The following is a 288,358-nucleotide window of genomic DNA, read 5'->3' as shown; positions in this document are numbered from 1 at the left end:
ACCTGGAATTCATTATGTAGTCTAAGACTGGCCTCAAACTCAGTAATATTCCTATCTTGGCCTCCCAAGTATTCAATTTTTTTTTAAAAAAAATCCCCTGTTAATCTGAGAAGATGGGGCTAGAAGAAATATTCTTTTACACCCCCCTCAATAGAAAACTGTTGAGCAGCTTTAGCTATCTAAATTAAATATGCCTTTACAAGAAAGCAACTTTATATATTATACTACCAGTATATAGTATACATTATATTTAAATTATGTATAACTTGAGTATATTATACATAAGTTGAAGAGAAAGAGAAAGAAGGGAGAGAAAGAGAGAGAGAGAGAGAGAGAGAGAGCCCTCCCCCCACCCAGACTTTGAGTGATCCAAAGCCTGAAAATATCCATAGCCAGCCCAGGGAAAAATGTACTTCATTGAGTCATTTCCCTAAATTTTTTTAGATATTTTATTTATTTATTTGAGACAGAGAGAAAGAGGCAGCCAGAAAGAGCATGAGCAGGGGCACTCCAGGGCCTCCTGCCACAAACAAAGCCACTATGTGCATCTGACTTTAAGTGGATGCTGGGGAAATCGAACCCAGGCCATCAGCAAGCACCTTTAACTTCTCAGTCATCTCTCCAGCCTATGACATTAAAGTTTTTTTTTAAATTTATTTATTTATTTATTTGAGAGCGACAGACACAGAGAGAAAGACAGATAAAGGGAGAAAGAGAGAGAATGGGTGCACCAGGGCTTCCAGCCTCTGCAAACAAACTCCAGACACGTGCGCCCCCTTGTGCATCTGGCTAACGTGGGACCTGGGGAACCGAGCCTCGAACCGGGGTCCTTAGGCTTCACAGGCAAGCGCTTAACCGCTAAGCCATCTCTCCAGCCCCACATTAAAGTTTTAAAGACAGAGTTCGTGCAGGCATAATTCATGGATCTAAAAACACCAAAACACAAGTGGCTCAGAGATCCATGGAGGGGAATAAAGACAAAGCTCATGTAAGGGGCTCACAGAAGGAAGACAAAAATTTGGGAAATTGGTTTAAATGTAAACTTCCTAGTTAGGAGTTAGTTGGTGACTTCTATTTGGTTGACTATCTCTCCATTTAACTTTTCTTTTTGAAACAAGGCCTCACTGAATAGCCCAGGCTGACCTCTAACCTGAGATCCTCTTACCTCAGCGTCCCCAGAACTGGGATTATAGACTCTGCCACCACAGCAAGCTGCAGTGGGTGGTTTCTCATTGGTTAAGCTTGGGGTTTTTTTTCTTATGCTATGACCATTCACTCTGAGTAAGGTTTTGATATTCCTACTAGGAACCCAAGATCCTGGAGATATCTCTACTCAGTATCCTCCCAGTTGATTATTTTAACAAATGAAAATGAGGAACAGAAGGCAGGAAAGGAGCCATAAGATACTGTCAGGATTATGTAGTTTAAAGTCAAAGAACAGACTGAGGAGGTAGCTAGTGTGTAAGGTGCTTACCTCACAAGCACGAGAATCTGAGTTAATCACACCAGGCATGATGACAGCTCGTGCCTGTAACCCAAGCACTAGGGAGGTGGAGTTGGGCCGATCCCTCACTGAGTTTATCCAGGCCAATGACAGACCCTGCGTCAAAAGGAGATGGAACCCACAGCATTCACGCCCACACACACCCAAAAATAAAAAAGAACAAAGAACAGTCCCTGTAGTCTGCTATTGCAGAGTAGAGCAGGTCTATTTCTGTGTAAATGAGACTGTGCAAGGAAGGATGGAGGCTAGGAGTATTTGTTTAGGATCATAGCTATTAGATCTTGATACTAGGATTTAGAGCTTGCAAATAATATTCAGCTGAGCAAACCCTGGGGAAGATTCATGCAAATCACCAAGATGAGGTCATGCTCTGCTTATTAGTTGAAAGGCCAGATCTCAGGTAGCTTGACCTTCATGTCACCCCTCTCAAGCCTCCACATCCTCTGTTGCTTCTCTTGAAATTAAAGTTAAGGTTTCACTAATTTAGAAAAGAAAGTAAGTTTCTGGTTTGAATTCACTTTCCTGGAGTCACAAAATTACAAAATTTGTCTACTGAGTTATATCAGTCATATAATAGCTTCCTCTATGTATAGCCATTTCAACGTATAGAAATGTCTGTGAAACCCGTAGTGGAGTGAATATCGTTTTAGCTTTAGAAGTGGGTTGCTAGCTCCTATTCCAGAGACTCTCAGCAAGTCCATGTATTCTCTGAACTTCATATAGGGTGTGGAAAGTCCATGTATTCTCTGAGCTTCATACAGGGTGTGGAAAGTCCATGTATTCTCTGAGCTTCATACAGGGTGTGGAAAGTCCATGTATTCTCTGAGCTTCATACAGGGTGTGGAAAGTCCATGTATTCTCTGAGCTTCATACAGGGTGTGGAAAGTCCATGTATTCTCTGAGCTTCATACAGGGTGTGGAAAGTCCATGTATTCTCTGAGCTTCATACAGGGTGTGGAAAGTCCATGTATTCTCTGAGCTTCATACAGGGTGTGGAAAGTCCATGTATTCTCTGAGCTTCATACAGGGTGTGGAAAGTCCATGTATTCTCTGAGCTTCATACAGGGTGTGGAAAGTCCATGTATTCTCTGAGCTTCATACAGGGTGTGGAAAGTGCCCAGTCGCTGACTGCAGCCGTGCTACTCTGCCGTGTCTAGGATAACACCAGTAACTTCACATGGCAACTGCTTCCTTGTTTCAGCAGCTGTCGCCCTGTGTTCTGAGGTGAACAAACTATCACCCTCCAAAAAGCATTTAGCTACATATTATACGCTAACACTAAAATACAAACATTGACATTTCAATTGCCTAGCTATAAATCATTTTCATAAAGTTTTCTATTTATATCTACATCTAAAAATACCAATGCAAACTAAATCACATATTGGTAAGGGTGGCATTTTAATCTTAATTATTAAAGGAATTATATACACAGAATGTATAATGCACAGAACATCTGTTATATGCTTTCAACCTCTTACACTTACACACTTTAAAAGTATTATTTTCGCCCTACAGAGGTGGTTTAGGAGTTAAGGTACTTGCTGGCAAAGCCAAAGGACCCAGGTTCGATTCCCCAGTACCTATGTAAGCCAGATGCACTAGGTGGCGCAAATGTCTGGAATTCATTTGCAGCAGCTGGAGGCCCTGGCGCCACACTATCTCTCTCTCCCTCCCTCTCTCTCTCTCTCTCTCTCTCAAGAAAATATTTTTTCCAAAGATAATGTTAGGTAAGGTCAGTGTAAAAGATAGAAATGCACATATTATATACTGTCCTCTGCATCATTTTCCTTTTTACTTGTCTCTTTAGAACTTAGAATTTGTTTTGCCACCACTGAAACAGAATTGAGAGTAAGTGGCCAGTCAAAATAAAGTGTGGATCTGGGGACATGGCTCAGCAGTCAAGGCACTTACCTGCAAAGCCTATTGACCTGGGTTCAATTCCCCAGTGTCCATGTAAAGCACAAAGTGGCACATGCATCTGGAATTTGTTTGCAGCACCTAGAGGTCCTGGCATGCCCATTCTCTCTCCTTTCAAATAAATAAATAAAAACATTTTTTTAGGGCTGGAGAGATGGCTAAGCAGTTAAGCGCTTGCCTGTGAAGCCTAAGGACCCCGGTTCAAGGCTCAGTTCCCCAGGACTCACGTTAGCCAGATGCACAAGGGGGCACACGCGTCTGGAGTTCGTTTGCAGTGGCTGGAAGCCCTGGTGCATCCATTCTCTCTCTCTCTCTCTTCCCCTTTCTGTCTGTCACTCTCAAATAAATAAAAATAAACAAAAAAATTTTTTTTAATTTTTTTTTTAAGTGTAAGAGGGCCAGACATGGTGGCGCATGCCCTTAGTCGCAGCACTGAGGAGGCCCAGGTAGGCAGATCGCTATCAGTTTGAGGCCACCCTGAGATAGCAAGTGAATTCCAGGTCAGCCTGGGGCTAGAGTAAGACCCTACCTTGATCTTCTCCCCCCCACTCCCCACCCGCCAACAAAAAAGTTGTACAAGGAATTGGGGAAATGAACAAGAATGCTTTCTTAGTGAATCCGATATCAGCCCAAGGGTGATGGAGATAAATACTGAGGACACTCAATACCTACCAAACCAGAGACCCAGAGGCTCCTAAGTGCCCATCACTGAAGTATACTTAAAATGCTCCCAGCATGGCTCAGGGAATTTTGTGGAAAAGGGGGTGAAGAGATTGTTAGAACCACACACTGGGACATTTTGCACAGAGACACCCCCCCATAATGTATGGCCCACAATCCTCATGGGGTTGACCTGTATCCTGAAGGAGGAAGGCTTCTTTAGAAAAGGGGCAGGGAGGAGGGAAAGGATGGTACCAACAAGTGATGTTTGCATATAAGATATACCCATATCTAATAAAAAAAAAAGAAAAGAAAAAAACAAAATGTAGAATTTGTAAAGGAGCTTTATTAACAAGTAGAACCTGCATATCCATTTATATTCATTTCCTATGGGGGAACTGGTTTCCCATTACAGCCTAGGGAATAGACATATACAGGTGGCATTAATAAAGTGAGAAGGTTTTTTTTTTTTTTTTTTTTCTCATTTACCTACTGAAATCATGGGGAAAAGTCTTTAAAACTTTAGTTTAAATAGGTGTATACATCCCTATATCTAGTGCTGTGAAGGTAATGGAAAATGACCTGACACACCAGTAAGTGGGATATAGGGCAGTATGTTCATTATTTTTCTCCTAGTTGTGACAAAATATCCCACAAAAGTAACCCAAGGGGGCATTTTTTCTGGCTTACAGTCCATAATGGCGAGGAAGGTGTGGTGGCAGGCAGGAGCAGGAAGCAGCTAAGCACATTGCATCTACAACCATGAAGTAGAGAGAAGAACACTGGTGTCACTTTCTCCTTTTTATTCGGTTTGGAATCTCCAGCCTGTGAGATGGTATCACCCACAATAAATGGGTCTTCCCACCTCAATTAACCTAATCTAAAAACTTCTTCACAGTCATGCCCAGGTCTTTGTCTCATAGGTAATTCTAGAGCCTGTTAACTTGACAATGCTAACCCTTACAGACACTGAAGCCATTTTTCCCTGAGGCATTTGTGAAACCCAAGATCTATTCAACATGGGAATGTTTAAGGAAGATGAAATGACTTATTATGCAAATCAGGGACTTTCCAAATTTAAATGTTACTGGGTCATAGGCCCAATATTAGAGACTGGAAATGTAGGGGAGGTCTTGGAATTCTAGGCCATGACTTAGTATGATATGGCTTCCTAGCTGCTGGTTCCTGCAGGACCCTAGCAAACAGGAAACCTCACTAAAGAGATGCATTTATCCTCGGCACAGACTATTCCCAGAATAATCTTTCAAAGGCAATGACTAATAACTCAATAAAGATAACTGTAGTGTAAGAAAATAAGGCAGCTTAGAAAGGAAGTAATGGAAATAATAAGAGCAGACCTACACATATTTCATACAGTCTAATAATCAGACATAGAGTACAAAGAACTATACCTAATATGTTTAAAGAGACTAAAAAAAGTGACCACATCTGCAAAGTATACAAAAAAAATACAAACTGCCATAGTGCATATCAAATACACAGAAATGAAAGATACAGTAACAAATTTAATTAATCTGATCCAGGTTTAATGACAACTTTGAGGACTTCTGGTTAGAAGAAGTTGGAAGTAGGGATGTTGGAAGAAAGAGTTACTGTATTGGGGGAGCATTTGGAGGTCTGGGTGATTGGGAGGGAAGTGTACAGAGTCTGCTACCTAGTGCTTCAGAGATACCAAGTCCTGGCAGATGGTAACATCACCATCAGTTCCAGATTCTCACTCAGCAGGTGCCAGGCTTCTCTAGGAAGGAGGAAAAGCAACAGGAGAAAAGGTACTACCCTCTTTTGAAGCATTCAGAAATCAAAAATGGGGACTGCTCATGCAATACAATTCCAAGTTCATCCAGAGCAGAGAATTATCCAATTAAATAATTATTGCATACTTTGTTTGGGAATTAATTATATCAAGGGGTCTTGAGGATCAGCTATAACTAAGTAAGAATGCGCACTTGGGGATGAAGAGATGGCATAGTAGGTTAAGGTGCTTGACTGCAAAGCCTAAGGACCCAGGCTCAATTCCCCAGTACTCACATAAGACAGATGCACTAGGTGGCGCATGCATCTGGAGTTCCTTTGTAGTGTCTAGAGGCCCTGGTGTGCCCTCTTTCTCTCAAATAAATAAATAATCAATAAAATATTTTTAAAATTTAATTAACAAGAATGTCCACTTGGCATGAATTTTTAAATCATTTCCTACAAACCAAGAACTCAAGTTTCTGAAATTATTTCAACATGGAAGGTATTCTGATCAAGGTGAAAAGTCTTAAGAAAATAAATGCTGCTGATGCTGGAAAAGCATACAACTTTCACATAGAAATCACTTGAGAATTAATGTTTGGAGTCTCCTTATTGCACAGATAAGGAAACTGAAGCTCAGAGAGGCAAAGTATAGGAAACACATCACACAAAGAGCCTCCCAACTTACAAGGAGACCTGAGTGACAGCCAAGCAAAGCAGTCTCTCTTGGTCCGGCTTTCCTCATCAGAGTGCCAGTCACAGGATAAGCAAGCTAACCACCTGAGTAATGAGTAATGTAGAGAAACTGAACGGTCCATATCCAAGGAGTTTTCAGAAACTTGATTGGGCTCTAGACTGCAGAAGAACTTTTGAAGAATTTAAAAAAAAAAAAATAGCCCCTATCAAATATAAGATTGATGTATTTTATGGGCTGGTATGTTGACTAGATGTTTCTGTACAGAAATCAGAAACTATTTTCACTGGCATTTATGACATGTTTAGTGAGATTGTTCCAAAATTGAACAGCAAACCACCAGCGTAGACCAACACATTCATCAATTCATCTCCTCCATGAAGACCTAAACTTCAATTTGTTAGCATACCAAAATTATTTTTCAAACATAAATAAGCAGCCACTGCTTTCATATAGTTTATGTCCAGTTTTTGTTCTAAGGATTGTATTTTAGTAATTTTGCCCTGCTAGTAATAATAAAAATATATAATATATAGACTCAATCCATCTCAGACAGATAAACATTTTTGTATACATAAATACCTTAGGAACAGAAAATATGTCCATATACATTTTTATTGCATGTCACACCTTTGTTATACTGATATGGAAAAATATTTAGTTCAGTTATGCTCAAAATGAGTACTGAGCCCACATATCAGGGACAAGCAACTAGAAAATGATTCATCAATCAGGAACAGTGAAAGATATGCTTGGACTTGATCAAGAGGCATTTCACTGGACAAGGCAGAGGGGCGATGCTAGAGACCCAGCAGGAGGCACTCTACCCTTTGGAGGCCAAGGAGCTCACCCCATGTTAGCATGAAGAATGGCTCATTTTCTGATGCCACCACTAGCAACCCCAGAAGGAGTTTTGTATATTACCATCATGTATGTGTGTGTGTATATGTGTATGTGTGTATGTGTGTGTGTGTGTGTGTGTATATATATATATATATATATATATATATATATATATACACGCACACACACATACACACATACATGCATACATACATACATATACATATATACATATTATGCATATATTATAATATAATAATTATATATTATATAATAATATATTATTATATATATTATACATTATATATAAATATATACATATATATATACATATTAAGTAAATGTAATACATAAACTTAACTCAAGATTGATCCCCACTGTCTGGAGCCAGTTCCTCTAAAGTCAGGAAGGAGATTGTTCTTTTAAAATCACCATGCTTGGGGCTGGAGAAATGGCTCAGCAGTTAAAGGCACTTGCTTAAAATCATCACACAGATTTCATGTTATCTTCTACTGGAATGACATGAGACCCAGTGATCTGACTGCAGGAAAGTCCAGAATGAGCTCAAAGAGCAAAAATGGGCTCTGGTTTCTCTTTGTTGCTCATTCCTTGTCATAGTTCTTCCCTCAACACCTACCAAGCAGATCCTTAGTAAGCAAAGCACTAGAAACAACTTTAACCTGTCAGCTAGACTTAAGAACCGCCTTCCCTGGGCTCAGACCAAGAACCTGCAACTCAGTGTCTATTCTGACCAGATTCTATGGAAGGAGTTGGTGCCGGAGACAAAATGAAATTGTGAGCCAGTGATGACCATCCACAGTCACCACTTAAGGCCCGAAAGCTGTAGTCAGTGAAGGAGGCATGAGGGCAGAGAGGGTGTTGCTTCCAGCGGTAGTCTGCCTGCTCACCTTGAAACAGACACATGGCTTGACTCATGTTGTCTTCATCCCTGTTGCTGTTACTGTCTCATTGCTGGGACAAAACACCCTACTAAAAGTAGCTTATAGGAGGAAAGGGCTTATTTCGGCTCAGAGTCTCAAGGGGGAGTTTCATCATGACACAAAAGCATGATATGAGCGGACAGCCAGGCAGGCATCACACCTCCCCAGCAGCAGGAAACAAGTAGTCTGAGTTACAGGCTTGGAGCTGGACTATATTTCCCCCAGGGACACACATTGTAGTCAGCTTCATGTTGCTGGACAAACAACCAACTAGAAGCAGCTTAGGGGAGGAAAGGTGCTTATTTCAGACTTACAAATTCCAGAGGAACACCATCAGTGGTGGAAGAAGCTGGCTCACTTTCATAGATCCAAGCAAACACCATCGAACAGCCAGCACCACAAAACATGAACAGCCAGAACTCCAACTGCCCTCCACACACCTTAGGGCTGGACTTAGATCCACCCCCAAACACACCTTAGGGCTGGACTCCAAGATCCTTCCCCACCGAATGCTCTCTGAAGCAGGGCCTGCCTGCTAGGGGCTCAGTTTTAAGAAAACACCTGAGTATATGGAGCCGCACATTCACAGCACCAAACACTTCCTCCAGAAATGCTCCACCTCCCAAAGGCTCCATAATCTTCCCAAATTGCCACCAGCTTGTGACCAAGGTTATGAACATCTGAGTCTATGGGGGATATTTCACTGAAACCAGCACAATCCCCCAGAAAATGCCTGGCTTGGTAAACTTCAAGTTCTTGTACAGTTAGACAGTAGGATACCAATTGGCAGGGGCATCTCCATGATGACCTCTTCAGAGAGACACCCCCCCCACACCAGATGTTTACAGTTGTCTCAAAGACTTTTGACATGAGCCACAGTTAGGACTCTTTGCCCTTCCTTGATCTGAGGGACATTTTCTTCACTCTGAAAGTACCATGCTCAGCAGTGTTTGTCAGATGCTCACAGGAGGGTACCTGATCCTCAGTGAGGTCTGCGTACCTGTGATCCTTACTGATGTAACTGGAGAGGGGATGATCAGGCTCCCTTGGAGCTAGTGGGACATCACAGAAGTGCCTGACCATGCTTGGCAGCATTTTAAGACCTCCACAGTGCTGCTCATTGAGGCTCTAAGGCCTCACTGTTAGTGGTCACATCTGGTCAGTGGCACCTATCAGTGTCCAGAGGTCTAGATTGTTCTTTTCTACACTGAGATGAAACAGCTGGATGTGAATATGAGTGAAAGTGTTAAAGGACGTAAGCAAAAAACATTTTCTTAAGAGTGCTTGTGAAATGACTCACCCTTGGAAATCACCTTTCTGTGTGAAACTTGAGAGATTGGCCTTCTTACAGGGTGTGTGTGTGTGTGTGTGTGTGTGTAAGTACTCTTACTTGTATGTTCTTTTTTCTAAGAGAAAGGACAACTTGATATTTTTTTCAGTCAGGATAATTTATTCATTTACAATATGTCTGTCTGGATCTATGATAAACATGTTTGTCTGAAAATACTGCCAGGATATATTATTGGGTAAATGTAGACATTTCATAGAATAATCTGGAAACTAGAAGCTGTCATGTTTGGCCAAACTATGTTGGGTTTAATTTATTTTGCTTTCTTTTACTTTTTTTTATTTGAAAAATGATAATAATTTCCATGATTAGCATGCTCTGTCATCAAGGGATGAACTAGTATCATTATGCTAAAGAAATCTTAGTGAGGCCGGGCTTTGTTTCTTTTCTAACCATCCTTGTCAGTTAAAGCACTGGTTTCTTAAATAATAAGCCCTTTGGTACTTTAAGCCCGAAATCACCCTCAACAAGCTATTTTTGAGTATAGTTTACATAAGATAAGAAGCTATTCAGCTTTGACCATAACTTTCCTAAGATGTACTCCCTCTAGCAAATATCTAGCAAGATATGTTTTCATTGCTTTTATTTACTATGGACTTAGGCTATTCATTTTTTTCTCTAAAATATTTCTGTAACACATTTTTGTGTCACTGCCACTTATAAAGGTTGTAATCTCATTGTTCTGTAATAAACTTGAACGCTTAAAACTGTGTAAATCACAATGTTGGTGTTTTGTCCTGGTCCGTTGTCATTCTGTCTGCAGCTGGAGCTGGTACCCCTTTGGACTTCTAGCTACCATTCATTTTCTTTACAGTTCACAAAGGAAAATGTAATGTGCAGTGAATGCTATTGCTAATCCTGTCCAGAAATGAAACTCATTTCATCTAATTTAAGTTATGTTTTTCCATTAAAATGATGATACACCAGGCTGGAGAAATGGCTTAGCAGTTAGGCGCTTGCCTGTGAAGCCTAAGGACCCCAGTTCGAGGCTCATTTCCCCAGGACCCACGTAAGCCAGATGCACAAGGGGGCACACACGTCTGGAGTTCATTTGCAGTGGCTGGGGGCCCTGGTGTGCCCATTCTCTCTCTGCCTCTTTCTTTTTCGCTCTCAAATAAATAAAAATTTAAAAAAAATTTTTTTTAAGATGATACACATTAAAGTCATGTGACTGTGAAACTGGAGGATATCACCGCTTCAGGCTCCATGGTGGCCTACTCAGCTCAAGTCCAGGCTGCTACTCTTGACTTTCTTCAGTCACTGAGAGGGGTATGGATTTTTTGAATGTTTTATGAATACTTGTGAAAACATGAAACTAAGTAATGCATATGCAAAGAAAGAAAGCCAAATAATTGAAAAGTCTAACCAACTGTGTGATTTAAAATGTGTTGCCAGGTCTTATAAGAATGTTTTTCCACTGAGTATATAAATAAAGTAATAGATTCAAAACTTACTTGGTTTTTTTTTTTTTTTGCTTAAATTTTGTTTATTTTTTCCCCTTGGTTATAATGTTCATTTTAAATAGAATTAGGTTTGTTTATTTCATTTATATTCAGTTTTGTTTTTCTCCACAAATATTTTCTCCATACTTGATTTTATTTTTGAATATTCAAAACATCTTTATAAAATAAAAAAAAAATGATTCTGGTTATTTGAAAAGAAGTGTTGTTCTCTTGTTATTTCTCTTATTCTTTTCACTTTGTTTCTAACCAAACCCTATATGAGTCCAATTTCAATAGTTTCTTCTTTCCTTTCTTGTATTTCTTTTTAGGGAAAAACTTCTAAGAAGCAGTGGAGTAAAAAGAGAAGCATTAAACTGAAAATCTGGGCTAGGAGCTGGAGAATCATTTGTAGAGTGTTTGCCCAACATGCACAAGAGCCTCTTTTTTTTTTTTTTTTGAGATAAGGTCTTGCTGTAGTCCAGTCTAACCTGGAATTCACTATGTAGTCTAAGGCTGGCCTAGAACTCATAGCAATCCTCCTACCTCTACCTTCTAAGTGCTGTGATTAAAGGCATGTGGCATCATGCCTGGAAAGAACCTGGTTATTATCCACACAATCCCCCAAAGCAGCAGCAGCAACAACAACAAAACCTGCAAACCTAATGAACCTGGAAGACAAAATATTAAAACATTAAAAATTTCCCAAAGTAAAACTTAAACGAATACCAAACAGGAGAGACATATTTAAAAAAAAAAAAAAAAGTGTTCAGAGAGAAAGTCCAAAAGTGAAAGAATGTGGTTGGGATACCTGGTGTAGGTATATCCAGGTATAGTGGCACAAATTCCAAGATATATCCCCCTGGAGCCAAGGAAAGAGTTGGCAATTTTTCCTCTCTCTCTGGGGTTCACAGCAATGTTTGTATTGAGTCCTCAGAAGGGCAAGAGCACTTTTTTGGAGTAAGTGACATATTTTTTTCTTGTTATTACTGTCTTCACTTTTTTTAATTTTTTTCCTCAGGTAGGGTTTCACTCTAGCCCAGGCTGACCTGGAATTTGCTATGTAGACTCAGGGTGGCCATGAACTCATAGCAATCCTCTTATCTCTGCCTCCTGAGTGCTGGGAATAAAGGTGTGTGCCACCATGCCTGGCTTCTGTCTTCACTTTTTAAAAATACTTTTTATTTTTATTTATTTATTTATTTGACAGAGAAAGAGGGAGGGAGAGAGAGAATGGGCACACCAGGGCCTCCAGCCACTACAATTGAACTCCAGACATGTGTGTTCCCTTGTGCATCTGGCTAACATGGGTCCTGGGGAACTGAATCTGGATCCTTTGGTTTTGCAGGCAAACACCTTAACGGGTAAGCCATCCCTCCAGTCCTGTCTTCACTTTTGATCTTTCTTGGACGCACACATTTTTAAAATCCCTTCTCATGATTATTTTTTTTTCCCTAAGATCCAAGTTCAGTTTCATGGGCTCCTGAGTTACGCATGGTATACCACTCTTCTCCCTGCTTTACATTCTCTTACCTCCCAGTTTTCTCCCTTTCCCACTCCTTTGTAAGATCTGAATAAGATTTTAAAAAGTAAAAGAGTAGACAAAGGTATGTCACACAAAATCACACACAGGAAAATAGACAATCCCAATATCAATATCGTGATGGGATTTACAGGAAAAAGCATTAAACTACACAAAAAAGTTAACTTTACAGTGTTAAAGGGTATAATAAATATAGGTATGCTCCTAGTAATGTCACCAAATTAAGTATATGTACAACATGTACTGAAAATACCTTCCCATAGAATTCATGTAAAAGCCAGATGCCTGTGCAAAGGCATCTATCATCCCAGCACTCCTGAAGCTAGAGAAGAGGCAGAGACAAGGTACCTCAAACAAGGTGAAAGGTCAAGATCAACACCCACAGTTGTCCTCTGACCTTCAGGGGCACACCATGCCACACATACCAGTGTATGCATGTTGGGCCCTGAAAGGCCTAGGCGTGAGGCCTAGTGGAACTTCCTGAGCCTAGCTAAAGTTTGGCAACCTGTCTCTGGCCAGCTATGACTCAGCAGGATGCCTAAGGGCTTCTGGCCTGCTACTTCCTCCTGGTAATTGTAATTACCATTTCAATAGTTAAAGTTTACTATTGGCCCTTACCTCTTCTCCCACCCTAAAATCCCCGCCTTCATCCCCAACATGATATAGGCAACTGCTCAGAGTAATAAAGCGAGTTGTTCCTGCATTGCAAAGACTCCCGACTCAGTGTGGTTTGTCTCTGGTGGCTCGTCCGACGCTCATCATCCCCTCAGCCCCTAGGGAGGAACCAGCAGGCCTGGTCCTTCCCTCAGCACTACCTGTGCGGGAAGGAGCCCCGCATCTGGCGCCTAACGTGCGGCTCTGGGACCCCGACAGACTAGTGCACCCCGTGAGAGGCAGTCGTTGAGGAGGTAATCGGTGTATGCGGGTGAGCGTACCCTCATAAGTTATGAGGTAGTCTTCCTATTTACTGCACTAAGCTTTGCTTCTATAACCTGTACTTACTTGTCGACATCTCTTCGTTCCCGGTCTCTTTCCCTTCACCTTCGGTTTGCCGTGGCTTTTGTATTTCTAAAGGCTTGTGCTTCTCTCTCTCTCTGCTTGGGCCTGGGAAGGCAGGCCAGCTTTTTCTGCCATTACGGAACTTCCCCTGGATCTGTAACCTTCAGTAAATATTCCTTCCTCCATAACTGTACCTGGTCTGGAAGTTTATCTCAGCAAACCTAAAGCTGTCTGATGAGCTGAGATGAACCTGACCATGTGGATGTTAATCTTTTGGAACCTTTATTTTAAAGAAATAGACATAAACTTAATGCTTACAACTAAATGTGTCTTCTGGAGTGATAAGCCAAATTTTATGGACTATTCAGGTGAAAATTTAAAAATTCTAAGTACAGACAGCATTAAACTTCGAGGCTTAGCTTATAAGCTTTCTAAGAGGAAAGAAAGACTACAGGGAACTTCGTTGGAACTGGGCTACTGGCATAAGGGCTGGCTGCGTCCTGCTGCCCAGGCCCAAAGAGTTTAATCAAGGTTAAATTTGTAAAAGACTGATATGCTTTACTCGAGATACTGGATTAAAAAATTAAATATTTGTTTTTTCTTTGTTTTGGTTTTTCGAGGTAGGATTTCACTCTACCCCAGGCTGACCTGGAATTCCCTAAGAAGCCTCAGGGTGGCCTAAAACTCATGGTAATTCTCCTACCTCTACCTCCCGAGTGCTGAGTGCTGGGATTAAAGGCGTACACCACCACGCCTAGCTGAGATTTAAGATTTTAATCTTAAACACCTCAAGCAAGTTACAGGCACTGAGACAAATTTTAGGTTATGATGGTTCAGTTTACATTGTTTTAGTCTTTCCTTACTATACCTAATATCAGTTAAAAAATGTTTACTCTGTGCCTTTATATATTAGAAATGTTTAACTTGTTTAATTTTACAAATCTCAATATCTTATATTGGTCAAGACTGTGGAGACCTTTAAAATTAAAGTAAGTACAGTTTATAATATATGATAGTTATAAATCTATTGGGAGCCAGGGGCGAAATTTGGTAATTTAAATAAATGGCCCTCCTCCTGGCAGCTTGTGCCTGGCCCTCCCCTACTGGGAGTTGGTGGACAATCCACCTTCTAGGAGACTGCCACGTGGCCCCCTTGGACTGACCCAGGTGGAGACAAGGAAAAAGTCCGCCCTCTCGTGGTGACTGGGCTCACCGCTAACTTACTAGGGCAAGACATCCTTGGAGATGCCGAGGCTTTCATCACTACTGATCATAAGGCCTTTTATAATGATTTGTTAAATAAAAAAAAAATATAACAACAATGGTTTAAGGAAGGGAGGGAATGTCATCCTAATTACTCCAATGAATACCCCCAATTCTAAGGGCCACTACACAGCCCCCCACCATTTAAAATCCAGTGGAGACTGGGGGACCCTATATCGGTTGAGCAGTGGCCTCTCCCTTCTTCTAAGTTACACCAACTCCACATACTTATTGATCAACAGTTGGAGGCTAGACATATCCGTCCCTCCACTAGTCCCTGGAACTCTCCTGTCTTTGTCATAAAAAAGCCTAATGGGTCCTGGAGATTTTTACATGATTTAAGAAAGATCAATGAACACATGATCCCCTTTGGAACCCCCCAGAGGGGACTCCCATGGATCCCAGCTATTCCTAATATATTCCATATTACTATTGTTGACATTAAAGATGCTTCTTCTCTATCCCTCTCCATCCAGGAGACATGGAAAAATTTGCATTCTCTGTACCTGCTATTAACTTTTGTGGCCCAGATAGGAGATTTGAATGGACTGTCTTACCTCAGGGCATGGCTAATAGCCCGCCCATTTGTCAATATTACCTGTCATCCATATTCTCTTCTCTTTTCAATCTCCCCAATACCCTGTTTTATATCTGCATGGATGATATTATTCTTGGGTGCCTAGATTCCTCCACACTCCAGGACCTTACCCATCAATGTCTAACTATCCTTCATACTCACGGCTTTAAAGTAGCTCCTGAAAAAGTTCAAACTGTGCCTCCCTTTAAGATCTTGGGCTCGACCCTTACTCTAGATACAGTTTCACCTGTTAAACCACAACTTTATATTCAGGATTCTTAACACCTTGCCTCAACTCCAGAAGCTCTTGGGAGAAATTAACTGGATGAGGCCTTGGATACCCATAACTACTGAAGAGCTGTCCCTTTTGTTTGACCTCCTAAAGGATCTTAACTTCTCCTCTCAGGTAATTTTGTCCCCTTGTCATCAACAAATTTTTTATAAGGTACAACAGGCTATAAATACTGCGACCTTAAAGAGGTTCAATCCTAATTTGCCCATCTCCCTCTACATTTTCTCTGGGGAAACATTATGTACTGCACTGTTGGCCCAGGAAGGTGAGCCCATCCAATGGATCCACCTCTCAATCGGTGGGATCCCCAGAGTTTATTCTATAACCAACCAGGTTGCTGATTGCATTATCAAGGGCAGAGACACCTCTGTCCGGTTGTTTGGCACAGAACCTCACCTTATTGTCACTCCCTTTAAGATAACTGATTTCACCTGGCTTCAGAGAAATAATAACAGAATTGCTACGGCTCTCGAGGGGTTTCTAGGTAAAATTGATTGCCATTATGGCCCCCACAAATGGATGAGTTCTTTCTCCAGGTTAGAATGGAAGCCCCCCAGGCTTTTTCTGTCTCAACCTAACCCTGACTTTCTTACCGTGTTTACCGATGGAGGGCTTCCCTAGTCATTTACCCTCCTTTAAAACAGAAAAAAGAGCCTATCCCCATAAAGTCACTCTCCCATGAGGTTGAGGGGTCAGCACAATTCAAAGAACTATTTGCTGTCGTTCTAGCTTTAGACACTATTCAAGAGCCATTTAACTTATTTTCTGACAGCCTTTATGTTGTTAATTTATTACCCAACCTGGTTGAAGCCCATATTAGATTGGACTCCAACCCTATATCTCCTTTGATGATTCAAGCTCGTTCCCTACTCAAACAAAGAATCAATCCCATTTTTCTTCAACATCTCAGGGGTCATCAAAACTTACCAGGATTTCTCTCTCAAGGAAACAATTTGGCTGATAAAATGGCTTCTATGCCTCAATGTAATACTATTACAGAAGCTACACGCTTCCACTTATTGACCCATGTCAATTGGAGAGGTCTCAAGCACAGGTTTCCACAGGTACCAGTCAAGAACCTTAAAAAAATTGTCCGGATTTGTAAGTCCTGTCAGCCTTTCCTCCAAGTACCCCCCTTCAAAATACAGGAAGCAGTCCTCGAGGGCTCCGCCCTAATCATCTTTGACAAATTGATGTCACACTATTCTCCATTTGGAAAGCTTAAATATATCTTTCTTTCAGTCGATACCTTCTCCCGCACCTGCTGGGCATCAGCACATGCCGGGGGAAAAATCTAAACATGCCATTAGTCATATGCTTCAATTTTTTGCCACTCTTGGGCTACCTGATCAAATAAAAACAGATAATGGCCCCTGCTTCATAAGCAAGGCCTTTATAGATTTTCTCCAGACCTGGAAAATTTCACGTTCCACAGGCATCCCATACAACCCCCAGGGCCAAGCTATAGTTGAAAGATATAATCTAACTCTCAAGTCTCAATTACAAAAACAAAAGAGGGAGTCCTTACCCCCACATGACCAACTAAAAAAAGGCATTATTTACCCTAAACATTTTAAACTTTTCTAAAGAAAATAAACAATTATCCCCTTTTCAAAAACATTGGTCCTCATCTGTTACCTACAGTTCTATCTGGGTAAGATGGAGAGACCCATTGACTGGGGCCTGGAGAGGGCCTGATCCGCTCCTCACAGCAGGGAGAGGGTTTGGATGTGTCTTCCCTCAAGATGAAAAAAGACCCATTTGGGTACCAGCGAGGGACCTAAAATATTTGTCTGAACAAGGGGACACTGACAATCACTTCTCTAGGGAGTGTCCCACCCCTGAGGACTGTTCCTAAAATGGTCCTTTACCCTGCTAAATTAAATAGCTCCCTCCCTTGTGGAGGATTGCTGGCTTTGCCTCCAATCTGGGCCTCTCTGGCTGATTGCAGTACAGTTGTCCATACGACCTTAAAAAGCTGCTCAGCCACCTTCCCCATCCCCGTCCAGCTTTTCCCAATGTTTCCTCTGGGCATTTGGGCCCTTCCTTCTCCTAATAATTCCAGTATAGATGTGAGATACATTCATATTTCCTTCTGTAATTTTAACAAAACTGAGCCCAGTGCTCAACGCTGCCCGCCTTCTGGAATGGCTTATGTTTGCGGAGGCAAAATGGCCTGTAACTTTCCGCCCAGCAATTGGATGGGCCCTTGTGCCCCAGCCACCTTAATCCCAGATGTAGATATCATTCCTGGAAGCTAGATTCCTTGGCTAAGGTAGTCCTACAAAACAGGAGAGGACTAGACCTACTAACAGCCGAAAAGAGAGGCATATGTTTGTTTTTACAGGAAAAATGCTGCTTTTATTCCAGTAAATCGGGAATCATCCAGGACAAGATTAAGAGGCCCCAGGAAGACATGGAGAGGAGGGGACGGGACCCCCAAGACAACCTGCTACAGACGGGCTTACATGACTTCTTACCCTACATCCTCCCTCTACCTGAACCCCTCCCCATCCTTCTCCTCCTCCTTCTCCTTCTTCTCCTTCTCCTTCTTCTCCTTCCCCTCCTCCTTATCCTCACTGTTGGGCCTTGTGTAATTAACAAAATTACACAATTTATTCACCAGTGGCTAGAAGTAATAAAACCTCATCAGGTCGAGATACCACAGGCTGACAACTCAGAAATTAAGTTCCTCAGATGACCCACTGCCACCTCCCCTGCCCTCCATGTGACCAATGACGGGTAAGATCCCCAGAGGAGGACAACCTAAGACAGGCCGTGGAGTGGCTCAGTGAGCTAAACACCTGGTACTCAATGACGGGTAAGATCCCCAGAGGGGGACAACCTAAGACAGGGGCCACGGTGACTAATGCTCTTACAAAAACAAAAGGGGGAGATGTTGGGCCCTGAAAGGCCTAGGCGTGAGGCCTAGTGGAACTTCCTGAGCCTAGCTAAAGTTTGGCAACCTGTCTCTGGCCAGCTATGACTCAGCAGGATGCCTAAGGGCTTCTGGCCTGCTACTTCCTCCTGGTAATTGTAATTACCATTTCAATAGTTAAAGTTTACTATTGGCCCTTACCTCTTCTCCCACCCTAAAATCCCCGCCTTCATCCCCAACATGATATAGGCAACTGCTCAGAGTAATAAAGCGAGTTGTTCCTGCATTGCAAAGACTCCCGACTCAGTGTGGTTTGTCTCCGGTGGCCAGGAGAGGTTTCTGGGTCGTCCGACGCTCATCATCCCCTCAGCCCCTAGGGAGGAACCAGCAGGCCTGGTCCTTCCCTCAGCACTACCTGTGCGGGAAGGAGCCCCGCATATGCATACACACACAGAGGTGCAGAGGAGAGACAGCAAAAGAAAGATACTAAACTATCAACTTTTAGAATTTTCTAAAGGTACAGAATAAGTGAGACACCAAAGACTGACTGATGTAGAAGATAAGAGGGATACATGGCTCAGTAAAGTGTGTTCTCTGGATTCTTAATCCAACACCTTAGGTGAAGATATTTGCCAATTACTGTATTTTAGGATCATGGAGAGGTTCAAAAATACTTTGGATAAAATTTAAGCCTCTTAAATTACTAGGATCTTAGAGACTCGTGGTTTCTGTGAAACGGATACCACTACATCTTGCTGTGGGAAAGTTGTCATTTCAAAGGTGGTATAAGAAGAGTAAGAACAGATGTCCTAGTAACAATGTAATTTTGAGAACTCACAATTCATATTAATGGTTAGGAGCACTTTTTTCACATGTGAACCCCAAGGAAAGGAACGAAGAGTTTTTTTGGGGGGAGCAAGCCTTTAATCCCTGCACTTGGGAAGCAGAGGTAGGAGGATCACCATGAGCTTGAAGTCCTCCTGAGACCACTTAGTGAATTCCAGGTCAGCCTGGGCTAGAGCAAGACTCTATCTCAAGAAACAAACAAAGACTGCCAATGAAACAGCTCTCTTCCTGCATAATTCCTGAAGCTGTGTTCAGGTGCAGGAATAGAGCACTGTGTAAGCATTCCCATAGAGTTTGTGGGCAGCACACTCTTGCATAAACCTGTTTCTCCAAAGAGGAGCTAAAACTTTCATCATTAAAGAGGTATTCATATGGCAAGAAATACTGCCTAACAATGCCCACATGTAATATTCCAAGAATTTAAAGGTCATTTACTAGAAAGAGAAAGAACACTTTATTGTCAGACTATTTCAATTCAATTTTATTGCCATTTTATGTTAAAGGTGATCATTTCCTCCTTTTATATTTTTATATTCAATTCAATGTTTTATGAGATACTTTTAATAATAAATTGCAAGATATTATTTCTTAATTACTTTTTTACCTCTCTATTGGGAGATTTGTTTCTTCTTGGCTGTTCCTTACTTTTCTTTTTCTCCTGGAGTGTAAAACAGAATTTTAGTAGTATTGAAGGTATTAAATAGAGGTTTTTAAAAATGTTTGTCAGAGATGACCTCAGGAAAGTTACTAGAACAGTAACTTGTGTTAGGAGAACATGAGATATTTGTGGACAGTGAGGTTAATATAAAAAATAGGATACATACTTAAAAAAAAAAAAAAAACCCTTGGGTTCCATAAATAGAAATGAAGTGCTTAGAACACAGGAAAGTAGTGTCTCTGTTTTCTGCTGATCAGACTACAGTTGAAATAAAGTATTCAGTATAGGAAAACACAATTTGGAACAAACATGTCAAAGGGCCAGCAGGACAGAAAGAATTATCCAACAGGCATGGAAAAAGAAAGAAGGAATCTTGGAGGGTTGACATGGACAAGAAAAAAAAGAGGACAAGACATTGATCTGAAAGTGGTCAAAAGGTGGATAAATGAAAGAAAATGTGTGTCTACGGCCATACCACCCTGAACGCGCCCGATCTCGTCTGAAAGAAAATGTGAACTTGTGCTATATTTTATCCATCAAGTTAGAATTTTAAATTTTTATTTATTTATTTTCACATGTGTGTGTATGCATGTCTGTGGCCACCACAAACAGACACCAGACACATTATATCTTGCTTCTAATTTATGTGGGTGACTAGAGAATTGAATCCTTAGAGATGGAATGCTTTGCAAGCAAGTACCTTTAACTGTTGAACCATCTTGGCAGCCCTTTGAATGAGGGGTTTTGTTCAGAAACCATAGGATTGGACTGATGATATGGTTATGTAGTACAGAGTTTATCTAGGATTCAGAGCCACATGTTGGGTCATGATATACAGAGACATTTATCATACCACTAACTGTGGGGTAACTCCACAATGTACGACCCATATACCTCAACAAGGAGGGGCCAATGGGGAGGGGTAGGTCACGGGTGAGCCTAATAATGGTACCAAACTGCCTGTATTTGCTGAATAGAAAACTAATAAAAAAAAAAAGAAGAAGAAGAAAAAAAAATTTAAAAACAACCAAACAAAAAAAGAAGGGTATGATCTAATAATAATAGACTGGATAGGGAAACTCAGTGAGGCCTGTTTCAGCATTCTTCTTGACCTCTGTTCAGCATGGTTCCCTTCAAAATATGGCACAGGACACATCTCAAACTAAGAGAGTCTTATGACATGCTGACAAGAGGAAGCAAGAGAATTTCTTTATGACCAGCTCAATACAGAAAGTAGTGAATTGTTCTCTTTGACTTACGTCGGGCAAGAGAAATTCTGGTTTCTGAGGCCTAACTTGTAAAGTCAAGGGTTATGACCCAGGAACTGTGGAAGAATGCCAGTATGTTATAAAATCCCTGCAAACAACAAATAGATATATAAAACAAAACAAGATGCTAATAATTTCAAATGCTATAATGAAATTTAAAAGGATAAGAAAAGAAAAGAACCCCTAGAGGTAAAAAGCTTTGCTTTAGATAAGATATGCTGGAGCCGGGTGTGATGGTGCATACCTTTAATCCCAGCACTCAGGAGGCAGAGGTGGGAGGATTGCTGTGAGTTCGAGGCCTCCCTGAGACTCCATAGTGAATTCCAGGTCAGCCTGGGCTAGAGTGAGACCCTATCTTGAAAAACCAAAAAAAAAAAAAAAAAAAGATATTCTGGAAAGATCACTCTTGAGGTGACTGAGATGGAAACCATTGTGAAGGGAGCCTGCAAAGTGTGAGAAGGTATGAGGGGAAAGAGGTCCAAGCAGGGGAAGCAATGAAAAGCTCCTAGGGTGAGGGAAGCAGAACCTACAGGGTATATTTGGAGAATAGCAAGAAGATTGAAGGTGTGGCAGTGATGTGGTGATGGCTTTGGAAAGAGACAAATTTTAAGGGAGGCTGGGGAAAGGTAGGTAAGATCATGTAGGCCTTTGTGACAATGGTGACCTGCACAGATTTTATTCTAAAGTCACTGGAAGGTTTTGATCAGGTGTGTGTGCATGTGTGTGTGTGTTGTGTGCATTATTGTTTTATTGTAGTACAATCCATCTCCCTAGGATTGCGCATTCTCTGAACAATCCCTTCAGCTGATAAGGAGGAAATATCTATGAGAGAGTGTTGCAGTTAGCTTCATCATGCTGACACAAAATACCCGACCAAAAGCAACATGTTGAAGGAAAGGGTTTATTTTGGTGTCTAGACTACAGGGAAGCTCCATGATTGCAGGGGAAGATAATGGCACAAGCAGAGGGTAAACATCACCTCCCTGGTCAATATTGGATGGACAACAGCAGCAGGAGAGTTGCCAAACACTAGCAAGGGGACGATTGCTATAGCACTCATAAGCCCGCCCCAACAACACACCTCTTTCTGTAAGGAATCTAGTTCTCAAACTGGCATCAATTATAGACTATACTACACAGATTCAGGTCCAGGTTGCTGAGATGAGCTTCAAAACCAGGTACAGCTATGGAGGAAGAGATATTTATTGAAGTTTACAGATCCAGGGGAAGTTACATAATAGGAGAAGATCCACTTTCACAGATCCAAGCCAAGAGAGAGAAGCCCCAGGCCAAAAAGTCCAAAATCCACACCACACAGCACACTTGGGGGACTCCAGGAGGAACTCAGGCACTTTGCATATCTTTAGATAGGAATTTCAAATCCACCACCACACCATAGAGCTGGACCCTAAGATCCACCCAGTGACACCTCCTCCAGCCAGGTAGCTGGAAATCCAAGAAGTTTTTTTTTTTTTTTTTTTTTTTTTTAGAGAGAAAGACAGATAGAGGGAGAGAGAGAGAGAGAATGGGCACGCCAGGGCTTCCAGCCTCTGCAAACGAACTCCAGACGCGTGCGCCCCCTTGTGCATCTGGCTAACGTGGGACCTGGGGAACCGAGCCTCGAACCGGGGTCCTTAGGCTTCACAGGCAAGCGCTTAACCACTACACCATCTCTCCAGCCCCCAAGAAGTTTTAATAAACTTCTGAATGTACTGGGGGTGGGAGGGCATCTATTCAAACTGCTATAGGGACCAAACATTTAGAACACTTGAGCTTATGGGGGACTCTAATTCCAACTACCACAGACAGCAACAAGGAGAAGGCATGATGGTTGTTGGGAAAGTAGTTGTCATAGTTACCTTCTTATTGCTAGAACAAACACCAGACTTATGGGAGAAAAGGGTTTATTTCAGACTTATAATTTCCAAGGGAAGCTTCATTATGGTGAAGAAAGCTGTCTCATTCGTCATACATCCACAGCAGAGAGAGAAAGAGAACATCCGGGTTTCAGCTGGCTCAGAATATTCCTTGGGACTGGACTTCAGTCTGAGGTCCACACCTGGTGACACACTTCCTCTAACTGGGCTTGTTTGATACAGAGTTATGCAGTAAGTTTCATTATTTTTTTTCAAGGTAGGGTCTCACTCTAGCCCAGGCCGACCTGGAATTCACTATGTAGTCTCAGGGTGGTCTTGAACTCACAGCCATCCTTCTATCACTGCCTCCTTTGTGCTAAGATTAAAGGCATGCACCACCACACCTAGTGGAAGTTTAATTTTAATCAAAAACACCGCAGGCTATGGGGATATTACTCTCAAACCACCACAGTAGTTAAAATGCAATTTTGGCTATAAGGGTGTTGCTCAGTGGTAGAGCACATGCTTACCATGTATAAGGCCCCAGATTTAATCCCCAGCACACACATAAAAAGAATATACCCTTGTTAGTCAGCTCTAGCACTTGTCAGGGGGCTGGATGAGATTATAACAGGACTAAGGATGATGGAAGAGTCCAAGAGCACTGGGGAGAAACACCCTTCTGTTCCAGGAAAAGAGAAAGCAGAGAGCATAGGATGCATGCAGGTGAGTGGGGTGCTAGAGATGCTGAACGCATTTGGAAGTCTTCTATAGATTGATTTAATGTTCTCCGTCAGTGAAATTCTTCTTCTTCTTTTTTTTTTTTTTTTTCATAAAGAAGGAAGACATCTGCTGAGAGCAAGAGGGACAGACAGTGTTGAAAGTGTGAAGCAAGAAGGGAACATGTGAAGTTGTCACCTTGGAAAGTGGGAGGGTGATATTATTATGGAAGATTTAAGCTCTGGATCCATGTCACTCTTTCCAAAACTTGTCCTTTTATAAAAGGCCATGATTTCAGTATGCATGTCCATGTTCCACAGCCCTAACCTTGCATTTTCTTGTTCTCCTCTTTTCTAGGACCATTGCCACTTCTTACTCTCAAGTTTGCCTGAACTCCATTGCTTAAATAAACCTCCACCCTCTTTGTGGTGGTTTGAACTAGGTGTTTCCCATGAACTCATGTGGCCTGAAAGCTAGGTCCCTGGCTAGTGGCAACTTTAGAACTGAAGCATCTAAGAGGAGAAGTGTTGCTGGGGAAGGGCTCAGGGGTGTTATAGACAGCTTCCTCTTGCCAGTGTTGTAAACACTCTCTTGCTGCTATTGTCCACCTGATGTTGGCCAGGAGGTGATGTCCGGCCTCTACTCATGCCATTGTTTTCCCTGCCATCATGAAGTTTCCCCTCGAGTCTGCGAGTCAAAATGAATGCTTTCCTCCCTCAAGCTTTGCTCAGGTGCTTTGTGCCAGCCCCATGAAGCTAACTGCAACTCTCTCAGTTTCACTTGTAAACAGCAAACTTTCTGACTTCTTTCCCACTTTGAAGCTTCTTCCCTGTAGTATTCCAAGTTCAACTGTCCATAACATTACCCCCATCATTGTGTCTCACTTCTGTCTTATAATAAGTCCCATCTTATGTAGCTTAAATGTCTGGTCAGTCACAAGCTCCTCCTTGACCATACATGTGTCATGTACTTTATCTCATCAAAGCTGAAACTAACAATTTGGCTAGTCTGGATTTCCAGCAAGCCTGGGGTATCTTTCTGTCCCTGCCTCCCATTGCTGGGATTACACCTAGTTTTTTTGGGTGCAGGGGATCTGAACTCAGATCATCATGCTTGTGTAACAAGCACTTTACCAACTGAGCTGAGCCTTCAATTTCTCTCTTACTCCTAATCTTCCCCTTGTTTGGAGGGTTTCGCTCTCTGTAGCCCCAGGCTGGCTTCAAATTCACAGCAATCCACCTTCCTCAGCCTCCCAAGTGCTGGGATTAAAGGTGTGCATTGCCATATTCGCAATTTTTCTTTTGATTCATGTTGCTTCTGTAATTATACAAAAAATGCTGTATTTTATCCCACTTCAAAAAACATCATTTCTAAAAATTTTACTTCTCATGCCAATTACAATCATCTTGTTTTCCTTTAAATAATGTAAAGATGGGGTTGGAGAGACGACTTAGTGGTTAAGGGATTTGCCTGGAAAGCGACTCCCCAGGACCCACTTAAGCCAACAAAAATAATGTAAAGAGTTGATAAAATACCAGTTTTTCTTTTATTCCATTTTCTCTTCTAATCAGCCTTTCCTTCCCACTGTGCCACTGTAATCCTGCGTAACAAAATCTGTCCATTTTCCACCCCTTCTTTTACTTTTTCTGCTGGGATTTCATCTTCTAAGCTATTTCTTTCCTGACTTCCTTTCCAGCAGTCTTAGGATATTGCTTCTCCCTCACTGCTGTTCCTTCTGAGCACCAAACTTGCTGACCTGAGACTTCTCTTTCTATCTCTCCACTCCTCAAGTGATCTGACTCATCTCCGTGGCATTAAATGCTACATGTATATTTATGACTCTCTGATTTTATCCTTTTCCCAGATCTGTCACCTGGACTCTAGGCATCTTCCTACTCAGCATTTTTGCTCAACTGTCACCTCACATCTTCTGTATCCCAAACTGACACCTGATAACCTGACCTGTACCACTTGATCTCCCTCAATCCAGGATTGAAGGCAACTCTGTCCTGCATGTTTTGAATAGTTTGATTCATTTCAACTCTTCTCTTTGTCTCACATCCCATGGCCAATCCATTTGCCCATATTTTACCATCAAGGGCTATCCCAAGCTTCCCCTGATGGCTGTAAAAATGAATACCTTCATATCTTGTGCACTAGCAGTCTGTATGACGCCATTTCAGAAGCCCTCAAAATATTTTGGGGAACAGGAGTTGTAAGAGAATCAAGAGAAGTTTTCTAAGCAAAAGAAAGCATAAGCATTGGAGAGCAAGATGGCATATTTAATGGTGTGCTGCTAATTTAACAGCTAGAGCAAGAATGGAAGACATAAGCCTAAGGAAATACACAGGAGCCTACGGTTTCTTGGGCAACATAGATTTGACTGTGGAAGCAATGAGAACTCATTGAAAAGTTGTAAGGTGAAAAACAAGCATATTTGCATTGTAAAAGTCACTCTGACAATAAAGTAAGATAAGCTATGTAGGGAACATTTCAAGCAAGGGCTCAGCCAAAGGAAGAACACTTGTGATACTTTAGGAGAAAGATGACAGAGTCTGAAAGTGAGCTGGAAACCACTAAGGGAAAAGGACAAAGCTGAAAAATCTTTGATGTACGGAATCTCTCAAATGTGGTTATACGTACTGTGGTAGTTTGAATGGACTTCCCTAGTAGACTTTGTTTTATTCAAGCTGTAACTTGAATCTCCAGGTGCCTATCTGGAGGAGATGTTACTGAGTAGATGATCCTGGGGTCCAGAACCTGGAGTCCAGCCCTAAGGTGTTTGTTCCTGAGGGTGGATCTGGAATTTCCAGCTAAAGATATACAGAGAGTCTGAGTTCTGCAAGTGTGCTTACTTATGGTGGTGGTTGATTTTCTCCCTGCATGGGCCTATGAAGTGGACCAGCTTCTTCTGCCATTATAGAACTCTCCCTGCATATGTAAACATTAAATAAATTCAATTCTTCCTATAAACTGTGCCTAGTTTGGAAGTTCATCCCAGTAACCTGAAGCCATCTACAACACCTACCATTGAACAGGAGAAAGTCAAAGTTCATCTCATCTTCATGCTTTTGGTATTTAGATAGTGGTGTCAGGATCTGAGAGCAGAGATAGGAGTACAAATGATGAAATATAGATAAGAAATTATGCATTTACCTTGGAGACACTGAGGTCCAGGCATCCAGGGACACTAGAGAAATGACATCTGGGGAGTTATAGATGTTGTTGGTCTGGAGCTCTGAAGATGAGTTCAGGAGTTCTTGGATCATGTAGTACTTCACTCTATACTCAGTATTGGGACTGCTCCTGGATAGTGTGTTAGGGAAGGAGAAAAACAATTTATACTATTTAGTGTGTGCACAGGAAAAGGTGTCCATGGACTATCGGAAGGGCTGGAGGTCAAATAGAAACCAAAAGAGGGTGGTATCTCAGAATTATAGGGAGGTAGCTGCTCAGGCTACCATCACAAAATACCTCAGACTAGATGGCTCAAAAAACAGACATTTGTGCTGGGCATGGTGATGCACGCCTTTAATCCCAGCACTTGGGAGGCAAAAGTAGGAGGATCACCATGAGTTCGAGGCCACCTTGAGACTACATAGTGAATTCCATCCAGGTCAGCCTGCGCTAGAGTGAAACCCTACCTCGAAAAAACAAAAACCAAAACAAAAAAACAAGCAAACAAAAAACAAATAGACATTTATTTCTCACAGTTTTGGAGACTAGGAATCTCTAACTTGTATAGAGATTCCTGGACAATTTGGTGCCCGGGAAGGCTCTTAGCTCTCTTCCAGGCTTGCAGATAGGCCCCTGCAATGTTTTCACAGAGGGTGCCTGTGTGGGAAAGAAGGAAAAAGGAATGCAAGAGCTTGCATGAGTCTCTGTTCCTCATATAAAAAGGACACTGATTCTATCATGAGACTTCTACCCCCACAGGGTTATCTAAACCTAGCGACTTCTCCAAGATCACACATTAAAATTCCATCACATTAGGGATTAAGGCCTCAAAATAAAGAAAGAGGACATAGTAAAACTAAAAGAATCCTTTGGATTTGGAAGTTAAAATCCATTCTGTGTTCTGAGTCAAACAAATTTTGGTGAGGGGAATATAGAAGTCTAAAAGAAAATCTCAGAAAAACCAAATAATCTCACTCTAGTATTCTACAACTGAGATTCAAAGGAAGGAGAAAGACGAGAATATATTTGAGGAAGGGGGTAGCACAGAGAGGTTTTAAGGGGAGATACTTGATAGGACCTAAAGGTGTAGCTCGGTGACAGGGCACTTCCCTATTGTGTGTGTGAGGCCCTGGGTTTTATCCCCATCAGAAAGGAGAGTGAGAGACAGAGGGAAAGAGAAGAAGAGGAGGAAGAGGAGAGGAAGAAAAGGAGGAAGAAGAGGAAGGGAAAGGCAGAGGAGAGAGGATGAGTGTGTACATGAGCCTCTATGTGGTGATTTGATTCAGGTGTCCCCCATTAACCTAGGTATTCTGAATGCTCATCTCCCCAGCTATTGGAGATTTAGGAATTAATGCCTTCTGGAGGTGGTGTATTGTTGGGGGCCGGCTTATGGGAATTATAGCCAGTTTCCCCTTGCCAGTGTTTGGCACACTCTCCTGTTCCTGTTATCCACTTTATGTTGGCCAGGGGATGATGTCTACCCTTTGCTCATGCTGTCATTTTCCCCTGCCATCATGGAGCTTCCTCTCAAGTCTGTAAACCAAAATAATCCCTTTTATCCCCAAAATCTGTTCTTAGCCGGTGATTTCTGCCACCAATGGGAACCTGACTGCAACATTCGAGAAAGGTATTAGTAGCAAATAATTGATAACTTAAAAGATGAAGAGAAAGAAAATGACTGTGACCAGTGGAGCAAGAGGAAAGGATTGCATTAGGAAAAGGTGAAGTTGAACCAAGAGTAAGAGCTCTTTTGCTGGGCCCAGGTAAACGTGAAAGTGTGTGCAGTGCAAGCTTTACTACCATGGGGCCTCTGCAGCTGCAGAGTGCTCCAGACCTGGTTTGATACTCTTCTGAGGCTGATTTGAAGTCCTTCATAATGTCAAAGTTCTATTTGTAATGAGGGCTAGGGCCCAGTGTTACATGTGCATCTAAGCAGAATTGTGCCTAGCCCAGGACTCCACACTCAGGTTTAGGCTCTTAGACACAATGGGAAGCAAACAATTAACCTGTCAGGCATACACACAACTGGGCGGGCGGGGGGGGGGGGGGGTTCAGGAGAGTCACAGAACTGTGAAAAGGTGGTAGAGGTGGAGACCTGGATTCCAGACTGCATTTATGATGGTAGCCGCACAGTAGAAGCAGCAAGGAGGTGTCCTCAATGTCGCATCAGAGAGGAGGGGCTTTTCATGAGGCAGCACCAAGACCCACAAGCTTAGTCTCCCAGGATTCTGTTTCTGTGACATCTGCCAATTAAAAACATGCCAGCATGAACACTGGGAAAACTGGTGATGCTCAACGAGAGCAGCTCTGTGTGTACACACACACAAATGATGCTATTGAATATGGGTGTGAGGAGATGCTAAGGGAGATAGGCCTGATATACGCAGCTGTCCTTCCTTCCTTCATTTGTTCATTCCTTCCTTCCTTCCTCCCTCCCTTCCCTTCTTTCCTTCCTTCCTTCTTTCATTCATTTTTGCCTTTCTCTCTCCCCTCCCACTTTCTTCCCTTCTCTCCCTTCCTTCCTTCCTTCCTTTCCTTCCTTCCTTTTTTCCCTTCCTAGGAAGTTGAAGGGTGAGACCGTTCTCAATGTTGGCTTAAAAGAACATTTTAAAGAATGAAATGTTCTGTGGGGAACCAGAGATATACTCTAACACTTTAAATATTTTTAAAACCTTTTCATGTTGTTACATTAATTATTATATTTGTAATAGGAATTTTATGAGCAATTTTAAAGAATATTGTAAAGGTAGGAGGATCAAGAGATCAGGATCACCTTTAATTTCACAGTGAGTTCAAAGCCAGCCTGGGCCTCATGAGACCCTATTTAAAAAAAAGCAATAGAGCCAGAGAGATTTCTCAGTGGTTAAGGTACTTGCCTGCAAAGCCTAGTGACCCAGATTTGATTCCCCAATATCCATGTAAAGCCAGATGCACAAAGTGTCACATATATGTGGGGTTTATTTGCAGTAGCAGGAGGCCCTGACACGCCCATTCTCTCTCTCTCTCTCTCTCTTTCTCTCTCATTCTGTTTTCTCTCTCTACTTGCAAATAAGTAAATATAAATAAAAACTAAAAATATAAAGAATATTACATTGGGAAACTATTCCATTTCTACCAAGACCGGATTTACTATTGTGTTGGGAAAAATAAAATAAAATTACCTTGATTTGACATGAAATAATGTGCTAAGGTATCAATCACTGTATATAATAGGAAATAACTGTAAGGTTGGAATGGGAACTGTAAAGTGCTATAATAACTAAATGTACTTTTGGTACATAATCTGTAAAATATAAATTTTAAGTATATTTCTTATTTTTTAATATTTTATTTTAATTTATTTATTTGAGAGAGGAAAAGAGGCAGAGTGAGAATGAGAGAGAGAGAGAATGAGAGCACCAGGGCTTCCAGCTAATGCAAATGAACTCCAGATGCATGTGCCACCCTGTGCATCTGGCTTACGTGGGTCCTGGGAAATCAAACCAAGGTCCTTTAGCTTTGCAGACAAGCACCTAAACTGCCAAGCCATTTCTCCAGCCCTATTTTTGATTTTAAAAGTAGATATTTCAGATTTTAAAACTGATCATATACTTTTTTGTTGAAACTTAAAAATCTTTAGAGTCAAAAGTTGGACAGCATGGGCCACATACATGCTCAAAGGCAGGTTGGACTACACGGGGAGATCTTATCTCAAAACAAACAAACAAAATACATTAAAAGAAAAAACTTAGTCATAGATCCTTCTCTCAAAGTCTACTACCATTATCATTTTGTTATGTATCCTTCCAGATTTTTCCTCTGTAAATTAATCACAACATAATTATAAACATATAGTTACATGACATATCAATTCTTCATAAATATCACTTCAGTATTAATATAACAGTTCATTATGTGACTGTTGTATACTACTTATCCATCCACTTACTTATTGGTGATTGCTGAGGTTGTTTCCAGTTTTCTTGCAGTTTTCTATAACTACATGAAGATTTCTGGTTGACATCTCCTATCCAGTGTAAATACTACTGAAATTAAACTAAATGCAATTCTGTTCAGTTACTTTGCCTGTCCCTCTTTATAAAAACACAGAAATGAGTTGCTGATCTATTTGCATCATAGTTCCTAAGACCAATGTGCATGAAGAAAGTGATTCTTGGCCAGTAAAAGGTGAAAGAAAGAAAACACCAAAGCTAACCTCATCATATGGGAAATTGCCTTGATGAACTTAATTTGCTTTATGGCCTCACAATTGAGCTGCATTACTTAGCACAGAAGCTCAGATACTGAATGATCTGTTGAATTAATCATCACAAGAGGAACTCCCACTGGAAGCAATCTGAGGACCCATTGCAGATACAATAAACTATTTCCTGCCACCTCTAAACTATGTATGTGTAATTGGGTTATGTGGGAGCACATTTAAAGTTTCCCAAATCGTTACTATAACTGGACATATTTCCCTTGCCCTCAATTCAATATAATCTATTAATGTCTGTTTCAGAATATTTATTTTGTGGTCAAGAGTCTTGAAAGAGTTAATGCACTTTACAAAATGCCTAGCTTGTATTTGGCACTAATTCACTCTTGCAGCAGGATCTGGCTTATTAGAGCTTCAGACATGTCTAAAGAAAATTCTGTGTTACATGCATCATTGGAGTGCTTGCTGTCTCCCTCTGAGCCTTTAGGAAAACAGCTTGCTGGAGTGAACTTCTTTTTGCCTTTTCTTCCCATGAGTTTTTCACAAAACAGCTGGCCTTTTCTAAAATGAAGTTGACTAACTGTTTACCAGATTTAAGAAATGTCTAATTAGTATTGTAGGCTGATTGGAAAGTGTTGCTATTTTTATTTTAAAAATCATGTACAGAGAAGCATTTGTTTGGTGACTTGTTTGTAAAATAGTCTTTTACTAAGTATAGTTCATAGGAAAAAAAAACCACAGGAATCTTATTTCATTCTGACAATGAACCCATCCTAACATGATTACTCAGCTACATGATTTTGTAAGTTTTCAAGTTGAGGCAAGAGATAATAGCAACCCTCATGTTGTTCCTACAGATCCATGGTTTAGTTTTACCAAGTGGGAGCTAAGGCTATATGTCTTTGCATGTCTTTCTTTTAGGATTGAGTGGAGGATAGCACAAGAGTCCAGTTGATGAAATAGTGACCACAAGGGCTCCATCCCAACTTCTCTGGCCCCATCCCAACCTCTGACTGATCTAATGGTAGGCCAATATTTATCTCTAACAAAAAGATCATAAATAACATGGGAAATTTTTCTGTTTGGGCTGAAATACTGAAAATGCCTTAAGGTGATAATTGATAACCAACAGAAACTTATTTGCTTGTGGTTCTGGAGAGTTCAAGATCAAGGCACCAACAGATTTGGTGTCTGGTGAGGGCCTGTTCCTCATATATGGTGGCTTTTATATATCCTCAGATACCAAAGAAGCATTCTACGCAGTCTCTTTTATTTAAAATATTTTATTATATGTACTTGTGAGTGAAAGGAAGACAGAGGAGAGAGACAGAGAGCACCAAGATCTGCTACCATTGGAAATGAACTCCAGATACACATGCTACTTTGTGTATTTAGCTTTATGTGAAAATACTGGGAAATTGAACCCTGGGTTGATAGGCATTACAAGCAAGTGTCTTTAACATCCAAGCAATCTCTCCAGCCAAATAATTTTCTTTCTCCTTTATTTATTTATTTTTTCCAAGGAAGGTTCTTACTCTATTCCAGGCTGGTCTTGAACTCATAATGGTCCTCCTACCTCAGCCTTCTAAGTTCTGGGACTAAAGGACTGTGCTACCATGTCTGGTTCCCAAGTCTCTTTTAGAAAGACACTGACCCTCATATTTTAATCATTTCCTCAAAGGCTCTACCTCTAAATAGCACTGCAAGAGGTATTAGGATGATTGTGCAGGGGTAAGTTCAGAACTGAAGGCCCAAGTCTCTAGTCTCAGGACTACTCATCTCTCCAACTTGTAAGTCCTATACTTGGAGGTTCTAAAGAAGCAAAATGTCCCTTTCCTCTTAATCTGTATTTGTAAATACCAGCTTACCATTCCTTCCCTATGCCCTTTTCTCCTTTGGCTAAATTTACCCGTCACTGGATTTTTCAGTCTACAGTTCAGATTCTCAACCACATCTTGCCACACTCAAAGAAAACAAATACAAATAACCCTCAAAGATAATAACAACAGCAATTAATTGGGGGCCTGTTCACTGTTCCATAGCACCCTGTCCTTCAGCCTGAAATAGAGCCTATATTCTATCATAATCACATTTAGTTGGAAGAGTCTCCCTTGTTAGAAGGTGATATTATTGGCACTACTACTCATTTTTTTATTTTTTTAAAATTTATCTTTGTTTTAAAATTTTTTTTGTCTATTTTTATTTATTTATTTGAGAGTGACAGACAGAAAGAGAAAGAGGCAGTTAGAGAGAGAGAGAGAATGGGTGCACCAGGGCATCCAGCCACTGCAAACGAACTCCAGACGCGTGTGACCCCTTGTGCTCCTGGCTAACGTGGGTCCTGGAGAATCGAGCCTCAAACCGGGGTCCTTAGGCTTCACAGGCAAGCGCTTGACTGCTAAGCCATCTCTCCAGCCCACTACTCATCTTTACATGCCACATGACAACGGGCATAAGACACTGTCTCTATCACAGAATCTGCAAAGGCAGTTGTGGTCAAAAAAAAGTATGTATAAAGCAAATAGTAAAATAATATAAGTAATGGAGTTAGAAAGTGTTTGGCATAACTCTTTCATCAATAGAAACACACAGAGAAGGCTAATGGACAAAGGTAGAAGCACTTTAAGGAATCTTCATGGGGAAATTGAGATTAGAACTGCTGGTGTTGCCATAGGACTGTGGAAGGGGTAATATTGGAGGAGAGAGTAAAATGAACAAAAATGTGGAAACTGGAATGAGCCTTGAAAGTGAGTCAAATTAAGCAGGCAGAGAAGGCCAGGGTATGGAGAAGGAATCTGAGGTGGGAGTTGTGGCAAGAGTGAAGAACAAGGGCAGGACACCAGGTGGTACACCCTAGTGAGAGGCTAGATGGGACTGAGAAAAGTGACAAATCTCAATATGTTCTTAAGCAGAGGATTCTGTGGGGATCGTTATTCCCTGTCGTATCCACAGAACCATTCCTCCCAGGCTCTGCTTTTATGTTGTGGCTTTCCTCCTGGACTCACAGCTGTGACCTATGATTTGTGCACTGGGGTGTGTCCTGTGGAACTGTTGGCTTTGCTTTGTGAACAAGTCAGGGCTAGTCTCCTCAAGGACAGAAGAATACTTGGAGAGAGAAGACAAGAAAAAGGAGGCCTGACTACACCAGTCATTCTGGCTATTCCAGCAGAAGCACCGGACTTGTAAGCCATGCCACCTGGGACTTGTAATACAGTCCCAGTTGAGGCACCAGTTGATTACAGTTGTGTGCTTGACCTCAAGTGAGGTAACAAGAAACATATGAGAATAGCCAGAATCCCTGGCCCATGGTCTTGTGAGCAGTAAAATGGTTGGTGTTTTAAGCTACTAAGTTTTAGGTGGCTCTTACATGCCATAATAAATGCTATGAGTTCTAAGACAAATGATTTCCTACTCTATCCGTTTGCTTCTTGGTCACCTGTGCAGGTTCATTGTGTGTGACTTAAAATCGATGCTGAACATATACTGATGTTCTTCAAAGTTCAATCCTCAGCCATCGTTTGTCTTTACCCAGATTTTTCTTTCTCATGAAATTTTCATTTCTTTCCATGGCTTATTCAATATAGCAATGTACTTATTTCTGCCTAGATACTTTCACACACTAATGTATGCCTCCACCTAGATCACTTCTCTGGGCACTTGACTCATTTCACCAAGCCCTATCAGATAGCTGAAGTAGGATTTCTGCCTGCCTGCCTTCCTTCCTTCCTTCCTTCCTTCCTTCCTTCCTTCCTTCCTTCCTTCCTTCCTTCCTTCTTTCCTTCCTGTCTTCCTTCCTCCCTCCCTTCCTCCCTCCCTCCCTCCCTCCCTCCCTCCCTCTCTCCCTCCCTCCCTCCCTTCCTCCCTCCCTCCCTTCCTCCCTCCCTCCCTCCCTCCATCCCTCTCTCTTTCTTGTTTTGAGGTAGAGTTTCACTCTAGCACAGGCTGATCTAGAATTCACTATATAGTCTCAGTGTGGCATTAAGCCATGATGCGATCCTCCTACCTCTGCTTCCTGAGTGCTGGAGTTAAAGGTGTGCACCACCATGCCCAGCCCTCCACCTGGATTTCTCAAAGGCATTTTGGACTTATGATTGTCCTAAAACATACCTGTTTTTTTTTTTTTTAAGTGAATGACAGTATCCACCCAGTTGCACAGGCCAAAGTTCAGAGTCATTCTTTTTTCTTTTAATGCAAGAATGAGAGACAGACAGACAGACAGAGAGAATTAGTGCACCAGGGCCTCCAGCCACTGAATCGAACTGTATGTATGACCGTGTGTGCTTGCATCACTGTGTGTCTGGCTTAAATGAGACTTGGAGAGTCAAACATGAGTCCTTAGGCTTCACAGGCAAGCACCTTAATCATTAAGCCATCTCTCCAGCCCCCTAGAGTCGTTCTTTTTAAAAATATTTTAATTTGGGCTGGAGAAATGGCTTAGCGGTTAAGCACTTGCATGTGAAGCCTAAGGACCCCGGTTTGATGCTCGATTCCCCAGGACCCATGTTAGCCAGATGCACAAGGGGGCACATGCATCTGGAGTTTGTTTGTAGTGGCTAGAGGCCCTGGTACACCCATTCTCTCTCTATCTGCCTCTTTCTTTCTCTGTCACTTTCAAATAAATAAAAATAAACAGAATTTTTTTTAATTTTTTAAATTTATTTGCAAGCAGAGAGAGAGACAGAGAGATAGACAGGGAGAATGGGCAGACCAGGGCCTCCAACCACTATAAAGAAACTCCAAGATGCATGTGCATCTGGTTTATGTGGACTCTGGAGAATTGAATCTGAGTTCTTGGGCTTCATAGGCAAGTGCCTTAACCTCTCCAGCTCCAGAGTCATTTGTTATATATGCATGCTTCTCTTTTACTGCTTCTGTCATCTATTACCATATTTTGTTGGCTTTACCTTCCTGATACCTCTCAAACACATCTTTGCATCTCCATCACCACCACCCTAGTTCAACCGTCATCACATCTATACTTTGCCAAAGATAGTTAAGTAGTCTCCCTGCAGCCATTCTTTTTCTTGCCTACATTCAATCTGTTCCCCAAACACTGCCAGTAATGTTGTTTTTTCTTTTCCCACAAAACATAAATCTGATCTTGTCAGTCCAGAGTTTTAAATACACAAATAACTTCCTTGTGGTAAAGACAAAAATCCTAACCATAGCCAGCAAACTGTTAGCTAAAGTTTTCCATGCAGCAAATACTAACATAGGATTATCTGTGAAAAAAATATTTATTAGGGGGCATGCTTATTAATAGGACATGGTGAATGTGGGAAAATATCACACTGCCATGCAGGTGTAACACCTGTGAAAGAGAGTAGGAAGGAAGGAGGACTGGCTGGGAAAAGGCTCATATTGCAGCAAAGTTCTGAAAACACATTGGCCAAACCCACAGGAGTCTGAGCCAATGTCATTAAAGGAACCTCTTATCTTAGCAGTTGCTTCCTGCTGTCCCATCCTTGTCCCTCTCCCCACCTGGCACACTCATGTTTAGTCATTGGCTACGAGTAGCCCTGGGGAAGTGTGGTTTTGGTGTGACCACTGGTAGTGGTTCCAGTAGCACAATAGCTTGGGTTGTCAGTCACATGTGCTTGCCTGTGATAGGAGAGACGAGTAGTGGGCTGTTATGACTCCAACAAATCCTGTGTGGTTTGATCCCTGCACATCCCAGCCTCACCTTGTACTCAGTTATCTTTGGTACCAGTCTACCCACATAAGGTACCTCCAGTTGAATCTGAGTAAAGATTTCCATGACTGGACTCATGTTTTCCCCTTAATATATCTTACATTGTATCATATACCCTTTCTTTGTAGCATTACCTGTGTGACAATTTGATTACTGTCTTCTTCCCTAGACTGTAACATACTTCAAGATAGAAATTGTGTCTGGTTCACTTGTGAATACTTTTATAGAATGCTGTCCTCTGGGGTTGACATAGATGGAACCATCTTGAATCAGAGCAGCTTTGATGATCTGCATGAGATCCTCACAAAATTAGACATACTGTACTAACCTTCCTTTGAACTGGGAGAGGAGCCTCACTCTCTCACTCAGAATATAGCCCCTCCCACCCTTTTAACCCTGTCGTAGCTGCAGGAGGTCTCCAGAGGTTTAGAGTATCTAGGAGGTAGAAGTCAGCTAAAGGGGGAACTCTATCTATGCAATTTTCAGGAGGCTGTCACCTATGCAGAGACAGGACTTTTCCAGGATGCAGCTCTTTTGGAATCCTTCATACTCTTTTTCAGTTATGTAGCTTTCCATGTATGTATGTATCCATCTTCCCTCACTCATGCTCCTGTAAATAACCACAACAAATTCACTGGTTCATTGGGCTGGATTCCATTGGGATGGTTTCTTTGGTCTATCATTGGTGCCCTATCTGATTGAATAGATGCTTCTTCATTTCTCCCCAGGGAAAGTCATGAAATAAGTATATCTCCAATGACTTACCTGCAGTTCATGATCAAAGATGTTTTTGTTGCATGAATAAATATAAAAAGGAGACTCAAGTCCTTGATCTATTAGTACTTAGGGTACTTTTGGCCTTTTCAGGATGGTTTTAATTCCTTGATAAACAGTTGATGACCCTACTCTTCGATGTGAGGTCTATAGAGACTAAGCAAATGCTATTAGGTGAGTTAGGTTTGCTAGGAAAAAAAGAGGGTTCATCTGGGTGGGAGATCTGGTGAACTAATGATATTTTAAGGAAAACATCTTTATTTATTTTTTAAAATATTTTATTTTTATTTATTTATTAGAGAAAGGAAGAGAGACAAAGAAAGAAGGAGAGAGAATGGGTATACCAGGCCCTCTAGCCACTGGCAAACAAACTCCAGATGCATGTGCTCCCTTGTGCATCTGGCTTATGTGGGTTCTGAGGAATCAAACCTTGGTCCTGAGGTTTTTCAGGCTAGAACCTTAGTTGCTAACCCATCTCTCCACTCCAAAAATATCAATAGGAGGGCTGGAGAGATGGCTTAGCGGTTAAGCACTCGCCTGTGAAGCCTAAGGACCCCGGTTCGAGGCTCGGTTCCCCAGGTCCCACATTAGCCAGATGCACAAGGGGGCGCACGCGTCTGGAATTCGTTTGCAGAGGCTGGAAGCCCTGGCACGCCCATTCTCTCTCTCTCTCCCTCTATCTGTCTTTCTCTCTGTCTCAGTCACTCTCAAATAAATAAATAAAATATTTAAAAATATATTTAAAAAAATATATCAATAGGACATCTGTTATATGAGATATGTAAAAAAAAAAGAAATGAGGTGACTAGGTTACTTATTGGATATTTCATTCAGTTGAAATTAATAAAAAATGATTCTAAAATAGATGGTAGAGATCACAGAGTTGCTAATGCTAGGAGGAAAGTGAGAAGGGGAAGCTACAATTAGGAGGAAAATGAGTTTGGTAAAGAAGACTGATTTATTTTTTCTTTTCTTTTCCTCCCTCTCTTTCTTACTCCCTCCCTTCCTTCCTTGTTTTCTTTCTTTTTTTATTTTTATTGTGAGACAAGGTCTCATTATGTAGCCCTGAATAATCTGAGATTCAGTACATAAATTAGGCTGTCCTTGAACTTATAAAATTTCTGTAGTACAATGTGATATGTCAAAACATATCTACAATGTGTTGTGATCAAATCAGAGTAGAGTTGCCATCTCCTTAAACCTTCAGCATTTCATTGTTTTAAATATGTTCAGAAGGAGAGTTGCAATGCATTTGGGATTATCCAGAAGTACAGAGCAAATTTCTAAGGAAAGAGAGCAGCCAAGTCAAGAATAATGGAAAATAATGAAACCAACTTATGTTCATTTTCTCATTGCATCCACACAGTATAATGTCTCTCTATACCCTTTTCAGTATTCTTTCTATTAAAATAGAATTTATGTATAACCAGAGGCACCTGGGTTATAGGTACAATTAAAAATGAGTTTCATACTCTTTTTTTTTTTTTTGAGGTAGGGTCTCACTCTAGCTGAGACTGACCTGGAATTCACTAGGTAATCTCAGGGAGGCCTCCAACTCATGGCGATCCTCCTACCTCTGCCTCCCGAGTGCTGGGATTAAAGGTATGCACTACCATGCCTGGCAAGTTTCATACTTTTATGAACTTGGTCAAAAGTTAATATATCTAAATAAGATAGACAATATTGAAGCCTGGTGCCACACACCTGTAGTTTTAGCCAGGAGGATCATGAGTTTGAAACCAGCCTGTACTACATAACAATTTCAAGGCCAGCCCAGGCTACATAGGAAAATCATGTAAAATGGGTGGGATGAGGAGCTCAGTGGTGGAGTGCTGACCTAGCTTTCCCAAGGTTCTGGATTTAACTGCCAACATCACAAAAATGTGTAAAGCATTTATATCACTCCAGAAAGCTCCTAGCATACAATTTTCTAGTCACTATTCTGTTCCCCCGAGACAATTATAGGTGTAATTTCTTTGGTCATATATTTGTTTTTTTTTTTAATTTTTAAATTTGCTTTATTTATTTGCAAGAGAGAGGAAGAGGGAGAGAGAGAGAGAGGCACATAGAGAAAGGGAGAGAGAGAATTGGCATGCCAGGGCCTTCAGCCACCGCAGACAAATTCCAAATGCCTGCACCACTATGTGCATCTGGCTTATATGGGTCCTGGGGAATCAAACCTGGGTCCTTTGGCTTTGTAGGCAAGTGCCTTAACTGCTAAGCCATCTCTCTAGCCCCATATATTACTTTTTATCAATTGAGAATGTCATATAAATGAAATCATACAACATGTACCCTTTTCTGTAAAGTTCTTTTACTGCATGCAATGTTTTTGAGGCTCATGTTGTTTTATGCACCAATACTTTGTTCTTTTTACTTGCTAATGTTCCATAGTGTAGATATATCCTTGTTTACTCATTGTCTTATTTATGAACATTTAGGTTATTTGCAGGCTCTTGCTAACATGAATATGGCTACTATGAATAAACCTGCATAAGTCTTTCTATGAATATATTATTTTCATTTATCTTGGAGTGAAATTGCTGTGTTATCGAATTATATGCATAACCGCAGTAACTTATTTTCCAAAGTGGTTATAAAATTTAATACTCACACTAGCAGTGATAATTTTAGCAGTTTAACTACCTTCTTAATATTGGTATTGTCAATCCTTTTAATTTTAGTCATTTAGTAGGTTGAAAATGACATTTCATTGTAGTTTTAATTTGTTTCTCTAATGATGTTCTATGTGCTTAATGGCCATTTGTGTATCTCTTTAAGTCTTTTCCCCACTGTAGGTCATTAGTATTATTATATTGATTAGTAGGAATTACTTATATATTGTCTCAACAACTTATTGGTCTTTATAATGTATTATAGATATGTTCCCCAAACTTATAGTTTACATTCCTTCTTTTTCTTTTGAGAAAAGATTCCATGGCTGATTTTAATCTCACTATGTAGCTAAGAATAATCTTGAACTTGCAATCTTCCTGCCTTCACTTTCAAAGTGCTGGAATTACAAACATGTACTACCATACCTGGGTTGGATTCTACTTTAAATTTTTTTTTCCAATTATTATTATTTTGAGACAGAGAAAGAGGCAAAGAGCATGACAGAGTGGGCGTGCCAGGGCCTTCAGCTACTGCAAAGAACTCCAGACATATGTGCCCTCTTATGTACATGCATGACATTGCATGCTTGTGTCACTGTGTGTCTGGCTATGTGGGATCTGGAGATTTAAATATGAGTTCTTAGGCTTTGCAGGCAAGTGCCTTAACTGCTAGGCCATCTCTCCAGCCCCATAATTATATCTCTTGAAGAGCAGCAAATTTAAAGAAGTCCGCTTTTCAAGTTTTTTTATGGTCAATGAATATTGTTAGTTTTAGCTTGACATTATCAAATATCAAAGGCCTACAACAAAGGGAATGAATTCTTCTAAGGACTTGCGAAAGAAGCTATGATCCATTAGAAGACACTGTTTCAGTCCATTCAGGATTCTATAACAAAATGCCTGAGACTAAATGACCTATAAACAACAGAAATACATCAATTATTGTTCTGGTGGGTAGAAGACCTGAGGACAAGACACATGTAGGTTTGGTATGTGGCTAAATGAAGTCTTCTGCATTCTCATTTATTAGAAGTGACCAGCCTGCTCCCTTGGTCCTCTTTTATTTTTATTTATTTATTTGCAAGGAGAGAGAGAGAGAGAGAGAGAGAGAGAGAGAGAGAGAGAGAGAGAGAGAGAGAGAGAGAGAGGGAGAAAAGGAAGACGAGGCAGAGGAAGAGAAAACAGACATTAAGTTTGCCCCTGCAAATCAAGCGAACTCCAGAAGCATGTCCTATTTTGTGCATTTGGCTTTACATGGGTACTGGGAATTGAACGTGGGCCATTAGGCTTTGTAGTCAAGTTCCTTTAACCACTGAGCCATCTCTCCAGCCCTTGGTCCTCTTTTATTAGAAAAGCACTAATCCCATTTATGATTATTCTGCCTTGATGATCTAATCCTTAAAAGCCCACCTCTTGTAAGATATATATATATTTCTCTCTATATATATATCTATATCTATATCAGGGCTTCTTGCCAAAGCAAACCAATGCAACATTTGTGCCACTTCTTGCATCTGGCTTACATGACCAACATGAGGATTGAATCCTGGGTCTGAAGGCTTTGCAAGCATCTGCCTTTAACCACTGAGCAATCTTTCCAGCTTTCCCTGCACTCCCAAACTGGTTTGTGGTAGCACAAATGTTCAGACCACAGCATGCATCCTTCCTCTGTTCCCACCAAATGGTAAATGGTTCATTTTGAGTAACAATGCTCTCCCTAAATCTCTTTTAGCTTGACTTTTCCTAGCTCACCGAGAGGAATGCATTGGAAGCCTTAGATGGTGAATACTCCAAAGGAAGCTGAACAGCCATTTGTTTGAAAGGCCAGAAGCTAAGAGCAGCTGTGAGGATCAAGGGAGCAAGATCAAACAGTAGCATATTTCCGTAGGATGAAGGACTTCCAGCTGCTTCTTCCTTTAGGTTCCCCCTTTCCAGCTAGGCTTTCAAGAGAAAAGGATCTGAGTGATCACATGTCTAGTACAGGAACAGTCATTCCTTCAAAACTTCATTCATAGGGTAGAGGAATGGTTTTTCAAAGAAAAATTGGGGCATTGCTACTATAAGAAAGGAGGATAAATTCCACAGAGACAAAAAAATAATTAAATAAAAATACTGTATTAAGACGGCAGAACATACAACTTTCAACGTGGGTGTGTGTCTCCTGTCTTCAACAACAACAACACATCTCCTCCAGCAGCAAGGCTCCACCTTTCCAAATTGCCACCAGTGGGAACCAAGCATTCAGAACACATGAGTTTGTGGGCTGGGGGAAATCTGACTCAAACCACCACACATGGTGACAGGGCAGGCTGCAAAGCAGGCTACTGCATGAGCAGAGAGCCAGGAAGGTCAGCCCCACCCACTCAGCTTTGTTGCTGCTGGGCCAAAGGGCTTACTCTTCCTATTCCTGATCTAGGTTAATGGTACCACCATGCTACCTGTCTCCCAATTTAGAAATCTTGGTGTTATTCTCACCTCCTTTCTCTCACCCTCCACATACAGTCAGCTCCCAAATGTAGCTGCTTCTAATTTTAAAACATCATTTGATTCTGTCTTTCCCAAATGCTATGTTTCCTTAAAATAGGCCTTCATTATATGTTCCCTGGACTATTATAGCAACACTACCATTAACTGTCCGTCTGATAATATATTTTTTTTCTCCCATCCCCATTCATGTTCTCCATGCTGCCACTGTAAAAGTTTTGAAGTCATTTTCCCCTGTAAAAAATTTCTGTTGGCTCTGGGTGCCCATGGCACTCAAGGCCTTTAGCTTGGCATACAGTTTAACTCCATGGCACCTATGTACCTTTTGTGCCTGTTTCCTTCACTTATGAACTGCATACACAATCTACAGGTTCTTATTGCCTCATATCTCATGTCTTGTATGAAACCTTATGCTTTCAGAGGTCTGTACATTTTTTCAAGTGATTCATTTCTTTCCTCTCCAACTTCACTCACTTGAAGAATTCCTACATCTATCTACACAAACCAAATGTAAGCACCATTTCATTGGTGAAGCCTTGCCAGATTCCCTCCCAAGCTATTGGATGCTCCTGTTCCTTCTGCTCCTAGAACACTTCATGCTTGCTATAGTTTTCACAGTGTGGTTATTAATTTTCATTTACATGTTTGTATTTAACAATGGTCTGAAAACTTCTGGTTATCAGGTAAAAGGATAGACACTAATAAATGTTGGTAAACGAATGCAATGTTGTTTTCCTGCTGCAAGCACTCTTGATATCACTACCTTCCCATTTTTCTACCACAATCAACTTAACTGACAATCCAGAGAAACACTGTTCAATAATGTAGCTGCTTTGCAGCCTTTGAAATTTTCTTACTCCTGATTGGAAAGAGCTATAAATGTACAATATGCATGATACACACTATCTTTTGAGGACAATATGAAAACAAGCCTTAAGATATCTCATTAGTAAGCCAGGTGTGGTGGCATATGCCTTTGTTCCCAGCATTTGGGAAGCAGAGCAAGGAGGATTGTTGGGAGTTTGAGGCCAGCCTGGGCTACACAGTGAGTTCCAGGTCAGCCTGAGATAGAGTGAGTTCCAGCTTCAAGAAAGGTACCTCATTAATGACTTTTAAAATATTCCTCACATATAGAAATAATATTCTGAATTAAATTTAAAATGTACTGTTGGGCTGGAAAGATGGCTTAGTGATTAATATGCTTGCCTGTGAAGCCTAACGACCCAGGTTCAATTCCCCAGTACCCATGTAAGTCAGATGCACAAGGTGGCACATGCATCTGGAATTCGTTAGCAGTGGTTAGAGGCCCTGGTGTGCCCATTCTCTCTCTCTTTCTCTAGCTGTCTTCCCGTCTCTCAAATAAATAAAAAAAATTAAAATAATTTAAAAAGTACTGTTAAAATGAATTCCACCTGCTTACTTTTCTGTTTTTAGTTGCAAATACTAGAATATTTAAAGGTACATATTTATTATGCTTTGCATTTTATTTCCATTAGACCCTTCCATCTATCTTATAGGTCATTTTTTGGTGGTAACCCTATCTTCCACTGTTTTTTTTTTAAATTAAAATTAGTTCCACCCATTTATTTATTAAAATGTAGCTACTAGAAAATGTCATGTTACCATTATGACTTTCATATCAGATTTCTTTCATACAAGACCTTGCCTGAGCAGATGGAGTAGAGTTGAGGGGAAAAGTGAACCGGAAAATCATGGTCTATTTTATTATCCACAGATGGTGGTTCTATCTTCCACTGTTTTAAATCCTTACTGTGCTGAGTAGAATTTCAGGGTTCAGATTGGGAACACTAAAATGTAATACTGCTTGCTAACTAGTTTCTGCTGGATTAACTTTCCCCAAGGGTTCTTTTATCATACTACTAAATTGAAGAATCAATTGCGAAGTACATCAAGACAAGATTGTTTTTCTTGGCTTCCCAAGTCTTTACAACATTGTCATATTTGACCTATCCAACCTTATCTCTTACTCTATCCTAAGGAGTATTCCTTTTACATTCTGTTTTCCAGGCTACTTGAATGAAGTCTATATGTTTTTATGTATGTTTCTCTGCCTTAGTATTTCTCTCCACAGCCCATGCATAACTCCAGCTAGTCTTTGGAACATGGCTCATAAGTTCTCTCTCCCACATGCTTCCCCCCCCCCCTTGTTAATTGAAGGTCATTCTGGTGTCCCCCTAGTTATTTGCCAGAGCTCCACAGTTTAAGCTTTTTATTTGTTCCAGACCCGAGCATCTCCATTGCCATATTTAGTCAGTTCACTTCTACAAACATGTTTTTTTTTTTTTTAATTTTAGAAATACCACATTGTATTGAGATTTTACAAAGGAGTGCAGAAAGGGGAAGGCTGGGAGGTAAGAGGAGATAAAATAAGGAGAAGAGAAGTATACCACATGGAGCCCAAAAGCCTCTGTGGGTCACCTGTAGGTCAGAAGTTCATGTGACCAGATATGGATCTGGGGGAAAAGCATGGAAAGAAAAAAGAAAGTTCAAGGAGCTCCTGTCATGTGGGGAGCTGAAGGAGATAAAGAACCCATGCAGAGAGTAAGGGCTAGGGTCCCTCCTGGCTGGGCATGGGCTAGGGCCCAGCAGAGGGAAAAACTCACCCACAACTGGAAGTTCCCAAGTGAGAGAGAGTGAGAGCCTACCCTCCCCTTGCAAAGGTAGTTATAACCTTAGGGTGGTGGGCTATCTTTTGGTCCAGGTGAACCAGAGGGCTAGCTGGTTGGTTAGGGCTAGGGGCTATCTCAAGGGCTATATGTGACCAACCACAATGTTCAAATCCTATGAAAGACCTTCTTCCCAGGAGGGGTCCTGACTGTGGAAAAACAGTTCTTTGGAACTAGGCAAGAGATAAGAAAAATTTTCCTGCTCTTTTTACCTTCAGGTCACCCTAACTCTAGCCCCCCCCATTTCTCCTTCTCATGAGAAGACACTCTAAATGCTGTCAGAGAACAAGGGGCGATGATGTCAGATCCTTAACTATTTCCTGTTGAATGGGGCACAAAGTTGTGACAGTTGAGAGTCTCTCCCAGAGAGGGGAACTACTTACTCTAAAGGATCCCAAAGGTGTATTTGACGGACTGCAGGAAGATTGAATTGGCTGAGAATGTTGGGGAGAAAGAATGAAAAGTAAGGAGTTAATGAGAAGTGAGCACACAGAAATCTGGTTGCCTTCACTGTTATACTTCTTGTGGACTTGTAGGCCTTGGGGAACATTGGAAGGAACCCTGGTAGAGGGAGTTAGATTGTCTCAAGACCATGAGCGTGAACTGGTTGAGATTTTCTTCAAGAACTGTTCATTGAATGGCACAGTAGTGTCCTGATATGGCCTGAATCTATATCTTTTTTAAAATTTATTAATTTAAGTTTTAATTTTTTTTTAAATTATTTATTTATTAGAGAGAGACAGATAAAGAGGGAGGGAGAGAGAGAGAGAGACAGAGAGAGAGAGAGAGAGAGGGAGAGAATGGACATGCCAGGGCCTCCAGTTTGCAAACAAACTTCGGATGTGTGCGCCCCCTTGTGCATCTGGCTAACGTGGGTCCTGGGGAATCAAGCCTCGAACCGGGGTCCTTAGGCTTCATAGGCAAGTGCTTAACCGCTCAGCAATCTCCCATCCCCTGAATCTATTTCTGTATGGCTTTCTACAAACATTTTTGAGTAGTTGTTTAAAAGAGAGGTTAGGTAGATATGAGGACCACCTTTGTGCTGAGCCCTTAGCTAAGGGTTGAGTTGTCCTTAAAGTAGTGGAAGTCACAGAATTGGGCTAGTTGTCTGTCTTCACATCTGTCCTACCACAGGAAAGAGCTCATGTTTCTTTTGCTTACATAAGTCCTACATAGGAATTGATAAATTAATCTACAACATGCTGAATCATTCACACTGAGTCCCCCAGAGCTCAAGCCCAATGAGCCTGAATTAGGGAGCTCTGGGGTACAATCCTCCTAGTTTTCTCTTCCTGCATATGGAAGGGAATTGTTGCATAACTCTTTGCAACCAAAAAAAAAAAAAAAAAAAAAACACAAAAAAACCCCTCCTTCTGATTTGCTCTTTGATTACATTTCCCTTCTTCCTGGAAGGGCTTACTGCTGGATATTGTCCTTCTTCCATTGAGTAGCTCTGTCACCTATCCAATTTACTTGGCTCCTCTGTATCTCATCTGAATAATGAGGGTATCAATATCATGGAGGTGTGGTTGCATTAAGTGGGTGAATAGTCCATGTCACAGAGTAATCACTCAACAAATGTTACCCTCAGCGCATGTCACTACAGGATTTCTTTCCCTTAGTATTTAAGAAACTGTCCTCCTACCATTTTGCATTCCATGCACCTTTGTTTAACTTCTAGAATACGGCCTGTTCCATATCCGGGGACGAATAAATACCAAATCAGTACACGATCCTACCCAATCACTAACATTTCTGCATTTCCAGAATTGTGTCGCCTCTGGGTAAAAGGTCTTCCCGCACCAGACACCTCTGGCAACAGTCACGTCCAAAAGGTGGGGAGGACCCACCCTGGGCAGTGCCAGAACCTTCCCCCGAATCACCTTGAGGAAAGGCCCTCCTCCTCCTCCAGCAAGACTGTGGGGGAGGGGGAGGTCACGCCGGCAGCGCGGCGCATGCGCGGCGCGGGGAGGCAGCTCCTTCCGCCCCGCCTCCCGGAAGCGGCCTCCCTCCGCGGTTAGCGGCTTGGGCGGAGCGTGCGGCGGGCCGGGCGAGGAGGCGGGACACGTCGGCGCTGCCTCCTCCTCCGCCGCCGCCGCCGCCGCCGCCGCCGCCGCTGCCGCCGCCGCCGCCCCTCCTCGGCTTCCAGCTATCGCCGCCGCCGCCGCCGCCGCCGCTTCCTGGGCTGAGTCCGCCCGCCCGCTCGCCCGCGGTAGCAGCGGCGCCAGGTGCCTTTGCCTTGCCCGGCTTCCGTCCGCCGCTGCCCGCCGCCGAGATGGCGACTCGCTCCTGCCGGGAGAAGGCTCAGAAGCTGAACGAGCAGCACCAGCTCATCCTGTCCAAGCTGCTGAGGGAGGAGGACAACAAGTACTGCGCCGACTGCGAGGCCAAAGGTAGCGCGGGGTGTGGTGGCCTCGGCGGGGCCGGGGGGTTCGGGCCTCGCCTCCCGCCAGCGGTGACCTTACCCCGCCGCCGCCACCCCGACGCTCGGCTCCGCTCCGCTCCGCGGCGGGCTCAGGCCTCGGCCGCCCCGTCACCGCCCTGCCCTGCCCTGCCCTGCCCTGCCCTGGCCCGGGTCGATCCCACGGCCCAATGCCTGCAGTCGTCAGGGCCCAGCCGGGGAGCGCCGAACCCGGGCCGTGCGGGGCTCCTTCCAGGAGCTCTGGCCGCTGCCGCCGCCCCGGCTGCCCCCGTGGGTGGGGCCGCGCCCCGGCCGGTCTCCGTGGACCCTCGGGTGGGATCCACATGCCCCCTGGCGCGCCCTCCTACTTGGAGCCCTACCTGCCTGCCCACCTCTCTGCCAGCTTTTGTACTGAGCTCTTCTTTCTTCTCCTTTCCCGAAGAAAATTAAAAACAAACCAAAAAAAAAAAAAAACGAACGAAAGAAAGAAAGCAAACGAGAGAGAGAGAGAATATGAGAGAATAGTGGTTGCTTTTGGTGGGTTTGGAGCTTCATTGCATAGAATAATTGGGGGTCTTGGTTCTTAGTAGCAATAATTGTGTTTTGGGTCTAGCTGTGAGTGATGAGGAATTTTTATCACATGAGGCCTTTGGAAAGTGGGCTGTGTTCCCAAGGTTCTTAGTAGCTAAATTCTCTCAGGTATTTTGGGGACAAAAATGTGTGGACACTGGTTTGTGTACCTCACAGACAGTGGAAGAGCATTTTAAAGATAGATGTTGGGAGATGATGTGGACACTGGTTTGTCCACCTTACAAACGTGGAAGAGCATTTTAAAGATAGGTGTTGAGACATGTGGACACTTGTCTACCTCACAAATGTGGAAGTGCATTTTAAAGATAAGTGTTAGGAGAGTATGTGAACAGCTGGTTTGTCTACTGCACAAACATGTAATTTTAAAGATGGGTCTGGAGAGATGGCTTAGCGCTTGCCTCAGTAGCCTAAGGACCCAGGTTCAACTCCCCAGGACCCACAGAAGCCAGATGCACAGGTGGCACATACATGTGGAGTTTGTTTGCAGTGGTGAGAGGCCCTGGTGTGCCCATTGTCTATCTGCCTCTCTAAACAAACAAACAAACAAACAAACAAACAAATAAAGATGGAGGGAAAAGATCTCATCTTAATTTGTTTAGGTGGAGGTCTTCTGCCTGAGCCTTTGAAATAGATACTCTGTTTTTAGCTGATTGGTTTTGTTTGTAGATGTGGTTTATTTAATGTCTTGTAAGTAATCTCATGGAGAAAAATCTTTCAGAGATTTTTTAAAAATATATTTTATTTTATTTGAGAGAGAGAGAGAGAGAGAGAATATGACTGAGAATGAGAATGGGAACGGGCACGGGCACGGGCACACCAGAGCCTCCAGCCACTGCAAACGAACTCCAGATACATGTACCCCCTTGTGCATCTAGCTTACCTGGGATCCTTTGGCTTTGCAGGCAAACAAAGGCCTTAACCGTTAAACCAACTCTCCAGCCCCACATTTTTTTTTTTAAATTAACCTCCATACAATTAGGAAAAGTTCTTATTGTGAATTCATTTATTTGATTATTCACTAGGAAATAGATCGTCAAAGCGGAAAGTTTTTGAGAATGTTGCTTAAGATACCTTCTTTTCATTTGCTTATATTGAGACTTTACTGTTTTCTCTTAATACTTTCTAAGAGACCATAGTAGGAGGGTGGTAATACTGATACTACACAGCATAAGCAAGTTACTTCACTGTTTTTATAAAGCACTTTTAAATACTGTAGTCATTTGACTGAGTCAGCTTTACATATGTGTAATCTTTAGGCAGTGCATTAAGTAAAGGGCATACCTGAGTTCTGTGATAATATTTGCTTGCCTGGTACTTGATTGTGTGTGTGGTTATTTGGTAATAGTGTATTGTTTTGAATCTCACCTACTTATCACTGTCCTAGTAAAACATTTAAACGTAGGGCTTTTTTTTCTTAAAGTAGGTTTTGAAAAAAACGGGTTTTTTTTCAGACTTTTTTTCCCCAGAAACAACTACATAAACTTACAGTGATGTTTTATAAAATATTTCATGTTTCTAAAAGCCTGCATTAGCCACATCTTAGCATTTTTGATTTACTTTTATTGGGGGAAGTGATAGAAGAATCATGTGCTTCTTTAAGTAGGTTAAGAAGTTTTACTTGTGACCTAAGAGTAGGAAGCATTTGTTTTGTTTTCTGTTTGTATTGTCTGCCAACATGTTAAATGAGTATCTTTTTTTTTTTTTTTTTAAATTTTGGCTATGTTGAGTATTATGTTGGTTTATTTGTTTTTTGAGAAGTGAGGAAATTGGATACATATATATGCATATATATGCATATAAATATCTATCTATCTACATATATACACATACATACACACACACATAGATGTATACACACATACACACACAAACACATAGATGTATACACACATACATACACACACAAACACATAATATGTATGTATATTTAAATCCTTGGGACCTGTGCATACTAGGCAAGCACTGTACCATTGAGCTGCATCTCCAGCCCTTGAGGCAGGGTCTTGCTGTGTAGCCCAGGATTTTGCTTCCTACTTTGGATTTCATGTCTCTGCTTCCTGAGTATGGACCACTGTGTACAATAGAGATGTAAATATGTTTTAGATAGATTCTTTTGTTTTTGGTATGGTAACCCCATTGTGGAGTCCTCTTACAGTCAAGTTGTTGGCTTGTTATACTATTATTATATATTCCAAATGACATAATAGACATAGGTAGTTAAATGTACTTCTATAAGACATGATGAGCGTCTTATTCTATAGCTGTTATTGAGAGGATCTATTCAGTATATTTATTTAATTTTTAAAATATTTTTATTTACTTGCAAGCAGAGAGAGAAGAAAGACCGAGAATAGGTGTACCAGGGCCTACAGCCACTGCAAATGAAATCCAGATGCATACACTACTTTGTGCATTTGGCTTTACATGGGTACTGGGAATCTAACTCCATTCGTTGGGCTTTGCAGACAAGTGTCTTAACTGCTGAGCCATTTCTTCAGGCCTGTTTGATGTTTTGATGTAATCTTGAAACTATTTTCTAGTTAATTCAATTTTCCTAAAGAATAGTTTTCCTACTGATTCTTCAGAGAGTATATATCAAAACTATAACTAAGAGTTTGAGATTACCTTATTCTTTTGCCTTATAAGCTGGAAGAGGAATGTCAATTGCTTTTTGACGTTTTCTTACTCAGTCACAAGTTTTTTTTTTTTTTTTAAATTTTATTTATTTATTTGAGAGCGACAGACACAGAGAGAAAGACAGATAGAGAGAGAGAGAGAGAATGGGCGCGCCAGGGCTTCCAGCATCTGCAAACGAAACTCCAGACGCGCGCGCCCCCTTGCGCATCTGGCTAACGTGGGACCTGGGGAACCGAGCCTCGAACCAGGGTCCTTAGGCTTCACAGGCAAGCGCTTAACTGCTAAGCCATCTCTCCAGCCCAAGTCACAAGTTTTATAGGTGCCAATTTCCTGCTTTTGATCCTGCACTTAAAATAGGTTGTACAACTGGGGAGTAAGAACTGGCAGATGGAGCTGCACTTTTCTTCCAGCTGCCTTTGTCACTCTATGGGAGTTTTAAAGCAGTACTATTGGTTATTAATTGATGGCAACATGGGACAGTGAGGTCTGAGATAGCCACTGCCAAACTAACACTTAGCTTTCAAAGCTTAAAACTTAATCCACAAGTAATACCAACTTTGATTTTGAGATATATACATACATATATATATACATACATATATATATATATATATATATATATGCATATGAATAAAAATGAGTCTCCTCCTCAGATAGGTAGTCAAAACTCAGCTCTTTGAACCGTAAGATTTACTTTGTTTAGACTGTCTGATACTAAGAGGTCAAGCTGCTTTTTCAGATGGAAAGCTCATTTCTTTAGCCCATAGATCTTAGCTTGAGGACAGTTTGTTAAGCAATGAATTAGGTGATGGGGCACACACATTTGTAAGACCTACAAGAATATGTTTATTAGAGATTGCATATTTGTAAGTAAATAGTTCTAAAACAATGTCAAATGTATTATATTAGTTGTAAGAAATAATTTCCCCTCTTGTTTATTTCTGGGCTATTTCCCTGTATCCTTAAAAGAAACCTTTCATAGATAATTATACCTGTACATCTGTACATAATGCATTTTATTAAAAATCCCCTCCCATTACCTTTTATTGCTTTCTCTCCCCCATCTCCCTTCCACTGAACCCCTTTCCAACTAGGCCCTCTTCTGTCTTGAATCCTGTATATGTGTGTGTGTGTATATAAATGTATATGTATATATATAAGTGTCTGTGTTTGTATATGCTTTACATATATATATGTATATACATATATGTATAATGTATACATATAGTACATACATATATACATATAGTATATACATATAATAGTATATATAACAGCATATATTGATTTTTTTTTTTTTTTTTTTTTTTTTTAATTTAATTTATTAGTTTTCTTTTCAGTAAATACAGGCAGTTTGGTACCATTATTTAGGCTCATCTGTGATCTACCCCCTCCCATTAGACCCTCCTTATTATTGAAAATGGGTCGTGCATTGTGGAGTTAGCCCCCAGTTATTAGTATGATAAATGTCTCTGAAAATCATGACCCAACATGTAACTCTGACATTCTTTCCGCCCCCTCTTCCGCAAGATTTCCCTGAGCCATGTTGGGTTCATTTTTGGTCTGCTTCAGTGCTGAGGTGTTGGGGGCCTCTGAGGCTCTGGCTCTCTGATTTGGTAGGAGTTGATTTTTCTCTGCATTGATCTCCTTCCCCTTTGTGCTGGTATCCAGTTCACAGGAAAACATCACCCTTGCTTATTTCGCCAGTTGTCCTTAGTTTCAGTTGGGCCCCTTCTGAGGTATGTTGGGGCAGCTCTCTTCTTAGGATCTGCATCTATCTGGAAAAGAGAAGCAGATTCTCCAACGGAGAGTAAGTTAGCACCCAGAAAATTGAGATAACACTTACTTTTTTGATAGACAGTTTGATAGGTGTAGGCCCTCTTATACCCCGTGATTGATGGTAGCTTGATATTGTAGAGTGGGCTTGTGTTTGGGTATGGTTCTGACTTGTTTCCCAGCTCCAGCTAAGGGTCTAGTACCACTGAGTGGATCAGTTAGCCAAATCAAGAGCAATTGATTCCTCACCATGGCTGTGTACCACTATTGCACTTGTGTGGGTATCACATCCAGTTAATTGTTGCTACTTAGGTTAAACCATGTGTTGCTTGGACATATATTGATTTTTTAAAAATAAAAAGGTTGTAATCTTAGACCCCTTCTCCTCCCCACCCCAATTCTGCTCAGGGTCTTTGGCAGAGTTATTGGTATTCATTATGGGGACCAAGAGGCCTCAGTCTCTGCAGAGGGGCGTCTTAGTGCTATTCCCACCCCTTCTGAGGCTCTTACAGTCTTTCCACCTCCTCTTCTACAGTGTTTCCTGAGCCTTGGCGGGCAAGATAAGGATCCAACTTAGTGTTACTTTCTCTGTAGCCTCTGGATTTGTTTTTTTTTTTTTTAATTTTTGTTTATTTGTTTGAGAACGACAGAGAGGGCAAGTGCGCGCAAACGAGACTGCAAGAGCCACCTTGTGCATCTGGCTTACGTGGGTTCTGGGGAATTGAGCCTTGAACCGGGGTCTTTATGCTTCACAGGCAAGCACTTAACTGCTAAGCCATCTCTCCAGCCCCTGGATCTCTGTTTTGATGAGGTTTGAGTGACCATTGTTTGTCGCTGTTTCCCTGGGACTGGTTTTCAGGCTGGCTGTGGGAGCAGTACTCCAGTCACTGCTTCCTCTGTAATGATTTCTGGATGCAGGCAGATGAGGTGGAGGTGACCCATCTATCTCATGGAAGACAGTCACCTCTCTCTTCCTGGTATACTGATGCATCCTGGTTCTCCCCAGTATTTTCCACCATCTGCCCCACATGAACCTCCAGGGAACCTGGAATGGTACTTACCTGCCCCACACCTTGAGCCTTTTGTTTCCTTGCCTTCCTCCATACATGATGGAATGTTGACGAACCCAATATTATGCAGGTCTAGTGCACAACAGCCACTATGAGGTCATGAGTTGCAGTGGACTGGAAGACATGTTCATGTACAGAAGGTGGCATTCCATAGCATTCCTCCCCATCCTTTGGCTCTTGTATTATGTCTGCCTCCTCTTCTGTAACAATCCCTGAGACTTGGTGGGGGCCTGCACTCTGACTTTTGCCCACTAGTGTCTTTACAATTACTATAGTGCTGCTTCAGGGTCTTTACAGATGCTATTCCTTCTACCTAGGAAGCCCTCTGACATTTTGACAGTTCTTTTTTGTCTCAGATTATTTCTGTTCATCTCTGGGCTTTGATTAAACATCTTTAACAGGGAAATGATTATTTTTTTCTAAACTAGGTTATGCTTTCATTTATTCATTGAAGACACTGCTCTGAATCTCTTATTGCAGTTACCACAATAACAACTAAACCATTATTATTATTTTTTTTTTTAATTTAATTTATTAGTTTTCTTTTCAGTAAATACAGGCAGTTTGGTACCATTATTTAGGCTCATCTGTGATCTACCCCCTCCCATTAGACCCTCCTTATTATTGAAAATGGGTCGTGCATTGTGGAGTTAGCCCCCAGTTATTAGTATGATAAATGTCTCTGAAAATCATGACCCAACATGTAACTCTGACATTCTTTCCGCCCCCTCTTCCGCAAGATTTCCCTGAGCCATGTTGGGTTCATTTTTGGTCTGCTTCAGTGCTGAGGTGTTGGGGGCCTCTGAGGCTCTGGCTCTCTGATTTGGTAGGAGTTGATTTTTCTCTGCATTGATCTCCTTCCCCTTTGTGCTGGTATCCAGTTCACAGGAAAACATCACCCTTGCTTAACTAAACCATTATTCAGGTAATTACTGGGTACTCCATATCTCTGTTGGCTTATAGCTGCAAAGGAAAAGAGATCTTGTGTATGTGGCTCACAGGTAGTTTCCCCAGCTCTAAAACATACTGTGTGTCATGTTGTAAGTAAATGTAACTCAGAAAACACCTTTTAAATGAATGAGTGAGCACAGAGTCAGTGGCAGACAGCAGGGCATATGTAAGAGAGTGTACCTGTAAAAGGGAGTGTCATTTGGAGTAACCATTTCAGTCACAGCAATTTTTTTTTAAACAACAAAAAACTTTTGATTGATTATAGTCAGTTTCATATTGCTGTGATGAATATGCAAATCAGACACAGGTTATAGGAGGAAGGGTTTATTTCAGCTTACAGATCCAAGAGAAAGTTCTGTCAGTGGTGGAAGATACAAGCCAAGAGAGATACCACCAAACAGCCAGCATGACAAGCAAGCACAGGCAGACAGCTAACATCAGGGTACCTGCAGCCAGCTGCGGGGACCCAGGCAGAGCTCAAAAGCTCTCTGCATACCTTTAGGCTGGACATCATATCTGCTCCCAAACACACATAAGGGATGGATCCCAGAATTCGCTCCCAGTGATATGTTTTCCCATGTTATAAGCTTTAATAAAGTATCTGAGTCTTTGGTGGTTGGGCACACATGGCTATCTGGAAGACAGCATTCCAAAGCACTCCTCTTCATTCTTTGTTTCTTAACATTCTTCCTGCCACCTCTTTCACAATGGTACCTGAGCTTTGAAAGGTAAGCCCCAGGAGTATTCTGAGTGAGGTTCTGAAGGTGTAGTGGCTTTTCATTAGCTAAAGAAGGAATTAGAGGACACAGTTGTATACACAAAGGTACAGGGATATAACAGGTTGAAGAAGTTTTCATGTGGTCTTTTGTTTTGTCCTTCAGAATGATCAGATTTGGTAGTGCCAAATCAGAGGGAGAATAATAATGGTAAGAGGTCTTAAGTAGGGCTGGGGAGATGTCTTAGCAGTTAAAGGTGCTGGGCTGGCATAGCCTGCCGTCCTGGGTTCTATCCCCAGTACCTGTGTAAAGCAAGACACAAAATATGATGGGGAATTAAGTTTGTTTGCAGCAAGAGGCCCTGGCAGGTTCCCCACAATGAATGAATGAATGAATAAATGAATGAATAGCAAAGAAAAGAAAAGAGATTGTGGGCAAGTGAGGTGTTATTTAATAATACCAAATGAAGGGGCTGGAGGGATGGCATAGCGTTTAAGGTGCTTGCCTGCAAAGCCAAAGGACCCATGTTCGATTCCCCAGGACCCATGTTAGCCAGGTGTACAAGGGGACACATGAGTCTGGAGTTTGTTTGCAGTGGCTGGAGGCTCTGGTGCACCCATTCTCTCTTTCTCCCTCTTTCTCTGTTTAATACATAAATAAATAAATAAAATTAAAAAAATAATACCAAAGGAAGAAGATAAGAAGACCTCAGTTCATGTACTAGTAAGAATATAAAACAGGAAACTGATCCCCTCTCACTGTTTTTGTTAAAGTGGTTTAAGAATCTTTGGAAGAATGGAGGAGGTAAAAGTTTTGTGAGCCATTTCTGAACTTTTACTTTCAAGGTTACAGTACTGCCTGGGCTCCTTCTCCCTCACATGACAGGTGAGAAGGACTATGATTGCTAGCCACTTCCTGTCTACTAGAAACTTGTGTCTATTGCTCCTTCCATAAGAACATGGCCTGTGCTGCAGTTGGGCTTCCCTCTCTAAATAACTGGCAGAACCTGATAGTTATAACACCTTGCTTTTTAGCTTTGTAACAAATAAATATGCGGAGCTAGTATGCTGAAGTAGGAGCCTGTCCTAAATAGTGATCAGCACAGGCAGTTTAGTAGGAGAACATGTTTCATTCTATATGTTATTTTAGAGTTGTTATATAACCTATTCTAAAAGAACTTTTATTGAAAAGTAGTTTACTTTGAAGAGTATAGTATTGGGATGTTACTGTTTATGTGATTAATTTTATATAGGTAAAAAGTGTGTGATTATAATTCATTTAAAGAAATTTGCCAGTCTGAAAGTTCTTTCAGAATGTCAGCCTTAGTCTTCATGGGTTTGTTGTTCATGTTCATGATCTTGCTGTTTTTGACATTTTCTCTGCTGGTTGTGTGTAGATAATTGCTATCAAAGCTGGAATGGAAACCACTGGTCCGTCTCTGATAACATCACTTAACCTGAGGTCCATCCCATTGTTCCTCTTCATTTTCTCCCCTCATTTTTCTTTATCCTTTTTATGTTTACGTTATTTTCATTACCTGACTTCATTCAGGGGATGTACACCCTCTTAGTTCTTCTGTCTTTTATGTATACTCCATTGACCTATAAAAGCGCGTGAACCCATATTGCTACTAAAGTAGTATAACATAGTGAAGTCAGGTTGCTAGAGAGTGGGAAAAGTCAGGCTTGAACTTTTATCACAATTCACTTTTAACTAATCAAGGTTCCAAGAGAACTATCTTAATCTTCCCAAGGGCAATGCTCTTAAAAACCTAGCCATCATCCACTGGGGTTCACTTCTTAAAGGTCTACAACCTCTTACATTACCACATTGAGGACCAAACTTAGAATGTTAATCCTTTGGAGCCAAACCACGTCCAAACTATAACATAGCATTGCAAAGATTATTATGTTCGATAATGTTGTGTTTGTAAAACAGTTTTGAGTGTTGTCCACATTATGTATGAAACCATTATCAGTTAACTTTAACTCTTCATTAGAAGTTTAGATGTGGGATAGTTCCAGTGTGATCTGGATAAAGTTAAAAAATTACGTATATATGCATATATAAAGTGTGCTCTTTTTTTCTTACATGATATTGTGAGTATGTTATATATAGTATTTAACATTGAATTATATATAGTAATTACATCAGTAACATTTTGAGGTAGGTGATGCTTTCATCTTATTTATTGATAAGGATACAAACTAGAACTTAAACATCTTTCTCAATGTTTTATAGCCAAGAAGTAGTAGAGTTAGGAATTTGTTTTTTGTATGTGTGTTGCAAAAAAAGTTGGAATGATTAAGTCTTTTTCTAAGATTTGGGAATTAAAGTAGGGAAACAGGCACATTAGGGCACTGAAGGATCTACTAATCTGTTAGTGTGCAGAAGAGTTAACATAGCAGGCCTAATTTGCAAGGTTTGCCCCTTCCTGGCCTCTCAGAAATAGGATTTTGAGATGACCCCTGCACCCTAAATGATGAGCTTCTCATTGAGCCTAAACAGTTTGTATTAAAGACAATACAGTTTTGCTAAATAATATATATTTTTTTACTGGTAGTTTGGTTTGTGCATATATGTCAGGCAAGGGTGGCCTACTTAGCCAACACCAGTAAAATCTTGTGTACTGTGTCTTTAGTGAGCTTCTCTGATTGATAGTGTTTCACCTTTTGTTATAACTCACTGCTGCAAGAATTAAGTGGAAGAAAACACCCTACTCCTGATTTCTCATGGTCTTTGTTCCATATGCCTTTTCTTCTTGCTGTTTGTGTTTGGTTTCTTTTTGCTATAATTCATAATACAGTGAGTACAGCTGTGTGTTTACACTTTTGAATCTTTTTAGCAAATGGCCAAACCCAAGGATGATCTTGGAGATCTCCCAACATAATTGGTAGTATTGGTATTTCTCTTCCAGTATAGATTGTACAGGACATACTGATTTCTCGGCTTAGATTTCCTGGCTCTAGAACCTGATCTCCTAGTGTGGGGCCTGTCCAAATGGGAGGGGTCATGTTTGATTTTGGGTTTTAAAACTTTACAGAGAAAGAACAGGGGTAAGAATCTGAACTACAGAGTCAGGATTTAGGCCCAAGAGATCCAGCCGCAGTATCTGTGCTATTAATTAATATGTGATGGAATGTTAGATAAAATACTTTTTTATTGTGAAGTTTTGTGAGAGATTATTGTTGGTAAGATTATCATCTTCATACCAACAAAGTATTTTGCAGATTATTGCCAAATGAGTCAAATGTAGAATGTCTCCATTTTCATTTATATGATTGTGTTTAGTAAACCACCATCACTTCAGAACATCAGTTTAAACAAATTGGCATTTTTATTGATGATTAAACATTATTTCATAAACTGATCAAATCTATAGACATGCTAGAGTATGTCTTTTTCTTTTTTTGCTTTTCGAGGTTTCACTCTAGTCCAGTCTGACCTGGAATTCGCTATGTATTCTCAGGGTGGTCTCGATCCACTTACCTCTGCCTCCTGAGTGCTGGGATTCAAGGCATGTGCCACCACTCCTGGCTGGAGTATGTATTTTTTGTCTTTTACATAGCTTCTACATTTTCTGTTTTTACAATTATGCCCTTCAATGAGGTGCTGGTCATCTACTTGGGCTTTTTTTCTAAAGGTATTTTTTAAAAGTTAACTTAAAAAGCAGTAGTTTCCATAGCAGGCTTTCATGCATACTGACTTTGGTTGATTATACTTGAAGTTTTAGCCATAGAGTCAAGCTTGATAGACTTGAAAGAGCCCTGGTCTGAGTTAAGTTTGTAAACTAGATTTGAGTCCAAGCTTTGTCTCTCACTTATTTAGTGACCAGTTGTCCCTGCCCTCTTTGATCTTTATTGCAAATAATTTATTTCAACTCCCTTGTGGTCTGGGTTCCTTCTTGAATCTATACCTTGTGTTTGGTTGATATCTGTGTTAGTATTTGCTATTATAATTAATAATCATATTTTAGGATCTTAATTGAAGTTGAGGTCATAGTCAAACTTTTATACTTTTTTCTTGAGACAGGGTTTCATGTGGCCCAGACTAGCCTCCACCAACTAAGGCTGGACTTGAAATGGTGATCTTCCTGTCTTCACTTCCAGTACAAGGATTGTTTTCTTTTGTTTGTTTGTTTTTGGTTTTTCGAGGTAGGGTCTCTCTTTAGTCCAGGCTGACCTGGAATTTACTATGTAGTCAAAGGGTGGCCTCGAACTCACAGTGATCCTCCTACCTCTGCCTCCCGAGTGCTGGGATTAAAGGTGTGCGCCACCACACCCAGCTCAGTGCCAGGATTGTAAGTGTGAGTCTTCATGCCTGGCTAGTCCCTTGTACTTTTTAAAGCTTGTTTTCTTTTTAAAATATATTATTTATTTATTTATTTGAGAGAAAGAGAGAGAGAGAGGGAGGGAGGGAGGGAGGGAGGGAGGGAGGCAGGGAGGGAGGGAGAGAGAATGGGCACTCCAGGGCCTCCAGCCACTGTAAACAACTGCAGATGCATGCATCCCCATGTGCATCTGGTTACATGGGTCCTGGAGAATTGAACCAAGATCCTTTGGCTTTGTGCCCTTAACAGCTAAGCCATCTCTCTGGAATAATCCAGAATACTACTGAATATACTGTTATTTGTGTCCTTAATTCATTGATATGGATTATAAGGGTGAGTGTTGGACATCTTTGAGGGACATTATCTGCCTGCCACAAGTGGGTTAGAGATTATTTTCTGAACTTAGATTATTTTATTATTGGCAATTTTTATTTATGTACTTTTTTTTTTTTTCAAGGTAGAGTCCCACTCAGGCTGACCTAGAATTCACTGTAGTCTCAGGGTGGCCTTGAATTCACAGTGATGCTCCTACCTCTGCCTCCTGTGTGTGCCACCGTGCCTGGTTGCATAATTATTTTGATCACAATCCCCTTCCATTATTTTCTTTTGTTTCCCTTTTCCCAAACCCCTTCCCTGTCCTTCTGCCTTCTTTTCCAAGTAGTTCTTGGACTTTGAACTTGTTTCCCTTTTCTTCTGCTGTCATCTATGATGTCGTATTGATAGACCCAGTATTGTATAGGTACACTGGCTGTGAGGTCATGTTCGTAGTCTTGTGTGTAGTGGCCACTTTTTGTTAATTTATTATTTGAGATAGAGATCTTGCTATGTTGCCCAGGCTTGGATTGGATTTGTGAGCCTTATATCTTTATGCCTTCCAAGGGTCTGGGATTCCAAGCATGAACCATTGCATCTGGCTTTTGAATTAAATTGTTAGGAAGGGTATTGCTTTAAACACATTTAAAAGGGAATAGAATAGTAATGAATTCACTTTAAGTTAGCCGTTCTCAGAGAAATTATTTTAAAAGTTTATGTATTCAAAGATCTATCTTTGTACTTTTGATTATTTGTATACAAACCCTAAGAAATTATTTAAAAATCCCCATCAGAATAAAAGCTTGAGTTAATTGAGATTGTAAGAATCAGTGAATGAATATAGAACAATATTAAATTTTATATGCAATATATAATATAGATACATAAAATATACCAGCAATAGGTATTTGAAGTTGAAATAAGAATTTCCATTGACAGTGGCATACATACAATAATTTTAGGATGAATTTATTATTTTTTGTTTATTATTTTCGAGGTAGAGTCTCACTCTAGCCCAGGTTGACCTTGAATTCACTATGGAGTCTCAGGGTGGCCTCCAACTCACAGAGATCTTCCTACCTCTGCCTCCCAAGTGCTGGGATTAAAGGTGTGTGCCACCATGCCAGGCTAGGATGAATTTTAATAAAGTATGTGTAAGACCTGTGCACTGAAGCTATGGAAGAAATTGAAGCAGCGGAGAGATACACCATGTTAATGGATTAAGAATACTCAGTGTTTTAAAGGAGTCAGTTCTGCTTAGTTTTTAGGGTAAGCATGTAAAAATTCTAGGTTTTCTTGTTTAAGGAAATAAACAGATTTAAAGTTTTTAATGAAATGCAAAGCACTACTGTCCAAATAAAAACAAGTTTGAAAAGTAAAAAGAATATTGGAGGTCTTAAAGAAGCCAACTTCAATAGTTATAAATCTATAGTTGACAAGACTGATATTGGTATAAAGATAGATATATATCACATTGTCCAGAAATACAGTGACAGGGAAAGGATACTCTTTCCTCATAAAAGTGTAATGGTGGACTTGGGGTCCAGGGAAGTCCTTGAACTTCAAACCCTAGGTTTGTTTCTAATTTTAATCAAAGAATTGGCTGTCATGGTGGCGCATCCTTTAATCCCAGCACTCTGGAGGCAGAAGTAGGAGGATTGCTGTGAGTTTGAGGCCACCAAACCAAACCAACCAAACAAACAAAAAAAACAAAAAAAGAATTAAAAAAAAAGCCTCTTGCCGGGCGTGGTGGCACATGCACTCCGGAGGTAGATGTAGGAGGATTGCTGAGAGTTCAAGGCCACCCTGAGACTACATAGTTAATTTCAGGTCAGCCTGGGCCAGTGTGAGACCCTACCTTGAAACACCCCCCCCAAAAAAAAAGACTCAGAAGGATAATTACTAAATTATATTAATTAATTAATTAATTAATTTATTTATTTGAGAGTGACAGAGAAAGAGGCAGAGAGAGAGGGAGAGGAGAGAGAGAGGGGGTAGGAAGAGAATGGGTACGCCAGCACCTTCAGCCATTGCAAACAAACTCCAGACGCGTGCGCCCCCTTTGTTCATCTGGCTAATGTGGGTCCTGGGGAATCGAGCCTTGGACTGGGGTCCTTAGGCTTCACAGGTGAGCGCTTAACCTATAAGCCATGTCTCCAGCCCTAAATCATATTTATAGAGGGAAATGTAGAGCCAAGGAAAGACATCCACGTGGCTAGAGATCCCATCTGGAGGGCCTGAAAAAACCATGGAAAGGAGAGCTGGAGGGTATAAAGACCCTTGTAGAGAGTAAGGGCTAGGGAGTCATCCCCTTGGCTCAATCCACATGTGAAAGTGAGAGCCTGCCCTCCCCTTGCAAAGGTATTTATAACCGGATAGTGGTGGGCTGTCTTCAGGTTTGGGGCTGTCTTAGGAAGAGGCTAGCTCTGACACCAAATTCCAGTGGCTGAACTTGACCAACCACAATGTTTAAATCTTATGAAAGACCTCCCTCCCAGGAGAGGTCCTGGTTGTTTGTGGAGAAACAGGTCTAGAGAACTAGGCAAGAGATAAGAAGTCAGATCATCCTTTATTTCTGGCCTATGCAGATTTCTTGTCTTTTTGACTTTCAGGAGTCTAGTTACTCTAACTGTACTGTGTCTCAGAAGCAACAGAATGTACCTCTACAAAATAAGCATAAATTAATTTGAAATGGATCATAAAATAGACTTAAGAAATAAAACTATAAATGGTTTAGAAGAGAACATGAGAGAAATTCTTTGGAACCTTGAAGTAAGCAAAGTTTCCTTTGGATAGGACACAGACCTATATTTCATAAAGTTAAAATTGTGAAATGGACTTTATCAAACTTTAAAAATGTTTGCTTTTCAGAAGACGCTTAAAAAGTGAAAAGGGGGAGGGCTGGAGAGATGGCTTAGTGATTAAGGAAAATGTCTGTGAAGCCTAAGGACCCAGATTCTATTCTCCTGGTCCCACATAAGCCAGATGCACATGGTGGCGCATGCTTCTGGAGTTTGTTTGCCTTGGTTAGAGGCCCTGGTGTGCCCATTCTTCCTCTATCTCTGTCTCTAATTAATAAATAGAATAAAAATTAAAAAAAATGAAAAGGGGGGCTGTCTATTCAGCCTAGCTAAAGGGGCAGAATTGGAAAATTAAGAGACTTTCAGTCACTGGTATATCAGACTTGAACTGCAGATATTTCATGTTTGTTTGATGGTTATTGAGCTTGCACTGGTCTAGTTTGTCCTTGCTATGCCTTATAGCATTTGGAAATGTTTACTTTGTGCCATTTCATTATATGTTGGAAGTACGTAACTTGTTTGATTTTACAGGTCACACAGTTAAGAGGCAGTCTTGAATCTCAGATTCAGGTTGGTACTTTGGGACTGTCTTAAGTTGCTAAAGAAAGTGGGGGCCTTTGAAGTTGGATTGAATACAGTTTATAATGTGAGATGGTTATGAATCTTTTGGCAGCCAGGGCCATGATAGTTTCAATAGTTTGACTTGAAAACCTAACAGATTGAGTTTTATTAAAGCTTCTTGGATTTCCAGCTGCCTGGCTGGAAGAGGTGTCATTGTGGGTGGATCCCTATAGCAATAGGATGGGGAGTCTAGTGAATCTAGAAGCTGCTAAACAGCAATGGCAGAAACATCCAGGGAGATCCTGTTTCAAAGAAGGTGGAAGGAGAGGACAAATATGCTGAGGTGTGTGCCTGCACACCCCCACCCACACACAAATAATAATAAAGTTGTATCAGCTAAAATTTTGAACAACTTTTGAACTTCTTTCTTAAAGTCTGCTCTTCTGCCAGTCTTTCCCATTTCACTCTGGGCTTTTTCTTGTGCCACAAGTGAGAATTGTCTTCATGTTGACTTCATTAGTCTTCTAATTGGTCTCTCAGCTTTTATTAATGTTTGCTTTAAAAAATCAATTCAGAGCTATGGAGATGACTGAACTGGGAAGTGCACTTCCTGCATAAGCATGAGGATCTGAGGAGGTCTGAGACCTTGAGTTTGAATCTCCAGATTCCATATAAACAATTGAGTGTGGCCACATTCCTGTAACCCCAGTCCCACAGGGAACAGAGATGTGGGAATCTTTGGAGCATCACAAGCTCCAGAATTAGTAAAAGGAGACTGGCTCAAAACAAGACCAGGCAGAAGAGTGATGGAGCAGTTCATCCGATGTTCTACTTCAGCCTCTGCATGCGAGCGTACGAGGTGCTACAAGGGCACATACATATGCATACACCACACACATACATGCAGATACGTGCACCCATATGCAAAAACAGGTCAGATTGGTTATATGTGTGTAATTATGCATGTATATATGTATATAGTACTTGAGCTCAAACAATTTTAACTGCTGAGTGTGAAATAATCCATTATTTTTTCTGTTATTTTAAAAGCCAGTCGTCCACAGCCTTTGCACTTGCTCTTATGTATGTGTAAGTACATATGAATATGTGCATGTGCATATGCAGGGCAGAAGTCAACACTGGGTGTCTTTGTCGGTCACTCTCCACCTTATTGTTTGAGACAGGGTCTCTCATTGAACCTACAATTTTGATTGGGCTAGACTAGCTAGTAAGTAAGCCCTAGGAATCCTCCTTGCCTTTGCTTTCTGAGTGCTGGGATTATAGGTACACACCTCAGTGCCTGGCTTTTATGTGGATACTGGGGGTCCAAACTCAGATCCTCAGGTTTGTGTGGCAAGCACTTTCACTGACTGAGCCATCTCCCCAACCGCTGAATTTGCTCTTGAATAGACCAAGTGTATCTTTATTTCAGGTCTTTGATTCTTACCCTCCCTTATACCTGGAATATGTGTGTATATAACTTTTAATACAAATACATACACATACACACACATATATACATGTGTGCATATATCATTAACTCAGATGATGAAGCCATCATACATATATAGCTCCTTGGGAAGAAATATATCTTTTTTATATGTACATATATATGTATGTGATGGCTTCCTCATCTAGACTAAGTATTTACTCAAATATACTTTATGTTTTAGTATCTGTCTCCCTGTTTTAGCATATAGGACTTTTTTTTTTTTTGGTTTAGTGCTTAGAATACATCCTGGTACAATTAGCATATTTGTTGAATGAATAAAGATTAAGGATGGGAAGAAGGTAGCTGGACACATGATAATATTTATGGCAAGTTTAGGAAATTCTCTATAAAAGATATATGACAGAATACAAAGCAATACAACAAAACCTAATTTATCTCTATGGCCTTAGTATGGTTAATGTAATATATTAAATGTTCAGTGTCTGCTGAGGGTAAATAAGAATTTAGTGATTCCTTTTCTGGAAAATACTGCCTAGCCCAATATTTTCTTTCTTTCTTTCCTTCCTTGCTTCCTTCCTTCCCCCTCCCCCTCCCCTCCCCTCCCCAAAGAGGGCTGGAAACCACCTTTATTTATTTATTTGAGGTATGGGAAGAGGCAGATAGAATGGGCATGTCAGGGCCTTCAGCCACTGAAGATGAACTCCATATTCATGCATCACCTTGTGCATCTGGCTTATGTGGTGGGTACTGGGGAATTGAACCTAGGTCCTCAGGCTTCACAGGCAAGTGCCTTAATTGCTAAGCCATCTCTCTTGCCCTCAATATTCTTCTTTTTCTGACATTAGCTCATAGAAAACTTTCAGTGTGAAATCTTACACTGTACAGATTTACAAAAGAAACTGCCTTTTTTTTTCCTGTTTGTTTTTTTGAGGTAGGGTTTCTGTAGTCCAGGGTGACCTGGAATTAACTATGTAGTCTCAGGTTGGCCTCAAACTCATGGTGATTTCTACTACCTCTGCCTCCTGAGTGCTATGATTGAAGGCATGCATCACCGTGCCCAGCTTGCAACCGACTTTGAGTATTATCATATATACTATATATAATATGTATCAAGAATATGTCTTCTTTTTGAGTTTCTTCCATAGGCCTTCAATAGAAAAAATACACTGTTAGAAGAAATGCCTTGATACCAGAAATTATGTGATTCTGAAAGTTTTGGAAAGACCAGAAGAGTAGACCCCTGTCTGAGCCTTCAGGCATGACTACCAGTTGCCAGCAGGGCTGATTTTCAGGGAACCACTGTGCCTGAGGCTGTCACTAGAACTATTGAACCCAAGAATCAAGCCTAGTTAACTGTGATCCTGGAAGTTAAAGCTGGAGGTATCTCATACTTAACCCTCATAAGAGTGTTGACTGGGAACTTGAATGTGGTGCTATGTTACCTGTTACAGATGCTTCACACATAGGCTGGAAAATGGACATTTTGGATCTTGTTTCCTGCTTCACTTTACTTTTCAGTTGTTGTATGAGTGTGTAAGCACACAGAATTGGTAGAAATTCTCATTCAGAACTTTTAACTATAAAGGAACCAAATAGAAATTTTAATTTTTTGTCTTCTGAAGCACAGCAGACATGGAGTGGAATTGAGGTTGTATAAGCAAATCAATAGTATCTACCATGCCACCCACCATAGCCATATATATTAACAGAAAGTGGAACTCTCCCAGCTTAACCTGGAAAGAGCTGCAGAGTTCTTAGGCGGATATTTCTTTTTTTTTTTTTAAATTTTTATTTATTTATTTATTTGAGAGCGACACAGAGAGAAAGACAGACAGAGGGAGAGAGAGAATGGGTGCCCCAGGGCTTCCAGCCTCTGCAAACGAACTCCAGACGCGTGCGCCCCCTTGTGCATCTGGCTAACGTGGGACCTGGGGAAGCGAGCCTCGAACCGGGGTCCTTAGGCTTCACAGGCAAGCGCTTAACCGCTAAGCCATCTCTCCAGCCCGGATATTTCTTTTTATCAGCTTTTATTTTTGGCTCTCTGAATCTATGGGTCTGAATAGCATAATTTTCTCTTTTCTGCCTGCTTCATTACATTATAAGCCACTTTCCTTACTTAATCTTGCTCATGTTGGATCTGTATTATATGAAACCTGCTGTTTGGCTTCTATAGATTTTTTTTTTAAAAAGTAATCTGGGCTATATTTTTCTGGAGAAATGAGAAATATGTTAATATTCAGTCATCTTGTGTTGGAGGCAGAAAGACTGTAGGAGTAGTAGGAAGGGTCCTTCCTTGTCTGAGAGTGGGCAAGTCCTCAGAGGTGGAAATGTGGCATTTAGTTAATATGCGAAAGCAAAGACAGTTTGAATCAAAATTTAGAAGAAAAATATCAAGAAGAATATTAAGCAATTTGTGAGAAAGTAACGTATGATGTTTCTGAAACATGAGGGGACACCTAGAGGATGATGTCATTTCCTGAGAGCAAGGTTAGTGGAACATTAGGAAATTAAGGGTTATTCCTTGCACAGACTATTTGCTGATATTAAGTATTTTAAAGTAAGTGGTTCCCACTGTTGGCTATTTGCTTCCTAACTTTTATGCTTACAAATACTACTACTGCGTCTGCTGTCAGAGCTTTGTGTGCACATATAGTTATTTTCTCAGAGTAAGATCTAACGTCTGTTAACAAGTGTTGGATTAAAACCCATTGGATCTGTGTTAGCACGCATGACAGGACCAGTTTGCCTTCCCACCATTAGATTATCAGTTGTTTGATTTTCTGTACTCAGTCTGTTATTACCGAGTTTTCATATTTTGTAAAGTTTTTTTCAAGGCAGGGTCTGACTTTAGCCCAGGCTGATCTGGAACTTACTCTGTAGCCCCAGGCTGGCCTCATACTCACTGTGCTCCTCCTACCTCTGCCTCCAGAGTGCTGGGATTAAAGGCTTACGCCACCATGTCCAGTACGTTTTCTTACTTTGAAAACACTTCTTTGATTAATGAAAACAGTATCTCATTATTTACATTTTTGTAAGGTTTAAGTTGGGAAACTGATTTGCTTTATTGCTCCTATATGATGTGATGCTTCATTTTGCCAGGGCTTGGCAGTCCTGTTCATAGTTTCTCTTTGCCAGTCACTGGGCCAAGAGTTCATAAAAATCCCAGACATTATTGTTCCCATGGGTGTGGTAGGCTCAGTTTGTAGTCTCTAGTCCATATTGCTTAATAATTATGGAATTATTTATAGTTTAGACTTAAAGAGAGATCTGTGATGGAGGCTCGGAGAGGACTCAGCAGGTAACATGCTTGTATTCAAGGGTAAGGATCTGAGTTTGGGTTTCCACAATCCATTTATTGTTGATAATAGTAGCCTGTGTTAGAAATCCCAGCATGCCTACATTGATAAGGGAAATGGATACAGAATCCTCCAAAGCTTGTGGACCAGATAGCCTAGCTTATGCTGCAGTGAACAACAAAAGACCCTGTTGCAAACAAGGTTGGAAGATGAGGATTGACACCTGTGGATTGACTCTGACCTTCATGTGCCTGCACTCAAATGCATGAACACACAGGGTTGGGGAGGTATGGCGGGGGAGAGAGATGAAGGGAGGGAGGGAAAGGGAGGGATTTAAAGAGACTTGTGGTACTCTAGTCTCCTTACATTAGACAGAGTCAGATGAAATCTGCCCTTGATGGCATGTTGAAAACTGTTGATTAGTGAGGGATCATGGTGTGAGTTTAGATGACAGGGTTCCTTGACTTTCAGGCCTGCAACCTGCTATTGTTGGTTGGGCTGCCATAAGCTAATACAATAAATTCCCTTTTAATACAGTTATTCTATTCCTCTAGAGGGTCCTGTAATACAAAAAGGTAAATCAGTTTTGAAATATTTCATTCTCTTTAAATTCAGTCATTATACAAAATGAAAAGGTTGCTGAGTTCTGAGTGTTTGTGCCCTGGCCAAACCCTGTTTATGTAATGGTAGCACTTTAAGAAAAAAAATCATTTATTAGAGTGAGCACTGGTTTCATTCATATATAATTATTCATTTTGTTCAAATATAAACTTGGCATTAATGAAAATGAGTTTCAGAATTTGGAGTGCTGCTCATTGGTGTCAATGTGTTAAAACTAAGCAGAGCCGGACGTGGTGGTGCACACCTTTAATCCCAGCACTCGGGAGGCAGAGGGTAGGAAGATCGCCATGAGTTCGAGGCCACCCTGAGACTACTTAATGAATTTCAGGTCAGCCTGAGCTAGAATGAGGTCCTACCTTGACCAAAAGAAAAAAACAAACAAACAACTAAGCAGAAGGTTAAATCATGAAAGAGATTTGTAAATAGCATGGAGAATAGTTTAAAAGGTCTTTAGGGCTTGGGGTTTAGCTCAATGGTAGACCACTTGGTTAGCATTCTCAAGACCCTGGGCTTAACCCCAACTACCACAGAAGCACAAACAAAAGAAAAGAAAGGTATTTATAGATATCTTTATGATTGAGAGAGAAAGGGAGAGATTTTATAAGCAGAAGAACATTTGTGAAGGGGTAAACAAAAGAAATCTTTAGTATATTTTCTCAAAATTCTTTTATTATTTTTTGTTAATATAGTTGTTTGGTTTCATTATTACATTTGCAGTTCTTACCATTTATCTAGTTTTCTCAAGGCTAATTGCAGAGCAGTGATTATATTCTATCAATCCATAGTCAACTGGAACACAATAACTGTAAAGGAAAAAACATACACAACTGTTTATACTTATCCCTTAAATCCCTTAATGGAATAAAAATTGAAATAAATTCCAGATACTTAGAAAATTGAAAAACATCTCATAAGTTTATTTTGGTAAAGAACTTAAACTGTGATGGTTTCATTGTGATGGCACAAGAGGAGACAAATGGAAATGAACCTTAACCTTTAAGAATGAATATTTTTGCTTCATAAAATGAAATAACCCTACTACCCTTGTCCTAAAATTTAAGCTGTGTCATATTTATTATTTCTGCAGCATCACCTCAACCCAAAGGACCTTTAGTACCAAAAATAAAATTTCTGTCTTTGCTCAGTGCTTAATATCACTCAGTATTTTAGTCAACACATTAAAAATAATAAAAACAGTATTTTAGTTTTTGTTTTTTGAAGCAGGGAATCACTCCAGCCCAGGCTGACCTAGGACTCTTTTTGTAGCACAGGATGGACTTGAACTGAAATCAATCCTCCTACTTCAGCCTCCAGGATTAAAGGTGTGTTGCCACTACACCCAGTGTGAAACAGTATTAAAAACTGTAAAGGAAAATCATCAATTCCTCCTACAAAAAGGAGCAAAGAGTAAAATCAGCTCTCTCATCAGCATCTCAAAAAGCCAGAAAGATACAGAGTGATATATTTCAAACCTTGGAAATAAATAATTACCTAACAAAATGCTATATTTAGCAGGACTTTTGTTTAAAATTGATGGTGAAATAAGGACATTTCAAATGGGTATAAACTAAGATATTTCATGATCACCAAGTTAGCACTGCAGAAGATGCTCAAAGGGATGTTATACAGAATGGAGGGAGGAAAAGTTTCACCACAGACTACATAAAAGAATAAATTTTATAAGAGAACTAGATGATGAAAGGAGAGGTAGGTATGAAGTCATCAGACCCAAAATAGTAAACCAGAAAACCTCTAGTTTTAACAGAGAGAAAGGAAAGATCAAGCAATCCAACCCAACAGAAAAACCACCAGCATAGTTACAGGATTTGTAAACATCTGTCAGTAATAACTTTAAACACAAATGACCTCAGCTCACCAATAAAGAGATGCAATCTAGCTGACTGAGTTAAAAAGTAGATTCAACTCTCTCTTGTCTCTAAGAAACAATTTACTGTAAATATAACCACTCTTAAGAGTCAAAGAATATGGCACAACAGTGGCATGTCTGTAATGGGGGAAACCAATGGCTCTCTGGAGTCAAGGCCCCTTCGCAGGAGGGAATTCCTGTGTGGTACTGAAAACCTAATCAAAAGCCTGTGGCTGGAGAGGTCATAAGCCCTAGGAGGCGAAACCACTACTGCTGGCTGGCTAAATGGATATATATCCACCAAGATGCTCTCTAAGTACTTTCATTTATGCCTACATGTTAGTGTTCTCATTTTTGATCAGGGAAGGTTCTCTTTTTGTATGGTAGTTGACTACTGGGGAGAGTCACAACTCATCAAAGTGCTGAGAAGACGTGGCAATAGTGTTCAGCACTAAGGGAGACATCTACACTCTCCAAGGCTCAGGGACCATTGTGAAAGAATGTAAGAACAAAGGGGAAGAGCGCTGACAATAATGTCTTTCAGACACAAAGTGGTCCTTGATGTTCATGACCCCACAGTGGCTGATTCCATCTGCATAAGACCTGCATAATGGGAGGAAGAAAATGATGACATCAAACTAGAAGCAAGGGTACTTGAAAAGAGAAAAGGATTCAGTGGAGGGGGAAAAGGGGGGACTGAGGGAGGGACGATGATCATGGTGTATTGTCTGTCTGGAGGCTCTCAATAAAAAGTTAAATTAGGTTAACTGAGGTGGGAAGACCCCCCCTAACTGTAAGCTGCACCATGCTGTGGTTTGAGTCCCAGACTGAATACAAAGGAGGAAGCAAGCTGAGCGTTAGCACTCATCACTGCTTCCTGATTGTGCGTGCGAGCAGCTGGCAGCTCTGCTTCATGCCCCTGCTGTGCTGCCACCCTTGCCATGATGAATTGCAGCCTGAAACTGTAAGCTGAAATAAACCCCTTCTCCCTGAAAAAAAGAAAAGACACACGAATGAGGATGGGGGTGGGGAAGAACAGTCAAAGAGTAGAAGTGAACCTATCCAGTGAATGGAAGCCAAAACCGCAGATATGGCATAGTTACTCTGGTATCTGATAAAGTAGGTTCCAGACAAGCTGCATAGATAGCTATTCTAGTATCTGATAAAGTAGGCTCCAAGGCAGATTTAGTCACAAGAGATAAAGAAAGACTCTGCATGCTATCAGAGCAATTCATCAAAAATAGTGGTAAATGCAGTACACCAAGCATAGGGGCTCCCAGTTTCATAGGCCTTGATACTATGAGTTCCAGTTTAAAATTACTTTTTTATTTTATTTTATTTTATTTATTTATTTATTTGAGAGCGACAGACACAGAGAGAAAGACAGATAGAGGGAGAGAGAGAGAATGGGCGCGCCAGGGCTTCCAGCCTCTGCAAACGAACTCCAGACGCGTGCGCCCCCTTGTGCATCTGGCTAACGTGGGACCTGGGGAACGAGCCTCGAACCGGAGTCCTTAGGCTTCACAGGCAAGCGCTTAACCGCTAAGCCATCTCTCCAGCCCTAAAATTACTTTTTACAGTAGGTCAGCTTTTACACCCCTGGTCTTTTTTTTTTTTTTTTTTTTTTTTTTTTGGTCTTGACTTCTTTTGTTCCTTTTATCCCTTCTTCCTTGTGGTGGAAGCATGTTGTATTTAAACTTTCTGAGAGTGTCATTACATAGATAATAGTGATGTCTATGTTGGATTGTTGAGAAGCTTATGAAGTCTGGCCAAAGTTTGTGAAAAGGGCAAGGTAAGTATGCTCATTTTAGTTTTTGTTGTTGGACACTCATTACTTTATAGGAAGCATTTATAAATTAACGTTAATTTGGCAGCTGGGTGTTTTGGTGCAGACCTTTAATCTTAGCACTTGGGAGTCAGAGGTAGGAGGATCACTTTGAGTTCAAGGCCACCCTGATACTACAATAGTGAATTTCAGGTCAGCCTGAGCTAGAGTGAGACCCTACTTCAACCCCCCCCCAAAAAAAAATGTTAATTTGGCAAACAATATTATTTAGTTGGTCTGTGACTAGGCCAGTGCACAAATACTTAATGGAAGGCTCAGGAAAAGGTATTTACCTCTGTTTAAATTATCTGTTGGCCATCAGAGCAAATATTAGTGAGTTACACAACAGAAGCCTTGCCTTACCCTGTAGGATATTTGCTTCAAAGAAGCAGACAGGCCAGAAGCAGAATACTGTCTGGTTACCTGTATGGAAAGTGTCCTGCGTGAAATGTAGATATACAGAAAAAGTAAAAGTTGTTAAGACTGAAGGTTAGGAAGCTTTTTAATAAGAGTTAGTTTTTGAGGAGGAGGTGTAGGTGCAGAGTCAAGGTTACAAGGGAAGAGGGCAGCTATTCCAGGTGGGGAAGGCCAGGTAAGCAGGTTTGCTCATGTCCTCAGTGGACATGCTTTGCATTCTTGGAAGCAGGTGTGAGTCCATGGTAGAACTTTAGGAGAGAGAAAGACAAGGGGGCTCATTGTTTTTCAGGAGTCATCTGCGTAGAAGGGTATGGTAAGCCATGTGACCACACTAACTAGATGCTTGCCTAGAAGATTGCTGACCAAGACTTTGTAGGAATCCAGCAGGAGGAAGAAGAAGCCTGGAAGGAGCTTAGCTAAGTAGGAGTCTGTGAGGGAGGACATCTAGAACAGACAAGTCTTAGGAGAGAGGATTTTCAAAAGGGGATTTAGTCAGGAAAGCTAAGTGTGATAGAATGTAAAAGTACATTTCATTTTTTGTAGTTTTCCACTGTAATTTATTTTAGATGTGAGACACCCCCACACTCTCTGTCTTTCTCTCTCTCTCTCTCTCATTTTTTTTTTTTTGAGAGAGTCTCACTCTGGCCCCAGGCTGACCTGGAACTCACTATTTAAGCTTAGGCTGGCCTTGAACTCAGTGATTCTCCTATCTCAGCCTTCCTAGTTTCAGGATTAAAACCTTGTGCCACCATGCCCAGCTAGGTTGTATTTTCTTTTAAAATATTTTATTTATTTATTTAGAGAGAGAATGGGTGTGCCAGGGCTTCCTGCCCCTGCAGCCAAACTCCAGATATGTGTACCACTTGGTACATCTGGATTAACATAAGAACTGGGGGAACTAAACCTGGGGCTGTGAGGCTTTACAAACAAGCATTTTAACCATTAAGCTACCTCTCCAGCCCCTTGTAGTTGCATTTTTTACGCTCTAGTGAAAGGAAAGGGAGGTTGTGCTATGAAGCCAAATTGCATCAGAGCCTGTTCTCTATAAATCTGTGCAGCGAAATATTTAAGAAAGCGAATCTTTAGTATGTTGAAACCATTTCTCAACTGTTTCTCCAGTACTCTTGACATGTTGTACTTATTTTACCAAATGTCTTTGTTTTATTTTTTGTATATTGTGTAGCTTTGAAATAAGTTCTTATTTCTCATGGGATTCAGACAATTTTTTTTTTTTTGGTTTTTCGAGGTAGGGTCTCACTCTGGTACAGGCTGACCTGGAATTAACTATGTAGTCTCAGGGTGGCCTCGAACTCTCGGTGATCCTCCTACCTCTGCCTCCCAAGTGCTGGGATTAAAGGCGTGCGCCACCACGCCCGGCTCGATTCAGACAGTTTTTATCCTCTGTGAGGAAAATTGTTTGGAACTAATTCTGTAGCTAAAGGCATGCTGTTACTATATATATTAAAATAATTTGGTTAACATTTTATTTGTTAGTTTTTTTTTTTTTGTTTGAGGGATTATTAGTTAACTTCAGTGAATAGATAAAATGGACAAAATCTGGTATCTGGGAAGATCTGTCAGTGTATTTTTCACTTTATTTATTTGAGAGAGAGAGAGAGGGAAGCAGATAGAGAATGGGTGCACTAGGGCCTCTCACCTCTGCAGATGAGCTCCAGACATGTGTTCCACTTTGTGCATCTGTCTGTGGGTACTGGGGAATCAAACTGAGGCCATCAGGCTCTGCAAGCAAGTGCCTTTAGCCACTTAGTCATCTCTTTAGCCCACGGTTAGTATATCACATATTTTTCTTACTTTCAATGCAATATAGTCCCTTCGGGTTTGTGTAAATTGACTATGCTAGTCTTTGATTTAATACAATTGAACGAAAATATATTGTTACTGTTAATGGTTTCTGTAATTTGAAGACTGTCCGTATAGTTAAATCTGGGAAAAGCTATTTATTCACCTGAAAATAATATATTCTTTTCATTACAATTCTGTAACGAATTGTTCTGCTCAAAATGGCAATAGTGCTCTGGTTGAGATACCTACTATAGTGATGATTGATACTGTATTGTATGTGTGTTCATTGATTTTTTTTCTGTAAATTTTAGATGGAGTGTTCATTTTGGAACTCTTCAGCTATGTGTGGCTATTAGATTTAAACATTAAGTCCTTGTTTCACTAAGTACATTTCAAGACTTAATAGCCACTGTGAAATCAGGAGCTGTGGTGTTGGACAGTACAGACTGTATAGTGTTTTGAACATCAGAGATTTCAGGTGAACACTAATGTTCCTATAAATTCTTTATTTTATGTTTTAATTTATTTTAGTTGTTTGAGACAGTTTCTTGAAACCCAAGCTGGTCTCAAATTCGTTATGTAGTCAAGGCTAACCTTGACTTCTTGGTCCTCCATAGTTATGGCATCTAGGCAAGCACCACCATAGCCAGCCTTTTCAGTTTTAAGATTACAACTATAACGTTCATGAAGTAGTCATTGTTCTTAATGTTATCATGAATTTCTTCTTTGCCATATACCATTTTCACATCAATTCTCCTTAAATAACTAACTGAATGGATCTGTTTAGTAGGATATAACATTGCCAAGATTTCATCATACTGTATAACTTATTGCAATTTACGTATTTACTGTCAGATGATTGCAATGCTTTTTTTTTTGTTGACATTTTTAAGTGTTTTGAGTCTTCGTTTTGAAAATTGTTACATTAAAAATAATCGCCACATTTTCCATATGCCATTTAACTAAAGTAAAAGCCTCATTTCTTTCCTGGTGCATGTTTGGTTGGAAAGCAAGCCATAAATCAGAATATACATAGAGAAGCTAAGATTTTATAATGATGTATTTGATTAAAAAATACATAGACACTTGAGCCAGTTTTTGGTAATGGTGACTATTTATAAAACTATAGACTATTGTACTCAGGATAGTGATATTGATGTTATTTACCAGGGAGCACAGTTTTACTTGTATTCATTTGTGTATGTATAGGTATATGTATTTGCTTCTCTATATTTTTTCATAAGTGTGGGTTCATTTATCTGCCATCATAGTCAGAATGTAGAACAGTTAAATCACAATTAAAAAAAATCTTCTGTTGCCTTATAACCATACACACATTTCTCCCACTTTTTGTTCCCACATTCATAGTTGCTGAATCTGTTTTCCACTTCTAAAATTTTGTCATTTTAGAAATGCTATATAAATACAGTGGCAGATATAGTGACATAGGCCTTTAATCCCAGCATATGGAGGGCTGAGGTAGGAGGATAGCTGTGAGTTCAAGGACAGCCTCAAGCCAAATAGTGAGTTCCAGATCAGTCTGGATTCAAGTGAGACTCCCTCAAAAAAGAAAGGTACATAATAAGATCATTATGTATGTGCATTTGTATGAGCACATTTGTACAGGCCAAGGGAGACCATTGAGTGTCCTCCACTGTTGCTCTTCCGGTTGTTTTTCCTTGAGATGGGGTCTCACTGAACCTAGAGTTGGAGTTCTTAGACTAGTTGACCAGGAAGTCCCAGTGATTCTCCCATCTTTGCTCCCTATAGTACAGGGGTTACAAACTTGTGTGCCACACTTACTGTGTTTTAAAAAAATATGGGCGCTAGGAAATCAAACTCAGTCTCAGGCCTTTGTAAACCCTAGTGTTTACATGGCAAGAGTTCTTAATCACTGAGCCATCTTCCCAGATGCTGATATAATCTTGAGTCACCTAAGTCATTTTATATATTTACACACACACACACACACACAATACATTCCTCTCTTAGTAAGTAGAATTTTATGATAATGCATATATTTACAATAGTATGCTTATTGAAGGATTTCTGGGCTATTTCTGGTTTTGGGGATAGTAAAAAGTTGCTATTAGCATTTGTGTTCAGATTTTTGTTGAAGACATGTTTGATTTTTTTATGTTAAATAACCAGCATTTATGCTGGATTGTATGAAAATTATTGGTTTAAATTCATGAAAAAAAAATCCTGAAGTTGCCAAACTTTTCTAAAGTGGTTTTATCATTTTATATTTCCATGTGTTATAGTTTGAGTCTGGTATGTCTTCCAAGAGAGTTTCGGATGTTTGGCTTCAGCTGGCAGCACTATTTGGGAGGTTCTGGAAACCTAGGGAAGTGGGGCCTAGCTGGAGGAAGTAGGTCCCTGGGGATATGTGATCCTTGTTCCCTTCTTTCTTTCCTTTTATTTTTGTTTATTTTTATTTATTTATTTGAGAGCGACAGGGAGAAAGAAGCAGAAGGAGAGAGAGAGAGAAGGAGAGGGAGAGGGGGGGAGAGAGAGAGAGAGGGAGAGAGAGAATGGCTGCATCAAGGTCTCCAGCCATTGCAAATCAACTCCAGATGCATGTGCCACCTTGTGCATCTGACTTATATGGGTAGTGGGGAATCGAGCCTCAAATGGGATCCTTAGGCTTCACAGGCAAGCGCTTAACCACTATGCCGTCTCTCCAGCCCCCTTGTTCACTTCTTATCTGCTCACTGCTTCCTGTCTGCTCACTGCTTCCTGTCTGCTCTGATCTGAAAAGTGGTTTTCTGTCATGTGGTCCTACCTCTTTAATGTCCTGTTCAAATTAATGGAGCCATGTAGCTATCTATGGAACGAACCCTCTGGAACCATGTCTTCTTTCAAGATATGTATGCCTACTGATAACAGACCCAGAATAACTAAGATAGTGCTAGTAATGTATGAATGATCCCGCTTCTCTGTATCTTTGAAACCAATTGGTATTGAAACAATTTTTGTTGTAATCATTCTGTTAAATGTTTGGCCATAATGATGTCATTATTATATATACTGGCCCATTGGCCTCACTGAGGACTTTTGGACATGTGCTCAAGAGAGAGGCTCCAGCTTTGTCTTTTACCTAGCACATGTGCCAAGGGTTCAGTCCTGCTTATCAGCCCCAGGTGAAGTCAGCATGACTGTAGGTCTTCAGCCCTGTCCATTGCCCTGGTGCACACAGGGTACTTTCTAGGCGCAGGCTTCTCCTTATTGTCACATTGAGATCAGCATGCTTATGAGGTTCTAGTCAAACCTGTTTCCTGGCAAGCACAGCTCACCTGAGGCACCAGCCTTGCTTAACACCCCTGGTGATGATGATGACCATACACTTGCTTGCCCACCCAGCAAGGATTCCTATCTGCAACAGACCTTATCACTGCTTGTTTGCATCTGTAACCACCCAAGGTACCCTGCTGATCAATAGATCAGTGCTGTCTTGGCCAGAGAACAACATACAAAAGCAACATTGGGAATTTCAGAGAGAAAGAGAAAAAAAATGGAACTGGTGAAAAGCAGACACAGAGAGTACTGTGGTTCAAGCTTGTTCTTTCAACCACCATCCTAGCTGAAGCTAATAACAACATAGCCCTACAACAGCTTAGCCCTTCTTACATAATATAATCACTTGCTTGGAAAGAAGAACAGTGAGTTTACATAAATAAATAAATAAATTCATCCAATAACCTAGCTCTGTTATGCAAGTCTCAATATAAAAATACAAGAGACATAAACCAGGGCAACACAACTCCTCCAAGTTGTACTAATTCTCCAGTAAATCACCTCAATGTGAATGAACTAAATGAAATCCCAGAAACATAACTGAAAAGAATGATTTTAAGTACGTTCAAATAAATAAAGGACTAAAATAAACTCATGAACAAATACCCAAGAACACAGGTGAATGAAATGAAAAGGATGTGAAAAAGAAATTCAGTAAAGAGAGAAATTCTGAAGAAGACAAAACAAATACTGGAAATGGAGCACCATTAAGTCAAATAAAAAACTTTGTGGAAAGTCTCCCCAATAGATTGGATCAAGAAGAGGACATAATACCTGAGTTGGAAGACAAGATGGAAGGATTGAAATATTCCAGTAAGGACAAAGATAAGTTAATTAGATGGTATGAGCAGGTCTTTCAGGATATTTGGCACACTATGAAAAGACCAGATCTAAGAATCATGGACATCTAAGAAGGTGAAGAATTCCATTCTAAAGGCACAAAAATAATTTTTATTTATTTATTTTTCAAGTATTACTCCTTATAGAAAGAAAGGAAAAGAGGGAGGGAGGAAGAATTAGGAGAGAGAATATGGGCGTGACAAGGCCTCCAGCTACTGCTAGCGAAGTTCAGATACATGCACCACCTTGTGCATCTGGCTTATATGTGGGAATCAAATCTAGATCCTTAGTTTTCATAGGCAAGCGCCTTAACCGCTAAGCCATCTCTCCACCCCATAAATAACAGTTTCAACAAAACTATAACAGAAAATTCCCCTAACTTAGAGAAACAGACACTGAATCATATACAGGAGTCATTTGGAATACCAAACAGACAAATCAGAAAAGAACTTGTACCAAACAGAAAAGACCAGAAAGGAATTCTTCCTTATCATATTATAGTTAAGTAATTAAGTATACAGACCACAGAAAACATAATGAAAGCAGCAAGAGAGAAATAACCAAATCATGTATAAAGGCAGGCCCACCAGAAGGACAACAGATTTCTCAACAGAAATGTTGGTACTCGGGAGTGTTTGGAATGATGTATTTCTAGTTATGAAAGACAACTGCCAACCTGACAACTATATCCAGCATGGCTGTCTATTATAATTGAAGGAGAAAGGAAAACTTTCCATGATAAAAATAGGACTAAAGGGCTGGAGAGATGGTTTAAGAAACAGGACTAAAGAATTCATGACCATTAAGCCATTCTACGTAAGATATTTTAAGGAATTCTCTGAAGTGAGGGAAAGACAAATAATATAAAATCAAAATGACAATATATACCTTTCAGTAATAGCTGATTATTAATATTCTCTGTTCACCAATCAGAAGATACAACCGAGCAGATGATTAAAAGACAGGATGTGCATATTTGTGGTCTTCAAGAAACATACTTCACTTTAAAAGACAGATGCTATCTTAGGGTGAAAAGATTAAAAAAATATTCCAAGCAAACAGGATGAGGAAACAAACAGGGGTTGCAGTTATATCACAAAATAGACTTCGAACTAAAACTCGTGAAAAGAGATAAAGAAGGTCACTTTCCTTAATTAAAAGAATAATCCACCAAGAAGACATTACAATTCTAAACATACATGCACTCAATAGAGGTGCATCAAATTTCATGAAACACTTCTAGTGGTAATGTTGCAGGAACCTCTAGCACAGTAATAATGGGTAAATTAAATAATACACTCACCAGTTGACAAGTCATCCAGGTGAAAAATACAAACACCTGAATTAAGTGACATCATAAATCAAATAGACTTTTAACAGACATCTATAGAACATTCCATCCAAGCACTGCAGAGTACACATTCTTAGAAGCATAGGGAACCTTCCCTAAAATAGATCATATATTAGGACAAAAAAGTCTTAATATAGGAAAAATTAACACCTTACATACTGTATGATCACAAGGGAATTAAACAGTACACTATTGAATGATAGTGGTCATTGAAGTCAAAAAATTCTGACAAGTGAATGAAAACACACCCAAAACTGTGGGGTACAATGAGAGCAGTTAAAGCATGAAATTTGGAGCTCTAAGTGCCTATATTGCAAAATTAGAGAAATCTTACATGAACAGGTAAATTATCCATTCCCCAGAATCAGTAAGCATGAATAATTAAGGTTATGATAGAAATTAATGAACTGTAAATGAAAAAAATAATGCAATGGAAAGAATCATTGAAACAAAGAGTTGATTCTTTGAAAACATAAACAAGAGCAATAAACATGCAACCAAACTAATGAACAAAAAGAAGACCAAATCCAATTACAGTGGAAAAGAGAGCCATTACTACACATACTGTTGGAATTCAGAAAATCACCAGGTCATATCTTCGAAACATCTACTAAATTGGAAAATCTAAAGGAAATAGATGAATTTGTATATGCATAGGACCTATAAAAATTAAACCAAGGGCTGGAGAGAGGGCTCAGCAGTTAAGGCACTTACCTGCAAAGGCTAAGGACCCATGTTCAATTTTTGAGTATACACATAAGCCAGATAGACTAGGTGGATAATATGTCCGGAGTTAGTGTGCAGTGGGTTGGAGGCTCTGGCGTGCCCATTCTTTATTTGCTCCTTTTCTCAAATAAATATAAAATTAAAAAATTAAAATGATGAAATAAGTAAATAGCTTCTAACAAGTAGCAAGATTGAAGCAATAATATAAATGGCCTTATATAATCCAGTTTCATTAAAAAAAAGAGTTCCCAACATAAATTGGCACTGAATAAATCCCAAAAGGTAGAAATGAAGGTATAGAAAGTAGGGATGGATAGAGCCTACGTAAAACCAAAACCAGTTAGTGCAAACCTTAAATCGTGTGTATACACACATCCAGTATCTGGATTGTATGGTGGCACGTTGTGAGTTCCAGTGATCTTGTGAAGCTCTGCTGCACCAGCTTTTTGTATACAGCTTCTGTCTTGAGATAGCTCCACTTGTTTCCTGAGCTTTCTCTGACACATGTTCTGCATTCCTGGCATCTCCAGTATCTGTGATCTCCATTGAAGGTTAGGCTTCACCTGTAAGCTGCAGGAATTGTGATAGAGTTAAGCATTGGCCTCTCTAGCTTTTTTTCCGAAACTGATGATACTCTACAGCTCTTAGATTCAAAATACCTCCTTGACCTGCATCGTGAGGGCAGCATCAAGGTCTCCGTCATCCTGAGCAGTAGCTGGATGCACTTGGATCATCAGTGCAGCAGCCTCTGGGTGGCTGAGCCTGGGCAAACACTTTCCTAGACTGTCCTTTGTGAGCAGCGTGCCCCATGTGCTCCATTCTCAGTGGGAAGTCTTTCAAATGAGCGGATTCTTTCATATCCTTGAACCTATGATGGTTGGGGTTTGCCCAATACTTGAATGCCCTTTTCCTATTGTCTGATGTATTGTATTTGTTGTCTTTTTATTGCCATAATCTCTAAAGAAATCATTTTTTTCTCAGCCCCAACTTCCCAATGGCTTTTTAAAAAATATTTTTGTTCATTATTTATTTACTTGAGAGCAACAGATACAGAAAGGCAGACAGATAGAGAAAGAGGGAGGGAAGGAGAGAATGGGCGCACCAGGGCCTCCAGCCACTGCAAACGAACTCCAGATGTGCACCCCCTTGTGCATCTGGCTAATGTGGGTCCTGGGGAATCGAGACTTGAACTGGGGTCCTTAAGGCTTCACAGGCAAACGCTTAACTGCTAAGCAATCTCTCCAGCCTTCCAATGGCTTTTTATAAAACCAAGTTTTCAAAGTCAATTTTCGCTTCAGTAGTTGCTCCTGATTATCACTGTAAACCTGGCTAACAAAATTGCAGTAACCATCCTGAATGCTGGACTACCCTGCCAGATTAATTAGTCCATTACCTTCAAACTCAGCCTCCTGCAAAGTTATCAGTATAGACAAAATAGAAACAAGTTCTTTGCCAAAAAGTAACTCCAGTGGCCTTTAGTTCATTTCTCAGTAGAGTCCTTGTTCCTCTCTAAAACTGTATGAGCAATCTGTGTTGTCTGCCTTTCTGTAAAATTCTGGCTGAGAGTTCATTAAGCTTCTTTCCAGTACTCAAAGTCTAGCTTGCATCTTCCAACTTTATCCAAGTTCTCACAAGCCAGTTTCCAAGGCTTCTGAACCACATTAATTAAGAATAGTCACAGCATGATTCCTTCTTCTTGATATCAATTTTCTGCCTTGATAAGTTTTCTTGTGACAGTTTTCTGGTAACAGAATGCCTGACATAACCAACTAAATAGGAGGAAAGATATATTTTAGCTTACGATTTCGTGGCATTGAGATTGTGAAACCACATCATAGTGTACTGGAAGCAGGGCATGGGGCATTGGACACCATTAAAGGCTTTACTGCCAGTAATTCATTTCTCTAGTTAAGTTCCTCTTTCTCATTTCAATCACTGACAGTAGTGACATCAGTTGGGGAACAAGAGTTCAGCAATGTGGATCTTTGGGTACATCTATAATTCAAATTATGACTGAAGATCTTGGTTCCCTGGGCTTATAGTTTTTAATATATTTGAATTATTTCTTTTTAATACATATTTCCTTCTCCTGATTTAGAGAGTCCAGTATTTCTTTTGTCCCTTGGGTTTCATTTTGAATCCTTGCTCTTGCTTTGTATTCACATTCCTTAGTTCGTTCTTTGTCACATGTTATCTACTCACCTATCTAATGTATTTCTGCCAGTGTCATTCTATGCAGTATATTTATCTTCAGACACACACACATACACTTTATTTAGTGTGTGTGCAGTATGTGTGTGTGTGTGCGCGTGCGCACCTGTGCAATACATGCACATACTTGAGGCCAGAGAAAGATGTCAGTGTTCTCTATTGCTCTTCCATCTTATTTCCTTGAGGTAGTCTCAGTGAGCCTGAAGCTCCCCATTTTTAAGTTTATTTTTATTTTTATTTATTTGAGAGTGAGAGTGAGAGAGAGAGAAGGAGAGGGAGGGAGGGAGAGAAAGAGTGAGAGAATGTGTGCTCCAGGGCTTCCAGCCACTGCAAATGAACTCCAGACACGTGCGCCCCCTTGTGCATCTGGCTAATGTGGGTCCTGGGGAATCGAGCCTCAAACCTGGGTCCTTAGGCTTCAGAGGCAACCGTTTAACCGCTAAGCCATCTCTCCAGCCCAGTTCCCCATATTTTGGTTAGACTGTCTAACCACTTAGCCTCATTGATAAATGTATTTCCTCCCCCCAGTACTTAGTACTGAGGCTCCAGGCATATGTAGTCATGATTGGCTTTTTTTAAAAAAATTTTTTTTTGTTTATTTTTATGTATTTATTTGATAGTGACAGAGAGAGAAAGAGGCAGAGAGAGAGAGAGAGAGAGAAAGGGAGGGAGAGAGAAAGAGAGGGAGAGAGAATGGGCGTGCCAGGGCCTCCAGCCACTACAAACGAACTCCAGATGCCTGTGCCCCCTTGTGCATCTGGCTAACGTGGGTCCTGGGGAATCGAGCCTCGAACCGAGGTCCTTAGGCTTCACAGGCAAGTGCTTAACTGCTAAGCCATCTCTCCAGCCCATGATTGGCTTTTTATTTGAATGCCGGGATCAAACTTAGATCCTCATGCTGGCATAGCAAGCACTTTTACCCATTGAGATGTATTTCTAGCTCCTTCTAATTTTAATTTTTTTTTAACATTTGAATATGTAGAAATCAGTGTTAATGATGTTACTGTCCTTACGTAACAGTTCTGCCATGAGTCTAAACTTGGGGTCAGTTTTGTCTTGATTGACTTTCTACTGTAGCAATACTAATGTCTGGTATTTTAAAATTTTTATTTATTTATTTATTTATTTATTTATTTTGGTTTTTCGAGGTAGGATCTCACTCTAGCTCAGGCTGACCTGGGATTCACTATGTAGTTTCAGGTTGGCCTTGAAAAAGTCATTGCGATCCTCCTACCTCTGCCTGAGTGCTGGGATTAAAGATGTGCACCACCATGCCCAGCCTAAGACTGGCATTTTTTAAATTGAATTCTTTTTTAAAAAAAATACTTTATTTATTTACTTGGAGGGAGGGGAGGAGGGAGGGAATGGGCACGCCAGGGCCTCCAGCTGCTGCAAATGAACTCCAGATGCATGTACTACTTTATGCATCTGCCTTAATGTGAGTCCTGGGAAATTGAACATGGGTCCTTTGGCTTTGCAGACAAGTGCCTTAACCACTAAGCAATCCCTCCAGCCCTTTAAATTGAATTCGAAATATTGTGACTTTTACTTGTCAGTTCTGGTGGTGGTGATTGTTTTTTAAAATATTTGAGAGAAGCCGGGCGTGGTGGCACACGCCTTTAATCCCAGCACTCGGGAGGCAGAGGTAGGAGGATTGCCATGAGTTCAAGGCCACCCTGAGACTACAGAGTTAATTCCAGGTCAGCCTGGACCAGAGTGAGACCCTACCTCGAAAAACCAAAAAAAAAAAAAAAAAAAAAAAAAAAAATTTGAGAGAGAGGGAAGGAGGGAGGGAGAGAATGGGTGCGCCAGGGCCTTTAGCCACCGCAAGCGAATTCTAGACACGCATGCCTCCTTTTGCATCTGGCTTATGTGGGTCCTGGGGAATCAGGCTGTGTCCTCAGGCTTTGCAGGCAAGTACCTTAACTACCGAACCATCTTTCTAGCCTATTTTTAACTTTTTTTTTTGAGGTTGGGTCTTGCTCTAGCACTGGAATTCACTATGTTGTCTCACGGTGATTTTTCTTTGAGATAGTTTCCCTATGTAGCCAAGTATAGCTTAAGTTGAACTTTTACTTGTGGTCTTCCTACCTTAGTCTTTAGAGGGTCAGGATGACAGGTGTGTTCCAAGATGCCTACCTATTTTTGTATTTTTATGAATTTTCGTTTTTATTTTTTTCTTGGACTTAGCTAAATTCTAAATAGTTTCAGGTGTTGCTTTTATATTTTGAACCTTGAGTAGTGTTTAGTTTGGAGTTAAACTTTCCCTACTATTGCACTGTTGATATAAAAATTCTTCTGAGTACTGTATCCAATGATACATGAATGGTGAGGGTTTCTTTTCTAGCTCATGAGACACTATTCCCAGATGGTGTTGTGCTTTAAGATTTTTGTCTAATTATTTTGGGTGATTTCTCCTGTATTTTGTAGTTTTCTCACATATGTGTACAAATCGGTACTCGGTTGAACATGTAGAGACAACTTGTAACTGTAAATGCTTTCTCTGCATGTGCTTTTCTCTCATAGTATACCTTCTGAAACCTGCCTGTCATGGTGTGTGTGGAACTCCCAGATCACCTCCTCCTACTAGAGAGGTCACTGTGTTGTGTGCTGTAGCCTAGACTTCTTCCAGATAAGTAGGACTTTCTCCTAGTTTGTTTCCCTTACCTTCATATCTAATCACTTCAGAAATTTTGCTTTCTGAATTTTATTTGCTTTTAAAAATTATCAGTTGTATAAAGTTCTTGTTTTTCTGTTTCTTGTGTGTATGGTGGTGTCAAAATGGAATTCATTATAGAATTTTAGTAGTAACAAGAATAAAATTACTTAACAGTGTATTTACTGAAATTTATGTTTCTCCCAGGCTCCATAAAGAGAATGTTAACATTTAAATTTATTTATAATATCTGTCTTTATGTAATTCTTAGTTAATAACACTATATAGGACTAAATGCCAAAATTATTGATAATGCTACTGCTCATCCATTCCAATGAAAGCTTCACATTGTTGACTAAATGATACAAAACAAATTAACCCACTGCATTAATTCTCCCACTTTCTGAAGACTAAATCAATTTATAGAGGAAATAACTTGTGATGTATACTTATAAATTTAGTTTTACTTTGTTGAATGTTGTTAGCTCAGATTCATTTTAAGTCAATTTAGCACATTGGTTATGTTTAGTATCATACTATTAAAACTGTTTCATGTGTCATCTCATTCTCTTGTACTAGTGAAAGTATATGTTTATGTAATTATAGTTGCTATTCTCAGTCTTGTAAAAATTTGCCTTCATCTTTGTTCTTCATGCTAAAAAATAAGAAAGGCTAATTTATTCCCTTGTGGTATTTGCTAAGAAATTTATATGCCATTGTTTCATTGTTTTGTGATTGATGTCAATGTTATATAGGGTTAGTCAGCCATTATTTTTTAACTTGATAAGAAAGTAGTTGGACTCTGCAGCTAGTCGAGAATATTGTTTTTATATAACGGTTTCTGTTTTCTTTATATCAGGGATTTTTTTTAACATTGGTACTTATACATAGAGACATTAGCAGTTGATTTTTTTTTTAACTTCTAAATGAAAGTTAATATTCTGTAGGCCTATAAAGACAAACATGTAACTTGTCTCTTTTGCTCCATTGGAATATATATTTTATGACAGAGTAATGTAGTGTATTTATCATATAGTAAACATTTAATTCTTGCTGACAGAGTCAGAGAGTGAACTCTTCTAAAGCTTTTTTGCTCATCTAAATCTCTAGACCAGCTCATATGTACACTGTGTTCATGACTATGCTTTTGAATGGGGTTGTCACTAGGCACCACTTCAGCATATGTTGTATTTTTGCCTTTTCTTGAACTACTGCTATTTTTATTTTTAGAAAACATATCTGTTTATTTTATACAGCTCTTTAATACACATTTATCTGTTCTTATATGGAAATACACATGTGTGATGGATATGTGTATATATATATATATATGTATGTATGTATGTGTGTGTGTATATATGTGTATATATACACACACACACACATATACATACATATATATATGTGTGTGTGTGTGTGTAGGTTTTCTTTTTTTAAAATATATATATTTTATTGACAACTTGTATAATTGTAGACGACAAACCATGGCATTTCCCTCCCCTCCCCCCCTTTCCCTGTCATAATTCTGCTGTCCATCATATTTCCTCCCTCTCTCTCTCTTTCAATTTGATGTCGTCATCTTTTTCTCCTGCTTTGAGGGTCTTGTGTAGATATTGCTAGGCACTGTGAGGTCATGGATTTCAAGGCCAATTTCTTTCCAGACAGTTGCACGTAAGGAGTGGTACCCTTCCTTTGGCTCTTATATTATTTCCGCCACCTCTTCCACAATGGACCCTGAGCCTTGGAGGGTGTGAGAAGTTTCAGTGCTGGACACTCTGTCCATTCTTCTCAGCACTGTGTTGCCTTTTGGATCATCCTAGTGGTCATTGCCATCTGAAAAGAGAAGTTTCCCTGGGTTGGAGGGATGGCTTTGTGGTAAGGCATTTGCCTGCAATGCCAAAGGACCCAGGTTCTATTCCCCAGCACCTACAATAGCCAGATACACAAGGGGGCACTCACATCTGGAGTTTGTTTGCAGTGGCTGGAGGCCCTGCCACACCTTTTCTCTCTCTCTTCCCCCTCCCACTTTCTCTGTCAAATAAATAAAAGTAAAGAGAGAAGCTTCTCTAACCAGAAGTAAGAGTAGCGTTTAATATATGAATATGAATATTAAGCATAGTGCTTTCAGGGCCATTTGGTGAGAGTAATATTTGCATTTATCCAGACAAGAGCAGGCTTTAAACCCTTAGGGCTCATGACCTCCCCTGCTATATAGGCTTTTGATTAGATTTTCAGTACCAGGCATGTATTCCCTCCCATAGAGCGGGCCTTCAGTCCAATTAAAGAGCAGTTGTTTTCCCCCAGAGCAGATATGCCCTTATTACACTCATTCAGTAATTTGGCCTGTCTGGCCAACCATGAGGCTTCCAGTGTCCACTGTTTTCACCGCTTCTGTCTCCCATAAAGCTGCATACAGTGCAGCTTTTATTTCAGCTTTCAGTTGGCTGGGCTACAGGGAGAAGGTTTTCTGCTCAGCACCAGCTTGATTTCTCAGTGACTTTGCCACTCAGGCATGTGAAGTCATCAGCAGTAGGGTTTTACCATCTCTTTCTCATGGGAAACCAAGGGCCTGTAATGTTTTGGAGGCAACAGGGACCTTTTGGCCAACAACTCAATGTAAGGTATCCCATCCCTGGCACTGAAAATTTTCTAGTAACAATCTATGGCTTCTGGATGTACTGTTATTCAAGAAAGACTTTCATATGTCTTATTCAGAATATCTTGAATTTTGACTTACCCTCCCCCCACTGCCCTTCTTTTATGCAGTCTCTTCCCCGGACCTTGCTTAGGCCTTTCCCATCTCTGTAATCTGTTTTTCTACTTATATATACACAATATCATCACCTTAAGACCTTTCCTCTCCTCCCTCCCTTATAGCCTTTTTCTAGTTTATGGGCCTCTGCCAATGATTTTGGGTTATAGCTCACACACAAGTCAAACACAATTGGGTTGTTTGATTCCTTATTCTGTATTTTGTAGCTAGGATTCACATATGAGAGAGGACATGCAACGTTTGACTTACTGGGTCTGGGTTACCTCACTTAGTATAATCCTTTCCAGATCCATCCATTTCCCTGCAAATTTTGTAATTTTGTGTTTCTTTACTGCTGAATAGAACTCCATTGTGTAAATGTACCACATCTTTATTACCCATTCACCTGTTGAGGGTCATCTAGGCTGGTTCCACTTCCTAGCTATTGTGAATAGAGCAGCAGTAAACATGGTTGTGCAAGTATCTCTAAGGTAGTGAGAAGAGTCATTAGGATACATGCCTAGGAGTGCTATAGCTGGATCATATGGTAAATCTATTTTTAGCAGTCTCAAGAACCTCCACACTGATTTCCACAATGGCTGTACCGGATTACATTCCCACCAACAGTGTAAAAGGGTTCCCCTTTTACTGCATCCTCGCCAACATTTATTGTCATTTGTTTTCTTGATGGTAGCCATTCTGACAGGAGAGAGATGGAATCTCAAGGTAGTTTTAATTTGCATTTCCTTGATGGCTAAGGATGTAGAACACTTTATTAGATGTTTATATGCCATCTGTATTTCTTCCAGTGAGAACTTTCTAGTTCCATAGCCTATTTTTTAATTGGGTTGTTTGATTCCTTATTCTGTATTTTGAGTTCTTTGTATATTTGGATATTAATCCTCTGTCCCATGTGTAGCTAGCAAAGAATTTTCTCCCATTCTGTAGGTTGTCTCTTTGCTCTATTCACAGTGCCTTTGTTGTATAGAAGCTTTGTAATTTCATGAGATCCCAGTGGTTGATTAATGGTTTTATTTTCTGACTATATTCAGAAAGTCATTACCTATGCCTGTATATTGAAGGGTTTCCTCTACCTTTTCCTTTAGCAATTTCAGACTTTCAGGTCTGATATTAAGGTCCCTGATCCACTTGGATTTGATTCTTACTCATAGAGAAAGACAAGGATCTATTTTCATCCTACTACATATAGATACACAGTTTTCCCAGCAACACTTGTTAAAGAGGCTGTCTTTTCTCCAGTGAATACTTTTGGCATTTTTGTCAAAATTCAGAAAGCTGTAGCTGCCTAGATTAACATCTGGGTCCTCTATTCTGTTCTATTGATCTACATGTCTGTCTTTGTGCCATTATAATGCTATTTTTGTACTGTGGCTTTGTAATATAGCTTAAAATCAGGTATGATAGCTTTATTTTTGTTTCTCAAAGTTGTTTTGGGTATTTGAAGTTTTTAGATGCAAATTAAAACAACTATGAGTGCCGGAGCCCGCCTGCTGAAAGGGTTTGAGCCTGATGGGGAGTGAGGATTACAGAAAGACAGAAGAAAGAGTGAAATCATGGACTCCAGTCCAGGGCTGAAGCAAGGCCTCAAGCCAGGACTGAAGACATGGTTTATTTCACAGCATGCCTTTTTATATCTTTTTACAAACAGTTTTTCCATGGACAAAGATTTTATGAGCTTTACAAGTTCCTATCAAAAAACCTTCCTGTTACAGTGTTTTTGCATTTCAGTCACTTCTTAGAACAAAAGACCAGCCAAATGGCTGAATATACATAATCTTGCTTATAGGTAGGCTGCTATAGTTTTGCTAATGTCTTGTTGCCAGACAGCTTCCCAACACTGAAGATACATAATCTTGCTTACAGGAAGGCTGCTATAGTTTTGCTAATGTCTTGCTGCCAGAAGCCCAGAGCTAGGGATACAAGTCCAGCCAAAATGGCTCCTGACATGAGATTCCACCTTACCCCAATAAGGATAGCAAACATCAAAAAATCAAACGAAAATAAATGCTGGCAGGGATGTGGAGAAGTAGGAACACTCATCCACTGTTGGTGGGACTGTAGGATGGTACAACCACTTTGGAAAGCAATATGGAGACTCCTGAAGAAGCTGACTATAGAAATACCAACAGACCCAGTTATTCCCTTACTGGGCATCTACCCTAAAACCTTCAAAGCACAGGCCAGAGAGATTTGCTCAACCATGTTTGTAGTGGCTCAATTTGTAATAGTTAAGAGCTGGAATCAATCCAGATGTCCATCACTAGAAGAATGGATAACTAAGATGTGGTATATCTACACAATGGAATTCTACACAGCAGTAAGAAAAAATGACACAAAGAAATTTGAGGAAAAATGGGTGAACGTGGAACAGATCATTCTCAGTGAACTTACCCAATCACAAAAAAACTCACCACATAGTCTCACTCATCTATAGCACCTAACCTGAATCTACCCAAGATACCTTACACACCCAGCAAGCATCTCATGGACTAGACACTAGGATGGACAGGGAGGGAGGGGCGGGCATTGAAGGGGTGGGAAGCACTAATCTAGACCCAAATGGCAATGGTACCATAAAATTCTACTTCCTAAAAGGCAGGCCAAATGGTTGAACCTTCACCAGGCCCTTACAGGAAATATCTGAACCACAAGACGCTGGAGAGGGTAGGATCAAGTCTAACCTAAATCTTCTACGTCTTCCGTCCCTCCCTCTCCCTCCCCCAACTCTTGTATAGGATCGATTTTTTTCTATTTCTGTGAAAAATGCCATTGGAATTTTAATGGGGTTTGCTTTTGGTAAGATTGACATTTTCACAATATTGATTCTTCCAATCCAAGAACATGGGATATCTTTCCATTTCCTTCTGTCTTCTGCAATTTCTCACTTGAGTGTTTTAACCTTATCATTGTGGACATCCTTCACTTCCTTGGTTAAGTTTATTCCCAGGTACTTTACTTTTTAAGTGTGTATGTATGTATGTATATATGTATTTACATATATATATATATTGACAGCTTCTATACTTACAGATAACAAACCATGGTATTTCTCTCCCCCCCCACTTGCCCTTTCATAACTCTGCTCTCCATCAAATCTCCTGTTTTTTTTAATGCAGTTGTGAATGGGAGACATTTCCTGATTTCATCCTCCGCATATTTGATGTTAGTATATAGGAAAGTATATACTGTTTCCTATGTATTTATTTTGTATCCTACTATGTTGCTAAAAGTGTTTATCAGTTCTAACAATTTGCTGGTAGAGTCTTTAGGGTCTTTTATGTATAGAATCATATCATCTGCAAATAATGATAATTTGATCTTTTCCTTTCTAATTTGAATCCCTTTTATATGTGTCTCTTTCCTTTTTGCTATAGCTAAGATTTCCAGTACTATATTAAATAAAAGTGGAGACAGTGGACACTCTTGTCTTGTTCCTGAATTTAGTGGAAAAGTTTTAAGTTTTTCTTGATTTAGTATTATGTTGGCTGTAGGTTTGTCATAAATAGCTTTTATTACATTGAGATACGTTCCTTCTATTCCCAGTTTCTGTAATACTTTTACCATGAAAGGATGTTGGATTTTGTTAAATGCCTTTTCTGCATCTATCGAGATGATCATATGATTTTTGTCCTCCAGACAATTTATATGATGTATTACATTTATCAATTTGCATATGTTGAACCATCCCTGCATCTCTGGGATAAAGCCTACTTGGTTGGGGTGAATAATCTTTTTGATATATTTTTGAATTCTGTTTGCCAATATTTTGTTGAGAATTTTTGCATCTATGTTCATGAGGGATATTGGTCTGTAATTTTCTTTTTCTGTTTTTGCCTTTTCTGGTTTTGGTTATGAGGGTGATGCTGGCTTCATAGAAGTTTGAGAAGCAGTGGTGTTAGTTCTTCCATGAAGGTCTGGTAAAATTCACTAGTGAGTCTATCTGGGCCTGGACTTTTTTTTTAGTTGGGAGACTTTTTATAAGTGCTTGGATATCTGTACTTGTTATAGGTCTATTTAAATGGTTTATCTCATCTTGATTTAATTTTGGTAGGTCATATGAATCAAGGAAATCATCCATTTCTTTCAGATTTTTAAACTTAGAGGCATATATATTCTTAAAGTATGTCCTTGTAATCTGAATTTCTTTGGTATCTGTTGTAATGGTGCCTCTTTCATCTCTAAATTTATAAATTAATGTCTCTTCTCTCTTCTGGTCAAATTTGCTAAGGGTTTATCAATCTTGTTTATCCTTTCAAAAAGCCAACTCTTTTTTTCATTGATTCCTTGGATTTTTTTTTTTTTTTTTTGGTTTCTAGTTTATTAATTTCTACTCTAATCTGTATTATTTCTTCTCGTCTACTGATTTTTGCTTTGCCTTGTTCTTCTTTTTCCAAGGCCTTAAGATGAAGCATTAAATTGTTTATTTGTGCACACTAATTTCTTAATTTAGGCACTTAGAGTTATAAATTTCCCTCTTAGGACTGCCTTAATTGTGTCCCAAAGGTTTTGGTATGCTGTATTATCAACATTATTTGATTCTGTGAATTTATTCATTTCCTTTTTGATTTCTTCAGTGACCCATTAATCATTCAATAGTGTACTGTTTAGTCTGTATGCTCTGTACCTTTTCTTGTTGATTTGCAGTTTAATCCCATTGTGGTCAGATACAGAATAAGGGACGATTTCAGTTTTCCTGTATTTATTGAGATATGTTTTGTGTCCTAATATATGGTCTGTTTTAGAGAATGTTACTTGTGCTGCTGAGAAAAATGTATATTCTGTAGCATTTGGATGGAATGTTCTGTAGATATTTGTTAGGTCTATTTGTTCCATGACATCATTTAATTCAGATGTCTCTTGTTTATTTTTTGTCGGGATGACCTGCCAGTTAATGAAAGTGGGGTATTGAAGTCACCCACTACAATTGTGCTTGTTGTTATCTGTGACCTTAAGTCTAATAGTGTTTGCTTGATGAAATTGGGATTCCCCATGTTAGGTGGATATATGTTTAGGATTGTAATGTCCTCATGTTGGAGTGTTCCTTTAATCAGTATAAAGGGACCTTCTTTATCTTTCCTCACTAATGTTGGTTTGAAGTCTATCCTCTCAGGTATTAGGATAGCATCCCCTGCTTATATCCTAGGCCTGTTGCTTGAAATACCATTTTCCATCCTCTTACCCTAAGACTGTGTCTGTCTTTTATTGAGAGATGAGTTTCCTGAAGGCAACAAATTGCAAGATCCTGCCTTTAAAAAATTTTTTTTAAACTATTTATTTATTTGAGAGCGACAGACACAGAGAGAAAGACAGATAGAGGGAGAGAGAGAGAGAATGGGCGCACCAGGGCTTCCAGCTTCTGCAAACGAACTCCAGACGTGTGCGCCCCCTTGTGCATCTGGCTAACGTGGGACCTGGGGAACCGAGCCTCGAACCGGGGTCCTTAGGCTTCACAGGCAAGCGCTTAACCGCTAAGCCATCTCTCCAGCCCAAGATCCTGCCTTTTAATCCAGTCTGCAAGCTTGTGTCTTTTGGTTGGTGTGTTGAGGCCATTGCTATTAAAGAGGTTTTTTTTTTGAAAAATATGCACTTATTCTTGCCATTCTTATTTTGTAGTGTTTCCTGTTTTTCCCTTTACTAGTTTTTTACTTGAGTGTAGTTTAACTTTTTCTATTTCCTCCTGTGTGTTTTGCTTTCTCTTTGTGTGAAGAATTCCTTCAAGTATAGGTACCATAATTTTTTTGAAATCTTTGTCAGGCATTTCATGTCTTATAAAGCCGAAATCCCTAAGGGTGTGTGTTGTTCTACACCCTTAATCTTGTCAGCTTGGAGGTAGAGGTTTCTGTTCTGAATTGGGTTCCAGGTCAGCATGGATCTGATCAGACTGTGCCCCAAATAATGACAGAAGCAACAGACAAAGGCCCTATAAATATGAAAGCACTGAAGGCAACAGTGTTCAACCCCCAAATACAGGTTATTTGAAAATGGTAAAGCCAACCAAGAACATATTACCTATAACCTGCCCTGACAAGGAAAGAGCTTAGTTCTTCCAGTGCAGGTACGCTTTTTTTTGTCAATCAGCCTAGTTACCTTTTGGGGTGGCTTCCAGTCTCATCAATGCTGAGTGCCCACCTTGATCCCTCCATGTTGTGCTTTGGAGCTTGAGCTCTGGTCAGCTGTGCTGGCTGCATTGCCACTGGGGGCTCGATGCTGGATGCTGGAAGAATGTGCTTCTCATGGTGGGGGGTGGGAGAGTTCAGACTTCTGGAGTTTCTCATGCATTTCCACCTGTATCCCTTTCAGTAGCTCCTTAGTTGATCTTCAAATTTTTTAACTTTGCAAGAAGGCCAATGAAGCTGAAAAATCCCCTTGTTTGGTCTCTGCTGCTGGTGCTGGGATTGGCAGGCCTCAAGTGCCTCAGTGGGATTTTGGTGGTTTTTCTCCTTTCTGGTGGATCTTGTTCTCGCTGTCTTCTCCACTATGTATAAGGATAACATATACTCCTTCACTTTTTAGAAGAGTGTAGTTTTGCTTAAATCCCTCCGTACACTGATTTGGCATGGATCCTATGCCGCCATCTCACCAGGAATAGGCATAGGAAGGGATTTTTATATCAGCATACTTTTTCTAACAGATAAAATGACACAAAAGGGCTTGAGAGATGGCTTAGAGGTTAAGGCAGTTGCTTTCAAAGCCAAGGGACCTAGGTTCAATTTCCCAGGATGCACATAAAGCCAGATGCACAACGTGGTGTGTGCATCCAGAGTTTGTTTGCAGAGGCCACAAGCCCTGGTGCGCCCATTCTCTCTTTCTATCTGCCTCTTTCTCTTTCTCACTCAACTTTCAAATGAATGAATTAATAAATAAAATTATAAAAAACTGCACAGAATTGGAATAGACTACAAGGAGGGAGCATTCTCGTAAGTTGAAATGTTTGAGACATCCGATATTCTTTCTTTGTCCTAGGTGCTAAGAAATCCTGTGTGGTTGTGCTTAAACTTTCCCTTTTAGTTGTGGGAGAGGTCAATTTGTATACAGTTGCACAGCTGGAAGTATGAGATTGGTAATTCCTACCATAATGTTTCTTCGTAGTTGAGGTATTATGCTGCCTTCAGGGGTAACACTTTATGAATTCAGGTTATATTATATTTACATGAAATACAAGCAGGTTGATATTTCTATTAAGAAATGAAAGCCTGAGTGAGACAAAATGGTGGCACTTACTTAGGAAAGGAAAAAAAAAATACTGGCTAATGGAAAATTCAGAGCGTCGAAATGCAGATAGGGGTTCCAAATTGTATCACTCTTTTCTGATCATGCCTTTGTGATACATTAAAATTTTCACAACAGAGGTGGTGGATCTTATTTTGATTTCTCCAAGACACATTTATTCTTTGATTTTTTTAAAAAATTCTAATTTCCTTTTATTTTTAAACCATCATTTCTTTCCTTTTAAAATTGTTATGTAAGTATCAAACATTCTTTTGACTTTATAGTCTATGAAATCTTACTCCTCCTAAACTCAAATGTTAAGATGATGAGAACAACATTATTTTTACATTTTTGTCTGTGAAATCTTTTTTTTAAAATTTTTATTAGCATTTTCCATGATTATAAAAAAAAATCCCATGGTAATTCCCTCCCTCCCCCCTCCACACTTTCCCCTTTGAAATTCCATTCTCCCTCATATTACCTCCCCATCACAATCATTGTACTTACATATATACAATATCAACCTATTAAGTACCCTCCTCCCTTCCTTTCTCTTCCCTTTATGTCTCTTTTTTAACTTACTGGCCTCTGCTACTAAGTATTTTCATTCTCACGCAGAAGCCCAATCATCTGTAGCTAGGATCCACATATGAGAGAGAACATGTGGCGCTTGGCTTTCTGGGCCTGGGTTACCTCACTTAGTATAATCCTTTCCAGATCCATCCATTTTTCTGCAAATTTCATAACTTCATTTTTCTTTACCGCTGAGTAGAACTCCATTGTATAAATGTATCCACTCATCAGTTGAGGGACATCTAGGCTGGTTCCATTTCCCAGCTATTATAAATTGAGCAGCAATAAACATGGTTGAGCACGTACTTCTAAGGAAATGAGATGATTCCTTTGGATATATGCCTAGGAGTGATTTTTTTTTGTGTGTGTGTGTGGTCTAAGTGACCTTATTTAAAAATAGAAGTGAAAAAATTCTTTTAACTATTAGTTCTCCAGAGGTTGATAGATACTGTGTTAATTAGGATATATATTGAAATTATGATTTATTATAGCCAGATGCACTTAATACATTCTATAACTGTTACTGTTCATATTTCCAACACTATTTCACAGATGAGGAAACAGAAGGTTAGGGGAGGATATGTAAACTCATGATAATAAAGTAGTAGGGTCTGCAGTACTTTGAAACTCTTTTTCTGAGACATATTGAAGAGAAAACATTTTATATGGATGACTCAGCATAGTCCTCTCTACATACATATGTATGACTAGAAGAAGTATTTCTGGAGCCATATTTATTCTACAGTATTGTACATAGTTATGTACCGCTATGAGTATTATATGCTATGTTAGATGTGACATATGATAGACTATTATTTGCAGTTTGAAAATCTTTACTCTTGGGCTGGAGAGAGGGCCTAACAGTTAAGGCACTTCCCTGCAAAGCCAGAGGACTAGGTTCGATTCCCCAGGACCCATGTAAGCCAGATGCACAAGGGGGCATATGCATCCAGAGTTCGTTTGCAGCAGCTGGAGGCTCTGGCACGACCATGCTCTCCCTATCTGTGCTCCTCTCTCTCTCTAACTAAATAAATAAAAATTAAAAAAACTTTACTCCTAACGATTATTCTATAACACTTCCTGGCTTTGTATAAATGACCTGTTTTTCTCCTCTTTCCTTCAGCCTTTATGCTTGCTTTATTATAGCTACCCAGTTATATTCTGGCAAAAGACTGATAAAAAATAAAAGTATAAGACTTGCAGTAGATTCCAAGTAGATTTCCATTTTGAATTAAAACCAGTGAGCTTTTTTTCTGATAACTCATTGTTTTGAATTTTCCTTTCTCCATGATTTTATGTGACAGATATGAAATTAAGCTGTTACTTAGTTATATTTTGCTGCTCAGTGATGTGGTAAACCACTTTAGGAACTGTTTAAAATAGAGGTACAAGTGGGTTCATATTTTTATTAGATTGTATTGGCGGTCTTTCTCTTTGTTTTTCTGTTCACTTGAACATTTTCATTGTTATAAACATTGTATAATACTGCGTGTATTTGACAACTTTAAACAAATGGAAAATAATTTTCAATTGTTATTTTACCACCAGATGGCGCTCACTGTTAATCCAAATTAAGGTGTTCACACTGCTCAAAATTATATCTTGTTAGTATTTTGTCATGAGAGTATACTCAACTCATGGGACCTAGAATTCAGAACAGCAATAAAAGTAAAATAACTGGGTTGTTGATGCATAGCCTAAGGATGTATTAAATGCACGACTGCTCAGCATGGCTTCTGTAATTTAATCATTAGGGGTAAGAATATACTAAAGTAAATTTACTGTTAGGAATTTTGCCGCCTTTTATTTATTTATTTATTTGAGAGCGACAGACACAGAGAGAAAGACAGAGAGAGAGAGAGAGAGAATGGGCGCGCCAGGGCTTCCAGCCTCTGCAAACAAACTCCAGACACGTGCGCCCCCTTGTGCATCTGGCTAACGTGGGACCTGGGGAACCGAGCCTCGAACCAGGGTCCTTAGGCTTCACAGGCAAGCGCTTAACTGCTAAGCCATCTCTCCAGCCTGGAATTTTGCCTTCTTATGTTTTGCCAACTATTGTCTTTCCTGCCCTTCTGGAGTCTCCTGTTATTTTTCCAGCAGTTAGTTTTTGCCAGCAGCTTTTAGTATTAATAATTTGTTTTGTTGTCATTAGTTAATGTTTTTTGACGTGTGTGTATGTGTATGTGTGTGTGCAGACCTATGGAAGCCAAAAGAGAACATTAGGTGCTTTCCTCTCTGCTTACCCACCTGTTACCTTAAGGAAGAAGAGGCTTTCATTCAACACAGAGCTGTCTTTTTGTCATTTTTGTTTTTTCTGTCAGCAAGTCCTAGCAACAACCCCACAGCACACATAGGGTGACAGAGGTATATGACCACACCCAGATGTTTACATGGGTGCCAGGGAATAGAACTCAGGCGGTCTTCAGGCCCTTATGCCTGTGCAGCAAGCACTCTTTAACTACTGAGTCTCCCTAAGCCATGAGTACATTTTGATATAATTAGATTAAATTTAAGTAACTAGTTCAATTATTTTATAGTGGAATTTTGATTTGGAATCATATTTTATCACATAAGCATGCACTGTTTGAGTTTAGACTCAATTTAACAACATGAATAAACTTGATTTTGTCTCTGAATGTGTTTATTTATAAGGTAGCTTTTAGAATTTTCATGCATTAGCTGTGACAAAGAAAGTAATCTTGAAAACAAAGGATGTTGAACTTACATAAATAATAAGTATAGTTGGGGAGAGGCTCATGCTGCAAGTACTTGTACACGAATAAGGACCTGAGTTAGATTCTTAGCACTTACATGAAAGCTGAGTGTTGTGTTTTACTCCTATAATCCTAAGTGCTGGAGAGATGGGGCTGGCCTCAATCTCATGATGATCCTCCCACCTCTGTGCCCATTAAAGGGGTGTACCACCAAACCTGGTGATATTTAAACTTTTTAAGTTAAAAAAAATAAAGTTGCATTGAAAGCTCTGAATGCTTTTGAGAGTTTGTTCTTAGTTTTTGCTATTGCCTTGGTTAAAAGAAAAACAAACCAAAGTTGTTATACTTAAAAAACTGTGACAGTTTTTTAAAAGCTTGAAACAGGTATTTTAAACCTAACACTAAAGACAAATTAGCTCCATATATATATATAAGCAGTCTCTCACTTTAACCTAGGACTCACAAATTCAGCTAGTCTAGACAGCCAGGGACCTTCAGGATCCCCTGGGTCTACCTCCCAGCACTGGGGTAGCAGGTGGGCTGCCACATGCACTAGGCATTTATGTAGGTTTTGGAGAGCCAAGCTTGTTCTTGCCAGCAAGCACTGTCCACTGAGTCAGCTTCCCGGTGTTAGTTCTGTGTTCTTAATTACTTGGTGAACATTTCATCTCAATGTATCACTATCATTTAAACATTCAACAGAGATCCTGGAAAGTTTTTGAGTATGTATTTTTTTTTTTAAAGATTATTTTCTTATTAGAGAGACAGAGAGAGATAGAGATAAAAATAGAATAGGCACACCAGGGCTTTCAGCTGCTTAAATGAACTCCAGATGTATGCAACACCTTATGCATCTGTCTTATGTGGGTTCTTGGGAATCAAACATGGGTCCGTTGGCTTCACAGGCAATAACTGATAAACCATCTCTCCAGCACCCCCCCCCCCCTTTTTAAAGAGAGAGAGCTAGTGGGCGAGCGAGTGAGCGAGCGAGAGAATGAAAGTGCATCAGAGCCTCCAACTGCAGTTGAATTCCAGAAGCTTGCACCACCTAGTGTACATGTGTGACATTGCACTTGCTTCACTTTTATGCATCTGGTTTACATGGCATCTGGAGAGAAATTGAACATGGGTCCTTAGGCTTTGCAGGCAGCTACCTTAACCGCTAAGCCATCTCTCCAGCCCTTTACAAGTGCTTTTGTGATTTACACCCCAAATACAAAATTTATAGGCATTTTGTATTTACCTTCTCTTCCCCTTCTCTTTCCCTCCCCTCTTGTTTCCCCTCACTTCTGGGCCTCTTCCCTTCTTGCGTCTTTTTTCCCCCCTCCTCCTTCTCCCCCCTTCCCTTCTTCTCTCTTCTCTCCTTTCCTCCGCTCCCCTCCCTTTCTTTTTTGTTTTTCTTTTGTGCCAGGATCTGTCTTCTAGCTTGGTCTGTCCTGGAACTCACTTTGTAGCCCAGGTTGGCCTCAAACTCATGGTGAATCTTATAATTCAGCTTCTGGAATGCTGGGTGTATAAGCGTGAGTCACCATGCCTGGCTCATGCCAGATATTTTTGTTTCTTTGTTCTATTAATTCCTGGTGATTGTCATATTTGGTGTTATTTTTATTGCTACCATTTTTCTTTATTCTTCAAGTTGACAGATTTATGAAAGTATTATATAAATATGGCAGTATATGATAGCAATATAGTATATAGATTTATGAAAGCAGGAAGTACAGTATAGCAGCCCCATCTTATCCATGTTTTTGCTTTCCAAGTAGCAATTACCAATAGTCAACTATGGCTTAAAAATACTAAATGGGGAGTCTGATGATGACTCCGTGATTAAAGGCAGTTGTATTGCAAAGCTAGTTATCCTGGGTTCAATTTCCAAGCCACCCATGTAAGCCAGAGACAAAAGGTGGCACAAATATCTGGTGGTGGTTGCGGTGGCAAGAGCCTGGCACCCCCTCCCCATTACATAAACCAGCATGTGCACAAACAAAAGTATTAAACTTTTCACCAAGAGAAAAATTTCAGAAATAAGGTTTTATATTGCACACTGTTTTGAATCATAGGATGGGATCTCTTGCATCCTCTGTCTTACTCAGAATGTGAATCATCACTTTGTTTGGTATATCCATGATACAAACCCACACACACCACCTGCCCATTGGGCATTTAATATTCATTTTAATTGTTGACTACATTGTCAGCGTATTACCGTGCTTCTACCATGTTACCCTTATATTACTTAATACTGGTTTCAAAGCACCGTTGTATTGATAACAGGCCATTTGGATAGGCCAATAGAAGCTGTAAAGTGCTTCCTTTCAGTATCATTTCACACCACACTTTAAAACTTTTTTACAGTCCTCCCTGTCTACAGTCTTTATTCCTTCCTAGCCAGTCTCTCTAGCCACCACCTAGCTCCTGCTGGCTACACCAGCCCTGAGAGTTGTCTGTTTTTCATATTACCAGCTCAACTTGGCTTAGCTGTGATAAAGACTACAATTAGGCAACACAGTACTCAAATGAGGGTCTAAGTTTTAGCCTGAGGGGAGCAGTACACAAGAGGGGGAGGTGTCTTGGACTGTTTCAAAGGCTAAGAGGAAAGTTGCTTATATAGCCAGTGACACACATGGATACTGTCTGGTCTGCTTGCAACAACAGCCTTTTTGCTCAGTTGGGTATGCCTGTACTAGCTGTTACCAGCAGGGTGTAGGTACTGTTTTCTGACCAGATTGAATACTTCTGTGGGAATAGACAAGTAGCTTTGCATGAGTCTACAGGTGGGCGCCCTAGAAGGGCTGATGAAACTGTCATGGCCAAAGTGAAGTCTCCTAGAGCCTTTGCAGTGTGTGTGGAGTGGTTGTAACTCAAAATCTCCTGTGGCTTAAGTAGTAGCCATCACAGTTGTGTTTCTCAGTGTCTGGAATAAAGTGTCTTAGGGTCTTCTGCTTGTGTGAAGCCTCCTCCATGCATTGGTGGCTGGCTGGAGTCTCTCTGAGCAGCTCTAAGATGTATAAAGTAACATAGGTTATAGCTTCAGGAGCCCCTGAAGAAGTGGCTGCTTGATTGCCAGCAATAGATTTGTGGAAATGACAGCTCTGATGTCCTGGTTGTCCTCAGGATAGTTCTTTAGGAGTGACAACAGTATCACTCACTGACCCTTGGACTTGGGAACCACAGAAAAAACACACATGATTCCCTGTTTGGCTCCTAGTTACTTATAGTTACTTAGTTTTGCTCTCCACAGCTTCCCCTGGAGCAGGGAAAGGATCTGATAGATTTCTTCAAGTTAAGCAACCAATTACTATGCCTGATAGACTCAATCATTTAAAGAAGAAAAATATTAGAGCGCTAAAACTAAGAGTTAACATGAAATCAGTGTTCTTTGGCTTTATCCCACAATGTTTAGCCCTTAGCTAAATATCCTTAGGGAGGCTTGGCTCTTCCTGATCTGTCCAGTAGGTGTGCATGTGTAGGAAAAAATATGTAGTATTACAAGGTTTGGTATTGTCCACAATGGATCCAGTGGCTAATGGGGACTGTTGTATGCTGAATATTCAAATTGAACCCTATGAAAAAGAATCTAGAATTTTGCGTTTCAAAATGTGGTCAGTGAATGGCAGCATGGACATAACTGGAAACTTGTTAGAAAGGCAGAATTCCTGGTGCCACTTCAGAAACTTCAGAATTAGAGCTTACATTTTCATAACCCAGGTGACACATATGTACAGTAAGAGATAACATGCATTCCATTCACTTTTCTTGATTTGTTATTTAAATAGCTGTAAAGTTTAATTATTTTAGCAGTTATCTGTTATCCTTGTAAGCTTTAAAGCATTGTTCCATAATAAATTTTTGTGTTAGGGGCTGGGAAGATGGTTTAGTGGGTAATGTGTTTGTTGCACAAGCATGAAAATGTGAGTTCAGATCTCCAAGCACCCTCATAAAATGCCAGATATGGTCATGAGCACCTGTAATCCCAGTGCTGTGGGGGGCAGAGGAAGTCCAAAATGTGTGTTTATCATTCAATATTGTGAATTCTCAAATTTAAAAGTGGAGTATTGTGGCTGGAAAAATGGCTCAGAGGTTAAAGGTGCTTGTTTGCAAACCCTGCTGGCGTGGGTTCAGTTCTTCAGCCATCTAGGTAAAGCCGATGCAAAAAATGTCGCTAAGTGTCTGGCATTCATTTGCAGGGACAAAAGACCCTGGCATGCTCATATTACATACACATACGCACATGTGCAAATAAATAAATGTCATTAGCAGTAGAGAAAAAATGGAAGTTTTGGGAGTAAATTGTATCTAAGTATATAAAACCTCATTCCTGTAATTAGGAGTCTATTTGGGAGCATGTAATTTAGGTTTTATTATGCTGCAATTCCTGGCTTCAGTGTTGTTTTGTAGAGTAACTTTTCCCTTGAGATAAAAATATATCTTCAGAACAGGTTACAGTTTGTAAAATGCTTAATTTTTTCATATCTCTCATGTAGCTGATTTTTCATGAGCACATAAATTTTATCTTAGGCATATACTTGTGGATACTTTACATAATTTTCACTCTTTCCATTTAAAAATTTAATAATATACAAGCAATATGTGAAGGTCATATTAAAATTACAAAAGACATTCAAAAGTATGAAGAATAATAATAACACCAAGTTTACATAGTTCAGAGTCTCTGCATTGTTTGCCAGATTTATTCTGCCATAACTCCCCAATATGTTTTATGGCACATCTCTGTTCCTTTGAAAGTTTTGGGGTATTTTTGATAGCTTCATACATGTGTATAAAGTATTCTTATCTTATTCACCACCCCCATTACCCTCGTATGTCCCTTCTACTCCTGCTGACCCCCTGCCTACATTTTAGTTCGTATGTGCCTGCAGTGTGTTAATGAATCGAAAGTTTTCTGTTCTTAACCACCTGGCTTCAGAAGCACAGAATAAATGTTCTCCAAATTGTTCACTTTTCTTGATCTATCCTCTTTTCAACACCAATTTAGTTCATATTTATAGAAGCTTTTAGTCACTATGTGCTACATTATTACTTTACATGTTTTTCAGTTTATATAAATGGGCTCATACTATTTATATTCATTTTAAATGTTTTTTAATCTCAATATTATGTTCGAGATTTATTTATGCATGTGTAAGGAGTCTTTGTTATCATTATTACAAACACTTCTCCCAATATGTTTGGTGCCTCAGCAAGCATTTTCCCTTGCTAGCAGTCATGGTGTGCATGTTTTCATCATTAGCCTTTGGTTGTATCAACTGCCCATTCTTAGCTATCTGTCCATTTTTTTTTTTTTTTTGTTGTTGTTGTTCTTAATGATTCCTATGTATCTTTTTTTTATTATTATTTGAGAAAGACTCAAGTGTGTATTACTGGATGGGCATTGAACTCATGATCATCAGACTTCAATATTGGTATTAGAAGTCTGCCACCACTGTTCCTAGCTGCATTTCATTCTATTCATCATTATTACTTTAAAAATATTTTGTTTTTATTTATTTAATTGACAAAGAAAGAGGGAGATGGAGAGAGAGGGAGGGAGGGAGGGAGGGAGGGAGAATGGTTGCACCAGGGCCTCCAGCCACTGCAAATAAACTCCAGATGCGTGCACCCCCTTGTGCATCTGGCTAACATAGGCCTGGGGAATTGAACCTGGGTCCTTTGCAGGCAAGCACCGTAATCGTTACGTCATCCCTCCAGCACTCCCCTCCCCCATTTTTTTTTTTTCCAAGGCAGGGTCTCACTCTAGCTCAGGCTGACCTGAAATTCACTATGTAGTCTCAGGGTGGCCTCGAACTCATGGCAGTCCTACCTCTGCCTCCTGAGTGCTGGGATTAAAGGTGTGTGCCATCACACCCAACTCATTATTAGTTTTTTGAAGCAGGGTTTCAATGTAGTCCAGGCTGACCTTAACGCATTCTGTATCTCCAAGCTGGCCTTGAACTCACCATGATTCTTCTACCTCATCCTCCTCAGCGCTGGGATTAAAGGTGTGAGCCATCCACTCCCAGCATATTTGAGTGTACAGTCTGGGTGGTGGTGGTGGTGGTGTGTGTTGTGTGTGTGTGGTTGTACACCAAGCGTATGTGCAGATGTGCTCACAGGCACCTGAAGCCAGTGGAGATGTTGGGCTTCATTTCCTCTGTTGTTCATCTGGGTTGTTCCTTTAGATAGTCACTTTCAGAATGTGGGACTGTAGTTTTTGTGAGCCCCAAAGATTCTCCAGTCTCTGCCTCCACAGGACAAGGGGTACATATGTGTGTAGCAATTCCCATAGTTTACATGGTTCCTGGGAAACCAAACTCAAGCTGTCTTAGGCCCTCATGCTTATAGCAAGTGCTTCCACTCTCCAAGCCAGCTCCCCAGCCCTACATTTTTATTTATTTATTTATTTATTTGGTTTTTCGAGGTAGGGTCTCACTCTGGTCCAGGATGACCTGGAATTAACTCTGTCATCTCAGGGTGGCCTTGAACTCATGGCAATCCTCCTACCTCTGCCTCCCAAGTGCTGGGATTAAAGGCATGTGCCACCACGCCCGGCTCTACATTTTTATTTTTTAAAAAATGCCTTTTCTGAGCCGAGTGTGTTGGTGCATGCCTTTAACCCTAGCACTTGGGAGGCAGAGGTAGGAGGATCACCATGAGTTTGAGGCCACCCTGAGACTACATAGTGATTTCCAGTTCAGCCTGGGCGAGAGTGAGAGTCTACTTCAAAAAAGAAAAAAGAAAAAAAAAAAGACCCTTTTCTGAATTTGTAATCTCAAGTACTCAAGAGGCCAGCCTGGGCAATATAATGAGACCCTATTCAAAAAAAATTGTTACTTACCTTTTTAAATAATATCTTCATGGAGTTAATAAAGAACTTTTTATTGTGGGATATATAGCTACGATTCAATGTGGAGTGAAAAGCTTCATATAAATTAGTTTTAAAATCTTAGGTTTAAGGAAAAGTTTCTAGGAAGGCAAGATTGGCAAAATGATTAAGGATTTTGAAGGTTGATATATAACCCTTAAGTGCAGCTAAAACATATGTCATCTTAGCAGTCATTACCAGTATTGTTTGAAAAGTTGATCATAGGATTTCTCTAAGCTTCTGTTACAAATTATGTAAAAAGCAAAATACTTGGGCTGGAGAGATGGCTAGTGATTAAGGTACTTGCCTGTAAAGCCAAAGGACCCAGGTTCAATTCTCCAGGACGCACATAAGCCAGATACACAAGTGGTACATGCATCTGGAGTTTGTTTGCAGTGACTAGAGGCCCTGGGGCACCCATTCTCCCTCCCTCCCTTCCCCCCACTTAAATAAATAAATAAATAAATAAAAATTTTTAAAAAATTAAATAAAAACAAAATATTCTGATATGTTTAAGTTATTTTTAAAAAATTGCTTTTCTCTGTTTCCTTCCTTTATTAGGTCCCCGATGGGCTTCATGGAATATTGGTGTGTTTATTTGCATCAGATGTGCTGGAATTCATAGAAATCTTGGGGTTCATATATCCAGGGTCAAGTCAGTCAACCTAGACCAATGGACACCAGAACAGATACAGGTAAATATCACTTTAAAAAGAAATTAATGAAAATCATTGAAAAGTCTAACTGGAATATGTCATGTTAAAATTTACATATTATATTACTTACTAATTCATAGGTGTTTAATTCTTCTGGGGTCTATATTAGCTGTAAGTCTTTTTGTCTAAATATTGATTTCAAATTATTTTAAAATATTTTTTGTATTGATTTAATTTAATTTGTGATTATGAAATTCCATAGTTTGCATTCATGTAACCAGAAGTAGCAAAAAAGATTTAAAAAATTAAAATCAGGGCAGGAGAGATGGCTCAGTGCTTAAGGCATTTGCCTGTACATCCTAACAACCCAGGTTCAATTCCACAGTACCCATGTAAAGCAAGATGCATAAAAGCGGTGCATGCATCTGGAGTTGGATTGCAGCAGCTGAAGGCCTTGGTATGCCCATTCTCTCAATGTTGGCCAGCCTTCCTGCCTGCCTGCTTCCCTCTCTCCCTCCCTCCTTAAGTGTAACCTCCCTCTCTCCCTCCCATCCATCCATCCCCTATCTTTCTCTCTCTCTGAGCTTGCAAATAAATTAATTAATAAACATACTTTAAAAAATTAAAATAACCTGTTGCCTGAAAACTGAATTGAAGTATTTCCTTTGTGTACAAAGGTGTTTTTGGTATTCTGACAGAGGTTAGTAGCTGGAAAACAGTGCAGTCATCAAATGTCCTTATGATTAATTTAGGTGTGTTTAGAGTAGCTTAGCATTGTTAGAGGTAAATTTGTAATTTTAAGAGTTTGCTGTTTTTCCAGGATGACATCCTTAAATCCTCACAATTTTGTTCAGCTGCTAATGTAAAAGTGCTTTTCTTTTTCTAGTCTTTGTAATTCATAGGAAATTAATAAAAAATTTTTTCTTATGCCCTTGAAACTGCTTTAGCAGCAAAAAGTTATCATTAGATCAACACACAACTGTCCCTTGGTGTCCATAAAGGATTGTTTCTAGGACCTCTGGTAGATACCAAAATCTATGAATGTTTAGGTGCCTTTTATAGGATAACATCATTTGCATATAACTTATGCATATTCATTCTTCTGTGTATTTTAAATCATCCTTAAATTAACTTGTAATATTGAATACAGTGTAAATGCTGTGCAGATTGTTGCTAAACTATTTTGTTTAGGGGATAATGACAAAAAAGGAAAGTATACAAATATGCTCAGTATAGATACAGTCTTTTTCTTCATATTTTCAGTTTGTAGTTGGTTGGTTCCATGGATGTAGAACCAGAGGGCCAACTGTTTGTGGTTGATTTTTAGTGATATGCATAAATGCCCCAGAATCATAAAAAAGAACAAAAACTTGTGTGGTTGGAGTAAGATAAGGGTTGAGGTTATAGATAGATATCTTAGGCTATGAAGTCAAACATAATTGATTTAGTTACATCTTAAATTAATTTTTGATGATTTTGCTGGCGAAGCATAAAAGGAAATATGATCTTTTGTGTATTTCAAAATCCTGGAGGAGAAAATCTACTCATTACATCAGAGAAGTAAAGCTTTTTGAACATTTCATTTAGGATTATTCTTCATATCTCTGTAGCAAATGTGGTAATTAACATGACACCCTTTTTTATTCAAGAAAATACAAAGTATAGATTGAAAATGTAAGTTGATGTTTGTAATGACTTGCAGAAGTAGGAACCATTGAAGACAAAAGATAGTGTTTTCCATGGTTTGTTTTAAACTAAGGATAAGACATGTGATTATTTGATACTTTGGGTCTTTGGGCCATGCTGAGAACTAAAGATAGGATATTATGAGAAATCAGTGATAAACAATAAACACATGGACAAGTGGACCATCCAGTAGCTTGTGGTGGGTCTTTAGATGTTTGAAAGCAAAGGTAAAGTTATTTAAAAAATGTTCTGAGATGATACAATGCAAAGAGGTGAGTAGTGGTTGGTAGCCCCAAGTTTCCACACTATACAGCGTAGTCTTTATTTTTGCCTAGAATAATCACAGCAACTGATTCCAGAGAGGCACTAAAACAAAATAGTTAAGAAGGCTGCCATGATGAGAGGCTACCAAAGTAGACCTGTGTGATCAGCACTGGATAATTCACCTCAGGGGGTTTCATTGTCTTTTCCTTGTAAAACAAGAAGAGTAGGGGCTGGAGAGATGGCTTAGCGGTTAAGCGCTTGCCTGTGAAGCCCAAGGACGCTGGTTCAAGGTTTGAGTCCCTAGTATCCACGTAAGCCAGATGTACAAGGGGGCTCATGCATCTGGAGTTTGTTTGCAGTGGCTGGAGGCCCTGGCGTGCCCATTCTTTTTTTATTTATTTTATTTTTTTTATTTGAGAGTGACAGAGAGAGAAAGAGGCAGAGCGAGAGAATAGGTTACATTCAGTACATTACCTGCAAGATTTTAAACATGCAATAAATATAAATTTCTAATTAGTAGCATATCTTAGTATCCCTTAATTTTTAATTAGCAATATTTCTTATTCAGTTGTTCATTACATATCTTTCTGGTCATGAGCTGTTTCACTTTTAGCAATCTGTTGTCATCAATTGATTTCTGAATATATCACCCTGAATATATCACTGAGTAAACACATTGGTCTATTGTGTTGTATTATTAAGTGCAGATGAATTTGTTTTTGAGAATATTTACCAAAAAGACATTTTTCATTTGTAGTAGTGTAAGGATGGTAAGGCGTTTTGAGATACTTAGATAAAAAAAAGCAAGAGATATCTGTTGAAGTTACGTCTTATTCAGATCTAAGCATATCTGATTTCCTGAGGTGGTAGGATGTTCGGTATAATCTATCTCTACATTTTGCTATTTAATTAATTACTTTTTTAAAAAAATTGAAGCTACATCACAGAGAATGAATCACAGTTCTCAGTGAGTTTTGGCAAATGTTTGTGCTGTTACTAACACCCACCCATTCATGAAGGTGCAGTATTTCCATCACCCTAGAAAGTTTTCCTGTGCTAATTTCAAGTCAAGTTCTCCAACAAGTACTGTACTGATTTCTGTCTCCACAAATCACTTTTTTTAGACATTGAAATGTTTATGTTTTGGAGTCATTCCTGTTTATTCAGAGTTTTCATTCAGTATTGGAAAAGTGGTGATTGCATTGTGAGTTAGTTCTGTGTTCATACATATGTAATAAGCTTATTGATATAAAAGTGCCTGGGAAGTATTTATTAGTAGAGAGAAATAACCTACCGTATTTAATTATATATGCTCTCCTCTTAAAATCACCACCACCATTGCAATAATCATGTATTCATGTTTAATATTTTCAAGGATGGTACTTATTAAATGTGGAAACAAGATTTAATCTTTGAGTGCTTTCAAGCTATTAATTATTTTTATTGAGTATGTATTTAATTTTGTAAAATATAACCACTTACAAATTTCTGCACAGGTTACTAATTAACTGATGTTAAATGTAAGCATTAGTTTATGTATGTGTATATCTGTTTTCAGTTAAGAGCATCTACCACACGAATTGCTGTTTTAGAGTTGTATGCTTGTTTTTAAAAGAAAAGTGTCTCCTGAAATTTATTTGATTTTTATTACAGAAAATGGTCTTTACTTATAAAATTTTGCAAGTTCTTTTATAGTTTTATTTAGTTACTTATTTGCAAGCAGAGGGGGAGGGAGGAAAGGAAGGAAAGAGGGAGGGTGGGGAGGAGAATGGGCATGCCAGGGCCTCCAGCCATTGCAAAGGAACTCCATATACATGCACCCTTTGTGCATCTGGCTTTGTATGGGTACTGGGTAATTGAACCTGCGTTATAATGTTTTGCAGGCAAGTGCCTTATCTGCTGAGCCATCTTTCCAGCCCCAATTTCTTCTCATAATTGTGGTTTAGGGTGAGACAAATGTCTGGGTTCTTTGGTTTATTGTCAGGAACTTTAAAAAAAAATTAGAAAGGACCAATTTTTAATGTTTTAAATATTCTAACTTCATCTGTTATTTTATAATGGTTCATTAAGTCTCAGACTTGGTTGATATTTCCCCATGACTTAAGAATTGTTAACCATTCATTTAAATCTTCTGTGCCCATATTGAATGGCTAAAAATAAAGACTGTCGAAAACAGAATGTACTTTTACTTGCAAATTTCCTAGTTGGCTTGAAATTTATGCTGCTGAATAAACAGTACTGTAAGACCTTGTTCATGTTGGACAACATAATACTCAGTGTGTTTGGTCTTTATTCTGATAGCCTCTAGACTATTATTAATATTTTATGTTCTTCTAAGTCTCCTGGTAATTATTTGTAGCCTCTTTATTTACTATTTCCTAGTGTCATTTATTGATGTGGTGCTTGGTATCTTCTTGGAAGAATGAAGCCCAGATAATTCAAGCGTTTACATTCCTAAATTGTACCTTGGAGAATTTGACATCTTTTTCTCTTCTCTTCTCTTCTCTTCTCTTCTCTTCTCTTCTCTTCTCTTCTCTTCTCTTCTCTTCTCTTCTCTTCTCTTCTCTTCTCTTCTCTTCTCTTCTCTCCCTCTTCTCTCCCTCTTCTCTCCCTCTTCTCTCCCTCTTCTCTCCCTCTTCTCTCCCTCTTCTCTCCCTCTTCTCTCCCTCTTCTCTCCCTCTTCTCTCCCTCTTCTCTCCCTCTTCTCTCCCTCTTCTCTCCCTCTTCTCTCCCTCTTCTCTCCCTCTTCTCTCCCTCTTCTCTCCCTCTTCTCTCCCTCTTCTCTCCCTCTTCTCTCCCTCTTCTCTCCCTCTTCTCTCCCTCTTCTCTCCCTCTTCTCTCCCTCTTCTCTCCCTCTTCTCTCCCTCTTCTCTCCCTCTTCTCTCCCTCTTCTCTCCCTCTTCTCTCCCTCTTCTCTCCCTCTTCTCTCCCTCTTCTCTCCCTCTTCTCTCCCTCTTCTCTCCCTCTTCTCTCCCTCTTCTCTCCCTCTTCTCTCCCTCTTCTCTCCCTCTCCCTCTTCTCTCCTCTCTCTCTCTCCTCTCTCTCCTCCCCTCTCCTTTCTTTTCTGTTTTTCTTTCTTTTTTTCTTTCTTTTTTTCTTTCTTTCTTTCTTTCTTTCTTTCTTTCTTTCTTTCTTTCTTTCTTTCTTTCTTTCAGCATTTTCACCTATGGTCATGTCTTGACCATTTTTACTTAGGCTTAAATCTGTTTGGGCTGGAACAAATGCATCTTTAAACCCAGTTTTTTTTTTTAACAACTTTATTATTAAGTTAAAAATACAAGCTTCTTTTTTTCTGACTTTCCTATTCATCCCACTAAGTCTCTGCATCCACTTTCAGCTTTTTATTCCTTGATGTATGGACAAAAATTGAGAGGAGCTAGTACTTTTTCTCTGACTTTATGTTATCTTCAAAGTTCATTCCTCCTTTTACTATTATGCTGTTAATTGTTTTCAATTTGAGGCCCTTTATTTAGACTCTTATAATTTGAAACATACTTCATCAGCTCTTTCTCTAGAGAAAAGTATCCCTCTCATATGCAGCCCTTGAAACTGCTATACTCATTTGTTTGTTTCCTTTTCAGTCAGGAAATATTTTTGATGTACTTGGTACTGCCTTCTAGAACTAACTCTGGGCAGTTAAGGTTTTTTGAGCAAGAGCTGTATGTTAGCTTGAGAGTGGGATGGTAGGGGAGGAGCAGGGAGAGGGAAGGAGATGAGAGGAGGACTCTAATTTTGATCGAGATTCAGCCTTCAGTGACCTACTTTCTCCAAATTGAACCACCTCTGAAGGTTTCTACCAGTTTTCAATTGTACTACTAGGTGGGGATCAAATTGTGTACACATGAGCCTTTTGGAGGACATTCCAGATCCAAATACTAACACCTTGATCTTTTCTCTCCCCTCTTTTACTTCCTTTTCTTGTTTCTCCTTTCCTTTCCCCTTCCCTTTCCCCTTTTCCTTTTTCCCCTTCTCCCTTTCCCCCTTTCCCCCTCTCCTTTCCCCTCCCCCTTGATGTGTAGAAGTGTGAATCAAGCTGTGTTTGATATGGAAACACGTAAAATATTTATGGAGTTAGCAGTATGTCAGTGTAGGAAATTTGACTACAGTGGTAGATAACCAATTTATGGCATTTGTAATGTTAAGACTTGTATTGTATTCCTCTTACTTGCTTGTCTAGATTGGCTTTCCTCATGTCATCTTCTAGTTATTCTTAAAACCTGGTTATATTTGTGGGTCCTCCCTTCCTCATACCTTTCTATTGTATCACTTTTCATTCTTTCCTCACTTCTGTATTTTATTTCCATTTTTCCTATTGTGTCCGGCTGTAGTATATTCCTCATGTTCTCATTACTGTTAGCTTTCTGTTTTACATATGTTTGGAATAACTTTGACGCAATATTGTTTTGGTCAATTTATTACTAAGAGATAGGTATTGGCTTTCCCAGATTTTATTTTCCTTAAAATCGATAGTGAATTTTCTCTGTCTTCTGGCCATTCCCTTTGGTTTGCTTGCCCCTAAAGCCATGTGGCAGACACCTTTGGTTGTATTGAGGTGGCTCTTCTTGCAGGCAAGACTCCAGTATGTTGTTCTTACAGTTTGCTTTGGTTTTAATGATAACTTAGTATTTCTTGTTAGAAATGTACTTCCCCATGTTTTTTCCTGCCAGCTTAAATCTTTTCTATTTCATGCTTAGCTCAGGCCCCTACTTTAATAAAACCTTCATCTTCATATAGTTTGTGTTTTATTGTCTACTATTATGTATGATTATTTACCATTGTACATGTCTGCTTAACTAAAGTATAAATGCCCAGCAGGTAGAAACTATTAGCAAATGTGCTTTTGTAGTCTTTGTGATGGCTGATGGATATCACTGTGCTGGCAACACAGGGTATACTTAATGTTTTAAATGATATGATGAGATTAATCTTCGGTTTGATAAAAATTTGTGAAAATGCTGTTCTCAACATTGAATAGAGAATGGAGGAAAAGAAAATATTTTCCCAACATTGCCTTATTTTTTTGATATGGTGTCAGTTTTCATTTCTTGATCTCTGTTCAATTCTCCTCCTGTTCCTTTGTATAATTTTAAAGCTCCTAAAATATAGCAGCCCCAGGAAATATAACTTAAGTTAGGAGGTGAAGTTTGAAGGAGTATGTGTGTGCAGTAGAAAGGCAATATTTTGGTTTTTTTTGTTTTGTATTTCAGGTACCCAGAAATGAAATTGATTGCCTTGGAGGGTAGTGGTTTGTAAAAAGGCTGGACAGTTATTCTTTCTCAGACTCCTGAATTCTGGGTTTACAGGTGTTAGCCAACCATGCTAGCTGTTCCTTATTTGTGGAAAAATGGTAATAGGGGTGGCTTTTTTTTTTTTTAACTTCTCAGACCTCCTTAGATATCACGTGCTTTCTGAGACCTTCTTGTTCTGTTCCCTTCTCACTTTGATCTCTACCTTATCTTCCTCTATCTCTGTTGTTCCTGCCTTGCTCAATTTTATATGTTCCCAGAAGTTTCTTCTCAGCATATGGCACATTCTAGAAGAGAGGCTGGTGGTTGGCTGTGAGAGTTCAGAAAGGCTAGACTTGTTTGTATTACTGGATGAGGTTAAAAAAAAAAACAACCCAAAAAACTATTTTCAATAATGTTTGGTGGTTAGTGGTTTGTTCCTCCTTGATGGAATTTTGACAGTTGTGGAGAAAATCAGTCACTGAGTTTGTTATAAATACTATCTGTGGGTTGATCAGTTTTTCTGTGAGATTCCCTCCCTTCTCCATTTTGAATTTGAAATATGCAAATGAATTTGAATGGCAGAAAGGTCTAGGGTAACTCTTGTAGACTCGATTTATTTTCATGTTGGAATGATGATGATTTGCATGAGTGTGGTATGTGTCCATGTGTCTGTACATGTTCATGTATGTGTGGGTCCACATGTGTAACAGATGCACATGCATGTGTGTTCATGAGGCCAGAGATAGACTTTGATTGTCTTCCTCAGTTGCTCTCTACCTTATTCTTTGAGATAGTCTCTCGCTGGACCTAGAATTCAGTGATTGTTAGACTTGTTAGCCAGTGATCCCCAGGGATTCTTACACCTCTCTGCTTTCTCAGTACATGGATTACAGACACTTGCTGAGGTGCCTGATATTCACCTGAGGTCTGAGGATCCAAACGCAGGTGCTCATACTTGTGTGGCAAGCACTTTACCCACAGAGCCACCTACCCAGCCCAATTTATTACTGTATTATTATTATTATTATTATTATTATTATTATTATTATTATTATTATTGAAGCCCAGAAATAGTGGTTAAAGTTATTTTTTTTAAAGAATTCTCTTTTCCTAGTAATTGTTATAGTTCTTGGGTCACAGTAACGGACAAAATTATAAGGTAATTTTCAAGAGAAATTTGAAATTTAATTTTGTTCAATATAAACTGCCCAATATAGGTAGACTTAAGAGAATGTAACTTAAAAAAATGACAAGTTACTTGAAGGTAGGGATTTAAATCCCCTCGTGGAGTAGTGTATGTGGTAGAAAACCATTGGATGTACTGCATGACTAAATGTGTGAATGGATCTTCTTCTCACTCTCTCTATTATACATTATGGTTTAGTCTTACAGTCACTGCCTCCACAGTGTGTGACTGTAGTGATGGAGAATAGCAAAGCTGTAGGACTGGCTTCCTCTAGCTCTGTTAAACTAACTGATGTTAGTGATCTTCAGCAAGTCACTAACATAGTAATGGCTCTTTTTGTAAACTGAGATACATCATCTACTCAAGTGGTAAGATTTTAACATTTAAATATGTCTCATTACTCCTTTAATAGTAAACTCTGATTTTTGAAATACTCAAAGGAAGTAGTTTGCTGAGGTCCTTTGAGATAGCAAAGTAGGATGAAAAAAAACTGTGTTCGAAAGGTTAGGAAGTGCTCTGTGGCTACAGTGCTTTTTGGTTGTGTCACTTGAGGTGAAGGTGAAAGTTTCAGCAGGGATTGGCTTGGTGTTGTTGATCTTATGAGTGATTGCGTTGGAGATAGGGACTACGTAGGAAGCTCTTAAATGTTACAAGTTGAAAAATAACATCTGGTGTTGCTTTTAAAAAGGTAAATCTGATGTACATACACATCTCTGCAAAAACCTAGAAAAGGACTGAATGCTGAACTATGGTAGTGGCAATGTGGATACAAATTGGTGAGGCCAGCATGAAATACTGACTTAAAATCACTAAGACATCTGACAGAAGGAAGAGTCCAGGATAACTCCTGAGCTGGGGTTTAAGCAAGTGGGATGAAGGTCATGGTTTACTTCTGGACTTAAAATGGTGTGAATTTCATGTTAGTAGAGATGACACAAGACTATGATATGCCACTTTCCAGTTTTGTTGTTTCATTTCATTACTTTTTTTTTTTTTAAAAAAAGAATATGCTCTGAGTTTATGGTAATTAGGAAAAGCTATAACAGACATCAAGATCTGAGAATATGTAGGAATTCTAAAAAGGTATGAAATCTGTTATCTCTAATTTCATATCATCATAAAAATTTTAAATTTGTGTTGGTGTGCATTCTTAAAAACATTAGTTAAAAACAGAAAGAGAACTACTCCCCTTAAAACAGTTTTATGAAACTGAAGAAATGAACTCTATGTTAAATATTTCCAAAGAGTTCCTGAGACCAAAAATGGTGGCCCTTCTTTTCCAGCAACTGAAGTCCAAAAGCTCTTGAAACCAGTCCTAAAAGGCTTGCTCGTATGCAAGAAATCCTGGTGGCTTTTGAGAGGAAGATAAAGAAGTGTTGTGGGAAGTTTCAAGTGGTAGTAGAGGTGAGTCTGCTGATGTGAAGAATTTGCCCAGGACTGCCAGCATTCATTTCTAAATAAGAAGTTATTTTTCCCTTAAAAATGACAACAACAACATAAAACAATCAAAACACCATAAGAGTAAGGCCATTGACAACTTTACTGTGTTTTTAAAGATTTTTGCTTGTTTGTTTGTTTTTCAAGGTAAGGTCTCACTCCAGCTCATGCTGACCTGGAATTCACTATGCAGTCTCAGGCTAGCCTTGAACTCATGGAGATCCTCCCACCTCTGCCTTCTGAGTACTGGGATGGGTCAAAGGAGTGTACCATCACACTTGGCATTTTTAAAGATTTTAATGAATAGAAAATAGTAGAGCAAGTAGCTTTACCTCCCCTGTACAAATACATTCAACATTTAAGAAGCTTTCTATCTTTAGTAACAGTATTTCATTAAGATGATGATACTGGGCAAAGGTGTAAATAAATGCCATAAGTAATTTTGACTATATTTTAAGTGTAAGATCTGCTTGGATGAGTTTTTTTCTTTTTTTTTTTAATTTATTTATTTATTTATTTTAGAGCGACAGACACAGAGAGAAAGACAGATAGAGGGAGAGAGAGAGAATGGGCGCTCCAGGGCTTCCAGCCTCTGCAAACGAACTCCAGACGCGTGCGCCCCCTTGTGCATCTGGCTAACGTGGGACCTGGGGAACCGAGCCTTGAACCGGGGTCCTTAGGCTTCATAGGCAAGCGCTTAACCGCTAAGCCATCTCTCCAGCCCTCTTTTTTTTTATTGAGGTAGGGCTTTGCTCTAGCCCAGGCTGACCTGAAATTCGCTATGTACTGTGTAGTCTTAGAGTGGCCTCAAACTCATGGTGATCCTCTGGAGTGCTGGAATTAAAGGCGTGCACCCCCACACCTGGCTTGGATGAGATTTTTTACCTTTCTGAGCTATCAGAAGATTTGGTCTTGTTAGTAGAACAAGTAAGTCCCTTGCTCTGATTAAGATTCTGCTTACATGTGCTGGCTACATTCCCTCTAGGTACCACTTGTGACCCCTATCTGTTCAAGATATGCTTATATAACCCTAGTAATCTAGGTAGATAAGTATATCAAACATTTGTTAAGTCATAAAATATTATTTTAAAACAATTCTTTGTTATGCTTATAATTTCATCATTTGACAAAAAGCAAAAGCATGATGGTGAAATGGACTATTTACTTTTCATAAAGAATTAATCAGTAAAATCAGGACATAGGGCATCTTCAGCATCTTTCAAGTTGATTAATATTTTGATTTCATAATGGCTACTACTGAGAATGGTGTTCCACACAAATACATAATATAGAATGGGAAAAATAGGATTAGGACCATTTCAGAAAGTGTGGGGAATGTTGGCACAATTTGAAGCAAAAAATTATTCACTTCATGACTTTTTTATTCAATGAAACGCAAGTTAATAACTCAAGCACTATATATATATATATATATATATATATATATATATATATATATTTCTTTTTTACATGTGCAGTATATGTGCTGTAGAGTGGTATGTTCTTTGTACGCCTGTCATGTACACAGATGTACGTGTGGTGTATGCAGGTTGTATGTGCATGTGTAGTATATTTGCTATAGAGTGGTGTGTTTGTGTATATGTATGTGGTTTGTGGAGGTGTATGTACAGATATACTCACAGGTGTAGAGGCCAGAGAAGAATGTGGAGTGTCCTATACACATCTGCATATTTCCTTGAGCTAGAATCCCTTTTTCTGAAAGTGGAGCTATGGTTTTTGGTAGCCCCAGCAATTCCCTAGTCACTGCTCCCCACAGGACAGTGATTACAGAATAGCATACCCAGCTGTTCATGTAGGTCCTGGTGAATCAAACTTAGGCATTCTCAAACCCTCATGCTTGCAGCAAGCACTTATGTACTGAGCCATTTCCCATCCTTTTTATTTTTTAATTATTTTATTTATTTATTTGAGACAGAAGGCTGGAGTGGGGAGAAGAGAATAGAAGAGAAGAAGAAGAGAAGGAATGACGATGGACATGCCAGGGCCTCTAGCCACGGCAAATCAACTCCAGATACATACGCCACTTTGCATCTGGCATTATGTGGGTCCTGGGGAATCAAACATGGATCCTTAGGCTTTGCTGTCAAGTGCCTTAACTTCTAAGCCATCTTTCCAGCCCTTTCTTTTTAATTTATATGTGTGTGGGGGGGGGGGGAAGGAGGGAGGGAGGGAGGGAGAGTGAGATAGTCATGTATTAAGTGTGGATATGCATGTCTACGGAGCATGTGTGTAGGTCAAAGGACTACTTTCAGATAGTCTTAGCCTTCTATCTTGTTTGAAGTAGGATTTCTGACTGGATTCTTTCCTTTTTCTGCTCTTTGCTGAGCTTGCCACATGCTTCCTGGGAAATTCTCTGTCTCCTCCTCCCATCTTACTGTCAGCATCGGTATCAGTGTGTTGGGATTGCAGAAGCCCACCACGTCTTCTGGCTTTGTACATGAGGTGGGAATCAGACTCAGATATTCAGGCTTAAACGACGTGTAGTTTATCCAATGAGCCATCTCCCCAGCCTTCCTAGCTGAACATTCTAACAGAGTACAGTCTGAAAGGTACACTAAGTTGATACTTAATGATCTGTGATTAAAATATGTTTCCAAGAGGGTGGACAACTTTTGATTTATGCCATTGTATAACACACAGTTGTCTTGAATTTGAGTTGAGGTATTTTAGGAGGTGATGCTTGGCATTGTATGGTGTTTTCTAATTGCAGAGAGTACATGTTGTGTGTTCAGAACCAAGGCTGCAGTGAGATTACATTATGAAAACAGATAATTGCTACCAAAAACACTTACATCACACTTTTGATTTTGAATTAATTTTTGCTCATCATATGTTCAGAAACTTTAGTGTTGCTGCATTTTTCTTGCTCCCACATTCAGTTTATTATTCCCACCTTCAGTTGTATGTTGGGCTGTAATTAGACTTTATTTTTGTTTATGTTTTTAGTTTAACTATATCTCTCATTTTACTCATTTTTTGGACATGAGAAATATATGGACATCATGTAGACTTCTATATGGTCACAAAAATGTAAAGTGAATGTTGTTTTTTTAATTCTGCCCCAATTCATCCAGTCTTACTACATAGAAGCAGCCTAAATATTCTGTGCATAAAATAAAAACATTTAATAGTATATCATTTAACATCCTTAGTTAAAAAAAATCTTTTGACCTATTGATCATATCATCCCTTTCCCTAATTGGTACTTAAGAAAATTGAGTATAAGTTTTATTTTAAAGGTTTCACTTTTCAAGGCAGAGATGGTGCCTTAGTGGGAAAGTACACTTGCCCTACAGTAATTAGGGCCGGCCTGAGTTCAGTTCCCAGCCCTAATTTCCAAAGCTCAGAGATGCAACACATGTCTGTAACCTCGATTCCTTGTGCGTCAGGGACCAGAGAATCTCAGGCTCACTGGTTAGCCCGTCTTGCTGAGTAAATGGCATCTCTGGGTTCAGGGAAAGAAGTGGAAGAGCGAGAGGAGGATGCCTGGTATTCTCTTTTGGCTTCCACACTTCTGTATAGGGTGTTTGCCTCTTCACACACGCATGCATATACTACATATACACACCACACACATTCTGCAGCTCCACAAAGCTTCTCTTTGCTTCCACATTTGGCATGAATATGTTGCATTCTTCTATTAAACACTAATATGTAAGATTCTCTTGATGATTTTAATTTCTTACATTTTTGCCATTGGGTATTTAGAAGGTCACATTGTTGTCTAATCCTTAGCAATATCTATTTTATTGTTTTGTCATTTACCCAAAGGGCAAGCACGTACAGATTTATGAAGACTAGCCTGAGGGTAGAGCTCAGTGGCAGAGTGCTTGGGATGCATGAGGCTTGGATTCAATCCCTAGCACTTCATAAACTGGACATGGTGGAACATGCCTATAATCCTGGTGCTCGTAAAGTGGAGGCAGGAGGATCAGGAATCAGCTACATAATGAGTTCAGGGCTATCCTGGGCTACAGGCAACCCTGTCTGAAAACAAGCAACAACAAAACGAACCTATGAAAACCATGCAGGTAGCTTTCAAGAATCACACATTAGTATGAAGGTTTTACTGTTAATGATTGTGCACCTGATATATCTTAGCATCTGAAGGATGAAGTACCATAGTATTATTACAGGAGTAGAAAGGGAGGAATGTATTAAGAAAAGGAGGAGATGCAGCAAGCAGGGAAGTGCTAGGAGCCATGTTTATTACAGCTGCTGAGCCTAGAAATAACCAAATTTCTTAGTATTAGTTGAGCTACAACAGATAAAAGTAGCCTAATTTCTTAGCTCTGTTTTTCACAAGTCTTGAGTATTAACAGACAAAAAAAATTCAAGTTTTATTTTCAGAAAAAGTAATCATTAGCTTGGAATTTCAGGTGACTTGTCATTGATTTTTACCTTTTTATTATGTTTAATCATTTGTTTCCTGATATTGATAATGGCTTAAACTTGGACACTGTTTCTGCCTCTTAACTTTTATCGTCACAGTTCACCTCAGTAATTTCTCTTCAGTACAGCTATTTGTATGGTACTTCATTACTATTTATATGATACTTCATTACTATTTGGAGATGTTCAGTGACTTAAAAACCACTTACGTGCTCTTATATAAAATTTCCTGTTACATTTGTTTGCCAATTAATTCTGCTTGTTTTCTTTCAATTCTTCCCACTTTTTTATATTTTAATTTTTAAAATTTTTGTTTATTTAATTATTTAAGTGACAGAGAAAGATGGGGGGGTGGAGAGAAGGAGAGAATGGGCATGCCAGGGCCTTCAGCCTCTATGAACTCCAGATGTGTGTGCCACCTTGTGCATCTGGCTTATGTGGGTACTGGGGAATCAAATCTGGGTCTATAGGTTTCTCAGGCAAACCCCTTAACTGCTAAGCCATCTCTCCAGTCCCCTGAGTTTTGTTTTTTTTTTTAAACTTTGATTTAGGTTATTAAAGTAGATCATATAGTAAGTAAGTATAGATTTAGGTAAATTGAAAACTTCCTTTCTTTTCCTATCTGTAAAACATTAAAAACTTAGAACTGTTTTAAAATATATGCCTTTTTTTTTTTTTTTTTTTTTTTTTGGCTTTTCGTGGTAGGACTCACTCTATCCCAGGCTGACCTGGAATTCGCCATGGAGTCTCAGGGTAACCTCGAACTAGTGATTCTCCTTCCTCTGCCTCCCAGTGCTGGGATTAAAGGCATGTGCCACCACACCCGGCTTATGCTTTGTATTTATTTATTTATTTATTATTTGCCAGAGAGATAGAGAGAATGAGCATGCCATGGCTTCTTGCCTCTGCAAACAAACTTTTTTTTTCCAGATTTTTACTAACTTCCATGATCATAAAAAATATCCCATGGTAATACCTTCCTTCCCCCCACTTTCCCCTTTGAAACTCCATTCTCCAACCTCTCCCCTCCCCATCTCAACCAGTCTCTATCATGATGTCATGATCTTTTTCTCCTTTTATGATGGTCTTGTGTAGGTAGTGTCAGGCACTGTGAGGTCATGGATATCCAGGCCATTTTGTGTCTGGGGGAGCACGTTGTAAGGAGTCCTACCCATCCTTTGGCTGTTACATTCTTTCTGCCACCTCTTCGACAATAGACCCTGAGACTTGGAAAGTGTGATAGAGATATTGCAGTACTGAGCACTCCTGTCACTTCATTCCAGCACCATGATACTTTCTGAGTCATCCCAAGGTCACTGCCATCTGAAAAATAGAAGATTCTCTACCAAAAGTGAGAGTAGCATTAATACAAGGGTATGAACATTGAGAAGTGCTTACTGGGCAGTTTGATAAGCATAGTACATACATTTAGCCAGACAGCAGCAGATGTTATACCCCTAGGGCTCATGACTACCCCTGTTTTAAGTTTTAACTAAAACTAGGATTAGATAAAGTGTTTTTTATTTAGGTGATTTCAGAAACAAAAGCTTTATCTACACAATATATTCATCACAACATAATTGGGCTACTGGTCCTTGTAAAGAAAGTGTGGGAGAAAAGTAAGAAAGTTCACCTGACTTGATCTCTATAGACAGATTGTTTATTGAGAGTTAGAGCGAGAGTCAGCAGCCTTCCTGCAGGATGCAGGCTGAAGCACTGAATTAGGCCAGGGTTCAAACTCATAAAGAGGATCCTAAGGCAAATAGACTGAATCGGCTGCAGGTCCAAGGGAAACAGATTAGGCATCACAGTTATTTGCTCGGAATAGGCTCTTTAGCAGAGTTGACTAGGGAGGACAGTATGTCTCCATTCTTTATGGCCTTCTCATCTTAAGGTTAGTTATTAACTCTTTAGTTCCCTCTAGTTTTTAGGGAAGGCTATTAGCCCTTTTTGGCTGTTTAGTTAAACTAGTACTTTGTGAGGTTGAGACTCAGTTATAATAGTATTTAAAATTGAATCTTAAGTGATATTTGAAGTTTTCAGTTCGTGTGGCTCTATCTACAAAGTTACGGGTTAAATGGAGAAACTTAAAGTGAATTATGTATTAAAAAGGATGAATACTTTCAGTAGTAGGTCTTGGAATTCCTAAGCATTTCTTACTATATAAAATCTATGTAAAATCTGGCTTCGTAATTATAATGGTGGTAATTTTGGGAGATGTTTCAATTTCAAGAATACAATATACAAATAATACAAAATATAGTCTATGGAAATATAAGATGATGGGCTGGAGAGATGGTTTAGCAGTTAAGGCATTTACCTATGAAGTCAAAGCACCCAGGTTTGATTTCCCGGGACCCACGTAAGCCAGATGCACAACTTGGTGCATACACCTGGAATTCATTTATAGTGGCTGGAGGCCCTGCTGCACCTATTCTCTCCCTCCCTCCCTCCTTCCCTCCTTCTCTCCTTCCCTCTTTCTCTCTGTCTCTCTCACTCAAATAAGTAAAATATAATAAAATTTTAGAAAAGAAGCATAAGTTGTGTTAAATGAGAACAGAAAGAACCTTATGTGATAGTTGGCTTAAACCCAGTGCCTGACACTACCAAGCACTGTAACATAGGGTGAACATCTCCAGCCCAAGAATAGACTGAATCTAATGGAGAAAGTGCACAACTTAATTTAAAACGCTGTACCTAGCAAATACTTATCTATGAGATAGTTCCTCACTCCTCAGTACTCCTTAGTGTATAGTTTTAAATCGAAATGAATGTTAACTTTGTATTTAATATAGTCTTTAGTCCTTTTGTCCTTTATCATGAAGATCAGTACATTTTTGGCTCACTTAGGTGTTTGACTTTCATGTTTCCTAAGTCTTAATTTTTTTTATGACTGAACTTTAGTTTCTTAAGTAAAAGTCTTAAGAAGTTGTAACGACAAACTTGATACAAATTTCAACTTAATTTTTTTATTTATATATATTTTTATTGACAACTTCTGTACTTACAGACAACAAACCCTGGTATTTCCCTCCCCTCCCCCACTTCCCCTTTCATAACTGTGTGTCTTACCATTTGCATACTTTAAGTCTTAGAGAAATAGAAAATAGTATTGACAGAGAATGACATGACTTCACAAAAGTAACAAAACTTCCTAATATATGAATTTCTGATAGTTTATTTGATAATCCTGTTAGTATTCCTCTTCCTAGACAAGTGAAACGAGGTTTAAAATTTTGTTTTTTATTCCAGGCATGGTGGGGCATGCCTTCAATCCCAACATTTGGGAGGCTGAGGTAGAAGGATTGCTGTGAGTTCGAGGCCAGCCTGAGAGTACATAGTGTATTCCAGGTCAGCCTGGTTTAAAGTGAGACCCTACCTCAAATAAAACAACAAAAAAATTGTTTTTTTCATAATGATGTTTGGGGCCTTACCTAATTCCCAGAAACTAGATGGTAACATTAAAAATGTGTACCGATATAAAGATGGTTTAGCATTTAAGGAACTTGTGTTGCAAAGCCTAAGGACTAGATTTGATTCTCCAGTGTCCATATAAGCCAGATCCATGAGGTGGCACATTGTCTGGAGTTTGTTTGTAGTGGCTGGAGGTATGCCCATTTTCTCTCTCTCTCTGCTTCTTCACCCTCCCTCTGTCAAATAATTTAAATAAATAAACAAGTAAAATACCTTAAATAGCATGCTATTCATTATTCACAGTTTATATCCCGATAATTTATTAAAGATATAATTTTTTTTTCTCTTAAGAAAAACATGCCATTTATTATCTCCCACTCTTTTTTCAGCTAGTCTGCTTGTCTCAGCTTTGGAAAACTGAATTTCCAAAGATAAGCAACCAAAATTTTCCTCTTTTGTTAATACTTTTGATTAATCATTTTGAATGAGTATCTACAGAGAAAATGAATAGTATATCAATAATGGTAATGATGTTTTAATAATTGTTGCATGAACTTTTCCTAGGGAGACATATATAAAGTCTACTTTCCCCAGGCAAATACCAACAACAGACCAAACTTATGATTCCACCGAAGTCCAACTTGGTGAACCAATATGTTTACTGGGTTTTAGTCCCTTGTTTTTTTATGGCTAGCTTTCCCTGAACCTACACTTACCCTTCTGCATGACTTCCTTCTCTGTTCTACCTTTAGAACCTAGAAATTAAGCAATATCTTCCTTATCCTCACAGATGATCTCTGTATCTGTGATGTCATTAAACCCTTGTTTCATGAGACTGGTATCTGTCATTTGTAAGATGCTTTCAGTTACAAGATTCTTACTCCAGAGATGTTACAATGTGGAAAAAAAAAACCTGATATAATTGCCACTGTTTTTAGTCTCAACATTTCTGTTTACATTTCTAGGTACTCTTGCTTGCTTGGTAAAAACCTGAGAATTTTTCTTACCATTACGGTTTTGTTTTGTTGAAATGTATGTATCTAGATTACTTTTTGCTGTGTTATAGGGACTGTAAAATGAGTGTTGCAGTCAGCTCCATTGCTGCTAAGATGACCCTCCAAACCTGACACGGTTTATGGGAGAAGTAGGATTTATTAAGGTTTACCAATCCAGGGGAAGTTCCATAATGGTGGAAAAAGCTGGGCCCTTTTCACAGATACATGCAGAGTGAAAAACCATCACCAACCAGCCAGCACCAACTACAAACACAGAACCACAGGGCCTCCAGAGCTTACTCTGTATACCTTAGAGTGGAATTCAGAGCTGTACCCCAATACACCTTTGGGCTAGACCCCAGCATCTGCCTACAGTGACTCCTTTTCCAGCCAGGCTGCTGGAAATCCAAGTTACTTTGGTCCAGTCTTTCTAAATGGTCAGTGTTTTTGCGATTACATAAATTGTTGCGCTCTGCTTCAAACTTTAATATAAATATTTCACAAGTGCAGCATTATTTGAATGCTTGATGGGTAACTCTTCCCCCCACCCCTGTTTTTCATAATGATGAACTATACTGAAGTTTCCTAGTTCTCTCTACATAACATTCCACATTAGTTGTACGTAAACTAACTCTTGCTAGTATCCATCATGGTGTAATGGAGCCTTTGGTCTTACATTATTGGCTTATACTATAGATTTGTTTTTCATCTTGCATAATTTTGAAGTTCACGTTACTTTTGACTTAGTTTCCCTTTCATCATGAAGACTAAATGACTGATATCCTTAATTTCTTTTCAGTTTATCATGCCTTATACTTCTAGACCCTCTCTCATTTGCTTACTTGGTCATTATCTTAAGAGAATTAGGACTTGTTACCCTGAGAGAGTATTTATATTGAGGCAAGGTAGAGTAGTTGTACAGAAGTGAGTGTATATTGGAGTTTTATACACTTAAAACTCTCTGTTGGAAGTAGAGTTATTTTTTAAATTTGATGGTAGATGATTTTAGGTGTACTTGAAGGCTTCAACTCAAGGACAATATCACGTGGTCCTAAATTTAGATTGTTTTCTCAGAGGTGTAGGGTTTGTATGTCTGGCAGATTAGGAAAATAAACATAAAAACTGAATCTCTTTGCCAGTTGAGTAGCTTAAGAAACTCAACTTTTATATAAATAATATGCTTTGTTTATAGATCTTACATTTCATATTTAACTAAAGTGTCAAGGAAATTCATAGCTGATAGCCAAAACTTAATCAAACTGCTTGAGATGATCATTAAATTATTTTATATTTCCTGGGTAGGTCTTAGATTTTTAGGGAGAAGTTTTATATTAGTTAACTTTGTGTTACTATCATGAAATACCTGGAGCAGTCAACTTAGGAGAAGAGCATTATTGAATTCAGAGATCTGAAGGTTCCAGTTTAGGACTGGGCAGCCCTAATGTTTTGGGCCTCTGGTGGGAGCACTATGGCAATGGTGAGGAGTACATGGTGGAGTGACCTCGTTTACATCATGAACCAAGGAAGAGACTGAGGTCTCAGGTCCCTTTCAAGGGCATACCTAAGGACTTCCCACTGGGAGGTTCCACTACCTGCCAGTGGTGTTACACTGGGGACCAAGCCTTTAATACTGGGATATTTGGGGAATATTCACCTAAGTCATAGCATTTCTTTGTATTTCTGACCTTGGATATAAACTTGAGCATTAGGCGCAGAGGGTTTTTTTTTTTCTTTTTTGTTATTGGGGAAAGCTTTCAACTGGGTCTTGAAAGGATTTCCAGTTAATCCACGCCTGTAGAATTCTAGGTTGTCATTTGTCCAGGTTCCATTGTGACCTGGATTATAAAGGACAATCCTAGAGTATTTCGAACCTCAATAAAAATTTGATCTTGAGTTCCTAGTCCTAAAAATGGCAGCATTATTCAAGTAGTATATTTGTAAAAATAATACAACTACATATAAACTGACATGAATTTTAGTTTTAGGAAGCAGAAAGTACAAAGGTCTTTCAGAATTTTTTTTTTTTTAAACTGGCATCCACATGTGTTGAAATGTGAAGAATTAAATCTAATGTTTCTATATATAACTTGAATACATAATTTCATTATTATTTAAAATATTATTTTAAGGAAAAGTATATTGATAATCCTAAGTATTACTTACGATTTGATTTTGTGTGTATGTGTAATTATTTTTTAATGCTCATGTGAATAATACAAAGATTTCTTTTAAATCACAGTGCATGCAAGATATGGGCAATACTAAAGCAAGATTACTTTATGAAGCCAATCTTCCAGAGAACTTTCGAAGACCACAGACAGATCAGTATCCTTTAAAAATTTGTGTGTTGTGTGTTGAAGAATCATCTTATTCTTACTATTAATCTTTTACTTGTTAGTATTTAGGAAAATTGAAAATTTAATTTTATTACATTATTACTTATTAAAGGTGAAAATTACCAGCATGTTAGTGCATACCTATAGTTTCAGCAGTACTCAGGGTGTAGAGATAGGAAGATACTGAGTTCTATGCCAGCATCTGGGTATACTACATTCAGACAAAAAAGAACTGGAACTGGTAGAATGCTTGCCTAGCATATACAAGTCCTTTTGTTTTATTGCAAAATAAGGGTAAAGATGAAAAGTGACTTGCTCTGAGCTGTAACTTGTATCTAGTAGGTTTTAATAGGAATGTAGGAGTCCATAATACATAGAGTATTTGTGTGTATTATTAATTACAGACTTGTGACTCTGACCTCCATCTTGTAATAGGCAACTATATGTATGTTTTTATATTTAGACTTACTGGAGACTTGATTTGTGAGGATTCTGAGTATATTAAAATCATTTCCATAAGGTTATTCTTTGATTACCCTTAAGAAATTATTATATTTTTATGAAGCAACTTACATTTATGTATTTAATAGGCAAATTACATATTTAGGTAGATACTGAATAATTTATGCTAATATTTACTGCTATTCAGTTTTTTTTACAGGTTGCACAATATATTTTACAAACCTGCTCTCTTTTGAGAAGACAGACTGTGCTCCCATGGGAATTTTAGTTAGGAAAAGTTTCACCTTTGTTAAAGAGAAAATCATTTATTCTGTAGGATTTCTAACACTATAAATATTTGTGAAAGCAGCTCTGTAAAAATTGTGGTTTATAGATAGGGTTATCTAATTAATTTGGCAGGTATGTAGATTTTTGTCTAGAGATAATATATTTGTGGTTTGATAATTAAATGACTTTTGTTTGTTTGCTTGGTTTTTTGAAGTAGTCTTGCGCTAGCCTAGACTGACCTGCAGTTCACTATGTAGTCTCAGGGTAGTCTTGAACTCATGGTTGATCCTCTTACCTCCGCCTCCTGAGTGCTGCTATTAAAGGTGTGCACCACCATGTCTAGCCTTCAAATGAAGTTTTTTTCCCATTGGTACAATAAAACAGTTTACGTGACCTGTGGGGGAAAATATATTTTTTCCACAAAAGATATTTTCATATTGGACATAAACCATTTAATTCACATTTGCAAAGTTAGTAATTTGTGTCTGTTACATATACATAATGTTACCCATAGGTGATAGGCTGAATAAAGTTAGCTTACCTAGGGTGGCCAATGACCCTTTATACTTTTCATAACTTTTTTTTTTTAAATTTTATTTATTTATTTGAGAGCGACAGACACAGAGAGAAAGACAGATAGAGGAAGAGAGAGAGAATGGGCGCGCCAGGGCTTCCAGCCTCTGCAAACGAACTCCAGACGCGTGCGCCCCCTTGTGCATCTGGCTAATGTGGGACCTGGGGAACCGAGCCTCGAACTGGGGTCCTTAGGCTTCACAGGCAAGCGCTTAACTGCTAAGCCATCTCTCCAGCCCTTTTCATGACTTTTAATGAGAATCTTTGAAATGCTGTTTATCTTCTCAAAATAAAGAGCTAGCCAGAGTCTTGAGGAATAAAGCAGAATAGTAGAAAGAAATGTGGCCAAACATGTGGTAGCCTATGAGGCCATCACCAGGCATATTTACTTGAATGTTGAAACTAAATATCATGTCTTCGAAAGCATTTACTAAGTTTAGTCATTTTTATATGAGGTGTTGACCTTTTGTTGTTTGTAAAAAGTAGAATAGTTGTTGGAAAGCATTTAAAGAAGGGTTTTATCTAAATATATTTGAGATAGATGGTTGCTGATATTGAGTTTCTTATGAGTATAGTATTGGACTATCTGCTTAGCTGCTATATTCAATAATATATTGTAACACTAAAGTGAAAGTGAGGTGCTGTAGTTGCAGCTGTTCTGTTGAGGCTGAGACCTCTAGTGCTTGCTGCCTAGGCTAAGGCCTTGTAATTGATCCCTGGCAGAAAAGTCAAAGCTTCTTAGCAGCCTCCCAACACCACACTACCATGACAGCTCACCTCCCAACACCACACTACCACCACAGCTCACTTCCCAACACCACACTACCATGACGGCTCACCTCCCAACACCACACTACCACCACGGCTCACCTCCCAACACCACACTACCACCACGGCTCACCTCCCAACACCACACTACCACCACAGCTCACCTCCCAACACCACACTACCACCACAGCTCACCTCCCAACACCACACTACCACCACGGCTCACCTCCCAACACCACACTACCACCACGGCTCACCTCCCAACACCACACTACCATCACGGCTCACCTCCCAACACCACACTACCACCACGGCTCACCTCCCAACACCACACTACCACCACGGCTCACCTCCCAACACCACACTACCACCACGGCTCACCTCCCAACACCACACTACCATCACGGCTCACCTCCCAACACCACACTACCATCACGGCTCACCTCCCAACACCACACTGCCACCACGGCTCACCTCCCAACACCACACTGCCATCACGGCTCACCTCCCAACACCACACTACCACCACGGCTCACCTCCCAACACCACACTACCACCACGGCTCACCTCCCAACACCACACTACCACCACGGCTCACTTCCCAACACCACACTACCATGACGGCTCACCTCCCAACACCACACTACCATCACGGCTCACCTCCCAACACCACACTACCACCACGGCTCACCTCCCAACACCACACTACCACCACAGCTCACCTCCCAACACCACACTACCACCACAGCTCACCTCCCGGCACCACACTACCATCACAGCTCACCTCCCAACACCACACTACCATCACAGCTCACCTCCCAACACCACACTGCCATCACGGCTCACCTCCCAACACCACACTGCCATCACGGCTCCCCTCCCAGAACCACACTACCATCACCTCCCATCACCACGCTGTCATCATGGCTCCCCTCCTAATACATTACCTTTATGGCTTACCTCCTAACACCACACTATCACAAATTACCTGGGTCACAGCTCTGATAATGCCTCACTCACCCAGTGCCTGATCTCTCGCTCTCTCTCTGTGTTTGTGTGTGTGTGTGTGTGTGTGCACACACACATATTCTATTGTAATTTATTTATGAGAGAGGGGGAGAGAATGAGACAGACAGACAGACAGAATTGGGAACACCAGTGCCTTGTGCCACTGTAAACAACCTCCAGATTCACAGACCTCCATGTGCATCTGGTTTATATGGGCACTTGGGAATCAAACCTGTGTCCTTAACCTTCACAGGTTAGTGCTTTAATTACTAAGCCATCTCTCCAGCTCTAATTCTATACTTTCAAAGATATAAACATAATAAAGAAGTTAAGTTATAAAACCAGCTTTCCTTGTCTCTTTCCTCTCTTCCATCCATTTACTTATCCAATATTGTAAAGCTCATGGCTGTTTGAGAAATCTAGCATCCCTGTACTTGTATAGATATAATCATATCACTGCAGAGATAACTGTCACTAAACTGAGTTATATTCATTTGTATTCATATAATAAGGGACCTCATTATATTCATAACAAGATTTGCTGCTTTTTAAAAGCTTTGCCATTTACAAAAGTTAGGCAAAAGCTGTTGGGAAGTGTAATTTCTCATGTGGAATGTGGTTAATTATAGCCTGCATGTGCTGCATGGCAAATGATAAGCTTTACGTTAAGGTTTTCATTATTAGGATATTTTGTCTTATCGAAGAAGTTTAATTACTTCAGTTCCATGAGATCTGTTGCACACCAAAGCTAATCAGCAGTTATTCTCCTTTGAGCTTCTCTAATTGTGATTGCTGCCAGTGGTATATAGAACTGGAGCGCTGTAGTTTTTGGGAGTAATTTGTCTTTCAATTGGTATCTTGAACAAAAGGCTAAAAACTTAAAATATAATTACATGCTAAAAAATTAAACATATAGCATTAAAATTTTCTGGAGTATAGTACCAATTGTCACTTTTGCAAATGAGGAGATGTAAGGTATTTATTTAGTGCCTTGTGATTATAGATAAGGAGAAGATTCTGGGATATTTTGATGTTTTTATTTATTATATTCCAAATCAGCCATTTAAACTTGAGTAATAATTATTAAAATAATCCTTAACTTGATTTTCTGAAATATCATTAGTCTGTTTCTATTGTTTTACTACTTACCTACAATAACATACCCAGTTTCTTATGTTCTCAAATGGTTTTTGGAAACCAGAAAAAAAGGACAGATACTTCCTGATTTTCAAATTTATTGTTCCTTTTTTAACATTTCTTTCTTTCTTTTCTTTTTTTTTGTTTTTGATTTTTGAGGTAGGGTCTCACTGTAGCCCAGGCTGACCTGGAATTCACTAAGGAGTCTTAGGTGGCCTCAAATTCACAGTGATCCTCCTACCTCTTCCTCCTGAGTGCTGGCATTATTGTTATCATTTCTTAGTTACTCATTTGTTTCAGTATGATTGATTGTAGTCATCTTAACCTTTAGCACAGTGTTAGATCTTCCTTTACAATAAACCCTATAAAGTTCTACTATGTGTCATGTACTGCTCTTTTTTTTATGCTTTATGCTGTTCAATATTTTTAGGTTTTAGTTGGCATACAAATGTTTTATCTATTACTCATTACGGCATTTTCAACTACTTTTAAAAATATTTTGCCCCTCCTATTCTCTCTTCTCCCCATTGCTCCTCTCTCTGTGCCACTATTCTTACTTAGTACTTCATAAATAATAACTTATTTAATTCTTCAAATGACCCACTACTTACTCTTTAAAGCTGATGAAACTGAAGCACAAACATATAAAAATAAAAATGTGAATGCACAGAATTAGGTATTATACTAAGTGCTTTATTTATTTATTTATTTGAGGTAGGGCTTCACTCTAGTCCAGGCTGACCTGGAATTCACTATGTAGTCTCAGGGTGGCCTCACAGTGATCCTCTTACCTCTGCCTCCCAAATGCTGGGATTAAAGGCATGTGCCACCACACCTGGCCATATATATTATTCTTAAAACTCAGAACAATCTTGTGATATGAGTATTCATATCTCCTTTAACATGCATAGGTAATAATAGTTATGTAATAAGGGACAACTGGTACTACAGGTGAGGTTGTACATTGAAAATCACTCTTGGGAATTAGCAAGCACTAACATTGACAGAATTATCGTCACGATTCCTTTTGCTAATGCTTGAAGTTATCTGGTGCCAATTTGTAAAAAGAGTTCCTCTTTAAGTCCACCTTGATTGTTCTTTGTCCTCTATCATTGAAATGGAATTCAGAAATAATTGTACACCTGCAAGCCAGTGATCTACTTTGTAAATGAAGTTTTGGAGGAGCTCAGCCATGACATTTTAGTTATAATTTCCTATGACTACTTTGGAGTTTACAAAGATCAATCTAACCTCCGATTCTTCATCTATAATGAGAAAATTATCATATTTATTGCTGGGTTACGAGAATAATTAAAAGAAACCATGTGCAACTTACACACTCAATGGCTGGCACATTGGGAATACTGTGTGAATGGTAGTTGTTTTACTTACAAAGTCAAAATAAGCCTGAAATCATTTTAGAATTGGAGGAGGAGGAATATTAGGTTGTTTTGCTTCTGAAGTTGGATTGGTTGCTTTCTGTTAAATGGAGAATTTTCCTGAAAGAATTGCAATTCTTGGGGAGAAAGAAAGTAGATTACAAAACATAGTGGCATAAATAGTGTGAGGGAGAAAGTATAGGTTGAGAAATAGGAAATTCAGAAGTTAGACCTTGTGGAGACGAATGGAGAGAAGCAAGTAGAAATGTTACTGAACTTGTGTTTTTCCTTAAGTTACTTGTTTTCAGAGCAGTAGAATTTTTTATCAGAGATAAATATGAAAAGAAGAAGTACTATGATAAAAATGCCATTGCTATTACAAACGTAAGTAACATCTTCATTTCTCACCAATTTATGTTTGTTAAATACATGTCAGATTTTAATATATTATATAACTCAATGTGTTTATTGTAAAATGTATTAGTTTGGTATGCTTAGATATGTTGACTTGGAAATTTTGGAGGAGCCATGTAATGTTGAGCTCTTACAAAGTACAAGTTCAGAAAGGACGATATTTTACTTTTTGGTACATGTGCCACTTTGTACATCTGGCTATATGTGGGTACTAGGGAATGGAACTCAGGTCATTAGGCTTTGCAGGCAAGTGCATTAGCCACAAAGCAATCTTTCCAGCAAGGAGCCTATTTTATTTTATTTATTTTTATTTATTTTAAAGGCTTTGCTCTTTATTTTGTACCTAGCCATTTTCTTTTTTTTAAATTTTTATTAGCATTTTCCATGATTATAAAAAAAATCCCATGTTAATTCCCTACCTCCCCCCCAAGGAGCCTATTTTAAGTAGAAGCCAATAACTGCTTATTTGACATTTAATTAAATCAATTAAGTAATTTTCTGCAAATTTTCAGAAACACAAAGTCAGTAATTGAGAAAAAAGGGAAACAATTATTTTGCTACATTTTAGCAGCAAGTGACACAGAGCTTCAGTAGGTCTTTTGAGATATCAACAAGTAGCCTAAGAATTTATTAAAGCATGACATTTTAAAATGTTTTAATTTTTTTTTTCTTTTTACTTATTTGAGAGAGAGAGGAGGAGAGAGAGAGAGAATGAATGAATGGGTATGTCAGGGCCTTCAGCTGCTGCACATGAACTCCAGACACATATACCACTTTGTGCATCTGCCTTACATGGGTCCTGGGGAATTGAATCTGGGTCCTTTGACTTTGCAGGCAAGCTTCTTAACCACCATGCCAACCCTCTAGGCATAAGCATAATATTTAAATTGATTATTATCACACATTTTGGCCTGTAATAGTTGATACCTTCCTGCAGTGGTAGTATATCAGGGTGAGAGAGATTGCTCAGTGGGTAAAGTGCCTGTTGTACAGCATGACGACCTGAGTTCTGATCCTAGAACTCATGTAAAATGCCAGAGAATGATGGTACATTCCTTTAATCCCAGTGCTAGGAAGGTGGACACAGGGAATATCTGGGCTAGCTGGTCTAGTTGAATTTTTGAGCTCCAGTTTCAGTGAGAGAGCCTGTCTTGAAGAATAAGGTGGGAACAAGTGAAGAAAATTCCCAGTGATAGACTATGGCCTCCAAATCCACATTTGTATGTATACATGTGCATCTTTTCACACACACTTGAATGCATGTACACCACATACATATTCTCAAAAATATGTTATATCAATGTTCCTCTTCTGATTAAATTTTCCCACGTGAGTTAGTTGTAGGTTAAGGCTAATTGTTTTCATTGTTGAAATCACTTTTTGACCTTTGTTTCATAAACCAACTATAAAGTAGTTAATATTGTTAAGCAATTCTGAGATAGTTGTTTCATCTCATTTTCCATACAAACCCTTTCATTTTGGTCCATTTGGAGTAGCTGTATAGAAAATGTTCAATCAAATACTAATAAAGTAAGGATATTTTAATACATCATCTTTGGCCATGAAAATAATTCTGGTAAAAACATTTAAAAGGGGCTGGAGCAGTGGTTACAGCACATCCCTGCGAAGCCAGAAGATCCAGGTTCTATTCCCCAGTACCCATGTAAGCTAGATGCACAAGGTGGCACATGTGTCTGGGTTTCATTTGCAGGGGCTAGAGGCCCCAGTGTGCCCATTTTCTCTATCTGCCTTTCTCTCAAGTATATAAAATATTTAGAAGAAACTAGGTCAAGAGGCTGAGGAAGAATGTATGTAGATTGCTGTAAGTAAGTTCAAGGTCAGCCTTAACTGCATGGGAAGTCCCTCACCATCTTGAGCTGCAATGTGAGACTTTGTCTCAAAATAATTTAATAAAGTTTTAGAAGTATTGTTAGTATATATTTTAAAGGAAAGATAATTTCTTTTGTAGTTTGAGCTGTGTTTATAGTGGACATAGTGAATGAAGTCCATTGAAGGGTAAAAATTAACAATGCTGAGAATGATATTTTCTGGCGATAAAAAGAACTGACTTTATATATAATCTATTTTCAATAAGAAATGTTAATCATTTTAGAGTTTTTTTTTTACAAAACATGGCATCTTAAACTATAAAAGTTTTAAAGTGGGCTAGAGAGATGGCTTAGCGGTTAAGCGCTTGCCTGTGAAGCCTAAGGACCCCGGTTCGAGGCTCGGTTCCCCAGGTCCCACGTTAGCCAGATGCACAAGGGGGCGCACGCGTCTGGAGTTCGTTTGCAGAGGCTGGAAGCCCTGGCGCGCCCATTCTCTCTGTCTCCTTCTATCTGTCTTTCTGTGTCTGTCGCTCTCAAATAAATAAATAAAAAATTAATTAAAAAAAGTTTTATTAAAGTAATTTTTCTTGTTCTTTAAAAATTATATTTGTACTTATATTTATATTTTTACTTTTCTCAGCAATTTGGAGATTATGTAGTAATGTGTAGTGAAATGTTTTATTTTTGATTAATAGCTGTTGTTTCGTAGGGGTTTTTGTCTACTTCTTGGGTATAAAGTGTAGTTTTCTAGAATTTTTTTCATTTATCAGATAATGTAGTAGAATACAATGTTTAGGAATATGTGTCATGGTGTCTGTAACTTATTTTCATATAGCTTAGTGAAACCTGGAAGTTTTAGTGTATGTCTCTTGGTCTGGCTGTTGAGAGAACAAATGCATGATGATGCTGACATTTGAATTAGTGTTGTTTTCATTGCACAGTTTTTCATAGGCTTGAAAATTAAAAAAATTAAAAGTAAAAGACTTCAAGTTTATATTACTTAGGATATAAAAATAACAGAAAAATTCATACAAGTTCTCTACATTGAACCCTAGTAATAGTCTCTTAGCATATGGTATCAAAGAAGACATGGCCCTTCTTTCCAGAGAGATTTGCCAAATAGTGATAACACCAGATTAAAAAACAAAAAACAAGTACACCAGGCTAAATATACCATATCTAAGATATTTCCTGAAAGAAGTGGAACATTAGTTGTACTCATTGTATACTGATAAATTGAAAAATTGGCTGAGTGACTGTTAAGCTTTACATGACTGATTGAAAGGCTTGTATATTAAATAGCTTCACATTGCTTTATGATTTTTATGTCTCTGTTTCCTGCTCAAGATTTCATTTTTAGTGCTGTCAGTATATTAAGTACTTTTAATATTTTTAAGAGTGACCTTATTTCTTTGTGTAAAGCACTTTTAAAGTTGAGTGCCAATGCTTTTCTTCCTTGAACAAAAATTCAAAATGTGACAGAACATAAAGCAATAAATTGCAACAAAACAATAACAAAGAGCTTATGTCCTTCACTGCCTTCTGACATGGCTGTGAGCAGAGTCTCACTGTACTCCACCTACATAGTATGAGAAGAACACAGGGCATGCTGGCTCCCACCTTTAATTATAGCACTGGGGAGGCTGAATTAAGAGGATCACTGAGTTCAAGGTCAGTCTAGGATACAAAGTGAGTTCCATATCAGCCTGGGCTAGAGTGAGACCTTGCCTAAATAAATAAATAAGTAAGCAAATAAATAGATACCAGATTGTGAGATGAGCTAGAGTAGAACCTACTTTATTCCTGGGAATTTACTTGCAGTTGTGAAGAATGGCTCAGTAGGCAGGGCCTACTGGTACAGGCCCAGCTTCTCAGGAGACTGAGGCAGAAGGCTCTTGGGTTCAAGTCCTGCCTGGTTTATAGAGTGAGTTCAGAGCCAGCCAGGGCAACTTAGTCTTAAAAAGTAAAATGAGGGCTGGAGAGATGGCTTAGCTATTAAGCGCTTGCCTGTGAAGCCTAAGGACCCCAGTTCGAGGCTCGGTTCCCCAGGTCCCACGTTAGCCAGATGCACAAGGGGGCACACGCGTCTGGAGTTCGTTTGCAGAGGCTGGAAGCCCTGGCGCTCCCATTCTCTCTCTCTCTCCCTCTGTCTTTCTCTCTGTGTCTGTCGCTCTCAAAAAAAAAAAAAAAAAAAAAAGTAAAAAAAAAAGTAAAATGACACTTGGATATAGCTCAGTGGCAGAATACTTGCTTGCTATGTGCAAACCTCAATACTCAAAGGTGGGGGGAAGAATTGCTTTAAGAAACTTAATAAATATGGTGCCTGTTCATATAACATGTAAGCATTATGTGTGTTGCTTTAGTGGAAGGAATTTGTGGTATTGACATTATAATATTGAATTCTTTGTGGCACTGTAAATATGAATTGAGAGTGGAGGCTTAAAAAAGAAAAGCTAAGTTCAGAGAAAGGCAAAAGCAAAGGAAGTGTATTGTAAATAGAAATAACTTTGAGCCACATGGAACTTTTACAACAAAAGAATTTGTTGTTGTATCTTGTGAATGAACTCACAGTATTTTGGTACTTAAAATGAGGCAGTCATGAAAGTTAACTACCAATACCTAAATTCTGGTTTTCCACAGCACGTTTAGTAGTAACACTAATAACAGTTACATTCTTTTCTATAATATAGCTCATTGTACTCATACACATGTGTTAGCAGTATTTGTACATTATACATATTCAATATTTGTTGCATGACTAAGTGAACCAATAATAAAGAAGCAGTTGATGGCCTTCATTCCTTCCTAGAGCCTGTACTAACCTCTTAGTAAAACTAGATAGGGAGAGAGAGAAATTGGCTGTTAAAAAAAAAAAATCTCTTTGAATGCTCCTTCATTATTCCTTGTAGAATAGGAATACTACCAGAGAGTATCCTTAATAGGTAAGTAGAATTTCAGCAAAGACAAAGCAGGCTGGTATGCAAGAAGAAATGTGATAATGTGGGAAAGATCACTCTGGCTGAAGAGATACTTTTATCTATGCCAAATGTGAGATGAAGAAGGAGAGTCTGGGCATATTAGTTAGATTTTAGGTTTGGGGTATAGTCCATGAGGATATTCTTCTGTTTAATGGGTGTGAAGGAGGAGGTAAGTAGATGAAGATGAGAAACAACGTAAACATACATGAGGAGGTAAGTCTCAGTAGGCAAGTGGGTGGTAGTTGGTGTATTACTTTTACTTGCTATTTCACAAAGTATTCTAAGATTGTGGGTTAAGATAACATTTATTTACAGTCTTGTGATTTGTGGATCTTAGGAGTCTGTCTATAGGTCAGTTAGGTTCTCTGTTAAGTTCTTACTAGGATGAAATCATAGCTGTCTGAGACTTTTAGGTCATCTGAGGCTCATGATATTCTTCCAGCCTCACAATTCATGTCAGAATTCATTTTCTTACATGTTAAGGTTTCCCTATTGATGTCAGGATAGGGCCTGCTCTCTTTTTCTCAGGGCTACCCGCAAATCCTTGTCAGGTAACCTCATCCTCTCACTGGATGGCAGCTGACTTCTTCAAGACTTGTAAGAGAACTGCTCTCATAATACCAGTCTTTATTTCAGTAGCTGCTTGTGTAGGCCTGTCTAATTGGGCCAGACCCATCAGGATAATCTTGTTTTCATTAATACATCATCAGCTGAATGGGATCTTAATTACTTCTGCACAATTCCTTCTCTTCTGTCACATAACAATTAAAGAAGTGCCATCATCATATTCACAGTCTGTAATCATTCAGGGATAGATTATTCAGGAAATGTACCAGGGAGTAGGAACTGTAGTGATTATTTTAGGATGCTGCCTTCCACAATGAGGGTTAAAACTCTTTCCTTTAATTCAGGAAATTTTAACAATCTTACATTGCAGAAGTTTGTCCTGTCTGCTCCTGCCTCCTCTCATCTTAGACAGTAGTTTAATAACAGCTGGAAGCACGATGAAGTGACACCCTAGGAGAACTGGTAGGTCCTAAATAGGTTCTTTCCCTTTTTCTTCCTCCATATCTTATTGTCTCCTCTATATCTTACTGCCTCTCTGTTCCTTGGTAGGTGTTAAGTTAGGATTAATGTATAAGAAGATACTTAGTTTCTGTTTTCTGTAAAGTAGGCATGTTCCTAATGTCTGCATTTTATACATAGTATTTATAATAAGACACCGGCATTGTGACAGCTAGGTTAAGTGAAAAGGGAGGAAGGTGATAGCAAGGGCTGTGAGCATGTGGATGATTAAGGAAAATGAACACTTGGGCTTTGCTGTGGGACTTGAGATCACTGACCTCTGCTTCTTTAATCTTCAGGTTTTATTCAGCTCATTATGCTCTGCACTTCTCAAATTGTGTATATTTCTTAGTAGCTTAGTGAGATACTTTAAGATTTAAATTTACCAGATCATGAGATCTCTTAGTGGGTGAAAGCATTTGCTATACAAGTATAAGGACTTGAATTTGATCCTCAGCACCCATGTAAAAATTCAAGTGTGATTGCATATGCCTGTAACACCAGCACTGAGGCAAGGGAGCAGAGACAGGAAACTAGCTGGAGTTCAGCTTGCTGGTGAGTTAGTCTAACTGAAAAACAGAAAGCTCTGGGTTCAGTAAGAAACTCCATCTCAAGGAAATTAGGCAGAATGATAGAGGAGGACACCCGGCATACGCACATACATGCATATGGTGCCTGCGCACGTGCGCACGCACACCCACACATGCATATTCCAAAAAATAGTTTTGAACTTTTACCTATTTTGTATGCTTATGTGATTAAATTTATACTTCTGCTTATTTGGTATGTTTATGTTGATCTGGCTAAGTTTATTAGTCTTTTAATTCTCCTAATGATGTTTAATTGATAGTATCTTTCATATAATATCTTAATTTACCAAATATATTTGTGTTTAGCTTTGTATCAGACATTTCAGGAGTCCGACAATGAAAATAACAGTTAAAAAATAGTTTCTAGACTTTTGAAATATTTCGTCTTTGCAATATATTGAAGCTCATGAAATTGCCGTTGGAAAACTATTTCTTGATTTATATTAAATACTCATTTAAGAATGTCCAAAATGAGTTTGAAGTGTGTTGTTAGCAATTCATAAGGTACTTTTTCAGTGGCCATTTCTTTTTTAGCACTTTGGATCACCACATTTTATTATTATTACGTAGTTCTCTTGAAATGGTGTTAGCAGCAATGATTTCAAAACATTAAGAAATAATGTAGTTTCTGAAAAGATAGCTGAGCATTTCCCCCTCAGCCTCAAATAATTATATCTGCTATTTTTATATTACTACTTATCTTTTGAAAGCAAATTTATTCATTCCCTCTTAACATGGGAGTTGGAAACCTGCTTTTCTTTTGCAGGTAAATCTATATAATTTTATGTTCTGATGCTTACATGGGTAGTTTAATGCTTGCCTAAAGGAGAATTTTTGAGCTTTAAGGATAAACAAAAAAACTGTTGAGTCATAACTTCTGAAGGTTAGCTTCACTGTGTTGTCCATGCCTCTTCTCTGGTGGGTGGAAGAGATGGGTGCTGAGAATGGTAGGTAATACAGAGACTTTTAAAACATGACTACTGAATTACTGACTTCACCAGTTTCCAGCATTTTTACTTCCTAAGGTCAGAGCTTTTCATTGTATAAGCATGAAAAATTAGCAAAATTGAAATTAATAGCTAGTTACAGAATAAGTTCAGGTTCATTTCATAGAAGTATGTTAACAGCCAATCGACAGGACAGTAATACTGCAGAGACTGAATCCCTAGGTCCTCTCTGGGATGCTCTCTTCCTCTTTTCCTCTAACATTCAGACATTTTCATTCAGACCTGATGATTGTCAGGTGTTAAAGCTAAAGAGCAAACTAGAAGCATTCTGCCCCAGAGAACTTCAGGTGCATAATGGGTGCTAATAATCAGATCTTTCCAAGACAGTGCAGATTTTATAATAGGGAAGTACTGTAGATTTAGTTCCTTGGGCATCTGGAGAGACAAGATAATACTTGGATACTTCGTAGAGGAAGCAGTGTCAACTCAAAATTAAAAGTAAGGACCAGTAGAACTGTATGTATTCCAAGTAGAGGGAACAAGAGGAACAAAGGCATCTGATGTCACGGGAAGCAGACTATAATGTGAAGCCAAATGGAGGTCTTTGTGACAAAACAGCAGAGTGTAGCCAGTACAAGCAAGGGTGAGGAGGGAAGGTCAATGTAGTCTAGTTAAGGAGTTCAGACTTTTTCTCTGTAATATGAACAAATTATTTAAGATCCAGTTTGCATTTCAGAATGGAATAGCAAGGAGAGTGGATTGGGAGAAGAGCAAGACTTGGGGCAGTGAGACCAGGGAAAAGGACTGATCAGGACACCAGGTGGTTATAGGGCAGTGGTATAGGTTAGTGGAGGTTGGAAGAAGATGATGCTTTTTGAGAGATTTAGAAAGAAGATTCAAGAGTACCTAGTTTTTCTTCTCTCTGTCTACTGTCCTTTCTTGCATCTTCTGAAAAGAAAAACAGTCACGTTTATAATTATCATCTTGGAGCCAGACCCTAAGGTACAGTTTGACCATTTCTTAATGAGTTATTTCCTTGTATATTGCATTTTCTTTTGAGTTTATCTTAGTAGTAAGTAAATGGATTATTTTACACAATTATAGCAACCAATGCTATGCAGGGTGTGGGCAACTCTAAAGTTTATAGTCTTGGTTTGTGATTCAAGAATTACTTTCATATCTAACTTAAGCAGATTGAAGGAGGACTTGTCATCTTGCAGTATTATCTTGACATTACATAATTACCTGTCTGTACTAGCACCGTAAAAAAATTACTCATAGACACTATTGATATTATAAGGGGAATATAGAGATGTCAGTTTTATGGCTTCAGAGATGTACTATGTATTTAATAAGTGCATTTCAGTTACATTTTGGCAGTGAAGAGAGCCGAAAGATAATACTTCCATTAAAGTGATTAAGTAAGAAATTATGTAGAAATGTGTGTGCAAAGGTTTCAGATGAATCCCATTTTATATATAAATTGCCTCTGCATCATGTATAACTGTCTTGTAATGCTCTGGGTTGACTCAGTAGGACAGCACTGGAAATGGTGTTTGTATGCTGATTTAAGGAAGAAAATGTATAAGTTGGTGTATAGTAAGTCTGTTTGCTGCTCAACTATTGCATTAACCAGCTCTTTTCTCCCAGTCTTTTTTGTTTTGTTTTCTTAAACAGTTGATAAAAAATTTAATTAACTTTACTATCTTGGCTGTTTTATTTTTCATTCTTAAAAGTTACTCTCGGGGACTGGAAAGATGGCTTAGTAGTTAAGGCACTTACCTACAAAAGTTACTATCAGTAAAATAACAAAACCCAGAAACTTTTTTTTTGTCCTTCAGCTACTTGGCACAAGGCTTCCTCATGCTTGATTAAAATGTTAGTGCTTGATTGCTAATAGTAGCTGAAGATAATTGTCAGAAGATAATTTTGTTATGGTCTTATCTGAGTACAGCTTAAGTTTTATAACCTAGTGAAATACCTTTTTTTTTTTTTTAAGGGTAGAGAGTGAGGGGCCATGCCCGGGGCCTCCTGCTATTGCAGAGAACTCCGAGGCATGCTCTACTCTGTGCATCTGCATCTGGCTTTACGTGGGTACTGGAGGATTGAATCTGGGCCTTTAGACTTTGCAAGCAAGTGCCTAAACCACTGAACCATCTTAACAGCTCTGAAATCCATTTTATTTTATGTTTTTAATTATTTAATTTCAATCCCCAGGTAGAGCAAACTAAAAATAAAGAAATAAAAGAAACTTTATTAAGCTGGGTATGATGGTGCACAACTTCAAATTATTTAATTTATGAGGGAAGAGGGGAAAAGAGAATAAGTGAGTGTGTCAGGGCCTTTAGCAGCTGCAAACAAATTCTAGATGCATATGCTACTTTATGCATCTAGCTTTACATGAGTACTGGGGAATCAAACCCATGCTGTTAAGCTTGCCTTGACTGCTGAGCCATCTCTCCAACCCTCTGAAATCCATTTTAAATAATGATGCTGTTCATCTTTCTAGATATTTCCCATCGAAAAATTTAAATATGCACTAACTCGTACTTGGTGCAATTTTTATGTTGCTAACATGATTTTAACAGAAATATATTTGTCTTAGTTCCTTTCTGGTACCTATCAATTCTGATGACCTTCTTATATCCCCCCCCCCTTTGTCCTCCTGAATTTCTGTCTGCACCCAACAGATTTCTTCCTCTGATACTCCTCTTCAGCCTTTGGTATCTTCACCTTCTCTGCAAACTGCTGTTGAGAAAAACAAATTAGAGGTATGCTAGTGCCTTAACAATCTGTACCATGTTACAGTCTTTGACACGTAAGCTTCCTTTCAGTGTCATGATTTGGGAATACTAATCCTAATTTATGTGTTGAATGATTCCCTAACACAAAATGTGTGAAATACATTAATTTCTTGATTTTTTCCATAAATGATGGACATAATTAAAGGGTCACAAAAATATCTAGCAGTTAAGCAAATAGTTTTTTGTTGTGTTTATTACTAACTTATAGGAGCTTTTTAGAGTTTTTTTTTTTTTGTTGAATTCTTTGATCTATTTAGGAAAATCTTTTGTTAAAAATTTGTTTTCTTCTGTGGTTTTGTTATAAGTACTTGAAGACAACCAATGCCAATTTTTTTATCATACAGATACTTTTTGTACAGATAAAGTATATATTATATGAGTTGAATGATACTTATTAGAATACATTTTGGGTGGGGATGGAAAGGTGCATATCACTATTGCCATGTAGTTTTAAAGTCTTCTATACAAATATTTGAGATTTTAATTTCCTTTGTACCTATTTTTCTTTTGTTATTTTGACCTTAATGAATTAGTTTGAGTCAGTCTTTCCATTATGATTATTCCTGTCAATAGTCTTGATAAATGGCATGCTAGATGGATACAAACTCATGTAAGATGCACCTCTGCCCTCAGTGAACTTTACAGTCTAATGGGGACAAACAGGTACCTTATAGTAGTTTATAATGCAGTGTAATTAATTGGTGCTGTGACTGAGGTAACTGCTGCTGTTAATATAGGAAGTACTGTTTGCTGCATTTTATACTGTGAGTGGCCATTAAATATCAAGGTTAGGAACATTCCAGGTAGAGAAAGTAGCTGTGTTTAAAGTTTGACGTTTGGGGACTTGAAAGCTGAATAGTTTGGCTGAAATAAGAGTGAGGGAAGAAATTACAGAAGAGCTTACTTTTGAGAAGCCACTGAAGGAGCCTGGTCTTTATTCTGAAGACCCTGGCACATTAATGATTACTTGTAAGAGTAAGAAAGTCCAATTTTCATGTTATAACACTGTTCTATTGGGTAGTGAATTTATTAAGGGCCAATAAAAGGAAATGCTTTAGAATATGTTGCTATTTTTAAACTTTAGTTGAAGACATTGTTACTCATGCCATAAAGATAGTTGCTGAGAATTTCTTTCAAAATTTGGGCCAGGACCAAGATTTTTTTCTTTTCTCTTTTTTATATCATGCAGCAAACACTCAAATTACAATGCCTCATAATGGCCAAGTGTTTTATAGTTTGCAGTGTTTTCCTTGAAGCTTTTAGTGCCTTGTCTTTTTTTAAATAAAGAAAGCACATTAAATGTATGTCCACATTAATGAATACTTATCACTGTATAACTTTTACTGTATCACTACATAAACTGAACATTATCACTTCAAAAAGTCCCATGTTATTCTCCATTTAATTGACTTCATCCCTTCTGTTTAGAGGTAATACCTTTGACTATATATCATCATCATAGTTTTGTGCTGTTTATAATTTATACTGGTGTTCAAACCTCCAAACAGTGTAGTTTTGCCTTATTTTGAACTTTATATTAATGGTTGCAGATCACTTTGGAGTTTTATTATTTCTTTTACATTATAGCATAAGGATAATCAATATTGTCTTTCATGACTTACATATGATAATTTATTGTGACAGGTTGCATCAAATGCTGTTTTAAAGGCACAAGCACAAAGTTCAGCCTTTAGGAAGTTTTTCCATGTTCTGCGTGCTTAGTGCATACTTTGTTTCCAAGACTTATTAGCTCATCTTCATGTTGCTTATAGGATTAAGGTAGTTTTTACGTGCAGTAGCTCCCAGTTCTAGGTTTTCAGTCATATCTCTCAGAAGGCGGAATAATGGTCCTTGTGTGATCTTTAAAAATTTACCTTGTCAGCCGGGCATGGTGGTGCATGCCTTTAATCCCAGTACTTGGGAGGCAGAGGTAAAAGGATCGCAGTGAGTTCGAGGCCACCCTGAGAATACAGAGTGAATTCCAGGTCAGCCTAGACTGGAGTGAAATCCTACCTTGAAAAATCAACAAAAACCAAAAAACAAAAACCACAAAAATTGTGGCATTTTGTGGATTTCAAGGTTTATCGTTACTTTTGACAGTTTTATACATGCATATGATACATTTTGATCATATTGACTCTGTTACCCTCTTTCAACCCCCTCCTACTTGCATCAAATTACTTCTTCTCAACTTATCCCCTTCTCATTTTCATGTCTGTCTCCTTCTTTTTTAAAAACGTCACCCACTGAGTTGCTTGTGTGAGCTTGGGTGGGTTTTACTTACTGGCGTGTGGGCAGCTTGCCAGTGGCTACTCCACTGAAGCAGATTACCCTTTCTCCAGCACCATGACTGTTAGCAGCTCTCCTGGGGAGATCCCTTCCCCCACCTAAGATAGAATGTTAATGGGATACAGGATACCCCATCTTTTGTTGGGTTCATGAGTATAATAGCTATTTTGTATTCAGAAGACAGCATTCCACAGTACTCTTCTCTAGCCTCTGGCTCATTTTACACCCCTTTCTCCAACAGTGTTCCTTGGAGGGAGTGATAGATGCCCCATTTAGGGCTGAGCACACTTTAGTTGCTTGTTCTGGGTATTTGTGCCAACTTTGTGTCTGTGCATTAACCTCTGTCTGTTGTACTGAGAAACTTCTGTATATTTCTATTACTGTTTTTAATCCTTGTTTTTTTAAAATCGTGTGTGTATGTTTATGTAAGACATAAGTGTGCACGTGTACCAAGGTGTGCATGTAGAGGTCAGAGGGTAACTTAGTGTGTCAGCCCTCAACTTCCACAGTGTTTGAGGAGGGGCCATATCTTGTTCACTGTTGGGTACACCAAGCCTGCTGGCCTATGAGCTTTGGGGGCTTCTTCTGTCTACGCCTCCCATCTTGCCACAAGCATGCTGTGATCATGGATGCATATTACTGTGCTTAGTGTTATGTGGCTTATAGGTACCTGAATTCAGATCCTGTGCTGCACAGCTGGTGCTTTTACCCTCTGAGCATTCTCCCTAGCCTCTTGGTTCTTGTCTTTAATAGCATGTTTTGTCTCATCTTCTGAGAAGTGCAACTTGTGGTTGTTAGAATACCAGTACCATTTACCTCAGTTGCCTTATACCAGTCACTCTGTGCACTCTATCAGTTTCAATAAGAAAATTATTATATTTTCCCTTAAAAACACATAACTCTGATAAGTAGCCAGAAAATATTTTTGTGATTTTTAAAAAATTTTTATTTTAAATTTTAACAGTGTTGTTTACCTGATGTAATGTTTTTCCATTTGTGTGATAAGGAAGTTTGTCCTATCAGTTAGTTTCCTTTCTTTTATTCACAGCTTAACATTATGGTTGTGTGAGAATACAGCAAAAATTTATTGACTAGAGTTCTCATCTATTTAAAATAAACAAACCCTGAAATATCAAAGAGGTTCTAAATTGTTTCACTTCTTAGTTTTTGAATGATCTTCTGTGTTGTGTCATGAAGATATTACATCGATGAGTGTATGGATTTTCTGTTTAATTTTATATTTTGGTAGCCCTTGAATAATATAAGCATTGAAAATATCTTCCTTTACCAAATGATTCAAACTAATGAAAATAAAGATTGCTGTTTTAAAAAGTAAATTTACGAAAACTTTGGCTATGTTTTAGAAAGAAAAGGAAAAAAAAAAGGAAGAAAAAAAGAGAGAAAAAGAGCCAGAAAAACCGGCAAAACCACTAACAAGTGAAAAGGTAAAATTCCTTTTTAAAAATCATTGGCTAAAATTACCGTCTTATTTGTATATGTATGTTAAAGACCTTCTGAATATTTGTGATATGCAAATAATCATTCTTGCTACAAGTAATTACAGAGTTAAAAGTCTCTTAAGCATATTCCATTCCCATCTTCTATGATTTATAGTCAGAAATATGTGGTGTAGATCACCTGAGTTCCTTAAAAGCAAACATTTTCTATATATGACACAGAGAATGATGATTTAAACTTTCATGCACAGTTAGACTTAAGTATAAGTTCACCAGATGAAAAGAGTGTACCTGAAGGAACCTTCAGCAAGGACTCCATTGAAGCATGGGTAGTTGTAAGGTGGAAGGCTAGAGTATGCTAGCTTGAGAAATGAAGCTCATCTGAAGATGAGCATGGGAACTGGAAATGCAGCCTTACTGAGTATGAGAAATGTGAAAAATGAGGCTAGAATGGTATAATTGAACGAAAAATTTAGGTATTTGTTCTTTTGGGTAGGGAAAAATTATGAGAAACACTTCAGTTTATCTTCTGTTCTCCTCTCACCTCCCCTCTTTCTTTTTTGTTTGCTTCCTCCCTCTCTGTCTGTTGCCCAGTCTAGCCCAGACTCTTACTCTTCCTTCCTCAGCCTCCTGTGAGCTGGGATAATACAAGTGTGACCCACACTCAGCTGACCAGCACTTCAGTTTTGAAAATAGGTGGTTCACCTAATTGAAAGTCATTCTTTTGGAAGATTATTTCAGCAGTAATATGCAGGATAGATATGATAGGCAAACTGTAGGTTAGAACATCACAATAGTTTTGTAAAAGAACTTTTTAAATTATAGTGGTTTGATTTTAAATTCATTTTAAATATTCATAACATTTAAAACAAATGCATGCAGTCATGAGGGGAGAATGGTTAATAAAAGCAACATCCTTATTTTAGCATGAAAGCTTTAAAAGTAATGTATTGAGGCATAATTTATATGCTAGAGAATGTACCCACTTACAATGCATAATAGAAATACATGTTTCTTTCTCTTGTAATTTATTTGAGCGATCCCTATGCTCAAAAAAGCTATAAACAAGTCACCATCGAAGATCTAGTATGTATCGATCCAAGACTCCTTGTTTCCTAGTGTAGCAGAGAAAACTCTCTGCGCCTGACCATTTTCTGCTTCTTAGCATTCTCTTGTCACTCTTCACACCATTTACATTTGTCTGTTGCCACCTAGTTATTTTCCACACTCATTAAATCATTTTGCCAAGAGTATCCTTGCTTTACCTCTTACCTTTACCTCCTCTTCCTCTGGCCCAGGTTGACCTAGAAATCACTCTGTAGCCCAGGCTGGCCTCAGATTCACAGGGATCCTCCTACCTCAGGTTCTTGGGTGCTGGGATTAAAGTTTGCCCCACCATGCATGGCTTTACTAAGGGATTTTCCAGTCAGTATAATATTTCATCTTTTGTTTTGAAAAAGTGGAAATGGAAAGATATTTTATATAATGCCTTATTGTAATTGTCAAGATACAAAAATTAGTCATTTTTAATCATGTTTTTTCTCCCTTAAAAATGATATTTCACACTAGTGTATAGTCAGCATTTGGTGTAGTGACTCATATTTTGTTGCCTTACACATCAAATTTGCCTTCTGTTGTTTGCTGTGAAAATGAGCTGTGACAGTTACTTCAGAATGGAATCCCTGCAGGAGGAGCTTGAGAAGAGCATGTAGGGTGTGTGGAACAGTGACAAATCTCCACTTTGCTTTTAGTGTTTAGCCTATAGGTTTTATTAAGCTCACTTTATATTTCATCTGTTAATGCTGCTCAGCTTGCCAACTTAGGACTCCTGAGGTGGACAGTGGTGTCTTACTAAGAGAAAAGTCACTAAGAAGGCAAATTGTTCCTCTGAGAATATTCTAAGCAGAATAGTACAGGATGTGTAAGAAAGAAAACTTATTTACAATATCACAATGAAGAAACTGGAAGGAAATAGCACAATACAAAAGCTTTACTTTACAAATAGCCACTTTTCATTATTTTATCCCTCAGCTGTTATTTCCAGAAGGCACATAGAAAATTCAGAGATGAAACCGATATAATGTAGTCAAAATATTAACAAGAATAGTCACAGTAATCAGAATAATACCTTTATCACTAGTTGGATTTATTGGTGAACTGCTGTATGCTTGAAACTGTGCTGTGTGTGTAACTCACATACTTGGTGTCTATGTACAATTAGCAACTGTTTTCGCTATCCCAGTTAGAGCCAGGGGAGCATCCCAGGAGCTGTACACCCTCACAACCCTTTTCAAGCACTACCTACTGTTCTCCAAAAATAAAAATAACCATGTTATTGCCCTTTTCCCTTGTTGTGTCAGTGATAGAACCAAGACTCTGCTACCGAGCTATGTTCCCTGCCTTCATTCCTTCATTTCATCTTAAAAAATAGCTTTACTATATTTCTAAACAATGTGGTCTAATTGTCTGTATTGTGATTCAAATGCCACAGATGTTCTTTTATATTTGCTCTTTTTGTCAGTTTTGTTTGTAAGAGTCAGTGTGTTACAAAAAGATGTTTTACAAAATGTTGTTAGAAATAGTTGGAAGAGTCTTTATAATATTTCCTTAAATCTTATCCTTATTTGCAGCTCTGAGCTAAGCCATCAAGATTAGTTTGCTGATGATTTCTTTTATATTTTATTTTATTTATTTGAGGGGGGGAATGGGTGCACCAGGACCTCTAGCCACTGGAGATGAGCTCCATATGCATGCACTTCCTTGTGTAGATAGATGGCTTACTTAGGTTCTGGGGATTCGAACCTGGGTCCTTATGCTTTGCAGACAAGTGCCTTAACTGCTAAGCCATCTCTCTTATCCCCTGGTTTATAGATTTTATAAAATCATTTTATTTATTTTTGTTTAAGAGGGTGAGAGAGAGAGAGAGAGAGAAAGAAAATGAGAATATGGGTGCACCAGGACCCGTAGTCACTGTAAACATACTCCACATGCATGCGCCACCTTGTGCATCTGACTTTACTTTGGTGCTAGGGAATTGAACCTGGGTCCTTAGGCTTCACAAGCAAATGTCTTAACTGCTAAGCTATCTATCTAGATCTGGTCTATAGATTTAAAAAAATTCTTTCTTTCTTTATTTCTCTCTCTCTCTGTGTTAAACTATTTTATTTCTTTTAAAAACATAGTTATTTGGATACATACACAATGAAATCATGTGGAGGTCAGAGGACAATCTCACTTGTTGGTCCTTGCCTTCCATCGTGTTTAAGGTACAGTTTCTTGTTCTCTACTTCATATATACCAGGTTAAGTGGGCCACAAACTTACAGTAAGTTTCCTGTCTCTATTTCCTATCTTGCTCTAGAAGTGCTGAGATTACAGGTGTCCTGTTTTATATAGGTTTTGGGGATCTGGACTATGGTCATCACACTTGTGACAAGTGCTTTTACCCACTGAGAGATCTCTCCATTCTTGGTTTGTAGATTTTTTTAAGAAAATATATTTATTATCACAATATGGTAGGCTTAGAAAGCATTGTAATGCTTTTTTCAGTTGCCTCAAGTTCTGTTATGATATAAATTTCTAGTTGTTAATAACTTTCTTTAGTTATTAAGTATTAAGTACAGTAAATCATCTTCTCTGTGAAACAGAAGAGTTCATAGTGATATCCTTGAGGAAAAAGAAATTATGTGTCCTGTTTGGTAAATTAATAGGGTTTCTCATTTTCTACCAGGAAGCTGGGCAGATGTATGATAGCCGTGTGTGTGTGTGTGTGTGTGTGTGTGTGTGTGTGTGTGTGTGTTTCCCTGAGAGAAAGACAGAGAGAGAAAGAGAAAATTGGTGTACCAGGACTGCAGCCACTGTACTAGAACTCTAGATGCTTGTGTCACCTTTGTGTGTCTGGCTTACTTGGAATCTGGAGAGATCAAACATGGGTCCTTAGTATTTGCAGACAAGCGCTTTAACTGCTAAGCCATCTATCCAGCCCAGCATAATGAGGTAGAAGACAGCCTTTGTCTTCTACCTCATTGAGCTACTCAAACTGCTTATATTTTCAAGAAGTTAAAAAACACATATAAGGTCTAGAGAGAGAGCTTAGACATTAAAGCTCTTGTCTGCAAAGCCAAAGGGCCCAGGTTTGATTCCCTAGGACCCATGTAAACCAGATGTACAAAGTGGTTTATGCATCTGGAGTTCATTTGCAGTGGCTGAAGGCTCTGGCACATCTATATTCATTCTCTCTCTCATTCTCTCCCTCCCTCCTTTTTTTCTCTGTAATAATAAATAAAAATATATAAATAAATAAATAATAAAATATTTTTAAAAATACTCATAAGACAGAAGAAATTTCCTCAATCACCTATGGCTCTTTATCATGATAACAGTATGATAATAATTATCACCATCTTCTTAGAAATTTTAAAAACTGATTATTAGTGTGATTATAGTACTAAATACTGAAGAGAAACAGGAGCAAAATAGCTTTTAATAAGCAGTTAGCCATGAAATGAACAAGGCCTGGTCATCAAGATGCCACCTCACCTGCCCTAGCAAAGCTAAGTCTGATCTGGTCCCATCTAACTAAGATGGCTATAAATTATACTCCCAAGCAGAAACTTCCTGCTGCTTCCTCCGCTCAGCACTTTTAGGTGGGTTGGACTCTTTTGAGTCAGCCCCTTGAGTGCATAACCCAATCATGTGTCTTGTTACACACCAGTCTGATAAAAAGTCTCCCCTAATTGGATGCTTCATCTGCATAAAGGAGCCTAACCATGGGGGTAAGTCCTCTTTTTGTTTCTTCCTTTGATTTTACTTGAGTACCAGCTTGTAATGTTTGTCTTTCCTTGTCCCCAGACTGGTTGGGAAGGGGAGCACTTCTTTTGGCCTGGGAATTTTTCTCTTTGTCTTTTACATGTGTCTTGCTTTGTGGTGCTTTCTATGTTACATGTTTGATTATTGTTTGATCTTGGAGTCCTTTACTATGTCTCAGTTCTCTTTGGTCTTTATGTGAAGGGGATCTTCTAGTCCTTACATTTTTTTAACACCTCTCCCTACACTTGTGGTTAGATTTACTTGCCTCCCCTCTCTCCCTTTCCAGCCAGGAAAGGAGAATTCTCATCTGGCTTGAGTCTTTCAGCTGGCCTCATAACTGGATCTTATCCCTCCCTACAATAAACCTTATAATTCATAATTTCCCCTAAATAAACAATAATTCATAATTGACCTTTCTTGGGTCTATTTTCTCAATTCTTTATTAAAATGGAAAAACTCAAAACTTGGGGTTCAGAGGTCTGGGGGACCACCTGAACCCCCCCCAAAGCCTGCATCAGTAGTTTAAAGTTCACTACTTAGGTTTTGAAGATGAGTATGTTTTCACAATTATAGAAAGAAAAACAACTATCATAAATAAGCTTAAAAGAAGTAAATGTCTATTTCAGATACATTGGCAATTTAAGGACATTTTATTGCATCCAATAAATCCCTCTATAATTTCATCTCTCCCAGCTGCTAATAGATAGGTTTTTGGTGTCAGGACCTACTGTAGTTTGGGCCTTAAATATTCTCCCAAAGGCCTGGTCTCCAGCCTGTTTTACTGTTTCGAGGTGGTAGAATATTTAGGAGCTAGGGCCTGGTGGGAAGAAGTTGGGTCATTGAGAGTGTGCCCCTGAAGAGGATATTAGGACCCTCGCTACTCTTCACTTTGTTTTCCAGTCACGATGACATAAAAAAACCTCTTCAACCATTGGCTTCTGCAGTGGCACCATCCCAAAGCCACAGGGCCAAGTGACTAAAACTAAGCCAAATAAACTTAATCATTTTTTTTTCTCGTGTGTGTGTGTAATGTGAATGTTTGCATGCTGGTGTGGCGGCACATGCACGTGAACGGTACATATGGACATGTCTGGGGCCTAACGGTTGACCTTGGGTTTCTTCCATTGTATTTTTTGAGACAGTCTCTTACTGTACACAGAACTCACTGATTAGGATAATCAAAGCTAGCCAGCAAGGCCCAAGTATTCCCTGTGTCCACCTACTCAGTGCTGGGATTACAGATGTGTGCCAACACATCTGACATTTTACATGGATATTGGAGATCCAAAGTCAAGTCCTTGTGTTTACACAGTAAACATTGCCAACTGAGCCGTCTTCCCCCTTTCCCTCCTTTTAAGATGATCACAGATATTTTGTCTCCATCGTGGAAAACTAACACAGGACTCCATTCTCAGAAGCAGTAGTTCTTTTACCATATAGGAAAACTGTTTTCCCTGCCTGGTTGCTTGGTTTAGCAGATCTGGTATGAGCCCTATTCATTTATTTTAACACACAGGTGCTGATGGTGATGAATTCACCAAATAATACATTCATAGTTTTCTTCTACCATCTTAACCACTAGCTCTGTTTAAGCCACTCTCATGATTCTGCTAAGTAGAAATGAGTCCATTTTTGTATACCTTAACATTTTAATTGCATTAGCATTATAACTTTAAATTTATGGAAATGACAGCTAGTAGGAAAAAAAATCCTTCCTTCATAATTGAGTTCAAAGCATCTAGGCAAATAACAGCTAGTTCTAATCTTATCAATAAGGCTTAAAGGTTTTGGTAATCATTTTTAGTTATTTGTGTGTGTATATATGTACACAATAGATGTTTGTGCCATGTAATTTTATTTTATTTTTGTATCAGGCTTCATGTGGGTGCTGAGGAATTGAACCTCAGATGTTAGGCTTTGCAAACAAGTGCCTTTTGCTGCCAAGCCATATCCCCAGTGAAAAATTTTATATAGTCATGGCTCTTTGCAGTGATAGAAAATAGAATGTAAACTTCCCTTCTTCTCTGCTAGCTCTTATTACTTCAGAAAACTAGAATTCTTGCTCATTTTCCATAGCCATAAATTCACTTCACCCTTTTTAAATTCCTTTGAAATGTCCACCAAACAGCCTGGTTGTTTACTTATCGAGAGTGTTTCTTTCTTAATCCCATCATCTTATTGATTATAAAACAAGGTTAAGGCTGGAGAAATGCTTCAGTGGTTAAGGCACTTGCCTGCTAAGCCTAATGACCCAAGTACAATTTCCCAGTACTCATTTAAGTCTGATGCACAGAGCAATGCATGCGTCTGGAGTTCATTTGCAGTGGCTGGAGGCCCTGGCACACCCATTCCTGCTCTCCCTTGCATATTTCTGCTTAAAAATAAATAAATAAAATATAAGAAAGACTTTAACATATTTTAAATGGTTAAAAAATGTATTTGTTATGCATTTTCTAAAACAAGGCTGTTTTAAGCTCCCTAGAAATATGATGTGGACGAAAATAAAGGATTGTTCTTTAAATGTACTTCAGAAGACCTTGGAATGTTGAAAGTTATTGTTGAAAACAAATTGTGCTATTATTACATTTTAAAACTGATTTTGCAATGTTAATGGTCAGGTATGATTGTTCTAATATTAATAAAATCCTTGTATTTAAGGATCACAAGTATTTGGGACTGATTTCTTGTAGTATCTTTACATATATATAAGTTCAGTCCAGATATTGAAAATTATATTTTGTTAAGTTTTATAGAGTGTATCAAATGTCTACATATTTGTTTTAACAGTGAGCTACTAATACCCAGTTTGAACTGGCAGGCATTTTATATTCTCCTGAATACTGTAAAACAATCACAACTAATTTGAATTTTTCATTAAACTTTGTGTTGCAATCGGCTTTGTATTGCTGACAGAAAACACCCAACCAACAGCAGCTTGTGAGAAGAAAGGGTTTATTTTGGCTTACAGATTCGAGAGGAAGCTCCATAATGGCAGGGAAAATTGATTGCATGAGCAGAGGCTGAGCATCTCCTCCTGGCCAATATCAGGTTGACAACAACAGCAGGAGAGTGCCAAACACTGGCAAGGGGATGCAGGCTATAATACCTGTAAGCCTACCCCTAAAACACACTGCCTCCAGGAGGTTCCAGTTCACAAATTGCCAGCAGCTGGAGACCTAGGATTCAGAACAAATAAGTTTATGGGGGACACCTGAATCAAACCACAATATTTAGTGTGTATATACACACATATATCCAACAAACAAACAAGCATCCCCAATACCACCAGTCCTCTTCAGTATAGAAAACAATGGAATATTTTTGACAGTTGACACTAATCAGTGTACAGAGTGCCCTGAGTATTTGAAAGCATGAATAATTAATGGGCAAATAATTCAATTGGCTTGAGACATGATGATTGCTTTTTAGGAAAGATGGTTTATTCTATTGCTTACTGTCTTAACTAGTTTAAGCAAGTAACAATTGAGTAGCTAGGAGGTGCAGAGATGGTTTATTGGTAAAGGCACTTGCCTGCGAAGCCAGAGGACGCAGGTTTGATTCCCTAGGACTCATTTAAGCCAGATGCAGAAGGGTTTGGAGTTTGTTTGCAGTGCCTGGAGGCCCTAGTGCTCCTCTTTATTCTCATTCTCTCTCCCATAAATAAAATAAAAATTAAATATGTGCATACATATTTAAGAAAAAAGAATCGAGTAGCTGAAATAAGAATTACTGTAATATAGCAAGGAATACAAGATTATAGTAACCTTTGTTATTAAATAATTACACACTGAAATGTCCTGAAGCATAGAAGGAATGAGCTAAGGTAGTAATCGTTTTTTAATACTTGCTTACTATTAAAGTAAATGTAGTGACAAATACTATATAGATTGTAGCAGAAAACCATATTTTAGGTTTTGTCACAGGCTTTGTAGGAAATTGGAAGCATATTTTTCTCATGGAATTTCTGAAATGTTTCTTCAGCCATTTAAAGCTTTATTGCCAGTGAAGCAATAAAAAGGAAGAAATCCAATTACTTTATGTGCAAAGCTTTTATTTTCCATTTAATGAAAGGAAGGTTTTTGTTCAGCAAGCATGCAAGCTTTACAGTCCTCCTTTGTAAATTAGAAATTTCTTTAAGTAGAAAATAAGGAAAATAGCTCCTCAGCAAATGGTTTGTTTTTGGTTTTACTGAGTTAAAGCCTATAGTTAATCATATTGCAGCAAGGTCTAAGGGTCAGCAGTTAGATGGGTCACTGAATGTAAGGAAAATGTCAAGAACTTAGCTTGTTGCTCAACATAGGCCAAGTGCTGCTTTATTTCACAGTCACCACAACACTTTCACTATGGTGATGTGATTTTTTTTTTTTTAATGACGAGAATCTGAGAGACAGAGGCTGTCAAATTACTTGTGGTCACATAGCTGTTGAGTAGTAGCTAACCTGAGAAAACAGTCTTCATAATATATACTGTTCTTCAAGAATATTTATTTGGGAGCGGAAAGAGAAAGGGAGAGGCATGCCAGGGCCTCTTTCTACAAACTCCAGATGCATGAGTTACTTTGTGCATCTGGCTTTACATGGGCAGTTGAACCCAGGCAGGCAAGCTTTGTAAACAAGTACCATTAACCTCTGAGCCAACACTCTAGCCCATAGTATATACTTTTTTCTCAATTTTTATTAACTTCTTCCATGATTATAAAAAATATCCCATGGTAATACCCTCCATCCCCCTAGTATGTTGTACTCTAAACCAATATGCTATATATGTTATTAGTGCATTACTATAACGTCTGAAGGTGGGAATTTAAAAAGGGAGAATAAGTGAGAACAACAGATTAGCTCCAAGTTTCCTCTAAATGCTATGCTTTGTGTTATGTGTGCTAATTAAGTCTCACAGGAACTTGGGGAAGTTTTAATATAGAAATTATTAAAAAAGAAATATAAAATCAACTCAAGGTTATAAATCTTATAATTGGTAGTATACATCTTTCTAAAGGGAGCTCACAATCCTCATTATCTTCCTTTACTAGTTACTGTTCTCACTGCTGTGACTAGAGAGAGGAAGTGTTTATTTTGTTGCACAGTTAAGGAGGGATACAGTCTATCTTGTCAGGGGGAGCATAGTGACAGAAACAAAAGGCAGCTGGTCACATTGTGTATGTAGTCATGAAACAGGTGACTGCTGCTGCTTGGATCATTTTCTTCTTTTTATTCAGTCTAGGACCCCAGGCCATGGATGGTAACACCCACATTCAGGTGGGTCTTCCCATGCCAGTTCAGTCTAGAAACTCCTTCACATATATACTCAGAGGTTTGCTTCCTAGGAGATTCTAGATCAAACAACTTCTAATACTCATAGGGAAATACATAATATTTACATAATATTTTTGGCATGAATTTTCTAATGGGAATGTTCCTGAACTGGTTAGTATCATTTGTACTAAGTAATGGCAACATGGTTAAATACAAAGGATATGGACTTTGGAATCAGAAGGACCTTAGTATTTACAATCAAAGCTTCATTATAGCCATTTGTTGTGGTCTTTAGCTGTGATTATCATACCTGGAAGGGTGAGACAGAATACAAGTTCAAGAAGCCAGTCTGGGTAGTAGTACATAGAAAAGTTTATAATAAAAGCAAACAGCAAAACTTAAGTGTAAAAAGTGTGAAAAATAGTCATCGTTTATTATAACCTTTTAAAGCTTTTTATGACAACCTTCATACTTGCAGACAATATACCATGGACATAATCTCTTCCCATGACCCTGCCTTTACCCCTCCCAAATCCCCCTCAGCTGAATCTCTTTGTCTTTACTAGTCTCTTTTCTGTTTAGATGTCACCTCCACCCCCATTATGTGGGTCTTTTATAGGTAGCATCAGCCATTGTGAGGTCATGAATATCAGGGCCACTTTGTGTCTGTAAGACAATACTGCAAAGCACTCCTCCCCTTCCTTTAGTTCTTACATTCTTTCTGCCATCTCTTCCACAATGAGCTTGGAGGGGTATGATAGAGATGTCTTACTTAGTGTTGAACACTCCACTGCCACTTCTTCTCAGCACTTAGATGAGTTTTGAGTGTTCCCAGTTGTCACTACCATCTGATGAGAGAATCTTTTCTAATCAAAAGTGAAAGTAGCCTTAATATATGGGCATAAACATATTTAGAGGGCAATTTGGTGGGCTTTTATTTAGCTAACAACAGTAGTAGTTTCTCCCCTAGGGCTTATGACCTCCTCAGCCATGGGCTTTTGACAGGTTTTCAGTACCAAGCAAGAATTCCTTCCTGTGGAATGGGCCTTAAATCCAATCAGAGAGCAGTTGGTTTCCCCCATAACAGCATGCCATCATTGCACTCGTTGGACACATTTGACCTGGCTGGCCAGCTGTAAAGCTTTCAGGATCCACTGCTGGTTAAGGACCCATTGATAACTTCTCTCCCTCAACATGCTGCCACAATATCATGATGGCTAGTCCATGGGAGGAGGCCTCTAGTTCAGCCCCAGCTTGATTTCTCAGTGTTTTGCAATCTAAGCATGTGGTATTTTTAACCCTAAGGTCTTACCATTTCATTCTAGAAGGTATCCCAAGAGCCCAGTAGTCAGTAATTTTTTGCAGGTATGCAGACATCAAGGGCCTCTGTGACCAGTAACTCAATGGAAGGTATGTTACCACTGACATTGACATTTTCTTGTAACAATCTATGGAATCTATGGCTTCTGGTCACAGAATTGTCCTCCCCCACAGAGTACTTCTGCTCAAACTCAGACACACACTCTCTCTTTCTTCTCTCTCTATATATCTGCTATAACCATCCCTTCAGCCCTCCCCTGTCCTCCCTCCCTTGTGCCCCTTTGGAGCTTCCTAGCTCTATTTCTGTTACTCCAACTTACAAGTCTAAACATTTGAAGCTAGGATCCACATATGAGAGAGAATATGCAGCATTTGAACTTCTTGAACCTGGGTTATTGCCTCACTTAGTATATTTTCTAGATCCATTCATTTCCCTGTAAATTTCATTTTTCTCTACAGCTAATTAAACTCCATTGAGTAAATGAACCACTTTAACTGGTTCTTTAGGTATTTTTATATTGATCTGTCTTCTACCAAAAACCAAATATACTCCTATCAGCCAATGAATATGTATAAACTATGACAGACCCTAAAATAGGCTCTTGGAGTACAGCAGTGAACGAATCGGAAGTCTTGTCTGCCTGTGGAACTTACCTAATCAAGTACAGTTATTTATTCTTGGGGATCTGTGATATTTCTAGGACTGTTTCTTTGATTTCCTTCTGGCAGCCTGATACGCACCATCCTACTCAAGAGCTCATCTCTAAGAGCCTCTTGGAAGAGAAGTACTTGATCAGATTCCACTGAAGCATGAAAGAAAGACATGGATAATAAATAAGCACATAGGAATGCAAAGGAGCCTGCACCCTGAGGTCTGGTTGAAGCCTCGTATCAGCTGAGAAGCAGAATTACATTAGCTGCAAGGATACCAGGATGCTGACAATGCCCTTTTTATATAGAAAAGAATGTTGAAATAGCAGTACATATTACCTTGAAGTATGACCATATTTTTTCCCAGAAATTTTCTGGGCATTTCACAAAACAAGACTTTTGTTTATAGTAAAACACCTTAACTTTTCTTGCAATACTCGTGACTTTGGATTTTGTTTTATCAGGTATAAACTTGACCAAAACGTAGGAACCACCTTATGATTTCATTTAGCAGCATTTTGCTATGTAACTTCAGAAGCCACCAAAACGTGTGTAAGTCTGCTGTAAAAATACTTGTGACTCTGCTTTGAGGAACACAGTTATAATCTCAATTGTGCCTTACTCTTTCTTTGCTCTCCTCTATTTCTGCTACACCCTAAGCTTAAAGTTGCTTAAAATATTTTTGAAAATATTTTGTTTTTTATTTATTTGATAGAGAATGGCAGGGAAAGCAAGAGAATGGGTATGCCAGGGCCTCCAGGCACTGCAAATGAATTCCAGATGTGTGCACTACCTCGTGCATCTGGCTTACCTGGGTCCTGGGGAATTGAACCGAGGTCCTTTGGTTTTGCAGTCAAACGCCCTAACTGCTAAACCATCTCTCCAACACTTAAAATATTTTGTAAATAGTGTTCGATTTTAGCTCACCCTAAAATTCTTTTCCATGTCAAAAGCAAGAATCTTCTTTTACTTGAATCAGGTGGTCCTTAAAAATTAAGGCAACTCCTGTGGCTGCAGGTGGCAGTGTGGATCACTGGCCCTCCCCAGCACTGCTGATACTACTTGTACTAACCTTCTCCATGACCAACAGGTCTTCTGTTTTCTTTTAAATTTTTCATTTATTTACTTGCAAGGGGATAGATAGACAGAAAGACACACAAACAGAGAGAGAAAGAGACAGAGCGAGGGAGAGAATGGGTGTGCCAGGGCCTCTAGCTGCTGCAAATGAACTCCATATGCATGTGCCACTTTGTACACCTGCCATGACATGGGTAATAGGGAATCAGACCTGGGTCTTTAGGCTTTGCAGGCAGTCACCTTAACAACTGAGCCACCAGCCCCAGATCTTCTGTTTTTGTCCACATACACTAAGGTCAATGTATATTTATTAAGCATTGTATATGTGACAGACCCTTTTCTAGCATTGGAGACACAAAGATAATATTGGGGAGGGGGGAACAGACAACTTCTCAGAGCTTATGGTATTGAGGAAAGGAAAGTGGGAGAAATCTGTTATCTCCTGTCTGTGCCTTTTCCCTAAACCATCCTTCTGTCCTTCCATAAAAACTAATCAGAATATACAAGCAGAGATAATAAGGCTTCCTATGGTTAAGTCCATTTACCTTAATCATTCCCTTTTCCTGGCCCATGGCTAGGCCATTTCTTGAAAGGAGGCAAAGAGAAGAATATTGTTATTGGTCTTGGTTGACAATTTGGATGCAGTGGTATCTAGTATTGGTGAAAACTACCTGTGTGTTTGTGGAGGTGTTTCTACCTTCAGTTCCCCAGTACCCACTTAAAGCAAGATGCACAAAAGTAGCACGTGTATTTGTAGTGGCTGGAGGCCCTGATACACCCATTCTCTTTGTCTTTCTCTGTCTCTACTTCCAAACAAATCAATAAAAATATTAAGGATTTTTTTTAAGAAAAAAGAAAGAACATGGTCTCCCCTCTGTTTTACAGAAAGCTTAAGGATAATTAGAAATATGATTTATGGGCTTATGGGCTTCTGTCGCCAGGTTCTCTTTCTTCTCTCAAGGCTAGGAGTTGTGCCCTGGGCTCTGTCACACTCTGCTAAGTTGATCCTTGGAGATTCAAGGGAGGCAACTGGATGTCAGGGAAGCTGGAATCTAGGTAAATTTGAAAGTCTTGATTTCGCTGTGAAACACAGCTATAAGGAGATCAAGAGAGACTTTGTGCCCCAGAAGCCAGAAACGGGCTCTGTTGGTCTTTAAGTTGGAGCATGGATTTTGAGCAACAGGGCATAGCTGAAGCCTCAGTTTAGGATTTTCCTGTTATGTTGTCTGAAAGTGACTTTTTCAAATGGAGCTGTGGGTCACCTCTCTAAAGACCCAAGAGTGAAACTCATTTCTTAAAGAGAGAAAGAAAGAGAATTGTTGCACCAGGGCCTCAACCACTGCAATTGAACTCCAGATGCTTGTGCCACCTAGTGGGCATGTGCAGCTTTGTGCTTGCCTCACCTTTATGCATCTGGCTAATGTGGGATCTGGAGAGTTGAACATTGGTCATTAGGCTTTGAGGCAAGCACCTTAACAGCTAAGTCATCTCTCCAGTCCAAGAAATGACTGCTTTGTAGGCTGAGAATATGGCTTAGAGGTTGAAGGTACTTGCTTGAAAAAACCTGACGGCCTGGGTATAGTTCCCAAGCCACCCATAGAGGCCTGATACAGAAAGTGGTGTGTCTGGCTTTCATTTGCAGTGGCAAGAAGACCTGGTGCACCCATATACCCAAACATGCAAAAGTAAATAAGTAAATGTTTGAAAAACAAAGTGGTTTGAGGGACATAGCCAGAGTCTGGAGGCACACATTGTATTTGTGCCTGGCTCCCAGGAGCGAATGTGGATCATTCAGCCGCTGTGCCCCTTGTCCTGTCTTGTTTTGCTTCGCTGTGTACATGTACGCATGTAAAAGACAAGAGTCCGGATGTTAAGGAGTGCAGTGTGCATACAAAAGCAGGTTGTAATTTAATATATTTTGCTTATTTGTATTCAAATTTCTAAGAAAAATGTCTTCTGAAGGTTTTAAGCATTAGAGCCCACTAGGTTGGTAAAGAATGGAAAGATTCTAAACCAGAATGATTATGACTTGATGACACTTTCAAATTATTACTGTTGTTAGATGTGTATAAATTCTTTAAATGGTGGTAGTAGAAATGATCTTATAGGAATAGTTTGAGAATTGAATGATTAAATGAATGTGTATAGTATTCACTTACAGAATCAGGCTTTAGAATTGAGGATGCACTAGTTGTAGACCTTTCTATGATGCCCTTTATACTGTGTGTATGTTTACACGTGTGTGGTGGGGTATTAAAAATATGTAACTGACTTAAGTTCCTCAAAAGTTCAAGAATACTGTATTTTTAAAATAACTGTGTAGTTGCAAGATGAAAACATCAAGTAATATTTATTTTTGCTTTTTATTTTTTATTAGAATACAAAGAATAGGTTTCATTAGCATGTTTTCAAAATAATATTTTTGCTTCCTTTCTTCCCACCTTTCCTCTCCCCCTTTTCTGTCTCACATTTCCTTATTTGCATACGTACAAATATTAAAAGATAGGATCCACATATGCATGAGAACATGCATTTTTTTTGTCTTCCTAGCATGGGGTGGTTACCTCACTCAATATAACTTTTTATGATTCCATCCATCTTCCAGCAAATTTGATAACTTCATTCTTCTTTATAGCTGAATAAAACTCCATTTTGTATGTATACCATCTCTTCATTATCTAGTCATCAGTTGGTGGACATTTAAATTGACTCTATTTCCTAGCTATTGTGAATAGAGCAGCAGTGAACATCGCTAATCAGGTGTCTCTGAAATAAGAGTGTGGAATCCTTTGGGAATATCCCCAGGAGTGGTATAGCAGGGTCATGTGGTAGTTGAATTTTTAGGTTTTAAAGAAACCTCTACACTGATTTCCATGTAGTAGCTAGATTAGCTTACATTTCCACCAACAGTGAAAAAGAGTTCCTCTCTCCTTACAGCCTGGCAAACATTTGTTGTCATTAGTTTTCTTGATGATAGCCATTTTGGCTGTGGTGAGATGAAATCTCAAAATGGTTTTAATTTCCATTTTCCTGATGGCTAAATGATGTTGAACATTTTTTAAAATATCTATTGGCCATTCATGTTTCTTCTTTTAAGAATTGTCTGTTCATTTCATTAGCCCACTTAATTGATTGGCAGGGTGCTTTTTGGGGGGGTGTTTAGTTTTTATAGGTAGGAATGTATATATGTATATTTGTTTATTTATTCAGTCCTCTATCAGAGGAATAGCTGGTAAATACTTCCCATTCTGCAAGCTTCTTTTTCATTCTGCTGGTATTGGGAAGAAGCTTTAATTTCTTATAGTCCCACTTGTTTATTTTGGGGACTATTTCCTATGCTATTGGAGTCCTTTTCCAAAAATTCTTACATAGACCTATACCTTCCAGCCTGTATTTTCCTCTAGTATTTTCAGTGTTTCTGGCTTTACATAAAGATCTCAACATTTCTTTGGATACTTCTTGGTACAATATCATTTCACATGTCAACAGTGTGGGTGAGGGGACTAACAATGTACTCATGAAGACAATGAGACTTTCTTCAATCTCTGCCAACAATTGTACATTAATAGTAGCTAGAAAATAGTATGAAATGCACTTATTCAAAAAGCCTAACTTCAAATCTGGGCTTAGTGGTGCAGGCAGGCCTGTAATTACAGCTAGTTGGGAGACTGAGGTAGGGGGAATGTGAGTTCAGGGTCTACTAGGTAATTTAATAAGACCCTGTCCCAAGATAAAATGTAATAAATAAAGAGCTATGGATATATCAGGCTGAATGGCAGAGCACATGCTTAGCATATGCAAGGCCCTAGGTTCAATCTCTAATATCAAGAGAAAATTTAAATTTGTGTTGTATTCTTACTATTTGTGGATCTCACTGTATAAGGATTATCTTCCAAGTTCAAACACCCTGTTTACTTATTTTTTTGTAAATAATAAATGCTATAAGCTTCATTATACTATACTTCATTGTACCAACTTTATTAAAATTACACATATTTAATTGGGGTTAAAATTGCTTAGGGAAAATTAATAATTCTGATTATTTGCTTTCAAGCTACAGAAGAAAGAAGATCAACAACTGGAAGTTAAGAAGAGTACTAGCCCAAAGAAAGTTGTGGAGCCCACTGTTGATCTTTTGGGATTGGGTAAGTAAGTTTTAAAAAGCCTGTATTAGAGTTACAAAACAGTTGAAATCTTACTTGGAATAAATATAATGGATGTTTCTTCACTAGATCAGAAGACGTAGTTTGGAATAAAAGTTTGAAATAAAAGAAATCTTTAATAAGGAAGGCAGTGTCTGTCAGCACTAGTGCCACTGAAACACAAGTAATGAGTTCCTTTGGAATAAATTAAGAGATATCAAAGTAATCTTCAAACACTTGGTAGATGTGAAATTTCAAATTTTGAAGAAGAGTGGGATGTCCTACCATTGCTCAGTTTTTGAAATCTCCCCCCCCCCAACAAAACAATTTTGGACTGTCTTAATGGAAATTTACAGATTTAAAACTTAATTTAGTATCTAATTATGACGCCAAACTCCTGGTGTAGCTGAGGATGACTGAACTCTGGATCCTCTTGTCTTCATTTCTCAAGTGTTAGGATTGCAGGCATGTAGTCCTACTATGTAATCTACTATGCCTAGTTTATCAGCTCTTCTTCCCACTCTTGTCATTCTAGAATAATTGCCTTATGGTTAATTTTAGTGTTATCTTTGTTCTGTGCCATTAATTCATTTTTAAAAATTTTTAGTTGTACTGATAACTAAGGGAAAATAATGAAAGTCAGTTGAAAAATGAAGTTCAATTTCATACATTCTTTTTCAAAAAGTATGTCTCACTGAATAAATTGTTTTCTGTGCTAAGAATTACAATTCTTTGCTATGACTGTGCTATTCTTTTTTTTTTTTTAATGAGATTGGTAAGTCATACTGCTGTATCACTGGGAGGTAAAATTCTTCTGATTGTAAAAAACAGTATGTTAGAAATAATTTAAACAAACAGTGTTTGTAATTTTGAAGACAGTATTTCAGTTCTTGGGCTTTAAATACCATTATGACAAATTCTAGGTGTCCTTACACCATGTTTGATATGGTTTGGTTATTTCTAAAGCAAGGATATCTTACATGCATATTTATTTCACTAGCAATATTCCTTTGTTAGTCTAAATGCCTGTTTTATTACTCTATACCTTAGAAGTGTAAGGTATAGGCTAGACCTCAATTATTAATTCAGTAGCTGTTGAATCTGCACCCAAACATTGTTGTAAAGGAACTAGAGATAGCTCTAAAAGAGGACTGTAATAACCTCTAGCTTCTAGAGCTGCTGTTGTACTCAAGAGATAATAAATGAGTAAAATACTCCATGTCACATAGTGAGTGCTATAGATAAAGAAACAAAACTGAGTTCTTATAATTTTATATAGGGTGAATAGGATAAGAGGTTCACAGAGGTATCATGGCAGCAAAGATCTGAAGGTGTGCATATCTACATTGGTGGGCAAGAGCATTCCATATAGAGAGAACAGAAGTGCAAAGGTTCCTCGGTAGCAGCCTTACTTGGAATTGTGCAAGGACAATAGTGTAACTAGAGTGGAATGATCTGGGAAAAGAAATGGCAGAGAAGATACGGAAGTGAGGAGAGGGACAGGGACAGGACAAGACTTTATGTTTTACTCTGAGTGACCTCGAAACACATTAGAAATTTATAGAGATGTAATTTCTTTACTCATTATGGCCATTGTGCTCTGAATGAAGTAGGACAAACTGGAAACAAGAATGGTTGCAGCAGTACATGTGAGAGATGATACAGCTTACACTAGGTGGTAGCATTAAAAGTTATATGACATTCTGGTCATATTTTAGATATACACTGAAAATAGGTGCAGTAGGATTTACTGACTGATTAGTTGAATGTGAGGAATGAGATAAAAAGGAAAATTGAAAATGACAAAAAGTATTTTTGGCCTGAGCCATTAGAAAGATGAATGGAGTTTGTCATTTACTTTGGTAGAAAACTCTGTAAGAAATAAGGATGGACATTCAGGTTTTTTGGGACATAATAAAGTTGAAGTGTTTATTAGACCAAAGCATTTTCATATATAGAGGTCAGAATTTGGCAGTTCAGTGACTTATGAATTTAAAAAGCCAGGAATATAAAATTGAAAGTTGCCAGGAATATAAAATTGAAAGTTGCCAGGCATGGTGGTGCACATCTTTAATCCCAGCACTTGGGAGGCAGAGGTAGGATCACTGTGAATTTGAGGCCAGCCTGAGACTACATAGTGCATTCCATGTCAGCCTTGGCCTAAAGCAAGGCTCTACCTACAAAAAATAAATAAATAAATAAATAAAATAAAATAAAATAAAATAAAAATCAGCTTGTAGGTGTTCAAAGTTATGAAACTGATTTAGTCCATTAAGGAAATGAAAGTAGCCTAAAGAGAACAGGTTAAAGCTTTCTGCTTTATGGCAGTCAGATTGTTAGGGCTCAAGGATAGAAGACCGAGAAAGTCACCAGAAGGGTGTGAGGGGTGAATAGGAGTATATGTGATATTTCCCTTGTAAGTGAAGTCAGATCAAACTTTCTCAAAATATTGGTAGCTTAACAGAAAACTTTACTAAAAAGATTATTTCTCACTCATGTTCTGCCCATCTGAAAGTCACTGGTGCTGTGTTGCATGTCATGTGCACATCATTGCCCAGGCTAACAGGGAAGCCTTTGTCTTGAACAAGAATTGGCCAACATTTATGGAGTCAGCAAGTAAATGTTTTCAGCTTTTTGGACTGTAAAGTGTCTCATAACTACGTAGTAATAGATAATGTATGAGTGAATGGACAGAACAGTGTTCCGTTAGACTTTATTTACCAAAAAGGCCCAGGGCCAAATTGGCTTGTAGGTCACAGGTCCCCATTCTAGACCTTTGCTGGTCATTATGGCAGGGAAAACAAACCTACAGGTAATGTGACTTCAAGTAGTTTATAACTGTCACAGCATTCACATTTTATTGTTGACAGGGCCAGTTTTTCATTCAGCAGGATACATGATCGACCCATAAAGAAATTTCACCAAGTAGGCAGATTAAGAGTGGTACAAAGTGTTTGGGAGAGGAAGGGATGAACTGTTTTATCATATTTCTAACTAATCAAGCAGGATTGAAGACAGAGAAATTGGATTCAGCAACACAAGACAAGAATAACTCTGAAAGACTAGAAAAAGAAGAATAAACACATATGTGTGGTTCTCTAAAGGTGCTTTGCCATAAAGAGGTGAGAAATGGAGCTAGTACTTAGAGGAGGATGTGGGCATTAAATCCCTCCCAGATGAGCTCTGTTGTTTCAAATGCTCAATAAACTACATGCAGAAAGTGTATCAGATGAGGTTGTAGCCGGATTGCCACAGTTGATCACAGACTTGAAGTGGAAGAAAGAAATGCTTCTGTTGGGGTTTGGGGTTTGTTACTATGCGATGATGTTATTGCTACAGGACAGGAGTTCAGAATTTGGTTGTTATGGTACCTTTCTGCTGGTGTCAGTTTTTAGGATAGTGGACTGTTTCCATCTATATACAAAGTATCGGTGTCTTCCACCAGCTAACATATGGGACAGTGCATCTTCTAGGATAGCTCCCTTTCAGACAGTGGAAGAGCTTCAATAATTGCCAGGTAGGAGTTAATAAATGAAGGGATGAACAGAGTGTGAGGGTTAGGAATTATATCTTAAGGCCATGTCAGTTGTTCTGACAAGTTAGTTGGAAAACCATCTACTTAATAGTAAGATAGATTTTTTAAAAAATTAAATATATAATACTACTTAGCTCTTAAGATACTTTGTAAAAAATTTGAAAACAATCTAAAGTTGATTTTTTTTTATTTGTGTGTAAGAGAAAGAGTGTATGTAAATCAGAGGACAACTTCTGGGCAAATTCTCTTCAGTCCACCACATTTGTAACAAGGGTTCTCTGGATCTCATTCTTATTGTTGTTGGTCTTCACTGTGCTCACAGCAAGCTTTGGGGAAATTCTCCTGTCTCTGCCGTCTATCTTGCTTTTGCTATCAGCTTGCTGTTACTACAGAAGCCATCCAAACTTTCAACTTTTTTAAAAAACAACTTCCATAAATATAGACAATATACCATGTTTGTAATCCCCTCCCACTACCCTCCTTTGTCTGCTCTGAAGTCCCTCCCACCAAATCTCTTTTTCCTTCCCATTAGTTTCTCTTCTATTTTTATGTCATCATTTATCCCTTCTTGTCATGCAGGTCTTGTGCAGGTATCATTAGCCACTGAGGTTATTAATATCAAGGCCACTTTGTGTCTGGAAGACAGTGTTGTAAACACTCTTAACCTTCCTTTGGCTCTTGCATTCTTTCTATCATCTCTTCTACAATGGTTCTTGAGCCTTGAAGGGTGTGATAGGAGATGTGCTTTTTAAAAATATTTTATATTTATTTATTTATTTATTTATTTATTTATTTATTTATTTATTTGAGAGAGGGGGAATGGGCACACCAAGGCCTCCAGCAGCTGCAAATGAACTCCAGATATGTGCACCCCCTTGTGCATCTGGCATACGTGGGGAAGTTGAACCTGGGTTCTTTGGCTATGCAGGCAAGTGCCTTAATTGCTAAGCTATCTCTCATGCCTGAGATGTGCTTTTTAACACTTTATCCACTTAGCCATATGACCAGCCCAAGCTTAAAGCTTTTCAAGTGCTTCAAGTGACTTACTTTGCAAAGAAGATACCTAGGGATTTATTGTCATTATTCCCAAGAGTTCATTTCATCTCATTAAGCAAGGCTTTTTGTTGTTGTTGCTGTTGTTCTTGTTGTTGTTGTTCAGTTTTTTTGAGGTATGGTCTCACTCTCCTAGCCCAGGAGGACCTGAAATTTACTGTGTAGTCTCAGGCTGTCCTTGAACTCTCAGTAATCCTCCTACCTCTGCCTTCCAAGTGCTGGGATTAAAGGCATGTGCCACCATACTCAGCAAGGCATATGTTTTATTATTATTATTATTATTGTCAATTCTTACAAGTTTTTTTATTATTATTAGATATGGACATATTTTGTATGTAAACATCTCATGTTGGTACCATCCTTTCCCTCTTCCTTGACCCTTTTCTGAAGAGGCCTTCTTCATTGGGGATGCAGGTCAACCCCATGGGGATTATGGGTCATGCATTATGGGGTGGGGCAATGTCTGTGCAAAATGTCCCAAATTTGACTCTAGCAATCTTAACGCCCTCTTTCCCGCAAAATTCCCTGAGCCATGCTGGGAGCATTTTAAGTCTACTTCAGTGATGGGCACTTAGGAGCCTCTGGATCTCTGGTTTGGTAGGTGTTGAGTGTTCTCGCTGTCTATCTCCTTTACCCTTGTGCTGATATCAGATTCACTAAGAGAGCAGCATTCTTACTCATTTCCCCAATTCCTCTGAGGTTTCAGCTGGGGCCGGAGTTGAGCACGCTGGGTCGTTTATATTAAGTCCAGTTCCCATCTGAAAAACAGAAACAGATTCTCCAGTGGAGAGTGAAGTCAGCGCCCATTAAATGGGATAACCATTATTAATTGAGAGAGAATTGAGAGAGAAGTGTTTAGATACTCTTATAGTCTTAAGTTTAGTGGGAGCTTGGCAATGGAAAGTAGAGTCATTATCTGGATATGATTCTGACTTGTTTCCCAGTTCCGGATATAGTTTCCTTTCCACTGAGTGGATCCGTTAGCCAATCCAACAGCATTTGGTTACCCACCATGGCTGTGTGCCACTATTGCACTTGTGTGAGCATCACGTCAAGATTTTTGCTTCCGAGTTGCTTAAACTTTGAGTTGGTTGGACAGATGTTGGCCACTTTCCCCTGGTAGCTCATGCATCACCTTCCAGCACTAGATGGACCAATTATCTGGGGACTGGCTCTCCTCCGGATTCCAACCAGATCTCTTTATGGCCCATGCCAACAGCATTTGGTGTAATCAAGTGTTCTGACAGAAGTCTGACTTGTTTGTTTTGGGAGATCTAGTTAGGTGTCTCTGATCAACAGCTCATTGTGGATATCGACCACATCCTGGTCCAGGGAACTACAGTCCAGCGCCAAGGGAAAACAAAAGAAAAAGAAAAAGCCAGAGAAGAAAGAGAAACAGTAGAAATTTGAGATTAGGTTTCATCTCACTCTCTCCAGGGCCCTTCGATTCAGGTGTTCCCTCTAAGGTTTGCTTGAGGGGTCCACCTTTTAGTCTGATTTCCAGAATATAGGATTCTATGGTACCACTTCAATTTGGGTTCAGATGTTAGGTCATTTCCCCCCTTTTCCCTTCCCCCAAGCCCTACCCTCCCTATTGTCCAAGCCTCAAGATGCTATTCAGTTGTGTCAGCAACTTGGGCTGATCCAGATAGGAACAGCAGGTGAATGAGGTCATGCAACAATTGTTTTTCTGTGATTGTGTGAGTTCACCTAGAATGATCTGTTCCAAGTGTGACCATTTTTCTACAAATTTCAGTGTGTCATTTTTTTTCTTACTGCTGAGTAGAATGCTATCATGTATACCACAGCTTGGTTATCTATTCATCCAATGATGGGTACCTGGGTTGATTCCAGTTTTTAGCTATTATAAATTGAGCAGCTATAAATATGGTTGAGCAGATATTTCTGAACTGAGATGTGGAGCTTTTAGGGTAAATGCCCAGAGAGGAAATAACAGGGTCTGTTGGTAATTCTATATTCATCCTTTTTAGGAGTCTCTAAATTGATTTCCACAGTGATTATACCAGTTTACATTCCCACCAACAGTGAATGAGGGTTCCAATTTCTCCACAGCCTTGCCAACATTTGTGTTCATTTGATTTTTTTAATGTTTGCTATCCTTACTGGGGTAAGGTGTAATCTCATAGTTGTTTTAATTTGCATTTCCTTAGTAGTTAGGGATGTTGAACATTTTCTTAAGTGTGTGTTCACCAGTTGTAATTCTTCTTCTGAGAATTCCCTATTTAGTTCTCTGACCCACTTTTGGAGTGAGTTGTTTGATTTTGTTTTTAGTTTTTGAGTTCTTTGTAGATTGTAGTAGATATTAGGCTTCTGTCAGTGGTATAGCTGGCAAAGATTTTCTCCTATGCAGTGGGTAATCTATTGGCTCTGCTTATGGTATGTTGTCTGTACAAAAGCTTTTTAGCTTCATGAAATCCCATTGGTTGAGTGCTTGTGTAATTTCCTTGGCTACTGGAGTTTTGTTCAGGAAGTCTCCCAGTCCTATATCGTGGAAAGTGCTTCCTGTTTTTTCTTCCAGTAGTTGAAGAGTTTCAAGTCTTAATAGAGGTCTTTAATCCATTTGGACTTGATTTTTATGTATGGTGAAATGAGTTGGCTGTAATTCATTTTTCTACATATGGTCATTCAATTTGTCCAATACCATTTGTTGAAGGTACTGTCTTTTCTCCAGCCTATATTATTGGCACCTTTGTCAGAGATCAAGCAGTTGTAGTTGCTTCCCCTAAAGTCTGGGTCTTCACTTCTGTTCCATTGATCTATGTTTCTGTTTTTATTCTAGTACCATGCTGTTTGTCACTATGGCTTTGTAATACAGCTTTAGATCAGGTATGGTGATACCACCAGAGGTGTTTCTTTTACTGAGGATAAGTTTGGATATCCAAAGCCTTCTAAGGCATATGTTTTAGTGCACAGGTATTTCAAGTAACATTTTTTTTTTTTTTTTTTTTTTTTGGTTTTTTGAGGTAGGGTCTCACTCTAGCTCAGGCTAACCTGGAATTCACATTCACTATGTAGTCTCACGGTGGCCTTGAACTCACAGTGATTCTCCTACCTCTGCCTCTCCAGTGCTGGGATTAAAGGTGTGCACCACCACACCCAGCTCCAAGTAACAATTTTATTAAGCAAAAAAGCTATTTTATTTCATTTTGTTTATATGAGAGCGACAAAGAGGCAGAGAGAGAGAACACGCGAATGGGCGCACCATTGCTTCCAGCCACTGCAAGTGGACTCCAGACGCGTGCGTCCCCTTGTGCATCTGGCTAATATGAGTCCTAGGGAATCGAGCCTCAAATGGGGGTCCTTAGGCTTCCCAGGCAAGCGCTTAACCACTAAGCCACCTCTCCAGCCTGCAGAAAAGCTTTTAAATAGCTTCTTAGCTATAAAATAGAGTTCTTTGAGCAACATGAAAATTTAGAAAGCTTCAAGAAGTTTTGCTTCTAAGAACAGCAACATTTCTTTTCATGGAAGCCACCTTCATTTAATCAGTTCTGGTTCCACTTTAATTTATTCCTGCATATGATGATGCCTCACTAGCCTCCATAGTCACTGGTGAAGAATTAGACTTGGCAGTTTTCATTGATGTAAAGTTACTCAAAGCTGAATGCTCATGCTCAGCCAAAGACAGTAATGAAAAACACAATATTCATTTACTTGTCACCTTCTTACCTGCCAGAAACTAGATTAACAATGCATAAAATCTCATGTTGCTCTTTGACATTATTTTATTATCTGTGCAGTTATGACCACCTAATGCTTCTGACATTCAACTGAAGGATGGTCTCAGATAATATTTATCAAGCATCAAAAGAATTCACTGAGCTCTAGTGAACATCAGAACATGCAGCTGTGGGTGTTGACAGCAATGCAAGTAGGAAATAGAGTTGCAGCTTTAAAACTGGAAGAACAAGAGAATTATGACTGGGGAAAAGATGGGATTATGTAAGAGAATTGCTTTTAGAAATTGAGTGTAAGGTCTATATTGGTGTTAAAATTCCTAATTTAAATTCTCTTCAATTCCTGGATTAATTTTCTTGTTTCTGTTATGTAAAGTTATAACAATCTGTACTTGGCATACTTATTTCAAAGTCTAATGGCTTATGGGCGTCACTTTTATAGTGAGTAATATGAATAGTGGTGGCACACGCCTTTAATCCCAGCCCTTGAGGAGGCAGAGGTAGGAGGATCTCAGTGAATTTGAAGCCAGCCTGAGACTAGATAGTGAATTCCAGGTCAGCTTGGGCTAGTGTGAGACCCTACCTCAAAAAAAAATAAATAAATAAAAATATTGAAAGGCAGCTACCCAGATAAATACAACTTTTGCTAAAGCCTTGCCTTTAATAGAGGACATTAAGATTTATAGTGCTTCTGCATCTTGGAGTACCTGTTAGGTGCTATGAGAGGACACGAAAAGTAGCAAGCTGGCAGCTGTGTAAGGAGACTGCTATGTCTGTGTGTGTGTTCATGTGTGTGCATAAGTACACGTGTGGATGTAGAGGCCAGGGGTTGACACCAGATATCTTCCTCTATCACTTTCCATCTTATTTTGAGACAGGTTCTCCACTTCCCCAACCCTGGGAGTACAGGCATGTGTGACCACACTTGGCATTTTACATAGTGCTTAGGATCTAAACTCAGGTTCTCATGTGTGTACGGTAAGCACTTTTCCCACTGAGCTATCTCCCCGCCCTGTCTTGTTCTTGAGTCGTCATGTGTAGTGCTTGAAACAGGGATGGGATGAGCTGTGGACAGTGACTTGGACACACATTCTGATTTAGTGAATTCCAGCCTCGGTTATCAGTAAATTGGAGCAAGGAGGCCATGGTGTAAGGATTACAGTGAGGAAACAGTTGCAATATCACAGGGAAATAGCAGTGTGAAAGCTGTGGCTGTGAAGAGAGGAGGACAAAGAGCTAGCCTGGTATACTGGAAGTTGAGTTTTCCAGGTGCATCAGCATGTAACTTCTTTTGAAATCCTTCATTGGATTTTGTGCACAGTGCCTGAGGCAATTTAAAGGTTAAATTGAGATACTTTAAAGCATTGATAAGAAAACCCAACTCATATAACATACATAAATATTACTGTTCAAACATGCTATTAAAGCACGAAGTGGGCTGGAGGGATGGCTTAGTGGTTAAGGTTCTTGCCTGTAAAGCCAAAGGACCCCAGGTTTGATTCCCCAGGACCCACTTTAGCCAGATGCACAAGGGGGCACATGTGTCTGTAGTTTTTTTCCCGGTGGCTGGAGGCCCTGGCGCGCCTGTTCTTCCTCCCTGTTTTGTCAAATAAATAAAAATAAAATGTTTTTTTTTTTTTAAAAAAAAACACGAAGTGTTCTTAGTTCTTGTTAGCTTATAATTCTCATTCATAGGTGTTTGGAATGGTTCAAGAGAAAGACAGTAAGTAGACTCTGTTAATCTTGTCTTCATTTGGATTACTGTGTTAGATGAATTCTTAGATAGCCACAGTCATGAGAATTAATGAACATGTTTGTAGTAAGGAATTCTAGGTGGTAGAGGCTGATGCTAAAGGCTTTCACAGTTGAAATGTTACCTCCTTGCTAAGCATCTTTCAGCATCATGATGAGAAGGAGGGCAGTAAATGCATGAGGAATGGCTGTTGTTCATGTAAGATGTAGAATTCATTTAACAACTTTTTTCTGTGGCTCAAAATACTTTTATCTTTTGGCCAGTCTCTGTTAAATATGCAGTTTAAACCATTCATCTATCTGCTCAGTTTACGTGAGACTGAAATTGCAAGGTATTGTAGAAAGAAAGTAGTTATCCACAAACTACTAACTGTAGTTTAGTGCCTTACCTTTCTTATTTTTGTGCATTGTCCTAATGTCTTCTGTTTGTTCCCCAGCTAAATTTCTTCAATTGCTTTAGGCTTTTCTTGTACTCTGGATCTCCCATTATTTTTATTGGTCCATCAACTACTGTTTCTGCATACTGATTAAAGAAAGGGGCTGCTGTCGTCTGCTGCTGGTTGCTCCTACCACCATTCTGTAGTCAGGCAAGGCACAGACAGTAATATACATGTCTGTAGTGAATCTGATTACCTATTTGCACAGATGCTGTCTTACCTCATAAAAAGCATTGTGTGCTTGAAAGAGGAAGATTCCAGTTAAACTTTCTCTGTGTGTATATAGCTCTTTACATGTTTTTATTTATTTGAGGGAGGGAGGGAATGGTCACATGAATCAGAGCCTTCAGCCACTGCAGACAAATTCCAGATGCATGTGATACCTTGTGCATCTTGCTTACGTGAACCCTGGTGAATTGAACCTGGGTCCTTTAGCTTTTCAGACAAGCACCTTAACCACTTAGCCATCTCCCCAGCCCTCAACCTTTTCAAAAATAACTTACTTTGAATAAGCCTTATTCTTTCTAAATATTTGGCTGTGTTTCTAAATCTAGAATAATTTATCCTTAAAATATTGAATTATTTCTGGTTAAAATTAGAATGAGCTAGAAAACATAAAATTTTTAGAGGTCAGACTTCATAATAAATAGAAATGAAAAGAATTATTTACACATATGAATTGAGTTTAATTTAAAATTGATAATTATATCTTTTTAAAATTATCTATATTATAGGTATACTAATCTATGCAGAGTTGGATATGGTAGCCTGTGTCTATAATCCCAGCACTGGGCGGCTGAAGCAGGCATGCCTCAAATTGGAGGCCGGCCTGAGATGGCAAGATCCTGTCTCAAAAACAAATTATAAAATCTCTGCATCATTTTATCACTTTATTGTTCAGGGGTCCATTAGTGGTTGATATAGATATAACATGTGTAACACATATTGACTGCATATATTAATTTTACTACATATATTTAATAAAATACTTTTTAAAGTTCTGTTAATGTGATAGCACTGAACAAGAGTGGAAAATACTATTCAAATGAATCAAGTTTGGGCTCAAACACTGGTATAAATTAAATAGTGAAAATTTTTACATGATCATTTATTCAGTGAAATCAATATTTACTTTGTAACTCACTGAAGGTTTGCCTGGGAAATAAAAGATCATAATTTCTATATTGCACTTGAAAGAGGAGAAGCCCATGGATTTCTGAGGGTTGTGATGAAAGTCAAATATTTGAGTATTTTTGTATAACACATGCTATTTATGTTGAAAAAGCTTTTAAGGATGTCTGATTTATTTTTGAGGAAGTATGAGCCATCAAAGAGACCAAATGAGATTGTAAATGGGTTAAGCAGAATGATTTAGGTTGTAAAGGCTGGATTTGTAGGTCAATGGTAGAATACCTACCTAGTATGCAGAAAGTCCTGGTTCTATCCCCCACAAGAAGAAACAGACAGGGATATTGAGACTGAGCAGAATATTAGTCTCAAGAGGTAACATTTGTGATGCTTCAGATGGTTATCTGTCTTAGGATGATGGATGCCATCTTAGGATAGTAAGAGAAAATGGAACTGCTCGTGATGCTCCATTTCCTGAAATTTCAACCACTGTTCTCTGCACCTCACTCCAACTCCCACCCACTGTTCTGTTAATCTCCATTTTTCAAAGTTCCTTTCCTTGAACAGTTTTAGTATTGGCAACACTATGGTAGCTGTTCCTGAATTTAAAAAAAAAAAGAGTTTAGTTCATCGTTTTACAAATAGAGTCTATTTAAATAGTATATTTTCCTTTATTTATGTGTGTGGAATATGTATATGGTGTGTGTGGTATTTATATATGCCCATGTGTGTGCCCTGAGTACATGTGTATGGAGGCCAGAGAACATTGGGTGTCCTTTTATTACTTATCCATGTATATATCTATATACATTTATATACAGATTATATTCTTTTTATTCCCCTTGCCCTGGTCCCATTTCCCTGAGGGTCATGAAGGCCTTAGGCAGCCCCTATGGGGTGGGGTTGGGGACCTACCAGGAGTATTTTTTTTTTTTGAGACAGGGTCTCCACCTCAACTTGGAAGCTGCTGTCCGTCAATGAGTCCCAGCGGTTCTCTGCTCTTCACACCAGACTGGGATTACAGATATGTGTGATCACACCCAGCTTTTTACATGGATTCTGGGGATCTGAACTTGGCATTCTCTGTCCTGAGATACTCTCATGCTTAAGCTGCAAATGCTCTTAACCACTGAACTATCTCCCTAGCTCCATGTTTTTTTTTTTTTAATTCAGTTTTGTCCTTAATGTTACTTTAAAATGCAACATTTCAGATATTTTAAATTATCAATTTACTTGCAAAGTAGGTAAAAATAATGTGATCACTAAAACAAATATATAAAATATTATAAATCGTAGGATCCTGTTTATTAAAAACATGGGAGGAAGCCATTGCATGTGTGCCTAAAAATCAGTGGATAAAGAATATTTCTGGGAGGGGCTGAGAAGATGGCCTAACAGATAAGAGTACTTGTCCTCCAAGCATGAGGGCCTGAGAGAGTCTGAGGATCCCCCACACTGTACTTGATTTTGACTCCTTAGCACCCACATGAAAAAGCTGAGTTTGGTCACATCTGTAACACCAGTCTACAGGGGACAGAGACTAGAGAGTCACTGGGGGTTGCTGACCAAAAAAAATGGCAGCTTCATATTGAGAGACCCTGTATCAAGGAAACATACGGATGAGCAGTAGAGGGGGTAAACACATACACATGATGTCTGAACACATACATCACATACAACATATCCCCCCCCCCAACACACACACAAAGTAATAAAAACTGAGAGAATAATATTTCTGGGAGAATGAACAAAACTTAAAGTAGATTCTTTAAGAAGGGGGATAGATCCTAGGGTAGATCCTATATTTCATCAACTTTTGAATATTTTTAGTACATTGGCTTTTTAGAATAACACCATATTTCAAGTAACTTAAGAGATTGTCTATGTTGTTAAGAATCTGTATTGTATGCAGATGGCCCTGCTGAAGCACCAGTGACCAATGGGAACACAAGTACAGTGCCAGCCATGAATGATGATCTGGACATTTTTGGACCAATGATTTCTAATCCTTTACCTGCAACTGTCATGCCTCCAGCTCAGGTATGTGGTACAAATGTGTTCTATATCATGACCATTTATTTCCTTTCTGAAGAGTCTAAGAAACTTTACTGAAATAATACATTTTGAAAAGTCACTAATTTCAAAACCTTTTGGTCTTTAGTTCAAAGCTTGGCAAACTAAGCTACAGCTTTTTCTTTTAAGAAAACATAAAATTTTATTGAAACAGTTACATCTATTGATTTATGGTCTTTAGGTGCTGTCAGGTTATAACAGCAAAGATGAACAGCTATAGCAGAGACCATATGATACATAAATTTAAAAACTTCTGTCTTTTAAGTTTTAACCCTTGCAGTATTTAGAATGAAGGCACCTCAAACTGGTTTGAAATCAACAGTCATTTACTTCAGACTTTTTTTTTTTTTTTTTTTTTTTTTTTTTGGTTTTTCATGGTAGGTTCTCACTCTATCCCAGGCTGACCTGGAATTCACTGTGTAGTCTCAGGGTGGCCTGGAACTCTCGATGATCCTCCTATCTCTGCCTTCCAAGGGCTGGGATGCTTCAGACATTTTTAAATATGTATTTGTAAATTTTCACAGGACTAGGTTCTAGCAAATTCAACATTCATAGTCTTTTAGCTGAAATTAGCTTCAAACCTACCATATTTTTTATATTTTTATTTTATTTATTTGGAAACAGAGACAGAAGAGAGGCAGACACAGAAAATGGGTGCACCAGGGCCTCTAGCCACTGCATACGAACTCTGTATGCATGTACCACTTTGTACATCTGGCTTTACATGGGTACTAGGGAATTGGTTGTTTCAGGTTTTGCAGGTGCCTTATCCCTGAGATATCTGTCCAGCTCCTACCATACTTATCAGTGATTAAAAAAACTAGGGCTGATGAGATGGGTCAGTAGTTAACAGTGCTTGCATGAAAAGCCCTCCAACCTAGGTTCAGTTCCTCAGCACCCATATAAAGCCAGAATCAAAAAGTATTAAGCCATGTGTGGTGGTACACGCCTTTAATCCCAGCACTCAGGAGGCAGAGGTAGGATCGTCGTGAGTTCAAGGTCACCCTGAGACTACATAGTGAATTCCAGGTCAGCCTGGGCTAGAGTAAGACCCTACCTCACGGGAAAAAAAAAGAAGTGTTGCAAATATCTGGCATTCATTTGGAGCAGCAACAGGCCATGGTGTGGTGACAACATACACACTCCACATAAATAAATACATAAAGAAATAAATTATTTTTTAAAACGTATTATAAATCAGTATTATTATTATTTTTACAAATATTAGTGGTGAAGAATTTTGAATTGCTTTATAACATTACATGTAATTTCTTTGAGATGAACTATATGAGCTTTAGAGTACAAGTTCTTTAAGCACATAAAAAACTTTATAACTACATAAATAGTTTGTTTACTGAAGTGTATCTTAGGTACTGTACTTCCTTTTCTGTGGGAAAAGCTAAGCTAGGTATGAACTGTGTGGATTTAAAAACAAGTCTATTTCTTAAGACTAATAGCATTTTCTTGCACATATTTTTATAAATTACTGTATACTTTCCACTAGAATTTAACAAGTAAATTTCGTAGGAAGTAGATTAAGTGAATTATTAGAATTACCCACAGCAATAGTGTATCTTTCCAGAAAAAAAGCATATTATGTGGCTTTACCTCTTCTCCTCCCACTTCATACAAAAAGTCCAAGTATGTATTGTTTCAGTTAAGCAACATTAATTTCCTTGTGATTGCTTGCAGCCATGGATGTGCATGAAAGAAAAAAGACTGTCTAGTAGTGTGGCTTTGGAAAGAAGTATTTTAGGATATTTGACAGTCTGAGCATAAAAAAAGCAACTTTGTGTTAACCATTCTATAGCAAGGCAGTTATATTTTTTAGACCTTTGAAGCTTCCTTTGGGGTATGAGGGCTGATTTACATACAACTGCCTGGAGAATTGGACTCCACACCCAAGGCTTCAGGTGCTTCAGGTGTTGTGTTCGGCATCTTAGCAATGTACCTGTTTAACTCTTAAGTACAGTAGTGCCGTAGCCATGGGCTTTGGCAAGGAGGGCATGCATTACTAATCTTCCATGCTTCATGCACACTGATTGGTACCTGGTCAGACATAGTTAATTTTAGAAATCATAAAAAATTGTTTTCTTGGAACACTATTTTTGACAAAAGTGTCTCAGTAGCATTGACCCCTATAAAGTACATATGTATGTTATTTATATACATGCTGGCAGTATGAAGATTTATAATTCTGGTGGGCTTTTAGTATATGCAGTTGAATTTTATAATTACTTTGAGCACAAGATTATGAATTAATGTGAACTCTAATTCATTCCTGGTATTTTCCAAGCATGTATAAATTCTGCACAGAACTATTAAAAAATAGTATACCTATATGTTTTTAAAACTTAAAAGTAGTATACTTCTATGTTGGTGGAGGTTGGAAACGGGGCTGCAGCCCAGTAGTGACACAGTAGCCCCTTTCCTGCCTATGAGTGTTTAGTTGATTGATGCAAGCATGCATACATATGTTTGCATTCATGTATACATTCTAGTATCTAAACCTGCAAAGTGCTGAGGCCTGTCCTTGGCTCAGGCCTGGGATCCCAAAGGCCAAAAGCCTTCAGCTAGAGTCCTTTCAGCCTCTTGAATTATAATTAGGGCACACTGTCCTACTTTGTGGGGCTATGGGTCCAGTCCCGGCAAGCTGGCTGTGACCCATCCTTGTTAGCCTTTACTGGTAGCTGAGATAGAGTTGATTAAGGGACATTGCTGTATTTGCTATATCATCATGCTTAATTTTTTTACTCATTAAGGTGTTTCTGCAAAGTAAAATTGCTTTTTTCTGAGTATCTCGTATGTCTTGCTCAGTCATAATAGATTCAAGATACTGTTCAGCCTAAATTAGTTTGTGAGTAGTGTTTGGACAGTAATTTGTTATGTGGTGTTCCAGCCAAGACATTAGATGTTGAATTTAACTTCTACTGTTACTCCCTTTACTGTATAATTTGAAAAGAATCTTAGCAAGCTTTTATGGGTTTTCACAGAATCCTCTGAATTTTTTTCATATTTAAAATGAGTTCATATTAGTAGATGTGAATATGATTCAGTATTTAATGACTGCAAGATGATTAATTGTGATTGTACAGTGCTATGTACAAGATAGCAAAAATGAAGTGAAATTTTTGTTGCATATTAAATTTCTGAATGTTTGTATTCACTTCCTGTGAGTGGAATATAAGATATGGCTCAGTGTACAGGCAGTTTTGCTGCAGTTGTTTCTGCATTGGGAATGTATTAATATTAAAATAAGCCTAGATTAAATATAAACAAATTTTACGGTGTCTTTGGTACAGGTGGAACAACCATTGAAGGACTGTCTTGCTGCCTGATAATTATAGGAATGTTCTTTATTCCAAAGGATACCAGTTGTTTGAAGCAGTAGTGGTAATCCTCAGAGAACATCTGCCTAGCCCTTGTTAGATCTGCTGTGTTCAAGATCTGATGAGCAAAAATTCTGTGTCAGTCCAGCTGCTAAAGATAGTTGTGAAAGACAGACTCAAATTATGACATTTTACCTTCATACTAGATGTTTTTGTGTGGGCTTGTGAATGAGCATCTGAATGTCACTTTGTGTCTTATGATTAATTCCTGATTTTATGACATGATTAGGGTCTTAAATAGTAGGTGAGTTGTGTTGCACAGAACTCAGTGTCTTATTTTGGTGTTTATATCAGGGGACATCCTCTGTACCAGCAGCTGCCACCCTGTCTACAGTATCATCTGGGGATCTGGATCTATTCACTGAGCAAACTCCAAAGTCAGAAGAAGTAGCAAAGAAACAACTCTCCAAAGACTCTATCTTATCTCTGTATGGCACAGGAGCCATTCAGCAGCAGAACACTCCTGGTAATTGTGAAATCTGCTTACAGTGAATTGTAGAGATAGTAACAGAGCATACTTGCCGTCATTGCAGCATTTATATTTTCCTATAATAATAGGTACTTCTGTGACTGTTTACATAACTGTGAAACAAATGAAGCATTAAAATTACAAAATACAGGATTCACAAAGCTTTCATTTACACTTTATTCATTTCATCTTAACAAGCTATCCACATATCACATATTACTGTTTCACAAGCTTCAGACATAGATCACCTTTGAATAATTATTGGAATTTGATTTACATTAAGTTTATGACTGTATACAGTATATTTCCTCTGCAGGTAAACAAAAAGCAGTTAGAATGATCACATGGATTCTAAATGTGGAAATGTTTTGTTGTTATAATGAAATAACATAAAATTTATTCAGGTCTATTCTATCAGACCATTTCCTCTAAAATGGGTTGTATTTCACATATGGGCTGAAACTGTATCTGAAAAAGACAGAGTCCCCTCATGTCATGTGTGTGAATTTGGGGAGATCAGTGTTGGTGAAGCAGCGGAAGTAGCATGTGCTCTCGTGTTGTGTGCTTTGGCTTTCACTATGGAAGATGCTTTGGTGGCTATTGCAAAGATTACATTTTCTAGTTAAACTTCCCCAAGTTAATGATTGATTTGTCTGCATTCTGTAAATCACCAGCTCTGCAGGGTTAGATGTGGATTGTTCCACACTGGAGTGACTGGTTGCTGTAGGTGGTCAGGGAGCTCGTGCTTTTCCCTGCCTGCACAGGTGAGTGCCACCACGCATAGTCACCCTAACTCTGTTCACTTGTTACTCATGCTTCCCACCATACAGGTGTGTTCATGGGACCCACAAATGTGCCGTTTACCTCACAAGCAGCAGCTCCATTTCAAGGCTTCCCGTCGCTGGGTGTACCAGTGCCTGCGGCTCCTGGCCTCATAGGAAACGTGATGGGACAGAGTGCAAGCATGATGGTGGGCATGCCCATGCCCAATGGGTTCATGGGAAATGCACAGACTGGTGTGATGCCACTTCCTCAAAATGTTGTTGCCCCCCAAGGAGGAATGATGGGACAGATGGGTGCACCACCGAGTAAGTTTGGCCTGCCACCAGCTCAACAGCCTCAGTGGAACCTTTCACAGGTAGGGGCCTTCACGCTGCAGCTTCTCACAAATCAAATAAATCATGTTCACCTTCTTAGTGTTTTGAAATCAAATGACCTAGCAACAGAATTGGGTAGGGATAGTGTTGTATTGTCAGAAATGTTGTACAGATCTTAAGAAATTTTGACAGACAATTTGTCCTTAGTTTTAGAATATTCTGAAAATAAATGTTAGGTTTACTTTTCCTACTTCTGGAACTCAACTGTGATGGTGAACATACTAAACCTCATTGAAATAGCTAGAAACTAACCTAGATAACCTAAGGGATTCCCTTTCTGTCACCTTTGCAGTTGAGCACCAGGCTTTACTTAGCGTGTGGTATGGTGGATTTTTGTAGTCCACTTGGACCAATCTATCTTCACTAATAATTTTGGTTGTTTTTTTTTCAATAACTCTCACAGATGGAAAAGAAACTCAGCTTCATGTTCTCAAAGCACAATTTTATGAGAGATCAAGGCTGTCTTCCATGTCACTTGGTTACTGCCAGTGGATTTATAAAACTTCTGTATGTTCAAAAGCTCTTCTAAAGTTGTGCTTCCCCTTTCACATGGCCTATAATTTTTATGTTACAGAGTCTTCACTGGTTAAAAAGTTCCTGTAGGGTGTGAAGAAGTCCACATTTGTCTCAGATATTGCCTTGTAAAATGCTATTTCAAGTTAGTTACAGAAGTGAAAAACCACAGGTTGCATACAGCCAAAGATAGCTGTGAATGCAGTCCAACAAAAATCTGTAAACTAAGGGGGACTGGGGAATAGCTCAGTGGGTAACAGTGCTTCCTGCACAAACATGAGGATTCCTAGCACCCTTGTAAAATGCTTGGTATGATTGTACATGCCTATAACCCCAGTGTTGAGATCTGCAGAGACAAGTGAATCACTGGGGCGCTCTAGTCAGCTAGCCGAAAAACTGAGAGCTGCTGGTTCATGAGAGTCTGTCTTAGTGAAATAAGGTAGAAAAGCAATAAAGAATACCCAGTGCCCTCCCCTGGCCTGTGTGTACATTACCACCCAGACTACCTACCTACACACACACACACACACACACACACACACACGCGCGCGCGCCCGCATGCACACCTGGAGGGAGGGAGGGAAGGAAGGAAAGGGAGGGGAGGAGGAAGACTGGAAGGTAATCACAAGAAACTCCATTAGACAATTGTCAAGCAACAATGGATGGTTACAGTGTCACACAAGATAACATATGCATGCTCTTCCTGCAAATTGTATGCCCTTGGAGGCCAAGTGGTTACTTATTTTTATTAAATGCTCCATTCTGGCTTCCCTTTAGCTCCACAAACACTTCTAGGCTTAACTTCATATTCCCGTTACCCTTCCTTTTGTGGGTGTGCATATGCTTGCTCGGGGAGGCCAAAGGACAACCTCTGGTGTTATTCCTTTGGTACCATCCACCTCTTTTTGAGGCATGGTCTGTCACTGGCCTGGAACTTGCCCAGTAGGGTTGGCTGGTGGGCCAGCAAGCCCCAGAGATCCACCTGTCTCAGTACTTCCAGTATTGGGATTTCAAGTGCATATCACCATACCTGTTTTTTGTTTTCTTTTTTTAACTCCCTCATCCCCTCCCAACACAAGTTCTGGCAATCACTTCCTTATGCTTGCAGGCACTTTACTGACTGAGGTATCTCCAACACCCTTCTTCCTTTGTAATGGTCCACTAGCATCTTAAGTAGTCTTGGTTTCTGTGTGCCAATATTTTAAAACTGACATGATATTGTCATCACAAATGTGTTTGGGCCTCAATTATCCTGGGATGCATTGTTCACAGCATGGGACACCCTGAGTGATTTCTGACTAGCTTTAGCATAATCACTGTATAGCCTACAAGTTTTCCAACTTTTTTTTTGCAGTCAGGATTCAGGAGTATAAGTATGATGCTGGTTTCTACCAACTGGGAATCTCAAAAGTTCTAAATTGCTGAGATGTACCTAGTGCAGACCTTACTTCTAGATAGTGTGTTGGAGAACAGCAGCCATCAGTGGTATTCACTGGCCAGTGAAATCATGGTAGTGTCTGTGCGTAGGTATGAAGACATGATCTTCTGCCCTGTCAGACATCTGATCAGTGGTGCAGTTAATGTCAGCATCTTGGAAAACTGCAGCTAGAACAGGGTCTTACCCTGAGCATTGGTTTGAACTCACTGTACTTTTATGGTAAACCAATCTTGAAAGAAAACCATCAGATTAAGTTTATAAACGTAATTTTCTTCCAAACTGGAGTCAAGCATATGGAATCTTACATTTTATAATGAAATTAATTTTAGCTAAATTGTTAAGACATAAAATCCAAAATGTATGCTTGTATGACTTTTGGGAAATATTTAGAATGCATATAAAGCTATTTATGGTCTTAGTAGAGAATTACATGTATCATACACATATTACTTTTAGAATATTTTCTACTTTCTAACATTTTCTGTCCTTACTAGGTAAGGCATAGCTACTCTGAAAGAGTAATGGGCTCCTGTGCACCCAGATACAAACACAGAGATTACTTTGTTTTTTTTTTTTAGTAGTTGTTAATCTCTGGGGATGCAAACTTTAAGAATTTGAATCCAGAAAGTTAACTAAATATGACTGCGATTTCTTTATGAGCAGTGCTGGAGGGAGAAAATAAGAAGCAAATCTTTGCCAGTCTGCTTTTACTCTAGTGTTCTCACTGGTTACCACATTAAATAGCAAAAATGTCTAATTGTGGCTAAGAAACAAGAATTAAAAGTGAAGTAGTCCTCCTAAACTAAGCCTTTTATGTGTTTCACAGATGAATCAGCAGATGGCTGGCATGAGTCTCAGTAGTGCAAACCCTTCAGCAGGCTTTGGCCAGCCCCCCAGCACAACAGCAGGGTGGTCTGGAAGCTCATCGGGTCAGACTCTCAGCACACAACTGTGGAAATGAAGACTGCAGTACCAGTTTCATCCAGAACTAACACCTGACATTCCTTGCTAAAATGCATCTAGTTCCCCTGTTTATTCATGTACATAGAGATTTTTTTTTTCTTTTCTCCCATTTGTTCATATTAAGAATTACCTGATTGACCGTGTTGGTCTGTACTGATTAAACTTGATGTGGTGAAAGCAGATTGAGGAAACCGTTTATGTCCAGGGCAGCTTTGTTCCTATTTCCCATGATTTCATAAACCACATTCTTTGAGAAGCTGCTCAGTCAACTTGCATAATTGGTTTTATTCTCAATAAAATTATAGCACTAATGTTTGCATATAAGGGAATTAATTATCATGTTAGTAATACCTCTAACAGTATAAACCCCACCCTCAAATTAGCCAGTAATCCTATAGGAAGGTACAGTATGATCACATGTTTAATCATAAATAGAATGTAAATGTATCACTGAGCACTGTTTTCTAGTGTATCAAAATTCTTTTATTTCATTATTCACTTCACTGTGCTGTTGTTATGATGTGCTTAACAGGGAACGTGGTTAGTGAAAGGAAGATAAACCTGGATGTAACTATATCACTTAATTTATTGAATGTTTAAAGAATTCAAATTTTATCTGCCTCTTGTAATTTGGATCTCTTCTTATGTACATAGTGCTTACAGGAAGACCTTTTTCTGCACTATATGCAAACAGGGTAACTAAAACAAAGCCACTTTTAATCTTTGAAGGTATATCCAGGTTTATGACAGTAATTGTGTTTACATTTTATGGTGCCTAGTATTGACAAAATGTTATTTCCCTATATTAAACAGATGAATCCATAGACCTTTATATTTGTGGGTTTTATTTCCTACAATGCACCAACCTTCTGAACACTTCATGTTGTAAAGATGCAGACTGAGAATATTTAGTTGACAGTATATTTGTCTCCAGGTACTAAAACCTGTTACATTCTACCGATAACAAGATGAACTTGTGGGGAGCAAAGTATATACGATACTCAGTGCTGTTTTTCAGTGTTGTTTTGTTGTGCTATATAAAACTTCCAGTTAGTTGTAGAACACATGCAGAACAAATTAGGACAAAACACATATTCTGTAGCCTCTTGTCAGCTCTGTTAACTGGTAGCTATGTAAACATGTCCGTCAGATGACAGTAAAAGCTGTTGTACTGAAGTAAAAGGAATGATACCTGAGTGATCTGCAGCCTAAGCTCCAGACTTCCTCTTCCACATTCCCTGGCTGGGCTAGTGCACCAGCCACTACTTCAGTTTACACCTCGATTTTCACTGTGTCCATGTGATACTTTGGCTCGTTGGCTAGATTAACCTTCTCTGTCCGAGTGTGCCATACGAGAACCTACAGAGAAAGGGCATGTTTGGGTAATCACACTGTTGGCACTGACACTCAAGGTGTGTTTGAGTAGTCACACTTCCAGCACTGACAAGGTGTGTTTGGATAGTCACACTGTTGGCACAGACAATCAAGGTGTGGTGTTTGGGTATTCACACTGTCAGCACTGACACTCGAGGGGTGGTGTTTGGGTAGTCACACTGTTGGCACTGACACTCAAGGTGTGTTTGAGTAGTCACACTTCCATCATTGACAAGGTGTGTTTGGGTAGTCACACTGTCACTACTGACACTCGAGGTGTGATGTTTGGGTATTCACACTGTCAGCACTGACACTCGAGGTATGATGTGTGGGTAGTCACACATCAGCACTGACACTCAAGGTGGGGTGTTGGAAATCACTCTGTCGGCACTGACACTCAAGGTGGGGTGTTGGTAATCACTCTGTCAGCACTGACACTCAAGGTGGGGTGTTGGGTTAGTCACACTGTCAGCACTGACACTCAGTGTCAATCAAATAAAAGTGCTATGATTACCTTGGTGCAGTTACTTGCTTTTGGTTCCAGCTCCTCAACTGTAGTTATCTGCTTCAGAAAGTCAGATTCCTGCATCCCTGGCTGGGACCCACGTCGCTTAAATACAGCTTTTGGATTGGCCAAGATGACTTGAAGACTTACAGCAAATCCTTTGTGAAAAGTGAAAAAAGGAATAAAGACTTAACCTTTGGTACACATTTTCTGTTTAATTCTGATCACATCTAAAATTTTAAATGTCTTCTGTGTGTTAGATCTTGGTATTCAGAATTGCATAGAAATATTACCTACATGATAGTCTCATAGGAAAATTAGTCACTATGATATTGTGCAATCAGTGCAAAACAAAAGTTTGGCCTGGGAATACTGACCACAAACTATGAAGTCTGGTCTGCTGATAGTAAAAGGTGACTGCCCAAAGTCACTGGAGCACAGATGCCATCTCACCTCTGCATCTGATACGCCATGCATCTGGTAATTCCAAACTCAATGCAGACAGCCGAGAAGCGTGCAGCTTCTGTTAGCTGTGGTATTAGGGCACTAGTCCAGCTCGCTGGCCTGCCCGCCTGCCTCATGGTGTGTGCTTCCTCATAATTAGCTACACTTTGACTTTGCATCCAAATGCCATACTGGGTAGTCTTGCTCTGGGCCCTACTGCCTCTGAGAAAAGTTATCATTCAGGTACATACAAACCCAACTTAGTTTTGAATGGAGCAGAACAGAAACAGGAATCATGAAACACTTAAAGCAATTCCAGTATCCTCCCCTAATGCTGTCTCCAAGCACATGGCAAACACATTTCTAGCAGCAAGAATAACAAATTTGGAATAGTGGTTTTTTTTTTTGTTTGTTTGTTTGTTTGTTTGTTTTTGGTAACTAGGTAGGTCCTTATATTTGGGACATGGGTCAAATCACTTAACCTTTCTGAATTCTGTAATGCCCCCATTTCCTCTTTTGGAAAAGCACGACATTTCAACTCATTATTTGATACAATGTATAAGAGAAATCCATTGATTACAGCATACTGTGGAAAAGATTTCAACATATAAATAAAAAGTACCACTGTGAGTGAACAGTATCTAGTGACAGGTGGTATCAGCCATCATTCACAGCTTGGAAGAACCCTGGTTGGCAGGTAAAGGGTGTGCAAAAATTCTGAGCATCAGAGCCAAGTCACCTGCCATCACACCACTCTTGAAACCAAAGTCTTACTCAATAACAGATAAGACAGCACTATAAACTATATCCTTTTTTGCCCTTTTCAATTACACTGACGCTTCTGGAATATTCTTTACATGGCTTCAAGGTTCTAGTTTTATTTTTCTCTTGTATATTTAAGAAGATGTAAAAGGTCCAGAAGTGATTTTCTGAAGATGGTTTATGAGACCACTTTGATGTGGTTTCCTTCATTTTTCTCTTAAGGCTTTACCTAATTATGACTACTGAAGGGCTCAGATAAGAGCATTTTCATTTCTTATTTATTTGCGTATTTATTTGCAAGCCGAAAGAAAGGACGGATGTCTCAGGGCCTCTAGCTGCTGCAAAGGAACTACAGGTGTATGCACCACTTTGTGCATCTGACTTCACATGGGCTCTAGGAAACTGAGCCCAGATCATTAGGCTTTGCAGGCAAGTGCCTTAACTACGGAACCATCTATCCGGCTCCAGAAGAGTTATTTTAATTACCCTAGCTCAGAAATACCTTTCTAGCTTTTTAAAAACAGTCTATTTGTATTTATTTGCAAGCAGAGAGAGAGTTGGGGAAGAATAGGTGTTCCAGGGCCTCCAGCTACTGCAAATAAATTCCACATGCATATTCCACTTTATGCATCTGGCTTTATGTGGGTACTGGGGAATTAAATTAAACCTGAGTTGTTAGGCTTTGAAGGCAAATGCCTTAACCATTGAGCCATCTCTCCAACCCTCTTCCTATCTTTCTAGCTCTTAATGCAGTTACATGGCAGAGTGTACAGTTTAAGCACAGGCTATAACCAATTGTGAAGCTACCATTGTTTTTGCTAGAGAGCCCCTTTCCTGGTGGGTGCACTTAAGTCCAGCACCTTGCAGAGAGGTGGCAGGGGCAGCTCACTATGGGAGCAAAATACTCTTCTGATTTGTTCATACCAAGAGGTGAGGAAGGGCACAATGTAAGTGCTCCTCATCCACCTACTGCATCCCTCTGCCCATCCATTCCCTGCACAGGCACCAGGCTCTTAAAGTTGACTGCGGCCAGCAGGCAGGCACCACATGCTAGCCAGACCAAGTTCTGGGGTGCTTTGGGGAAATCCTCTGCCTTCCTGATACCAGGGAAAGTCTCCTCCTAAAATATAAGATGCATCCTTTAGCTCCTAATCAGTGATTTCCAACCTAAGATGGGTGTTGGGTTTTCTTCAATTCCAAGTATTTATGCCTCAATATCTTACCCTTTTCTGTAAGATCCGTTTAGCTTTCAAGATGCAGATCCTAAGGAGAGAGCTGCCCCATCATACCTCAAAAGGGCCCTGACTGAAACTAAGCAAAATTGGCAAAACAAGCAAGGGTGCTGTTCTCCTGATGAACTGGATACCAGCACAAGGGAGAAGGAGACCAACACAGAGAAAAATCAATGCCTACCAAATCAGAGAGCTAGAGCCCCAGAGGCCCCCCAACACCTCATCACTGAAGCAGACCAAAAATGAACCCAACATGGCTCAGGGAAATTTTGCGGAAGAGGGGGCGGAAAGAATGTCAGAGCCACATGTTGGGTCATGATATACAGAGACATCATACCAATAACTGTGGGGTAACCCCACAATGTATGACCCATATACCTCAACAAGGAGGGGCCAATGGGGAGGGGTAGGTCATGGATGAGCCCAATAATGGTACCAAACTGCCTGTACTTGCGCAATAGAGAACTAATTTAAAAAAAAAAAAGATATAGCAGTGAGCCAGATGTGGTGGCTAATGCCTTTAATCCCAGCACTTGGGAGGCAGAGGTAGGAGGAATACTGTGAGTTCCAGGCCGCCCTGAGAGATTACATAGTGAATTCCAGGGCAGCCTGGGCTAGAGTGAAACAGTACCTCAATTTTTTAAAAAAAGAACATTGCAGTGGATTGGGGTATTATGAATCTTAGGGTGGGGGAAACACAGGAATAGGGTTTTCTGTTGCCAGTTATAGAGAAAAGTATAATGTCAGCAACAAGTATTCACTGTGAAGGTAGCAGGATTGGCTACCTTTGGCTCCTAAGAGAAGTTATGTAGTGAGGATACATTCTCTATGAGGCAAAGTGCTTCAATATATGCTTAATGACTACTGGGTAGAAAATTTGTAGCAATTTAGTCTATCAAGCTGTTCCACATCTGAATAAGAGAAAACAAGTGACTTAGGTTCCCCGCTGTTTTAAATAACAGGAAACTGCCTGGTTTGAATGTTTGAAAACAGTCTTGGTGATAACAGTGGACACTGTCAGCCTTACGTTTGGCCAGCCAGGCCCAGTGACCCAACGGGTGCAATAGTGGCATATGTATTATGTGGGGAAACAGCACTCTAATTGGACTAGTTGCCCACTGCACAGGAGGGACTACATGCCTGCCATTGAAAACCTAGTAAAAAGCCTCTGGCAGTGGAAGTCATGAGCCCTAAGGGGTTTAATGCCTGCTCTCTGACTTAAATGCATATCTTATGCTTACCAAACAGCATTGTGAGTACTTTACATTCATACCCATATGTTAATGCTACTCTCACTTTTTGGTTTTCAGATGGCAATGACCACTGAGATGACTCAGAAGACACCACAGTGCTGAGAAAAAGTGGCAGAAGAGTGCTCAGCACTGAAACATCTCTATCACACCCTCCAAGGCTCAGGGTCCATTATGGAAGAGGTGACAGAAAGAATGTAAGAACCAATGTAGGACTGCTTACAATGCACTCTTCCAGAGACACAGTGGTCTGGATATCCATGACCTCACAGTGCCTGACACTACCTATATAAGACTCATAATAGGAGGAAAAGATAATGACATCAAAATAAAAGACTAATTGAGAGGGTGAGAGGATATGATGAATGGATTTGTGGAGGTGAAAGTGGGAGAGGAGTGGAAATAATGGTTTATTGTCTGTAATTATGGAAGTTGTCAGCTCTTGGAGAAAAAGTAAATGTGAGCCCTAAAACTGCCCCAGCTCCCATCTGAAGGTGTTTGCAGGCCACAGCAGAAGTGGAAAACCTGCAACCCATAGTCTCCTAGGCAATGGGAATTTGCAGAGTAGTGGAGAGGAAGAGCTCCGCTGATGGCAGAGGCTTTTCTTCAAGCCTCGGACTCAGTATGATCAGGCAGTGCTTGCAGAAGTACGTAGGCCATGTAAAGAATGCCTGGAAAGGGGTGGGTGGCTCAGTTATGAAGACTCGCTCAAGCTAGGAATAGTTCACATTCTCAACAGCCAGGACACAGCACCTGGTAAGAGCTGGAGTACCTGTGTAAAAGAACATGGATGATTATAGTCTTGCCTGCTGTGGTCAGATTAGTCCTAAAAGCTCAGATGGTCCTCCTGAGTTTTAGAAACAAGCTTCGAGAAGATAAAATTTCTCCATATACCTTCATTGTCTTATAGCACAAAGCTCAAAAAGTATTTACATATATTTATAACCATATATATGTTTATATAGGTATGCATATGCATGAGATGTATAACATACACTATATATATTGACAGTTACTGTGAAACAATTTAAAATTCAAAATGTCTGAGACCCAAAAATTGCCAGGTGTACAAAAAAGCAAGAAAGTACATTATCAAAAAAAAAAAAAAAAAGAAAGTACATTACCATAATGAGAAAATTCATTCAATAGAAACAAATCCAGGTGATAGAATTGTATAACCAAGAAATTTAAATAGGTTTGGAGACATGGATTAGCAGTTAAGGCGCTTGCCTGAGTAGCCTAAGGACCAAAGTCTGATTCCCCAATACCTAAGTAAGCCAGATGCACAAGGTAGCACATGCATCTGGAGATTGTTTTTAGTGGCTAAGGCCCTGGTGCACCCATTTTCTCTCTGTGTCTCCCTCAAATAAATAAATAGAAATATATAATTAATTTTTTTGAGGTAGGGTCTCATTCTAGGTCTCAGGCTGACCTAGAATTCACTCTGTATTCTCAGGGTCGTTTTGAACTCATAGCAATCCTCCTATCTCTGCCTCCTGAGTGCTGGGATTAAAGGTGTGTACCACTACGTCCAGCATAATTAATTTTTAAAGAGATTAAAATACATACTTTATATGCTCAAGAAAGAAGAGACTGGGCATGCTGAATGAAGTATGGAAGAGATAAAGTCAAGTTCTTCTCAATGGAAAAATACAAGATGAAAAATGCACTGGATGGGATTAGCAGCACATGAGACATTAAAGAATAAAAGGTTAGGGCTGGGGAAATGGTTAGCGGTTAAGGCATTTGTGTGTGGAAGCCTAGGGACCCTGGTTCAATTCCCCAGAACCCACATAAGCCAGATGCACAAGAGGGCACATGCATCTGGAGTTCGTTTGCAGTGGCTAAAGGCCCTGGCATGCCCAGTCTGTTTCTCTCTATCTGCCTCTTCCTCTCTCTCTCAAATAAATAAATATTTTTTTAAAAAAGAATAAAAGTTTAGTCAAGTTAAATATTTAATAATAAAGACTACCAAATAAAAATACAAATAAAAAGACCATAACATACATACACTAGTGTCAAAGAATCAGAATGAAAGGTGAGAGAGGAAGACAAAGACATAAAGAAATGTGACCTAAAATTTCCAAACTTGAAAAGTTGGTAGATCTATAAGGCAGTGTCAACCAGCTTGCGTAACCTCAGTGTGGACCAAGTCACCCACAAGAACATTCAAGTGCATATGGAACATTTAAACACAAAGGTTACACTATTTCCCAAGCATCTGGAAATTACATTTCAAAGTACACTTCAAAGAATAAAGTATAACTCAAAGAAGAAATCAAAAGTGAAGTACTTAACTGAAGGCAAGTGAAAACATGACCTCTAAGAGTGGGTGGGGTACATTTAATGCAATGCTTGGATGAAAAATTATTTTTTAATAGGAGACTGTTGTCTTGGCTGTCTTCAAAAATCTAGCTTGAGATCTTTCTACCTCAGCCTCTGAGTGGCTGCAGTTACAGATGGCTATGTATGCCATGCTCAGCAGGTATAAATGTCTTCAACACTAAACAAGGAATGTGAGTTCCTACCTTTATAAAGTAGAAAAAGAAAATGAAGCAAGAAAACATAGAAAGAAAAACCACTAATATCAGAGAATAAATTACTAAAATAAAAACAGGAAAGCAATAGAGAAAAGATAAGCAAAATAAAAAACCTCTGTGGAAAAAGAATAAAATAGATAAACATCTACCCATAGGTCTTAGGAAATAGAAGACACAAATTACTAATACCAAAAATGAGGGTTGAAGAGATGGCTTAGCAGTTAAGGCACTTGACTGTGAAGCCTAAGGACTCAGGTTTGATTCCCCAGTACCCATGTAAGCCAGATGCACAAAATGGTGCATGAATCTCGAGTTCATTTGTAGAAGCTAGAGACCCTGACATGCCCATTCTCTATCTTTCTCTTTATCTCTCTCTCTCTTAAATAAATAAGTACACAATTTAAAAAAGAAATGAGAGAACAGGTTCTAATAACAGAAGTAACAAAGGAGTATTCATAATGCTTGTGATAGATTTGGATCACAACTTGGATCACAATAGACAAATTGCTTGAAAGACATGCTACCCAAGCTTGGCTAAGAAGGAAGATCTTCTAACAATGGAGGACATGGAGTTTGCACTTAATGATCTTTGTGTTTCACAACACTCAAAGCCCAGACAGCTTTACTGGTGAATTCTAGCAAGCATTTGTTTGCAAATCTTGATGGTCTAGGTTTGATTACCCACTACCCATGTAAAGGCAGATGCACAAAGTGTCACATATGTTTGGAATTTGTTTGCAGAGGCAGAAGGCCCTGGTATACCCATTCTCTCTCATATTCTTTAATGTCTCACGTGCTGCTAATTCCATCCAGTACATGTTTCATATAATAGGAGTTTTACAGTTAATTTTATTTTTAGTGAAAAGGAAGGACTCCTTCTCAAATTATGTTATAAGGCCAGCATTGCCTTGACATCCAAAAGCATCATATGAAAACTGTATTCCAACACCACCTCCCATGAAGAAAGGCACAGAAGGTCTCAAAACTTCAGCAAATACAACCCTGCAATAAGATGGGCAATATATCATAACAACGTGCACTTACCTCAAGATTACAAAGTACTAGTTTATTAGTTCATAATCAACATACAACTTACTATTAAATTTAAAAAGAAACACTATCTTGATAGATGGGGAATATGCATTTGAAAATATGCAGTGTCTTTTGACTAAAGAGGGGGAAAAAATAAAGCTCTCAGAAAACTAAGGATAGAAGTGAAAGTGAACTTTCTCAACTTGATAAAGGGCATCTTAAAAAAAAAAAAAAACCCTGTTAGTGATATTTTACTTTATGGTTGAAAGTCTGACTTTTAAACCCTTGTAGAATAGAATGAGACAAAGATGGCTACTCTTGATTTTACTCAGAAATGTACTGGAGGTCCTTGCCATTGAGATAAGGTTAAAAAATGCAATGAAAAGGTCACACAAATGGGAAATAAGTGAAGTGCATAAAGCACATCTCCTCCCCAGGCAGTCAATGCCATAAGGAACACTGGCTGGTGTCTTCTGTACTGTGGTTATCAACTTGGCCTCGGCTCCGGATGCTTGACCCACTGGCATACTCTGCTTGTCTCAGTGCACAGAATCTAATTTCAGAAGTCTGTTGCAAATCCAGTCTACTTCCAGCTCCTAAAGGATAGCTTTTGACCACAGTGTATTTATGGTTTGGTCAAAAGGTATTGCTAACAACTTTCTCTCTGAAGTCACTGGCTAGCTGTACTGAAATACTGGGCTCTTGAAATACACTTTTAATGATGCTGGTAGATGTCAACTTTAAAAATCTCTTCATCCATGCAAGCACAAATAACAATGATTTCAAATTCCAAATTAAATAGATATATAGACCCAACTCAATCATGGAAATTGCTGGATGTTACAGTTAGCTCCTCATTGCTGTGACAAACATCCAACCAGGAGCAGCTTATGTGAGGGAGAGGTTTATTTCAGGCTTACAAATTCCATAGGAACACTATCAGTGGTGGAAGAAGCTGGCTCATTTCTACAGAGCAACAGTGGAAAGATGCCATTAAACAACAAGCAAACACCAGCAAGCAGAAAATAGCCAGAGCTCCAAACTGCTCTTGACATACCTTAGGGCTGGATTTCAGATCCTCCAAACCCACCTTAGGGCTTGACTCTAAGATCTGCTCCCAGTGAAGTATCTTTTTCCAGAAGGACTCTGCCCACTGCAGACTCAAGATTCAAGCCTGAGTCTATGGGGCCACATGTTTAAACCGCTACATTTCAACCCTGGTCCCTGTAGAGTCATGAACATCTCACTGCAAAGCACATTCAGTCCAACTTCAATGGTTCCATAAGCTTTACAAACTTTAAGACTTACAAATTCCTAAATCTTACCTAAGACTGAAGACTGTCTCTTAACAGTGAGTCCTATAAAATCAAAACAAGTTACAAACTTCCAACACGTTATGGTAAACAGTGTAGATTTTGCCCTCAGTCATCTTTTGCATTGTCACAATGCAAAGTAGTTGGCTCACCCTTAATGGCAGTGATCACTTACAATTGTAGCTTCAGTCACCTAAAACCAGTCTCTGCACCTGTAACACTAAACTTGCTTGATTTTTTTTTTTTTTGTGATGAACCATATATCCTTCATATCTTTCTGTTCTATTCCTTCTGTCAAGCACATCAGTCATATGTATATTCCAGGGGAACACTGTCAATGGCAGAAGTTGGCTCATTTCCATAGATCAATAAGCACAGAGACAACTGCTCTCTGCATACCTTAGTGCTGAACTCCAAGATCTGCCCCCCCAGTGATTGGTCTGGGCACCTAAATTACTTTTTTTGTTCCAGTTTGAGGTTGTCCACTCATTATAGAAATAGAACTGATTTTTATATGCTGATTTTATATCCTTCAACATTGCTGAACTCATTTGATAGGGAGAAAGAATTAGAGGAAGAAAGAGAAGAGAGAAAGGGAGAGAATGGGCACTTCAAGACCTCTGCACTGCAAATGAACTCCAGACACATATGTCCTTTTGTGTATCTGGCTTTACATCATACTGAGGAATTAAACAAGTACATAGGCTTTACAAGCAAGTACCTTTAGTTTCTGAGCCATATCTCCAGCTGTTTTAAACACACACACACACACACACACACACACACACACACACTACAAATATTTTATTTGTCTTTAGTCTTCATACAATACTTCAGAAGCCACAGTCCCTGCCCTCAATATCTCCTAGTCCAATTAGACAAACAGACACAGGCACCTTACAGACATGCTACCGATGAGATAAACACAAAGCTTTGAGGGTGCTGAAGATGGAGAAGCAAATGTCTGACCTGTGAGTAAAGTTTCAGAGACTGAACTGTGAGGTGACTTTGAAGCAATGGAAGTCTTGGCCATCCATATAGAGGAAGAAGCAGAGAGCTTTGGGACCAAATACAAGGCTGAACATCAGTGATGAGTGACAAGGCTGTCAAGTGGCCATGGGTAGTCTGCCAATCCCAGGACCGCACTCCTTCTGCAGCAGGGAACAGTTGCTCTGGACTGTAACCAGAAATCAGCTTTTCCTCTGATCACAGTGGAGATGCATGAGGGGAAGAGCCCAGTGGATGTCTGTTGTACCAGCAGGTCCAAGGGAAAACAGACACCCAGGTTCTCACCTGGGGTGATGTTTCTTGGCTGAAGCCTTTGTGCCCTGTGATCCTCCAGAGCAGCTGTCAGGGTGCAGGTCGCGAGAGGCTGGCCAGCGTCCAGGCTTCTGAGCCAAGGTCAAGGGCAGGATGTGTCAACTCAAACCACCCAAGCTTCTCCAGCTCTGTCTCCATGGACTCCATACCCCTCTTCACCAGTGTTAGCATGTAGTCTGCTAGTTATTTCTAATGTCCATGAGTTGTATAGGCTTTTGATGGCCTGGCATGCTTTGATTTTTTTCAGAACTATAAAACATTTAAAATAAAGATATGTTCTATAGATACTCAACACATTGTTTTCTAGACAGAAATTAAATCACGTTTATCATCTAGTGTACTTTCTGCAGCCTGGGATTTGTTTCCTTACAACCTCAAACTTACAGAAGAGGGTTAAATATATCTACAATGGTGATGGTTTAGTTGGTGTCTTTTTTTTTTAAATTAATTAATTTATTTTTTTAATTTCTTTTTGTTCATTATTTATTTATTTGAGAGCGACAGACACAGAGAGAAAGACAGATAGAGGGAGAGAGAGAGAATGGGCGCGCCAGGGCTTCCAGCCTCTGCAAATGAACTCCAGACGCGTGCGCCCCCTTGTGCATCTGGCTAACGTGGGACCTGGGGAACCGAGCCTCGAACCGGGGTCCTTAGGCTTCACAGGCAAGCGCTTAACTGCTAAGCCATCTCTCCAGCCCAGTTGGTGTCTTTATATTTTGTCTGTTGCTAAGTTTTGAGTTTGCTGAAGTTTGATATAAATGGCTAGTGAATGTCACACCTCTGTGGCATGCTTAACTTTCAATGCTATAGCTATTTCTCTTATCCTCATCAAATATTCTTTCCTGACTTCTTCATTGTTAAGTTCTGACATGAACATATCCCTGCCTTTTTGTCAGCTGTTCCTCCTGTGGAATTCTAATTCATTGCTCTATCAACCTCTCCATCATAGTTTTAGGTGTGTCTTTTACAAGAACGCAAAGTGTGAATTTTTCACAGTTCATGTGATTATATCTTGTTTTATCTGATATTCAGTATGTATTTTAAAAATTTTTTAAGTATTTTTTATTTACTTATTTGCAATCAGAGGGAAATAAAGAGAAGAGACACAGAGCATAGAATTGGCAGGGCCTCTAGCCCTTGCAAATGAACTTAGCATGCATTCACTGCTTTGTTCATCTGGTATTAGGTGGGTACTAGGGAATTGCACCTAGGTTATTAGGCTTTGCAGGCAAGTGCTTTAATGGCTGAACCATCTCTCAAGCCCCTAATAAATGCTTTTTAATTTATCTGCAAGCAGCCAGACAGAAAGAGAGAAGAAGAGGAGGAGGAAGATAAGGACAGAGGGAGGGAGGGAATGTCCATGTCACTTTGTGCATCTGACTTTACTACGTGGGTACTAAGGAGTACAACTCAGCCTAGCGGGCTCTTTCAAGCAGTGCTTTAACCTCTAAGCCATCTCCCCAGCCCTCCTATGTACTTTATTTATTTATTTATTTTATTTATTTATTTTTATTTTATTTTTTTGGTTTTTCAAGGTAGTGTCTCACTGGCTTAGGCTGATGTGAAGTTCTCTATGTAGTCTTAGAGTGGCCTCGAACTCGCAGCAATCCTCCTACCTCTGCCTCCTGAGTGCTGGGATTAAAGGCATGCACCACCACGCCCAGCTGTCTCCTATGTACTTTTGCTTTTGTTACCTTTTCATGACTTTCTTTGACAATAATTTTATTCTTCTTTTTTCGTTTATTGTCTATTATTTTACTATAGTTACCTTATAAAATGCTTATTAATATTTTTACGTGTCTAAGGCATTTGAGTTTTTTTCTCATCACCATGAGTTAAGTCATCTCTGCACTCCCTGTCTAGAGAATCTGCATCTAGAGTTCACTCTCCTCTGCTCCCCAACCAGCTGTTACTCAAATGTTCATTTTTGTCTAAAATGGTACTTTTAGATCATGTACTCTACTTCCAGATTCTCTCTTACCTTCTTATTGCTACAATAAAATTCTTGAGAAACCACTGAAAGGGAGATTTACTTTGGCTCACAGTTTTAGATGGTTCAACCCATGGCCAGCTGGCTCCATTGCTTTGGGCCTGACATAAGCCTGAACATCATGACAGAGCATGCACAGCAGAGTCCATCTGCTCACTCATGGTGGCTGGGAAACAGGGAGGGAGAAAGGGAAGGAACCAGAGACAAGAAACAATATCCAAGGGCATGTGCCCAAGCACTCACTCCCTTCAACTAGGACCCACCTTCTGAGTTTCTCTCACTTCTCAATAGTCATCCTATGTTCAGTCCATCAAGGGATGAATCCACTGATGAAATCTGAGCCTCACAATCCCATCACTCCTGTTGCAGTCAGGTTCGCACTGCTGGCAGAAATCACCCAACCAAGAGCAGCTTGTGGACAAAGAGGTTTATTTTGGCTTACAGGCTCAAGGAGAAGCTCCATGATGGCAGGGGAAAACGATGGCATGAGCAGAGGGTGGACATCACTCCCTAGCCCACATAAACTGGCTGTAACACCCATAAGCCATCCCCCAACAATACACTGACTCCAGGAGGCACCAATTCCCAAATCTCCATCAGCTGGGAACCTAGCATTCAGAACACCTAAGTTTATGGGGGACACCTATCTCAAACTACCACATTCCATTCCTGGACCCCATAAACTGATATCCATACATGATGTAAAATACAATGTATTCAATCCAACTTTTAAAAGTCCCATAGCTTTTATCAATTCCAATGATATTCATATATCCCTATAGTCCAAGATCTTTTAACTGAGCCATAATAACATAACATCCCTCCCCCATAAACCCATAATGGCACAGAATAAACATTCACACTACAAAAGATGGCATTGAGCATAGCAGAGAAATATTCAACCAATACAAGACTTAAAAGAACCAGGACAAACATCAAATTCTGTAGCTTCAAGTCCAACAACTCTAGCCAGTGACAAATCTCCAAGTCTGATAATTCTAACTAGCAACAAGTCTCTGGAGTTCCAATTCCACCCCTCCAGTTAGGCTACTCACAGTCCTGGAAAACTTCATTCTGAGCTGGCAGCTTTCCTCAGCAGCTATTTTGTGGTCCCGTCATCTCCAGTGGGTCTCCACTGCAATCCACGGTTCATCCTCATGGCCCCGTGAGGTCTCCATGCAGGAAACCAGCAAATCTGCTTCCCACTGCCCATGGCCATTTCCAAAACATAAGACCATGTTGCAAACTCAAGGACCCTCTCTTTCCTGCATTTCTTATACTCCACAATACCAGATAGGGTGCCAATTTGTTGTTAATCCAGGGGTGAATAAAGCAGACTTTGAAGAACAGGACACTCCTTGAGCACTCAGTCCCCTTCTAAAGAGTCAACATTTTTTCCTGTTGCCCCAGTGCAGGTCAGCTAGCCCAGTCTCAAAGGCTGTAATCTCTCAGTTGCAGCTGAATGGGCAACAGTTCACCCAAAGATTTTTCTTTCTGTGCCATATCCCTCTGCTCACACCAATTCATTTCTATGCAAAGCAACCCTGCACAACTTCTTAGGACATTGGCATAACAGCAAGGCTCACATAAACTGCTAGTTCAGTCCAAGCAAAGGTTTCTCACCTTCATAAGGCAAACCTCACAGTCCATAGTTCTTACTGCATTCAAATCTTTCAACTCTGACCAGAATAGTCCATTAAACTGTAATTTACAGCACTGCAAGGCATCTCTTGGGCCAAAGTTTCAAATCCTCCCACATTCCTCTTGAAAATCAGCTCCAAAAGGCCAAAGCTACACAGTCAGGTGTCTAGCAGCAACCCCACTCCTGGGTACCACTTATCTGTTGCAGTCAGGTTCACATTGCTGGTAGAAATCACCCAACCAAGAGCAGCTTGTGGGAAAAAGAGTTTTATTTTGGCTTATAAGCTTAAGGCAAAGCTCCATGATGGCAGGGAAAACGATGGCATGAGCAGAGGGTGGACATCACCCCCTGGCCCACATAAGATGGATAATAGCAAAAGGAAAGTATGAAAAACACTAGAAAGGGGGAGCTGACTATAACACCCATAAGCCCATCCCCAACAATACACTCCCTGCAGGAGGCATTAATTCCCAAATCTCCATCAGCTGGGAACCTAGCATTCAGAACACCTAAGTTTATGGGGGACACCTGAATCAAACCACCACAACTCCCCAACTCCTCAGCAACAGGCTCCCAAGGTTTTAAGGGACACTTCATTTTAGATCCAAACTAGAATACTAGGTGCTTTGAACTTTGCATTTGCATTCATTATCATTCATTTGTAATGGGAAGATTGTTAGCTTTACGGCTTACTACCTTTTCTGGCATAACTACCTCCCTTTTTATTTATTTATTTGAGAAAGAGAGAATGAGTATGCCAGGGCCTCCAGCTGCTGCAAATAAACTCCATACACATGCACCGCCTTGTACATATAGCTTATGTGGGTCCTGGAGAACCAAATTTGAGTCCTTTAGCTTTATAGGCAAGTACCTTAACTGCTAAGCCATCTGTCTAGCCCCAAACTCCTGAATCTTTCAGGGGACAATCAATCAAATTCCCACACATGGCAAGTACTTTCCCAACAAAGCCAGCCATCTCCTTAGCCCCTATAATTATTATTTTTAAATGTTTAAAAAATTTTATTTTTATTTGTTGACAAGCATAGAGAGAGAGGGAGAAGAGGAGAATGAGAGAGAGAGAGAGAGAATGGGTACACTGGGGCCTCTAGCCACTGCAAATGAACTCCAGACACACGTGCTACTTTGGGATTTATGTTGGTCCTGGGGAATCAAACACTGCTTCCAGAGAGCAAAGAGCTCCCAACTCTCAGGGGTGGGAGATTTTCTGAACTAGTAAACCTTCATTTACTCACTGTAATCCATAAAGAAACAGAAGAATAGCCTGGCATGGTGGCGCATGCCTTTAATCCCAGAACTCGGAAGGAAGAGGTATGAGGACTGCCATGAGTTTAAGGCCACCCTGAGACTACATAGTGAATTCCAGGTCAGCCTAGGATAGAGTGAGATCCTACCTCAAGAAAACCAAATAAATAAATAATAATAATAAAAAAACAATTCCCAGAATTTAGGAGGTAGAGGCAAGAGGATCATGTATTTAAGGCTATCCTCAGCTACACTGTGAATTTGAAGCCAGCCTCAGATACATGAAACCCTCTCACAAAATTAACTAGATAAATATATTAATAAATCACCAAACAATGCACTTAAAAAAAAAGGAAACAAAGGATAATGCAAGCTGAGTCAAACATGTAGTCTTTTGGGCTGGAGCGATGGCTCCTGCAGTTAAGACATCTACTTGTGAAGCCTAAGGACTGGGGTTCAACTCCCCAGTACCCAGATAAAGCCAAATGCACAAGGTGATACATTTATCTGGAGTTCATTTGCAGTGGCTGAAGGCCTTGACATGACCATTCTCTCTCTCTCTGCTTCTTTCTCTCACTCTCCCTCAAATAAATAAATATTTTTAAAAGCTTAAATATACAGTCTTTTCTTCTCTGTGTCCCTGGAAGACCCCACCATGACAGGAGCATGGAAAGTCACATCTTCAAGAAAGATATCTTATTTGTTAAGCACTATCTTTTAGTTATTTGCTTATGAAAGAGAGAGAGAGAGAATGAGCATTCCAGGACCTCCAGCAACAGCAAATGAACTCCAGATGCATGTGCCACCATGTGTATATGGCTTTACATGGGTACTGAGGAAACAAACCTGGGTCCTTTGGCTTTGCAGGCAAGTGCCTTAACTGCGGAATCATCTGTCCAGCCCAAGCAATATCTTTTCAACTTGAAGCACCATGCATGGGAAGGAAAGACATCATTTCTGACCTGGAACTCACTATGTAGTCTTAGGCTGGCCTCAAACTCACAGTGAGCCTTCTACCTCTGCCTCCTAAGTGCTGGGATTAAAGACGTAAGTCATCATGTCCGGTGCAAGACATCATTTCTAAAAATAGTGTTCAATGTTGTGTCCCAGGACAGAGCAAAATGAGCTTTCCCCCCACCCCCATCAGGATGAACCAATTTCTAGTCCTTGCTATCATGGCATACCCCGGGCACAACAAAAGCTGCAGTGTGGCTGCCTGCAGCAGGAAGGACTGATGGACATGTGCAGACCATGAAAATATGTAATGGAGGGACTCCCTGAAGGGGAAAAAGAAGGACTTGCTGGGGCATGGTGGCACATGCCTTTAGTCCCAGCACTCAGGAGGCTGAAGTCTGAGGATCTCTGTGAGTTTGAGGCCAGTCTGGGACTATAGAGTGAATTCCAGGTCAGCCTGGGATAAAGAAAGACTATACTAGCTGGGCGTGGTGGCGCATGCCTTTAATCCCAGCACTCGGGAAGCAGACGTAGGAGGATCGCTGTGAGTTCGAGGCCACCCTGAGACTCCATAGTGAATTCCAGGTCAGCCTGGGCTAGAGTGAGACCCTACCTTGAAAAAGAAAAAAAAAAAAAAAAAAAAAAAAAAAAAAAAAGAAAGACTATACTAGCTGGGCGTGGTGGCGCATGCCTTTAATCCCCGCACTCGGGAAGCAGACGTAGGAGGATTGCTGTGAGTTCGAGGCCACCCTGAGACTCCATAGTGAATTCCAGGTCAGCCTGGGCTTGAGTGAGACCCTACCTTTAAAAATAAAAAAAAAAAAAAAAAAAGAAAGACTATACCTAAAAAAAAATAATAAAAGAACAAAACAAACAAACAAAAAACTAAAATAAAAAAAAGAATGATGTTCAACAGGGAACAAGTTTCATTTCAAAGTAGTAAAACTGATGACAAGATTTCAAATGAATTAGATAATTTTATAAAAGTCATCTATGTGAATAGATGCAAAAGAATCTCTAGGGTATTGAGAAAAATTTAGGTATATAAAGAAATGACAGATTGATAGATAAATGATAGATGATTGTAGGCTCACAGATGATAGAGAGATAAATGAAAGATGATTAAATAGATGATTACATACATGGATGGATGGATGGGTGAATAGACAGAGGATAAAGGATCATAGTACATCCACAAAAATGATACATCTATACACACATGGATGAGTTAATGGAATGGACATAGAGGTAGGATAAATAATAGGTAGGTAGTCCTTCATTCTAGTTGACTTTGACTAAAGTACTTTTGCTAATTTTTCCATTTTGGAAAAAGAAGTCTGACAGTTTTCTTTTGCCCTCATATAGATATAATGATTTCACTGTAAACACACCACTAGAGTCCTTTTTCCTTCAGAGTGCTGGGAACCTTTTCCATTAATCTGCATTATCTTTATCAAAATTTGACACCAGACTGAATTTTTCCTATGTAGAAGGAAGTTTTTCCCCTTCTGAAAATCCTTTGGCTATTTTTTTTTTTTTTTTTGAGGTAGGATCTCAGTCTATCACAGGCTGACCTATAATTCACTGTAATCTTAGGCAGACCTTGAAGTCTTAGCAATCCTCCCATCTCAGCCTCCTGAGTGCTGGAATTAAAGGCATGTGCCACCACACCTGGCTTATTATTTTTGCTTTTAAATCTCAGCACAATATCCCTAAATGCTAGGATTCATTCATTTAAAGAAAATTATTTGTAACAAGCAAAGTGCCAGTGATGAAGAAAGTGGTGAGTATTCAGTAGCACTGTAATCTCACAGACGTGGTGGTCACAGTCTGGCCAGAGCGACAACACTTAACTTGCCAGCGTGAAGGGAACACAGTGCTAGTGAGGAAACAATAGAAGCTGTCAGGGGAGCTGGGGACAATGAAGCTGGTATCTAAAGGCTGGGGAGAAGGAACAGGAAAGCCTGAGGAATCAGAGAACCCCACACCTCACAGCACCCGGGAGACATGGGTAAATCAAGTTCAAGGGAAGCTGCTGAAATGTAAAGAGAACAACAGAAGCTAAGAAGCCCTGAAACGGGCGTGGAGGTTACTGCTGGCGGAAGTTGAAAGGTGGCTGGGCAGCAGGGAAGAGGAGAAGTGTGGGGACAGAAACAGACAGACTGAGAAGTCAAATAGGCCCAACCGTGAGATGTGCATAGGGGCAGGCCACATCGCTGTGTATTCTCTAATCTAAGGGTGGTGTCATATAGGGCTGTGGTGGTGATAATTTTGGCTTTCCAGCAGCTGTGATTGAGTCTGTACCACGTATCAGGCGTTGCACAGGTGCTGGAGGCAGGAACTCGCCGAATCCTCACAGCGACCCCACCCAGGAGATGCTGTTTCGCTGTCACGTACAGATCAGAAAAGAGGCAGAAAGAACTGTTAACTTGCCCTCGTTCTGTCTCATGCCTAGGAGATAGCAAAACTCACAATCAAAGTGGCAGAAGAGCCAGGCTCAAGTTTTGAGCATGTGTGTGTGTAGATACATGTGTCCTGCACACACTTGTGTGTGTGGGGGGGGAGCAGGAAAATGTCAGGTGTACTCCTGTATCTTTCCTCCTGGTGTTTCCCTGAGATGGAACCTCTCTCTGAACCCAGAGCTGCCATTTTCACTCAAACTGCCTGACTAGCCAGCGCCAGCAATTCCGTGGTCTCTATTCCCTATGGGATTATGTTGCAGGCATGTGTGGATACACCTAGCATGGATACTGGGGAATCGGACTTAGGGCAATTCAAGTCCACTCTTGTCCTCATGCTTGCGAGGCTCTTACCTGCTGAGCCATCTCCGCAGCCCCCACAGACATGTATTATTTTTTTCTGACTCTAGAACACCTATGGGACGTATTGGATTTATACTAAGTGTCTTTTCCCCTTCCTACTGTTTCTATCTGCTGCTACCTTACAGAGTTTCTGGAAGTGAGATTTCCATCAACTGCTGTGCAAAGAGCACAGCACCCTCATGGTAAGAGCCACGGCTGTGACCTTATCACCTGAGTTCATTTCAGACATCCTGCCTTTTTGTTTCCTGGTGTGGCGAGGCTGTGGAATGGATCTGCAGCACTGTGAGGATGGGGGAGGGGATCCTTCTCATTCTCTAAGCACCCTTCCATCACAGCCACTAGCTCCTGGTGTATGACACTACACCCTTAAAAATCTCAGTGAGGATAAACAGAAAGAGACATTGAGAAGGGGAGGAGGGAGAGGGGGACAGAGAGAGCCAGGTTTGTGGACTTAAAGTTGCACTTAGGCAGAGTAAGTTCTAGTGTTGTGCTACAGTGCAATAGGGTAACCATGGTTAACAACTTTCCCTGTATTTATAACAGGTGGACGATTCTGGAGGGTCTTGCTACAAATGATGTTTGAAGTAAGGATATGTTAATTAGTCTGAGTTGATCATTACATATGTATCTAACTCTCACACTGTGATGTCCCATAAATTTGTACAATTACGTGTCAATTAAAAGTTATATGTAGCTGGGCGTGGTAGCACATGTCTTTAATCCCAGCACTAGGGAGGCAGAGGTAGAAGGATCATCTCATTGTGAGTTCAAGGCCACCCTGAGACTAAATAGTGAATTCCGGGTCAGCCTGGGCTAGAGCAAGACCCTACCTTGAAACAAAAAGTTATATGTCTATCCCAAATAGACACAAAGTACATTCTCAATGAGTCTAGCAGTCTTTTCACTTACACTATCAGTATTGTCTTTCAGTAACTAAGATAAAAAGTACTCCTTTCCTGTGTCCAAATTCTCTTCTTGATTGACCAGTGGAGGTGGTTTTTATGTAAATACTCCCAGACTTGGAAATGAGGCTATCCCACCTGAGGCCTCCAAGGATGACCCAGGACATGCCTGGGAGGGGCTGTGCCCACTAATGAATTATCATGAGCCTCAGAAAAGACAAGAAATAGCTTCTGGCCACCCGCACAGGTCATCCTGATTCCTGGCAGCATTTATAGTGACCTCAAGACAATAATAAGATTAACACCACCCCCACATGGGCAGCAGGCCTCTCCCTCAAATGGTAAGGTCTAACTGATTGGATGTGGATCCTGATGTATTTTCAAAGCTCCCTTGGTAATTCAGTTGTACAGCCCAGTGAGGAACCACTGGACCAGAACCTCCTTAGGGGTTCTCACAGTACAGCTCAACATCTTCCCTTTTGTTTTTAATTTTTTTTTTTTTTTAATTTGAGAGCAACAGACACAGAGAGAAAGACAGATAGAGGGAGAGAGAGCGAATGGCGTGCCAGAGCTTCCAGCCTCTGCAAACGAACTCCAGACGTGTGCGCCCCCTTGTGCATCTGGCTAACATGGGACTTGGGGAACTGAGCCTCAAACCGGGGTCCTTAGGCTTCACAGGCAAGCGCTTAACCGCTAAGCCATCCCTCCAGCTCCATCATCCCTTTTTAATCTGACTCTTAGGAAACAATGACAGTGTGCTCTCAGAAGCAGTAAGGTGGCATTAACTTTTTATTCTGAAGACCCTTCATGTTGAAAATGGAAACAAGGTAAAATTAATGAGCTCAGCAAATAGTTCTTAAGCTACTAACCTCAGGGACAATGCCCTGCCTGGAGACCCTGGGAGAAGAAAGGAGAGCCCACTCGCCAGCTGACAAGAGGGACAGAAGCTAGTGACACCAGCGCCACCTTGTGGGAACCCACATAAGTGTCGCGCAGGTGAGACGAGCATTCTTGGGGTCTGGAAATCAGGAAGGTTTCCCAGAGAAAGCAATTACTGCATGAGTTTTGCAAGGGGACTAGAAATTATCCAGGCAAACACTGGAAGGCAGAGTGACATTCTACACTCTTGCTGGAAGGTAGAGCATGTCACTTTCAATGACCTCAAGCCCATTCAGCATAGGGCAGTGCTGACTGACCCTGGCAGTTGGCTATGGTTGAATTTGCAAAGTGGGGGAGGGCACTGAAGTCCAGAATGCCTGGCACTGGGGAGGTTACAGCTTCTCATGAAGCTACAGTAAACTCTGCAGCCAGTGTAGTGAGAAGTGTGGTAGTCACAACAACCCAGCCACATGCCAAGGAAAACTGGCAGATAGCCCCAGGGCTAATCGTGCGGAGCAGCAATCCCTAATACTAATTATTTACATGAATGAACTACCTATTTAAGAGTTGAGATGTAAATTATATCTGCAGAAAAGCCAAGGTGGTGGGGGGAACAAAAGACATTTCTCCCCTCGTTACTCAAGTAGAAGTGCGAATTCTTCTAAATCGGTCCTTACCTGTCATGAGTACTTTTTACAATGAATACACGCTTGTGCTCCACACAGCCAGTGCCAGGGGCTTGCTAGCACTCAACACCACACTGGAAACCTTGCAGATCTACAATTACAAAGGGCCTTTGCTTTTGCAAGCCCAAATGCTTCCGTTTGTTCAGATTTTCAGCTGTGAAGTTATTTTAAAAAGGAGCATATGTCTGTTCCTAAGCAATTCTTTAATGATCTGTTATGGTTCTGTTCTTCTCTTATTTATCACTCTACTCATGGGGGTATTTAATCTAAAGCAGGGGACAACATCTATCTCAACATGCCAGCCTGCACACTAAGCAAGTCATGAGCACAGGTCCACCAGCCAGCAGGGAAACAAAGTCCAAGGGTCCAAAGCAGAGTTTGCAAGCTTTTAAGCTTCAGCTTTGGAGTGAACTGAAGTGGACAAATGCGGGTGCAGATGCCAGCATTCACATAGAAACAGGAACATCTGCATGTGTGTTCTCATTCCAACTTCACCACAACACACAGGCATGTGGAGTGACCCCTCATCTACGGATGAGGAAACACTGTGTTAAGTCTTCACTATGTACAGTCCGCTTGTGCCCAAATGGGGCCCAGAGGTCAGTAGGTTGCCATCCACAGTGGCTGATGTGGGTCTGACTGCTGTAATAACCAAAACACTAACTTGAGTCATCTAAGTGGAACAGTAGAATCTAAAGTCAATCTGATCTTGGTTCTTGGTTAAGAAGTGTGATGTCCTTACCTACAGCATTCTATGAGGTGCTCGTATGTCATGTCTTAGTGAATGAACAATCTTTTCCCCTACTGTTCAGATGAAGAAAACAGATGTTTGGAGGAGGCTCAGAGCTCAAGAATTGGTTCTTGGTAGCTGTAAGAGGGAGGGCTGGGATTTGAAGCCCAGTAGGAGCCCATCTCTGTGACATGTGGACCTAACTTTGATCCCAACTCTGGGTCACTTAATCCAGTACAAGTTACTTAGCACATGTAGGCCTAAGGTTCTTATATTTAAATGAGGTTGACAAACCTATGATATCCTCCAGGATGTTGAGTGGGGATTAAAGAAGAAAGCATACAGAGTGCCTCAGAATGCCTGGTGACAGCATTTACTTCACTGAATTTCTCTGACATTAGAAAAAAACTTGTTTTCCAAAATTCGTAGTCCCGGATGAATGATTTATTTCATTGATACTTTGAGGGAAATTCCAGTACATAAATACAGAGTAGCCTGAGTTGTGGGATGGGCTCTGGAACCTTCTGCCCTTCCCCTGCAGCTGTACCAGAGAAAGTCCCCTGGCGGTGAGCACTAAGATGCACAGTTGATCCCCACCCACTGGCCCTCTTCCATTGATCACAACCATAGCTACGGCTCACATGAAGGGCTCGGTAGCTGTTGTGGTACCACAGGCATATCTTTAGGAAGCACCTCATTCTGCAAATGGGCAAGTAGTGAGCAATGGGCTGCCTTTGTGGTTCTGAACATGTCAGGATAGGATTATCACCCTCTGGCAGCTTCAGTTCTCTCTCAGAACACCCCTAGCCCTCCCCCCCCCCCCCCGGGACAAAACTCCACTGACAATGCACCAGTCTAAGGAAAAAGTCCCAAGAATGTCTCTAGACCCTGCACCAGCAAGCATCAGAGGACACAGCAAGCCACTGTGAAAACATTCAGTAACTGTATAGCTCTTAGAGTGTTCATACATGGAAAACAATACGCTTAGATGATGTGTTTAAAATGTCCCCCAGCGACTTATGCACTTTGAATCTTGAGTTGGTGACACTGTTGGAGACATCTGTGGTGCCTTCAGGAGGTGGAGCCTCGCTGGTGCAGGCGGGTCACTGGGGACAGGCATAGGCATTACTTTTTCCCTGCAGACATGAAGGTGTGGCTGTCTGTTCCTGCCATGGGCTCCCTGCCAAGGTGGAGACTTCCCCTCAAAACTGTAAGCCAATATAAAACCTTCCTTTCCACGAGCTGTTTCTAGTTGGGTATTTTATCACACCGGCAAGAAAGTAACTGATACAGATAACAAATACTCAAAGCAAAAATAAAGTCCATTTTGTCTTCTTGCAGCATTTCTATTCGCGAGGTCAACTGGCTTTGACAACTATCTGATCCAGGTTGGCTCTGTGTTTATCAGAGTCATATCTCTCAGGAAGGGTGTATCAAATAAACTAAAGCAGATGAAATTCTTTACTGACAAATACCAAGATGGAGTCCTGTTTAAATGTGATTTTTTTTTTCATGCCCCTGCAGCGATCCTGCCCACTGAAGGAGAGCTCCAGTGATCTGCTTAGAGCTAGTCTGGTCTTGGCCTTTTCCATATTTGTCGCCATCATTTGTAATAGCTTTATGAAAAGTTCACTTGGGAAAGCTGAAGGTGAGATACTCTCTGAAACAGGACAGTACTCAGACCCTCTTTACCCTAGAATTGTAACATACACAGGATTGGGTACAGTGGGTGACAGGGTGGTCACAGCTTCTGGCTGCACAGAGGCTGCATTCCAGTCATTGTAGGGTGGAAAAAGGAGCCTCAACAACACTGAGAGATGTAACATCTTTGTGGTAGGTGCAGGAGCTCCACAGTAAGGTGTACGGGGAATTGAGCTAAGTTAGTCAGGATTCCAGTGAAAGCTTCCCTGGAAAGAAGGCAGCCTGCAAGCTGGGATCAGATGGGTGGAGTAGGGAAGAAAAGAAAACCTTCCAAATACCAGGTTCTATGGGGGCTTTGACATGGATGTTGGAAGATGGTGGTGGACTGAAGAAGCATGCCCCCGAAGATCCCAGAGAGAAGCAGGAAGGGCTCTGTCCCTGAAGGTGTGTGTGTGGGGGGGTCATCCCATAGCAACAGCCTCTGAAAAGTTATGAGTACAGGGGCTGCCAAGAATCCTGTTTGCATTCCTGAAGGATTCCTCCTCCTGCCACTGTTCCATGAACTGCAGAGAGTAAACAGAGTGTGGGGTAGGGCAGGACACCTGGGCGAGTACTATGCTTGCCTTCTTTCATCTCCAGGCACCCCGAACTCCAGTCACCCACAGGATAATGCACCCACAATGCATCCAGAGCCTCCACACTTTAGCAAGGCAATGTGATTTTTCTCTCATGTACACACTCCTAATTTTACACACTGGCATTCTAATTATCCAAGATTGCCATATTTTCCTCACATGAATTACAATGCAAAGGATAATACAAATGATACCAATTAAAACTAAACCAAACTTAAATTTAACATACCAGTTATCACCATATCATCTAACAGAAAAGGTGTTAGAAAGATCTAAATGTATGCTGGTTATGAGCACAATCTAAAACGGCTTGTTAAATTTTTATGTCTCCAATAGCTGTGGTATTTAAGACCTCCTCTTGCCTCCCACGCCCTACACTGCCCTCATCACTTCTACCCAGATGGCTGCAAAGCCTCTATCCTCATTCCCTTTCATAGCATGGTTTAAAAATATGTTTCTTTGTTTGTGGTGCACGCATAGTACATGTTGTGTGTATGTGTGTGTGTGTGTGTATGTGTATGTATGTGGTGATAGATCACCTGGTGCCTTTCCTGTGGTCTCCCCATGGACTCACCTGTGGCAGCTGCAGGGAAACATTGGGCTTACCACTACGTTACTCCCTTGCCTGTTTTTCTCTCTGTGATTGCTAATTTTGGAGCTGACCACTTGGGAGCACCAGTGATTCTCTGGTCTCTGCTACCCACAGGCCTGGGGTTACTGGTGTGCATTGTCATGCCGAGCTGTACTGGAGGTTTGAACTCAGGCAGTCCCAGGCCCCCTTAGGACCTTATGCTTGCACAGTAAGCACATACGACCACTAAGCCATTTCTCTAGCCCTTCCACTGTATTTCTAGCCTCATCAGTTGCCTACTTGAAATATCTCAGACTCTCCACTATCAAAAGAGATAAAGACAAACTTCTAACTCTAATAATGGGTTCTCACACGCTGACCTTTTGCTACCTTTCCCCTAAGAGTGCCACATGTCCCATAAGTTGTTCTCAAAATGTATCCCAGAGCTGGAGAGATGGCTCAGCAGGTAAGGCACTTGGCTACAAAGCCTAATGACTTGGGTTTGATTCCCCATACCCACATAAAGCCAGATGCATGGTGGCTAGAGGCCCTGGTGTGCCCATTCTCTTCTTCTGTCTCCCTCTTCTCACCCACTCCTTGCAAGTAAGAAAACGAAAAAAATATTTTTTTAAAAGTACCCTGCCATGACTGATCCCTACCTACCATACCACACTCAGGGCCAGCAGGTAACTGTCAAGTGTTGTCTCTTTCATGACACCTGTCTGGAGCCTCTCCCAGAAGCATTTCTGTCTTCTCTTTAAATGTTACCCCAAACATTTAATAAATGCATCACTGTCTTCTCCATGGTTTAGTGAGTGTTGGGTCTTATCATTTCCATTCTCCCTGCCTGACTTGCGTTCAGCGGACATGGATTCCTACAGGCGCAATATAGTCCTGTGCTCAGTAAGGGTGACAGTTAGACAAATGCCACTTCTACCTTTCTGTTAACACTTAACACATGGCAAACTGAGGTGGTTTGATTCAGGTGTCCCCCATAAACTTAGGTGTTCTGGATGCTAGGTTTCCAGCAGATGGAGATTTGGGAATTAACACCTCCTGGAGACAGTGTGTTGTTGGGGGAGTGCTTATAGGTGTTAGCGCCAATGTCCCCTTGCCAATGTTTTTTTTAAATTTTTAGTTATTTATTTGAGAGCAACAGACACAGAGAGAAAGGCAGATAGAGGGAGAGAGAGAGAATGGGCGCGCCAGGGCTTCCAGCCTCTGCAAACGAACTCCAGACGCGTGCGCCCCCTTGTGCATCTGGCTAACGTGGGACCTGGAGAACTGAGCCTCGAACCGGGGTCCTTAGGCTTCACAGGCAAGCGCTTAACCGCTACGCCATCTCTCCAGCCCCCCTTGCCAATGTTTGACACACTCTCCTGTTGCTGCTGTCTACCTTATGTTGGCTAGGGGGTGATGTCCACACTCTGCTCATGCCACCATTTTCCCTGCCACCATAGACCTCAGGACTATAAGCCAAAATAAACCTCTTTTTTTCCCACAAGATGCTCTTGGTTGGGTGATTTCTACCAGCAACGCGAACCTGACTGCAACACCAACTAAGCACTAGCTCCTCCACCTTCCCAGTTCTCAGGGTGCTTACTCATCTGCCTTCCAGCCAGGGATTCCACCCGGGAAAGCCTGTCTATCTGAGATCCTGGCCACAACCCTCCCCATTTTTTTTCTCCTTAGGTAATTTTCAAAACCCTTCCCTCCTCTCCTTCCCCTTCTCTTTTGTTCTTTGAGAGTGTCTCCTGTAGTCTAGACTGGCCTAAAACTCACCACATAGTTAAGGCTGCCCATGAACTCTTGATCCTCCACCTCCATCTCCCAAGTACTAGGAGTGAGTCACTACGCTACAGACATAAAACACCCGCTTCTGCTTCAAAAAGAGACAGACAAGGGGTGGTGGCAGGGGAAGCTATTCTGCTTTCGGAACCACTACCATCTTTCTTCCCTTCTGACTGCTCCTACATTCCCTGAAAAGCCATCCCTGGCCTCATAACTTAGTCACACTCAATACTCTCAGCTTCACACCTACTATCAACTTGATCCATTAAAGTTCTAGGTGGGACTGTTAAGTCTCCAAAAAGTAGAGGCCCTGACACCCCTGTTCTTTCCCTTCAGCCACTTGCTCCAGCTTTCCTGCATGAACCCTACCTTCTCAGTGCTTCCACATACCCATGCCTACCGGATTTTAGATAGGGAATTTTGATACCTGTTGGACATCTAGGGGGACAGTCTTAGTAAGCTACACATGAGAAACACTTTATCGCATCCCATGCTTTAAAAAACATTTGTATTTATTTATTCGCAAGCCGAAAGACAGGAGACAGAAAGAATGGGCATGCCAGAACCACCAGTTGCTGCAAATGAACTCTAGATACATGCACCACTTTGTGCATCTGGCTTTACATGGGTACTGGGGAACAGAATCTGGGTCATTAGGCTTTGCAGGCAAGCGCTTAACTGCTGAGCCATCTCTCCAGCCCCTGCATCTCATTTCTATCACCATGGGAAAAAATTCCACAAAGCTACAGTGACCCTAAGATACCACTTAACACACCTCTGCTTCTGTAGATGAAACAAGATTTAGAAGCCATACTTAGCCTGAGACTTGAGCCCAGACTGCATTGGTGTCTGTCTGTGCCATCTAACTTTTGGGGTGTGTTGTACCAAATCTAGGTGATTAGTGCCAAGACTGTGGTATGCCCAAATGGAGTTTTACCAGAACACAGTGTCTGCTTTATGTCATGAACTCAGCCGGGAATGTGCACATGTTCATTTAATTCTATGGAGCGTCAAGATCTCAACTGGGAATTGTGCATGAAATCACTGAATACAACATGTACAGTGCACAGCAGGCTGTTGCCTAGAGTTAATACTAAGGCACATGCAAATACTGAGAATCCAAAGTTCTGAACTTAAGCAAATCTTTACTTCTAGCTAGGCTTAAGATTACTGTGCTCAGTTTTTGTTTTTGTTTTTTTTTTCAAGCAACCATTCTTACTGACATTTCCCTGGAAGTGGCCCAAAAGAATCTGTCACTTGGAAGTAATTCCCTGCTCCCAAAGCAGGGCTAAGAACTGTGTGGACGGCTCCCTCTGGGCCAGTCAGCATACACGAGAGTTATTCTGGGAAGTGAAGCCTGAAGCTCAACCCTGGAGAAATGTTCTAGGGTCTCACTGGCTAGGCCGAGTGCAGTGCCTGTGCAGCAATGGCATGCTGCTGCCAGGGTTGCCCATAATGTCTTCTCGTCATCTCGTGGGATGTTAACTGAAGTAGCAATCTTTAGAAAGTCTTGAGAAAGTCTCTGCTGGAACAAATACACTGGTGGCTTCTGTCATGGACACTGCACCCGAGAGAATTTCAAAGCATTACTTCGTGATCCTGAGAACAATTTGTCAGCATCAGCGAAGGTCAATGTGGCAACAACGAGGAAGTCTGAGAATGACCCGAATGACACGAAGCATCACAGTTTAAGGTGTGATTGTCAAGTGAACTTGCAGTGATGGCCTATGACATGGCCTTATAGAAATACGTGTCAGGCTCTCAGGACTGCTGCTCCATGTGCTCAAACCCTTGACACAAGAGAGCGTGCAAACGTCTTTAAAACCTTTTTAACCTTATTTTTATTTATTTGAGAGAGAGAAAGAGGCAGAGAGAGAATGGGCATGCCAGGGCCTCCAGCCACTGTAAATGAACTCCAGATGCATGCACCCCCTTGTGCATCTGACTTACATGGGTCCTGGGAATCGAACCTGGGTCCTTGGGCTTTGCAGGTAAACATCTTGACCACTAAGCAATCTCTCCAGCCCTTTTCAAGTCTTCTTAATCAGCTTTGCAAGTGTAAGATACCCAAACTCCAGTATGGTTGTCTCATTCAACTATCACAGAGCATGTTGAACGCAATGCCCCTCTGGCTGTCTGTGTGGCCCCAGCTTCCTTCTCTCACTCTGGAGATTGTGGGGGAGAAGGGGAGGATGTGTATGTACATGTATTAACTTGACGGTGAGGTAGAATGCACTATTTGAACCAAAGTGCCTAATAGGCTTGCTCCTTCTATGGAGAATCAATGTGGTATGTGGACTCTAAACCAAACTTAGTGTTTTCAAGCATCAGAATTAAGGTTAAATTCTTCGAAACCAAATCACTATCTTGCCAGACAACTCATTCATGCTTTTAGACATCAAAAAACATAACAATAATTTACTGAAAACTAAGATGCAAAACAAAAAAGTGAAGAAAGCTTGGTGTGGCAAAAGTTTCCCTAAAGATGACATCTTATTGCTACTCTAAAGTAGGAATGGTGATACACAGATGACTCAGTGGTTAAGGCACTTGCCTGCAAAGCCTAAAGACCTGGGTTCAATTCCCCAGTACCCATTTAAAGCCAGATACACAAGGTGGCATATGCATGTGGAGTTTGCTTATAATGGCCAGAGGCCCTGGCACACCCATTCTGCCTTGCTTTCTCATAAGTAAATAAAAACAAGGTAGGAATACAAAGAAAGCAGCAAGTTCAAGCTTTATTATGATTGGCATGTTTTATTGTAATTTGAAAATATATTGAAATGCATAGGAAAATACAAACAGTGGCCATGCCATACAGAACATATTCCCATAGGATTTACCAACTAAAGCCCTTGAAAGTCTAGTCCATGGGAATCCCTAAGGCACAAACCCATGTGTCACTTGAATTTTAGAAATATTTGAAAGCAAATGTTGGGAAGCAATACAAATATTCAACAAGTTCAGTAGATACTTAACTCTCAAATGTTCTTACATTAGAATCAAGAAGAGTTATCCAAGTTCCTCTCACCTTGACATTCCCCATTCAAGGTGATGGGCAGAAGTGCTATGTGTGTGGAAACCTATCATGGGAATGTTGTTTTGAAACCAAGCTCTGGGAAGATGAGGGCTAAAGGCTGCTCTGGCAGGTGTGAGTCCTCACTTGTACTTCCCTGGACCTGGGTCTGCTTTTGCTCTAATCAAGGTGGGAAGCTAGGAAATGGAAGGGCGTGCCAGAGGACTCTGCTGGTCATCTTGCACAACTGCCTCATTTACCACAGGAAGACATGAAGTCTGAGAAAAGTGGAAGAATTTTCCACAATGGGCTCTAAGTTTTCTGCAGTAGAATATAACCACAGTCAAGCCAGGCATTTGATTTCTAAAGCTACATTACATTTGGCTTTCTATATTCAGAGCCATGGAACTAGACTGGACTAGAATGCTCTCTTTCAAGACCTACCAAGTAGATAGATCCTGCTTCTCCATCTGCCTCCAAAGGCTGAGACCCAGCTTAATGCTGGGGATTTTGGATTGAAAACCAAGTTATGGGAAGGTCAGGAGGTAGAGAGGGGCCTGAGAGGGGGCCCAGGGAAAGGACAGGGATCTAGACTGGGCTGTCCCAGGAGTCAGAGACCATAGAAAACTGTCCCAAAAATTATGTGGCAATCATTAAATGTTGAGCTAAATGTCTATCCCTTCCCATGATGCAGTGTGATAGACCTACCATCCTGGCTCCAATGCCTTCTCATGTTCTTTAAACTACCATGCTGCCCCCAACATCTCCTCACGTTCTTTAATCTTACTCCTTTGAAATAAAGGTGGTGAGTCCAGTTCAGAACAAAGTCTTCATGTCATCAGAATTCTAGGCAAAGATATTTTGACTGTGGCTGGGAAACACACACAAAAGATCTGGCAAGCAAAGCCTGACAGACAGCACTGGTAATGGATACCATCAATTCTGAACGCCTCATGCCTTCATCTTGTATGTTATAGATGTCACAGATTTGTTTCCTATAAAGCCTCATGTTTCAAACTCGATCCTTCCACAGCGACCACAAGCATCATCTTATAGGACCCACAGAAAATGAGTCACTTCACGATAAAGCAGCATTTTAGAACTTGTGGTCTACTACAGACCTAACTCAATTCAGATGGCTGTTCAGAAAATAAATACTTAAAAAAAACACAGTTATACCCAGAGTTAACAAGTGTTTGGAAACCACTAATCCAATTTTATATTTTAGTTCCTTAATAAATCAATAAAGAACTAAATTCATTGCTATGATTTAAAATGACTTGTCCATTTTAATTAATTCGTAAATTTAAAAACAAATAGGATATATTGTGATACATCAACCAGTCTTTCAGACAGAGGTAGCCAAAGGTTTTAGATATCAGACTGAAGAGAAGCAGTGATCATGCTTAATTACCACTAAATACCCGGTGCAAACCCAGTACCTGGCACCTAAGTGTTTGTTAGATGAAATGGTAGAGAGTAACAGCCATTGTCTAATCACTTCCAAAGCCAATTTCAACTTGAATTAGACAAAGAAAACCTCATTTAACCACTGAAATATGGCATCTGCTGAACATGGGAGAGAGCATCTGGGTTTTATTCAGTTTCTTCTTCTAAAGCTGCCTTTTTCGGTGCACAGAACTCCACGGAGCATCTAAGAACAGTCAGGAGAGACACAAGCACCCATCTATACTCCTCACCTGCCATGTCGATTGCAAAGGGTCTGTCAGCTCTCCAGCCTGTGTACCAGCCAACAACTTTGCCATTTTCCACCAAGGGACGTTCGTAGCGCCTCCCTCCGACCAAGCCCACTGGCCAGACAGAAACCTTGCGTGTGGATCGCATCTAAAAAAGAAGGGGAAAAGATGTACTGTAAGTTTTCTTAGAGTAAACTTTTGATTCACATGGGAGGAATGGGGGTGGCGGAGTACCACAGCTTTAAAGCTGAAGGTTTCCAAACAGAATCTGCTGCCCCAGTTCACTCCTGTTCTGCTTCTTTGGTGCCACTGGCTTTGTACTCTGTATTTAGTGGATGGTTCATGCCTGAAGAGAAATAAGCATACTTATTTGAAGATAACTTGTAACTGTCAGATGATTTCCATTTGTCCGAAAGTTGAATCGTTTAAGGAACACTTCATCTCTTCTGAAGTGAGAAGTTCAATTCCTCTTCAGTAAATTTCATGACCCAGCAAGTGTGAAAACGTCACTCAGAATGACTTCCTTCAAATTTTTCATTTTTGTCGATACATAGAAATCCTGACTGAGGACATGAATAATGGGGTCTATGTACAGAACAGACACCTGGCATCTTCCAGCATGACAAAAAGCAATACCCTAATAACACACCTGCCTTTTTGAGGGCAACTGGGCCTGCTAGAGAGGAGAGTTTCTTGTGCGCTGGTGGGCAAAGTGGGTCTTATGCCTGTGCATACATGTGTACACACACACACACACACACACACACACACACACACACACACGGTGGGGGGAGAGAGAAATACTGACTGAACACAACTCTCCACTTGATATTAGTTTCTGTACTCCCTAAGGGGAAATGCTTACAAGAAAGCTTGCTGATTTCAGGCACCATGTTTCGGTGGAAACCCCAACCCCGCCTTCTTCCAGTGTGCTTGATAGTATAGTTCAAATTAGCAAAAGACACCTTCTTCATAAGCAGATGCAAGCCAGGCTGCAGCCCACGTTGGCCACAAAAGAACAAGTCTTGTTTTTGAGCTAACAGAAGTCTGACCACCAATGTTCACCTTTATTTTCTGTAGCCCAGAAGTAGGTCACAGTTAGTTAAGCAATGGTTAAAATAATGACCACTGAAAATAGTAGATGGAGAGCTGTCTCTGGGTGAGGCTGCGGATGAAAAGAGACAGGGTAACAAAGGGTGGATGCTGCTCCGAAAGAGAGAAAGGATCAAAATCACAAGAGAGGCGATAAGATGGCTGGAATGATGGAGAAACAGAAAACGAAGAGTGAGCAAAACACGGGAGCAAACCTCCATTGCCCACTTCTTGGTCAGAGAGGGAAGCCACAGGTCAGCTGGGCAGTCTCTGGGAAGAAATGGAGTCCTAGCCGCAGAACAAGCTCACAGTTCCTTACATCTTTAAGTCTAGTTGGGAGATTTGGCGTGACAGTGACTCTATGTGTCATGGAAAAGAAATCCATTTTTTGACATTCCCTGTACCTCAGAGGACTTCAGGCAGGTGAGATCTTGGGGCCAGGGGACCACTGTTTAAGACTACAACACTTTGGAGGCCTGAAAACAGGGTATAATCACAAGTTTGAGTTTGGGGACCCCTGGGTACAGCCACTAACTAGGAGACAGTCATGCAAGGCAGTTGTGCAGAAAGGGGTGGGCTGGACACAGACATGCTGAGAAGTTGAGGAATCCAGAGGCAGTGTGTGTGAAAGGCAAGGTGGTCAGTGCACCTGCCCTTGTGACTAGGGGCACACCACATAACCAGCTCAAATGCCAACAGCTTTGAGCTGGTGCTCAGTGGGCCTCTTGGCTTCTCTGCCATGTGGGGTTTTGCTGGCAGCCCTGAGAACTCCCAAAGCTCATATTGATATGGAGTAACAGCAAGGTAGCTTTTTGTCTGATAGGCAGTTAGCCAGGAACTGGCTCACAGAAATTTGCTTGCCCTGGAAGGACTAGAACTCACATCTGACTCAGTCTAATCCAAGATGGCCACAAGCAACAACTCCTCAGAAACAGCTTTCTGCTTCTTCCTCAACTTTCCCTGGGCTTAGCCCCTGTGGGCTGGCCCTTCCTGAGTCAGCCTCTTGAGCCCATCAACCAATCAGATCCCTCCTTTATACACCTGAGGCTGGCAAGGAGGCTCATTCTAATTGGATGTCTGAGTCATATAACTAGAGCCACGGTGGGTGACTTTCTTACCCTTCTTTGCCCCATCTTAGCTTCAGCCCCTTTCCCTTTCTTTTTTTACCAGAGAAAAAGAGAGATGTGAGGGAGATTTTCTTGGTCTTCCCTTCTCTTTCCCAATCTGGTTGGAAGAGGGAGAATTTCTTTCTGCTTTCCTGCCTTGCTTTGGTTTGGCATTGTTATGGTTACAGCAATTTGTTTTTCTCCTCTCTGAATAGTACTGGGAACTAAGATCTCAAGAGGAAGCTGCCGGCTGAGAAGATGCCCACATAGAACTGGAAGAAAAGCTCATCTCATGAGATATCTAAATTACCACACTGTGTTCACTTCAGCAGCACATATACTAAAAATAAATTACAACACAGAAATGCATCAAACATGGAAAAACAAATCAACATTGCACTTCCAAAAGTTCATAACTACCTCAATAACCAAATCAAAGATATCAGAATTGGAATCCTGGACAACAAACATCAATTGACAAAAAGACTTTAGTCCAAACAAACAGATGAATGAAGAAAAGAAATCAATTCAGGACCTAGATCAGAAGTTCAGCAATATGGGTGAGAAATTTCGTGAAGAAATTGATATCTCAAAAACAATAACAACAATCAGAAGAGCTGGAAATGAAAACATAAATCAAGTCAAAAGGACAATGGAAAGCATTACTGACCTAAAAAATGACAACTAAGATTGAGGAACAAGTCAAGAAAATAATACATTCAAACATTAAAAAAAGGCAAAACAAAACAGGAATGTCTACAACTTTCAAGACCTCTGAGACATAATGAAGAGACAAAACCTCAAGTCTATGGAGGAGATGCTAGGGAGACAGATTGGTAATGGGGGGGATGTTGGGGACAGAGCTTGGTGAGGAAGCATTTGCTTCTCAAACATGAAGGCCTGAGTTCCATCTCCCATACCCAAACAGAAATGCTGGGTGCAGAGACATGTGCTTATAATCCCAGCACTGGGCAGGCAGAGAGAGGAGGATCCTGGTGGTTGGCTAGGCAGCCTGTTAGCCACACATGTACAAATACACAAATATAAATACATGCAGAAAAGGATATAACAGGTAGAAGAAAGAGCTGAGAAACAAACTAAATGCATAGAAAAAAAATACAATTATACCAGGAACATGCCCAAATCTAGGAGGGGAAAAAAAAAAAACTAAACATCTAAGAACAAGGGGAATTTAAAACCTCAATTAGACATAGCCAGAAAAAAACCTCAAGGGACACGTGATAGTCACAGTACTAAGACTATAGAGCAAAGAAACAAAACTAAAAGTGGCAAGAGAAAGAGAAAAGCAAACTCACAAAACCCAGTTCATCGTAAGAACTGCAGAGCTTGCAGCAGAAGCCCCAGCTGCAGGAAAGCAGAGAATGATGTACTGCAAGTCCTGAAGGGAAACAACTGCTCATCAAGACATCTAACAAGTTATCTTTTAAAATGGATGAACAAACTAAGACCTTCCCAGGTAAGCACACTCTAAAGCAATTCATAAAAACTAAGCCAGCACTACAGAAGACTCCTGAACAAATTATACACACAGAGGAGGAAGAAAGTCACCAACATGAGCTCTTAGGAAATAATAAATTTCATGAAAATGACAGCAAACCAAATGAGAAGTGGGAAAGAATTAATCATGTCTAACTTAGTAAAACAGAAAAAAAAAATCTTAAAATGAATAGGAAGAAAAGCAAGTGCAATATTGAAGTAGCCAGAACAGCATCTGTAGAGGACTCAGCAGATCTATCTTCATAAGCAACCCTAAATTTAACTGTCCTGTTAAAAGATACAAGTCAGCTGATTGGACTAAAATTTTTGAATGTTTTTCCTTTCTGCAAGAAACATGATCACTGGTAGTGCTATATACAAACTGAGAGTTCAAGGGTGGGAAATGATATTCCAGACAAGCAGATACTGAGAACAAAGAGGAAAGTGACAATGAAAAACAGGGGCTTAGGAGATGGGTTGGTGAATAAAGCTTTCACTGCTCAAACAAGAGTACCTGAATGAGATCCCCAAACGCTATGTTAAAAAAAAAAAAAAAAAAAGCTAGATACCACGGAGGGTCTCTGAAATCCCAGCACGCTGACACTGACAGCAAGAGAGGAAGCAAACAAAGGAGAAATTCTCAGAAGTTCATAGCAAGTGTAGAAGAAAATACAGCAGAGCGAGAACCCAGAGCAAGAAACCCTGCCTCAAGTGAGATGAAGAGGCAAGGACCATCCTGAAAGTTGTCTCTAAGCTCCACACATGTGCTGAGGATGGACACACCCACACTTACACACACATGAACATGCACACACAAAACTGACAAAAAATTTAAAATAAGAAAAATTTAAAAAACAGAATGTGATAAACTGACAAAGTAGATTTCAAGGCAACATTTGTCAGAAGAGATCAAGAGAACACCACATTAGTAAAAGAAACAAACCATTAAAGTTATACTAGTTATGAATATAAGTAACAAACACTGGTACAAACTGCTGCAATACAAGGACCACTGGACATAAAAGGGCAAATGTAACAGTAAGTAACAGTGAGTGACGTCATTAACCTACTCTCACCAATAGGTAGGTCATTCAGAAAAAAAAAAAATAATGCTAGTGAGGATTGTCCCCACTGGAATGGGGGCAGGGATGAGGAAAAAGAGGGTACCAACACATGATGTATCCATATGAAACATCTTGTTAATAATAATAATAATAATAATAATAATAACAATAATAATAATAAACATTAAAATGTCAGAATTAAACTATCATAGATCAAGTGGACTTAATAGACATCTGCTGAATATTCTATAATAATTATAAGATGCAGGCTCATCTCAGTATACTATGAAATTTTCTCTAAAAGAGAATACATGTTAGGCTGTAAAGCAAATTTTAACAACTAAAAATAACTGAAGTGATTGATCAAATAATAATGTAGTAAAACTAAAAATAGCAAGAAAAACTAAAGAAACTATAATGATACATGGAGATTAAATAATACACTCTTGAATAATCTCAGTGAATCACTGTGAAAACCAGGGAGGAAATTAAAATTCTTAGAATGAAATGAAAATGAAAGCCTAGCTTATCAGAACAGCAAAGAAATTTCTAAAAGGAAAGTTTATAGTTAACTTACAATAAAAAAATTAAAATGACTGAAAAGATTGCTCAGTGGTTAAAGATTCTTACTTTCAATGCTGATGGACCAGGTTCAATTGCTCAGTACCCATATAAAGCCAGAAACATACAAGAGCACATGCATCTATGTATCTGGACTTTGCTTGCAGTGGCAGAAGGCTCTGGCTTGCTAGCTGTCTCTCTCTTTAGTAAGCAAATAAAAAAAATCAAAGAGAATGCAAATAACTTAATAATGTACCCTAATATCTGACAGAAAACAAAAAGAAACCAAATCTAAAATCAGTACATGGAAAGAAATAACAAAAATCAGGGTAGAGGCCAGGCATGATTGTTCATACCTTTAATCCTAGCACTCAGGAGGCAGAGGTAAGAGGATTGCCACTCTGAGACTACATACTGAATTCCAGGTCAGCCTGGGCTAGAGAAAGATTTTACCTTGAAAGAAAGAAAGAAAGAAAGAAAGAGAGAGAGAGAGAGAGAGAGGGAGGGAGGGAGGGAGGGAGGGAGGGAGGGAGGGAGGGAGGGAGGGAGGGAGGAAGGAAGGAAGGAAGGAAGGAAGGAAAGAAGGAAGGAAGAAAGAAAATGAAGATCAGGATAGAAATTAATTAAATAGATACTAAAAGAACAACATTAAAAATCAACAAAACACAGATTTTATTCTTTGAAAACATTAAAAAATAAAGGGAACATTAGCCAAACTAAACAAAAGAGAGAAAGAGCCAAACAATTACAGATTTTAAAGGGGAGGTATTACCTTGATACCCAGACAGATGAGGACACAACCAAAAGAATATTAGAAACCAATGAACTGAGAGCCACTGTTCTATCAAATATTTGCAAATTTAATTCAACAACAATATTAAAAAGATCAGACACCATGACCACTCCAGGAATTCAAGGATGGTACAAATTTGAGCTCAATAAAGATAATTAATTGGTAAATAAATTCAGAGACAGAAATAACATGATCATCTCATTAAACGCAGGAAAGGCCTTTGACAAAATTCAACATCTCTTCATGATAAAAGCCCAGAAGAATATAGGAAAAGGGGACATACATCAGCATAAAAAAGGATATATATGACAAACCTAGAAGTAACATTATGCTAAATGGGGAGCAACTTAAAGTACTCCATTTAACATCTGAAATAAGAAAAGGGTATTCACTCTACCCACTTTTAATCTATATAGTGCTTTTATTCTTAACTAGAGCAATAAAGCAAGAAAGAAATTCAATGGATACAAATTTAAATGGAAGAAGTCAAAGATTTTCTATTTGAAAATGACATGATCCTATATTTAAAAAGGTCCTGAAAACTCCATCCCAAAATTCTTAGATTTGATAAACATCTTTAGCTAAGTAAGCAAAATATAAAATTAACATAAAATCTGTATGTTTTATGAATATCAATAACTTTCCAACAAAGAAGTTAGGATACAATCTCAGATCTCATTCAAAATAGTCTCAAAAATACCTGCTAATAAACCAAATAGGGTGGTATAGGCCATTAATCCTAGAACTTGGGAGGCTGAGTTACAAAGATGACTGTGAATTAAAGGCCAGCTTTGGACTACAGAGTGAGTTTCAGGTTAGCCCGAGCTCCTACCTAAAAAAAAAAAAAAGAACAAACAAAAACCCCTGCAAATAAATTGAGGTGGTGAAAGCCTTCTAAACTAAAAAGTTTAAGATACTGAAAAAGGTGAAGAAAATGACAGAAAAGGGAAATGCCTTCCATGGCCATAGATTTATAGAATATTGTGAAAATGGATATATGACCAAAGCAATATATATATTCAACATAATTCCCATCAATGTTCCAGCGAAGTAGAAAAAGTAATAGTTGAATTAATATGGGAAACACAGAAGTCTTCAATAGCCAAACCAACCACAGTTAGAAAGGAAATGTGAGTATTATCAAAATATCAGAGCTGTTGTGACAAAGCCAGTGTGGTGCCAGTACAAAAAGAGACATGTTGGGCTGGATAGAAGGCTTAGTGCTTCAGGTGCTTGACTGCAAAGCCTAAGGATACATGTTCAACTCCCCACTTTCCAGATACAAAAGGTGACTCAAGCACGCAAGGTTGCACATGAGCACAAGGGGGTGCACATGTCTGGAATTCGACCACAGTGGCTGGAAGCCCTGGCATGTCAATTCTCTTTCTCTCTCTCTCACTCACAAAAAATTCCAAAGAAACCAAAAAAACAAACAAACAAACAAACAAAAAAAAAACCCCCAAAACACAGACATGTTGACCACTGGAATGGAGGGTCATAAATAAATACTCATAGCCTCTCATTCACCCAATGTTTGAGAAAGATGTCAAAACATATTGGGGGAGGAAATTTCTTCAAAAAATGATGCTGAGAAAACTAGATCATGTCAAGAAATGCCAAAAGGCCTTTGACAAAATCCATTATCTTTTCATGATAAAATTCCTGGAAAGACTTAAGGATGAAATTAGATCCATATCTCTCACCCTGCTTAAAAATTATTCTAAATATGGCAAAACCTTCACATAGAAATTAGAATTCTGGAACTACTAAACAAAGAAAAAAAATAGGCAAACAATTTCAAGTTATAGGCATGAAGCAATGCTCAGGAAATAACAGTAAGAACTGACAGATGGGATTACAGGACATTAAAATTTCCACTGTAAAGGTAACATCAACATGGTTAGGAGACAGTCTAGGATGGGATAAAAATTTTGTCAATTATACATCAACCAAGGGACTAATATGTATAAATCTCAAAAAATTAAACATCAGCTGGGTGTGGTGGTGCACACCTTTAATCCCAGCACTTGGGAGGCAGAGGTAGGAGGATTACTGTGAGTTCGAGGCCACCCTGAGACTACACAGTGACAAAAAAAAAATGAACTTCAAAAAAATCATGCAATCAATCATGGGTCAATGAACTGAACAGCAAGTTCTCAAAGACAAATCTACATATAAAAGGCCAAAAAAAATACATTCTTACCCATGAGGAAAATGAAAATCAAAACTATACTGAGATTCTGTCTCTCTCCAGTCACAGTGGCTAGCAACAAGGAAAAAATGCTGAGGAAAATAATGGCCTGTATACACAATTGGAGAGAATTTAAATTATTATAGTCACCAGAGAAATCAAATATAAGTGCTCATTTGAAAAACTAAAAACAAGTTTGGAATGTTGGCACATGCATGCCTTTAATCCCAGCACTGAGAGGCAGAAGTCAGAGGATCACTGTGAGTTTGAGACTATTCTGTAACTACAGAGTGAATTTCCGGTCAGCCTGGGCTAGAATGAGACTCTGCCTTGAAAAGCAAACAAAAACAAAACGAAAAAAAAAAAAATCCCCTAAAAACAGACCTGCTATACTGCTTGCTACTCCTGCATATATATATATGTATATATGTGTGTGTGTGTGTGTGTGTATGTATATACACATACACATACATACATACATACATACATACATACATACATACATACATATATATATATATATATATGAATGTAAAAACAGAACTAAGTTCAGTATACCACAGAAATACTTATTCACTCATGTTTCTTGTGGCACTATTCTCAATAGCCAAGATATGAAATCAGTTTATATGTCTATCAACAGATGAATGGACAAAGATAATGTGGTATGGAGACACTCTAGAGTTCTGTTTAGCAAACAAGTAAAAAATAAAGGGACTGAGGTAATGGCTCAGCAGCTAATGGCACTTGATGGCTAGCCTGCCAGCCTGAGTTTGATTCCACATCACTCACATCCAGCCAGACGCAAAGCGGTGCACAAATCTGTGATGTCAGTGTGCCTGTAGCAATGGGAAGTGGAGTCAGGAGAATCTGAAAGCTCATGGGCCAGCTAGACTGTTGCACATGCAGCAGCCAAACAAGAGAGTGCCTTTTCATTTTTTTTTTTTTCTTCTCTATTTGAGCGAGACAAAGAGAGAGCGGGAGAGAGACAGAATTGGCATGCCAGGGCCTCAGGCATAGCAATTGAACTCCACCTAGTGGGCCTACACAACCTTGCTCTTGTCTCACCTTTGTGAGTCTGGCTTATGTGGGATCTGCAGAATTGAATATGGGTCCTTAGGCTTTGTCGACAAGCGCCTTAACCACTAAGCAATCTCTCCAGCCCAAGAGAGGTTCTGTTTTAAAAAGAAGATGGGAGGAAAGTACAAACACCCCAATGTTGTTCTCCCATGCATCCATACATATATACACATATCCACTCATATCATACACATAGACAAAAAAGGAGCAAAATGTTTCAATAAGCCAAACTCACAAATACCATCTAGATTTAAAAAAAAAAAACATGGAGCTAGAAATATGCCTCAGGAGGTAAAGTGCTTATTGCATAAGTATGAAGACCTGAGTTGATCCCCAGTACCCACAAAAAATTATAGCGATGGTTATGTGTACCTGTAGCACTGGGGAGAAAGAAATGGGAAAATGTTCAGGGCTTGCTGGCTAGCTAGTCTAGCTGAATGAGTGAGCTTCTAGGTTCAGTGAGAGACTTAGTCATATAAATAAGATGGAGCTGAGCATGATGGCACACACCTTTTATCCCAGCATTCAGGAGGCAGAGGTAGGAGGATCACTGAGTTTGAGCCCAGTGTGGGACTACAGAGTGAGTTCCAGGTAAGCTTGGCCTAAGGTGAAACCCTACCTTGGAAAAAAAAAAAAAAGTAAAATAAAATAAGGTGGAGAGTAGTGAATGAGGTACCTGGCATTGATCTCTGGCCTCCACATTCAAATATACATACACACAAGCATGTACACACATACATATGAACATGCCTACGTATGTGTATACATACCACAACATACAGACAATGTTTTTAAAATATAAATATATATATAAAATATAAATATATATGATGTGAAAGATGAGCAACTATTTATGGAGAGGAAGGGAACAAGTGAGAGGAAGTGAAAGAAGGGAGGAGAATGAGAAATAAGTTTGAATAAAGTATAATGACATACATGTTTAAAAATATTAGGGAACCCATTAGCTTGTATGCTAATTTCTAAAATTTATCAAAAATAAACAAAAATGATAAATGACCATGAGGGCTGGAGAGATGGCATAGTGGCTAAGGCATTTGTCTGCAAAGCCTAACAAGCCAGGCTCCATTCCCCAGTACCCATGTAAAGCTGGATGCACAAGGTGGCACATGCATCTGGAGTTAGTTTTCTGGCTGGAGGCCCTGGTGTGCCTATTCTCTCTCTCTCCCTGACTCCCCTCTCTCTCTCCTCTACCTCTCTGCTTGCAAGTGAATAAAAATATTTCAAAAAGTAAAAATGACTATGAATTAAACAATATTTTTTATTAAAAAAAAGAAAAGTGGCATACTAGGACAGATTTTCAAATACAATTGGAATGCAAGTCATGCTCCTGAAGAGTGAAAGTAATTAGAAACTTCCACTAGCCAAGCATACCAATTATATTTATTATTAACAACCCACCTTATTTCCAAAAAGACAATTGGAGGGTGTAAAGCATTCCAGGCAATGAAAGCCTCAATTGCATTGTTCTCCCTCAAATGTGAAATCACTATTTTTATAGTTTCTGTTACTTTTTCAATAAATCACCTACAATTGCCTTGTGCTAGCTCATATCAACTTTCATAATTTTTTAAAGTTCTACTGAGGTTTCACTAACTACAACAAAGTGTACAGGCTTTTGGTAGAAGTAATATAGCTCAAAATGATACCTATGGATGATGATCCATTTTCAGCTTGCTTTGATGTGTGGTATGAATGCCTGATGGTGTTCTTTCTTTCTCTTTCTTCTTACTGTGTTTGAATATCTATTTGTTCTCAATGTATTGTACTGTCCTGGTACAAGTGAAATGCCTTTGCATCTGTGCCAAAATAATAAGTTGCACAAGTACATGTGGGTTTATTTCCAGATTATGTGTTTGGATCCACTGTCTGTTTGGCATCCTTGAGGCCTGTACCTCACTGGTTGGATATACTATGTGCTTATTACATTTTCTCTGAGGGCTGGATATTGAAGGAGATGTGGTAACTATAGGAATATAGGCAATGTGGCAGGTTGTTCCTAGGTACGTTATATTTTTGAAAAGATTGTCTCTTAAATAGATTATATATCTATATCTATTATATCTATCTATCTACCTACCTACCTACCTACCTACCTATATTGGTTTATCAAGGTAGGGTTTCACTCTAGTCCAGGCTGACCTGAAATTCACTATATAGTCTCAGGGTGGCCTCGAACTCACGGTGATCTTCCTACCTCTGCCTCCCGAGTGCTGGGATTAAAGGTGTGCACCACCACGCCCAGCAGATAAAATATTTTAAAAGATGCAGATATGCAGAAGCTCTTTCTGCCTGCACAGCGCTCAGGTACTGGGTGCGGAAGGCTCTGTTCAGAAGAGGACACTCACCCCTGACATACATGGCCACATTTCAAAGAAAAATAACACATCTTTTGACAGAATTCCTTCACTCCCCCCTTGGGAACTATCCCTTATTCTGTGTCCATTTTACCCAATCTATGTTCTTTAAGGATTCCTTGGTGGCAGCTTTGCTCACAAGGGAAAAACATGTTACATCTACCGTTACATATTAAACCTATAAGATACTCTTACATAACTAAAATATTTTCTGTGCTTAAAAGCTTTCAGGTGCCTGGCATGAGTTCCAATCTAAAACAAATAAAGCCACCAGCACTAGGGGGAAGAAATTCACATTCTTACATGAGTTATGATATTACAAACAGATTTGGCCCCCACGGGTACTCTCTTATTTATTCAATACAAACATAATGTTCTGCCAGGTATTCCTCCTAGCATGACCTTCAGTTAAACAGACAGGGCTTGCACAGCCATGCTAACCAGCTAATCTCCGTGGCCAGACTAATTCTCACACACTCAGTGGCCACAAAGGACACATAATCTACAATTCTGTCATCTCTACACTCCTCTAGGCAAATGCCATCCACACTACCCCACAGCTAGTTGTCTTGTTTACCACACTCGCATCTCTTCTAGTAAAGGAAGCTGTGGGCTACTTCCTGTGTAACGCACGCTCACTCTGGTCAATATTCAGTACTCCTACGTGTTGGCATCCAGCTCTCCTTTCTTTTTCTTTCTTTCAGCTGTAAGCTGTGTCTCTTTGGTCTCTCCTGAGGCAATGGCTATCAGCCAGCTCCAAGGACTGAACACCTCAGAGGTCTGCATGCCTATGATTCTCAGAATGCCCGCACAGTGAAACAGATACCCTTAGCTTCCTGGACATGCCATCGGTCAACATCTTGCTTGTTTCCAAAGCAAAATGGATAAAGTTCTTAATTTTCTGAAAATTCAAATGCTACAGGCATTTCAGAGAGGAGGATTCCAAAAACAGTGTGACACTCTGTATGCTATTCCTTAAATTCACATACTCAGGGACAGAAACACAAACAAAAGCCACAATATCCAGTGGGACCCAGTGAAATAAAGACAAAGAACAAGTCAGTGAAACTATGATGAAATGAGAGAAATAAGGGTCGTTTCTAATCTAATTGTCTATTAGCATCTAACATTCCTCACACAACACAATGCATCTCCACTTCTTTGGAACAAGCTGTTGCTTTTTTCTTCCTCATGCATATATCCGACTTCACTATATTTTGCTTCAACTCATTACTCAACTCAGTGCTATTTATTCCGATAGTGTCCTTTCCATAATGCTATGTTTTGGAACTTTTTGTCCATTTTGATTTACACATTATACTATTTTCACATCATGAACTTTTGATATGGATAGAAAAGTTATTTTGAGGATCTAAAAATTCCAGAATGTAAAAATGTCCTTAAGGTTATATTCTCAACTCTTCTCCTACTTTACTAGGTAGAAGCCTGATGCCAACATTTCTTCTATGCTCCCTTGTTATTGTAATAAATATATATCACATATGTAATGTGTGCTCAGTGCTACACTAGGCTCTGAGCAAGGAAACCAGTCTTGGCCTCACAGGATCAAAATTCTAACAGAGAAAAGGCAATTATATGAACAAATAATCATAAAGTCATCCATGTAGTTATTGTTTTCTGGTAATGACTAAAAACCAAAGAGAAATGAGTCATAAATGAGAGACTGATGCAAAAAAATTGATCGGAACCAGGAACTATTCAGACTTCCTTGAGGACATGAGCAGGTATCATTGAAGATTTGACTACATTAAAAAATTTTCCTTACTATGATTTGTATGCATGGGCATTGTGTTCATGTGTGTGCATGTGGCCATGTGTGTGGAGGCTAGGGAACAATTTTCAGGTTGGTCCTCACTGTATACGTCATTTGAGGCAGGGTTTCTTTCTCTGGATTCTCGCACTGTTATTTTTTGCTGTACTTGGTGCTTTCTGTCTCCTCTCATCTCACTGTCACATCAGGGTGCTGGGATTACAGAACCAGCCACTGCTCCAGGCTTTTAGGTGGGGTCTGTGGCTCAAACTTGGGTACTCTAGCTTGAGCAATGAGACTTTTATCCACTGAGCCATCTCCCCAGCCCTGACTAAATTTGTGACTACATTTTTTTTTTTTTTCCCCAGGAAGAAATGAACTAAAAGGCCAGGCTCTTGAAAGGAATAATTCACTGTGTTTCTACTGCATTCCTTTATTCAAGACCCATTTCAGATGAAAGGCTTTGGCATCCCATTCTCACCACTGGAGTAAGAATCTGTAGATTAGCCAGTGGAGGCTAGATGGCTGCATGGGTGAATAGGCCAGAGTTGGAGGTATCATTACGAACTCTGGAATTCAGTGTAGAAAGAGGTGGCTACAGGTAGATACTGATAAATGTGTGCATCCATGTATCCTTGCTTTGTGAGCTGAGGGACTAGAAGTAATGACACCCTAGTAGTAATGAGCATAATCAGTACACAGAGCTTATTGTCACACCATTTTCCAAGAGGAACCTAAGATACTTGGAGATATGGCTGGTTTTAGGCCTGGGTCAGAAAATATGCTATATGACTCGGGGGTGCCTTGTAGAGCCTGAAAGCCAGAAAGTGTCCAAAATTGAAAACAAAGCCCTAAAACTAAATCACCCACCAGGGGACTGGAGATATGGGTCAGCAGTTAAGGTGCTTGCCTGCAAAGCTTTATAACCGGGGTTCAATTTCCCAGCACCTACATAAAGTCAGATGCACAAAGTGACACATGCATCTGGTGTTCATTTGTAGCAGCTAGGATAGTTGTTTGAGCACTATGATGGGAAATATATCCAGTGAGCCTGGGGCAGCTTACAGTGCCAGAAGGTAAGACAGCACACAACAACCAAACCAACCAAACTAAAGCACAAAGCAAAGCCCCATTGTCTATCTGGATTTCCATGTTGTTCTCTTTCCACATTATGAACTTTTGAGGCACATGAGTAAATTACTAAAGCTCTATTCCAAAAACGGATCCCAATGGCTAACAGTGGAACAGCTGACAACTTAATGAACAATGATGTGCCCTTGAAAAGTTATGAGAATGACACTTTAATGTGTAGCAAAACATTAGTCAAATTCCAGCACAGGGGCATCTTACAATATACTGACCCAAACTATCAAGTTTGTCAAATACTAAGAAAACCTGAATTGTCACAACCAAGAGGAGCTGGAAGAGTCCAGATAATGACACACAATGTGGGGTCATGGAACAGAAGAGTGTTCTGGAACTTCTGAATGAAGAGCAAACTGTAGTTAGTAATATGTCAGTAAATGCAACACAAGTTCCTTTCTAAAGTTAATAATAAGGGAAACTGAGTGCAGAATATATGGAAACTCTGTAGTATGTTCTCCATTTTTTTTAATAAACCAAAGACCATTTTAAAAAATAAAATCAATACTTAAAAAAACCTATTTCATAAGTGCCAGAGGAATCATTCTCTCTACTTACCTGTCAGGTATAATTTACTTTGTACTCATGTCAATTTTTCATTCACTTTCTGCCTGTGGATTGAATGTAAAATATCTCCTACAGGCTTATGTGTTTGAACATTTGGTCTTCAGCCAGTGGAGCTATTTGGGAAAATGGTGGAACCTTTAAGAGGTAGTTTTTTTTTGCTGGAGGAAGCGGGTCACTGAGACAGGCCTTGAGGTTTTAGAGCCTGGCTCCACGTCCTGTTCATTTTCCGCTTCCTGGATGGCTGAAATGTGACCATCCAGCCTGCTATGCCTAGAATGGACTACATCCCTGCAAAACGTAAGCCAAACTGAACACTTTCTTTCCTTTCTGGTCAGGTACTTGTTCACCCCAGTGAGACAATAACTGATACACGTTCTACACTCTTACTTAGGATGCAGACTAGAAATTAAAAGTCAGAGCCTGCAACCATCCAGGACCCTGAAGGAAGGAAAGTTTGATGTGGCCTGTCGAGGTATTTTAAGTTGAGAGGTGTCGGCAGTGCTATGGTGCTTGCCTATAATCCCAGCAGTCTGGGGATGGAGGTGAAAGGATGATGAGTTCAAGGGCAGCTGGGACTACATAGCAAGATCTTGTCAAGCAAGCAGAAGATAGGAAGAAGGGAGGAAGTGAGAAAAGGAAGGAGGCACAGAGAGGATGGGGAAGGGAGGGAGGGAGAGAGGAAAAATTTAGAGTCATTAAAATTCCAATTTGGGACTTTTCAAAAATGTGGCAAACGGGGCTAGTCTTTCATATGGCAACAGTGCCCCGGCATGTCCCTCTTCTATTTGCCCAGTCCCCCACCGTTTCCCATCCCTGCCTCAGCATCGAATTGGCAAGCCAGTCACCATCATTACCAACCAGCCTATGCTGCTACAAGTGGAGGAAATGGCAAAACAGACCAAATGAGCAATGTTTCAGGAGTGTGGGGAGGTGACATTGTTGAATGTGATGGTTTTAATGCATGTCCCCCATAGTCTCAGAGATTTTTTTTTAAGGTTAAACTTCCTACTTGTTTCCAGTAGGCAGACCCCTTGCTGGAGGACGTATGTCACTGGGGGCAGATCTTGAGTCCAGCTCTACAGGTGTGTAGACAGCCAGTTTGAACTTTGGCTGTTTGTGCTCTCTGCTATTCATCTATGGATGTTAGCCAGCTTCTTTTAACGGGATAGAACTTCCCCCAGGAATCTGTAAGCCTGAAATGAACTCTTTCCTCCCATAAACTGCTTCTGGCCCAGATGCTTGTTCCAGCAACAATGAGATGGTAACTGCAACATTGCATGTATGGAAATGAGGACTGTTTCAATATATTAAAAATACACGGTATGTATATAAAATAGCATCAGAAATTAGTCAGAATATGAATGAGGAGAAATATGTAGACAAAGGATATGATGAACAATATTAATAAGTGAAAAATTCCATGCTAGGGCTCAGTGATTAAGAATCCTGCCTAGAGCTGGAGAGATGGCTTAGTGGTTAAGCGCTTGCCTGGGAAGCCTAAGGACCCTGGTTCAAGGCTCGATTCCCCAGGACCCACGTTAGCCAGATGCACAAGGGGGCGCACGCGTCTGGAGTTCCTTTGCAGTGGCTGGAGGCCCTGGCGCGCCCATTCTCTCTCTCTCTCTCTATCTCTTTCTCTCTGTCAGTTGCTCTCAAATAAATAAATAAAAATAAACAAAAAATTATTAAAAAAAGAAACTTGCCTGCAAAGCCTAGTGACCCCAGTTTCATCCCCTAGTACTCACATAAAGCCAGATGCACAAAGTGGTACGTGTGTCTGGAGTCCATTTGTAGTGGCTGGAGGCCCCGGTATGTCCATTCTCTCTGTCTGCCTCTTTTCTATCACTCTGCTTGCAAGTAAATTTTAAGAAATGTTAAAAAATTAATTCAACATGGTATCATGTGAAAGTAAAAGCTAAAATTCATACATCTTATAAATTTATAAAGAAAATATAGGAGAAAATCTATGAAGTCTTAGGGTAGATAAATTCTTTCTATAGAACATAAGTAATATAAACTATAACATTTTCACAAGTTGGACTTTATCAAAACAAATTTGATACTTTCCAAAAGATGTTTTGAAATACAACTTAAAAAAGCAAGCCAAAGATTAGAAGACAATATTCTCAAGAATATACTTGACAAATGGCAAGCATTTGGAACACACACTTTATAGCTTAATTTGAAAAAAGGCATACATATCTACAATTACAGCACTCATTTATTGAAGACAGGAAAAGTATAGAAAGATGAGTCAGTCTAGGCTACATGGCAAGTTCTAGGCCAGCCTGGGCTACATAGTGAGACATCTAAAAGAAACAATTTTTTTGGGGGGGGTTCAAAGTAGGGTCTCGCTCTAGCCCAGGCTGTCCTCAAACTCACTGCAATTCTTCTACCTTTGCCTCCTGAGTGCTAGGATTAAAGGTGTGCACTGCCACACCTGGCTTAAAGAAACAAATTTTTTAAAATGAGCAAAAGATTTGAAAATACATTAATTTTATCAAAGATATATGACTAGCCAGTTACCCCCAAGAAAGATGTGATGTGTCATTCATTGTTATGGAAAAGAAAATTAAAACCGTAGTAAGATACCATCACTAAGCTACAAGCATGACAAAAACAAACACGGATGACACCGAGAGTTGATAGGGAGGTGGAAAACTGTGTCTCATTGGTCGGAAGTTTAAAAAAAACTGCAATTATGTTGGAAATGGAAATTTGGCAGCTCAATATAAAGTTAAAGAGCATATTAACCTTCTGAAACATTGCTACACAAGGAAAGGAGAATGAAAAACAGGTATCTGCTCAAAAACTTGAACCTAAATGTTCACAACAGCTTTCTTTATGATACCCACAATCTGGAAGCAGCCCAAGTGTACATCAATTTTCAAACAGATAAACAAGTTGTGATATATACATCCAACTCAGCAATAAAAGGATGAATCTCAAAAATATAACCCTTGGTAAACGGAGCTAGACAAACTGCTATGTCTTTTTATTTATTTATTTTTTATTTGTTTTTTCGAGGTAGGGTCTCACTGTAGCCCAGGCAGACCTGGAATTCACTATGGAGTCTCAGGGTGGCCTTGAACTCATGGTGGTCCTCCTACGTCTGCTTCCCAAGTGCTGGGATTAAAGGCATGTGCCACCATGCCAGGCTTTGCTATGTCTTTTTATAATTCTACTTACATGAAGTTATAGAACAGTCAAGCCATCTACTCTCAGAGAAAGCTGTAAGTGATGAACACTATCATAGGGTGACAGTTTCGGAGACTTAGGAACTTGCTACAAGGAAACAAGCAATACATTTAAAATAAGCACCTTTTGGGCACATTACACCTCAATAAAAAATAATTTAAAACAAGACCAAGTAAGTAGGAGTTTTCAATATGAACTTATAATTGGAAGGCCTAGAGAAAATTATTACTTCAGTAGCAATGAGACCCTTAACACCCAAACCTTTCTTGGTTTATAAACAGTTTTCTCCACCCAGAGAAACCAGGACTCCTTGACAAAGTGGCCAATTTCAGGTGTGGCACTGGGAAACTACAAGACAAGCTCAGAATATCGTGTTTAAAGAAAAAGAAAGCAAATCAATCAATTAAAAGTAAATATGGACAGTTGGTGGATACAGAGTAGGTCTGAAGAGTTCCTGGACATCCCATGAATAATCTGAGGATGAAAAGGAATATCATTAAGGGACGGAAACACGCTGCATGGGTGGGGACCATGGATCCCCAGCCTACAGCTATAAGGTGTGTGAGTAAAGTAACTCTTTGGGGCTGAAAGGTGATGTGAGGTAAAATAGTCACAATGTCTCAAAGTATCACCCCATGGGTCAGCAACCAATGACATTAGGAAAATGTGCTTTCACAATGAGTGTTTTGCAGTCACTCCCTTGACCAAGTAGCAAACGTGGAATTGCCAGGGGAAAGATGCATGACCAGTATGGGAAGCCTTGCTGGACGCAGAAGGAGCATGACAGATCATTTCTGTGGTGTCCTTGCTAAAAGGTTAGGTATTAACATAGCTATGAGGAAAAAAAAGTGACTCCTAGGGCAACTAAATCGTATAATGTAGGGGTATGTGTGTATACAAATTGTAAATCATGAAGAATTTAAATTTCTATTTTCCAAATGGTTTCTAGGAACGAAGCAAATGTTATAGAGAAGAATCTCAGCATATCATTATTTTGTATTATTGAAAAGTGATTGTGACAATATTAGAGAAGAACAAGAGAAAAGGACTTCTTTGGAGGTCTTTTACATGCCCAAATAAGCCTTTCCTGACATCAATGCTAAAGTACTATTTATTGACTGTTGTTGAGGCAGGACATTTGTATGTAGCTCTGGCCAGCCTATAGCTTACTATGAGGACCAGATTAGCCTTGAACTTGCAGTTGTTCCTATGCCTCCTGAATGCTTGGGATCACAGACATGCACCACCACACCTGGCAAAATATATTTCTAAAAAAAAAAAAGAAAGAAAAAAAAATCCTTATATGGGTCTTTAAGCTTTAGTACGGTTTAATGTTTACTGAAACTATGGCTATAATTAACTAATTACTAATTAGTATTGTTAATCTTTATGTGGATCTCAAAAAAAGGAATACTTTAGGTAAAATTAAATTATACCTTGCTTTTCCATAAAACTTGAAAATTGGGATGCCTGACATATTCTAACATTGTAAGTTATTGTTGCAGTTACCTTCATGTTGCTGGCACAAAGCACCTGGCCAAAAGCATGTGGGAGGAAAAGGTTTATTTTGGTTGACAGACTCAAGAGGAAAATCTGAACAGAGGCTGGACTTCAACTCCTGGTCAACATCGGTTGGACAATAGCAGCAGGAGACTGTGCCAAATAATGGCAAGGGGAAGCTGTCTGTAACACCCCTAGGTCCAGCCCCAACAACACATCCTCCTCCAACAAGGCTCCAATTCCCAAATTGCCATCAGGTAGGGTTCAAGCATTCAGAACAAGTGAGTTTATGGGGGATACGTGAATCAACCACCACACCCTCAGTAACTACTTCTTTGCTACATGTCAGAGTTCTCTAGTGGTTAAGAGTCCATCCACTCTGGGCTAGTGTGTTCAGCAGAGAAAAAAGTACGTGTCCATCTATACAGTTCACTTAGAGTAGGAACCCCGTTTTTGCAGCAACATAAGGTGGCCTCTCTAATTGGTCCACTGAACTTTTCATGTATGAGGCAAACTCAGATACAACACAGCCAACTGATTTTCAAAAAGTTATACGTCAATTTCCATGATTTGAAAGTGTTAATAATGCCTTTCTTAGAAAAAGTCCATGTGGCCTCAGAAAACATCTTGTGATGCTGGATGAGTAGGAGGCGAGGGCCCGAGGCACGTACGGAGTTGCTCAGGTCCTCTCATCGTGACACCGGAGGTGGCAAAGCTCACTGAAAAAGCCGTCACCTTGGCTGTCCTCTGTGTGCAATGAACACTCATCCAAATTCCTCTGCTCAGTTGCATAGGACTGTAGTTATGGGAGACATTCACATTGTTGCCTTTCAACTTAACTTCTTCTTACAAAAATCATCTAAACGTTTCTTGTTCTTCCCAGAGAGAAGGAAGAAAGAGCTCTTTTCAGCACTCAGATGTCCTTAAAAGTTGAGTGCATTAATCATGCCTCTTGTCCCCTTCCCACCTACAATATTCTTTTAAAGTAGATTTTAAGGAAACACAGAGTCCCACTTCCTCTCCAGGCAATGAATCGTTTCTCTCTTTCCACAGAAATGAAACATCATATTCTTTAATCTTATTCTCCAGTCCTAGTTGTTTTTTTTTTTTTTCATTTAAGATCCATCTCTGGGTTTCTCTTGCAGTATTTAATTAACATCTAATATTGCTCCAAGAAGGATTTAAGGCAATTTACACAGACACACAGATGAAAGAAAACTGTACAGGGGTGACTGAAAAATCAATAGCTTTGCTATAGGTGTACAACTGTAATGGAAAATGGCATTAATAGCAAGAGTAAATGTAAAGTGTTAGGCACAGACCTCTGAGAATGGGGAAAATCTGCACATGAGAAAAATCATAAACTTTATTATGGAAATGAAATGGTGCTGAAGCCGACAGTCTGTCCAAAGCAGAGGCTGCTTGCTGGCCATCTACTCAGCTCTTCCACGTGGGCTTGATTCCCATGGTGACCTGGCCTTTCCCTAGCTGACCATGACTGTTTCCCAGTGCCAAGGCTAAATGTGACCAGAGATTAGCCAGTGATTAGTCTTAATGCTGGCAATTGTGGCCATCAGAAGTGTGTAGGGATGTTTCAAGAAAAGTTCCCTGATTTCTCAGGATGGACCTTTTTCTGTTTGGTGTACTGCTACGTCTGATTGTGATGGCTGGAATTACTGCAGCCATCTCTCAAGGAGGGCCAGCCTGAGGACAAAGCTGACATTCTGAAGACATCAGAGTAGAAGGAGACAAAGACTGCTGGACCTAGATGACACTATTGAGTCACTGCGTGAGTCTAAACCCTGCTCTATCTGTAGCAGCTCTTTGGATATGGCTTCTTTTGTCCTCATCACATGGTTTTCATTTGACCTCATAGCATAACTGCATGTCTCAGTATTCTTTATAGCCAGGATGGGTTTATAGTTCAGCTGACTTCCGGATTATGGAGCATGGGTAGGATTCCTAAGTCCTTCATGGTCCTTAAGAATAGCCTGTGTCAGGGCTAGAGGGATGGCTTAGTAGTTAAGGCATTTGCCTGCAAATTAAAAACAAACCCAGTTTCCATTCCCTAGGACCCACATTAGCGAGATGCACGAGGGGGCCCACGCATCTGGAGTTCCTTTGCAGTGGCTGGAGACCCTGGCGCACCCATTCTCTCTTTCTCTCTCTCCCTCTTTCTCCTCTGTCAAATAGATAAATAAATAAAGATAAAATAAATGAAAAAGAATAACTTGTGTGATTACCTGCCCCTTCCCCACGCTACACGTGACACAGACGACTTGGGGACCCAGTGGAAGCACTGAGACACCTGAGCCCCTGACTTTGCCTAGAATGCTGCCAGTCCAAGCAAACACTGTGAAGCAAGTGTTTCAGCTACTTTCCCATTTCTAGGACAAACCAACAGATCAAATTCAGCTAATGGGGGCTGGAGAGATGGCTTAGTGGTTAAGGGACTTGCCTGCAAAGCCAAAGGATTCAGGTCCAATTCCCCAGGACCCACGTAAGCCAGATGCACAAGGTGGTATGAATTAAACACACCACCACCACCACCAGTGTACAGTTTCAAGGGGATCCTTTGTTATGGCAGGGAAAGGTGGCAAAAGCACCCAGGCCTCACATATCTGGGTGGAAGTAGTCTTATCCCCAATGGAAAACCTACTCCAGCAAGGTTCGACCTCTCAAACTGCCATCAGCTGTGGAGCAAGCATTCGAAGGCTACAGGGGACATCTCATGCAAACCATCACACTAAGCAACAAGCTTTTACCCAACCAAGCCTCTCGGAAATCTGGGGCTTCCAGCATAGCAACTAAATATTAATTATTCTGCTAATGTCATGCAATAACATGTGGTTATCGCCCAAAACAGTTTGGGTTTGGGTATTATAAATTGTATCCAAATCCCTCCCAGTTGTCACATGTGCCATTTTGCTAGACCAGAAGTCTCAATAAAATACAAGATTCTTCACAGTGATGCCCAAAGTAAGGCTTGTTGACAACAGCACCATGGGACAGAGCTATTCTGGGCTAAGAGTTTGGTACCAGGTCATAAAAGCTTTAACTGCTGCTCTATGGAAAATGTGGCACAATTAAACATAATGACAAGTAGCTACACAGATAAGGGGCAGTGGCATCAGCGACATCATTCCCAAGGAGCTCATTCTATGGTATGGGCTGGAAGTGGGGCTCATTTCTGAATAAGAGTCACATTTACCAGATTCACGGGAAAGGGAGCAGCTTCCATTGTGGTAGTTTTTCACTGAATAGGATCTTTAAACAGTGGGACTGGAGCTTAATTTTTCTCACCAATTAATAAACCACTAGAGTGCTGTAGTAATGAAAACAGAGAGGCACCTTGTGGCAAATTCTAATTTCCCAAGTAAATAGTGAATTTCTGAGAGTTCCAATTAGAGAGGGGGGAGGGAGAGTAGTTTCATTGTTAGGACCAGCATAATCGAGGTGCACACAGCAATATAAATAGACATTAGAAATAAGGTACAGTATGGAAATAAAAAAAAATCTACATGTGCACTGAAAATACAAAGCACTGTGCACTGCACGTTTCATGAAGACACACATATTAAGACAGACACCTGAAGGACAGAATAAAAGGAAGTAAATAGAATAAAGGAGTAAACTTGCTTAAAATAAAGCAATAGTTGGTTAGAACTAATAAGAACAGCACACTTCCTCTCTATGTTAGAAATCAAGAAGAAAGAAAAAGAGTTCTCAGAATATGTGGCAAGTTAATAAAAGAGGAACAATAAGAAACAAAATTGATAGGGCTTTTCCTAAAGCGATAAGTAGACTTGTTAGAGCTACAAGAAAAAAGGGGTTTTACATGGGTATTATGACCAATTTTGTTGGGAATTTTTTGTTTGTTTGTTTGGTTATTTGAGGTAGGGTCTTGCTCTAGCCCAGGCTGGCCTTGAATTTACTCTGTAGACTTAGGGTGGCCTTGAACTCATGACAATCCTCCTACCTCTGCCTCCTGAGTGCTGGGATTAAAAGCATGCACCACCACGCCCTGGCATGACCAATTTTTACTAAGGTACAAATAAAAATATAGATGGATCTTGAAAGAAGACATAATCCAATCCAGAAATCCCAATTAACAACAAAATGCTGAGGCTGTTTACTCAGTGTAAGACTCACACCAGGGTTCATTTAAATAAGCCTTTGTTTACAGATTATTTCCTCTTTAATTGGAAGAAGAGTATCAGAAAAGCAAAATGGATAAAGAAACGGGAGCCAACTACATACTACTAGTCACAGCAGACACATTATAACATATGAACACAGAGAGGATAAAAGCAAAAGTGCAAGGAATGACATAACCAAGGAGTGGGCATGTGAAAGTCATGATGTCTCTATCCGTAGACAACAGCAGCTTTCGAGGCAAAGTGGTCACCCATGGAAAATGAAGGACAGTCCATAATGAAAAGAGTCAGTTCATCAGGGAAAAGGCAGCAAGTCTAAATGTGTATGCGTCAAAAGACACAGATTCAAAGTACTTGGAGTAAACACTACATAGTGATAAAAGAAGGAAAAATATTTTCCGTCAGAGCTTTGTGCTTCGCTTTGTGTTTGAAGAGCAAGCTGAAGAAACAAATGTCAGCAAGGCAACAGAACTTTGAACTACTTAGTGACATTACAGAAAACTATGAATAAATTGGTAGAAGTCAGAAACTATTTTGAAGTGGAAATAAGAAATCAGCATGGCATCAAAATGTGCAAAATGCAGGTGCAACAGCCAGTTTCTAGAGATGGCCTCTCTGTGATGCTGTGAATGGGAAGAGTCAGGGTAACAGAAGATGGACACTGCTCCAAAAAGAGGAGGAGAAGGAACGGCAGAAAGCATTAGATGTATGACAGCGTAGTCAGTTGCACAGAGGAACAAAAGCAATGCAGACAAGATAGGAAGGAGCTCCAACCCCAGGTTACTGGTGGAGGAGGAGAAGCCAAAACCTCATCAACAAGCTGAGCTAAGACCTCTCCCCTGCTGTAAAATGAGAATCAAAGTCCTAGCGACAGACAGCAGTTCTTGTAAATCTTAAATTGGGCTGGGGAATTTAGAGTGACAGTGACTCCTCCTATGTGGCAGGCCAACACTGGAGAAGGAATCCATTAAGTTTCTCTCTGCATTTCAGAGGGCTATTCCCATAGGCCATCTTGAAAGGTAGCCTATTATTTGAGACCATGCTACTCTGGAACCTTGAAAACAATGACAAATCGGAGAACCTGGGGACCTTTTAAGATAAACACAAACTAAAGCAACTCACAGTCACCAAACCAGCATTGTAACAACAGCTAAAGGAATTTTATACACAGTGGAGGAAGAAAGACATGTCCCAAATAGAGCTCAGGAAATAATAAGTTTCAAGAGAAGGATAGATGAACAAAAGAGCAGTAGGAAAAAAAAAAAATCTACCATGTCAGTCTCAGCAAATCCCTAATATGAACAGAGGAAAAAATGAACAGATAGTATGTTGATTGCAGTTACCTTCTCATTGCTGGGACAAAACATCTGACCAAGAAAGAGGAGCATGTGGGAGGAAAAGTTTATTTTGGCTTATAGTCTCAAGAGGAAGTTCCTTAATAGTATGGTAGAACTGAAGCTGGGCATCACATCTTGTCACATCAGTTGAAAGGAAGCAGAAAGAGTGAGATAGCTAAGGCACACCCAGTAGGGCTGGACTAATAAAATGCAAGGTCTGCCCCAGTGACACACCTCTTCCAGCAAGGCTCCACCTCCCAAAGGTTCCACCAGCTGGGGATTAACTATGAGGCTTAGTCACAACACATGAAGTGATGGGACATTTCATGTTCAAATCACCACACAATATTTAATCCAACCAAGAACAAAATTATAGGAATCAGCAACTTTAAATGCAAATAGTCTTGGCTTGCCAATTTAAAAAAAAATGCAGCCTAGGGCTTGAGAGATGGCTTACGAGTTAAGGCATTTCCCTGTGAAGCCTAAGGACCCAGGATCAATTCCTCAGGACCCACATAAACCAGATGCACAAAGTGGCGCAAGCATCTGGAGATCGTTTGCGATGGCTAGAGTTCCTAGAATGCCTTTTCTCTTTCTATCTATCTGCTTCTTTCTCTCTCAAATAAATAAATAAAATATTTTTAAAAATGCAAGCTAGCTGACTGAATTAGGAAACAAGATCCAACTATTTCTAATTGCCTAATAGGAGGGGAGAGGAAACTGGTGAAAGTAATGGTAGGGTGAACATTAGCAAAGCACGGGATGTGACATGCGTATGTGAAGACATCATGAAACCCTATTCTCTTTTGAAAAAAAGTTTAAAATTTTCAACATGGTGTGATGTTGCTGAAATAGTGCTTAGAGTCCAGCGTAAACTTCAGGTATGTATTAGAAAAAAAGTTAGGAAACGCAAAGACCTACATTTTTATCTCAAGAAACTAAAAAATGAAGAGCAATGGAATCTAAAATAAACGCATTAAAAAAAAATCAATGAGTTACACAGACAGCAAAGAAAAAGCACAGGAAAATGTGGAAATGGAATGTGGTTCCCGGCAGGCCACTCTCAGCTCCTCACTTAATTAGCAGTGTGGCCTGAGGCCAGGGAGAGAGGTGGTCTAGGGCTGTTTTCACTCACAGTTGGATTTAGCCTCAGAGTTCTGCCTCACTGGTGGTTTTGGAGATGGGAGGAGGAAAACCATGGGGATCACTGTGGCTTCCCTACACATAGAAGCACCCCATGTCTGCTGATGGCACTGTCACCTCCATCACTGTGTGTTTCTCAGCATACCGTATTCTCTAACCCTACTTTAGATAGTGACTCTCAGACATTAAATAAACAAAATATACCCACCTTTATAGGAAAAGCAAAAACTGAGCCAAATAAATTTTATAGACCCAGCCCTGGAATGTAAAGTGAGCTTCCTGCTGCTTCACCGTTTCGAAGTTTAATTGTCGATGCACATTTAGGGACATTCCTAATGAGGAACATCAGTGGGAATCAAGTCATTTAAAACCATGCTTAGGGGCGGGAGAGATGGATCAGTAATTAAAGGCACTTGATGGTAAAGCAGGCTGGCCAGGGTTTAATTCCCAAGCCACCCATGTAAGCCAGGCACAAAAAATAATTCAAGTGTCTGGGTGTTCATTTGCACCAAGAAGCCCTTGCATGTATCCCACTCCAGGACACAAGTGCAAACAAATTAAAAAAAAATTATTGGAGGGCTGGAGAGATGGCTTAGTGGTTAAACGCTTGCCTGTGAACCCTAAGGACCCCGGTTCGAGGCTCGGTTCCCCAGGTCCCACGTTAGCCAGATGCACAAGGGGGTGCACGCGTCTAGAGTTCGGTTGCAGAGGCTGGAAGCCCTGGCGCACCCATTCTCTCTCTCTCCCTCTATCTGTCCTTCTCTCTGTGTCTGTCACTCTCAAATAAATAAATAAAAATTTTTAAAAAAATGAAAAAAAAATTATTGGAAACTTACCAGATGTTTTATAGAACACATCTAAGAAACCCCAAATTATTCTGTATGATCTTGTGGAATGTGTAACACTTTATATGTAGTTTTTAAATGTGTAAAATAGCATTATAATTTTTTTCCATTTTTCTATGTTCCGTCATGTTTTAATCTGTTTGTATTGTGTGTACTCCACACAGGCCTGAAGGGTTTTTTTTTTAATTTTTATTTTTTAGCTCTATTAGTAAATCTGATTGTGTTTTTCAGATGTTAGAGATCAAAACTAACTTATTAAAGTCCATCAGGGAGCACAGAAGAAAAGTAAGGTATTTACAAGTGCCATTAACCAAGAAGGCCAAAAGACAACATAAATGGGACAGCAGTCCACATCACTAGAAGGTATAATATTGTTAAGATGTTAATTTGGGGGGTGGTGGTGGAGATATGGCTCAGTCAATAAGTGCTAGCCACACAAAGTAATGGTAACAGGAAAACACTTAAATATATTGATGACGAGGAAAAGAAATTTTCCTTAAAGAAAGATAAAGATAAGGGCAGAAGCCTCACACCCTAGTCCCACGACTTGTGAGACCAGCTTCTGCAGGCAGCAAGGTGGCAGGCAGCTCCCGGGGCAGGAAAGACTCCTTGACCACTTTTTCAGTGTCAACAGATGTAACTGAGGAACTTTCTAAAGTTACCAGAATAACTCCAGACTGTTGCCTGACCTTTAAAAATGACACTGGCATTTTCATCTCTATTTAGACGATGAACAAGAAGTCTGCATATGGACCCGATGGAAATCTTCACTCCCATCAGCCCACAAAGCAGCACTTTGGGCCATGAAGACTTGTCCAGATGGGTGGTGAGGAGGCCTTGTGACATCTTACCTTCTGTGGCCTCTTCCTAGTTCCCATGGCCACTGAGTTCTGGAAGGTTGATGTCCCAGTGGGTGGAGGTGCTTCCCTGCTTAGCCAGCCTCACCTCATTTAGTGCTCAGCCACCCACACATTTCTGTGAGCCCTGGGGCTGCAGGGACTAGTGCTCTTCTGGTCTCTTAGCCCGCCTCAGTCAAAGACACCAAGAAAATGAAACTGCAGGGCCTGGCAAGATGGCTTAGTGGTCAAAGACACTTACTTACCTGCAAAGCCTTCTGGTTCAGGTCCAATTCCCAAGCCACCCATGTTACCCAGACACCAAAAAAATGGTGCTACCATCTGGTGTTTCTGTTCAGTGGCAAGAAATCTTGGTGTACATATGTATACACACACACACACACACACACACACAATAATAAAGCTTAAAAAAAAAAAAACAAAGAAACAGCAGCAGGCACACTGACTACCTAGGGTGGGGCCTATCACACCAAAACAAACCAACCAGTCAGCATTTATAGTAAGTTAGTTCCCTGAGGTTCAGCCAGGCCTGGGGGTCTCACAGAGGGTAAACTTCATTTCGCATCCTTCCACCCACTCATCGGTTTTCAGAGGCTGGCGGTACACTCTCTGAAGGTAATGAAGATTCTTCCTGGACGATACACGTGGCTTAAAAGGAATAAATTGCCACATGCCTTCATGTGCCTTCTTTCCTCAGGCTGGCCTGCTCCTCCCAGAGCCCTTGTCACAACCACCCTTCCCACTTCACTGAACGACCTAGTCCTCACGCTCTGGAATTGGATGACAATACACTGTCTCACGTGGGAAGACCTTGAGGGCACTAGACAAAGGTAATTAGGAATATTGGTGTCTTTATTAAGAAAGTCAATTTCTCTAATGAATGGGTGATAAGTCCTTTACAGAGACAAGAGGTTTGTAATTATGTGTATGCAACACACTTGAGAAGGCCGAAATGCCGTCAATATATCATTGCTGAGAGATCGCCATGTGGTTTGTGACTGAAAGCATGGGATTTAAAAACTGAGGAATGTTTTCTCATGCAACTTCTTCAAGCAAAGAAGCTGACTTATAGAACATTGTACTAAACTCCATTGCTTTCTAGCACTTTTCAATGGAATAAGAACATATCAACAACAGGGTGGAGAGATGACTTAGTGGTTAAGGTATTTGCCTGAAAAGCCTAAGGACCCAGGTTCAAGTCCCCAAAACCCACCAGATGCACATAGTGGTCATGCGTCTGAAGTTCAATTGCAGTGGCTAGAGGCCCTGAAGCACACATTCTCTCTCTAAATAAATAAATATAAAATATTTAAAAGAAAATGGAGGGAGTGTTTTTAAAATTCATTTATTAATTTTATTTATTTAATTTTTTAATTTTTATTTATTTATGAGTGACAGAGGGAGAAAGGCAGAGAGAGAGAGAGAGAGAGAGAGAGAGAGAGAATGGGTGTGCCATGGCCTCCAGCCACTGCATACAAACTCCAGATGCATGTGCCCCCTTGTGTATCTGGCTTACATGGGTTCTGGGGAATCAAGCCTTGAACCAGGATCCTTAGGCTTCACAGGCAAGCACTTAACTGCTAAGCCATCTCTCCAGCCCCCCAGAAGGAGATTTTTTTTTAAAAGAATATATCAACAACCAAAACATGTTCTGCTCATGCTACTGAGATAAATTCAAACAAAAGTAGCTATTATGCTCAACAGTACAATCCAATGAACATTTATGTTGTTCTGATTGTTCATCACTATTGTAGTAATAAGGCAATCTTAAAGAATTTTTACGACAGAAACTGACAGGCACAGGACTTTTACAAAATCTGAAATTCTTCAGGTTGTGAGTAATGGCACACACCTATAATTCTAGTACTTGAGGAGGTAGAGTCAGGAGGATTAGAAGTTCAAGGTCATGCTACGCTAGACAGAGGGTTCAAGGCCAGCCTGGGGTACATAATGAGTCCAGAATTCAAGCCCCGCCTGGACTACGTGAGATCTTGTAAAACTTTGAAATTCTATCAACATTCATTTTTTCTTTGCAGCTCTATGTAACCAAAGGCCTCAGTTAATGATCTTGAATGTCAAATGATGCTAAGATAAAATTTCAAGTGGAGATGTCACATATCTTCTAAAACTCAGGCATAAAGCATCTTTGGAACATTGATAAATCAATTTGCCAAAAATTGGCTGTTTGGAACAAGAGTGTAGCATTCCTCTTCTCTCCACTACTGTGTTTACTCCTCCTCTATTGTTAAGCCCAGATTTAAAAGGTGGAACAAAGGCAGAAGAGATGGCTTAGTGGTTAAGGCGCCTGTCTGCAAAGCCAGAGGACTCAGGTTTGATTCCTCAGGACTTATGTAAGCCAGATGCACAAGGGGGCACATGCATTTAGAGTTCTTTTGCAGTGGCAGAATACCCTAGCAACCTCATTTTCTCTCTCTCTCAAATAAAAATGAAATATATTTGTAAAGAAAAGGAGGAACAAGCCAGATGTGGTGGTGCACATCTTTAATCCCAGCACTCAGGAGGCACAGGTAAGAGGATTGCTGTGAGTTTGAAGCCACGCTGAGACTACGTAGTGAATTCCAGGTCAGCCCACCTTGAAAAACCAAAATAAACAAATGAATAAAAAAAATTCTAGGCAGAGAAACAGAAAAGATAACATAAAACTTCCATATCTGGGGAAAGGACCAGCTCAGTGGGTCAGCAAGTACCACAAAAAGTAGTAATCACAAGTTCTATTGAAACTTTGTTTACTAAGTGAATGGTCATGGGTATCACACCATCATAGTATGCAGAGATTCTACTGGAATCATGCAAGTTTCATTGCAAATGTCAATAAGCTACAGTGAAAATCACATGCTCTGCAACTATTTTAAAAGATTTTCAAAATTTAGATAACAACTTGAAAATACCCCAGAGACCTTATCATTTTGCAAAATTCTGTTAGGACTTACGTAAGTAGAAAACATTGAGGACCACCACATCCAGTCTCTGCACATGGACATAGTTTATACCACACTGACCCAGGTAGCACAAGGTCAGCAAAAGGCCACTGGGAGCAAAGCCGCTTTACTCACAGCCCAGGAAGCCCCAGGAGACCCTGTGGCAAGGTCCCTGCTACCTTCTCATTCTGGTGGGAAGTTACAAAGGCTTCTGTTAACCAATGTGTGGAAAACGAGAAGCAAGCACCGCCTACGCTCTGGTGGGCAGAGGCGGTCAGGGGCTCAGCATCCCAGGGTAGGTTGGGGGTGGGGACTCACTCAAAGTAAAGCTGGAGAATAGGAATCGAACACATTTCTAACTGCCCCACTTCAGGAAATGGCCTTAAACACAAAACAACTACTTCTAAACAAGTGGTTAAAAAACCTACTCATCTCCTGCCCCTGTGAAGCTGCCCTTTCCTTCCTAGGATTTGATCTCTTTGATTCACTCATCTATACCCAGAAACATAAGGTCTGTCATTCAGTAAGTATGTGGTGGGTCCATGCTCCGTGCTGGGGCTACACAGAGACTGAAAACCTCACCTGAGACCCGCATGAAGCTGAACATCTACTTACAGGCACAGTAGCGCTCTGGCTCCGTCAGCCTCAGCCCTCTTAACCCAGTGGAGAGAACTCCTCACCTCTCAACCTGTTTCCTCATTTTCTCCCAGGGTCCTTTGTATACAGGCCCTGTTTAACTCCTGTCCCTCTAATCACCCTGGTGACACTCAGGGGTATATTTAAGAGACGGGCTAATGCAGTTCCACCTGGATGCAGACTAATTTGGGAATGTCAAGTACTACATCTCCTCCTTTCACAGGCACCCGGAAAGCACAGCCCAGACACCAGGAGTGGGGGTTCAGAGGCATCTGATCATTGTAAACAGCACACCCCTCAAATGGAGCAGCGACCCACAGGGAAGAGAACGGGGAAGGACACATGTCTGTAACTTGCCTATAGATCAGTATTCACCGCAGTCATACGAGGCTAGCAGCCCTCAACAATGTAACGCAATCGCTAAGTGGTGAACTTGGACCTGAACTAGGGATTGTTTTCTTGCAAGCACCCATCTGAGCTCCCACCCCTCTTAGCCCTCCCTGTTTCAAGACGCTCAACAGGCTCCGAGCTCCACTGACACCCCTCTTCCCGTCACGAGTAGTAAAGACGCCTCACCACACAAGTAAGGACGCGCGGACCCTCTCTCCTTTTAGCATGAGAGCTCTTAGGAGACAAGGGGGCCACATTTAGCTTTAAGTTACTATCCAAAGGATTGAATAGCATCTTAAACAACACAGACTTCAAAACTACCCTCTGAATGACATTCTGTGTGCAAGATCACTTTCTGGTGTCAAATTTCTTTTGTGGTAAATTCCTTCAGCTTCTAAGTGCCTTATAACTCATTCAATAAATATTGAATGAGCATTTGCTACATGCTGGCACTGATCTGAACACTAGAGATACAGTCACGAATAAAAGACAGCTCCCCCACCCCTGTATTTGAAATATACACCATGCTACTAGGTTCTATGAAGAAACTATAAAGGCATTAATTATTACTTCCTTCATACAATCCAAATACTTAGCCATATGCTGGTGGCTTATGCATGTCATTCTAGGACTTGGGAGGCCAAGCGGGAGGACTTAAAGTACAAAGCCAGCCTGAGCTACATATCAAGAGCCCATATGCAAACAAGCAAAAAAAAACAACTTACCTATAGTTTTTCTATCAGTTTGCGCCCTAACTTATTCCAGCTCTGTTGAAAAAGCTAGGGGCCAAAGGTTTTCTTTTCTTTTTTTGGTTTTTCAAGGTAGGGTCTCACTCTGGTCCAGGCTGACCTGGAATTAACCCTGTAGTCTCAGGGTGGCCTCGAACTCACGGCGATCTTCCTACCTCTGCCTCCTGAGTGCTGGGATTAAAGGTGTGCGCCACCATGCCCGGCTCAAAGATTTTTTTTTTTTAATTTATTTATTTATTTGAGAGCGATAGACACAGAGAGAAAGACAGATAGCAGGAGAGAGACAGAATGGGCACGCCAGGGCTTTCAAGCCTCTGCAAATGAACTCCAGGCGCGTGCGCCCCCTTGTGCATCTGGCTAACGTGGGACCTGGGGAACCGAGCCTCAAACCGGGGTCCTTAGGCTTCACAGGCAAGCGCTTAACCGCTAAGCCATCTCTCCAGCCCTCAAAGATTTTCTTAATGAGTATTCTGAAACCAGATGTAAAATGAGAAAAAGGGAGCGGGGACTGGGATGATGGCTCAGAGTACAAACTACTTGCGACACACACGAGGACCTGAGTTCAGATTCCCAATACCCATGTAAAAGCCAGGTCTATGGTGTGTGCCTGTGACTCCAGCTCTGGGGAGGTGGAGACAGGAGAATCCTCTTACTTGCTGGTTACCTTGTCTAGCCAAACGGGTGAGCTCTGGCTTCAGTGAGAGGTCCTATGTCAAGAAATAAGGTGGACAGTGGAAATGGAAGACTCCTGATATTGACCTTTGGCCTCCACACGCGCATTCACACGTACACAGCTACACACATATACACACACATGTACCACACTGGACACACACACACACAAACACCACTGGGTACAACACCTAGCACTACAGTAGATACTCAATATTTGTCACTTTGTAGAGAAGACGGACTGCAGACTGGTTTTTTATATTCAAATATCATCCGAATAAGATATTGTTTGAGTTTACATATATACAGAAAGGATCTCATGAACTGCTGTTATTACTATGAAGATGCAATTCTGTTAGATAACAAATCTCACTTAGGAGAGAATGTTCAGTATTTAACACTCAGCTTTCATTAAAGAAAAAACACACATTTTTTTTTTTAGAAGTAGTCACAGGTAGCATTGTGATATTCTGATCTACCACAAACCGCATATATAGTTATGGTCCCAGGAAATGATAAAGGAGCTGGAAATTCCTATTGCCTAGTGACCATATCCACTGTACTGTGACAGCGTATAGCCTACTTGAATTTGTTGTGAGGCTGTGTGAATAAACCTATTGTGTAGCCAGAACCATTCAGGCACAATCACATGTCACAAGGACAGCAAACCTCCATGTCACTTGTTTACATGTTTACTGTATTTCTCATTATTTTAGAGCAAATTTCACTTGAAAAAGTTGCAAAATGTACTGGATTGTGATGGATGAGCAGTGGTCTCACACACGTCAGGCTTTGGTCACATCAAGAGGCCATATCAAGTGACAGATCTATACCAGGTAAGTCCATGTGAATACCCTTGGTGATATTCATAAGTAACTTAAAAATTATGATTACCATATATATACGAACCTGACAATTTCCATTTGATAAAACGATCTGAAAATCATATGGTAAAGTTTGAGACAGTGAGTGAGAAGGTAAAATTTTCCTGAAACCAAATGACATGAGGATAGTGAAGGTTAGGAATTTGTTGGCTAAAGCACACAAAATCCCAGTTAGTGGACACTGTTCTTGGGACCTATTGTACAACATGGTAAGTATAGTTAATGGCAACATATTATAGATTTAAAACTTGCTGAGTATATACTAAACATCCTCACTATGAAAGTAAGTGAGGTGACAGGTGTCAGTTAGCTTGGTGTTGTATTTCTTACACAGGTATATAATTTTTCTTTCCTTTCTTTCTTTCTTTATTTATTTATTTGACAGCGACAGACAGAGAGAGAAAGAGGCAGATAGAGAGAGAGAATGGGCGCGCCAGGGCCTCCAGTCACTGAAAACGAACTCCAGACGCATGCGGCCCCTTGTGCATCTGGCTAACGTGGATCCTGGGGAATCGAGCCTCAAACCAGGGTCCTTAGGCTTCACAGGCAAGCGCTTAAATGCTGTCTCTCCAGCCCTACAATTTTTATTTTCAATTCAATATATACAGCAGTAAAAAAATAAAAGAGGAAAAATGGAGCTATCTCAAGTGTAAAACACTAACCTCATATGAAAGAGGCCCTGTATTCAATCCATACATACACGGGCCAAAAGAAAAAAAATAAGAACAAAAGATGTAGTCACCCAAGAACCACGACTAGAGTTCAGTATGGCAGAGGATGGCAACATCAGAAGACTCCTGCTAACCGAAGGCTTCACTGAATACAACAGCACGTTTGCACCTGACCCCGTGGGAGAGTGTCAGGGTCGTCAGCGGGGCAAGGACGAGACCACAACACTTGGATGCAAACTGTTGTCTTTGCCATACCTCAATGATGTTTTCAACTTACATCCAGGTATTTCTGTTAAAAGTGGGAATACTAGGGTTGGGGGTATTCTGTTTGCCTACCATGCATGAGGCTTTGAGTTTATCCTTAGCCCCTGCATACAACTACATATGATGGTGCAAGCCTATGATTCCAGCACTCAGGAGGGGGAGGCAGAGTGATCAGTTCAAGGTCATCCTTACTACCCTAGTGAGTTTAAGGCCTACCTGGGATACATGGAACCCAACATAAACAAACAAACAAAACCCTGAGACTAATTATAGCAACCAATGGTCAACACTATAGTATAAACAGGGTGTACCTGCTTAAATTCCCGGTACTCAAAGGACTGAAATCATACCTAAATGTGGAGGGTATACTGGTACCTATGTCAGTGGATATGGTGGACTGAATCTAGGTAAAACTGGAAGGGTGGGTCCTCACCAACAGTAAGTGCTCAGCAAATGTCAATTGTATTTTGCTTGTATTTATGGTAAAGGGTATTTTTAAATTTTTAATTAATTAATTAATTAATTTGACAGCGAGAATGGGAGCTCCAGGACCTCCAGCCACTGCAAACAAACTCCAGGATAATGTGCCACCTACTTCATGTGGCTTATGTGGGTACTGGGGAATTGAACCCAAGTACTTAAGCTTTGCAGGCAAGTGCCTTAGCCACCACACCATCTCTCCAGCCCTGCAAAGGGTAGTTTTGACATTTGTTCAAAATTGTATACAAAACTTACCAGGCATGAATAAAAAAATAAATTTTAGGTGGTTTTTTTTTTTTCTGTTTTTTCGAGGGTGGGTCTCACTTTAGCCCAGGCTGACCTGGAATTCACTCTGTATTCTCAGGGTGGCCTCAAACTCAGGGCGATCCTCCTACCTGCCTCCCAAATGCTAGGATTAAAGGTGGCGTGTGCCACCATGCTGAAATTATAGTTTTTATAGACTTACTTCTGCAAATTGGAAATGTATTCCAAGCCAGTATATATAGATGGCAATAATATTTTTACTTGTGTTTTGGGGAGAAACAGAACCATGCAATATTTCAAGTTCATCAACAGTACTGCAAATGAAACATACAATAATGTATTATTTTAACAAGCCAAGCAAATATTCCATAGTCCAAAAGGTCTGAGTAGGTATATCTCAACGCTATTCTGACATACAGTCTCTCTCACTCTTTCTCTCACTGAAAACTACCTGGGATAGTTAAATAAGATGGTCTACTTCAGTTCTTCTGTTCTGTTTTTACAGCATGCCTTAAAAGCAATTACTATTCTATTATGGTTCACACAAGACAGGGTTTACCAGCTTGTAATTTAGAGAGGCATGTGGAATAGACAGAAGAAAATGGAGCCACCCACCAGTTTTCAAGAAACACCAAACAGTATCTGAAATATTTGGAAGACACACATTCATCACGTCACACCAAACGATACGGTGGCCATGCCTTCATGCCTAGTCATGAGAGAGTAATCAGTGAAAAAGTAGGTTGAGGGAAGAAGAGTGATGTAAAAAGACAATAGGAAGAGGCAGATTGGCAATCCTTTTTTACATATAATTTTTTGACAACTTCTATACTTACAGACAATAAACCATGATAATTCCTTTCCCTCCCCTACTTTGCCCATCACAACTCCACTCTCCATCATATCCACTCCCTCTCTCTATTAGTCTCTCTTCTATTTTGATGTCATCATCTTTTTATCATATTATGAGGGTCTTATGAAGGTTTTTAAACCTAAATTGTTATTTCTGGCCTGTTAAAGTATCAAAATCAAAATGAAAATTGCTGCTCACTGAGGAAAACTATCAAAAATGAACCATAGTTCAAGTAATGTTCATCCAGAGAGAGTAAAGAAAATCTATACATCTAACATTAAGAAAATTGGCTGTAGTTTTCCATACACCAGGGGAAAAAAGGTCATATTTCATCAGACCTATGACATTCTCTCAGAGAGGAAGAAACAAGATAGCAGGACATATTTTGGGTACTCTTTTTAGGCTACCCATAAGAGAGAAACTTCTAAGTTTCTTTAAGGAGAACTACCTGGAGATAGCAATATGTAAAGTAATGTCAGGGTTAAAGAAAGGTAAATCCTCACATGGAAGGAGACCCACAGGAGTATGGGGAGAGCAGTGCCAAGGATTATCCTTTGGGTCAGAGCTCCAGTGAGCAGCATGTAGTGGGGAAGCAGGCAAACGCCTGAGAGAAGGAACAAGACCTGATCCATCCGCAGCTGCGTCATCAGCCTCCTGAGCACAGCTCCCAGCGCCCAACATGAAGTTCAAATGAAGGGCCCCTTCACCCCGAGTTCTCTGCTTCCTACTAATACCTTTGAGACAGTCTCATTACCTGATTCCTTTTACTTGCTGCTTAACTGTCTGAGCTGGCCTCTCTTCCATTCTTAACTCATTAAGGTGTGTGTGTGTGTGTGTGTGTGTGTGTGTGTGTGTGTGTATGTATACACACACACACACATAAGAATATATACATATTATATACACACATACACAACACATACACACATATACAGACATGAGAATTTTTTGTTTCTTGCCTGGAAAGTGCTAATTTTTTTTAACCTTTCAATTCAATTGATTTCCAAAGGTGAATCCAATTCAGCTGTAAAGCCTCCACTTTAAGCTAGGGGAAGCTTTGAAGGTTCTCTGTCTGGTGAAGAACAGAAACCTGATCGATAATGCTATTGAAAATATGACCAGATAGAAAGCCACATTTATCTGTGGTTGTGACTTTTATTAAAGCAGCTTAAATCCTTTGCAAATAAGCTTTTCCAGAGGACTCGATCAATAAGATGGACAGGCAGGCAGGATTACCAGTGATCCATTGTGCAAAACCCACCAATGCCCACTAGAAGCACTGGAGTCTTTGAGATATTTGAAACCTAAAAACAATCCTACCACCTTTTTCTCTAGTGGACGGCTCCTAGGCCTATGAATCACACTCAGCTTCATTTGCAAATGGATTTGGCTGTTAACAGAGGACTGTGCAGTGCAAATATTTCTTTTCTGGCAGCACAGTTCAGTTGAAAAGAGAAGCTGAAAATTAGTTAGCTGTATGGGAGAGAAAAAAACCCTATTCCAGTTTCCAGGGAGGAATAATTGAGCGCAGATTGCCTGTTGCGTCTTTAATTTAATTTGGAGACCTTGCATCCTTTTTTTTTTTCTTTTGCAGCCAATACTTAGTGAGCTAATTTGTACCTGGTTCATTTTCTTCCTTTTATCATATCTATTTTAACATCAACCACAGAAATTAGAAGCACTATGAATAAAAGATGAAGCCTGACTTGGGACATTCTTTCCTTACAAACATACCATGAATTACTTAAAAATTAAAATCTTTTTTGGTGTGTGTGTGGGTGTGCACGTGCACATGCAACATAAAGGGCTGAGATATATGCCTCGGCTCTTATCCTCCCTGATCACCACTTTCTCCTTTGCTTAACAGATGCAGTTTTTAAATGTTTTATGGGGTCCTTTTTTTTTTTTTCCTCCAAGGAAACAGTGTCTAGATGGTAGTCCACATAGAATCATTAATTTCAGACCAGAAGAATGGCAAATCATGCTATTGAAACTAAGGGTTTAAAGGAAAAGAAACTTCAAAATCTGGAAAATGCCCAAGATTAAAAACACATACCCTCCAATAATCAAGTTAAATGATGTCTGTGGTGCCAAGAAAAGGGTTGCAACAAGGAACCTGAATGGACAGCACACATTTCTGATGAGCAGAACCTAACTGCGTAAAACATTCCCAGCTGGACAAGGGAATCAGGCAGTGGTGGAGAAAGATACTAGACATAAGATCACTGAGAGTAGCATCCAGGAGGTGCAGAACTGAAATCCCAAGTGTGTCTTGCATATTATGCTTATAAACAACAAATCTGTGGTGTATTTTGTATATCTGGTGCTTTCCTGTAGAAGTCACATGCATTCTTAAGATAATTATTTCCAATTGTACAAAATGTTAGTCATAAAAAGTCTTGCATGATTTTTCTTTATAAATTTCCACTTTGTCAATACTATTATTTTTCTTATTTTTATTTTCCTTTTTCTTTTACCCTACTCCCCCAATACTAATGAAAAAAAGCACTTATTTTTTCCCCCTCTGGCTCCACGACAAGCTCTCCTTTCAGCTGGGAAGCATGAAAGGAAGACTGTATCCTGATTGTTTCAAGGCCAGGATGTGCCAACTCCCCCCACCCCTCCAATCTAACATCTATGCCAGCAGGATAATAGTAACTGGGGTAGATGGTAATCTTTTCCCCTTGTCTATCTAGCCTCTGCAGATGTTAATTAACAGTGATGTGCATTATTTTTTTTAAACAAGACCACACATTTTCATAGGTAAGGCAATTTTCAGGTTGTCTAAGAAAGAAGAAAGACTTTTGGTTTTGAAACAAATGAGCATTGCAAGCCAAAGGTCTTTGCTTCAGAATACTAGCTACTTCTTTTAAGGGAAAGAGCACTGAAATGGCTCAATTTTAAAATAAAAGCCTGATTTTGAAAATCAGTTGGTAGCTCTAATTGTGGTTATGATAAATATTATGCTATACACCACCAAGTTGTTTTCTTTCTATTTTTAATTTCCTCTAGAGAAACATGGAAAGCAATCCCTATGGAGAATTGAGAACAATTACTTTTTCTCTTATTCACAAAGGGGGAGGATAAATAGAAGTGACGGTGGTAATTAACTAAAATATAGACTTTGGGAGGCTGGAGAGATGGTTCAGCAGTTAAGGCACTTGCCTGCAAAGCATAAGAACCCGGGTTGTCCTCCCCAGGACCCTCATAAACCAGATGCACAAGATGGCACATGTGTCTGGAGTTTGTATGCAGTGGCTAGAGGCCCTGGTGTGCCCATTCTCTCACTTACTTTCTCTCTCTTTCTCAAATAAATAGATAAATAAAATATTTTAAAAGAAAAAAAATAGATTTTTGGAAATCACAGAAAATTCAACAGGAAAGGAACAGAGTAAGAAAGTAAACACAATTAGGGGGAGAGTGTGAGTGTCGGGACAACTAGGGGGCTTGATGAACAGACAGATTTTCCCTGTTCTGTGTCCTGGTCACAGCATTTTCCAAATGTCCTTCTTTACATGAGGAAAGCAGGAGATTGGGGCGGGTGTGTGTGGGGGGGAGGGGGGTGTCTCTAGGAGGCAGAATGTCATGGAATATGAGGTGGAGGAAGCAAACTGAACCACAGGACAAAGAAATCAAGATTTTGTTCAGCTCTGTGCTGTGAAGAAGAAAACTGATAAAAACCATAAAACTTAGTCTCCTTGGCAAAGTGCCCACAACGCACCACAGAGTATCAGCTTCAAGAAACACCGCCTGATCTAACCCTGTGTCCGCTGGCTGTGCGTGCTGGCTTCCCAGGGAGCATTTGCCAGAAGGCACCAGGTAGTAGTAAACCGCCCTATGCAAGTGTGGCACTGGTAAACTCTCCAAACCAGAGTGAGGCCTCAGAGAAAGGTCTAGAAAAAGGGTCAGGCAGGCCTGATGATGCCTCGAACTGAAAAAATAAGGCCTAACTATGATCCCAACTTATTTGCGAGAGAGGATTTTCTTGGAATAAAAAAAAAAAAGGTGAGGGAGTGCAAGGAAGTGAGTGTTTTTCACTACCAGCCATTTCTGCATCAAGGGCCTGACTGTGCCACAAAGTGTCTGTACGTTGTGTTTTGGTTACCATCCCACTTTCTTCCGAACAGCTTCTCCATGCAATCACCTGTAGGCGCTGGAAAGCTCCCTGGTATGTCAAGCCTGCCCCCTTGTCTATGTTTTATTCTTAAGCTGGCCAGAGCCTGCAAATCATGTGTTCCCACCTTGGGCCAGACCTCCCCGTGCCATCCTCTGACGCCCCTGGGCCAGACCGGTCCTCGAAGCCACTTTTCCACTCCCTAACAGCCAGTGATGCTGAGAAAGCTGTCTCAGATTCGCGCACAGAGGAGGGCCAAGAACTCAAAGTGACCCGCAGAGAATTCGGTCCAGCCCAGCCGACCCGGGGGTTCCTCTCTGCCCTGACATCACCCCCACACCCCCTCAGTGGAGCTAACCTCCTGGAAGAGCTCCAGACTGTAGGTGTTGTCGTCGTCGGCGAAGAAGAGCACGCCGGGCTGTGCGAGCTGGTGCTGGTGCCTCTGGCGCAGCCAGGCGAGGCCGGCGTTGCGCTGCTCGGTGGCGCGCGGCAGCCCGGGCCGCTTGTAGCGCCGCGGCGTGGGCACGTGCAGGTGCGTGCTGGGCAGCCCGGCCCGCGCCAGGAAGCGGCTCACCAGCTCGCTGCGCGCCGCCGCGTCCTCCACCAGGATCCAGTGCAGCTGCGCCACCTGGCGGAACGTGTTGGCCAGGCGGGTCAGCTCGGCTTTCTGCACCGGGCGGCTGTAGGTGGGCGTGATGGCATAGATGGTGGGCAGCGGAGGCTCGGGATGCGGCTGGGTCCGAGATGCGTTGCGTTTCTCGGGGTCGCGCCTGGGGTTACCCCGGCGGAGCTGGACGCGGGCGCCCACGGCGTAGGGAGAGAAGTAAGGGCGCGGAGTGAGCGGGGGAGCCGGCCTGCGCGTGTCCACGTCGAGCATGATGATGACGATGAGGATCCAGGGCAGAAGGATGAAGAAGCGGCTGAACAGCACGGACTTCATGGCGCGCTCTTACCGGCCCCACGGAGTCTCTCGGGCCGGGACCCTCCCGTGCGCGGTTTGGACGGCGGTGTGGCGATGGCACTCAAGGTGCTGCTGCGGCCGGTGCGCTCTCCATCGGGCCGGGGGCGCTGCGGGGGCGCTGGGTCCGCAGGGTCACCACCGGGGCGTTGGGGTATCCTCGTGGGTGCGAGGGGGAACTAGGACTACACGAGGTGCACGGGGAGGGTGTCTCTCACTCTGGCGGGAAGCGGGTACACGGTCCAGCTGTGCACCGCTGGCCCCAGAGTTGTGCCAAGTGCGGGCACGGCGGAGCTCCCCTCGGCGCCCTTTCTGGAGAAGGGGAGCCTTGGAACCCTCTCGCTGCGGGCCTCGGTGATGCTCCGGGACCTCTCGGAAGGCGGTGGCAAAGGCGGCGAAGACTCGGGGTTGGACACGGAGGAGGATGCTGTGCCACCAGCTCGGTTCGCGCGCCGCCGCAGAAACCTGCGCTCCGGTCCCTCGCTTTTTTTTTTTTTTTTTTTTAAATTCTCCCTGGCTCCCGGCAGTAAGATCCCAAAGCCAGGAAAGAAAGAAACAGCGAAGGGGCGGGGGCGCTGCAGACTCCAGCGTCCTCCCAGTCCTCCTGTGGGAAGACAGCAGCGCTGCTACTGGCGGACAGAGTCTGCGAGGGGAGGCGGGCGAGCGGGCGGGTGGGGGCCCGGCTCTCCGTGGGGGTCTGCGCGCCGGCTGCCCGGCCAGCGAGCTCCGGAGGCGGCGGCTGCGGGGCGTGCGGCAGCGGGAGGAGGGTCCCCGCGGGGCGGCGCGACCTCCGGGAGGAGGGATGCCTGGCTCTCTGATCTCTGCGCGCGCTCAGCCCCCTGAAATGCTGCAAGGTCTTTGGAGAGGGGCCAGGAAAACCCATTCACGTGCGGAAAACACGCCGGAGATCTAGGGTGGGGAGTGAGAAGAGGAGAGAGGCGGGACAGAGCACAGGGGGTCCCTGCCCTGGGCTGCGGATTTGGTGGACAAGAACCTCCACAACAAAAAAGACGTTTTCACTTAAAAGGCAGAAATCAATAGAAGCCCACGGAGATTCGGGGCGGGGGGGGTGCTGTGTGCCGCGCATAGGTGTTTGGTATGTGAGGCAGCCTGTTAAGAATGAATCAATTCGAAAGGCTGCCCGGCACCGTTAGATTTCTTCTTTTTTTTTGTTTTTAGGGGAGAAATTTCTCAAAACTCCAGCTGAGTTAACTTACTTTTCATCAGCATCTTGAAGCCACAGCCCTTTGCAGTTTGCTGTCACCAGAATTATTCCATGAGACCCTCCCAACGATCCTTTCAAGGAGGCCTTCGTTTTCTGGATGAAGAAGCGAAGGCTTGGGACTTAAAAGAGTTTCGTAGAGGTCAGTGGCAAGTGGCCAAGTGTACACAGAGGTGGGTCTCCTGAGTCTAGCCCATGGCTTTTCCTCGTGGTACGGCCTGCCCATGGACCCTGGCAGGGCGGAGCTGGCTTTCCTAGATAAAAGCATGATGTTATCAAATCAACCACCAGAGGACATAGAGAACCGTGGCAGCATCTCGCAGCTACCACGTAAACAGTTGGCCCTTAGTTTGGACTTTTCTATCTAGCGGACCTCTTAGCTGAATCCCACGCTGTTTGTAAGAAGAAAGGGGTCATGCTTCTAAGCAAACCCCCAGGAGATGCTTGTGGAAGCTCTTCCAGACCTGCCCCAGATAAATAATTTCTGAGCCTATCTCCCTCAGTTATCTGCCCTTTTCTCAGTCTTGTTCATAAATAAATCCTTCTGGCTGTGTTCCCCAGGGAGCAAAGAACAGCTCTATATGGTCTCCAAACTCCCCACCGCTCCTCTTCTTCCAACTCTCTTCTGGCCCCTGGACCACCCATTTGTGACTTTCCCTAACTTCTTGCTTAGATTTTGAAATGAGAGGGAGGGAGGGGGAGAGGGAGAGGAAGGAAGAAAGAGAAAGAGAAAGAAGAGGAGAGGAGAGGAGAGAAGAGAAGAGAAGATCTCAAACACTCCCCTTTCCCTCCAACCCACATAAAGGCAAGCCTGTTGGTCCCATCTTTCCTGTGTCACCCAGAACTCATACTTAAAGCTCTGTAGATAAGTGCATCCTGAATTCTGAAATAGACTCCATTAGACCTCCACCCATATTCCACAATAGCCTAATGTGCCTAGGGACACAACCTCTGGAATTACTGGCCTAGATAGTGTGAATGGGGGGGGGGTAGAGGGTCATAGGGCTTTCCTTAGATATTAAAAGGCAAGACACAAACTTGCTCATTCCCTACCCCACCCAAAGTTTCTGAAGACTCCTCATTATTCTGTGGGAAATCTTTCCTTTGGTTGAAGAGAAATGCCTCGAATTTGCAGGAGTAAAACCCAGTGGAATCAGGGAGCATCAGAGACAGGACACTTTAAGAACAAATCAAATTTAGAATTGAATTTACTCTATCTTTTCTCAATTGTTGTTAGCATTTGCACCAACCTCATCTGTTGGTGGCGGTGGTGGTAGAAAGGGGCAACATGGTTCTTACACTCAGGAAGAACTGGGTTGGATTCCCAGCTAGGCTACTTTCTGTTTGTGCAATTTGAGAAAGTCAGGGGTCATGTGAATGGCTCAGATTCTGTTTAGTTTGTATTAGTTTGTCTTATTTTTTATTAATTTTTAATGTTAGCATAAAAAGTGATGGGTTTCATCTTACCTTCTTATACATGTCATTATACTTGGTTCTTTTTGTTTCCTTTTTTCATGGTGTTCCTCTATGCCCTCTCACTAGGCTAGCTTCCCTATCTGGAAAATGGGGGTATTAATACATCCTCCATGGGAATCCTGAAAGGATTAAATGGGATGAATTGAAGTATGCTCTTGTTTTCCCTGTGTGTGTGTGTGTGTGTGTGTGTGTGTGTGTGTGTTCACGCACACGTGTGCCTCCATGCTCAGATACATGCCTGCATAGAGGTCAGAAAAGGACATTTGATTGTCATCTTCTATCCCTCGTTTATCCTGTTTCCTTTAAATGTCATCTTTCACTTAACAGCTCCCTTCCCATGGTTTAGTTAGACTGGCTGATCATTGAGGCCCAGAGACTCCTCCTGTTTCCATCCCCCCTCAAAACTGGAGTTACAGGCATGGATTTTTATGTAGGTGCTGGAGATCAAACGTGGGTTCTCATGTTTGCACAGCAAACACTCTTAACCACTGAGCCATCTCCCAATTCAAGTTAAAGTATATTTTAGAAGAATTGGCATGACTTGGAGACTATTAGCCAAGGGGAGCTCTATGAACTATCACATGAATATAAAACAAAATGTATTTTAGACAAGTCTGATAATGCCCTTTAAACAGTACCTTTGCCTGTAGAGAAGGTGATTCAAGTTAGTATGAATAGCAAGGTCTTCTAAGATGGTATAGAGAGAAAAGGAAAGAAGAAACCAATTTATCCCAACTATAACACATACAGTAAAGCTGACATGATTTCAAATGACATTTACTTCAAATGGCTGAATATGCCATGCTGTTTTATGGTTAATGACTCAAAATGTGACCGCCAAATCCTTTGCGATCAAATCTAAAGATTCAAAGTTATACAAGTTATTAAGAATGTCCATCTGAAGAACCAAAGAAACACATTTAAATGTAAAAATCTACCAGGCTTTAAAACATGACAACAGTTTATCAGATGCTGGAATGGAAACAACTTTAATGAGAGCTTGAGGAAATATCTTTTTGTCTTTTTGCATGTGTGTAATTTGTGACGTGTGTGTGGTGTATGCTCGTGTATATGCTGATGCAGCACCTTGTGCATGTGCCTGTGGAGGCCAAAGGAGAACTTTAGGTGTTTCCCTCCATTGTTCATCTAGCTTCCTTGAAATGGAGTCTCTTACTGATTCTGGCGCATGCAATTTTTCATGATCCCTAGTGATACTCCAATATGCTCCTGACAGCATTAGGGTTGAAGACTTGCATGTTTAACTTGGGTGCTGGAGAATTGAACTTAGTAGTCTCAGGCCCGCTCGGGTCCTCATGTTTGTGCAGGAAGTGCACTTAACTGCTGACCCATCTCCCCAGCCCCGAAAATGTCATTTTTATGAAGTATAATCACTAGGTAGTTAGAGTACTTTTCCATATAGCTATGATATTCTTACATAAAACAATTTAAATTTGATTTGTGGCTGATAATGAAGGTTGGTGGAAGTCACTAGAGTAATTAAAATAATTATCTAACTTCAGAGCTTCTGCACATCCTCTCAATGTTTATTTTCATTTAATCTCTCTAATTATTTGTGTAACAGAGTGAGCATTACTTCATCTATACTAATGAAGCCTTGGATTGCTAGAATTAGCCTCTGCATTTCAGCATTTGCTTGTTCTCAAATACACAAAGGTAAAAAAATAATCCCAACTAGGGACTTAAAAAAACTCATGCATAATCAGTAAGCATTTACCTTTGCTGTGATGAGGAATATGCAACTGTAACTTCCTTCTGCAGCAGAAAGGTTCCAGCATGACTAGTGGACTGTGTTGAACTGATCCCACTTGACATTTGAGCCTGAAGTTTTTTCTAGTGTGGATAAATCAACCTTCAAGTGAGCACTGGGGCATCCTTTGTATTTTTAGTCAAGCACAAAAGAGATTAAAAAAACTGTGCACAATTAAATATTTGTAAATATGTGTATGATAATATGATGTGCAGATCAGTTCATGAAGAGAATCAGCTAATTCAAATGTAATAACCTAAGACACGAGTTCTGTGATAATCAATGCTCACATGCATTTGAACATAACTACTTCTATTCAAATATCAGACACAATTACGTGAAATAATTTATGTCAGATCATTCTTGTAGCCCCACATTTCAAGGTTACGTGACCATTTCATTGACAACTGTCAAAGGTGATATCAAAACCACAATAATAAGACAACATGCATACCACATGTTAAGATGACATCCTGGGGCTGGAGAGATGGCTTAGCAGTTAAGGTGCTTGTCTGTGAAGTTTAAGGACCCAGGTTAGATTCCCCAGTACCCACATAATCTAAATGCACAAGGTGACACATGTATCTGGAATTTGTTTGCAGGGGCTAGAGGCCCTGGTGTGCCCATTCTATCTATCTGTCTCTTTCTCTTATAAATAAATAAAGTAAATATTTTAAAAGATGACATCTAAAAAAAAAAAAAGAAGATGTCTAAGCCACTACTAAGTGATTCATTTTGGTTTGGGTTACTCTGATGCATCTGAACTCTCCACAGATAATCTCTTTTGGCTAGAATTTTTTGAAATTAGAATATTGTCTTAAAATTTAATTCATTTGCAGCTATTATCTACAAAATGTGATATCACAGGTAACTTGCATGATAAAATCCCATTTTGTTGATGTGTGTATGTATGTGTGGCATACACCTGTGTGCATGAATGATAGTATGTGGGGTAAGTGCACATGTGTGTGTATGTATATGTGGAGACCAGAGGACAACCTTGGGTATTATCCTCAGGAACACTGTCTACCTTTTTGAAACAATCAGTAGTCTGGGGCACACCAGTTAGGCTAGACTGGATGTCCAATGAGCTCCAGAGATCCACCTGTTGTGTTATAGGTGGGGTTAAGGTGCACATCACCCTACCTGGAATTTTATGTAGGAAGATTGAATGCAGGTCCCCATATGCTTGAAACAGAGCTATCTCTCCAGCTCCTAAAATCACATTGTTATAAGCTGGGTTAGGATAGAGGCTATTCAGTATCTGATTTTCTAGAAAAATAAGAATCGACAATTTCCCTAATAATTTTATTTTTGAAAGTCCATTTGATTTAAGGCTAAGGGTGTAACATGCCACTGTTCATTCTTTTCCTTTGAATAATGAATTAGAAGGCACATAGCCACAGTTAAACATTCCCAAAGGCACATTGACACTTTTAATTGTTCTCTTTACTATCTTAAAAATTGGCATTTATGGGCTTGAGAGATGACTGAGTGAGTGGTTAAGGCACATGCCTGCCAATCCTAAGGACCCGGGTTGGATTCCCTAGTACCCACATAAAGCTGGATGCAGAGAGTGGCTCAGGCATCTGGAATTCATTTGCAATGGCTAAAGGCCCTGGAGCATCCATTCTCGCTGTCTCTCTCTGCTTGCAAATTAACAAATGAATAAATAAATATAAATTCTATTAAAATGGAATTTATGGGCTGGAGTGATGGCTTAGTGGTTAAGGCACGTGCCTGCAAAGCCTAGGAACCCATGTTTGACTCTCTAGGTTCCATCTAAGCCAGACACACAAAGTGATGCAAGCACACAAGGTCACATATGCACACAAGGTGGCACATGCATCTGGAGTTTGATTGCAGTGGCTGGAAGCCCTGGAGTGCCTGGTTTGCCTAAAAAAAAATGGCATTTACATTAAACTAGTAATTTATTAGTAATTTCATGTAAAACCATATAACTTAACTTTTACAATTGTTATGAGAATCAAAGGAGGAAAATGTAGATGACAGTATGTTTTAAAAATACATACATGTAAATTGGAAGAGGAGGATGAAACAAAATTGACTATGAGTTGTTAATTATTAAACTAAAAATAAATTGAAAACATGTCCCTTATTTTTGAGCCTTGGTTTTGCCTGTTTCAAAGTATTCATAAGTTGAAATACATGAAAGATTATTATGTTCAATATTTCATTTACCAAGATAATACTACTGTTCTTATTTTAAATATAACTTTAGATGCCTGTAACATGTGACATATTATGGATTGAGTTACTCCCCCATTTATATGTTGATGTCTTAACCATCAGTACCTTATCGTGTTGCCTTAATTGGAAATCCATCGAATGTAGATGGAAGTAGTTGAGACCATGCAGTAGGGATTCTAATGACTGGGATTCTTATGAAGGGGAGAATTAAACCCAGAGACATGTACAGGAAGAATGCTATGAGAAGATTACTATGTTATCTCACAAATCTAGGAGTGACAAAGTTTTCAGAATGAGCAGGGCTGGGGTCCAGCCCTAGCTTGAAGGAGGGTCCCTGAAGAGAGGTGTGAAAGGGAGCGGCGAAATAACGACTCGAAGTCAAGTTCTGGTGCAAGCTGACAGGCTAATGCTGAAGGCAGCTGAGTTTTTCTATCTTTTTCTCTCTGTCTCCTTTTCTGTATTTTTTTTTCTTTCTATTTTTCTATTTTTTCTTTTTCTATTTTTTTAAATTTGATGTATTAGTTTTCTTTTCATCAAATACAGGCAGTTTGGTACCATTGTTTAGGCTCATCTATGATCTACCCCCTCCCATTAGGCCCTCCTTGTTGATATAAATGGGTCGTGCACTGTGGGGTTAGTCCCCAGTTATTGGTATGCTAAATGTCTCTGCAAATCATGACCCAACTTTTTCTATTTTTTTGTCTTTTTTTTCTGTTTTCTGTTTTTCCCTGTTTCTATGCTTCCATGTTTCTATATTTCTCTGCTGCCACAGCTCTTAGTTTCAGTCTTTTATTTGCTGATTACGTCATGCAAGAACAAACTTCAAGAAAGGTACAATTTCACAGAATTCATAGAAAGTTTTTGTTATTCCTTATCATCAAACAATCCCATAATTATTCACCTCAAGTAAAGTCATCAGGCCCCTGTAATGATTAACTGTTTTCACATTTTCCCCATGTATGTGCGGTCAAGCACTTGTGATTTCCTGGACTTCTACTTTCAATTCCTCTATTAAAAGTGAGAGGTAAAACAACCACAAATGGGGCTTCCCATCACTAATCACTGATCCAGCAGATCCATTTATCCTTTAATTATTTATTTTGAATTTTCCTTTTCACATCCCTCCAATACTTAGACTTTGGTCCCCCCAATTGAACTATTTCTGATTTCAATTGTTTTTCTGTAAGGATTCCTGGTAAAGAGTCAATTGCAAATGCCACCATTTAGAAAAATTAGTCCTATAACAATGCTTACATTGTTCCAGGAGGTTCATTGTTTCCTCCTAAGTATACTGTACTCCATGCCTGACTTTCTTTAAGGCCTTTAAGGAAAACAATTATCTTTGACCCATTTTCTTGTTTTTCCAATTCTATGCCAGAGCCTCTTTCAGATACATTGACCAGCACTTTACCAACACCAACTTTTACTGGAAAAGTAAACTTAGAGATTGGGACACCAAGTGAAAGACAGAGAAAGACAAACATTATACAGAAAACCACATATTTCTGTAGTGTAGAGAGCCAAAGATTTTTCTATAGAAGGGCCACATCGGACTTCAAGGAAGAGGCAGCTGGGCTGGAACTGTGTCAAGCAGCTCTTCAGTGCTCGATTCCTCGTGATCCTGAAATGGCATGCTTGCCGTCTCCGGCAGAGCAGCAGAATCTAGGGCACATGCACTGACACTTCCCTAGTACCTTTGCAGTGACACTAAGATCTCAGAGCTCTAAGCCTTCGGACTGCAAGATGATGAATTTCTGTTGGTCAAGCCTCACAGTTGATGGCACAGTGGCTCTGGAAAACTGATATAGGTAGGAAGTGAGGGTGCTTGTGAAATCATTCTCTGGTAGAAACATGTGGGTAATAATATGAAGAAACAAACAGCGACAAAAGAATAGGTGAGGAGTACCGAGAACACACCAACTTCCTTAGTGACCCAGCATGAAACACTGATGGAATACCAGAGCCACCTCTTTGGCCTTGTCCTTTCCACAAGATGGCTACCCCTCCCTAATGCTGGTTTGCCCAGCATTCTAAATTTTACTAAGAAACCCCAACTAAATGTTTAAGATGTGAACTGCTAAATCTTTCCTTAGATCTACAGAAACCAGAACATTGGATGACCTTTTCAATGCCCCTCCTTATTCTTTCTGAGAAGGTGTCTGTCTAAAAAGAACAGCAGGAGTTAGCCCTAGGAGGTGTAGATCCATTAGAGTGTTCCAAAAATAATAATAGTAATAATGAGTCACACTCCCTGGCTGACAAAGACTCCATGCAGCATATAGCCTTCTTACCCTGTGTCTGTGTGGTGGCTCATCTTCATTGTCAACTTGACTAGATTTGGAATCACCCAGGAGACATACTTCTGGGTGTGTCATTGAGAAAGTTTTCTGGGAGGTCTGAGAGGAGGGATGACTCACCCTGAATGTAGACAGTACCATCCCACGGTCTGTGGTCCCAGGCTGAACAAAAATGAAAGAAGGAGAAAGCAAGCCAAGCACCAACATTCTTATCTCTCTGATTCTAATCCTGACTTTAGGAACAATCTGGCCAGCTGTCTCATCCTTCTCTAGTGGGCCTCCCCACCATGATGGACTATATCCCCTCAAAACATGAGTCAAAAGCAATTAACAACCCTCTTTTAAGTGGCTTGTGATTAGGTATTGGGTCATGGGGTTAGAAAAGTAACTTATACAACTCATATAAAAGCTCCTTTTGCTCCTGAACCCTTCACTATAAAGCTGAGAGGAGCTAGCCCTTTTAACTGCTTCAGGGATGGTCTTTGAATAAACCTGATCCCTTCTCACCAACTCTCTTGACTATTCATGTTTGAGCATCAGGGACCCCAGACTTACTCTGGAAACAACGGGAGACAGTTGACTGACAGCCATAAGTAAGGGGCCTAGATAGGCAAAAGATTGCATAGGGGATGCTGGAGAGAGGAGGTTCAATAAGTGAATATTGTCTTCCATGACTGAGATAAGATTTCTGCACCCCAGTAAATATTCCATGAATAACAGTTGAGTCATCTACCTGTACCTTATGGTTCTCTATGCCAACATGATTCCAACTAAGACTTTGCTCAGATGTAATAAACCCAACAGAAAATGCTGATCACAGTGTGCCATTTGGATGGGCATGGCTTAGGGATCTCTACAACCAGGTCAAAAGCTGCTTTCAGGGCTGGAGGGATGGTTCAGTGGTTAAAGGCACCTGCTTGCAAAGCCAAGCCACCCACTTAAAACTTAACACAAAAAGTGGCATGTTCATCTGTTGTTTGTTTGCACCTGCAAGAGACCCTGGCATATGTACTGGTATGCACATACCCATACCCACACAAGTGCAAACAAATCAAAATAAAAAGTAAAAAATACTCTGACTTCTTAGCACTTTGAATTAAAAGCCTTTTACATAAAAAGACCCCACTGTCATCACTCTCTTCTCCTATAAGATTATATTAATGAACATTTAACTTTACTCAGTCCGAGGTAATTTTATTCTTTTTGATGAAGTTTAAAAATCAATGTAGCCTTTCATCACATTGACCTGTGATTCACTTAAGACAGAACTTCTCAAAAAAAAGCACTTCTAGGGTTAGTGAGATGACTCATTAAATAAACATTTAGTATCATGTTCCCTTCCTGTTGCTCACTATAACCAATTGCATATATCAGGTAATAATAGGTAGTGTTAAAGAAAATTTCTAATATCTCATTCAAGAAACTCAGTATTTTCTAGTTACTGTCTTGTAAGTAAGTCTAGTTCCTATGGGTAAACATGTTTTATGAGCAACCCATCTGTAAAAAGATATGAGACTTAATAATGAAACATGGTCAGCATTTTAAGTTCAGTTTCTTCATTGTAGTCTATTGGCTTGAATTAGTCTGCCTGTAATATTTTTATAACATCTATCTATGAGGCTGCAGTTGGACAGTTGAAATGCCAACATTGATTAGTTTCTGTTTCTTCAGAGCCAAATTAAGTGTGATGTGATGTGGGTATGTGTTTGGCGCCTAAGAAAAATTATGAATCCCACAGAGCAGAGAGGGTTGGTTCCCCTTAATCCTTTACCACCACTTTATAGCCTCAGTCTAAGAAGCTGGTCACACAGACCTAGTCAGAAAAGGAGCCCAGTAAGAAAGTATGGTTCTGAAGCAGAAATACTATACAGGGTATTAAATTGAGTCCATTATTTTTCAAGAAAATTGTCTCATAAATCTATTCAAATGGAAAGCAACTAAGCCAGCAATATCACCATCCCCAAGCTGTGGTCGTATTACTAAGAGTTGTACTTATGAAAAGAATCAAAAGCCCTCTCATTCCAAATGAAAAGTAGGCTCTAACTTCATCTCCAGCGGCCAGGCACCAGGGCTGTTATGGCTAAGATGCTGTCGCTGGGGTCTGGAGACACTTGTTTGCTTAAAAGTTGGTTGTGATAAAATACAGAAACCTAGATGTGGCGACACTGTCTGACTAGCACACTTCCTCTGGGGTTTAGAAATCACCTCAGAAGTAGGTGTACCTCTTTTTTTTTTGAGGTAGGGTCTTGTTCTAGCTCAGGCTAACCTGGAATTTATTGCAGTCTCAGAGTGGCCTCAAGCTCACAGTGATCTCCTACCTCTGCCTTCTGAGTGATGGGGTTAAAGGCGTGCGCCACCATACCCAGCTCTAAGTGTACCTCTTGAGTTGGCCTCAAGAAGAACAGCTACCTTGAAATCAGATCCCAGTTATGTCCTCGACTTCTACCCACTGATGAGATGATTCGACTACATAAATTTGTAGCCACACTTGATAAGTGAATTATATGTGTTTTCTCCTTGTCACTGCACCTAAAACCAAGAGACGCTCTATGAGAATTCTCATGGTATAGGATCTGTTGGATGCACTAAACATACTTTCATACAGCACTGCAAAGTTAAAAAAAGTTACATTTTTTTAAAACTCCAAAGACCACATTCCTTCTACTATGACTCTTTCACAACTATATGATTGAATAGATAGTTGGTCTATAAATGTAAGTTGTTCAGCATCTGAAATTGTTGTGCTTAGATGAGTTAGTACATTGAAGAGTCTTAGAATAGTAATATAGTAAAGTATTCAGTAAAAATTGGATGTTATTGCTATTATTATTATCATCGTCGGAACATGCAGTGAATCAGAGACAATTAGAATGGTACTGATTGCTTGTATTTTTCAACTAATCAAGTGGTCATTGTAACACAGAAGCACAAATTAGTGGTAAAAGAGGCCTGTATTTGGGGTCAGAAGATTAGAGTCCCAGTTCTGGCCATGGGTAGTGTTTGGTAAAGTTTAGCTTTCAGAGTGTGTGAGTGAACTTCTACTTGTCATAGGAACAGCATTACAAAAAAATGCTGGTCAGTATTTGGGAAAGTAAATCTCTTTTGATCCTATGGATTTATTGACATTCCTCGTTTCCTCTTTGTTGCTGCCAGTATTTTAGAAAGGCCTATGTAGCTAAGGTAAGATGACAAACTCTGTATACATACTAGGAATGGTTTTCTGTTTACCTATTTTTTTCCAGTCTTTCTTCTAACAAGGGCAATTGATAATCAAGGGAAAAATAAGTCCCTAACACTATAAAATATAAAATTTCATTTACTACATTTTTTGCTTATATATGTACTTCAGGCATACAGTGCTTACTTTTGATAACTGAAACATATTTTTTATTATTATAATTATATTACTAATATTAGTATTATTTATTATTATTATTATAGAAATGAACTGGAAGAGACAATAATTCCAGCTAGTTTTATATACTTCAGAAGGTTGTTATGAAAGTCACTGTATGAGTTACTTTCTTGTTGCTGGGACAAAACACCTGACCAGAAACAGCTTATGGAAGGAGTTTATTTTGGCTCTCAGTTCCAGAGGGTAGAGTCCATCATGGTGGTGAAAACATGGTTAGATCAGGAAAACATCACATCATCATATCAGCAAGGGGAGGGGTGGGAGAGCAAGAGCGACCAGGGCCAGGATACAGCATCTCAAGGTCAGCATCCAGCGACAAACTTCCTTCAGCAAAGGTTTCACCTCCTCCTCCTCATGTTTTTACAATAGCACCACCAACTAGAGATTTACCATTCTAACATATGAGGCTATGGGAATTTACATTCAAGCCACCATGGTCACATTGTTCATGTATTTGCAGAATACCCTTGACCAAACTGTAGACATATGACTCTGAGCCTTCTTTTCAACTAGGCTATATGTTTAGGCCTTCCCTTCAAGCCTGCAGAGCACAGTTGTACCAAGAATGTGGGATCAGTTTAGTGAGAATTCTCTACCCTTCATAGGTGATCTCATCTGATGTTGGTTCAGTTTATTACCCTTCATCCTCACCAACTGGTGGTGTGCCTTTAGCAAGCATTGTCTTAAGCCAATTTAGCCAGCATATTCCTATCTTTGATAGATATCTTCTGTCAGTAATGTTCTGTCTACTGCCTTCCCACTCTCCTCAGCTATGAATCCTCACTTGTCCACTTTATGTTCATGAGTGATTCCAGTTCCATCTGGGCACCTCTTTTCTCCTATTGCAGTCATTGCTGCCTTTTACCATCTGACTTTACTAGTGTCTTATTGTGGTTCTCTTTGGCAGTATGCAGATATACATTTCTGACGCAAGTTAAACATGACTTTTTTAGGTTTTCTAAAGTCATGGGTAGAGATTTGTAAGGCATATGATGGGAAGATAAATGTTAGTGGAGGGGAGTTGGGATGTAACTAAGGAGTAAACTAAAGAGAGAAGGACTACGATGGGTGACCTTGTATATCAACTTGACTGGGTTAAGGGATGCCCAGGCAGGCATCCAACATTGTTTCTGGGCATGCCTGTGAGGGTGTTTCTGGAAGACAATAGCATTTGGATCAGCACATTGAATAAAGAAGATCTGCCCATGTCACTGTGGGCAGACAACCATCTAGTCTCTCAAGAGCCCAATAGAACACAAAGGTAAATTCTCCATCTCTTCATCACCTCTGTCTTCCTGCCCTCATTTATGGTTCTGTTGGGTTCTGGAATTTCCACCCATGTTCCCCTTCCTCCATTCCATATCCCTTTGACTTTAGGCTGAGATGTCTGCTTCTTAGATGTTCAGACTCAGGAAGAATTATACCAGTTTACAGGCACCACTTTGTGGAATTTCTCTGCCTCCAACTATGCAAACCAATTCTTGTATTAGGTCTTGTCTTCTGCATCTATCTATCTATCTATCTATCTATCTATCTATCTATCTATCTATCTATCTATCTATCTAATCTACCTACCTATCTGTCTGTCTGTCTGTCTGTCTGTCTGTCTATCTAATCTATCTATCTATCTATCTATCTATCTATCTATCTATCTATCTATCTATCTATCTATCTATCTAATCTACCTATCTATCTGTCTATCTATCTATCTATCTATCTATCTATCTATCTATCTATCTATCTATCTATCGCCTATCACCTATCACCTATCACCTATTGGTTCTTTTTCTCTGGATATCTGTGACTAAGACAAGGAGACAAATCCGTGTTGTCCCTCAGGGGAGAAACTAGCTGGCCACATGGCTGCTAAGCTCTTGAAACGTGGCTACTCTGAATTGGGTCATGCTATAAATGTAAAATGCACACAGGATTTCAAAGTCTTAGCATGCACATACACGAAAAAAAACCTCATTACTCTCTCTTTTTTTTTTTTTTTTTTGAGGTAGGGTCTTGCTCTAGCCAAGGCTGACCTGGAATTAACTATGTAGTCTCATGGTGGCCTCAGACTCATGGCAATCTTCCTACCTTTGCATCCTGAGTGCTGGGATTAAAGGCATGCACCACCATACGCAGCGCATTACTCACTTTTGAATTGATGATGATGTATTTAATGAAATATTTTATTTTGAGGTATTTTACCTGATTCTTATGATAGGTGTCCCTGATATTTACAGGGACTTGTTCTAAGGCTTCTGCACATAACAAAATCAAGTCCCTTATAGAAAAAGGAGTTTAATGTACATGTCACCTTATACTAAATCACCTCTACATTACTTAGTATACTTAATGAAGTATAATGCTATGTAAATAGTTGTTATACTGTTTTTAAGGAATAATGCCAACCAAGCTTTGCCTTGAGGGTTTCATGTCACATATCTCCAGTACAGGTACAAACAAGAATATAATCACAGTATATACCAGCCTGTAGGGAGTCAGAAAAAAATGAAATCAAACTGTCAGGTCTAGCCTCCCACCATGCTGCTTTGAAAAGGACATTATAAGCCAAACTCAACTTTCTCAAGCAGATGTTTTTGCATGACCATATTCTACAACTCTGTTCTCCTGACCCCCAACCTAGCATACAAGGGCACATTAGTGTACTTACTATGCACTTTTAGTAAGTAGTACACAAGTGTCTATTGAAGGGATGAGTCTTTGTATCCTATCAGCCTTAAAAATAAGAGTCTAAATGCTAAGCACTCATGGATGGTTCAAGTTCATGGATACACAGCTGACCAGTGTCTGCATCCTTGATTCCTGAGCTTCTAGAAGTGGCATTCTGTTCACTGAAGTAGACCTCTCTTGGCAGGTACACATGTACAAAACACACCACACCACACACACACACACACACACACACACACACACACACACGTGTATAACCAGTCACAAAGCAGAGGCCAATCTCTGCTGTCATGCTTAACGTGAAGTTTTCTCCTGATAAAGCCAGGTACCCAGAACAGCATGACTTTGACATTCCCAAGGAACAATGCACAAGCAACAAGAGCAGACTTGAAACACGCACAATCAATACTTGGGCATCCATCCATACTGCAGAGTCAAGCTCTAACACAGAACTGCAGTGGAATTTTTGAAAATCTTACATTTTACCGCACTTACATTAATTTGGGGACCTACAGCAGAGGCATAGATGAGGGACAAGGCAGAGAGAAAGGAAGATCAAGGTGACTGCCTTCCAAGAGAGGCTCAGTCTACTTACTCACCCATGAAGCTGTGCGAGAAGAGAGTGCAGAGATAGCATGCTGACCCAGAAGCCCAGCTCCTGCTGAGCTGGATGCCACTCTGAAGGGTGGAAGCAGGATGAGGAGCAGAAGTGCCTGCAACTGTAGTCCCTCTGACGTATGTCCAGTCAGGTCAGGGGCCTCTGGGAGGCGAGGCCTGGAGGAGTACAGATGTAGCCTTGTTGTCTGAAATGGTTCTCCTGTTTCCACATGGATCCAGAGGAAAAACACAGATTAAAGGGTCACTGTCAATCTCTCTGAGGCACTCAGAAAGAAGGTGCAGATCAAAGCTTGGGAGGTAGACACCTAGAGTGAACTCTACCACACATGTTATTAGGAACCCTTAGTGCCTCATCATGTATCTCAGATGCATTTCTTATTTTTTTTTCTTTATCTTTTTGTTTTCCCAAACCTTGCTTTTTAAAACTTGTTTAACTCCAAATTCATATATACATCAAAATTTGTCATTGTTTCCCTGATAGAAGTTGATTTTCACATTTTTCTACTTATAATAAAAATGTTAGCAGTAATTATGTGTCAGTCTTTAAACATGAGTGATAGTTAATTTTTTAGTTCCTTTAAAAATATTTTTAAGAGGCGGGAGAGTTGGCTCAGCAGTTAAGGCACTTGTCTGCAAAGCCCAAGGACTGAGGTTTGATTCCCTAGTACCTATGTAAAGCCAGATGCACAAAGGGGTACATGTGTCTGGAGTTTGTTTGCAATGCCTAGAGGCTCTGCTGTGCCCATTCCCTCTTTGTCTGTCTCTCTTCTCTCTCTTTTTCTCTGTTTGCAAATAAATGAATAAAATATTTAAAAAAGAAAGAAAACATTTTTAAAGAAGATTATGCTCTTATATCCCCCTTATTTCTGCCTCCACTCCACTGAGGGCCTGGCTTAGTGGAGTTATTGGTATTCACTCTGGGGTCATGAAGGCCTCAGTCAGTCTCTGTGGGAGTGACTGTACCTTGGGATATTCCTATCCACTCTGGGTTCCTAACAATCTTTCCACCCCTTTTCCTGAAATGTTCCCTGAGCTTTGGCAGGTGTGTGAGCAGTGTGATTTAGTGTTGTACTCTCTGCTGCCTCCTATGCTTTTACCAGTTTTCAGTGACCACAGTGTCTGTTGTCATCTCCCTGGAGCTGGCTGTCAGGCTAGCAGTGGGAGCAGAACTCATGACTCTGTTTCCTCTGCAACATCTGCTGGACCCTGGAAGACATGATAGAGATGACATGTCTCTTGGTAGATGACTGGCTACTTTTTCTTGTTGCACTGATGGATCTTGGCTCTCCTTAGTATTTTCTGTGTGCCAACTGATCATAATGGTCAGTTTGGTTGGATTGAGAGATGCCTAGGTGGTTACCATAGTATACTTCTGCTTGTGTTTGCAAGGGGTGTTTCCAGAGACAACTGGCATGTGGGACAGCAACTGAAAGACCTGCCATGCATATGAGCAGCCCCGTCCACTATTCTGGGTGCTTCACTGGAGCCAAAGCTGACAAAAGAGAAAGCCCCCTCACACCAGTTCCCTCTCTCTGCCACAGTAGTTTCCTTCCAGATTGGTCACTCACTTCTGGCCTTGGTGTGTGGCTCCCTGCTTCTTGTCCTTGTGGAAATTAAGAGAAATTGGTTTGAGTGAGTGTTAAGTCTGAGGAGCCAGTTCAGTTCTACTTATTCTGGGTGGATTCCTTAATTAATGAGTGTCTAGACTGAGCTACCTCAACCTTCTCAGAATAAGAAGGTACAATGAAAACGAAAGATAGGACTTAACACTTGGCTTTGGACCCTCACCATGGAAAACATTAGGATACTATGAGGTGACTGAAAATGGGCTTCTTCTATCTTCTGGTAATCCTATTGGAGGAGATTAGAGAAATCTAAAACCTGAAAGTCCCTTTAAGACCCAAGGCCAAGTCTATAATATAGGAATTGCTCTTCCAGGAGGTATGTATGTCCCTTTTAAATACCCTTTCCTCCCTATGATGGACTCTGTCTAGCTGTCCTCTGTTGAACCTGGTTTATTAAACTTCCCACCTAGACTCAGAAGGTCCATCAGTTCTAACTGAGGAACTCTCACATTCATCCATTGCTCAACTCCTATCATATCTTACCTGAAATCCATGATGATCCTTATTATTTCCCTCATTCATCCCAGTGAGTTTATCGACTGGGATGCAGCACTATAGTAAGAGGGCTTGCTTAACACCTGGGAGACTCTGAGTTCAATGCTCAGCATCACAAAAAGTCCTCGGGTAAACAAGATGGCCTTGTGTGACTTTTCCTGGGGCACCAGCCACATACCGAAGAAATGATCTCACCCATGGCTAGCTTGGTGAGTCAGTAAGTGAGCTGGTGTCACTGACAGGAGCATGAGTGGCTCAGAGGCAGCTGCATCACCAAAGAACCACTCCAGCATGGGTGATGACTCCTGAAAGCTATATCCCTGGGGCTCAAGACACTTCTCTCCAACAGTTGTTAGTGCTTATGTGACCTCAGGGAGGGGTTTGTGAATCTTGTAACTTTCCAAGTTTCTGAGTCTGGTGAGTTTGTGAGTCTTATGAACTTCCACCCAGGACAGAATGTTTCCAGTGGGAGGAAATAACTACATAACACACAGTTTGGAAATGACCCCCAGTGGTCAAGGCCAAGGACAGATTTCTCCTTGGACAAGGAAAAATAATTTATTGCTATTACATGACCAAAATCTGTGTCATTGTATGCCAGCAAGAATGGCAGTGTTGGATTCACATAGTTGGAACCTCTCATCATCCTCTACTAATCCATCCCATTCCAATTTCTCTAAGAAGAGGGTGTTCCTATGCAACTAGACCCTAATTAAACTGGCCACATAAAATGAGGTGCTTTACATAACTTTCAGAGGACATGACCTCAAACTTCCTATGAATTCAAAGTTCTGCTGAGAGAAAGATATTTATGAGGATAAGCACGTAGATATGAAGTTCATATACACCATAAAGAAAGTCTAGTCCACCTCTGGGTGTGTCTCTTGCATCATGGTCTCACAACTGCATGCTTCTGTCTCAGTCACATAGCTGTGTGCATTGTATAGCATGTGTGAGGCAATAGCCTTTAGAGTATGTGCTGACTGGACATCAGCAGTTACTTAGAACAAGTAGATCTCTTTTTAATCTTTTCTTTATTATTATTATTATGTTTAACAACATATTTTGTATGGATACATCATGAGTTGTTACTCTCTTTTCCCTTGTCCCTGTCCCCATTCTGCCAGAGACCCTCCTCAATGGGGTTTCAGGTAATAGATCCTTATGGATGGTGTGCAATAGAAAATGAACTCAGGATCATGCTACTGGAAGTGCTGTTTTCACAACCTGCTCACTTGGGAAGATGTGACACAGACAGCTATCCTGATTAATTGTAACACCAGGGAATTCAACCAAGGAGAATTCTACATGTCTTGTTTACTCCCTTGTCATCATATTACCTGGAAGTTCTCAGAATTGAGTGACCAAAGAATAGTGGCAATTAATTTAGCATTTCATAAGCAATCTAGTGTATACCAAAGATGAATTGCCTTTGGTTGTTACAAATCAGAAAAAAAAATGGGTTTATTCATCTCCCAAATATCTGTATGTGGGAGAGAACACCTCAGGCAAAATATATCAGTAAGGTTTTACAAAGAGGTAAAAACAAACTAAAGGAGAAAAAAGAGAACACTCTGAGGCTGAGTAGATAACTCATTCAGTAAAGTGTTCCCCCCACAAGCACATGGAACCTGAGTTTTATTCTTGGTACTCATGTAAAGTGCCACATGTGGTGATATGTATCTACAACCCCTGTTTTGGGGAGGGAGAGACAGGCAGATCCCTGGGGCTTGATATCCAGACAGTCTAGCCTAATTGGTAAGTTCCAGACCAATGAGAAACCTTGTCTCAAAAGAGGTGGATGGTGGGCTGGAGAGATGGCTCAGTGGTTAAGGTTCTTGCCTGCAAAGCCTAAGGACCCAGGTTTGATTCCTCAGTACCCACATAAAACCAGATGCACAAAGTGGTGCATGAGTCTGGAGTTCATTTGCAATGGCTAGATGCCCTGATGTGCCCATTCTCTCTCTCTCTTTATACCCCTCTTTCTCCCTCTCTGTCAAATAAATGAGTAAATAAAATATTTCTTTAAAAAAGTTGGATGGTGTTTCTGAGGATAATACCTAGGTCTCTAGCCTCAAAATATACATACCCAACATGCACGTGTAACCCCACACATGAACATGCACACAAGTAAAAAGTTACGCTCAACTTTGAAAGACTATACTTCATGTACAAGCCAAAGCCTTGCATGTGTGCATGCACACACACACACACACACACACACACACACACACACACTTGAGGCAGAGTCTTGCTCTGAACTGAGATGCAGGTGAGTATTGCCATTACTGATTTTTCAATAGTTTTCAATTTTAAAAAATTGACATTTTAAAGTAATTGAAGAATGGAAAGGAAAAAGTTCCCTGTTGCTTCATCTTTTTATTTCCTGAGCACTGAGTTGTGTATGAGCATGTGACCTCTGTCCACTGCAACCTACTTTTACAGTGGGTCAGGCCATCAGAGAGCTGTAAATGTGACCTGCACTTGTGCTTCCTTCCCATATTTGCTTTTGTCACCTGCCTTTTGCTTTGGTCAAGTCATTACCTCTATAAGGTGTGACCCCAGAGACATGGCTTTGTTGCTGTACAAGTATTGTGGAGAACATTGTTACTTACCAGTATTCTCTCAGTGAGGAACTACAAGAGAAATTTTTCTCTCATCTCTCAGAAATGGAAATGATTGCACTTCCCCAGATCTGATTTTTTTCTAAAGGACTGTTGCAGTTGCTATGGCTACATCATCAGTTACCTAATACTTATCATGTGTAAATGAAATGATCATTTAATAAATTTAATAAATGATATTTTGGTCATGGATCCTCCCAGCCAGAAGGCCCAACAGGAAACTGTGGGGTGGCTTGTCTCTGCCTTGCAATGTTTGGGTTCTCAGCAGAAAGACCCAGACTGGAGCCAGAATCTTCCCTACACTCATTCCTTCACGTCTATGGTGATGGATTTGCCTGAGACACTTACGGGGACTTTGGATGGAACACTTGCCTGTGACTTCTCCTTGTGGTGTCAGATTTCTTACACATGGTAAGTGTATCACACTGTCAGAAAAGAGGTAAGGGGTGAACGAGTGAGGGAGGGAGAAAAAGCTAGGGAGTGAACATCAGGCAGATCCTATATCCTACTTTATGGCTCACCTGTGAAAATCAAGTAGCATTTCTTCTTCCTGCTTGTTGAGGCAGGCCCGAATCATTTCTTAAGTTCAAGGACAGGATAAGGAGTTTGTCTCTTGAATGGGTGAGTGTGAGGGGCTGGGAATATTGCTGTCTACAGTTTTGAGAAATATGAATAGTTCTAAGACCCTGTGACACAGAAACAAGTTTGGGGCTCCCACAGAAAGAGTGTGGGGCTTCATGTCGGGGATTGGTATAGACACCCCATGGGGGCTTCTGATTGTTTTCCTCCCCACTTCTACTTGTTTCTTTTCCTCATTTCTGTGTACTTGATTTTGCAATATTTGACATATCATTCTAGATTGCTATAAATAATTTGGGGAGAAAATTATGATATAAATAACTAAAATAGAACATCAGGAAAAACATACATTAAATTTATTTCAAAAAAAGAATAAGAACATGCTATTCAGGAATCTTTTAAATTTATTTTTAATTTTTATGAGAGAGAGAGAGAGAGTTGGTGCACCAGGGCCTCCAGCCACTACAATCAAACTCTACAAACGTGTACCATCTTGTGTCCATGGGCGACCTTGTGCATGCATCACCTTGTGTGTCTGGCTTACCTGGGGTCTGAGGAGTCCAGCATGGGTCTTTAGGCTTTACAGGCAAGTGCCTTAACCACTAAGCAATCTCTCCAGCCCTCAGAAATCTTAAGAAATGCTCTCTCTGTTATACAAATTTTAATCTTAATTTATACTGGATTGGAGTGTAAATGTAAAATAGTAATTCTCTTCTTTTTCAGATCAAGTTTCTGCTTCTTACAATAGCAGTTTTGGCCAGGCGAGGTGGCAACACACCTTTAATCCCAGTATTTGGGAGGCAGAAGTAGGACTATTGCTGTGACTTTGAGGCAAACCTGAGATAACATACTAAATTCCAGGTCAGCCTGAGCTAGAGAGAGACTCTACCTAGAAAACCAAAACCAACCAAACAAACAAACAAAATACCAATAGCGGTTTTCAGTTTTGAGTTATCATCATGGCATGCAAGTTGAATAAATGAATTTATTTCATAATTGTGTGGTTTGGAAATGTGAATTTCAAATAGTTCTGCAAGACTTACCTCACTACTTAAATATTTAGTATTGTAGCACTTAAAAATACTATACTTTTTCTTTCTGAAAAGCTAGGCTAAGAATTTATTAAAACTTTTGGCAGAGCTTTTTACAAAATGATAATACTATTTAATATTTCAATGAAGCAATTATGTAGTCTTCCTAGCTCTTCCACTAAAGATGAGATATTATGTAATTCTCCTGTGGCATAATTAACATTTTATTTGACACATCTATCTCAGAAATTTCTTATCTATGAAGAGCAATAAGTTTTATTAAATATGCCAACCACCATATTAGATTTATTACAATAAAATTTTATTTTCCTTCATGTATTTAGTGTACTACTTCTGAGCTGCAAAACCAATTTAGTCCTCTGTGTATAAATTGATTATTTCATGAAAAGGAGACCACTATAACTATTAAATACAGAAATTACTATAATACAGATTATAATTGCCAAGTTAACCACACCTAAATTAAGAAGCTCGCATGTGATTATTCTGGAAAGAGGATTAATTTAATGGCTTCATGATTATTTCTCATGGACATTTAACAGCACATGAGAAATTCACTGCAGAATGCTGCAATGAACTACTGTTCTAAAAAAAAAAACCCTGAAAATATAATATGAAACACTGATTCTTTTGTGCTCTAACAGGAGACTTCAAGTTCCTTAAGGTACTCTTGATCTTTTGGGGTAAGTTTTAAGTCAGCTAACAATATAAAACAAAGTTAATTAGAATAGCAATCACATGACCATTCAATAACTATCATGGTGTGTAATGGATCACCATTCTCCTAACACACAGATTGTGCTTACATTTCTGTTTCCCCCAAAACTTCTGCTGAAGCAGTCACCACTGTAATGTCATGAAAGGGAACAGCCTTGTGAGAGCTTTTGAGAGTAATGTGGGCTCCACCCTTGTGAATGGGATTAATAAATTTATGAATGAGCCCTCAGGAAGTAGCTGAGCCTACCATAGCATATCTTGTGAGCTCTCAATATTTTTCAATGTTTACCTCCCCTGTCATTGAGGATATAGCGGGGAGGTGCCTTAAAAGCAAGGATCAGTCCTCACCAGACACCAAATCAACCAGTGTCTTGATCCTGAACTTCTGAGTTGTATCTTAGTTGAATTGACTGAAGTTTGGCCAACTCAAGAATCCTTGCCAGAAGTGTCACCTATAGCACAAGCTACATGCATATTTCATTTATTTTCCTTGTGAAGTTTGATTCTACTGCCTGCTAATGCCCTCTGCTCTGTCTCTACTCTGGACAATTACATTGGAATCCTACTCAACTTCCAGTGCCTGGATCTGAAATACAACATTGCAGGAACTTTAACTTCCTCGAGGGCCAAATCTTCCCTTCACTTTGCACTTTGGTGACAGTGTTTCATAGCATATCTGTGCCTTAGTATTTTCTATGTGTTTGTAATTTTCCTATAGCTTCCTTCCTACTTCTTGCTACTGTAACAGTTCTTGATGGGAAAAATTAAAGACAAGTTATTCATCCTACTTTTAAAGACAGTAAGCCAGGGGCCAGGACTCCAGCTTGGTGATGGAACATCTGCTTAGTGTGCTTGAGGTTCAGGATTTAATCCTGAGCACTAAGTGAAAAAATAGTGCCAGCCTTTATTCAAGGGGGGAGGGCATGGATTAGGTTTAGTGAACACTGTAATGAGGCCATGCAGTAGGAAGAGAGGATTTGACTAGACTCAATACAGTGGGGCAAGTGGTAATTTATAGCCAGGACACAGGGCAGGAGTTGTTGAAGGTATCATTGGTAAGAGAAAACATCAGACTAAGGAGACTCTGGCGCACCCAGTTTAATGGATTCTTCCTGAACACAGGTCAGTGGGATCAGACTAGGGGCTGATGGAGGATGAGAGAGTTAGTCTGGGTAAAGGTTTGGAAGCCTGACTAAAGTTTGGTCAAGTAAAGATTTTTTTTTTTCCAGAAGTGCCATGTCATCCTTATTTTTGTTTCCCCACAGCACAACCTATACGTAGAAGGTCTCCAAAATATGTATTGACTTAAATTGACAACCAGAGTTTGAATGACCATGAAGTAGATGTAGCCTATGTGCATCACTTCAGCACATGAAGATGGCAGAGAGCTGTGATAGTGTGCCATTTTCTTCTGTCTTCTTGCATGGGCATATGGTCTTGGTTCTGGCATGATTGTAAATATTCTTTTTCTTATCATTCTCCTGAATATGTACCATTATAAATGTTGTTTATTTATTTATTTCAGAGTGACAGACAGAGTGAGAAAGAAGGAGAGAGAGAGAGAGAGACAGAGAGAGAGAGAGAGAATGGGTGCGCCACGGCCTCTGGCCACTGCAAACGGATTCCAGACGCATGTGCCCCCTTGTGCATCTGGCTAACATGGGTCCTGGGGAATCGAGCCTCTAACCGGGGTCCTTAGGCTTTACAGGCAAACACTTAACTGCTAAGCCATCTCTCCAGCCCAATATGAGCCATTATAATGGTCTCATATCTCAACAACAATTCTTCGTCCCTCTATCAAAATATGTATAAAAACAAAAATAGACTCTGAGTAACAAGGTGTGTTTGACAGATAGTTCCAATTCAACCCAGACAGAATAAATCCTTCACAGTACTTTCTCATCTAACACAGTTCACATCCTCCTTCAATTTTCTCAACAAATTACCATGGATTTTTATTTTAACTGAAAAGAAAGCTGATAATAGAAGCCATTTCACAATCATTCCAAATACAAAAATCCCCAAACCTCAACCAGATGCATACAATTATGGCCTAGCAGATAATCTTTCAACTCCCTCATTTACAGAGGAGGGAACTGAGGTCTAGGGAGCTTTAGATCTCAAGGTCACCCTGCTCATTAGTGGCACAGCTTATAGCAGTCCTCAGCTCCCCTGCCTACAAACACCCCTACCTCCCAAAGCACATTTTATTCCATAGAATCTAGACTGTACCTCCCACATCCCTAAATCATGGTCCAAAATACAAGTCTGAGCCTGATACAAATGTGATTACTGTCTTTTCACAAAGATTTGTGTTGTATGTTGTTTCATGTGGCTTCGTTAGTGTTTTCTCTATGCATTTCATTGCTCTTAAATACCAATTCAATGATCTCATGGCATATATTTTCATTTTCATTTCATATGAAAGATTTATAAAGTCTCCACATCCTCAACATGATAAAACATCTAAATAAAGTTTTTTTAAGTTTTATTTGCACACCATCTTTATCACTTGCTTAATTGTCATAATAGCTTCCTTCCTCTGAATTTGTCCTATAAATGTGACTACAGTTTCTTGACAGTGCAACTAAGTTCTTCTCTGAGGACCTTAAACACCAACTCTTTAACAAAGGACTTCAGAAAATTGCATCTGTTGGGTTGGAGAGATGGCTTAGCGGTTAAGTGCTTGCCTGTGAAGCCTAAGGACCCCGGTTCGAGGCTTGGTTCCCCAGGTCCCACGTTAGCCAGATGCACAAGGGGGCGCACGTGTCTGGAGTTCGTTTGCAGAGGCTGGAAGCCCTGGCGTGCCCATTCTCTCTCTCTCTCCCTCTATCTGTCTTTCTCTCTGTGTCTGTCGCTCTCAAATAAATAAACAAAAATTTTTTTAAAAAAAAGAAAGAAAATTGCATCTGTCATAAAAAATTGGCAAATTAAAAGGATACAGGAGGATCCCTGGGACTCACTAGCCAATGTAACCTATTTGATAGAGTTTCAGGCTGGCGAGACACCTTGTCTCAAAAAGAATGGATGGTACCTGAGGAATAATTTCTGAGGTTTTTCACTGACCTTCACATGCACCTGCACACACGTGTACCTGCACATACATGAATGCATGTATACACACACATACACACACACAACTCATGTCTATCTGACCTTCTTGCTCCTCCCATGCTACATTAGCTAAACTGAGCCATGTTTTCAGCTGAAACCTACTCACTGAATATCAAAATGCAGTCTCAGCCTCAGATCATCTTTCCCTGAGTTCAAGAGAGTAACATGGTCTTTGCATATTGCAAAACACTGAATTATATGTTACTCAGCCATCAACAATCCTCTTTTATACACACACACACACACACACACACACACACACACACACATATATATATATATATATATATATATATATATATATATATAGAGAGAGAGAGAGAGAGAGAGAGAGAGAGTCACTGTTGGAAGGCAAGTGACCAGATGTAGGAAAGCCCACTGAAGAAAGTTCAGCTGGGGCCAGGTGGTCTCTGGTCACAAATATTCATGACTGTGAATTATAAGGTATTTGGCACATATTTTAAAGCCATCATATGACAGAGAGGATTTAGGTTGCAATTTAAACCTCACAGCACTCATTTTTGTTGTTCCCTTTAAATGCTCTCATCTGGCAGACAGCAGTGGGCTTGGGGAAAGGAGAACTCGCCCACAGACTCAAGATTGCACTGTGCCT

General features: G+C 40.0%; 2 protein-coding genes across 4 annotated transcripts; one reads left to right on the top strand and one right to left on the bottom strand.

Moving 5' to 3' along the window:
- Positions 1 to 47,835: 47,835 nt before the first annotated feature.
- On the top strand, positions 47,836 to 187,529 carry Smap1 (small ArfGAP 1). 3 transcript variants are annotated; one of them, XM_004653059.3, is made up of 11 exons: positions 47,836 to 48,024; positions 106,833 to 106,966; positions 127,790 to 127,875; positions 133,789 to 133,864; positions 143,994 to 144,074; positions 147,761 to 147,841; positions 165,016 to 165,106; positions 178,616 to 178,743; positions 182,460 to 182,631; positions 183,465 to 183,772; positions 186,569 to 187,529. In XM_004653059.3, exons 1-11 carry the CDS (start codon positions 47,907 to 47,909, stop codon positions 186,701 to 186,703), a joined length of 1,410 nt encoding a protein of 469 aa, XP_004653116.1. In that variant the 5' UTR covers positions 47,836 to 47,906; the 3' UTR covers positions 186,704 to 187,529. The 3 variants fall into 3 exon arrangements, with proteins under 3 accessions (XP_004653116.1, XP_004653117.1, XP_045012070.1); XM_004653060.2 differs by lacking the exon at positions 143,994 to 144,074 and having other exon boundaries at positions 47,837 to 48,024; XM_045156135.1 differs by lacking the exons at positions 143,994 to 144,074; positions 147,761 to 147,841 and having other exon boundaries at positions 47,837 to 48,024.
- B3gat2 (beta-1,3-glucuronyltransferase 2) lies at positions 182,798 to 262,449 on the bottom strand. Its single transcript, XM_004653058.2, has 4 exons — positions 261,248 to 262,449; positions 219,700 to 219,844; positions 188,594 to 188,742; positions 182,798 to 188,064 (listed from the first exon to the last, which is right to left on the bottom strand). Exons 1-4 carry the CDS (start codon positions 261,827 to 261,829, stop codon positions 187,978 to 187,980), a joined length of 963 nt encoding a protein of 320 aa, XP_004653115.1. The 5' UTR covers positions 261,830 to 262,449; the 3' UTR covers positions 182,798 to 187,977.
- Positions 262,450 to 288,358: the final 25,909 nt, after the last annotated feature.

Source organism: Jaculus jaculus, chromosome 8, assembly GCF_020740685.1.
Source record: "Jaculus jaculus isolate mJacJac1 chromosome 8, mJacJac1.mat.Y.cur, whole genome shotgun sequence".
Classification (NCBI taxonomy): domain Eukaryota; kingdom Metazoa; phylum Chordata; class Mammalia; order Rodentia; family Dipodidae; genus Jaculus; species Jaculus jaculus.
Note: the sequence above shows the minus strand (reverse complement) of the source record. Positions and strands in the feature narration are given on the sequence as shown.

Excerpts from the sequence above, each read along its gene's own strand:
- Smap1 (XM_004653059.3), top strand. The coding sequence starts at position 47,907 with ATGGCGACTCGCTCCTGCCGGGAGAAGGCTCAGAAGCTGAACGAGCAG. Across the intron at positions 106,967-127,789 it reads GGACACCAGAACAGATACAG|TGCATGCAAGATATGGGCAA; the intron begins GTAAATATCACT and ends TTTAAATCACAG. Across the intron at positions 144,075-147,760 it reads TTGAGAAAAACAAATTAGAG|AAAGAAAAGGAAAAAAAAAA; the intron begins GTATGCTAGTGC and ends GCTATGTTTTAG.
- B3gat2 (XM_004653058.2), bottom strand. The coding sequence starts at position 261,829 with ATGAAGTCCGTGCTGTTCAGCCGCTTCTTCATCCTTCTGCCCTGGATC. Across the intron at positions 219,845-261,247 it reads GTCTGGAGCTCTTCCAGGAG|ATGCGATCCACACGCAAGGT; the intron begins GTTAGCTCCACT and ends CTTCTTTTTTAG. Across the intron at positions 188,065-188,593 it reads AAGCAAGTAACTGCACCAAG|GTTCTCGTATGGCACACTCG; the intron begins GTAATCATAGCA and ends CTTTCTCTGTAG.